General features: G+C 46.6%; 1 protein-coding gene, 1 long non-coding RNA gene and 1 pseudogene across 3 annotated transcripts in view; 1 reads left to right on the forward strand and 2 right to left on the reverse strand.

Annotated features, from left to right (window-relative positions):
• Positions 1–78,158: 78,158 nt before the first annotated feature.
• SORL1 (sortilin related receptor 1) lies at positions 78,159–230,187 on the reverse strand. The gene is made up of 48 exons (XM_045797999.2): positions 229,814–230,187; positions 214,206–214,322; positions 208,684–208,809; positions 201,999–202,160; positions 200,348–200,415; positions 195,008–195,188; positions 184,984–185,085; positions 183,771–183,940; positions 178,595–178,787; positions 176,196–176,313; positions 175,925–175,998; positions 166,054–166,142; positions 156,690–156,868; positions 154,910–155,096; positions 150,993–151,121; positions 150,406–150,491; positions 146,949–147,121; positions 145,755–145,886; positions 143,772–143,863; positions 142,070–142,316; positions 141,264–141,402; positions 135,783–135,956; positions 133,967–134,080; positions 130,217–130,339; positions 127,541–127,660; positions 121,997–122,122; positions 118,983–119,090; positions 117,340–117,471; positions 116,323–116,454; positions 115,569–115,703; positions 114,577–114,732; positions 110,462–110,611; positions 108,167–108,298; positions 107,074–107,200; positions 106,736–106,905; positions 104,304–104,416; positions 103,960–104,064; positions 103,091–103,163; positions 100,326–100,408; positions 99,006–99,102; positions 96,532–96,716; positions 93,150–93,269; positions 91,902–92,066; positions 90,418–90,592; positions 89,131–89,237; positions 86,646–86,838; positions 83,960–84,172; positions 78,159–82,552 (listed from the first exon to the last, which is right to left on the reverse strand). The coding sequence occupies exons 1-48, from the start codon at positions 230,087–230,089 to the stop codon at positions 82,485–82,487; spliced, it is 6,636 nt and encodes a 2,211-aa protein (XP_045653955.1). The 5' UTR covers positions 230,090–230,187; the 3' UTR covers positions 78,159–82,484.
• Positions 230,188–263,536: 33,349 nt separating this feature from the next.
• LOC148108803 (ATP synthase subunit ATP5MPL, mitochondrial pseudogene) lies at positions 263,537–273,590 on the forward strand (annotated as a pseudogene).
• Positions 273,591–279,673: 6,083 nt separating this feature from the next.
• The window catches only part of LOC148108804 (uncharacterized), a 10,476-nt gene continuing 3,978 nt past the window's right edge, over positions 279,674–286,171 (reverse strand). For both annotated transcript variants that reach the window (XR_015727042.1, XR_015727041.1), the window contains 2 exons: positions 285,143–285,328; positions 279,674–281,374 (listed from right to left, as the gene is read on the reverse strand). This is a non-coding gene — a long non-coding RNA (uncharacterized LOC148108804). The remainder of the gene's footprint in view (positions 281,375–285,142; positions 285,329–286,171) is intronic.

The raw sequence follows: 286,171 nt of genomic DNA on the forward strand, positions 1-286,171 counted from the left end.
TGCCCCTCTCCTGAGTTCCTTATAGCCTCCCCCCTTTATAAGACCTTAGTTTGGATCCTGAAAGAGAAAGTGTGTTCAGCCCCATTTCTTTCTACATCCAGCATTAATATAGACACAGTTACCCTGGAAAATTGAGGAAAGAGAAGGGCTTTGCCAAAATTAACCAACTTCATAATGAATTCATATTCAAATCTCTAGGATCTAAAAATACAATATTTTTCACAACATCCCTATTACCTAGTCACGTAAATAATGGTTGGGTACTTCTAGAGCTGGAAAACTCCAGAACAGCCCAATCATTCCATAGCTCTGACTAGTAGAAACTTCTTCCTAATGTCCATTAATTCTATCTCCTATAGCTTTCATCCTACCCTTAAGGACCATAAGGAACTTAGCCTATCAAATATCTAGCAAAAGTTGGCAGAGCCTTCTTGAGTTTTCTCTCTTCCAGCTACATATCCTCAAATCCTTCAGTTACTCCTTACATAATATAGTTTTTGGTTTCTTCATCATCATGTCTATCATCCCCAAATACATTATTTCTTTCCCTCTTAAAGTGGGCTGCCCAAAATGAATGTGTAGGTGGGCTTTCACCAGCGCCGAGAGCAAGCTCACCCCACCTCTGTTCTAAACAGGTTTCCCTTATGCGATTAACATGATACGTTATCTAGATACACCCACAAGATTTGTAAGATGGAAGAGAGGTGAAGTCCATTTCCCTACATTCTGCCATTGCCACTGGCAAGTACAGCAGCGGGGACTTTGGGGTTTTTCTGCAGCAAAAGGGAAGTTTCCTAATCACCAGATTTATGGGTGATAAAGACAGTTGTGAAGACATCTGAAGTGGCCTCCTGATTCCAGTTTTAAAGTCAACAGTTCCAGGGGTAGCCTCCTGATTCTTCTTTGATTATGTCAGAAGTAGAAGCTCCCCAGGCCAACTGATTCCACAGTATTGTTCCTGGAGGCCCACCCTAGGGCTTGCTCCTCCAGCACACCTAACAGTTCTGGAGGTAACTAATTCCTTGTATGAAATCTCTTACTGCTTAAATGGTAAGTGCCTTCTGTTCCCTGCAATTGTATGCTGCCGATTTTGGCCAATGAGGAGGATTTCACAAGACAGAAAACATTCTAGAAATTTAAAGCATTGCTTTGTATTCACAGGTATGTGATTCCCCTGGGACTGGAACTGGATGGACAGACGGTGGGACCTGTGGGTGGATGGACATAGGATACACTATCCACATGTTTAACCCATAAAGTCACAGGGTACCAACATGGGCTAGCATCTACGGTACTGATCAAGATATGTAGTTTGTCCACAATTCTAAATCCTACTGTTTTGATCAGGACTTGTGGTTACGAGGGACAGAAACACAACTCAAAACAATTTAAGAAAAAAGAGGGGGATTCATAATAATCCAACAGCAGAAGGGGCAAGAGTTAGCCATTGCCTTAGGGACAACTCAACCAGGGATCTAAATGTTCTAAAAGCTCTGTCTCTTCATCGCTCATCTTTGTTTCTCTCCCGATACTAAATTTATTCTCTCAAAATAGTTTACCTAACAGGGTGGGGCACCTGGCTGCCAGCTACTCCAGATTTGTATCTCAAACGCTCCAGAACCAGAGGTATAAGTAAAGGCCCTCTTCTCCCAAGTGAAATTGGGAAAATCCCCAGATAAAAATTCTGAACACTGTTTGGACCTCCTGCCCATCCCAGGGACCAGTCACTGTGGTCTGGGAGCGAGATGCTAGGAATAGCCCCACCTGGACCTCATGATCAGCAAAATCACCTCTGTGGCCAGGGGAGTGAAGTCGATTAGTAGGGGAACGCAGAAGAAGAGACACTGAACAGACAGCCATACTCACCCCCAGACCTGAAATGATCTGAATGGTTCAGCAACTGCAGCTGTTAGCTCTTAGATGTTCGCTCTTCTCAGAGGATTCAAAACCACCGACATGACTGCTACACTGAAGTCAGTCTCTGTGTTACTACTCTGATGAATATGTCTCTGAACGATTTCATCCATGGAGGATTTTGAAAATAAGGCATTTATCTCAAAGGTCAGTTACTTGGCCACATCAAATGTTTAGAACCTAGAAATAAGAAAAAAAATCACCTTTGAATAGCTAGAAGAAGTGTTTTAAAAATCAAGGTGTAGGGGGGGCGCCTGGGTGGCACAGCAGTTAAGCGTCTGCCTTCAGCTCAGGGCGTGATCCCGGCGTTCTGGGATCGAGCCCCACATCAGGCTCCTCTACTATGAGCCTGCTTCTTCCTCTCCCACTCCCCCTGCTTGTGTTCCCTCTCTCGCTGGCTGTCTCTATCTCTGTTGAATAAATAAATAAATCTTTAAAAAAAAACATCAAGGTGTAGGGATGATGAAAAAGTTCTGGAAATAAGACACTGGTCACGGTTATGCAACATTGTGAATGTACTTAATGCCACCAAATTATACACTTCACAATGGCTAAAATGTTGACTCTTATGCATATTTCACCACAATAAAAAAATTCAGCTAGAGATCTAATTCATTTATCCATTCATGAATTCCCTTATCCACCATGTACTTTGGTGTCAGAGGAAAATCTCGAGCGTAGGGACGTACCTATGAAAGTAATGGGATCAAAAATGGTAGGGTTTTCAATGATCCTCAATGCACTCAGCTCTCCGAAAGGAAATCCTTAGAATGCCATAGAATTCTTGAGCTAACAGTGTTAGCTCAGATCATCTAGTTAATCCTTCTCTTGTCACTAAAGAGCATTTCACTCCATCCATCCAGGACACCTAATTCATCCCAGACACAGACGCTTCAACTGGTTTAGAAATGCCACTGACAGTAATTGCCCTCCCTAGGCTTCATAAGCAAAACTTAGGTGTGGTCCAGACTGGAAAAAAATGCTCATGTGAAGGACGTTAGTACAATGCCCCTACCCCCTGCCACGTCATCATGAGCCGATACCCGTTTTCCTCCCAACTCATAGAAACTCATTTAGAATGAAAATGAAGGCCTTCCATACTCTTAACCTAAGAACCCGAGACTATTCTGTAAGAAGAAAAATAAGGCATAATGTTTTTTCTTCCCTAAATAACAGGGAATGATGAGCTCAGAGAAGGCTAAGATGAACCGGTGGAAGTTGTCTGGGATCTTTTGAAATTTTAGAAACAGAGATTAGAAGTCTAGTACTATGCATCTATTTCCCCTGTCCTGTTAGGCTTTCAGATAACTATTCATTGCTCCGTGAGACAGAGGCTGCCATGGAAAAGCCACTCTGCCGGAAAGAATTTAGAACATTGCTCCAGAATTGGGTCAAATCAGAGATAGTCTCTGTGGACCGTAATCTACCATTTTCAGATCTCCTGGAACTTTTTTTATTAAAAAAAAAAAGATTCCGTGGTTTATTATTTATACACATCACAAAAACATCAGAAAGTGGGGAAAAAAGAAAGTAAAAGAACTCCCACTATGCCTTCCTTTAATAGATATTTACTACAGACTCAATACATGGCTGATGTTACAGTTATCTAATGCTATGTAACAAGCTATCTCAAAACTTAGTTGCTTAAACAACCATTTAATTTTGGTCATGATTTTTGTGAGTCAAGAACTTGAAAATGGTTCAGCTGGATGTACTTGGCTTATGCTGGGCTGGTGAGCTGGAGGGCTTACTTCCAAGATGGTGTCTTCACTCACATGTCTAGAAGTTCCTTGGCCATTCTCTGTGTCTCTGTCTCTCTGTCTCTGTATGTCTGTTTCTCTGTCTTGCTCTCTCCCTTCCCCTCCCATCTTTCTCCCCACAGGATGTCTCATTCTCTGCGGCTTCTCCACTTTCCTTGGATTTCTCACAGCATGGCTGTCTCATAGTACTCGTATTCCTTATGGGATGACTAACTTCACCATGGCAAGTGTTCCAAGAAACCCAAGTGGAAGCTTTAGAAGTCTCTGAACATCATTTCCACCACATTTTCTTAATCAAAGTAAGTCATTAAAGCCCACCCAGATTCAAAGTGAGGGAAAAGATAGACTTCGCTTTTCCATGGCGGTGTGGCAATGCAGATACAGGGAGGGAAGGACTTGATGGTGACCGTCTTGACAGATAAGAATCTAGATACACTCTCTGCTCTCACAGAAAGAAGGGATGACACAAACAAGTAAGCAGGTCATTACGATGATATAAAAGGAATACTATGGAATAGGAGCACATTGAAGGAAAACCCAACGCAGACTGGAAAAGATTGAACGTGAGACCTGAGCCGAGCTTGAGGTGGTTGTGGGAAAGGGAGGACAGAAGAGATGTGTCCTAAAAGTTGAGAACAATATTCTAAAAGTCCCAGGAGAAAAAGAGAGAAAGAACATTTGAATCAAAAAAAAAAAAAAAAACAAATAAAACCCAACCCTGAGATAACCCCAATATGTCAGAACAGCAGGGTGAAAAGATATGAATGTTGAAAGATGAAGAGAAAAGAAAAACCCAGAACATAAATCCCCACTGTTTCTATGTAAAGGCAGATAGGCATTAAAAATATGTTTTTACAAAAATGGGTCCATGCCGTTCATAAGGTTTTGTGGTACATATTTCATCACCTTTTGTTGTGAACATCTTTTCCTTCCCAATAAATAGACTTCTAAAGCACTGCTTTAAATAGGTGTGTAGTATTTATTTATTATCGCTACGTTACTCTTTTAGCCAATCTCTTAGTGCGAGATAGGGTACTGCCAATTTCTTTGTACATTTCTCTTTAGAGCTAAATCTTCATCATTTTTAATAATTTCCTAGATACACAAATTCTGACTCAACATATATGAATATTTTTAAGGGTTTTGATACATAGCACAAAATCATTTTCCAGAATTTTTTTTTAAAGATTTTATTTATTTTTTTATTTATTTGACAGAGATAGAGACAGCCAGCGAGAGAGGGAACACAAGCAGGGGGAGTGGGAGAGGAAGAAGCAGGCTCACAGCGGAAGAGCCTGATGTGGGGCTTGAGCCCATAACGCCAGGATCACGCCCTGAGCCGAAGGCAGATGCTTAACCGCTGTGCCACCCAGGCGCCCCCCAGAATTTTTTATTAATGTCCCACAACAATGTACGAGAGTGCCTATTTCCCTATATACTTTCCAACAATTGGAAAAATCATTCGTTTCTAGTTTTTATCAATCTGATGTGTCTCCATTTACATTTCTGTCATTACTGCGGGGATGGAACTTTTTGATGCCGGCATTTCTTTTCTTATGTCAACTTCTGAAGATGATAAACTTACCAAAAATAGATGTGAGTAGACTGCAAACTTTAAAATGCTATAAGATGTAATAGACAAAATGTGTAATCCACTGGTAAATTTAAACATAGTTTGACAATACCTCTGTCTGTCTTTCCTCTTAAACGTTTCTGTGTTTGAGCTGCTCTGAAATAGTCATGGTGACTTTGTATAGAAACGAGGAGAGGAAGTCAAGGGTTGTGACATATCAGAGACCCTGACTAAGTTCAATGCCAGTTAAATAGGTGAAGTGGGGTGAGTGGGGGCCTTATTTCATTCATGATAGCTCACTGGCTCCCTCCTTTGATGCATGTAATGATCCTGTGAACTTAATGACTGTTGCAATTAAAGTCGCCCTGCTTAAGCATTGTGAATTACATTATGCTTGTTAGTGGCTGCCTTTGATAAAACATAATAGCAAATCATCTCTTTTACATCATAACTCATTTTAAATATTGCTTTTCTGTATCTGTCCTTGCCCCGTTGATTTATTACCTGGTACTCCTAAGTGTAATAAAAAGAAAGTTAGGTCTTGAGTAATTCTTCCAGTGTCTGGTTAAAGAGGCCAGCCAAGGAGGACATGGCCTTCTGACTGGTTAGCCAAAAAATGAAGATGGAAGCGAGGGTGGCACTCAGGAATTAAATTGGACTAGTTATACAAAAGGGAACTATTGGTTTTTTGTGGCCTTTTTGCTCTTCTTCCCTTCAGATGGAAAATCAACAGAGGTCAGGTCTCCATCAGGAAGACTTGAGATATATACTTTTTCAGATAAGCCAGAGGAGTGGATCAGAGAGCCAGGAATGGGGACAAGGGACAGAAATGGGCTAGAAATATGGCATGTCTGCTTTTGTCTACTTAACTTTACCAAGGAACATTTTGACACAGATATTTGTAACCAAAACTGAACAAGAATCGGTTGAAATTGATCAATGTTGATTATTGAAGCAAAAACAAAAACAAATAAAAAGCACTTCAAAAAGCCCGCATGTGAGACTATGGACTCTGAGAAACAAACTGAGGGCTTCAGAGGGCAGGGGGGTGGGGGAATGGGATAGGCTGGTGATGGGTAGTAAGGAGGGCACTTATTGCATGGTGCACTGGGTGTTATATGCAACTAATGAATCATCGAACTTTCCATCAGAAACCAGGGATGTACTGTATGGTGACTAACATAATATAATTAAAAAATATATTATAAAAAAAAAAGCCCTCATGTTGAGTTTTTTGTTAAATACCCTCCACCCTCCACCCTAAATCATAAGAACTGTTGTTTTCATTCTCTTCTTCATTTCACTCCAGGAAACCAAGTCTCAGCCTTTTGGCCATTCAGTCCAGATATTTTTCTGGAGACAAGCCTACAAATGCCTAATGTTCATGTGAACCCATAACCCTTTTATCCAAAATCCTTTCCTGACTCATAACATTCACACTAGATGCAGTTAGAGTCGGTAAGTTATTAGTTGTATTAAATATAACAATTAAATATAACAATTATATTAACAATTAAATATATATTAAATATATGTTATTATTATTTAATATATATTAAATATAATTAACAATTAAATATAACAATTATATATAACAATATAATCAATGATTCAGAGTGATTTCACTCTGATTATTCTCAAATGACAACACAGAATTATAGGTGACAAAATGTCTCTTGGGGTACACCATCAGGATCTTGGGGATCCATGGAGGATTCTCACCCTGTATGTTGTGTTGCCGTTTCCTTAGTCAGATGCAAATGGCTCCTCTGTGACGTCTCCACAAGTAATAGCATAAAGGGCACTCCATTTCACACACCCAACAGAAGTTCTTGAATTAACAAATATAAAGAGGAGTTCTGAGCAATGCCCTCTGCTAACCGCATTACTTGTTCAGAGACAGAGACGTTTCGTAGAGAATGTATTACCCATGAAACAAGGAGACCAGGTTTGAGTCCCATTTCTGGCATCACCCTGTTATCTCTCTTCAGATGAATTATTTTAACTTCAACAGACCTCAGTTTCTCATCTATAAAAAGAAGGGCTAGACTATACTATCTTCAATCCCTTCGAGATCTTACCATGATTCTACTTGGCTGTTCTGATCACTTCCAATGGGTTTTATGATATAAATTCAGTGGGTTTTTTTTTTCCTTTCACAGTATTTTTTTCCATGAAGATGTCCATGTTTATTCTGAAGGCATTTTTCCCCTTATGACCTGGGGGAAAGAAGACAATAATGATATAAAAGTTTCAGAAGAAATTCAAGTAATAATAATAATAATAAATGGATACAGATACACATACTAGCATATATGTATACTCACACACACATACCTTCAGTTTTCAGGCTCCACTTCAGGCAAAAACATTGCTAATATAGTTACACAATGGGCCTAAATCTTCTCTTTCATTTTTAATGAGTGCTTGATTTATTCTTCAATTCTAATATACTTCCTTACATTACTGTGTCTACTGAAGACCGTTTCCTTCTAAATTGCTGTGGTAGACATCTTAGATGTGTCAGTTGCCTAAATTCTCTTGTTTCTTGGGAAATACTACTAATACCCACCACAACAATAGCTCAGACATACTCACACCCCACTTTATGGTTTGCATTATTTAGAGTTAATGTCATACTCATCAGGATTATATTAGTGGCACTAGATCTTCAATTCAGAAGATGACATCTATAATTTCACCAAAACACCCTTCTAGAGACAAATGATTAACATTAAATAAGTATCATGTGTTAAAGCAAGGTTGATCCAAAACACCCATGAAAAAGCAAAGCCAAACAGTTGAAGCAATAAAATACAGAAGGAATACAAGGAAATGGGCACTCTGATACCCATTAATGAAAATAGATATAATTGTTTCAGTCTTTCTGGAAATAAATTTGGGAAAATGTACCCAGAGGCTTAAAAAAAAAGTCGTGCCTTAAATGATTTTTCTTCTATTGATATACCCTAAGGAAAAATGGGAGGCACAAAGATTTTTTAAATAGAGAGATTCATGAACAAACCTCATTTATAATAAAAGAAAATTATATCTAGGAGCGCCTGGGTGGCACAGCGGTTAAGCGTCTGCCTTCGGCTCAGGGCATGATCCCGGCGTTGTGGGATCGAGCCCCACATCAGGCTCTTCCCCTAGGAGCCTGCTTCTTCCTCTCCCACTCCCCCTGCTTGTGTTCCCTCTCTCGCTGGCTGTCTCTATCTCTGTCAAATAAATAAAATCTTAAAAAAAAAAAAAAGAAAATTATATCCCATGTAAATGAGCACTACTAGGTAATGGTTTAGTAAGTTCTGGTCTATCCATATGATGGAACATTATATAGTCACTAAAAATAAATTAAGAATTTTTAATGGCACAGAAAATGCCTCTGATGTTCTATTAAGTGAAAAATGTCATAAAATTATATGTTAAAATCTAATCTCAAAATTTTCATACCCAATAAAAATAGAACAAAGTATCTCAGTATTGTAATATAATTATTATTATCATCATCATCATCATCTTCTTCTTCTTCTCTAAGTTTTTTTATAGGCTCCAAATTTGCCAAGTTGGGCATCTGCTACTTTTGAAATCGGGAACAAAATACACAGAGACATAAAAAACTAAAAGATGGTTTGTATTGAGAGACCTGGAGTAGCCAGAATGCTCAGAGGAAGGAAACGTTTTGGTAGGTTTCATGTTGTGACAAACTACGATTACTTAAGAATCCTTTTCTGAACCTCTTTGGTGAGAATCAAATCATCAGCCAACAATTGTTTTCTGAGTGCCTACAGCGTCCTTGCTTCGGGGCACTGAAGGCTAGCGTCTGCCCAGACCAGGCACCTTGCAGACATTCCAAATCACTGCCATTTGATGAACGCAAATATGTATCAGGCATATTGTCTCGTGCCGGGCAGTGGGGACGCCAAGTGAAATAACACCGAGCACCCCGCCCTGGCTGGACTCAGAATTCTAGCAGAAGAGAGCCATGCAAATTCACTCTGAAGTATAGGTGCAAATGTTATACTAACAGAGGAAATGAGGTTCTGCAGAATAACTGTGAAAGAAGCAATTTCTCCTGGAGAACTCAAGACAAGTCTTCACAGAAGACCAAAGGGAGCCTTGCAGAATGGACAGGATTGTAACAGACCACAGAAGGAGAACCTCCCTACCCCACCTCCAGGCTGAAGAACTGGATGGACAAGAGCACAGAGGCAGGAGGAAAGCCAGGGCATGTCTGGGCTCAAGAAATCAAGAAGCCATCTTCCTAGAAAGAGCAAGAGGTCTTTTGGGGGAGTGCCAGGGGCATGGTTGCTCAAAGGGCATCAGTTCACTTTCTAAAACAGTAACCAATGGTCATAACCAAGTCTTTGCTTAATTACTATAGAGATTTTGGTGCCTGGTCCATCCCTGGGGACATTAAAAGCCACAATACACTTCATAAACACACATGTCAAACACGTAAGATACTGTTCTAAATAACAACTGTAATCCTTACCTTTGTATATAGCACCTTTCCATTCACAAAGCTTTTCCCTGTGGTTTATCTCCTTTGCTCTTCACAGACACCCTACGAGACAAGCATTTTTATCACCACTTCGCCGATAAGAAAACACACTCCCAGACATCTGATGAATCATCCCCATTACACCGCGTGTAAGTGACAGTTGGGTTCAAATCTTCTAATTGCGTTGCATTTCCCTCTGCACCACAGCTGCCTTTGACCCAGGGACACACCCCAGCAGCCCGCTCCTCTTGTACCTCCTTCTGAATTTCGTTTTAATCATCGTCACGGTCTTCTTTCTTCTTGGATTATAAAGTACAGAGGGTTCTGTTTAGACTGGCTCTGGCTTCTTCAAAGCAATTCTCCACTTTCAAAGTGCTTTCACACCTCATTTATCCTTACAACTTTTCAGGTAATTCCGACAAATTGAAAACTTTACTTTCGTCTAAATACACGGAGGACAGAATGGGGTACGGGGCGGGGGGCGGGGGGCGGGAGGGAGCGGCTGATTTACTCAATGCTCGCTCGCATTCACTCTGTGCTGCACCAACTCGGGTGGAAAGGGCCCAAGGTTCTAGAAAGTCCTTGCACTTTGGTCCTTCCCAGGTTGACAGACTCCTGGAAATGTACAAGGTATAAAATCCCTCTTTACAAATTCCATTTTTGTCACGCCACTTTTACTACCAAAGCCTCTTTCAACATTTGGTTCCATAAGAAAAACCGTTCTGTCATATGGTTTCAAGTAATCCTCACACTTCTAAAATCGAATATGGCTGCCAACTAATATTGCAAGAACGAAATAGATGACATCTGGAAAGAAGAACGTTAAATCCCACCGTTTCATTACCCCCACCTGTGTCTTTCCAGGCAGCAGTGAGAGGAGAGGTGAAGCAGGAAAGCGATTCTCAGAAACTTCCTTTGGAAGAAAATAGGGAGGAAGGGTACCTGTTAAAAATTGGATTTCTCCTCTGTCTCTGTGGTCCTGATTCACCAAATGCATCTCAAACACTTAGGGTGAGGCAGAAGGTTCCATATGAAGCCAGAGAGCGTGGGCTATTTTTATAGCCAATTGTCTCCCCAAAATACAAAACCTATTGCCTAAAACATCAGGCTGAGTGTGGAATTGAGCTCCGATTTAATGAGCAGATAAATCAATGATACTTATCGAACATCTCTGATGCCCCTGCTCTGTAGAAAACAGGGTACAGTGTAACTTTGTGCAAAATATTTACTACTTCCTACTCCAGGCTACCCTGTCGGAGAAATTAGGATACTAATAATACCGGCTCTTCTAAACCAACAGGATTATTGTGAAGCTCAAATAAGGTAATAGATGTGGAAGGGATTTATAAGCTCTAAAGTGCCAGGGAAATGCAAAGTAACATTATTATGCAATGAACCAGTAGGTCTGACCCTTGCTCAAAAGGAGCTTGCAACCTATCTGGAGGAACAAAGCATCAACATATCAAATGTAAGTACGAGCACAAGGATTACATTATAGGAAAGACAACATGACAAGTGGTTTGGCAAGATAATATGCAATTATTTGCAAGTGAGAGGTACAGACAATGAGATTTATGAATTTAAAATAGGTAGCAATCTCAGTGAGCTGGAGTGATGCGGACAGGCTTTGTGGCGGAAGCAACTCTGGATCTGGCCTTGGAGGGTGAGTAGGTTGAGCAAGAGGCCTTCGATATCATTCCTGCGGCGCACCTGAGCTCCTTGCCCAGATTCAGGTAAAGACATGCTGAGATAGGATTCACACACCACTCCTGCACGTGGTCTACTGTCGGAGGCCAACAGAGGTAAGGCTCCACTATTGTCAAGACACAGTGTGCTTCAAAAGAAGTCCCAAAAGGAAAGGAAAGGAAAGGAAAGGAAAGGAAAGGAAAGGAAAGGAAAGGAAAGGAAAGGAAAGGAAAGGAAAGGAGGGAGGGGAGGGCAGGGGAGGGGAGGGGAGGGGAGGGGAGGGGAAGGGAAGGGAAGGGAAGGGAAGGGAAGGGAAGGGAAGGGAAGGGAAAGAGAGAGAGAGGAGGGAGGGAAGGAGGGAGGGAGGAAGGAAGGAGGGAAGGAGGGAAGGAAGAAGGAGGGCGGGAGGGAGGAAAAGGGAAGAAAGAAAAAGAAAGAAAGTCCCTGAACATTACCATAGGAATTTAACTTGAAATTGTTTGCCCCATGACCACAAACCACCTAGACCCTCTCACTCTTCTTCACCACACCCTTCTCATTCATATTCGTCTCATCTATTTACCTGCACCAGGCTTTGCATAAAGAGAATACAGTCACCCTGCACTGTGTTTCCGACCCGAGGCATTCACAGGGCGGTGCGCTGTGGTTGGCAAATAAATTCCAAGTGGGAAACACATCCTCAAAGAGAGAAAGAAAACAAAAGATGTTCCTCATTTCAAAACCAGCCACTGAGCTCTGACTGTGTTCGTCTTTTTCTTTACGAGGATGCGCTAGGTCACAGGCCAAGTGGGGGAGGCTGCGAAGTGTATCTGAGTTGCTTAGAGCAAGGTGCTAATGCGACCCAGTTCAGAGGTTTAATCTCCCTCCCGTTCACTTCACCGACCAAAAAGCCACAGTCACACTTTGCTGGACGTAGGACGCAGTAGAATCCCATCCAGCCATTCCCCTGGTGCAAAGTGTGGGTTGTGACATAATTCAGAACAAGGTGCAAATGGCTCCATCCACCACATTTGCCGGCTAGACACCCGGATAGCCAGACAAAGCCCGAGGCACCATCCTGTCCCTACTTCCCTCCTCCCAGATGCTTTCCCCACTGGTCCGGTCCCTCTCATCCAGAGTGTTAGAGACACGTCCCGATCCATGTCTGTGCCCAAGCCGCTTCTCCCGCCCCGAGTCCTTCCATTTCTTTCCTGCACAGCATTGATCAAAGCTGCTTCCTCTCCAGGGCCCTTCCTGGTGCCCCAATTTTCATGGTGTTCCCACTGTCCAAACTCCTGGCATACAATGCTTTCCACTTTGGCCCTTGAGCTCGACACAGTACTTTGTACGTAGAAGCTCTTCTTTAAATGCTTAGGAGATAAATTCCAGTTGCATAGGGTAGAGTAGGGGGTGGCCAGCAAGAGCAGGATGAAAACTGCTTTGGACTTCTCTGTTTGGGGTGTAAATGCCTTGTCTTCCCAAACAGCACATCAGGGACAGCATCAGGGATAGTGATGGAAGTGGTAACCGTAGGAGACGGAAGAGTAACGGTGTTAGCCCATGATTTCTTAATACTAGTAGACAGAAGGAAAACATCTGGCTTTAAATAGAGAAGAGCTAACTACATCATGGAAGCCATTACCTAAGTCATTTGAGTCACTAAACTGGGCAGGGACACATACAGATCTTTGAGGCATCAAAATGAGAGAATCACCATCCCCTGACCCTTTCCTTTTTTTCTCTTCTCCACAATCCAGGAAGTCACAGTTCTCGCTTGTTCTCTCTCTAAAATGTTCCCCACATCTATCTCCACTTTTGGATCACCCTCAAGCCCTAGGAATATCTTCTCTGGAACAACCCTGGACAATTCTCTTGAGCTGGAACTCCTGCCACTTTTTTTCTGAATTGTGGGCGCGTCTTTGTTTTAGCAGCACCGCCCAGAACACTCTCTCCAAAGCGCCTCCAAGGCCACATGGTAAGAGAGAGGGCAACTGGATTAGGCATCTAGCTTTATATCAGCCTTTCATTCCACCTCATCTGCTAATTTATTCACGCTGTGACTTTCATGAAGACATTTTCTCTCTCTGGGTCTCAGCTGCCTTTCCTATTGTCAACTTGGGAGTTTAAAAAAAAAAAAAAAAGCCTCCAGAGTAGTCTCCAGGCATAAAGAAACTTCGAGTTAGTCTTCTTCCAGAAGGTTCTCTCTACGGAAATTGGAGCTCTAACACTCAGGCTCCAGAGTTCCATCCTCTCTTCCCTGCTCGTTTGATTTCCCACTCCTCTACCCCTTCACACGTGCCAGTGCCAAGCCTGACCAGAGCCTCAACATTTGATTAGAATTTATTTCCATTATTACCTCTATGTCAAGACCTCCTACCAGAAATAGGAAGGATGACTATAAAAGACCTATTTCCTTTCCATTGTGTTCCCCCCCCCCCCACCTCCCCTTTCTAGTGAAAATGGCCTATTTGGAGAAGCCAAAATGCTTCAGAATTGAATTCACCAAAGTAATATACACAAGGTTTTAATTTACAGTTTTGGGTCTCCGGGCCCCTGCATATGAGTTCTATAAATGAGACGTGTTGCTACGATAAAGTCCCATTGGGAGAGGCCGGGCTTAGACTGAGAACAGCTGTAGAGCTATAATCCAACAGAGTCAGCTTCTGAATCAGATATGAATTATTGGTTCAGTCACAAAGCTATGAATATGCTTTCCCCCACAGGCACTCACATATGGCCTTTGGCAGAAATGAAAATATCTTTTCCCTCCTTTACTGGGTTTGGTTAATAATGAACCTTTATTCTGAATACTTTCTTATGTCTTAACTTCCTTCCTCTTTGTTCTCCTTCTGATTTCCTCGTCAAGGCCTCAGACAGCCCCCTGGGCAAGGTGAAGCCAACAGCTCTTGTGAACTATTTGGAGCTAACCGAGGCCAAGACATGCAAGAGAGTGATTCTCGGCCTCGGTTGTACCCTGGGAACACATGAAGATAGTTCCAAAATTCCTGGGCCCACACCGCGCCCCAGGCCAACTAAATTACACACTCTGGGAGTGGGACCAAGGTGTCAGTAATTTTTAAGCACTGAAGTGATTCCAACATGTAGTCAACATTGAAACCCCTGTCTTAAAGCCGGTTCTAAGACATGAACAGCCTTTCTCTTGACCCTCTAACAAGGGTACAAAAGACTTCTTGCTTGAAGCTGCAATTTATCTTCAGATCCAAAACAAAGACTTGTCCTCTAAACCAAGGTGTGTCGCCAAAACTTCAAAAAATTCACTCAACGACCATACCTTCTGGAGGGTCAGCTTTCTGCTCCTCAAAGTGTTTGGTTGTGAAGGCTGGAGGCGAGCAAGGAATAATGAAAAAGGTGAAAGAACTAAGTTGCAGGAAGCCTGGGGATGGGGAAGTATGTTTCTGACACTACTGTCCCTGGGGAGGAGTCCATTCAAAGTTGGGGGCTTCATTTCTTCATTTGCAAACTGAATTTGGAGTTGGGTGAGATAGAGCTTTTAAATGGATGCCTCCACCGTTCCCTGAAAGTCATCAGAGTGATCAAAAATATATAAAGCGCTACCCTTTGTTAAACACCGCTCATTCAGGTACCACCATATGTCCTAAGCAATAAAAATAATAATGATAAATAAATAAATTCTGCCCTTTCCAGAATTGCCAAATATTTGGAGAGGAAAACTAGAGGGAATTTGGGGGGAATCATCCAGGTGCAGGATCTCACCTTGACGCCGGACAACAGAATAACAACCACCACACTGTCATGTGAGCCATTCCAAGATCAGAAATATTTCTGCCCTGGTAGGAAACCCAAATCCCCCCGAGGATCTACTTCCTCCTCTGTGAAGGACTGAGCTCACCCTCCAGTTTACTGGTTTCTACATAACCACGTTTCACCCACTGTTAGTTCTCAATCCTTCAGATTGCCTTGGGCATGACCCACTCTTAAGCACTCTTTTGCCTTTTTCTGAATAGTAAATAGATTGTGTTAAAAGGGGAGATATCATCCAGTACCTGGGTGGCTCAGTCAGTTGAGTGTCTGCCGTCAGCGCAGGTCGTGATCTTGGGGTCCTGGGATCGAGCCCCGCATCAGGATTCCTGTTTGGTGGGGAGTCTGCTTCTTCCTCAGCCTCTCCCCTGCTCATGCTATCTCTCAAATAAGTAAATAAATAAAATCTTTTTTAAAAGGGGGGGTGGTGGTGTTGAGAGATCATGTTCTCCTGCCTGACTCACGGGGATAATTCATGCTGGATTCCTCTCTCTACCTTGACCTTCACATGCAATTGTTTCTCTTAATTCTACTTCTTAATAGTCTCTTAAAACTCTTAAACCCACTCCTCCCTTTCCAGGCCCTTGCCGCTGACCCGGTTCAGGTCCTCCACTCTTGCGGAAAGCTGTGCCTAAAGAGATGTCTGTGGACCAGCAAGTGAGAGAGGGGTACCCATTAACCAGCCAACCAATCAATGCAGAGGAAATGGGTTTTGAGAGAGGTGTAACTCCAATCTCTACATCATAGTCCAGACCTTTGTTATTTCTTCCCTGGACAATTGCAGCCACCTCCTATGTGGCCCCTTGTCTGCTCCCATCCCAGTCCTTCTTGAATAAACGGTATGTAGGAAGCACCATGCTTGGTGCTAGGACGACAGAAATAGGTCATCCTCGTCCTGCTTTCAAGGAGCTCTCAATCTAGCAGACGAGATACACGTGAGAAAATCATTACCATGCTGGGGCACCTGGGGGGCTCAGTTGGTTAAGCGTCAGACTCTTGGTTTTGGCTCAGGTCTTATGGGTCCTGAGATGGAGTCCTGTGTCAGGCTCTGTGCTCAGCGGGGAGTCTGCTTGAAGATTCTGTCCCTCTGCCCCTCTCCACCTCAAAATAAATAAATCTTTAAAAGAAAGAGAAAATCATCACCACAATTTGCGAAAATTTTGGCTATCGTATCAGAGAGGAAAATATAGCAATTTTGGGCTAAAAAAACCAATGAAGGTCTGGAGCAAAGGTGAATCTGAGCTGGAAGACATTCCCAGAAGAGAGCACAGTGTGTGCGAAGACCCAGAGGTAGGAAAGATTATGGTTAATTATTGAAATCACAAGTAGCTCGATACACTGGGCTGTCAGGATAGGCGGCTGAAAGGGGGCAGGGGCCAAATCATGGGACCTGCAGATCCGCACGGCAATGATGAATTTGGGTTTTGTCTCATCGTGTTTGAGGTGCCATTGGAGGATTTGAAGTGAGGGATTCGTGATAGCATATTTTAGTTTTAGAATGCTCTCTTTGATAGCAGGCTGGAGGATGCCTTAAAAGAGACAAAGCTTGAAAGCAGGTGAAGCTTACAGAGAAGGTTGCAGAAGTCCAGGTGAGAATATGAGGCCGCTGAGGTGGTAACTGTGGGCCTGGAGAAGAAGAAACCTTTCTTTTTATGAAGGCATCGCCGACATATAACACCACAGTTGTTTCAGGTGTGCGACATAACGAGCCGGTATTTTTATATATTGTAAAATGATCACTACAATAAGTCTAGTTGACCTCTGTCACCATAAGAGCTACACACTTTTTCTTGTGATGAGACATTTTAACATATATTATCTTAGAAGCTCTCAAATATGCAACACAGTATTTTTAACTATAGTCGTCATGCTGTACATTATGTCCCCCGGACTTATTTATTTTATAACTGGAGGCTTATAACTTTGGACCCTATTCACTGATTTCATCCACCCCTCCACCCTCCACCTCTTGGCAACCACCAGCCTGTTCCCTGTATCTACGAGCTTGGGTTTTGGTCTGACTTACTTCACTTAGCATGATACCTTGGCTTGTTGTCACAAATGGCAAAATCTTCTTTTTAATGGCTGAGTACTATTATATATATTATATATGTTACATACATCACATGTTCTTTATCCATTCACCCACTGATGAACTTGCACCAACTTACATTCCAGCCAACAGTGCACGAGGTCCCTTTTCTCCACATCCTCCCCAACACTTGTTATCTCTCCCGTTTTTCATAACAGCCGTGCCGGGGGGTGCGAGGTGATATCTCGTTGCAGTTTTGATTTGCGTCTCCCTGATGATAAGTGATGCTGAGCTCCTGTTCAGGTATCTCTTGGCCATCTGCATGTCTTCTTTGGAAAACTATCTCTTCAGGTCCTCTGCCCATTTTTAAATCAGATTGTTTGGTATTTTGCTGTTGGGTTGTATGAGTTCTTTATATATTTTCGCTATTAACCCCTTATCAGATATACGATTTGCAAATATTCTCTCCCATGCAGTAGATTGCCTTTTCATTTTGTTGATGTTCTCTTTTGCTGAGCAGAAGATTTTTAGTTTGATGTAGTCCCACCCATTTATTTGTGCTTTTGTTGTCTTTGCTTTTAGTGTCAAGTCCAAAAATTATCGCTAACATGGATGTCAAGGAGCTTACCCACCTATGTTTTCTTCTAGGAGTTTTGTGGTTTCAGGTCGTACACTGAAGTCTTTAATCCATTCTGAGTTAATTTTTGTGTAGGGTGTAAGACAGTGGTCCAGTTTCATTCCTTTATAAGTGGCTGTCCAGTTTTCCCAACACCACTCACTGAAAAGAGGAAGTAACTTTGACTTATGTGGATATTTAGCCTGATTTCCTCCTGGACTCATGATCTTGTTTTTTGTTTGGTTGGTTGGCTTGGTTTTTATTTTTTTAAACATGAATTAAGTATTCCTGAGCCTTCACTTACATTAAGACTCAAAACACTCCCTGAAAAATACCTAGTCATATCTCAGTTCTACCAGTGAGGAAACCAGCTCAGAGAAGGCAAGTAACTTGCCTAAAGCCACACAGCTAAAGGCAGCAGTTAGCCTGGTACTCAGATTTTCTGACTCTAAGTCAAGTGCTCTTTCTATGGCACCTCTACTAAGTAGCCCCGGACTAATTCTTGTTCTATTTCTTTTCTAGGCCAGACTGAAGTCTGGCAGATAGAACATTTGTCGAGGCATAACTTTGGTGGCTCTCAATGCAGCTGTGGCTAAGAGCCTGCCCTGGGAGCCCAAATAACCTGGGTCTGATTTCCAGCCTTGAGCAATAACTCTTAAGCCTGTCTCCCCATCTATCACAAGAGGGCAATCACATCATCGTGCAGGTTGTTGTAAGGGTGCCGTAAATGAGATCAAAGCTTCCAGTACCAAGCCTGCTACATCAACTAGTCTCAAGAAATGGTACCAATTTTCCCCCAGAATAGCCAGGAAAGAGCCAACTTTAACCAGAAGAGATGTCCTATATTTGACTCAGAAATATGCTAGTAGAGGTGAGACACAGGCGTAAACAAGGACCAAAAAAAAAAACAAAAAGGGAAAAGAAAAAAGCATGGTTTTAATATCTCTCCTGTCACCTCTAAGACAATTCTTTCCACTTCCATTTATGTCACTGAGATGACTGGTGAAAACACCCCCTCACCCCCTCCCCAAGCACGCTGAATATCAAGCCCAGGAGATCCTTGTGCTAAGCTACTTTACAGGGGGTTTTCTGTTCTTTTCTCCCCCTCTCTCCTTTCACGCTAGAATTAAGAAACCTGTAACTTGCTGCTTATCTCATTATCTGCTGCCTTGCATTTTAATGTGTCGCCTCTAAAAAGACCTCATTGATATTCCAATTATGTATGTGTTTGTTTGTGTCTCTTGGGAAAATTTGCTACCGATCTTCCAAGTTGAGCACCAGCATCCTCGCAGCTCAAGTTGGATCTCTCCTTTGTATAAGAAGAAAAAAAAATAGAGATGGTTTGAATATTTTGCATCTTCAAGAAGCTGTAAATAGAACAGCTCAAGAGTCTCAATCCAAATCTATGCACAAAAAGGCAGGTGAAGAATTGGGTGTCTTCCCGGGATGCTGGGGTTTGTCGATGAATAATTCAAGCCTAAAGGCTCTTAAAAGGACACAGTTACCTGGTTTTCCAGATAATTAGAGACCCCCCTGACAAAAAGGTTTTAACCTAATTTAACCAGATAATTAACCAGATCATCCAGAAAAGAGCAAGCTTTTTATGCTGCCTAAATTATCCGGAGCGTCATCATTATTAGGTAACTGACAACCTTCTCCACTCGCTGCAATACGGAGTCTGCGCTGTGGACAGAGCCCAAGCCAGCCGCGAATTAACAGGTAACATGAACAGGATAATAAGAAATCATCTTATAAAACCTAGTTGCTCTTTTCAAGTATCTCAGATCGTGGCTACCTCCATGCAAAACACACTGGCAAGCTCAGGGAATTATCTATAGCAAAAAAAAAAAAAAAAAAAAACCCTACCGTGAGGAAAAACTAGACGTGGCAAAGACCTGATTTTATTGACTTTTCACACACATTATTTAAATAATGGCTTGCTTCATACCACTTTGCTTATGTATTGACACCAGGAGATACAACTATTTCTACTTCATTTCAGTGTGTCGGATGCTACCGCAGCTGATGAAATTTTCTCATTTTATTCATCAGCTCCTACTTCCCCCAAATAATCCACTGAGATCTTCAATAACTTGGCTTTTGCTAGTGCTAGTTAAATGGTTACTGAGAGCCAAACATACACCGGTCTTTTAACACTCACTATTTCATTTAAACATAGAAAAGGACTTTCGAGGTAGGGATTTTTTTTTATCCCCATTTGACTGATGAGAACACTGAGGTTTGCGATGTAATGGGCAGTAGCAGGCTCTGAACTCAAGCTGGATTAACTGCAGAACGGAGGTTCCCCGCCCCCTGCCGGGGGTCTACCCAGATAGCACTCTGCTAGCTGAACGCGAATCTTTGCTAACTTACAGCCATTGCCTAAATCATACTTTCAAAAGTATTGATCAGGACACTGAGAACAGCTGTAAAAAGGAAGGAAAACAGAATTTCTTGTAGTTTTTGACTCTTCCAAGGCAAATGCAGGTGGGATAGCTTATTAATTAAAACCACGGTTGCTGGAGTCCACCTGGATTGAATTCTAGACTACTACCGATTAGCTGTGTGGTCTGAAACGAACCGCTCTCTCTCATTTCAGCGTTCTCCTTTGTAAAATGGAGGGTCGTTATATAAAAGAGTTGAGGAATGCACAACCCCTGGCACACAGTAAGTGATTAATAATTGTTACCGTGAAACATGGAGTAGAGCCATCATTCTTAGGAATGTGAGGAATGACACAAACAATCCTTTAGCCATAACCAATGATCTGGATAATTTAACTAGTGACAACATCAGTAGAGCTGGGCACACTTTAAAGACTTGTTTAAAACTTGCAAGAACCCATGGAGGCTTGCAACTATTATGACGCCATTTTACAGATGAGGAAGTTACTTCAACCCAAAAAAAACCCGGGGAGGTGAAAAACCAGGTCCACGTTCGCACAGGTAGTTTGTAACTGAGCTGGGATTCAACCCCAAGGAGTCCAGCTCCAGAGTCCATACGCTCAGCCACTGTGCCCCACTGCTCCCTCAACCAAAGAGCAGGATTTTTGCTAAGGGCTCTAAGTCAATTCCATCACCATCATCGATTGTCCTCTCTCGTAAGAGTCCTGGCTTCCCTTATCTGCCCCGCACTAAGCCTTCCTCTGCCCTTCAGGGTGATGGTAGACATGGAAATTCTGACTGGCATTTCTTAGGTTTAACCATTTTATTTTTGTTCCCTGGTACCAGTTGAATCGATAACAAGAGACAAAAAATGTGTCCACGCACCCACAGATTCAAGCCATCCTTGTGGTTGCTGCAGGATATTAACGAGGGAACCCACTTCGCCTTGACAAGAAGTAGTGGAAGGGAGCCAGATGTCCCATTAAAAGTCCTTTCTAACCTAGATGAGTTTGTGACGATGTGTGTTTATATGCGTGAGGATAAAACATACTGTGAGCATGGCTTCTTGGGTAAGCTGTTATCTGAGAATTAGGTACTTCAGGAGGCTAATTGAGCACTGGAGGCTGTCTACACAGGCAGAGCAGAGGGGAGATCTAGAGCCCTCCCCAGCCTGGTCCCCCACCACCACCCCGCCCCACCCACACTCAAGAAAAATCCTGCTGAATGATCCAGGCCCACCGATGTCATCTGACAGTGAATCAACATAAACTTCTTTTTGCCTCTGTAGGCAAAATATTTTTATGTTTTTGGGAGCCTGGGCTTTCAGATGCCCAGATAAGTCTCCACCACCCTCCTCTGTAAAAGGGTCCTCACGGTCCTCCTGAGTGCACTTCTGGCTCTGTGCGTTCAGCTCGGACATAGCCACTGTGCCCCAGCCCGGATTTCCAGAGCCTTCCTGTGCCAGCCGCAGCCATCTTGTCATTTAATAGCGAGCATTTGAATGGAAAAATAAAATAAAATAAAGGTGAAAGAGAACCCCTGCTAAAAGTCACCACCATATTTTGTATCGAGATGTAATTTTTGTGAGGGTTATTTATTATTCTTGGCCTTTTTGGATTAATTACGGCACCGTTTTTATAAGTGGCAGGAGCAATCTGTCACCCAGGATTACACAGAAGGCCACCCAGGCTCCGTATTTCCTGTTATCCTGCTGTAAATCAGTGTAACGTGCAGGAGAGCAGGCCACAAGGCCCCGATGGCCGGGCTGTCCTCTGTCCCAATCAATGCAGGGCCCACCACTCCCCTCTTCTCGCTCCCCAAAGGGTCCTGAAAGAGAGTTTGTCCAGGAACGCCGCAGCCCCGCGGCGTGCTGACTTTATAAAGAGGCGAGGTGAAGTAACACTTTTCTTTTTAATACCCCGTGGTGCCAAGCCGAAATCGCAGCCTGCTTCTATTTTCAGAGGCCTCCTTGGTAAGAGAATGTTTTTATCTGGAGATACAATGACCGTGGCCCATGCTCTGCAGTTCCCATGAAGGCCTTGCCAAAGTCCATGAATGCTCGCTTTATGAATCTGTCCTGCAGGTGTTCGGGGGGGTATGTAATCACTAATGAATAGTCGAGAAACACAGAAACTCTCTGCAGCCTCTGGCACTGGGAGCTGCTGGGCTTTATAATTCTGTGAGAAAACACACATGCATCTAAAGCATTCCCTAGGCTCCAGCATTGCCTGAGGCCAAATATTCGTCACAGTCCATCCCTGGGCTGGTGGTACGTTCCAGAAAAGAAGGGATTTGTAGTTGCCCCGTGCATGAAGACGTCTGTGGCTCTTACATGATTTTCCTGCTCTGACTCGCTGCGGGCGTGCCTGGGGCCAAGGGACCATCTTTGGTCTACGCCATTGACGTCGGCCCGCAGGCCAGACCGCCCAGAGGTGTTAGGAAGACCTCAGGGATCCAGGCCCGGGGGGACTAGCTGCCCAGCAAAAGGCATTAGCAGGTCAAGACCGTATGACATCAGATAATCTGGGGCTCCTGGGTGGCTCAGTCGGTTAAGCAACTGCCTTCAGCTCAGGTCATGATCCCAGGGTCCTGGGATCAAGCCCTGTGTCCAGCTCCCTGCTCAGCTCTCTGTCTCTCTCTGTCTCTCTCTCTGTGTCTCTCTCAAATAAATAAATAAAATCTTAAAAACAAAAAAGAATTTGAGATAATCTGCACAGATTCTCAAGCAGGGGAAGGAACTAGAACGCAGGGAGTCCAGAATAGAGTGTTTTCTCAAGCAGGCTGGATAAGGGGGAAGGGGACCGGGAAAGAAAGTATCCAGGTATTAGGAGTCCACAGAGCCAGAGGTCTTAAATCGAAATAGAATCCGTTGTATCCTCTCTACCCAAGAAAAGCCACCTAAGAATCAATGACTGTGGGAAGAGGCTTACTATTCACTAATCTACCTTATTCTTCCCAGCTGCAGTCCAGAGAGGGGGAAGACGTACATGGCCATGTTTGTCATTTTTCTCACTTTCCCCGCCTGCCCTTCTTGCTACCACGCGCTCTCTCAGAGCTGACAGCTGGGAAAAGTCTATGACAGGCACCCAGTCAGCTCCCCAGGCTTCTCAAAGGTTGCGAAAGATCTGGGAGCTTTGCTGAGAGATTTCCAACTTCTCTGGCACTTCAGAGAGATAGTGAGGTCTCTTTACCAGTATAGACTTGGGGCATTGGAGAAATACGGAGGCCCAGTACGGGAAAAACAGGATATCAAGAAGTCACAAGTGGCAGCTCCCAACAGCCTGTGTGACCAGGAGCAGCCCCAAGTGCTGGCACCGGGAGCCTCCCAAGGCGAGGGTGAAAGAAAGTGGGGCTGGCTGGTACCATGGGGCCTTGGCCCTGGGAGGGAGGCTTCTAGTCACATGGCACCCGAGTCTCTGAGTGCACTCTCTCTTATCCAGAGCCAACGAGAGCAGCCCCAGAGCAGAGCTAGAACTGGGGATCAGAAGCTGGTCTGTCAAGACTACCCATAAACATTAAAAAGGTTGACTCTTGTACATTAGGGGTTGAAAGAATTTTGAGATATGGGAGCTACAAAGAGAGCAGACTTTCTCACAAAAACCTACCTTCCCTGGATTTTCACAGCTCTCCTAATTCACGTTCCTCTGGCATTTCCTTCCACCTGCTATCTTTCTTCCCCTTCAGAGGCCAGCCTAGCACTTAGCGTTAGGTGGAAGGGGAAGTCTTTGAATGAGTGATAGTTCAGAAACACAAAAGAAGACATTCTACGTCCGAAAATATTTCCCAACTTGGCCTCTCACACCATAAATTCCACAATTAGAGATGTATTCCTTTGGTTTAAATCAAATCTGAGCTACCACAACCATTAATTTATTCAGAAACTCTCTTTTAAACACCTTCTTTGTGTCATGTACCGCAATGGGCATTTGATAAATGGGGCAAATAACCTAGACAAGATTTTAGCTCTCGTGGCAGTGAAAGTAATCTGTATCAGACATTCGAGAATGAGTTTATCAGATTATTTCCTGAAAGCACATTTCAGTGGTAGAAGGGGATGATAGGGAGCCCATCTAAAGGAGAGAGGGTAGTGATAGGTTGTCCCCGAATGGAAAGACAAAAGGATGACAGAGTGGTAAACTAAGGGACACTGAGGATAAACTTCACCTACTTGATTCATTCATTCATTCATTCATTCATTCATTCATTCATTCATTCATTCCACAAATATGTTTCAAGCATCCCCATAAAGCCAGACATTGGAGATGTATCAGTGAACAAGGCAGACACAAGCCCTGTCCTCAGGAAGCTTCTATCTAGTGTGAGAGACACACAGGCACCTAGACGACTAGAGTTAAACATGGCCAGTGCTAGTCAAGGGGGCACAGGGCACTAGAGGGGCGCCACTAGGGGCACAGAAAGCAGGCTTGAGGAAGGGGATGATCAAGGAAAGCTTCTTGGAAGGAGTGACATCACAGGAGTGGGGTCTGGGGGCTCAATATTCTTGAGAGAGGGAACAGTATATGCAAAGTCTCTAAGACAAGAGTACCATTGTGCTCTCCCCCCAGCTCCACAGTTGGAAGGGGCAGCATTAGTACAGTGACGGTGGGAATACACATCATGGGTGAGTCTAAGCTGGGGGCTGGCTAACTTTTCCTGCAAAGGGCCAGAGAATAAATATTGTAGGCTCTGTGGCCCCTGTGGTCTGTTGCAACCACTCGGCTCTGCCTTTGTAACAGGAACTCGCCATGACAATATGTAAACAGATGGGCGCAGCTGTGTTTTGATAATACTTTATTTACAAGAAACAGCAGTAGGCTGGATTTGGCCCGTAAGCCATCGTTTTTCAACCACTGGTCTAACCGGGACTTGGAGCCAAGCAGAGGAGGCTAAGGCAATTTCATCTGCTGGGGTGGGCCTCCCTAGAGAGAGGTAAAATTTGTGGTGAAAGAATATGAGGTAGGGGACCAGGAGATCTGAACTCAGGTCTTGGTCAAGGTCCAAACTCTAGGGCACTGTCTTGCTCTTCTGTAAAGTGAAAAAGTAGAATCAGATAGTCTCTAGAGCCTCTTCTCTGAGACTCTGGAGCAAGGGTATGTACCTAATCTGGGGTAAAGAGATGCCCCAAGGAGTCTAAGGATAATACCGAGCGATCTGTGAACTCAGACGGAAAACACTGCATTTCTGGTTTCATTAATTTCCAACTGAAATGTAGTGTTTATTTCAATCACAAGCACCGGCAACAAACCACCGTCATATCAGCAGTACCTATGACTTTGTGTCCATTATAAATCACAGATATTTTCATAGCGTGTTACGGCTGGAGCATATACGTTGAAATATCATCTATATTCATCACTTCTTTGAATTTATGGTAGCTATTAGCCCTGCAACTAGACTTTGTTATTTAATATGTTAATAGAGACACATACATGTCTAGAGCATAAATTGGGGGTTTTGGGATATTTGATAACTATATTTCAATATAATTAGATTTCTTTGTAATCCTATGTAATTTATTTTGCCTATTAAAAAAACAGTATTCTGAGAAGGAGTCCATCCCCCCTCCCAAAATAGTTACAACTCCAGCTCCAGAGCACTAAGTTATTCATTTATATCTATCGTACTGGCAAAGTATTTCTTTAAAAAAACAAAAACCCTTCTCAGGGGAAGATGTGGCAAAATAATACTTTCTCACATAGCTGATGAAAATGAGCATTGCTACGGTCTTTTTAGAGGGTAATGTGACAATATTTACTAAAATTTTTAAATGCCTATATACTCTGTAGTCTCACTTCTGGGAACTTAGCTAATATCAATAAAAACACCCACCCAAAAGAAAGAAGACATATGCACAGGCATTGTTCGAAAGGTCAATAACGAACAAACAAACTTGGAAGGAAAGCGAATGCCCATTGCTAAGGAGAAGGTTGGGAACTGATGAGAGAGCCACACAATGGAATATTATGCAGTCATTAAAAAGAACGACTTGGAGTTCTGTGTCCTGGTGCAATTTCCAAGCAGTATCATTGAATAAGGAAAGGAGGACAGGAGTATGATTTTATTCCATTTAACTAAAATACACCTTGACCAAAGGAACACTGTATGCATACGATGTGTGTCTGTGATTGCAGGAGCATGGAGAAAAGTGCGGAAAGACATATATTAGGGTATTAATATGCATTACGTGGGAGCAGGTGATGTGAATGACGAGAGTGGCTGGAGGAGGAAGGAGCCAAGCAAAAGCAGAAAAGAAAGATCGCACTAACAACAAAACAAAAACATATTATATATCCAAAAGCGTGGATATATGATATGATTGCATGTGTGTGTGTATATATAAAATTATGTTTGTACCGTTAAAAGAGAAGTAATTCTCTCCAACCCCTCAGAAAAATCTATGCTATCAGATAAACGTAGGCTGAGTTCACCTCTAGTTTACCGTCAATACATCAAGTATCTTTTGAATCCCACTTTGCTCCACACGCTGCCTGACATCTTCTGGCAGCTTTCTTGGGAATTGCGAAGATAAAGCACAACACCCAAAATGGTTTTATTTTACCGATGAATATTTCTGTTTTGACACAAACAACTCATTCATTCACTTATTTGCAGAGAACCCGGAGTGCCGGGGACTGTGCCGCGCTCTGAGGATAAAAAGGAGGCAAAGGACAGGAAGGGAGGAGTATTTTATATTCTCTGTTTCTGGCTTCTTTATCATCGTTAATTAATATCAAACACAGATTTTTTTTTTCTCATTTCCTCTACTTACTCCTTTGCGGGCTCACCAAATTCTCACAAAGATAAGATCGTTGCCCAGTACATCACACAGAGAGTCAATAACGACTGGCAGAGCAACGCACACAAGTCCACTTGTCACACCGTTCAAGGTCAGGAGGGAGCAGCGTGGCTCCGGCCAGTCGCGATCCTGCTCCATGACCTAGAAGCCCAGGAATCCGACCAGGCCACTTTGCGGAGGCCACCCTCCACCAACGGCCCCTCGGTTTCTGTTCCGACGGCCAAGAACGAGAACAAAAGAAGTGAAATGCCAGCAGCCCTCAGTCTCCTTACCCGGTTCGATGACCTTTTTGTTTTTACTTCCCCAGTTCTATTCTGGGAACTGTTAACCCAAAGATAGTCTGATTCTCTCCAACTGCTGCGCTTAATTCTGAGGAGGGGAAAAGGCTCTCCGTGTTCTCCCTGCAGCGAGCGGAGGATGAGAATTAATCCTAGACCCGCCGGCTTCTCTATTACAGGTGGCAGTCACTACCACCTGATAAAAATTATAATTCCTTCCAGCCAGCGCCACACATTTCAAAGCGTTCCCTACCCCGTATAAAATTTCACGGGCTACGGGAAGCCCAGGCAGTATTATTAGCATGAAGCCAAGAATCTGAAGCGAGGTAGAGGCCAGCAACTTGCTGGAGATGAGAAACTAGTCGGGGGGAGCTAGGAGCCGTCTGCACGTTAGAGAAAATAAATAGGTGTAGGTCTCACTGCCCGACAGAACACAAGCCGCACGTGTAAGCTAACCTTTTTCCAGCAGCCACGTGAACAAAAAGAAACAGCTGAAATGAATGGTAATTTGTTATGGAACCCAATATCGTTAAAATGGCATCATTTCATCATAATGAATATTAAAAACATGTAACGGGCTAGTTTACCTCCCTTTTTTGCCCTGAGTCTTGGAAACCTGGTGTATATCTTACACAAAGAAGGCATCCCCGTTGGGACTAGTCCCACCCATTTCAAGGAGGCAGTAACCACGTGGGGCTGAGGACGACTGCCCAGGACGGGCTCCCACACAGAGGAAAAGGGGGAAGCCGGAGACAATAGACTGCATTTACAAATCACGAGAAATTCTCTTCCAAAAGACAGTTGTGGTGTCCAAGTGTTTCCCCAGAAAAGGAGCTGAGGACAGCCAGCATCGGCCCCCAAATGTGGAACTCGGGGCCCTGATGCCGCCGGCATCACGGGTGAGCCAGGAAAACCATGTGATGACAGGAGCAGGGTCTGCGAAGGTGGTGGAGAAGGGGCTCCCTGCAGGATGGAAGCAGGCACAGACATACCGGGGGCTTAGAAGGCCTCTGTCGGTAAGAAACCGGCTCCACAATAGTTTTAAACCACAGTGAGCCCTGACAGGAAACTGACCTAGTAAACCAGACAAATTACCGCCGCAGCCAGGCCTGCCTGCCTCCCACTCCATCCCCCAGTGAAACTCGAGCTCTTTGCAAGCTTCAGCTCTGCTTTCTGGAGGGTAAGAGAGGGAAGGCCCCAGAGAGGCCGCCAGCGTTCCGACAGCCCCGGCCGCGAGCCCTGGAGTTCTAGGCCAGGATCACATCCTCACATCTTCATGGCCAGGCAAGAGCACGGACGGGGGAGTGCACTGGGGGGTTGGGGTCAGTCCTGCTGTGCATGCGGGGTGTCTGTGAGCTGATTGGTTCCCCTCTGTCACCTCTCAGTTGCCCTATCAGCAAGTGGCCGTATGAATGCTTGCCCACCGGGAACCACATCCGTTCAGGGGCCCAGTTCCTCGGGTAGTGAAAGACCATTCGCTGCCTTAATACTAAAGTTACGTTTGGATCAAGTGGCCAGTGGCGGTCACACTGGGATCCTTGGGACTTGGTTGATGGCAAGGAGGCCAGGGGGACGCAGAAGAAGCTGGTAGGGAACAACAGTTAGAACATGAGAGTCTGAGCCTGAGGAAGGGATCTTGTGTGAAAATAGCTCTGGCAGCCACCAGCACAGCCCCAGTGGGTAAGAAACAGTCCTTGGGTTTGGGGTTTACTCCATTTCTCTATCCCCTTTATAGACAGAAAGCCTGTGCTCCTACTTGACAATTTTTTTTTTTACTTTTTTTTTTTTGAGAAAGAGAGAGAGAGAGAGAGAGAGCGGGGGTGGGGGGAGGGGCAGAGCAAGAGGGAGAATCTCAGGCAGACTCCCCGATGAGCACGAAGCCCACACGGGGCTGGATCCCACAACCCCAAGATCATGACCTGAGCTGAGATCAAGAGTCGGACGCCCCCCCCCACCAACAGCCACCAGGTGCCCCCCCCACTTGACTGTTATAATCAGCAAATGAAACTCAGACAAAGGGGGTGTCAAATCGGTCTGTTGAAATAGGGCACCCGGGATTATTCAAATCGCACTAGACTGGGTAGTTAGGAGCAGTCACAGCACCTCTCTGACCCCCCCCTTACCTATCCCCAAAACAAGTCAAGGCGCGTTCTCCCCATGATGTCGTCTGAATCCACTTCCAAACCCTCTGCATGTTCCGCAGGCGTCACAGGCTCTTAGGCTACGCGGACTAGTCAGTGCATTCCACGCAGGGCAGTGAGGAGGCTCTGCTACGATTTTCTCCTTGACTCTTGTTCAAAACAACAAGGTGCTAAAGATCTGTTCTATGGGAAGTGCCAGGGTGGCAGGTGCATGTTGAGGAAGGACAGAGCTGAGACCAAGGAGCCTCGTCATTGGGGAGCTCCAGAGACTTGCTGCCCCAGGCACAACTCCTCGGTTTCCACGGGCACCTGCGTCCCGAGCACCAGCATTTGGGCTCCTTTCAGTTCATTGGTGTCCCCTCGATCTGCAGAATTTCTCAAATGCTCCACATTTTCTGGCTGGTTTAACAGCCTTATGGAGGGGTTAAAATCTCAAATTTAAACTGTCAAAGCTGTTTAAGGTCAAACAAAGCCTCAATGATCTAACCGAATCCAGGTTCCTTGCAAAGATGCAACTGAACGCTGTGGTCATTTGTTTTTTGCAAATTCCCTCTCTTCTATTGATGTCAAGAAACCCTGACATAATCCTAGAAGGCGGGTAAACATGCAATGAGAATAAAGGCAATGCAATTTCTTAGTAATGCCTTGCACTCGACTTCATATCCCTCACGGAAGCTCAAGGCAGTTGTCCCCAGAGGGATCTGCTCTACCACGACTTGCAGGAACCAGGCTGGGAGAGGCGCTCAACACACGTAGCCTTGTGTCTTCACCCTAGTTTCTGATGTAAAACTGAGCAGTTTTCTTGAATCTCTGAGCCTCAGTATCCCATAAGATGGAGAAAGCAGATTATTTTCTACCTAGTATCAAGAATATTGGAATAACTCCAGTTGGGAGGAAAAGCACCAAACTGGTAAGAAGGACTGAGATAGGATTATAGATGATTTTTTTTCTTTCTTTTCCAACAATTTTGAAATTTGATTGCATTATTAAAGAGAGGAAATTAACCTTATTGTAAAATTTATTGTAAAGTAACTTGAAATTGATGAACTCCAGATGAGGACAAATCACAGTCATTCTTAATTATCCATGTCCACTGAATTCACAGAGAGTTTTGTCTATACTCAGTTTTTTAAATCCGAGTGGAACCCCTCTGGTCACTATGAACACCTCTGAGACAACTTCAATCAGTCAGTCAAAAAAACATAAATGTACGTGTTTAATTTGAAGATTTATTTATTTATTTATTTAAGAGAGAGAGAGAGAGAGAGAGAGAGAGAGAACACAGACCCAGGGGCAGGGCAGGGGCAGAGGGGAGAGAGAATCGCAAGCAGTCTCCCCGATGAGCACGGAGCCTGACTCAGGGGCTCAATCCCATAACCCCAGGATCATGACCTGAGCTGAAAGCAAGAGTCTGACACTCGACCGACGGAGGCACCAGGCGCCCTCTATGTGGTTACTTGGAACTATGAATTCAGCATGGTGGGAAATGCTTGGGAGATCTGGAAGTCTTGGGTCCTGCCCTGAAGAAATTCCTGGTGATGCTAGAAAAGCAAGACCAGGAACTCCTATGAGCTCGCTCCGACTGTTCAACAGGCCCTGTTGTAGGTACTTAAACTTGTTGACGCCTCACAACCACGGTGTGAGGCAACCATTCTCAGTATCCTCATGGGACAAATGAGGAAACTGAGTCCCAGTTACTGTGCAAGTTTATAAGGCAATGCAGGAATCTGCCTATTATAAGAGGCCAGTATGCCTGATGACATAGTGAAACCTGAATTAGAATAAAGAGGGGTCAGCTGCTAGAAAGCTGTGCCGTTCAATATGGCAGCCACAAGCCAATATGCCTACTGACTATCTGAGACACATCCCACGTAACTCAAGAATTGAAACAGAGTGAAGTATTTCTCTGTTAAACACAACCTTACTGCAGTAGGACTGCATTGTACTTTAACCACTGAAAATGCAGCTCCCAACTTGAGATAACTATAAAATACACACCAAATTTCAGACACCTAGTGTGAAAAAGGAATGTAAAAGAATTCATTAACAATTTCAATACTGATTAAATGTTAAAATGATAATATGTTAGATACATTCGGGTAAAATAAGGTATAGCCATAAAAATTTTTCATCTATTTCTTTTTACATTTTTAATGTGGCTACTAGAAAAATTGAAATTACAAACGTGGTTCTTATTATATTTCACTGGATGGTGCTGACAGAGTTTCAGAACCCTGGGCATCAGTGAAATATATGCCACAAGACTTTTTTTTTTTTATTAAAAATGTATTTATTTAGCTGAAAGAGAGTGAGAGCGAGTGGGGGAGAGGCAGAGGGAGAGAATCCTCAAGCAGACTCCTCATTGAGCGCGGAGCCCCACACGGGGCATGATCCCACAACCCTGAGATCATGGCCTGAGCCGAAACCAAGAGTCAGACACTCAACTTCCTGAACCACCCAGGCGACCCCACAGCCTTTTTTTTTTTTTAGTGTTAGCCTGAGCGAATATTTCCTTAAACTAAAAACCAAAACATTCCAAATGCTTTTATTTGGCCGCTGTTTAAGATTATCCATAATGGTGTTATTTGTACCTTACACTTTGCAAGGCATTTTCATACATAATGCGTAAGCCCCTACGTCTCTACAGTGAGACAGAATGGGAACAACCACCCCATTTTACAGAGCAGGGCACCAAGGCTAGTTAATCCCATTGCTAATGAGGAGCACAGAAGGCTTCAGTCACCCATCCTTCCTTGGGCAGAGACTGCTTCTAACACACACTTGGCCCCACCACTCCCACTTGCAAATCCAGAGGCCTCTGCAGGCCGCAAAACTGCTCAAAAAAAGAGTCCAGATGGATTTCTAGGATGTTTCCTACGGACGCACAAGCACAGCAAGACATCAGCCCTTGGTGCGCAAGAATACTGTTCCAGCCTCCGCACCTCCGACGGAGGCCGTCTGGACGCTTGCACGTGTGGGTGCTGATGCGGCTGCGTGGTCATCCCCTTCCCATACTCCAGCAGGCATTTGGGAGCCGGCTGCTTGGCTGCAAGAGCCTACTGAAGCAAGTACCTCCAGACAGCAGGAAACAACTGGCAAAATGTGTGTCTTCTCTGCATAAATTGCCTACTTATCCCAGGCCCGCTCAGATGGGCACCATCTTCCTGACTCTACCTAGGCGCTCGGATGGCTTGCTCAGCTCTTGGCCTCCCAAGCACCCTAATGAGAACCCCTTGCACAAAGGACATGCTTAATAAAGATCTCCTTAGACAGGTGGGCAGAGGGAAGTCAGCACCTCCTTCCTAATATAAATCCAGGGAGGCTTCCTGGCTCAGAGGAGGTTAAGAGAGGCCAGTGCTAAGTGTGTGGGTTCCAAAGCTAGATAGAAAACTTGAGTCAAGTTTCTGATTTAGCCCCTTGGTACGTGCGTGACTTGGGGAAACCCGCAAAACCTTTCTTTTTTTTTTTTTTAATCACCTTTTTTTTTTAAAGATTTTATTTATTTATTTGACAGAGATAGAGACAGCCAGCGAGAGAGGGAACACAAGCAGGGGGAGTGGGAGAGGAAGAAGCAGGCTCCCAGCAGAGGAGCCTGATGTGGGGCTCAATCCCATAACGCCGGGATCACGCCCTGAGCCAAAGGCAGACACTTAACCGCTGTGCCACCCAGGCGCCCCTCGCAAAACCTTTCTGAGCGTTGTTGCCCCATTTTTTAAATGAGGATGATGATAACGGTGGGAGTTGACCCGTAGGGCCAAAGAGGTAAGGTGGGGCTAATATGTAGCTTGGACTCTTATCCCCAGGCCATATACTGTTCAGGGCAGGGTCAGCCAGAAAAGAGGGTCACCATTCTTGAAACCACTGGGAGATGCTATCTGCCCACCAAGCTGATGTCCGCAAGGCCACCCAGATGGGGAGTCTTGCTCTTGTTGTGAAGACCGTTGTGAGAGGTAATGCATAGTGTATTTGGTCAGAAGTGACTCAGGATGCTGCGGTTTAGGAGCTAAGGAAGTACCTTCTATCTGCATGGAGCTTTCTCTCCCTCTCTGGGGTAATGGAAACGAATGACAGGCGGGATTCATATCTTGCTTCTCTCCTTTCATTTGTATCTGTTGCCTCAGTTTCTCATTTGTAAGAGCAACAATAACAGGACTCTTGTAAGAACTAATGAAGGGCTATGTGGCACAGTGGTGGGCATGGGATAGGCCTGTGGGGATTCTGAGCCATCTTCCCACTTGTGGAGAGAGAGGGAGGAGAGCAGAAAAAGGAGAGGGGCCTGGGCATCCCACGGATTTCCCTGATGTGGCCTCCCTCCTTTCCTGAATTCTCAATCCCTATCCTACCCCCAGCTACTGACAGGTGAGAGGCTTACCACTTGGCATTTGTCTACTGGAGAATTCAGTCACTATCAGCCTGCAGGTTCCACATCTTTGCACATGGTGCCCAGCTTTCTCTCGACGGGGACACCCCCTTACACCCAAGCTGTAGCCACGTGGCTCTGACTGCCGGCTAGATATTTGCATTTGGAAGATCAATCAGCTCATTAAATTCAACATGAGCAAAACCCAACGGACCACCCTCCTCCCAAAATCCCTACCATCCCCTCCCCCCTCCTCTGGCCACCGTTGACCTCACTTATTTCACTGTGGTGGAAGCAATCAAGAGAACCTCTCCAAGGCCCACCACCAAACCTACTAACCTCTCTGTGTCTGTAATCACATCATGCCTTTATTCCTATCACCAGAAGGATAGGAATGTCCCTGCTCCTGCTTCTAAGGCTGACCCCTTCCCTTCTCACCCTCACTCAACCAACCCTGCCCTTTCTCTTCTTAAAAGTCCCTTCTCCGTGGACCATTCCCATTAACCTACAAACTTACAAACAAACTGTAACATCTCCTCCCCCCCATTAAAAAAACTCTCTTGACCCCACATCACCCCATTCCACTGCTTCCTTTTACAACAGGAGTCCTCAAAATAAATATTGATACTTGGTGTCTCCATTCTTCTCTTTTCTCCAGAACCAACTTCTGTTAGGCTCTCAGTCACTATCATCCAAGCTCTTATCATCCCGTTGTTCTTGTCACCAGTGACCTCTGTGTTGACAAACCCAATAGCTACTTCCAGTCATCATATCACTCCACTGACGATCAGCATTTAACATAACTAATGACTCTTCCTCGAAACACTTTCTCTCACCTGCCCTCCACAATGTTGCTCTCCCTTGGATCTCTTCTTTTTTTTTTTTTTTTTTTTTAAGATTTTATTTATTTATTTGACAGAGATAGAGACAGCCAGCGAGAGAGGGAACACAAGCAGGGGGAGTGGGAGAGGAAGAAGCAGGCTCATAGCAGAGGAGCCCGATGCGGGGCTTGATCCCAGAACGCCGGGATCACGCCCTGAGCCGAAGGCAGACGCTTAACCGCTGTGCCACCCAGGCACCCCCTTTGGATCTCTTCCTACTCACTGCTTACTCGTATTCAATCTCCTTTGCTGGTTCTTTACCAGCTTCCCAAACTCCAGATCTTGGAACATCTATTCCTCTTGCTTTTTCTCTTCTCACTCCCATGGTGATCTCATCCAGTCTCATGGATTTAAAGAATATCTATACACTGACGACTCCAAAAATTACATCACCAGACCAGAGTGCTTCTCTAAACTTCAGATGCATATATACAACTGTCTCCTTGATATTTCTTCTTACAGGTCTCAAATGTAATATGTCCATTTTACATCCAACCCCCAACACACACACACACACACACACACACACACACACACCCTGCTTTTCCCTGAGATAACTCCATCTCTGTAAATGCCAATTTATTCTTCTGGTTTCTCAAGCCAGAGGAGACAACCTTGACACCCTCTCCATCTCTCATACTTCAAAACCAGATCATCAATTCTACCATCAAAAAATATCCAGAATCATGCCTGGGTGGCTCAGTCGGTTAAGTGTCTGCCTTCGGCTCAGGTCATGATCCCAGGGTCTTGGAATCCAGCCCCACATCAGGCTTTCTGCTCAGCAGGAACCTGCTTCTCCCTCTCCTTCTACCTGCCACTCCCCTGCTTGTGCTCTCTCTCTCTCTCTCTCTGTCAAATAAATAAATAAAATCTTAAAAAAAAAAATCCAGAATCTGCTTTTCAGCAAGTCTGCCATTATCACCCTAATCCCAGCCACCATCCTTCTCTGCACATCAGTCTAACAACTTCCAACAAGATCCCTGCCTCTCTTGTGTAGTTCATTTTCCAGGAACAGACGACAGTCATAAAGTAAGTCAGATCATAGCACTCACCCAAAAACGAATGCCCTCTGCCCTGTCCCCTTGAAGGTCCCACAGTTGACACCAGTCACTGGCATTTAGCACATCCTGATATTCGTCTTTCATTCACTCAACAAATATTTATCTTATCAGGCTTCCATCATATATTATCAATATTTTCTTCCATACTTGCACCTGACCTATTCAGTTACATTATAAACTCTTTGAGAGAGAAAACCAAGATCTCAAACTTATTTGAATGGTCTCTGCAATTTTATAAGTATACGTATAATTATTGATCAAAGAGAACACGGCCCGTTTCATGCCTCTGTGTTGTTATACAAATTGCTCCATTTGCCTAGAATGCCCTCTCTCCTCCAGCCATTACGATTCCCATCTGCTGGGCAAATTCTCACCTTTCTTTAAAAAAACAACTGAGGCTGACCTTGCTCTCCTTTGGATATCCTCTACCTTCAACACATTGCACCTGTCAGGCTCTCAGGGTTTTCCTGTCTGTTTTGTTTGGTGACTGGTTTCCCCTCGTAAAAGCCACTGACCATAATCCTTTATGATATATTGAAGTACTTTACTTTCTTCACAGGAAAAGCACTTATTAAATCCATGCAGGTACTATAGTTCTTGTTGTGGCAAATAGATCCATGAACTTTAAACGCATATTCTCATTATTAGTACCTTATGTATCTAAAACGCGTTTCCTCCTTTTTTACCCTCACAACGTCCACGTGGAGTTGCTATGGAGCGTCCGCATATTGCATCGGAATTAATGAGTTCCGCAGTTTCATGCTTCTGTTGCTCTACGTATTGTTCCATTTGCCCACAATGAGCAGAAAGAGATCAAGTAAATTGATCAATAAAGCATATTCGATACACACTGAAGGTCCCCATATTAAGGCTCATATTTGCCGTTCCTTGACTATTGCAAATGATATTAAGAAACAAAGAAGAATGAAAGAGTCTCATCATAATACAAATTCTGAAAAATCATGAAGAGAAAGGTGATGGTAAAGATCATCCAGCAGATAAACTGGCATTTTCTAAGCAAACCACCTTGATTCAAATTTTGCCTCCACCTCTTTCTAGTTGGGTGGCCCTTGGGCGTGTTATTTTATATCCCTTATTCTCAGTTTCCTTATCTACTAAATGAAGATGATAGAAGAAACTAACAAAACGTATTGTGATGACTCAAAAAGATGATGTATATAAAATAGTTAACATGCTGTCGGGCATGAAGCAAGCACTCTATAAAGAAATAGAAATTATTTATAAATATTATTGTGTCAAGAGAGCAGAACTAGAAATATGCTTTCATACTTAAATTCTGGAAACAGCTTAATAGTGAACATAATATACTCTGGAAGAATCCTAGACAATATTATTGAGCAGATGACTTACGAAGAGAACGAGGGAATATCTTTAGGTTAGCATAGGTTCTTATGACTAAGTAAAATCCATTAGTTTCATTTCCTGTTTAGAAAGGATTGTTAGGTGAATTAATGTGATTATACAGAGGCAGTATATCTTCATTTTTTGTAATGCTTTATACTCTCTTTGGTGATTTCTTTAGGAGAAATATAGGCCAAATGAGAATTTTGTTAGGTAAGCTAGTTAAAAATGTATCAATGCCCGTGACGGAGTAACTGACACCAGGCCTGCCTTCCTGTGGTAAATAACTAGAAAACAAGACACAAGCAATGAAACTATCATTTTTAGACATTAGAAAACAGGCAGTGCATGAGTGTGACCCTGAAGAAAGAGATTCAAACTAGGTGAGTCTTAGGTAGACAAGGCATTCATCTGAAAGTATTTCCAAAGCTACAGTACAGGGAGAAGAAGCCCAAGCAAAGCATAGTAGTCTTGCTGAACTGGGGAGGCAGAGACCAAAATTTACGTAGGTAGAGGCAGCTGGAATTTGTAGAGAAGAAATCTACACAGGAAAAGAGATCCAGAAATTTGCAGAGTGACCCCCTTGAGTCTTTCATTAAGTACTAAGCTTCACATGCTCAGGAAAAATTCTATGAGGCCAGGCAAATAACAAATACTGAGAATCTGTAAAGCAAACATTTCTAGAGCTCACACGGAGCTGGGAGAGAGCCAGATTCCAACCAGCCAGCATGGAGAGTTTGTTGAACCTTGGGGCATTTTGTAGAGACTCCAGAAGGGTCATACTTTGGAAATACGGTGAACCTACCCCAAGGGTAAAAGCTATTCTAGACCCACCTTTTAAAATTATTTAAAGGCTCAAGAGGATCAGACTGATGCACAAGTGACTTAGTGGCTGCCAAAACAAAATTCACCACTCTTTAAAGGAAGACAACAAAATCTAGAGACTAAACAATGTTACAGTCATAATCTCCAACACCACCTGGACGCCCAACACCACCATGCTGGAATGTAACCATAACCAGTAAAACAAAACAAAACAAACGAAACACCAAACAGTAAAAACGATGACAGAACATACAGAAAGAATGGAGGTAGTGGACAGAGGTCTTTACGTGACTAATATACACGTGTTTGAGGATTTAAAGGAAAACATGAAAATAATGAGATAAATTAAAGATAGGGAAAAGAAGTAAAATGAAACTTCCAGAACTGAAAACTTATATCTGAAATGAAAACTTCACTAAATGGCCTTCCTTAATAGCATATTAAACACTGTAGAAAAAGAGACCAGTGAACTTTTGGACAAGCAATAGAAATGATCCAAATTGAAGCAGAGAAAGAAAAGGATTGTGAAAAAGATGCTCATAACATCAGTAACTTTTAAGACAATATACAACAATCTAACATACATGTAATTGGAGTCCCAGAGAGGATGCTTCAAAGAATATTAAACAAGGGGTGAAAAATTACCAAATATGATGAAAATTATAAATTTGCAGCTCCAAACACTTAACAAAGAGTAAGAAAAAAGGAAAAAACGAAGAAAAAACTAGACACATCATAATGAAACTGCTGCCAATCAAAGGTAAAGAGATCATTGTAAAAGCATCCAGAGGGAAAAAGACTTATTATATACAAAGAAACAAAGTAATGATGCCCATATTCTTCCCTCAGAAGCAACGCAAGCCAGAATGACACCTTCAAAGTCCTGAAAGGAAAACAGTCAACCCCAAATTCTCTATTTATTGAGAATATTCCTCGAGGGCTGCCTGGGTGGCACAGCAGTTAAGCGTCTGCCTTTGGCTCAGGGTGCAATCCCGGCGTTGTGGGATCGAGCCCCACATCAAGCTCCTCTGCTATGAGCCTGCTTCTTCCTCTCCCCCTCCGCCTGCTTGTGTTCCCTCTCTCACTGGCTGTCTCTATCTCTGTCAAATAAATAAATAAAATCTTTAAAAAAAAAAAAGAATATTCCTCGAAAATAGAAGCAAAATAAAGGTATTTTTAAAAAAACAAAGCTAAAAGAACTTGTCACCAGTAGATCCACACTCAAAAAAAAAAAAAAAAGTTAATGAAGTTCAAGCTGAAAGAAAATGACACCAGATGGAAACTCAGATCTACATAAAGAAATGAAGAGCACTGAAATAGTAAATGTATGAGTACCTATAAAATATATTTCAACACATTGAATAAATTAAAACTTTCCCCCAAATAAACTCCAACCGCAGTGGGTTATGTGGGTGAGTTCTATCAAACCAAAGGAAGAAGAATAACTTTCTCACAAAAATTTTCAGAATACAGAAAAAGATGGAATATTCACTGACTCATTTGATAGGACAGCCATCTATGATATCAAAACCAAATAGTGAAATTACAAGAAAAGGAAATTTCAAACAAATATCCTAATGCAAAAATCTTAACAAAATATTGGCAAATTAAATTCATCCACATATAGGGGCGCCTGGGTGGCACAGTGGTTAAGCATCTGCCTTCGGCTCAGGGTGTGATCCCAGCGTTATGGGATCGAGCCCCATGTCAGGCTCTTCCGATGGGAGCCTGCTTCTTCCTCTCCCACTCCCCCTGCTTGTGTTCCCTCTCTCGCTGGCTGTCTCTATCTCTGTCGAATAAATAAATAAATAAAATCTTTAAAAAAAAATTCATCCACATATGAAAATGATAATGCATCATAACTAAATGGGGTTCATGCGAAGAATGCAGTGTTAATTTAACATTTGAAACTCAACCACTGACTTTCACTACCACAACAATATAAAGAAGAAAATCATATAACCATCTACGGACTTTGCAGAATTTGACGAGTTGATTCTAAAATTTATATGGAAATGTAAAGGATCTATAATATATATAACACCATTTTCGATAAAGAACACAGCTGGAGAATTCCTGTTATCTAATTTCAGCTTTGCTATAAAGCTACACTAAACAACACAGTGTGTCAGTGGATAAGGGCAGGCGTACCAGTCAGGGCAGAGCATAGAGGCTCCAGAAATAGACTCACATATAATATGTCAGTAGATGTTTGGTCAGTTTTAACGTTTTTTAAATTTTTTTTATTATATTATGTTAGTCACCATACAGTACGTCCCCGGTTTCTGATGTAAAGTTCAATGATTCATTAGTTGCGTATAACACCCAGTGCACCATGCAATATGTGCCCTCCTTACTACCCATCACCAGTCTATCCCATTTACCCACCCACCTCCCCTCGGAAGCCCTCAGTTTGTTTCTCAGAGTCCATAGTCTCTCATGCTTCATTCCCCCTTCTGATTACCCGCCCTTTCTTTATCCCTTTCTTCCCCTACCGATCTTCCTAGTTCTTATGTTCCATAGATGAGAGAAACCATATGATAATTGTCTTTCTCTGCTTGACTTATTTCACTTAGCATTATCTCCTCCAGTGCCGTCCATGTTGCAGCAAATGTTGAGAACTCGTTCTTTCTGATAGCTGAGTAATATTCCATTGTATATATGGACCACAACTTCTTACTCCAGTCATCTGTTGAAGGGCATTTCGGTTCCTTCCATGATTTAGCTATTGTGGACAATGCTGCTGTGAACATTGGGGTGCATATGGCCCTTCACTACGTCTGTATCTTTGGGGTAAACACCCAGTAGTGCAATAGGGTAGATCAATTTTTAACTTTTTAAGGGATCTCCACACTGTTTTCCAGAGTGGCTGTACCAACTTGCATTCCCACTAACAATGTAGGAGGGATCCCCCTTCTCCACAACCTCTCCAGCAATTGTTGTTTCTTGCCTTGTCAATTTTTGCCATTCTAACTGGCGTAAGGTGGTATCTTAGTGTGGTTTTGATTTGAATTTCCCTGATGGCTAATGATTTTGAACATTTTTTCATGTGTCTGTTAGCCATTTGTATGTCATCATTGGAAAAGTGTCTGTTCATATCTTCTGCCCATTTTATGATTTGTTTATTTGTTTCTCACGTATTGAGTTTGAGAAGTTCTTTGTAGATCTTGGATACCAGTCCTTTATCTGTAGCATCATTTGCAAATATATTCTCCCATTCCGTGTGCTGCCACTTAGTTGTTTTTACTGTTTCCTTGGCTGTGCAGAGGCTTTTGTCTTGATGAAGTCCCACAAGTTCATTTTATCTTTTGTTTCTCTTGCCTTTGGAGATGTGTCATGAAAAAGTTTGCTTTGGCCGATGTCGTAGAGGTTGCTGTCTATGTTCTCCTCTAGGATTCTGATGGATTCCTGTCTCACATGGAGGTCTTTCATCCATTTGGAGTTTATCTTTGTGTATGGTGTGAGAGAGTGGTCAAGTTTCATTCTTTTGCATGTAGCTGTCCAATTTTCCCAGCACCATTTATTGAAGAGACTGTCTTTTTTCCACCAGATGTTTTTTTCTGCTTTATCAAAGATTAGTTGCCCAAAGAGCCGAGGGTCCATTTCTGGGTTCTCTATTCTGGTCCATTGGTCTATGTGTCTGTTTTTGTGCCAGTACCATGCTGTCTTTGTGATCACAGCTTTGTAGTACAGCTCGAAATCTGGCAACGTGATGCCCCCAGCGTTGTTTTTCCTTCTCAACAGTTCCTTGGCGATTCGGGGCCTTTTCTGGTTCCATACAAATTTAAGGACTATTTGTTCCAGTTCTTTGAAAAATGTCATCGGTATTTTGATCGGGATAGCATTGAAAGTGTAGATTGCTCTGGGTAGCACGGACATTTTAACTATGTTAATTCTTCCGATCCATGAGCATGGAATATTTTTCCATCTTTTTGTGTCTTCCTCAATGTCTTTCAAGAGTGATTTATAGTTTCTAGAATATAGGTCCTTTACGTCTCTGGTTAAGTTAATTCCAAGGTAATGTATGGTTTTTGGTGCTATTGTAAATGGGATGGATTCCCTAATTTCTCTTTCTTCAGTTTCATTATTCGTGTATAGAAATGCAACTGATTTCTGAGCATTGATTTTGTATCCTGCCACCTTACTGAATTGCTCTATAACTTCTAATAGTTTGGGAGTGGATTCTTTTGGGTTTTCCATATAGAGTATCATGTCATCTGCGAAGAGAGACAGTTTGACTTCTTCTTTGCCAATTTGGATACCTTTTGTCCCTTTTTGTTGTCTGATTGCTGTTGCAAGGACTTCTAGTACTATGTTGAATAGTAGTGGCGAGAGTGGGCATCCTTGTCATGTTCCTGATCTTAAGGGAAAGACTTCCAGTTTCCCCATTGAGAATGATATTCGCCGTAGGCTTTTCATAGATGGTTTTTATAAGATTAAGGAATGTACCCTCTACCCCTATACTCTGAATGGTTTTGATCAGGAAGGGATGCTGTATTTTGTCAAATGCTATTTCTGCATCTATTGAGAGAATCATATGATTTTTGAATTTTTCCTTCTGGATAAAATCTATGACACTGATTGATTTGCGAATGTTGCTTTTTGGTCAGGTAATTCACACAGTTGAATTACCAAAGTAATTGAATGGGGGAGAAAACAGTCTTTTCCAAAAATGGTGTTAGAATAACTGGAATGTTGGGGGAAAACCATAAATCTTGACTCTACTTCAGACACAAAAGTAACTCAATACAGATCATTGAACTAAACCTAAAATTTACAACTGCAAAACTTTAAGATGGAAATAGGAGAAAATCTTAAGATTTTAGGATAGCAGTGATTTCTTAGGGCAAATAAAGTATTAAAAGAAAAAAAAACGATAAGGTAAATTCCATGAAAAGTTAATATTTCTGTTCTGTTCTTTGGAAGACACTGTTAAGAAAATAAAAGAAGAGCCATAAACTAGGGGAGTGGAGGTTGGAAATATGTTTGTTTCCTGAATCAGACTGTATATATATATATATACACACATATATATACAACATACATATAACAATATATATATTTATATTTAGACTGTATGTATTTATTTTTATTTTTATATGTATATAATATATAAATTTATATATGTATATTATACATTTGCATATGTAAGAACTTTCACAACTTGATAAGAAAATGAACACAAACAACCAACTTAAAAACGGACACAAAAGGGGGCTCCCGGCTGGTTCATTTGAGGAGCATGCGACTCTTGATCTCGAGGTGGTGAGTTCAAGCCCCACAGTGGGTGTAGAGATTACTTGAATAAATAAACTTTTTTTAAAAAATTGAACAAAAAAGATTTGAACAGACACTTCACAAATAAAGATATATGAATAGCCAAGCATGAAAAGAAGCTCAACGTCATTAGTCATCATGGAAATTAGAATTAATTCCACAATGAGATACTACTACGCACAGTCACAAGTGTTAGCAAGTATGTAGCAAACTGGAACTCTCAGACATTGCTGGAGGGAGAACAGAATGGGATCTCTCTTTAGAAAACTGACAGTTTCTAATAAAGTGAAGCATATATTTACCTTATGGCTTAGTAATTCTACTGTTAGGCATTTACCCAAGAGAAGGGAAAGATATGACCACACAAAGGCTTGTAGAGAAATGTTTGAGACTGGATTAACCATAATAGCCCAAACTGGAGATAACCCAAATGTCCACCAACCAATGCATGAATAAAGAAATCGTGATAACTCCTTACAATGGAATACTCCTTAGCAATAAAAAGATCAAACGAATATGTACCACCATGAGTGAATCTCAAAAACATACTCAGGAAACAAAGCCAGACACAAATAATACACTCTGTATGATTTCTTTCTATGAAATTCTAGAACACACAGTACCGTACTAATCATGAGTGACATAAAACAGATATATGGTTGCCTGGGTCCAAGGAAGGTTGAAGATTGCCTGCAAAGAAGCATCATAAGCGGTAGAAACGTTCTATATCTTGATGTGGTGGCACTTACATGGGTGCAAGCATTTGTCAAAACTCATCAAAGTGTACACTTAAAATGGGATCATTTTAATGTATGTAATTTACATGTAAATTACAGGCATGCTTTAAAGATACTGCCGTTGGGTTTCAGACCACTGCAATAAAGTAGATACAGCAATAAAGTGAGTCAAATGAGTATTTCGGTTTCCCAGTGCATATAAAAGTTATGTTTACCCTATGCTGTAGTCTAGGAAGTGTGCAATAGCTTATGTCTAAAACAATGTACATACCTTGATTTAAAAATATTTTATTGCTAAAAAACACTAACCATCATCTGAGCTTTTAATGAATCCTAATCATGGATCACAGGTCAACCATAACAAATATAATAATAATGAAAAAGTTTGAAATATTGCAAGAATTACCAAAATGTGACCCAGAGACATGAAGTGAGCAAATGCTGTTGGAAAAATAGTGCCAATCGATTTGTTTGATGCAGGGTTGCTACAAACCTTCAATTTGTGAAAAATGCAAATATCTGTAAAGTGAAATAAAGCGAAGCGAAATAAAACAAGGTATGCTTGTATGCCTCAATAACGTTGGTCTTCAATCATCAAAATTGATTACATAAATTGAGTTAAACGTGCAAGGCTTTGTTCTCAACCTCACTGGAGTCTACATTCTTTTATAGCAAGAAATTATATTTATGCAGTTTACGAGTGGCACATAGTTGGGAGAGTTTCTTTTATTTATTCACCCAACACATATTCTTTAGGCACCCGCTATATGCTAGAGAGTTAGGGCTATAATGGTGAAGAAAAAAAATGAAGTCTCTATTCTTACAGCATTAGAGTCCTCGGGTGAGGCTGACAGTAATCAAATAAGTGCAATGTGCAGTTTTAAGCCGATAGAAGCCGTACAGCCCTATGAGACTACGGAAAAAGGAAGGTGGCCGAGTCTAAAGGGGGCAGGGTCAGATACCTCGATCGAGGCTCCCACCCAACTGAGAGCTTAAGGACAAGTGGGTAGGACTTATCTAGTTGAGGGGTAACTTTTGCATTACAAAGTCCCAGGGTGGGAGAGGAAAGCATTTTGAAGGAACTAAGGGGGATCAGTGTGGCAGAAGCCCTAAGAACAAGGGGCAGAAGGAAGCATGAGCTGAAGTATGGAAGGCAGGGTGCCCGGTCAAAGCCATGACCTGGGAGCAATGCAAGGGATCCTGAGCAAGAGTGATGAGGTCAGACCTGTGCCCACAGGGCCAGCATGGATGCAGCAGTCCACGAGACAGGGTTGGCTACTTAAACTTGGGCGATGGCAGTAGGGAGGTGGAGATGTGGTAACAGGAGGTAAACGGGAAGTTCCTGGTGAAGGATCGGAGAGGGGGGTGGGGTGAGGGAGAAAGAGGGGTCCAGGATGACGACCAGGCTTCTGCCTTGGATACCTCTATGGCTGGAAACATTCTTCACTGAGGTAACAGTACATAGGCGAAGAAGCAAATTGGGGGTGGGAGGAGGAGATGAGAGGCCTACCCAAGCTCACGTACCTGAAGGTCTGGGCTGGAGCTGTGGTAGGGCAGCCATCAGGGCAGGACAAGTCATCCAAACCTTTGGGAGGACAGGATCACGTGAGTGGAGTTGTGAGGGCAGAAGACTAGGGGCCCAGGACAGAGCCCAGAGGAGAACCAACAATCGAGGCCCAGCCAGAGGACACAGGTGCCACCAAGAACAATGACAAGGAGGGTCCCACAGGGAGGAAGAAAGGCAGAAAAATGTTACACCTCGGAAGCCAAGGAGGGGTAGAGAGCACTTGAAGGAGGATGCAGTTGGGGACGGCATCCCTTCTAACTCAAGGTTCCAGACCCCTGCATAAGGCCAGTGGAAGGGTGGCAATAAGAATGTCTAATATGATTGAGTACTTACTGTACATTCTAGATGCTGTTCTAAGCACTTTACCCGCGAACCATCAGATCTGATGCTCCGACGGCAACAATGGGTAGGCGAGCGGAAGCTCTGCTCTAGATCGCCTGCCAAAGCTGGAACTAACTCAAGACACCTGACTCCCATTCCAGTGCTCCTTCCCCCTACTGCCTTTTTGCTAGCCTAGCCTGCCCAGCCATCTCTTTCTTCAAAACTGCCCCCTCGGATTAGGGACCCAAATTCTCTCCACCACGGAATGTGGTCTACTCCAACACATTTCAGGCCTTGGACTTCTGGGTCTCCTTCATAGCCCACCCCGAAGCCAGCTGACTCGAAGCCAGCTGACTCTCAGCCCGCCTCCAGGGAAAGAGCATCTATTCCTGCAGCCGACCCTTCCACCCCCACCCTTGATGATTTCTTAATTATTCCACAGTTGGTCACAGAACTTCTGCAGGAGTTATTATCCCTGCAACTTGTGGGGGGATGGATAAGGGGTGCGTGTCTAGCTCAGCCCCCTGCAATTCTCTCCCCTCTCCTGCCAGCCCATCCCTCAGGTTGGCACGGTGCTCTTTCCTTCCCGGGCCTTATATAGTCATGCGGTTTCACAAGTACCAACCAAGGCAGACTGTCTGCCAGCACCTCTAACCGCTCTGCTGCCAAGGCGATGGCTGAGGCGAGCTGCAAACGCCGCGTCTGAGCCAGACTCCAAATAGATCTATTTTCTGCTTCTCCAGCGAGGCACCCGAGACGGCCTCCAGAGCCCTGGGTCCCTTCCCACTCATGCCACAGGCACTCCACAGATGCATACAAGGAGCCCAGGATATCCTGCCAGAGTGTGTGGGCCTCAGTGCCTAGGACTGGGGGAATGGGGGGTATGGGGCTGGCTGTGCCCGGTGCACGTGGACACAAGCAGGTGCTAACCACCGCCCTCTCCCTCTCCGGGCGCGCACAAGGCTGCAGTTCTTTGTGTCTGCGGCTCTCCGATCGCTGTCTGTGCTAGACTGGGTGGGGTGGGGGAAGCCGGAAGCGGCAAATCAACGTCTCGGTCTTGAAAAATGCCTAGAAGGGTGGACATTTTCATTAGAAACCCTTGCACATTTGGATAGAACAAGCCTGCATGCGCAGAGGCCTTCCCCTCCCCGGTCCCCTCCTCCGCCGCCCCCCACTCCCCACTCCCTATCGCCTCACTTCCCCCTCCTGATTTTTCTACCAACCTCCTTCCTCCCTGGTCATCTGGATCTCGTTGTTCTTGCATTTTCCCAGCTGCCTGTCTGCATTTGCAGCCCTGCACGTGCACAGACACACACGTGCTCACGGCACTCCCACCCCAGAGCCCCTTACCGCGACAACCCCACACCTTTCGCAGATTCATAAGGCAGTTCCTTCCCTGGCTCCAAGACCCCCTTCACAGAATGAGCCCTTTATTCCAAAGTCGGAATAGAAAGAGCCTTGGGTATAGTTAACTGTAGCAAGAGAAGCCACCAGGAAGGGCTGTATTTTCGTACGGGAGAGTGGGTGGGCAGCTTCTGCGGTCTGGGATATTTTAGTCATTTCCCAAAGAATATACTATATGAACAATCTATTTCTCCACTCTGAGGGCTTCCCTGCAAGAGGACTGTTACAGGAATGTTCAGGGAACACAACTAATGAAATGTTTTCCCCTCACTTCACCTAAAGACCTTTCAATATATTTAATTACTGTTCATTTTTATATTTCACATGTGAGCCTATGTGCTGGGGGAAAAATAGGCAAAAATCTAGGACGTCGTCACTTTAAGAAACTAGACTAAAACACCTTAAATGAACTCTGTAGCAGACAGATGAAAAAAAAAAAAGAAAGAAAAAAGAAAAGAAAAGAAAAGAAAAAGAAAAAGGGAGAAAAAAGGTCCTTCTCTGGCCCTTGCTGCTTTTGCCATTATTCATGATGTAATTTTTCAGGTGTTAGTTTGGCAGAGAAAGATTGGAACAGGGCTTGTTGCTAGGACATGAATGGAGAAGAGGAATCCCATTGGCTCTCTGGGACTTCACAGGAGCCAATGGGAATGAAGGGGATGGAGTGGGGGCGGGGAGCCACCAAAAAAAAAAAAAAAAAGACTCTGGCTGGACTATTATTGTGTTTGCTATGTTAAAGTAAAGCGGGGTCCTGTAAATTTATGGGAGCTTTTTGGGTCTTTTTTTTTTTTTTAACTCGTAGGTGGGTAGTGTTGTCCGATGGACTAATGCTGAAGAATGAGCAATTAAGAGGCAGCTTTGTTCGCACTGTCCTAGGTTTCACTAATAGCTCACTGTCACCGGCAGTCTGCAGCAGTATGCAAACGAGGCTGGGCACATTTCACACCCTCACCCTGCTGCCACACACCGTTCAGGGAACATAATTATGCTCGAGCTGCGGGGTGGGGGGAGGCTTTGGTGCTTCCTCTAGCCCCGATCACAATTAGGTGAACCCCAAACAACCTTTTGCAATGTAAGTGAAACGGCTCTGTGTGCGTAAACCAGGGGCTCAGCACGTTCCCAGCCCAAGGCTTTGGAGCCGCCTCCCAACACGTTGCCCTGGCATCTCAGTGGGTCAAGGCAAGATCTGGCCCAGCAAAACCTCCAGTTCTGATAACAACCACGCGTGTGCGCAGTGCGGCAAAGAATGTCACCCCCAGGTTTCCAGACCGGGGCTATAAAGCGTTCACCCACTTAAGCCGTTTGAGCCTCAGCTCCAGGCTAGGAAAGTAAGCAGTTTTGTGTGCCAGTCATGCTCAGCTGCTTGATTCTAGAAAGTTCCTTGAAAACTTAGGCTGGGAGAGAAGCTTTGACCCCTGCAGGGCCCCCTCTTTTCCTCCACTAACTGTGTAGATTTGACAATCATCCACTTCCCTTGTCATGTTCCATTGTCTGGGCTCTGGCTGTAACCCACACCTTTTCTTTAATAAATGTGCAGGGTTTGGGCGGAGTGACTTGAAACACACATGCAATAAATTGACTTCTTATTGGGTTATAGACCTGGCCAGTTTATTTACACCCTGGAGGGGGCTCAACCTCTGCCAGATTCCTACTTCAGAGATTCTGTGGCTGGAATCCAGCAACATAAAAGGATTTCTCCTTGTAATCGGAGCACTTCCTAAGACCACAGGCAGTTTCAACCAATTAACATCTCTGATTGCAGTCGAAGATTTTAGGAGACTCAGAAGGACCAAGAGGGTTTTCGACCACAAGCCTTTATTGGATCCATGGCAAGAATTGATCTGATTATCAATTTCTTTCTTCTAGATTTCTGGGTGTGCTGAGGCTGTTGAAGATTTGGGGGGACGTAGGGTGGGGCGTGGACAGAAAATGGGAGGAGATAAAAAGGGAGATTTTTTTTTTAATCGCTCTTTCTTTTTCTTTCAGCCAAACAAATGCCAGGCTCCGCTCACGTCCACCCCTCAGCATTGATAGAAAACACAACTCCAAGTGCAGACCCTAAATTGCACCCTTCAGGTGACAGGTAGCGTGGGTATGCTTCAGTTCAAAGCCAAAGTCGGGGTTGAGTAAATCTGATTTCAGACAATCAGCATTTCAAAATAAAAGCATTCAACCTTGAGCCCCAAACGCGAGGCCTCCTTGCAGCCTTTTACCAGGAATCCTGAGAGATGTACTTCACACAAGGTCTCCACTCAAACCTCACTTTGTTCTGAGTTCTCATAAAACCTCAGACTGCTTACAAAGCTGCCCCGCCTGAACTAAGCAGAGGCCCTAGGGACTAGTGCCAGGGAGTGTAGAATGCATGGTAAAGATGTCACAGGCAGCCAGCCCACACTGGGCACTGGGGGGCCAAGCAGCCACCAACGGGGACGAATGGTCCCGGGAAAGACGAAGGGAGGTTCCGTAATGGCTTCTCTCTCTCTGTCTTAATATATTCACCAATTAGGGGCCCTTTTACATTTATTGTGGAAATGAATAAAAATCATAAACTGTCCTTTTCATGGGGAAAAGAGAGAGAATGATTGGTCCAATTTAACAATCAATAATACAGTTCTGTCACTGAAGCCATATGGATTGTATTGAAGGCCAGGCTCTAAATTTAAACCTCTAAATATGCAACTTATGTATTATTAACTTTGTATAAAAGCACTGTCACTCCTTGGTGAAAAGATCTAACAAAGGCCCCCAAAGTTAAGTGACCTGCTTAGTGACACCGAGTCAGCCTGGGTCAGGAGCCAGGAGGGCACGGCCCCCACTCTGATCCAGAAAGGACGCTCTCCACCCACAAACAAACTTCAGAAATGAGCACATTTTCATTGCCACCCGCGTGAACTATAGCTAATTATGTTTTCCTGCAAGGGAAGCAAATTATATTGATTGTACAATAAAAGCTATTGTCATTCCCAGTATTTTCATCGTGACTCAGAACGATGCGAAAATATTGACTTGCTCTAAATAGCATTTTACTTTTGTCTCCAGACAGCAGTTTTTAAGGCTCAGAATGACCAGAGATAGTTTTGTTAACTGGTCACCGGCAGGGAATGGGACGAAAGAGACGGGAATGTGGGGTATAGCCTCACCTCCCATTCGAGAACCGCAGAGCGCTCTGAGGGAAAGGACACACATCTCAGACCTCACGAAAGGGTTAACCTGTGTTCTTCCCCCATCTGATTTTTTAAATTTCTTAAAACTCCCAACAGTACCTACAGTAACAAGAAAATAAGGAAGCCCACTGACATCTCTGAAAAGAAGGTGATTAATTAAAGTAATTAGGCTGCACTGAATTATTAAACTACGGAGTCTTCTTCAGGGACCATGAAAAAAGGCAGAACATTTTTGCAGTTCAAAAATTAAAACCATATTCCAGTTCATTAACTGAGACAGGAACTCACACGTCTTAGCCTCCAATCTTATTCACAGATGCGTAAGTGTCTAATATTTCACACCTTTGTAATGGCTCTTGTAAAAATGAAAAAAAAAAAGAAAGAAAGAAAGAAAAAAACAACAACCTGACTTCAATTATTTTATTGCTTGTCGTGCAGAGATCTTTTGGAAGAATGACAACGAGCCTTTCGGGTGTACTTTGAAAAGGCCCCCAGGCTTTGAAATGCCAGGTGTGTTGGGGCCTGTGACTCCAGTCAGATTGGGGACAGCGAAGGGCAAAGAGGCTCCTCTTGACACATTCTGCGGCTGTATCTTCAAAGCAGTCAGTGTGTCTTTCCTTCCTACTAAATAGAACTCCTTGGCCTGACTTTAAAATCTCCCCCCTTCGGTCCCCGCCCCAGGAAACCCACTTGGCGGGCAAGTCCACACGGCACTCCGTCCCTCTTCCACCTCCCCAGTCAGCTGTCCGCGCCCCGGAATGGCCTTTATGCCTGTCCGATGGGCCCCAGCCCCCTCACCTCTCAGCACTCAGCTTCGAGTCCCTTCTCTACCAAGGCTTCCACCTTCTCCGAGCCGAGCCCCACGCTGCGGCCCCCCAGACGCTTATGTTTTCATTGCAAACCGGATCACATCACTGCCCTGCTTGAAACCCTTCAACTGCAACTTCAAAATCAACGTCCAGGCACATTACCTGGTGTTCATCGCCCTCTGGAATCTGGCCCTGGCTTGTTTCTCCAACCGGGGTTCCACGGTCCCCACTCTGGAGCCAGACGGCCCAGCTGAGCACCCCAGCTCTGCTATCCAAGCATGGCTTGGGCCCAATAACTTCACGTCTTTGAGCCCCCGTTGCAGCTCAGGATGGTCCAGATGATGGCAAGGGTGCATGAACCAGAAGCACTGAGGACTGAGCCTGCTCCTTGGTGCTCTCCTAAGTGTTTCTTATTAACATTGTCATTCATGTTATTTTCCCCGTCACAGATCCTGCCCTCCAGCAAACTCCTCGCTACTCTACTTCGCTTTTCCACGAACATCCATTGTTCCTGAAGTCTAGTAAACCTACCAGTCCCCAGGGGCCCCCGCTAACGCCATGTTCTCCAAAATCCTGTCCTGGATTCAGCTCCGAGAAGCTATCCAGTCCCTAAACTTTGTCAGCACTTCACCCGCACCTTCCCGAAGCTGCGGGGCACCATCTGCTCCGTGTCATGGTGCTGCTCAGGGATTGGGGGTCGGGCTCTATCTACATTCTACATCCGCTCCCCACTTACGGCAGAAGCTGCCAGTGTTCATCAAATATTCCACGGCTCCTCTATTTTCCGGCTTCCCTTGCATGACCTGAGGGTCATATGACTAGTTGAGGTCAACAAATTATAAGCAGGAGTGGCCGATGTCCCATCTGGGCTGAGGGACAAAAGCCAGGGTACCCCTCCAGCCTTCTCTTCCCTCCTTTGGAACCCTCGCTGGTCACATGTCCCCAGAAGGTACAACTACAAAATGGAAAGCTTCCATCAGTACAGGCCCCTGAATGACTGTGTGGGACGGACAACTCCTGGCCACCCTTGCTGGGTGTGTTACCTGAGCAAGAAATAAACCCGTGTTGTGTTAAAGCTCTGGGATTGGGGGGCGCCTGGGTGGCTCGGTCATTAAGCGTCTGCCTTCGGCTCAGGGTGTGATCGCAGCGTTCTGGGATCGAGCCCCGCATCGGGCTCCTCCGCTGGGAGCCTGCTTCTTCCTCTCCCACTCCCCCTGCTTGTGTTCCCTCTCTCGCTGGCTGTCTCTGTCAAATAAATAAATAAAATCTTTAAAAAAAAAAAAAGCTCTGGGATTGGGGGACTGTTGTTACTGGAGGACAGCCGAGCTTGTCCTGACTGCTACACCACCCCCTCCTTTTCAACCCTTGATGCAGGAGATTTAGCACCTAGGAGGTAGTTAATATTCAAATGCTGCATGAACAATGTACAGAATTCTTCTTTTCTATAAACGTGTCTCATAGTCGAATGTTGCTCCATCCAACTTCAAGCTTTGTAATCTAACTCCTTCCCTCGAATGCACACTCTTCGTGGGCTTTCTCGGTCAGCCAAAGGGACTAGCATAGCACTCGGCGTGTGCTTAAGAAGACCTGGTGATTGGTGAAGGGTCAGCCTCAGTTTACCGGATCACCAGAATGCACTCGATCTGAGACCACAGTCTGGCAGGACAAGCTCCCAGGGTAACTATTTCCTTAGCAGGTATTTCTGACTCTGTGACTCGCTGGGGCCCAGTGAGATGATGGCCGAGCTGTGCGGCGACTGTCCCAGCTGTGGAGACAGAGGACAAAAGAGATGAGCTAAAGCTGGTTTTTAATGTTTTTTAACCCATACCTCATTAGTCAAGCTTTTGTTAGGGCTTTTGCTAAGTGGTTTATAATATAAGCGTTCAGTTTCTAAACATGAAAGTATAATGACTATGTTTCTGTAAAGTACCCCTTTTGTCTGTCCTGTGCCCACTCTGAAGATTCTGATGTGCACCAGATTGGGTAGAAAGCTGGCTGTTTTCTGCCACCTTCATCCCAGAAGGACCAACCAGGAATCACATGTGACTCTTCCCACTCTCCAAGAACCTGTGGGATCTCCGGAGCCAGGTTCAAGTCCCAGATCTGCCAAGGGGGTAACTCATCATTTCTATATCTCAGTTGCCATCTGCAGAAAGGGGAGGAACAAAGACTCCCCTCTCTCTCCTTCCCCCTTGGGAGAGTAAGGGACGCAAAGGGAAAATGCACTTTCTTGCTGGCTTCTTAATAAGGGCTCCTATCCCCTAGCACATTCACACCAATGTGCTGGAAAAATCTACCTTTCTGAGCTGTCACACGTATCTGGAGTCTATGTTCTTGCTCCCAAGGAGACTGCAACACTCCAGGCAATGTCCTGCCCTTCACTGTCAGGGTCATGGAAAGTTTTCCCATACAGAGAAAAACTACCATACCTATGGAATACAATCAGCTTAGTTTAGAAGGATAAGGGTAAACTTTGGGGTTTCTCTATTGGTTGGGGTTTAAGAAAAAAACTTACTTAGTTAAGAGGAGATAAATTGTGTTAACTCAGCTGGGGGAAGCTCTCCAGTCTGAGGTCATGCCATAAAACCAAGATGCTATAAACCCATTAGCTACCTCCCCCACTTGACAAAGGGGCGGGAGGAAGGAAGCTGAACTTTAGAGGGAGGATAGCTCAAGAATAGACATCCTTGGGGTGAGATAAGCTAACTAAGCTGGGATCCTTTCCAGGATGTGAGAACGTTGTACAGAGGATCCAGGATTCAGGTCATCACCTTCATCCCGACTCGGAGAGACCATGTACGGTAGATTACATGCCACTGGTCCCAAGCATCTCTCAGCTGCGCTGTTACTCACAGAAACTCTAACTGCCCGTGGGTCCTGTGGGGCATTGCCCCTGAGTGGACCAATGTAGCTGAGAGCTGCCGGCGCCACCAGGACATCAGGCTGCTCTGAACCCCTACGCGGGCAAGTTCAAGATAGCTCAGAGCGGAAGGGCTGGCTAAAGGCAACCAAAGGAAATCTCAGCCAGGAGAGATGGGTTCATCAGGTCACTGCTTAAAAATGCAACGGGGAAGCAAAGCTGATCTCTCAAGCCAGGTGGGAGCCAAGGCTGGTAATTAAGAGGTAAGTGACACTGGAGCCAGTGGGCTGGGAATTAGCTAAGCAGATGGTGGAGGTGGAAGGGCGGTTGCTTTCCCAGCCAAGTGCCCTTGTGCACAAATGACATTGTTGGTGAAGTGTCTTACCCAGGCTCCAGCTCTCTGACACAGCGACGCCAGGGTCCTGCCTCCTGCGGTATGGGGACGTGGCCGAGCACACCCACTCCTCCCCGTCCCCCAAGCATGTGACACAACGGCAGTCTCAGCCATCGAATTTATTCTCCTGCGTGGCCTTTGAGGTCTTTTCCCCCGTTCGTTACATAACGAGCACGTGCCAATGAGTTGCCCGGCTTTGTGCTCTACCAGCTGATTCTAAAATAATCAAGATGTGATCGCTGCGCTCAAGAAATTCAGTCTAGTCAGAAGGACAGACAAGTAAATAAGCATATTAAGGCAATAGAGTTTCTGAGAGAGGCCCTTCACGTGGCTGACCACTGATTGTCTCTGAACACCGTCTTCTCCAAGCTCCGAGGATCCCATGCTCACCTGGATGTCCTCTGAAACCGCTGGCTTCTCCATCTGAGTTTCCTCTGCTGGATCCTTCTCCGTATCTCTACATTTCGAAAAGTCCCAGGACCCTTCTGTGGTCCTCTCCTCCCTCGGGTGATCCCGCACCCCGTGACTTTAATATCATCTACACACTGACAGTTCCCAAATTTCTATCTCCAGCCCAGACTTCTCCATTTCAGACACACAACTGCTCATGTGTGCTCACAGGCGTCTGTGCATGGATGCCTAATAGATTCCTCCAGCCTACTCCCTATTCACTTGTTAATTTCCCTCTCCCACGTCTGCCCCCGCCTCCCTCACCGAACCATCACTCCCTCGGTCCCTGGCAGGACAGCCACCCAATTGCTCAAATAGAAAACCCACGAGCAATTTTGCTTCTGTCCCTACTCCAATGTTCTTCTTCCAGTCCCTCAATAAATCCAGATTCGAGTCCAGAATTTGCTGCTTCTTACCACCTCTTCCCCTCTAACTCTCACAGTAGTTGTGGACCCCATCCCCAGAATATGCACACGTACAACCTTTTCCCACATAATTCCAGAAGCTTCCCAGGGAGAGGCAGTTGTCAATAGATTTCAGGTCAAGAACCCAGGTCTTTGGCTGCTATAAGTGAATGTTTATATCTGTTTAACAGTTTTAGATGTTAAGCTACTTAGGGACAGGAATCCTTCATGTGATTATCTCAGTAGGACACCTGGCACAGTGCCTCATACTGCTAATCCCATTATTAAATCTTTTCGAATATAATATAGAGGACAAAATTAACCATTCATCCAATAAATATTTATTGAACACATGCCATGTGCAGTGCCCTGTGCTGGTTATCATTGGAATACAAAGATGCAGACAAAACATACAGAGAAAGTGAGTCAATAACACAGTGAAGGGGATGGACAGGAAGGAGAAGCCAGTTTGAACTTTAGGGTCCAGAATCAGCAAAGATGCAGGACAAGGTAGGTTTGCTGAAAAGTAAAGCAACCTCACGTGGCTAGAGCAAAGCGATTGTCCAGGGGCATAGCAGAGCCACGGCTGGGAGGTGAAGAGTGGTGGAAACAGTGCTCAAACAATGGCAGGATTGGCTGAGTTGGCAGGAGGGATAATTTGGTGATCTTCAAAAACCCACTAAATCATTGAAAGGTGCCAGGCAGCCTTGTTTATTGCCCCATTTTTATGCTGGAAGAAGGAATATGGGTTAGGTCAAACCACTTAGAGAGCGCTGGGCATTGGGGTACTGCAGAAGACCCCGGGGCATGGGGGTGCTTGCAGAGGGCACTAGGGCATTGGGGAATTAGGTGGGTCACTGGAGCATTAGGGTACTTACAGAGGACACTGGGGCCTCAGGTCCTGACAGAAGGCCCTGGAACATTGGGTTTTTAGTCATGTACTGTGTGTAAGTGTTTCACAGGTGTGTGTCATGGCCTTGCAGCATGACTGTAAGCTCTTTGAGGGTGACCATAACCACAATGGCTATCAGCGCTGCAGCAGTTAAGAGCTTAGAAAACACTTTCACATACATTATCTTACTTAATCCTTAAAACCTCCCACTGCAAGAGCTGTTAGTCTTTCTACAGACAAGTAAGTGACATAATCAGCACTTGAGGGTGGAGCTGGCCCCCTCATGACTAGCAACGAGCGTCACGCTTAGACACCCAGCAGATATTTAATAAATCCAACCTGAATTGGTGGGTTAATGAACAGCAGAATTAATAGTGGGAAGAAGTGGCTTTTGGGAAGTCTCTTCATTACACAGAAGCTTCTAGCGTCACCGTAACGCAAGAAAAAGCCCCTGCAGGAAAGAACTCTGGAAAAGTTGAACAAGAGTCACTTCACACTTATCACTCCCTTTCATCGAAGACGCCTGAGCTCTCATAGATAAAGCTTACTAGCATTTTCTTTTAGCCACTTTGAAAATCCTGCTTATCCATCTCTCTCGTGGTGGGTCTTTACCCAATGCCCACAGTTCCAGCTCTCCGTTCTGATGGCTGTGGAAGGTTGGCATCAGAGTCGTGGGAAGAGAAATGTCCCAGAATAATGAAAGTGGGCCATTTATAGCCTTCATATCATCAGTCCTCTGAATGGTAGGCAGAAGGAGGGCTCTTTCTGAAGCCAGAAAATTTAGAGATACTATTTCTAAGGGAATGGGTCTTAGGAAATTGAATTTACAACCCGACTATTCTTCTATTTTTTTTTCTTTTTTTCTTTTTCTTCTTAAGAGAGAGAGGGGGGAGGAAGAGTGAGCATGCGTGAGCGGGGGCGGGGGAAGGGCAGAAGGAGAGGAAGAGAGAGACTCTTAAGCGGGCTCCACACCCAGCGCAGAGCCCAGGGCGAGGCTCAACCTCACAACACTGAGATGGTGATTTGAGACGAAATCAAGTGTCAGGGGCTTAACCGACTGAGCCATCCACGCACCCCTGGCCCATCCTTTTACATAACGACTTTCGTTGAAGACACTCCCCTGACTATAATCTCTCTCACCCTACCCATGCTCCTACCTCCTGGGATCTCCCTCCTCTACGTCAGTTCATCGGCTAGAATCTGTGGATGAAATCAGTTCTGCGGTGCTACAAGAATTGGGGTAGAGAGGGGGTAGAGATCTAGAAGGCCTTGAGGAGGAGGAGCCACGTCTAACATATAATCCCCGGCCCCTATAGCCCCTGGCGCAGCATCTTTTCCCTGAGAGTTCTCAATAAAGAATCACTGAATCTCACTGAACTGAAATGAGCCAAAATGACTCTATGAATAGTACTCAGAAGAGGGTGTGGCATGTGGCGCTTTGGTCACAGACTCAGTCATTGGTAGGGGGAGGATTCTTGTGTTTCTGGTTTCAGGAGGTGGAATAAAGAGATAAGAAGCTCTCTCTATCAAAGGGCTGGGTCCCTTCGCCCAGGCAGGTCCCCAGGTGCTCACTCTCTGTCGGGGGAATCCCGTCACCAAAGCCACTTCAAGCATCCCTACGTGAGATTTAAGCTGCTATTTGATTCAGCATGAAACTTTTATATCCTACGAGAATCTCTCAAACATGGTCAGGTTGGCCCTGAATTATGAAAGTAACTAGAGACTCATGTCCTATCCTTCAGCGAGAGGGGCTGGGGCGTGGGAGTGGGGGGCCGGGACAGAGAGAATATTTTGAAAACAGGAATCAAGGAAACACTGCCAGGACAAAACACACAAGCCAACACAATTACCCGCCATCTGTTATATGGACTAAGGAGAGGTATTTAGTGAGCAGAACAGACCCTGTGGCTCCTGGCCTGGGCTCTTCATGGAAACTGCTTTGTGTTCCGAAGCTGGTGCCTTTGACTCTCTGCACACAGTTTACTGGTGTGTGAAACTGAGGTGACACGGCCATGCCCCAGCAGATGTGATGAGAATGTGTTTGCCATACAGACTGGACAGGAACACTACTCCAGCAATCTTTTGATTTAATTAGTGTTTGCTGCGTATATGCCGGATCTGCTAGTGAAAAGGGCCACATGGAGGAGCGAAGTCTGATTATTATGGTTTATGACTCAACTCCTTTCCCAAGCTCTGTGTTGATACATTTTGAAATCCCACTGCGATTTCAAAGGCAGAGTTGATCTCTTTTACATGCATCGGATAAACAGCTTCCCACTAGAGACTGTCACTGTCTTAGGGAGCCATATTTAAAACTCACACTAATACAAATAAACACAGAGCTGAAGCTTCAATAAGGTAGACTCTCTGTGACCTATTTATGGCTGTTGATTTCTACATAAGTAGCCAATTCTCAATTATGCACTCAAATAAGGAACTAATGGTGCAGAAATCTAAATGGATGCTAGCGAAAGATACTTCTTCTGTCCATTCATTCATCCACTCATTCTTCAATAAGCATTTCCTGAGCACCTACTAAGCACCAGGGAGTGTGCTAAGCCCTGGAGACTCAGAGCTGACTCAGGCAAGGGGCTTGCCCTTTAGGTGCTCATGATCTAGCAGGGGAAATGGACAAAGAAAATACTCGCACCGCAATATGGAAAGTAACATGCACAGCAAAGCTGTGCAGATTTGCTCTGACAACATGGAGGAGGAAGGCTCTTACCTCCTGCCCTGGTGAAGCCCCACTGACAGCAATCCAGCGGAGGTAGGTCCCTGGCATGACCGGGCCAGAAGCCAGGCCACTCTCCTATAGTCCTGACCCCTGGAGCCAGCAAACCAAGCCAACATGAAGAAACTAAAGAACCCCGAGAACGTGGTCGGTACCCCAGCAAGTAGAGCCTGAGGCCAGTCGGGGAACTGAGCTGTGGAGCCCAAGGATAAGAATAAGGAGCAGGGTGCTCATTCCAGAGAAAGCAGTCAGAACTGGCCACTGTCAGGCTGGTTGAGCATACTCCCCACGACAGCGGCAACGAGTGTGAGTGGGTTTCAAGGCCAGGAATGAAAAAGGCCAGAGCACCTGACTGTCTCTGCTGAGGTTGGGGAAAACTTGAGGGATGGGTCATGTATGCTGGTTTTGAAGAATCTGCAGGAGTTTGCCATAGAAATTCACGAATTAGATAACCGAGTGACTGGGAGGTTATGCGGCAGACAGCTCTGGGTAGAGAATAAAGTATACATCTGGTTGAGCTCGTTTTGAGAAGGCTAGAGTTTGAATTTGTTTCTTATGGCATTCAAGGCCACCAATCATCAGACATAAACCAATAGTTAAATCCTAGTGCATCCTTTTGACCGCCTACTATCTTCCAGTTACCCTGGACTGATGCTTGTTCCCCAAAGAGCCTCAGGCTTATACTTTCCTACTATTGTCCCCTCGGCCTGGAAGCCCCTGCTTTGCCCTTTCCTATTGAAATAGTACACATCTTTCTCTACCTAACTCAAAGGCTGCCCCACCTAGGAAGACATCCCTCACCACCGCCAACACCCTAGGGAAAATGAGCAATTCTTTATTTATCTTTCTTTATTCATCCCCCAAGGTTTATTACTTATACCTCCACAGGCCATCCTTTCTGTTCTGCCTTGAATTAAACACAGCGATTCACATGTCCTTTTGCCCTTTTTGGTGGAGGAGGTGGTAAGCAAATGGTAAGCTCCTCGAGGAGAGAGATACTTCTTTTTTGTCTTGCTTTCTTATTTTGAAAGTGTTTTATCTACAGAAAAGTTGAATAACTAGCCAATGAACAGCAATATACTCCATTCTTGATTCATTCATTGCTAACGTTCTGGCACATTTGTGTTTTTTGTTTTTTCCTGAATCATTGGAAGAGAAGCTGCAAACATGACACCCAACCTTGAATACTTGGACGTGCCTCTAAGGAAAGGACTTTTCCTATAAAACCACAATATCATGATCACACCTAAGAAATTATCAGTAATTCCATTATGCAGTCTACATGCAGACTTCCCACATTGTCTCCCAAGTGTCTTTTATAGCTTTTTTTTCTTTGGATCTAGGATTCAAAGTTCACACATTGCATTTAATTATAATGCTGCTTTAGTCTCTCTTCGTCCGGAAGAGTTACTTCTGAGTGTGAGCATTTCTTACTCATCTTTTTTTTTTTAAACATAGTATGTACTTAATAAATGTTGAGTGATGGAGGAAATGGGTGCATGGACAAATGAACCCCAGCGATGTAAGATCCCTTGGAAGTTCCTCCAAGAAGGGACAGAATTCTACCAGAGGGACTTACAGCAAGTGTCCTTTGTGAAATCACCAGGCTCTGAGTCACTGTCTTTCTGTAACTGCCCATCTCCAGGCTTCCTCTTTAATAGCCATGAGCTGGTCCTTAGACCACTGGGGAAATGGTTCAAGGCTAATTGACTTAAGAGAGAAGAGAATCTGGTCTCTCACATCTGACTGAAGATGGGAAGGTCCCAGAGAGCAGGGACTCATTGTCTCATGGAAAGTCAGAGTGGGAAGAGGCCTCAGAGATCAGGTCTATCCCCCTGGCTTTCCAAGGGGAGGGGACTCAGACCCAGAAAGGTGCGGTTAGCTCCTTCAAGGTCCCACGGGGAACCTCTGCCCGTCACTCCCTGTTCAGCTTCTTTTCAAGTTTACCTGGTCACCATGACAATATCTGGGCTCTTTGTCTCTCTTGTTCCCAGTGATGGATGGTAATTCACTCAACCTTCAAGCATCAAAGATCTCAAAGTACTGAAAGCAAACGTCTTCTCAGAAAGTCTGTCTCGTAGGGACGAGCCAGTGACTGTTCCCAGCCCATGCAGCATGGAGTTATTTCGAAGGGTGCTTGTTGCCTCCCGTGAGAAAAAACCAAGAAGCAAACAGCACCTTAGGCAGAGCTTGGGGCTGAGGGACAGGATGCCCCATGCTCACCTTGCCCCCAAACACGTCGGTGAGCTTTAATAGGACCCATTGCCTCACCCATAAAAACAGATCATTTTGGACCAGTTATCACCATGAGGGGCATTTGCAGGTGTGAATCCCTTTTGGAAACAGATGTGATAAATGAGGGAAATCGGTGAGGGGTGGTCCTCATTTCTAACAGAGTATACGCATGTATTTAAACCAGAAAAACTGAAAATTCTTCAAAAAGCATTTGTTCCTTCCAAATGTCTTATAGCAGCAGCAACAAAGGTGTATGGTTGCTGGAGAGCTGCACTGAACAAGGAAAAGTGACTGCATAGACGAAATGGCTGGCTCCATCACTAATGGTTTGAAGACTGAGGAAAAGCTCAATCATCGCAGAGGAGCCAGAGGTCTTATGCAGAAACTCCAGGCTTGGACTTGAACTTGTGTGACCTTAGCTGAGCCCCTTAACCCCTTAACTCTTAGGAACCTCATCGTAAAACAAGGAAGGTTGGAATAGAATTGCAGTGATTTTTTTTTTCTTTCTTTCTTTCTTTCTTTCTTTCTTTCTTTCTTTCTTTCTTTCTTTCTTTCTTCTTCTGGATGTACGTTACAAACACCTGGTTGGGGGAACAGTGGTTTGAAATCATGATGCCTACCCCTCCCCTCATTTCCATTCTGATTTCAACAGCTCTGGAGTGGGGGCCAGGTGATTCTTAAGTAGCCAGGGTTAAGATCCTCTGGATTATAGGATCCTGAAAAGCTGGTTCGCAAAAGGGAATAAAGTCCGTGTGGCCGTGAGAAGGACTATTGGAGTTGCTTAACTGGCCCTGGTGTAAGGAGACTGTGGTAAGCACTGCGCTCGCTTGTCTGTTTGATTATTTCTCCAAACGGAGCATCCCCTCTGATCAAGGTGCATCCTACCCCTGACAGTCAGCCTGTCCCCAGCAACCTGTGGGGACACATGTATTTTTCTAGCTGAAAGGGAAACAGCAGGAGGCTTGGATCCCTAAACATTCTGGAGGTGTTTGGCCAGCTGTGCGGAGGGCCCACCACCCTTCTGTGTGTCGTGCAGGCAGTGGGGTGGCCACTGGAGCGGGGAGGAGGGGAGAGAGGTCCCAACCACATCCCACAAGATGGCCGATCAGCCTGCCTGCCTGCCTGCCGCCAGCGCCAGCCCCTGGCTCCCGAGAGGCAGGACTGGAAGCATTTGCCAGACGGGTGCAGGCTTTTTGATCACGACCATGTCAAGTCAGAGACCTGCAGGGAAACGGCCAGGCTCCCTGTCGTTGGCTTGGCTAGCAGGCATCTTTCTGCAACCTTGAGAGAAGGGCTAGAAGAATTTGAGCACAGGTTTAAAAGGGGGGTGCAGGCAGGGGCAGGGAGGACGGCATGACGGAGAGGAGCTCCTCATACCTGCTTCTTGCACCCCAGCTGGAGGAAGCAAGACACCCTTTCTTAGCTGGACATCAGAGCAGATTCCTGGACTGTCTCTCTGCATGCTTTGCTCCTCTGCCCCAGGGCTCAGAGAGTCTTTGAGCCTCAGCTGACACATCTGTAAAACCCGGAGACCACCAGAGTGGGTCCCCTGGCTTCCCCAAAGTCAAGTAGCAGGGTGCAGCGGGGACTGGGTGCCGCAGGGCTGTTTATAAGACACTTGAGGATTCCTGCAGATCCACTCCCCAGGAGCCTTAACGGAGGGCCTCTCTCTTCTAACGGGGTCCCCGTTGCCTTGAGCTGGTGTCCTTAGGAAACCTGGTCTGCATCCTTAGCATGAAAACTCGGGGTACCCCTCAAAGCTGTGTGTTAAAACAGGGCCGCCCCTCCTCCCCGGCCCCTTCCTGAGCAGCCAGGCCAAGTGTAAGCAGAGGCCCAGGCACAGACAGATAGTGGGAGTTTTGTATCTGACAATAGGAGCTACGTGACTTGAGGGGCTCTTCTCTTAGAAAACCGAAAGCCCACCAGTTCTGCTTATTTGCTCTAACGTTCAAAGAGCCCAGAGGTCCCTTCCTAGTTCAACAAATAAATGCAGTTCCACTCTAGCGGCCTTCAGCCCACAAAGTTCTATTGTTACGCTTTCCCTGAATTTCCCCTGGTGGCTGCCTCTTGGGCACCCCAGCCGCATGCAGGCTCACCCTTCTTTCGTGCTTTTTTTTTTTTTTTTTTTAGGATAAATCAAACTCTTTTTTTTTTTAATTCTTTCAAAGGGTAAGGAATGTTGACACCCCCTGGAACATGCCTCTGATGTCTGCTTCAGACGGCTGTATTTGAACGTGTGCTGACGCAATCGGGCAGATTGGGTTAAACCAAATATTACAATTGCAAGAACTCATCTGGAACTAATAATTTTGAGGCCACCGAAAGTAAAAGGGCCCCGCTTTGGGGCTGGCCAGCGGCAGAGGCCAGCCCGGGCCAATGCTGCCACCTGCCGCGGGCGCGGGGAACAGGGCGCGCCCGCCCGGCCTTCCTGTTTTGTTCAGGACTCACGGGCTCCCACGCAGACGCGTTCACCAGCCAGCCAGCCAGACCAGGGCTATTTTAAAAATCTAGCGCCTCTCCCCAGCCCTTGGTGTAAAGATAGCTAGTCTGGCTGCCCTGGCTTTTCTCTGGGAAAAAAAAAAAAAAAAGACAACTTCCCAATTACAGAGCCGGGGCTGGCTACAAAGGCGGTTGTAGTTGGAGCTCGATTAAACATGTGCCCCTTGGATTAAACAGATCATGTGTCGGTGGCTCACTTAGGAGGAAGGCTCGTTTAAGTTAAGAATTTTTATTTTGCGGGCGATGAAGAGAACGCACAACTCTGGGTTATGTCGGCACACTGCTGAACTGCAAGTCACATGCCAGAGCCAGAAATGATGAAAACATCTGTTTTCGCTTTAGACCAGCGAGGCTCTGGCCGCGGGGAGGGGCGGGCGAGGGAGGGAACCCGCTTTGCTCACCAGCGCCATCTGCTGAGCCTGGCGTAGAAACGCGCGCGGCCGAAGCACAATGCAGGTTGCCGCTCGCCCGGGGAAGGGGGCGATCAACAGGTTGGGGAGGGGGTCTCTGCCCCGCGATCACACTCTCCTTGGAGGACAGCCCCGATTTTCGCCCCGGGGACTGTGCAGTTCCATATTGTCTCGGGTGTTCGCAACAAAGAGCTTTGTCCCTGGGGACTGCTGGGGGCAGGGGAGGAGGAGGAGGAGAGAGAAGCAGCCCCTGAATTCCCAGGTTGGGAAGGACGGAGGTAAAGGCGGAGGGAGTAGCTCGTGGGTGGTTTGCAGACAGTAAAATTTGCTGTTCCTTCTGGCTGAAATCTACCAGAACAAAGAAGCCGCACGGCGTCTCTAGGAAAACTCCCAGCTGCACTTCCCCCAGCCGTCCCTCTTGCCTGCTCTGGTGGCTTTTACTCAGCATGGCTGAGAATGTTCCAGTATTCACAGAGACCGTTCTGGTCAGGCAGGGCTTGGCCAACCCTTTAATAGGAGATCCACCCAGCCTCCTATGAATGGAGCGCTGGGGATGTGTTCTGAATAGGAGCCATACTGACAGCCAAGCCGCCGCATTCTTTCAGTGTTCAGCAAATATTTACTGCCTGCCTGCTAGGTGCCCGGCACTCACTCAGCACAACTATTTGTCACACAGTTTAGAAAACAATACAAATATGTCAGAGGAAAATGTATGTTGAATGTCAAGTGAGTGTTGGAGACAATGACAGCTGTGAGCTCAGAGGCAGAGAGAGGATTCCAGACCCTGATCCGGCCCTTTCTCTGTGTTTGGGGGCATTTCTGAGAAGTCCGTTCTCCCAGTCACCCCTTGTATATCTAATCCCCTACATAACTGCCTTCAGTCAGCCTGCTTCAGCCTAAGCCTTCGTCCTCCCGGCCTTAAAGTTCAATCCTTCCCTGCCAGTTCCTGGGGAGCCCCTTGCCAGAGGAAATCACTGCTAGGGGACCGTCCCAACTGCATCCCGTTACCCACGATCAGAACTGGGTGGGTCCTATACCGGACTCCCAGGCATCGTCCCTGGGTCAGAAGCAAAATGTTGAGATAGACCCTCAGGAATGGTGTTTCCCAAAAACTCATGGGGCCATGAGGGGTTAATCTAAAGGAGAAAGAACTTCGGTCACATGTCGAGGTCCAGGCTGGCAGATCTCATTAAGTCCCTTTACCTCCCTTTGCCATCTTCTGCTGAATGCCACCTCAGCTCTCTGCTGCCTGCTTCTGAGTTTCTCAGAGAAGTCTACTAATTTGAACTCAAGTCAATCTGTCTGCTCGTTTTTGCCCACCTTACCTACAAACTCCCAAGTTCAAAGGGAACCTAAAGTTCTCTAATGGAGCCCAATCCTTTCTGTTCTTCTGCTTTACCTGCAGATAAGTATAGCAAGAGCTGTCCTCTGGGTAGGTATGAAAACCTGACTATCATCTAAAGGATGAGTCAGAAAAAAAAAAAAGATTTATTCCCATTGTACAGCTGGACAAATAATACGAGAACCGGCTCAGTCCTTACGGATTTTGCCATACACGAGCTATATCCCCAGTGCCCGTATCTGTTTTAATAAGACTCAAGTTCGTCCATTGTTAGGATGTAATCCTCACAGCTGCGTGCAAGTCTGCCAGTCACCTGCAGCGGCCCTGCACCGGTGCTGGGAACCTCCTGGTTCAGGGGAACCCCGCACATCAATCCAGCCAACTTCTGGTTGTGTTTCAGGCCTTAAAAGATTAGAACAGGAGACTCCATTTGATTCTGCTTTGATATTGATCTGCCCTGGAGAGTTTGGATGAATTTTCTTTGTTTTATAAACTCAGGAAATCTGGTCACTGACCCATATGTCTTCCCAGGACTCTTTCTTTGACCCTCTTTCTCTCGTTTCTACCTGGTCTTGCAACAGATCGGTGTTTTGATCCAGTGGGGGCTGGATGTGGGATTTTTCAGGCTGCACGGACATCTGTGTACTCAGAAGTTAGGGTGCGTTGTCAACGTTCAGCACAACACAAGCTCTGAACTAGACTCCAGCAATAGGGTAGGAAAACTCCAGAACAAAAGAGGTGGCATGAAGATAAACAGCAGTGACTTTGCGCTCTGCTAGGTGTAAGACGCCAACCTTCCACACTGTTCTTCGAGTCCTAGCTAAACTCTCTTTTCCTCGTTAGAAAAATAAATTCTGTTGCCCCACTTCACTCTGTATATCTTGGTGTGATTCTCTTCACACAGGGAAGTAACCTTTGTTCGGAGCTCTGCTCTCCTGAGCCGCGCTGAATTCTGCAAGATCACTCCCCACATTCAAGATTAGCACCTCCTTCCCAGCTCCAAATAGACTGTAATCCAAGAGCTGCTCTTTTAAATAGAGGTTTCTTTTATGCTTAAATTCCTAAATAAAAGGGACATCAATGCTATTGCTACTCTCCCCCAGTTAAATCCGATTTGCAAGAAATGCTGCGTGCTCAAAAATCCGGGTGTGAGCTGAAGTCGGGGCTCCCGAGCACATTTGGAATTCTCCAGTCATTCTCTATCTGGAGGGCCCTCCAGTGGCCGGAATAATTCCTGCTGTAAACAAAGCACCAAAGCAAGTGGTTGCAACAAAGGCAGGGCTGGACGCTGGCCGACGTCTAAAATGCTGCGTAGAAGCCCCGCATTTTGCCCCATAGGGGTGTGTCTCATTCAAAGAAAGCCAAGACAGAATCGCTGCTCACGGAAGGGAGATGCTATTTGCATGACAAAAGGACCCTTCATGGGATAAAAAGAGGCAGGTTTGAACTCCATTAAATGACAACTCCCTCTCATCGCTTTAAGATTCTATTGAATTTGCAAAAAAAAAAAAAAAAGAAAGGAAGAAAGAAAGAAAAAGAAAAACAGATTGACACACAAATTTCCAGAATGCATCTGTGCAGAAAACATGGCATATTTGTACTCGATCTGCACTCCTCGACCCACCCCTCCCACATTTCCATCTCTGAAAGGCTCGGAAGCACTTTGACCATGAGACAGAGACAGTGGATGGAGGTCAGAACACGTGGTGGTGAGCTCCAAAGGCTCGGTACCAGGTGAAGATCCTCTGAGCCCGTGTTGCCTCTCTGGGGCGCCGTGAAAATAACAGGAGGCTGCTCCAATATGCTTCCTTCTGGGCTTGGAGGACGCTGCTGGTGTTCTAGAAGATTCCACAAGGTTTTCCAGAAGCTCTGCCACATATTGGCCTGTCATGTCTGGGAGGCGTGCCTCAGTTTCTTATGGTGTAAGGTGAAGGGGTGATTACATAAACCAGATACACTATTCTAAGACCTTGGGTTCCCAGCCATCGTCATGATCTTTGTTCCCCAGAAACACTGGGGAAGGAGCAGAAGGAAGAGAGAAGGGAGATTTTTCTCCCACAAAGTCCCTTCCATCCTTCTGACCCTCACCCCAGCCCCGCCAGCATACGACCTAGAACAGCCACAGCAAACATACGTCGGGACACAGACCAAGGTCCACACACTCACCCTCACCCTTTTCCCCACTCGGCAAACTCTTACTCATGCCACATGGCCCAGGCCTAATGCCAATTCCACCCTGGCGCCTTACCCAACTCCCCCAAACCTAAGGCTTGCTTCATCCCCTTTAAGTTCTTTGTGTGTCCGCCTCCGTCACAGGACTTGGCAATGCTGGTGCCCTCTGGCCTGCAGATTACAGGTGGCCTTGTGCTTCCTTTGGCTCATGTCCCCAGGGCTGAGGGCGGGGACTGCTGAGTAAATATGGAACGAGAAGGGCTGCTCCTGAGAGCAGAGCTCCTCTCCCTCCATTCCTTGGCAAGGGGGCCAGCAATCCCTTCCCCAGGCCTGCCCTGACCCAGGACCATTGCATGCCACAGCCAGGGGCTGGGAGGAGCAGAATAGGGGTCTCTCCCGCAGCAGCTGTGGGAAGGACGGAAGGGGATGCTCTCCTAGGTAATGTTCTTAAGTCATGGCATTTGACGTGCATTACCTAATGCGCCTAATTACCCAGTTTCATCCTCACAGCATCCCTATGAGGTAGGTGCGAAAGGATCCTTATTTACAGAAAAGGAACTTTCAGTGCAAAAAGGTTAAGACACCCCGATCATCAGTTCCCCAGCCAGGATTTGAACTCAGGCTGTGAGCCCAGACCCTTGACTGCATGCAATTCTGCACCGAGAAGGCGCCAAGATTCTGCATGAAAGTCTTCTTGGTGTCCATCGACTGACGTCAGTCATGGTTTCTGCCTTGTATTTGACTGGACTGAATGCTCCCTCCTCGTACCACTGTGCTCCTTGGAGTCTGAGTGCTCTCGGTCTCCACGCAAACCTCTGGCTTGTCCCCAGCTCCTCAACTTCGGGAGATTGCTGAAATATGGGTGCTACTTGGGGATCCCTTCTCACTCCTGACATAACTCTCTGCAAGCCTTTGCCTCCACGCACCCCTCTAACTACCACCAGCCTAGACGTAAACCTCCAGCAAACATCCCCAGCCCAGCGGTCCCTGAGCTCCAGAAATCGCCCCAACCGCCTTCCCAGATGTCCAGGGCTTCTTTCCAAGCTCCATTTCCTCCCACAGCACCAACACCTTCAAACATATTGTGTCATTTAGTCATCTCTTGTATCCGTTGTTTATTTTTTTCCTCTCTTCTTGCATGTGCTGCTAATCCTTTAAACTCAACATGTCCGAAAGAGAACTCGCCTGCCCTGCCCGCCCCCATGGTGTGCCCTGCCTTTCCTAGCCTGGTCACGAGCACCCGGCAGCCACAGGGTTTCACAGGCGGGGAGTGGCAACATTATCCAGAACCTCGCTCTCCTCCAGCCCCTTCTCTTCTAGGGACAGCGCTGGCCGCACGGAGCTCTCCGTGAATGGGGTCCCGGTCATCTCTGTGCTCTAGGAGATCCCTTAGGACCTGATTGAGAGCAGCTTCCCTCGATGAGACACTGGAGGACGAGGGAAGACTGAATATTGTGATGTGGGGCACAAGGCAGTGAAATCGGTCACAGGGAGACGAGTCTGGGCTACGATCACCATTCCCTGAACACCGTCTCCTTTCTCCGAGCGCCTGTGGCGGCTGTGTTCATACACATCTTCCAGCCGAACGGCACTGGCAGGGGCGCCTGGGTGCCTCCGTCCGTTAAGTGCCGACTCTTGGTTTAGGCTCTGGTCATGACCTCAGGGTTGTGAGATCGAGCCCTGTGTTGGGCTTACACTCGAGTCCGCTTGTCTCTCTCTGCTTCTCCCCTGACTCACATTCTCTCTCAATAAATGAATAAAATCCTTAAAAAAAAGAAAAGGAAAGGAAAGGAAAGGAAAGGAAAGGAAAGGAAAGGAAAGGAAAGGAAAGGAAAGGAAAGGAAAAGAAAAGAAAAGAAAAGAAAAGAAAAGAAAAGAAAAGAAAAGAAAAGAAAAGAAAAGAAAAGAAAAGAACTTGTGTATATCTCTTGCTTTCAGGCCCCACACCGAGTGGTGTCGCCTTTCACATTGACCCATTTTAGGGACAAGAAAACTAAGGCACCGGAGGTTTTTTTGTCTCGACGGTCTCAGAGCCAGAACTGCAGACGCAGGCTGCTGCCTCAGCCCGCGGGCTCTCCCCTATGGCCCCCCCAGAGGCGGGCCTCTCTGCCCTGCCCTCTCCCCGAGCTGACTTGTGCTGTTTTCCAACTCTTCGTTGGTTTTACTTTTACCTACCCAGGACTCTGTGTGGCAAAGATCACTCGTTGCCGGCCAGTATGTTCTCTTGCCTTCCTCCTTCCAGAGGAAGCCCTCTGTCGTTGGCCGTGGCGATGAGCCAGGCCGCAGGAACGACCTCTCCCAGACTCCTTGCAGAAAGGGAACATGACTGGTTAGGTGGCGATTCTAAGAAAACTCTTTCAAAGGAGTCGGTGCAGCGGTGAGGTTCTTTTCTGCCCTTCCCTCTTCCTCTTCTTGACGTCCGGACCTTGGATGTGATGGCTAGCATGGGAGCCGGGAGAGACTGTGGACCCCGAGGGGACCCAAGGAAGAAAACCAGGCAAAGGACGGCAGAGCGGAAGGACCGGAAAATTCTGAATCTGTAGAGGCTGAAGCTTCTACAGCAGCCACAGGGCTTCTTTTACATGGAAGCAACCGAACTTTCCCAGCTATGGCCATGTGGGTTCGGCTGTTTACCGCTGAACCTCAGACTCGCTGATTCATTCTTCAAGAACAGGTTAACTCATTCCTTCACTCACCCAACAGATTTACTAAGTGTCAAGGAATGTTCGAGGCTCTGTGGAAATAGTACAAGTGGGGGGCTCCAATCTCAAAGATTCTGTATGGTCTGCTTCTTCACTCCCACCCTGCCCCAAGTGGCACCCAAGATCCAGGACGATGAATGACGGGGTTTTACTCCACAGCAGTCCACCTGGTTTTTTGGCGAGATCACCGGGCTTTCCTTCTGAGCTCCCCCCTCCAGGCCTACCGCCTCCAGGAGAAGGCCAACTTACGCTTCTGGAACGGAGAGCTCACGCTCTGTGCAGCCTCTCCCACCAGGGGACTCTCACGGCCACTTCCGGCCTAGGTACCTTCCTGAAGGCGCAAACCCACCTGAACTTGGAATGCCTGTTAAGGACGAGTGAGCCCCCAAAGGACTGCCTCGGTCTGGCCCGTATTCAGAAAGTTTGCTACATCTTGGAAATATGTCCCTCCACTCTCATCTGTTCAATGTATCATCAATTTTTGTAGCTGTAAGGAATATTACAGGTCATATAGCAGCACATAACAAATCAATCTCTCTCTTGTTCTCAGTGGGGATAGAGGGACGTCACATAAATCTCTGGATTTGCTCTTCCATCCGTGCCCTGCGGTCTCCTCGAAGACACAATTGGTCTGTTTTCCCTTCCTGTCTACCTCCCCCTGGAACCGCTAGGGCTCTGAGCACAGGAAGCACTCAGAAAGCTGGCGTTGATTCCACAGAATCAGACCATCCATCAACCAGAGTAGTGGGGGTTAATAATCTCGGGGTCAAACAGACCTCGGCTCAAAAATGGGCTTTATTTTCTTCTATGTAAAATGAGAGGAGATTATATTTACTTCAAGGAGTTTTCGTCTTAAAGGAAATGGTCATGCACAACACATCCTTGGTCCTCAGTAAGTGGGAGATATCCACTCATCCATCTGTCCACTGAACACGCTTTTCCAAAATAATCCGGAGTTCAGAGCAGGGTAGTAAGAGTGGGTAACAGAAAAGAAGTAGACGATATGGCCTTTAATTTAAGAGAACTTTAATTCTGCCATCCAAAATAGAAGTTCCGGGCATTTTTACCAAGTAAGAAGGTAAGGTGGATTTCCTGTCAAAGTATTCCCATAGTCATGGATCTCTGCAAACAGAAAATTAATTCTCTGAGGAATCCTCCCCTGTGATTTATCTCCGCAATAAGCCGTATCATGCCTTAGGCCCCGTGCGCCCGGGGCAGTGCCTCACAGAGCCCGACCTGGAGCGGAACAGAAAAGATCTGCCCTGCGAATAAAGAATGGCACACATGGCGAGGGGCTAGCCTGGACCCAGGGCTGTATTGACCAACACCAACAATCAGGGAAGGACGCCATCGTGACTCTTCCGTGGTCCTATGTGGAATGACGCTACGTTCCCAACAGGCCAACTGGGGGTGAGGACGAAGCTGTCTCCACCGATGTTTCCAGGGCTGTCTGAAAGAGGAGGCAAGGGGAAGAAATCCCACCGTGGGGTCCAGAGCAAGCAGGAAACCTGCTCATTTATGTTGTAGAGGCTTATTTTCAGTATCAATGCGTAGGAAGTGCAGAGTTCAGGGTAAGTGGTTAAGTCGGATATAGGCCCTGCACGCCATCATCCCTGCTAAAGGAGGGGAGCTGAGAGGCCCTGGGAAAATCTTAAAAGGTGGACTCTTCAAGACTGTATTCTCTGTGCGTTTTGTAAATAAAAACGATGGCCTGCCTTTCATGTGTTTTGCTGAAGTTATCACAGTCAACCTCCATTTCTTTTTTTTTAAATAATAATTTTTTATTATATTATGTTAGTCACCATACAGGACAGCCCTAGTTTCTGATGTAAAGTTCCATGATTCATTAGTTGCGTATAACACCCAGTGCACCATGCAATACGTGCCCTCCTTACTACCCATCACCGGTCTATCCCATTCCCCCACCCCCCTCCCCTCTGAAGCCCTCAGTTTGTTTCCCAGAGTCCATAGTCTCTCAGGGTTCATTCCCCCTTCTGTTTACCCCCCCTTTCTTCTTCCCTTTCTTCTCCTACCGATCTTCCTACTTCTTATGTTCCATAAATGAGTGAAACCATATGATAATTGTCTTTCTCTGCTTGACTTATTTCACTTAGCATTATCTCTAGCCTTCATTTCTTGAGTATAAAAGAAGAGTGTGAGGTTACAGAATAGTATCTGGGGACTGGCATTCTCCACCCCTCCTCTCTTCCAGTTGAGGAAGTCTCTGTGTCAAAAGCAATCGCCAAAAGGAAATAATGTATCACGTTATTAATTCGATCTCGGTAAGCATCCAATGACACACTCTTCTATCCCCAGTGGAGTTTCTCTTAGAAGCTGAATTGGGGCCTCGGGCTTAGGCTCAGTATCAAATTGGAGCCTCCTACCTCCCCCAGTGGAATCAGGAGCTGCACTAGCGTAGACTTGACGTCAGGCTTTGAGAGGTACGTACCACCGATAGCTAACTGATGAGCCCAACTGCTAGGCAAGCCACAGAGCGTTCCCAGCCTCGGCCTCCTCTTTTATAAAATCACTGCTCTCACCTACACAAGACTCACAATGCCCTCACCACACGGAGGCTCTATCCTTCGTTGTGCTGGACAAGAATCCTATCTGTCGTGTTCTACGCTGTTCTTCCAATGCCTGATACAGGACCTGGAACAGAGGAAGTGCTCAGTAAGTACTTGAATGAACGTTGCTCTAGGATCCATGAATCACGTAGGTGCCTTCCTGACCAGGAAGGTTCGAATCTTGCCAGCCTAGAGCTTGAGACCTGACGTTAATTTTTAATTTCTTCAGGAGCTGGCCCAATCCTCAGAACTCTCTCTTCCTCCTATTGGAGACCTCTCTCTCCTAGAGAATGCAGATGTTTAGAAGTGATTCCTATAGGGGTCTCTGCGTCTATTCACATACAATCCACACTGTTTGCCCTCTAGCTCTGGGGTATCTGTATGCTGCAAATTAACACCCAGGGAAACTGTTCTTCCATTTAACACATTCTCTTCCCAGTTGAAGTGGAGAAAAAGTTCACTATCCAACACTAAATACCTCCAGAGCTCTTCCCAATTCCTTCTTTCCATGCCCTACACCGGCACACAGACACAAGCAAACCACCTAGCCTCTAGCAATCTTTAGACCATTCCCTTCTCTCTCTTAGATCCCAGACCCCACATCCCTTTCGGCTAGCCAGATTATTCTGTACCATATTTGCAACCCATTTTCTGCGTGTGCCTCTGTCTTATGTTCTGTCTGTTCACGCTATTTTCTTTGGTGGGAGGTATTGATAGCTGCTTCTCCCATGTTCTGAATAGCTAAACACTGAACGGCGAAACCTTAGTGAGCCAGAGAAAATGAAGTGACAATCCCCGTGTTCTACAGTTCTTCAGAGGAAGTTTATATCAAAAGTGGTTATAGGGGGAAGCCTGGGGGGCACAGTCGTTAAGCGTCTGCCTTCGGCTCAGGGCGTGATCCCAGCATTCTGGGATCGAGCCCCACATCAGGCTCCTCCGCTGGGAGCCTGCTTCTTCCTCTCCCACTCCCCCTGCTTGTGTTCCCTCTCTCGCTGGCTGTCTCTGTCAAATAAATAAAATCTTTAAAAAAAAAAAAGTGGTTATAGGGACTAAGGGAAAAACGATATCACTCTGCTTTGAGATCTGAATTCACATTTACCTTTTTGGTTGGAACCGGGTCCTAACAGAAGTAGCAGAGGTTTGGGGCGCCTGGGTGGCTCAGTCAGTTAAGCATCCGACTCTTGATTTCAGTTCAGGTCTTGGTCTCAGGGTCGTGGGATCGAGCCCCGCATCAAGCTAAGAGCTCAGCGTGGAGTCTGCTTGGGATTTCTCTCTCCCTCTCCTTCTGCCCCTCCCCCCACAGCGTGCACTTTCTCTACATAAATAAATAAAATCTTTTTTTAAAAAAGGTAGCAAGGGTTTGGCAAACTCCCATATATGAATTCAGTCATATTCATGACAACAGAATTGTAACCAGAAGCAATTGCTCGTACAGAATAAAATGATAAAAGGACACACACCAAATATTAACAGTGGTTTTCACTTGGATTACTGGAAAATCTCATTTTCTTCTCGGGGCTTTTCTTTTCCCAAAATTTCTATAGTGGATACAGATTCCTTTTATAATCCCCCAAATAAAGTGTTACTTAAAAAGGTAAACTAGGGGTTCCTGGGTGGTTCAGTCAGTTAAGCGTCTGCCTTCAGCTCAGGTCATGATCCCAGGGTCCTGGGATCAAGCTTCACATCAGGCTCCCTGCTCAGCGGGGAGACTGCTTCTCCCTCTCCACCCAGTTCATGCTGTCTCCCACTATCTCTCTCTCAAATAAATACAATCTTAAAAAAATAAAATAAAAATAAGAAGATAAACTGGCTGGTTAAAATAAATTCCAAGTGTATACACCTAAATCGGGCTATCAGAAGGGTCATTTGGAGTGGCTGTGTGAAATCATTACAAGCACAGACTCCAGAACCAGGCTACTTGGGTTCAAATCCCAGTTCTGCCCCTTCCTAGCTGTTGTGAACTCGGGCAAATTTCTTTACCTTTCTGTGCTTCAGTTTCCTTATCTATAACATAAGAATAATCGTATCCTCCTTAAAGGACCGGTGTGAGGTTTAAATGAGTTAATATAGAAGAAACCCTCAGAATAATGCCTAGCAGGGAGCAATTCCATATTTGCTATTACCATTCGTTGCCATGGTCCCACCATTGCTCAAAATGCTTCTGGAACCGCCTTTTGGGAGCACTGCATTCAGGGTCTTAAGCACATTCCCCTGAATCACTTTGTGTGGATACAATGGGATCCCATTTCCTCCTTTGAGGAAGTGCTAGTTCCTGGGAGTGATCAAGCCTATTTGGGGTTCAAAATAAGGTGTGCATCTGAAGTCAAGATCTTAACGCCCCTACATTGTTCACCTATTGTCCTATGAAGAATTCCATAAAAACACGCAGACACACACCCAGACAGTTCAGCACCATCTAGGGCTTGATCAGTCCCTGGGTAACTCAGAGGTTTGGCTTCTGCTAGCAAGAGACTGAAAAGTACATTTTAATTATGAGACCTCTTCATTCAATCGATCCTGAGGGCTTTACCGACTAGCCTACAACCAACAGGCAAATTTCATAAAAGGACGATTTACATTTAAATCCAAGCCTTTTTTCTTCCTCAAAGTTTGCTGATGCCAAGTTTTAAGTATGAAATGTCATTGTTTTCATACAAATATTCCCAAACATTACCAGTTGTCATTTTGGCATTAAATAAGTTTGCGGCATTAACAATGATAACATTAGCATTTTTAAAAGCGTTAACATCATTGTTCTTCTGTAAATTATTGCAGGCTCAAATTACCCTACCCAGAATCTTTAAAAAAAAAAAAAAATAATGGGGCACTGGCATCAAAGCCAGTTAGGGCTGGATGAAAGGAATAGCAGCTACTCCTTTTGCTGGGACCAGAATGGTCTCGTGCTAGCCCAATTATCGCCCTACAGGAACACGTGGCAATGGTGTGCCCCACCGTGTACATAAATAACAGTGAATAAAAAGTGTGTTAAACATTCTTTTCCCTAAATGCAAGGGATTTTGATAAAATCTAACTGGGTTGTCACAAAGGAAAAGAATTCTCTGTGTTCCTAAGGACTAAATTCTTTACAAAAACATTTTCCAATTTTTTTTTAAAAAAAAGGTTTCATTGATCTAGCATCTTGGGGAATATTGAGTTCCACGTAAATGATTTTGCAAAGAAATTTAAGTAGATCTCTTTATGTCTCCAAATGTCATTTGTCATCTTTCTGGGGGAAATCCTTTAAAATCGTGTTACCTGTGCCCTTATATTCCCTAATCAGATAGTATTACTATTATAGACCTCTCATATTGAAACCAAAAGGGCAAAGCAGCATGGTGAATAAGAACACAAGAATGGAATAAATCTAGGTTCAAATCTTGATTTTTCTGCCATTGACTACATGTTTGAGCTCAAAGTTACTCTCCCTCTCCCCCTCTCTTAAGACTAAGTTAGCTCATCTTTTAAAACAAAGATTAATAATCTAAATCACAGGATCACTTTTAAAATTAACAAAAGATGTTTCCAGTTTGGCACCGTGACTGGCAAAGCACAGGGGCTCCATAGAAGGGCACTACTATTATCCTAATCGAGTGAGCCATTAAATGTGTAGGACTGTCCCTGTGGGGTCTGTGGGGCTTAGGGTGAATGGCCTCAAGTTGTTGCGAGTTCCTTTATAGAGGGTTTATGATACCCTAACTATTCTTAGCTTTTCTTTTATCATCAGGCTGTTCTGCCTTTAGCAGTCTTCCCATTTTTAATTTGCTGTGAACTGGGGAATGAGCTAGAGCTCATAGGTGAAGTCAGAATTTGTGGCTACACCAAGGTGTCCCCTAGGACTCAGAAACAAGGTCCTCCCAGAGTTCAACTTTAAAACCAACACGTAATGGGCAGCATAATCTTACAGATACAACGGCTCTCATGCCAGAGAGCTTCTGTTGTAACCCAGTCTGACTTTATTAACATTCACTATATGATGTTGTAGTGGACGGGGAGGAGTACGTTCAACCACAGAACCCAAAAAAAGAGGAGTCAGTGGCAGTCGTGGGCAGTACCCAAGCCCTGTTGAGGGGAACCTTTAGCGAACAGATTTCAAGGATCAAGACCCCGATGGCAAGACTTTCGTAAACAGAAAGGGATACAGGAAGCCGCGACCTGAAGGTTTCGAACACTAAGTTCACGTGCAGATCGTTCTCGTAGTGCAGTGTCATTTGTTCGTTCATTCAGCATTTATTGGGCAACACCATTCTCGCCTGGACCCCTCCCGTTTCCTTTCTGCTGAGTCCATGTCACCAAGCAACCTTCTAGCTCTGTCTGGCTGCCTGGGTAGACGGCCCCACGGGGGGAGAATGCACTGGCCGTGCTCACATTCTAAGTGACAGGACTGTTTCCCAGGATGAGCTAATAAACGGGCATTACTTCGTTGCAGATCAGTCTCACGAGCTTGGTTAAAGTGCCTTTACCCACAAGAGATGAACTCACTGAGGTGCTGACAAATTATCCAAGCCTAGAAACCTCAGGGCTAGGCCATGACCAGGTAAATGCACGCTTGGGATTCCTCTGGGTGTGATGTGTTGGGACTGTGTTCTGACTCTGACCGGTGACAGGGGGCAGTGTCTGGGGTTAGAAATCCCTGGCACCGGGGGCTGGTCTTGCCATTCACGCTCTGGTTTCCCCTAAGCCAGTGACTTAACCTCTCTGAGCCCCTTTTCCCCTTCCTACAAAACGGAATGACAGTCCTTCGGAGTTCTATTTTGGCTCAGTATGTCCACAAAAGCAGCAAAGGCGCAGATCTGCTGAATTAAAAACACCTGCCTCCCTCCTCTCCTGTTGCACGTGCTCCGGTCCTGATCAATGGGTCCACCTGCCATTCGGTCACCCTTCCGGGGAGCATGCAGCATTCCTCGCCACTCCACTGCCCAGGGGAACCCCCTCAAAGTGCTGTCTGGCACACAGCGCACCACACCACTCTGCTTTCTTCTGCCTTTGCAGCAAACGGTGCCTCAGCCGACGTAGTGACAGCTTTAAGGGAGCCACGGCTCCTGTGGAATAACTCTGTTGACTTCAAAACAGCCGCCTTGACATCTCCCCACTCCTCAACCAACACAAAGGCATCGTGTTCTTCAAGGATCCACCGCCTGAGACCACCTTGTTAATACCAAAACTGTTCCAGATCTTAGTGTTCTCTCATCTACGAAAGAAACTTCCTTCTAAAACAGGGAAATCGAATGGTGTTCGGAGACCGCATTAACCATCTTTATTGCCCTCAAAAGAACAACTCGAGACACACGTAGAGAGTGGATTTTCATACAGGTGTTTCCTTGACCCAGTTACATTTTTATTCAGTGAAAAAAGTTGACATTGAGACAAAAATTATCGTAAAATTGTGCAACAATATAGTAAAATCTTCAGCAGAAATCGGTGATTTGGAAACGTATCAAGGCAACTGAAATCATAAATGCCTAATTTCACTTTGGAGAGAAACAAGTATACAGTGTTTCACTTTAAATAAGAGCAGAGTAGGCCTTTATTTTGCTGCCAATACTTCGATTTTGCCTAAAGTTTCAATAATTCGTAACAAGAGTCTTTAAATGAGAAATGACACGGGGTATCTGAGAAGAGTGTCCCACTTCGGCACTCATACTTTCTTCCATTTGCATTACTATACATGAAACGAATACCATTCTTGGGTTACTTGGCTCTGAGGATTTAGTTCATAATATGGCTGCTCAAAATTAGTGGGCAGAAACATTTACACAACCTATCTATCCTCTCTCAACCCGCATCCGACGGTGGTTACCATTCTGAGAACGAGCTCATTGTCTGTGTACCCAACTACCCATATCTCTTGCTATCTACTCCATGTCTCAGTCTTGCATAGAAAGTAGTCTATATAAACTTAATGCACTGGCTTTTATTACACAAAAATTGTACCTGAAAGGCAGCACACACTCCAGTTAATAAAAATAACAGACAAGGAATGTCAAGATACAATCCCAACAAAGTGAAGATTCTGCACAAAGTTTTAAGAGTCAATTCTGAAAATCAATATGGAGATGGTATTCAGTTGACTTATCTCCCAGAACCTTTCTCTGAGGGGTCTCCCAGCTCTGTCGAAGGAAGAGAAAAATCTCAGGGATTCACCATGCCCCACATTAGTAGGGAAGTGACCAATCAAGCCTAACAAGATGAGGTTTCTGCCCTTAAGAAAACAGTAGGACGATAATCTTACAAGATAGAGTGACCGTTGGGTGGATAGTTGAAGACAGGATTCTCCAAAGGGAAGTGGGTGATTATCTCTAAGAGCCTCACCACACCATTGCTTTCCCCTGTTCCCCCCAAAACAGCCACCGTTTGAGAAGGGGTACACTCCTTAAATGGCTGAAGCACAGTTTAATCTAGTAGGCCAGGATGAAGGGCAGGAGAGACCACAGAGCTGTGTGTCCCACACCTGTCCCACCCAAATGTCCCTAGTGATATGAGCAGAGATGGAACCCCAGGAACCTCTCTCTTCCCCAAGTCCAAAGTTTCAACCAGTCACCCAGCATCTTAACCTTGTACCCAGTATGCCAGGCAGCCAGTCGTTACTGGAGCTTCTCCCCTGTCTGGAAAGATCTGCATAGATGTGGCTCCTCCCTGGACGCCTCTGCAGAATTCTACTCTGTCATTTCATCTGCCTGGACCCGTGTCTCACAAAGCTCGAGGGGCGTTCAATACATAAAGGGGCAAAATCACCCTCCAGAGAAAATCTGGACACATGCCCCCTGCCTGCCCAATTTCAGTGGTCCATTAGTGGCCCACCGTGGTCCACGTGGCTGTGGGCTTCCGACATGCTAACGTGCGCTGGGAGAGAACAACACCTTTTCCCTGCACAGTGTGGACTTCTGAGGTGGCATCTCCACGAGGTACAAACAAGCCCCTTCTTCACGAACGACCAGGGGCTCCGACTGGTCACAGCGAAGACAATTACGTGGTCACTTTCAAAGGCTGCACATACTTTCTGTTCTCATCTCCTATGGTCACTCCAACCTCTGGACTCTCCGCAGACGGCACATCGACACCGAAACCCCACAAAGCTATGCAGAGGGAAGGAAGAGCGCGTGCTCGGACAGTTCATAAAAATATACAATTTACACGTAGCTGTGTCTGCCTAGCTTAGTCTTCAGAAATGCAGCTCTTCTGTGTATATAGAAAATACTCTAGCCCGAAAAGGCTGCTTTTTCTCCAACAGCACAGTGGCGTTTTCCGAGGAGAGGGGTGATGGCCAGTCTATACAGTACGGTGCACTAAGCGTTGGGAGGCACTGGTAACAAGAACTGGATGCTCAGAAGTGTCTCCAGTTGCCGACTGGAGACACAGGCTCTGCAGAAAGGCTTGCCCGCGGAAAATGGAAAACAAAGTCTCAGAGCCTTTAGATTAGCTTTTACGAACGCCAACAAAAAGTTGGCAGGAAAAGAAAAGAAGAAAATATACTTTCTAGTGGTTCAATGGAATGACTCTGCCTCCCACCAGACTGTTAATCTTTCAGCTACTTAAAGAGCTTTACTAAAGGGGTGGAGGTGGGGGGTGGCGCTTGGAGTCTGGAACAAAACCCCAAGACAAGATAAAGCCAAAGAAATTCCATTCTTTACAAAAGTCACAAAGGAAAGAGAGCAGAAGAAGGGGAAAAAAGGCTGGAAGGAGGCTCATCACGACCACTGCTTGGTAAAATAAAACGGAGCCTTACCCACAAGACACACTACATGTCTACGGTTGAAAATACTCCTCATTTAAAAAATATATATATGAATTAAAAATTTTAAAACTAAAAAGTTTAATTGGCTCTTTGTTTCCCAATCACTAGATAAGAACAAAACTATATTCTTCACCCAAGAATGATACTTTTGGTTAAAAGAAAGCAAATACTTGTGAGAAGGTGATGTGGTGCATCTCAGAGGACATGGGGTCTTTACAAAGCTTGCATATAAAGGACACCTACTCGGAAACATGACTTTGGAGTATCCCCCGAGCTCCCTGCTTCTCAGCTGAGAAGCTCTGCAGTGAGGCTCATACAGCAGGAGTCACAACGGCGCTGGACGTCGGTGTCTACGTCCCGAAGCCTAAAGGGCGCGCATCAGTCCACGATGGATTCCACGTACCTATCAAGTGGCCATGATTTGAATACCGGGGTGGCATTTAAAGGCATAAGGAATAAAAGCTCAGCTTGTGTGATAGAGAGAATAAGCTCTAGTGTCGCTGCGACTGTAAGTCAGACAGAACGGCCTCAAATTCGTCCATCTCCTGGATCTCTGTCGGAGTGAACAGCACTCTTTACACTGGGCAGGGGTGCGGGGGAAGGAGGTGGAAGGAAAGAAAAAAAAAAGAGAAGGCACTGACCCAATTCCAAATGACTGCATATATCAGGTATAGAGTTTTAAAGACAGTAAGCGGCCACCTCAACACAAATACAAAACTCTACATTCGAGGGGCACCTGGGTGACTCAGGCGGTGAAGCGTCTGCCTTCGGCTCAGGTCAGGATCTCAGTCCTGGGATCGAGTCCCGCATCAGGCTCCCTGTCTCCCTCTGCCACTCGCCCTGCTTGTGCTCTCTCACTTGCTCTCTCTCTCTTAAAAAAAAAAAAAAAAAAAAAAATCTTAAAAAAAAAAACTTTACATTCGAGATTCTTCAGTGGTAAGGAAAAACAAAGTATCCGCAAAGGACAAATTAGGTACTCTATCTGCCAGTGTATCTCTCGTGGCACAGACCTAGAACGCTCCCACAAGCAGAGTCACTTGTTGCGATGGCCACGAGCCCAGTGTATAATAAAGCAGTGTTCTCATCGTGTAGCGTGGGGAGCTAGGTCTTGTGCAGAGGCGTAGACGGTAAGATTCCATCCATTAACGTAAGGGAAGAAGCTGTTGCTGGCAGGGCTTCCTGATGCAGCTCTGTTGAACGGAAACCGAGCAATGATTCAATGTGCTCTCCTGCCAAAGACCATTATGTGACACACGAGTGCCTAAAAACGGACGGTTTCCGGAACGGCAACAACACTGCTTCTGTTCCCCACCCCTCAACCCTGCAACCCCTCGAAACGCGCAGAGCTGGGTGACCACGAAGGCCTTGCCTTATACAGAGTCCCAATAAATTAACAAAATTACAGAAAAGAACCTTCCCCCACAATACACACAAACACTTTCATATAAACTAAATCCAAACAAAATTTAAAATTTGAGCACACTTTCAATGGGGGGTGGGTGGGAGGGATTCCACCCATCACCCTCTCTTGAAGTTTTTATTAAATACATTTCTGTGTCTTAGAAAAATAAAAAGAACGGCCAATTTATTGAACCAAAATTATCTCACAGACTTAAAAGCATGCCCAGCAAGCACAGCCCTGTAAGACTACATTAATACGAAATCAAAGCAATTTGGTTACTAAAATCAACCTGGTTTGAAGTTCACAGTTGATTACTACAAAGTTTATTCATTCCTTTCTTTCCTTTTTTTTTTTTTTGTTTTTGTTTTGTTTTTGGCCCATATAAAAATAACATATTGCAACTCAAAGTGCATCTTTTAAAATAAACCATCAACTATCTTTATCAAATAAAATATTTACACCATTTGGTTTCTAGTGAGGAGATCTTTCAGGCTATCACCATGGGGACGTCGTCTGAAAATCCAGTTATCATAGGAGCGTCTTCATCATCCTCCCCTAAAGGCAAAACAGTCGGTCCTTGGTGAGTTCCAGCACATGCACCCAACCCCAGCTCCCACCACTCCACCCCAGCTGCTCCCAGCGCCACCATGAGCCCCAGCCTGGAAAATCAGGACCGCAGCCCGCCAGGCGCAGTAGCCAAAGCTGAACCCCAGCTCAGCTCCCCTCTGACACTCTTGGGTCAACTTCTCCCCCATCCATGGGTGGCCAAGCTTACTTTAATGGTAGCTTGAACGTTATTAACCAAATATGGAAAGTAAACCTCTTGGGAAGGAGAATCTTATTACCTACCCCAAAGCCCAACAGGTCATTTAGCTTCCCTAATTTCAATTATCCACACCCTATGTTAACACAGTGAAACTTCACAATCTGTTTTCTCTGAACCCACACTGCTCTGAGGAAAGGGATTTTAGAGGGGTTTAAGCTTCTTGAGGACAGCTTCCTAGACTAATGGATGTCCCTTTGTGGCCCCTGGTACAATCTTGTGCAAATCAGTTGTGATCCACATTCAGTGGTCACTGTGTGGTACCACCATGGGTCAAACGCCTTTTGTAACAGAGCAAAGAACCCACCCCATTCGTGCAAAGCAGACCAAATATGTGTACAAAACAAGACAGAAACTAAGAAAAAGAAGGAGCAAGTCTAACATCAAATTATCCGTGAATGGGGAATACACAAGTACTTTACAAACAAAAAAAATTATGACTGGTTTACAGAAAAAATAGGTATGTAAAATGACATTCAGCAGTCTGCGTTTGGGGAAGGGCCTCCAAAACACCTAATTTATTATATCAAGTGGTCTACTAGCTCTCTTAGCATTTAGTAATTTGAGCATGTAGATATTTTAAAAGGGATCTTTCTTTTTGCCATATCATGTTGTGGATACAGGAAAGAAGAATGGCCGGGGGCGGGGGGGGGGGGGCAGGAGGTCGGTTCCACTAGTATCAGAAAGACAGCCAGCCAGACGAAAAGGCCTTCTTTAGACAGAAGTCATCTGGGAAAGCCTGACTTTTTCTCCCGACTAGGCTCTTCCAAGATAACAAACCTCCAGGTCCGTGAAGGATGAGAGGGCTTAGAAATTCATGAAAATCTGCTGATATTCTGGGAGTAGCCAAAGCCCAGGGCCTTCCTATCCTTCCTGTACAAGGCAAGCTCCTACCAGTTCTTCCCCAAAACCACTCCTGGTCTCAGGCCAGGACCACACCACGGAAGAGAATACGAGGATTTTAACACAGAAGCAAGATCAAAGCAAAGGGCTTCAACTGGTTTCACCTAAAGCAGTGAGATCACTGGTTAATGAATCCCGTCTCTACTGTCAAAAGATGCGCTTAACACAGGTATGTCCTAACCCAGGAACGGGCTTTGCGGGGGTCTGTGCGGGAAGGAAGCACCTGCCCCACTCACCCAGGTCATCCCCTGAGGAGAAGATGGCCGAGCCCAGCCTGGAGCTGTAGTGGCTGTTGGCAAAAGCCGTGAAGCTGCTCTGCAGCCTCCGATGCTTCGTGTACAGGACGGCAAAGCCCACCCCCAGGCTCAGCAGGATCAGGAACAAGATGGGCACGACCACGGCGGCAACGTCAGTGGATCTGGCGGCCTGGAACGCTGACGCATCCCCACCTGCCAAGGCAAATGCCGACACGTAAGCCTCGCGCGCCGGGGCTGGGGAGCCGACCAAGCAACTCAACACCCCACCCTCCAGAAAAGCCTACGAGTCGGCAAACAGTTACCCAAGCCGCCTGCCTGGTGTGGCGTGTGCCTGCACGGGACGCCCGACTGTTTCCGACGCCTTGCCACGAGCTGACAGACCACGGGCCTTGTGCATGCAAATACGGTAATTACATTAGCCTCCTAATCATGGCCTTGTTGTTTATTTAGATAATCTCTTGGAAGGGAGACCTTTGTTGGGGTATCAACATTGATTTCATTAGCATTATTACTTAAGACCACTTGCTTGCCTTACATAAGAGGATGTGAATCAGACCACTAATTAACGAGATTGCAATTATTTCCCCCTACTTGGCACCAAAGTCACTCTGAACTGCAATTACCTGAAGCCCCATTAAGTGATACAAACGAGATTCCTTTACTGCAACACTGACTTAACAGCTCGTGAAGTTTTATGAGCTTTTCTTTTTTTTTTACTTAGATAAAAGAGAGACAAAACCTTTCCATACATATTTCACATTTTTAAAATGCTCTTTGCAGAGCCAGTCAGGTGTCTATGACCTAACAATGATGCTCACTTCCCCATGTCTTTAACAAATTCCAGCTCTATGATGATGTGCTGAAGATCCGCCCCAATTGGCCTCTAGGGCAAAGCCATCCCCCACCGTTGGGTTTGGCTGGGTTTGGGCCGGTCTTGAAAAATGCTGGGGAAAGTCTGAGCCTGAGGGCAGCAAGTGGAACCCGGGAGTCAGTTTGAGCTACGGAAGCACAGTGGACCTTCCAGGTCCCATAAGGAGCCTCATCAGGCCTGAGTTCACTCCCTGGGATAGGGCAAAGTGGTGCAGGCCAAGCCTGTGCCTCACGGGGAAGGCTCAGTAGTTACCCAGGGACTCATCCCAACCAGATGTTCATCAAGATGGGCCAGAGAACAGCCACTGCTTGCAAAGCCCAATCTAACAACTCAGAATCCGTGCCTTTCTCTCATTATTGACCTACAAGAAAAAGCTGGGGCAAGATCTTATGTCGTATGTCCCAACCTAACCCCAACTGTGAAGTGGTAAATTCGGGGGATGCCCTTGGCTGGAGCAGTCAGCAGAAACCAGTGTGGTGCAGGCAACAGGGGCGAGGGAGAACCCCCTCCCCCCGCACCCCACTTCTGAGGGGACAGCAAACATCAAGGGACAAGATAAAGACTAATCGAGGCTTCACAGAGAGATTCTTTCTGCTTGACGATTTTGGTTTTATTTTGAAGGCAACACTCTTCCCAAAGTCTATTTCACAGTCGCTAATTGGTTTTACTTAAAAAGGAGGCTCTTTTTAGGGAACTCTAGGTTAACAAGACTTTTGTTGTTTGTTTTCTGTAAGACCTTCTCAGAACCTCTAGGATGCTGTGATTCTGCAAAGGGATGCGGTTTGCAAGGCTTTCCTTTTAGGGAGATGCCTGGGAAGCATGACATGTTGGAGCATACGACAGCCCTAACGCAAGCTCTTGGCTTGAGCGTCCGCGACTTCCTGGCTGGGAGTCAAAGGAACGAAAGAGACCAGTGGCAAAACGTCTGTTGATATCCTGGCCAAGCCACTACGATAGGAGCAGTGTTTCCATGTAAAGGAAAGGGTCCTCTCCTCCACCATCAGCACGACCCAGCACCAGTATCTGGGACTGTTCAGAAGACAAGACGCCAGGACAAATTCAGGTTCTGCTCTGCACTGACCCCTAAGATGAAGGGGGAGCTATAAAATTGCTTACTCTATAGGAAGGAGGTTATCTACTGACTTGGAAGAACCACAGAGAACATTAGCATATTGGAGGCTCTGAAAAGTCCTGCAAAAAACAAACAATAAAACTCACACTAACCTAGTGTTTCCCCAGCAGACTCTCCTTTCGAAACAAAACCTATTTGTAACCTATTCCCTTTCTTGGGCCTTACGTTCAGAATGTGGTCACTTTGTAACCTCAGCTCCTCACAGCACTCCTGGGTAAGGAAGTATTTGTTAAATCAGTGCCTGATTAAATTGATAGATAAGTGACTTTCTTTTGAACTGAAAGAATTTTTTTGTTTTGTTTTTGAGAGAATATTTTAAGTGCACTTTAGAAAAAGACACATCTTGGGGTGCCTGGGTGGTGCAGTCAGTTAAGCATCTGACTCCTGGTTTCGGCTCTGGTCATGATCTAGAGCCCTGCATCAGGCTCCTCGCTCGGCACAAAGTTGGCTTGGGATTCTCTGCCTCTTCCTCCGCCCCCCCCCGCCCCCGCTTTAGCACACGTGCGTGCTCTTTCTCTCTCAAACAAATAAATAAAATCTTTAAAAAAATAAAATAAAATCTTTAAAAAAAAACCCAAAAACCCAAATTCATCGCACCATGCTACATCCTTCATCAATTTCCCCAGAACTGAAGACGGAAACTGGCCCCAAGAGTGACTTACCGGACCCCAGCTCATCGTACAGCAGGACAGCGGGCTCCCCACAAATCTGGCTGCCAAAAAGACATCTCGCTTGCACAGTGAAAGTGTAATTATGTCCCAATTTCAGGTTGGAAATTTTAAAGAAATTGTCAGTAGTGTTCCCAAGGTAAGCAGAGATATTCATGGCACTATCAAACATGTGTACCTCATAGCCCTGAAAACAAAGACATGAGAGATTGTTCAGGAAGTTAAATAAGGAATCTGACAGCTTCTATTACTGGTTCCAACTTTATGTGAGCTCCTTATTGCAGGCTTTTATAGATGCTAAAGCACTTTGGGTTTTCTTCCTAGATCTTTTTACGTTACCACTGAGATAGTGGATTCAGAAAATGGTAATTTTCCCATCCCAAATGTCTCAAATAACTACCACGCCCACTTACGAGCTGCAAAGTGGAAGTGAAACGCGTAGCCCTAATAAAAGCCATTTTAACAAATATTTCAGTACACATTCAAAGTTCTGGTCAACAGTGCACTTGTCTGAAGTAATATTAAATGCCACAAAGAATCTGGACAAGTCAGCAATAGTTCACCATAATGGGATTTGACCAATAATAAATCCAGGTCGCAGTGGACTCCAGCAGTGGGGTAAGAAAAGTCAGGACATTTCTCGGTAGAACAGCGTGTGGGAACTCCATCGGCAGCCCGCAGCTAGCTCCCCAGGTCTTCGAGGCTGATGGTGGCCCCAGACTAACCTGGCCTTGAACAGAAAGCACTTCAAGATCGGGCTGGGTTCAGAACTGACTACTGGACTTCTCTGCTAATCTCTAAGTACGCCAGTGTCAAAGCCACCAACTCCCACCCCGTCAGCGGCAAAAAAAAAAAAAAAAGACATCCTCTCTTATGTACTGGGCCCCACTGCATACTCACAGTCTCTTGGTCCCAATTCCATTGACCTATTCTCTGAACTCTAAGCCCCCAGGGGGGAAAAAAGGACATGCCACCTGCTTATGTGAAAACCCTCCCTCCACTGGGAGCAAAGTATCGACCTGCCATCTCAACCTGAAAGCCAGGCTTCTGCCCCCTAGGAGGGACCCCTGATGACAGCTGGTGGCCAAACTGGGCCTCCCCATGCCACCTGCTTGGAATCCCATTCCTGCATTCTCCATTGGAAGCTAGCCTTAATCATTTTCTATCTAATATGTATTTGCTGTAGAACATTTGCCAAATACATAAAGGTATAAAGAAGAACATTTAAATGACACGAACATCAACAATTTATTTACCTAGTCTTCTTCTATTGGACATTAAAGTTGTTTCTCCTTTCTTGCTATCAGAAATAAAACTGTCCTCAATAGCCTTGTACATAAATTCTTGATGTATATCGTTTCCTTCGACTAAGATCCCGAAAGAATTGCTGGTCAAAGGGTGTGAATGCTTTTCATGTTTCCGATACATCTTACCAAAGTGCCTTATGGAAGGCATTTCCAATTCGTATTTCCAGAGTGCTAATCTCCCCAGCTACAACTCGTACTGGTAATACTCTTCCCCCAAAACTTAGCCTGTTTAATGTGAACGTGTCCTCTCTTTGTGGTTCGATTATTAGTGAGGTGGGTCCTTCTTTTCTTTCACTTACAGCTACTATAATTTTTACTTTGTTCCCCGTACCCTTTCCAAAACCAGGATATTTCTGTTTTGAACTGCTTTGAAAGCTTCCTTTACATTCGAGTATATTAACATTTACATGTCACGGTTGGAAGAGTTGTGAGAATTTTCGAGTTTTAATCTAGTTGTGCTTCTGGCCTTACACTGTGACTGTTTACAACCCCAGCACTCTTCGCCACCACCGTACCCCGAAATAGCCACGGATTATTTATTGTGTCTCTCTTTAGCTCATGCTTTGCTGACCATGGGGACAAGCCAGGTCCACTCAAGAATCTGTCCACCTTTGGGTGGCAGATCTGTTCCCTGATGTCACTCTCCTTCTCTTCCCACTTCCTGTTGTGAATACAGTAACTGGTCTGCCAATGACAAAACAAAACAGTATTTTCCGTAGGTCAACAGACTATCTTCAAGCACGTCGTGCCTCCTCAAACATCACTGGAAAGAAACCACGAGGCCAGGCTGAGGCTGCAGCTCAGCCCCCGGCACGGGAGCCACAGCGCTGCTCTCAGACTGGCTGCAAAGGACGGGGCCCTGGTTCTGATGCCCAGCCCCATCCAGCTTCAGCAGGCACAGTGCGGGCCCCAGCCCATTTCCCTGTCTTTAGGGAAAGACAAGTTCAGGAATGAAAAGTGCTTAGTGCAGAGATTCTCATCTTTAATGGGCAGTATAAACATTTCACTAATTAGCAAGCCCACAGAAAATGGTCCTTTAATTCTCAAGTTCACTCCCTTGCCCTATTCTGTCTTTTTCCCCTATCTATGCCAGCATGCTGTTAACGAGCTCATCTCTAAAACTGCATTTCAATTAGATGCCCAAAGTCATTGAGAAGGAGGGAGGAACTCACCCTGCTTTCATTAAAATGCTTTTCCTTCAAAGCTAGACTTTTCCAAAACAGAAGAACGTGGTCATTTTCTGTTATGATTTTTAAGGCATCAGGTGCGGATAATGAAACTGAAAATTAAAGATGAAACAGGACACAGTTAGTGGCTATAGACTGGAATCGCTGTTTTCTTGTCTGAGTAGATAGACAGATTAGATAATGCTAACTCGAGGGGCGCCTGGGTGGCTCAGCAGGTTGAGCATCTGACTCTTGGTTTAAGCTCAGGTCATGACCTCAGGAGCCTGCTTGGGATTCTCTCTCTCCCTCCCTATCGCCCTCTGCCCCTCCCCCACCCCCCTTACGCAGTCTCTAAATATCAATAAAATATTAAAAAAAAGAAAAAAGAATGCTAACTTGAAAGGCTAGGTTAAGGAAGAAATAAAACACACGTGTTGCTTAGCACAGAGCTTAGCACACGGTAGACACTCTCTAATTGGCATCTCTTTTGTTGTTGTTACACTTTAGCCAAGAAATTTGGACAGAACCTAATTTAATGGCCCTCAGAGCCACGGATGGCCAAAACCAAATTGGGTGGGGGAAAAAGGGAAGGGAAGGGATGGACCACAGTTTCCAAGCCTTGCTGGACTTCTGCTCTGGTTCCGATCTGCTTTCCCGCTCTCCCTCATCCTGCCCCAGGGCCTGAGGAGACCCAGAGCTCAGTGAGGAGCCAGGGCCTGTGCTTGAACCTAGAGCCCTGGAGTGACACTGTGAGTCCCGCCCAGGCCCGCTGCTCACACCGGCGGCCCGGTGGGACTGAGCCTCCATCACGGACACTCTGACACTGTCTGCTGCTGCCCAAGCAGCCGAGCTCATTAGCTGCTTTCTGAACCAGACCCTGACTGCTGAGCCAACCCCGGGCTGCGGCAAGGCCCCTTCAATCTACTGCACAGTTACTGGTCTCCCTCCCTGGCTACACATCACCCTGCCACGAGGAACCATGTGACTTCAGCCCCAGTTCCCATCCTTGGCTCTCGAGGCAAATGTTCACGTTTATTTCCTAACTCTTTTGGGCATTCCTGCTCTTCTCCCCCAAAAGTGTCCAAACCAGCTAGACAGAAGGAGAGTGAAAAAGGACACAGCATGTCCCCCAGGCCACCACCCTGCAGCCCCAGCACTAGAAGCCCACCCCGCCGGGGCCGCTGTGCATACTGAAGGGGGTATTTGTACTTCCCGCTGTTAAGGTCTAGGCATCCTAGCAGCCCTGTGGGCCCCTTGCTGTGTGAGAAGGACCCGAATCTCTCTCCCGTTTACCTGTGGTGATTTTTATACTGGAATCTTTGCTCATGTTCCCCAGCTGGACGACGATGTGGTATTTCCCTCCAGGTTCCAACTTGGAAAGGGTGTATTCCACAGTACTGTTGTGGGTTTTTATTTTGTAGCTTCTGTCACTCTTTCGTATTAGATCTTTGACAGCAATTGCATATAACTGGGACAAGAAAAAGAGACCTTAATGGTAACCAGAAACTTGGCGCTTTTTTACTCTTTACAATTCAACGGTGGACGATGTAAAACCTGAGTGTATCAGGGGCTGGGACCCACAGCAACCACCTTCTGAGCCCCGCAGCCTGACTCTGCTCTCTGGAAAGCCTCTGGGGTGGGCAGGTCCAGACTTGGAACAAGGACTCACTCCCAGAACTATGCGGAATTACTGATTCAAGCCAAAAAATGAGCCTAGGGAAAGTCACATTCATTGTGGCATGGCACATAGACTGGAACAGGTGAGAGCAATTCAAATTCAGTGTTCAGTGTGTCTCCCCAGCTGTAATAGCTCTGGGTGGTGTCAGACGACACAATGAAAGGACAACAAATTCTACTTATTGTCTCCGGGTTGTTTTTTACATATGTGGAGGCAAGGGCAAACATAGGGACATGTGGTAAGTACAGGAAACTCAATCATCAGGAAGATTTGGAGAGTCAAGGAGAGGCTGAGCAACCGAGTACTGAAAACCACCCACCCCTAGGATGAGGGAGAGGGTGGAGGGGCTGGAGGGAAAAGCAGCCTGGGCCAAAGGAAAATGAGAGCCGTTTTCCAGAATTAATGCCTCTTCTTTTATTTATTTATTTCTTAATTTAATTTTTTTTTTTTTTTTGAGGGGGGAAGAAGGGGCAGAGGGAGAATCTCAAGCAGGCTCCTTGCCCAGTACAGACCTCAGTCTCATGCCCCTGAGATCACGACCTGAGCCAAAATCAAGAGGCGGATGCTTAACTGAGTCCCACAAGGTGCCCCTCGCCTCTTCTTTTAGAGCAAGCGCCAGTAAACTTTTTTGTAAGGGTTCAGATAGAAAATACTTTTAGGTTTTGAAGGCCAAATGGTCTCTCCCACAACTATTCAATTCTGCCATTTGTAGCGTGAAAGCTGTCACAGGTAAGATATAAATGACTGGTCAGAGCTTGGTGCTAATAAATCGTATTTACAAAAACAGGCAATGAGATAGCTGCACTTGGCCGGCAGGCCTTTGTCTGCCAACCTGCTTTAGAGGCTCAGGGAAGGGAAGGTGAGAAGGCAGAGAAGAAAGAGGGACAAACGAATAGAACAGCTGGAAATAATGGAGAAGGTACAACTCAGAAGAGGCATCTATAAGGACCCCATTTTTGGGCACACAGATATGGAGACGAGACCTCCTGCTGAGCTCCCACCTCCAGGCCTAGCTTTCCTGCCCCATGACAGCACCCCCTGCCCCATCCCCAACCATGCCAAGAACAGGAATGGCTGGCTGGACGCCTGGCCCTCTTACCAGGTCCTGGTCAGGAGAATCATATGGGGATTCCCACTTGATGACAGCTGAGGTTTTGCCGATATGAACCGCATGCAGGTGACGAGGTGGGAGCCTGCTGTCTGGGATCATCCTCACCACGACGTAGTCAGAGGACGGCCCTTGGTAGGGCACCACCACCCGGACCTGAAACCAATACCATGGGGACGCATGGAGTTGGCACAAAACCATTTTTTTTTTTAACAAAATAGTGACAGGTGTACAGAGTTAAAATTCAATCAGTACAAAAGAAGATATAAAATGTGAAATAATTCCCCACTTACCCCATTTTAATCCATTTTCCCAGAATCAGTAATGGCTTAACGTGCTTCTTTCCATAAATGTCCTATTCTTTTATAAGCACAGATACACGTGTGTGTGCATACAGATACATACTTGTATGTGTATGTATGTGTACATGTAGCTGGGTTTTTTTTCTTTTTTAATTTTTTTAAAGATTTTATTTATTTATTTGACAGAGAGAGAGACAGCCAGCGAGAGAGGGAGCACAAGCAGGGGGAGAGGGAGAGGAAGAAGCAGTCTCCCAGCGGAGGAGCCTGATGTGGGGCTCGATCCCAGGACTCTGGGATCACACCCTGAGCCAAAGGCAGACGCTTAACGACTGCGCCACCCAGGCTCCCCGTAGCCTGTTTTTTCTTAATTTTTTTTACACAAATAAAATATTACACATATTTTTAGGTTCTTCACTTCTTTCACTTAATAAGATAGCATAGATTTTTTTCCACCTCAGTACTATTTCTAATGAAGATTTTTCCACCTCAGTTCTATTTCTTTTGAAGGGTTTCCCTGTAATCTTAACCGGTCTTCTCTTGAGAACCATTGGTTTCAAATCTTCTGTGGTCACAAGCAATAGTATATCAAGCACCTTTTTCCATCTATTTTGGCACACGTGTAAACATATGTGGCCTAAGTTCCTAGTCCTGGAAGAGGAATCCGACAAAAGCAGTTTATCCATTCCTGTGAATGTTTATCCATTTTTCAAGTTCCCAATCCCCCACAGAGCTGCAGCTGGTTACCAGGTCATTCATTCTGTTCTTCAAGCAGGAATCTGATGCTTTTACAGAAGAGGAACCACCCTCTTGCACACACACGGATCCTGGAGTCATACCTCCAGCTCCCTGGGTCCAGGGTCTGAGCTAGGAGCCCAGGATTTAAGCCATCCTTAAAAAAATAGAAACTCCTCTGGACTCCCCAGTAAGGGAAACTTACCAGAAATAAATACTGCTCGTCCCTACTGACAATGACTGTTTTGTTGTGGAGGGAAGTAGTCAAGCTCTTCGGATTGCGATACAGGTCAAGGAAGGACGTAGCATAGAAGATACCATAAACCTGGCAAACAGAGAGGATGGAAAAGGACATCAGCTCCATGGCCAGTGACCTCGTTCTCTTGAAATCCCTAAGTGATGCCCCTGGGAAGGGCTTCAGGAGAGCTCAAAAGAGAGAAGTCTTCGTTCAGCATTTATTTACAGAGGAAGTACACTGGGGCAGGCACTGAATCCACCCCCACCAAGATAAACATGGTGTGCTCTCTGCAAAGCACTCTTTTTTTAAAGATTTTATTTATTTATTTCAGAAAGAGAGAGTGCGCCTGTGAGCATGGGGGAGGGGCAGAGGGAGAAGCAGGCTCCCCACTGAACAAGGAGTCCGATGTGGGACTCAATCCCAGGACCCTGGGATCATGACCTGAGCCGAAGGTAGACGCTTAACTGACTGAGCCACCCAGGCGCCCCTTAAAGCCCTCCTTTTTGAGGAAGGAGGGGCAGGGAAGAAAGAAACGATTATAAATGACGAGCTGCATATACAGAACATGAAATACCGGAGGAAAAGACTGCACGACCAGCCGGGGAGAAGAGCGGGGTTCTCAGAGGGCAGGCGGGACAGGACCTGCAAAACACGGCTGAAGGGCAGCTGGGGAGGGAGCCAGTGCGTTTGTGGAGGGAGGCTGAGGAGGGAGGGCAGCAGGGCAGACGTGGGGAGATGCCCAGAAGAAACCCACCCGACCTCTCCTCCTCAGTACAGTCCTGCTTCCTAGTGAGAACTGCCTCCCCTAGAAGAAAATCCCACCTCCCCGGAAGCCGGGAGAGGCCACGTGACAAAGTTCTGCCCAATGAGCTGCAAGCAGAGGTGTCACGTGGGAGCTCAGTGAGCGCTCTGGGGAATGTGGGGAGAAGCCCTTCCTCCTGCCCTCCAGCGGCCCGGAACACGGAAGATGGTGTGGCTGCAGACCTCCTGGACCATGAGGTGACCTGGAAGTCGGAGGCCGCAGGCAGCCTGGGTCCCCAATCCAACCTGCAGCTGTAGAAGCCCAGGCCTGCCGAAGGATTCCGCTTTCTTTTAATAGGGAGGGAAATAAACTGCTAAAGCCATTGCCACTTTCAGCTCCGTTCTATGCAGCCATTCTCATCCGCCGCTGATCCATGTGGAAAACCAGGAGTTTAAAGCAGGGTCCGGGGAATTGATGGGCGTAGCGGGGGCTGGCCGCCGTGCGGTTTATAACAGGGGGTAAGCACTAAGGAAGCTTTCTTTGTGGGGCAGCACAGAAGCGAGCACAGGCAGGTAAAGATGGGGACTTGAAGGAAAGCTGTGAAGAAAGTCTGGAGAAGTTGTGAGAACGGAGAGCACGGATCGGGCCCCCGCACAGGGACTTCCGAGTCCCAAACAGCTGTGCATTTTCTCTAAGCTGCTGGCAGCCAGAGCCCCCGATGGGAAGCATACAGGGAAGGGAAACGAAAGCCCCAAGGGGGTGATAAGCTGGGAGGAAGTGTGGAAAGAAAGAATTAGGGGACTCGAGGGAGTCAGAAAGCAAAGCAAATAGAGCAGGAATAGGGGACCGAGGGCACTGAAGGCACAAGATGGGAACAGGGGCTCCGGGCTCAGAAGCAGGCCTGGTTTCTGGAAGACAGGCCTGAGGCTGCTGTGGGGCTCTGGCCAGGGGCCAAGAGAGGGCTCCATGTGCCAAGGAGGCCAGGATGCAGGAAGGTCCCCAGAAATGGACAGTGGCTGCGGCCATTCCCATGGTGCAGAGGGATGACTGGGGGTGAGCAACCCGAGTCCTCAGTGGACTAAAGCCGGGTAGAAGCTGAGAACTTCCCACAGGCCATTTCACAGGCCCTAGCACCCTCTGAAAGCTACAATGAGCGTATCCAGGCTATCGGCAAGGATGAGGCAGAGCAAGGCTACTTCTCCAAGTTCACACGCAATGAGAGACCCTAAAGTCAAGTGGTGTTCCGGGTGCCATACACAAGGTCCTACCCTGTGAACGCACTTGGGTGTGACAAAGTGGTCATGCCCTCAGCTGGTATACAAGCGAGAAAGGCCCATTGTGAGTAGAGTCTGCTTTGAGGGACAGGCCAGTCCTGGGCATGGCTCTGGGTATCTCATCTCTGTTCCCGCCTCAGGACTGGGCTCTGGAGCAACAAAGGGGCAGAGGCTATCACACTAGCCAGACCTGAGCTCACACAGTTTATGGTTTCCCACAGCTTCAACTCTGGGCTTTAGCTTCCTCACTGGTAAAGTGAGAATATTCACCCCACCGAGCTGATGACCGGATTAAGTGGAACAGATATGAAGGGTCTCATGGTGCCTTACTTCTTCCTTCTTCAAGGCCGACCTTACAATTATGTGCAAACATCGGTTCATTCCCTGCCGCTTGGTCCTGCTCCAAATGCATGCCGGAGAGGCACTCAGAAGACAGGACCAGGCCTCCTCCCTCACCAGTCACTATGAGGACTCACTGAATCTCACTTAACAGATTTAGTCCTATGAGCTTTTCCATTTGGAAAACTCAGAAAACAACTCTTCCCTTCAAGGAACTTACGAACTAGTTAGGGAGATAAATAACACACAGAAAATACCAAATAGGATAAAGTAGGATCTAATGAAACAGTATTCTGAATGGCACCAACTTTAAATTTTTGGGAAGTTTATAAGGGAAAGAGACCAAGTAGGAGCCAGTGGGATTTGACTGCAGAGCAGAAGGACAGGAAGGCTCCAGGAGGAGAAAGAGCATAAGCCAAGGTGCAGAGGCAAGAGGGGATGAAAATGTGCCAAGAACCTCGGGAAGACCCACCTAAAAGCAAAGGAAGGTACATATTGGGGAGGTGCGGGAAGTAAAAACCAGATTCAAAAAAGCACAAATCGGATTGTGGGGCATCAAAATGCATACATAATGACCCAAAAAAGGACCTATTTAGCGTGTAGCGGGGACACGGGGAGGAAGGGCGGTGGGCACATCTGAGAGGAGCAGCCCAAGAAGGCAACCTGTAGGTGGGGGATCACGTAGGTGGAGAGAGACGGGAGTGGCCTGTCACTGCTGCTAATGTGTCACCATGCCTACGAGCCAAGGTGAGCCCCAAACACAGAACATGCCCCCCTCGCCATACTCAGGGTCTATTCAACAGCAAAGAGCATGGGAACTTTCGCTCAGACGCCAGGCCAAGGTGTGCAAAGGGACAGCAGATACCTCTAGAAGGTAATACAGAACTGACCACGAGGATAGTTTGTGTTAGCAGTCACAGAGGAGAAAGCCCCATGGCCTAGCATCAGGGGGGAGTCCGGACTGTCTCTGCAACGGTCATCCTGGCTGACTTACCACATTCCTGGGGCCAGTCCAGGTACATTCCACTGCGGTTTGATTGATGGCCTTGGCTTTGAGGCTAGGAGCAGGTGGGCGGACTCCTTTGGTTGTGACATGCTCAAATGCCAGAGGACTATCCCCTAAGTCAGTCTTGGCCCAGGCAGAAATCTCATAGGACGTATGAGCAGTCAGATTGGCAACTGTGAAAACAGGAACAAGAAGATGCCAGGAGGGAGCTGGAGGCGCCAGTCAAGAATTTGTGTCTTGACAAACCAAGAAACAGATTCTTAACTAGAGAGAACAAACTGACGTTACCAGAGGGGAGGTGGGTGGGAGGATGGGTGAAATGGATGAAGGGGATTAAGAGTACACTTATCTTGACGAGCACTGAGTAATGTATAGAAATGTTGAATCAGTATACAGTACATCTGAAACTAATAGAACATTGTATGTTACCTATACTGGAATTAAAAGTAAAAAATTAATTTAAAAAAAGAATTATGCTTTGATATACAATGCCCTACTTTTTAAGCCTTTAAAAAAAACATCTCTACACCCAGTGTGGGGCTTGAACTCATGACCCAAGATCAAGAGTTGCATGCTCTTCCGACTGAGCCAGCCAGGTGCACTGACACCCTATTTTTTATTGTGATCTCTCAATTTAAGGGAGTCCCACATGTTGGATTTCCATTATTTTACAAATTCATCCCAGCATTACTTACTGATGACTACTACAAATAAGACACTTGCATGGGCACTGGGTAGTTTCTCTCAAAGCTGACCATCTGGGGATATAAACTGGGACATCACTCCTAGAGAGCCATTTGGCCTTGGGTAAACATCTTGAAATTCTTCCTGCCCTTTAATCCAGATATCCCATGGAATCAGAGCACGCAAACATCTGTGGGCCGTGATGCTACATATTACATACATAATCCGACTGCCCAGAGACAGGGCAATGGTTAAATAATGTGCATTCCATGAGCTATTGTACAGCCACTAAGAGCTGTCTCCAAGAATATTTAATGAGACGAGAAAATTCTTACAACTTTAAGTGAAAAAGGCAGGCTACCAAACCACAGTTGACCCTGGAACAACACGGGTTTGAACCTATGTGGTCTACTTATACTCAATTTTTTTTTTAAGGTCAACTACTGTAAGTATATTTTCTCTTCCTTATGATTTTCTTAAGAATATGTTCTCTTGGGGGGCCTGGGTGGCGCAGTCGGGTAAGCCTCTGATTCATGGGCTTCGGCTCAGGTCATGATCCCAGGGTCATAGGATTGAGCCCCACGTTGGGCTCTGCACTCAGCACAGAGTTTGCTTGAGAATCTCTCGCCCTCTCCCTCTGACCCTCACCCCCTCCCGTCAAAGATAGATAAATAAATAGATAGACAGATGAATATTTTCTTTTCTCTAGCTGACTTTATTATAAGAACAGTACAGAATACATGAAGCATACAAATACGTCTTCATCGACTGTTCATATTATCAGTAAGGATTCTGGTCAATGGTAGCCTGTGAGTAGTTAAGTTTTTGGGGAGTCAAAAGTTATATACATATTTTCTAGTGGGTCAGTGTCCTCTAACCCCCAACTATTCAGGGTCAACTGTATTCAAACTGAGTCCATTTCCTTGTTTGTAAGACTGAAAAATACAACAGCACTTATAGCAGCTGCTGCTTCAGAGATTAAGAAAGAAAAAGCCTGTGAAGTGTTTGGCACAATGCCTCGCATCGAGCTGGCCCTTCATGTATTTCAGGCAACAGCTAGGAAGACTATTGTTCCGGATTCGGCCAATTTCTATCGGTGCAACATTAAGACAATGAGATCACAGTCAGGAGTTAGAAAGATGTGGGTTCCAATCCTGACGATGTCACCTTCTGTGAGAATTACTTTATTTCTCAACCTTGGGTGCTCATCAGTCAAATGAGCATATCCCAGAGAATTATGATTGGGGTGATATAAAACGGTACACATAGAACAGCTAGGTAAATGCCTACACACAGCAGGTGACAGATACAAGAGGGACTGGGGCATGACCTTCCCTCCTCCCTTAGCTCAGTTTGTCCATTCACTCAACAAATGTGCCCTGAATACCAACTACGCACCATATCTTATATAACTTTTATTAGCAGAGGAGGAGCAAACCACACCAGAAAGGAGGGGCAGGCAAATCACTGTCGGAACTTTCTTTTGGAGCTCAAAGATCATCGGTATAGGGTTAATCTGGCTTCTTTCCAGTTTCTCCTCTTTTAAGCCTCCAACTTCCATTAAGAGCCAACGAGCTAGAGGAGGGGGCTGAGGAGCCAGCAAGTGGACCCGCCCCCGGAGGCAGGAGTCATTTACAGTCTCTTTACTCTGCTCACCTAGAATAGCAGCCAGAGAAGAGCCCCCTCTCCCAGGCAGCCCCCACACAAGCTCTGCTGCCAGGAACTCTCCATCTGCCTACCCCTCCCTGCTCACACACCGACCAGCTCCAAGGTGTTACCTTTGTGGGACAAGATGCTCCCCCGGAAGTTCAAAGTTCTCTTCTCTTGTTTGTGGGTGTCAAATGCCCAGAAAAGGTTCACCACATAGCCGTTCACCTGCCAGGAACCAAGAAACACGTTAGGGGAACAGCACACAGCCAGGGGGCAGCAAACACAAAAGGTACCCCTTTGCTACTGTTGCTTTAGGCATCTCCTTTCTTACAATGGACGGGTTGTTTCTTTTGATCTTTAGATGGGTTCCCCGTGTGCAATCATTGAATATTTAGTTGTATGGCACCTACTCCTAAAAATAAACAAGAGACTATAATATACACTACAGATGTGATTTTTAAAAATGGTGCAGAATAAAAGGACAAGGGTCAATTCATAAAGGCAGAAAGAGGAACAACTTTAAAGAGAATTACATTATGGTAATGAAGGATACATCTTAGCTCGGGTGATCCTTGCAGTCAGGGCCAAGAGGTCAATACGAAAGGGGCCTGCTTAACTCCCACTGTCTTAACAAGAGCAAATATACCCATGCCTCAGGAAAGACTACCTTTTCTAAGTCCTGAGCTCATAAAAGGATTTGATCTGAAGATCTTTAAATATGGGGCAACAACAAAACAATTAAACTGCTTTCAAGAGCAAAGACTATATAGACAGGGCTTATGGGAAGGCCATCCCTTGCAGCAACGGTCTCTGAAGCCAAGGGCAGGCCACCAAACTGTGGTTCAGTTAAGTGGCACAAGGGCTCCAAAGGCTGTTGATCCCACCACAGCTTCACAGACAGGGACGGATGTGAGGAAAAACAGATAAGAAAGAACGAACGTTATGGAAGGTGCATCTCAACTTGGAAAACCACAGGCACACAGAGGCTTATGGTGGAGCGGGCTCTGCCGACGGGCCACGCAGAGCGGACGGTGGGGCCGGAAGGGGAGGATGCACAGTGGCTGTAAGTGGGTATATTTCTAAGGGATCTGACTCTCTTTCACTGTGGGAACCTCTGCATTAGTGCTTCGCACCAGGAAATCCAATAAAGCTGAAAATTATAGGGCATACATATTCTGTTAACACCATCTCTCTATTTCCACTGTAGCTGTGAACCATTTAATTATATGGTTTAAAAAAAAAAAAAAAAAAGGCGCCAGGCTGAGGCAGAATACTTTCACGAGAAGGCTCAAGTTGTTCTTCACTGGGAGGAAGAACTAACCTAGTTGTGGTATTTTGCTTTTACTGGATCGAGTCATTGGTCCTTCTTCCTCTTACCGTCCCGGGCTACACCGGTTCCATCACAAGGAGAGCCCCACCCAACAGCGAGTTTGAAATCCCAGCATTACCTTGATGTCACTCTCCATGGTCAAGGTGAAGCTCAGAGAATTCTCACTGTAGCTGTCGATACGGATATCTGGTGGTGGGATCACTAAAAACAAAACGGAATGCAAAAAGAGAAACCATGTGATGAAAGGTGAGGAAGGCAGGACTTCGCAGCTCTCAACTCAACAGACAAAGCGATCTTTTAGTGGGGGAGGAAAGGGCATGTCTTTGGCTGTTCTCACTCGTCTCTTTTACCGCCCTTGTCCTGAAGCTGAGGGTGGGTCACACAGCTATCTGGGCTCCCTCAGCTATCCTGGCAACTGGGTCGAGCAGAAAAGTTCCATGATGTAAATGCCCCGAACAGCCCAGCTGCAGCCTCCTTCTGAAACACGCAGGCATCCCAGTGGGCACCACCTCTTCCGGCACCAACAAAGACCCAGCGGCCTCAAGTCCTCCTCGAAGGCTGAGGACACGATAAATCGGAGGGCATAAATTGTAAATACATGTGTGGCAAAATGGAAAGAACGTGGCCTCTGGAGTCTGGCAAACTTGAGTTCAAAGTCCCATTTGGACACTTAGACAACCGTGGAAGTTACTTATCCTCATACTAATGTCAACTCAACCAACGTTCCCTTCCTTTCCGTTTCCGATAAAGCCTGAGGAGCCGGTAAGTCACTGGCATGGGCGCGATGAAAGTGGCAGAGAGACAAGACCCCTCTCAGTTCAAGAGATGAGAGCATGGTGCTTGTCACTCGGAAGGTCTGCCCACAAGATGGCAGACCGTGCTCTGCCAGCCACAATCCAAAGGGCTCAATGGGGTAACTGTTACCGGAAGACAGTATATAAATGACAACTTGTATACTGGGCCGTTTAACACATCAGCCTCTTATACAGGCAAGGCAAGAGACACTCAAAGGAGTGGATAAGATTTGGTGGCCAAAGAGACGTACCAAAATCTAGCAGAGTCCCTCCAGACGATCAGCCATGTAGTAAGAGTGGGCGCGAGAAAGTAAAACGGACGTTAGGGCAAGAAGAAGAAAGGATATTAGGAGCCCCAGGCCACCAACTGAGCGACATAGTGAGAGTGTTGCCGTAAAGCCAACCTGAATTATAACCGCGGTGACTGGGGGTAGCTCAAAATCCTTCCCCAAGCCCAGTTTCCTTAGCTACGAAATGAGCATAACAATACTTACAGGATTGATAAGGATTAAGGGAGATGGATTCACGTAAAACAAGAAGCACGGGGCTTAGTATGTAAGTGCTCAATAAATGGTTGCTTCTCTCGTTGCTATTATTCCCCCACTTCCACTAATGAACATGGTGCTTCTGGCTGACACCAGGGCTGCATGTGTCCTCCGTGTGACGTCATGGCGACACAGGCTCACAGAACACAAGGCGCACTTCCCGACGCTGCACACCGTGGCCTCCTGTAGGTACCCTAGCCAACACCCGTACGAAGAGCCGAGGCTCACCATCAAAATCAGATGAAGGAAGTGTAGGAGACTTTTCAAGGCAGGTGTGATTTTGTTCAGTGAATTCAAGGTACATGTCTTATTGCTGATCTTCCAGTGTCCCTTCTTTTCAGTATGGATGCTTTGATCGATTTCATAGAGGAAAATGACAATGCAACACAATAAAAACTCTAGGAGAGTGTGCACTCGGTATGCTTTTTCTAATTACCCCCAAGCACCCTGATACAAAGACTGGCTGGCCTCACTAAGTTTGGCTGCCTCCTGCCCTGATCTCAAGGAGCCCAAATTTTATAGTGACTCTCCATAACCCACAGCCTATCTCTCACAGGCTCAGGTTAAGGTAAAACCCTCCAACCACACTCCATGCGACACTTCTGTCCAGAAACGAAAGCCACAAGTGCCAAGGCCAAGTTCAGGAAACCACTCGGGAACACAAGCTACAGTCCATCTCCCTAAGTGTACCAGAAGCCTTCCTTTTAATTGCTTTAATTCACTCCTTCGTCAACGATTTCATTGGCAGCCCCTCAACACCGGTGAGAAAGTGGAGGAAACCAGACCAGACCCCTGCCCTCGCGAGGCACAGACGCAGGCAGGACAGCACCACGGGAGCGTGCATCTCAGCCCAGGGGAAGCAGGGCAGCCTGGCAGTTATAGGCACAAGCTTTGGGATCAGGAGGATCAGCCCCTATCCCAGCTCTCTGCCATTTACTGACCGTGCAGGAGGTGACTTCACTTCTTTCTAGTTCCTTATCTGTCCTTAGAGTTGTTGGGAGGGTGCTAAGGGTTCAGTGAGCTGGGCCGATGGGTGCAAAGCTGCGAGCATTCCCGAGTGCACGGCCCTCGGCAAGCAGTCAGCGATCACGGAGATCGTCAGCTCTAGAGCTAGAAACTACCACCTACGCATCGTTGGTCAGTGCCACTGGGGAAGTTCCAAGCGTAGCAAAGCACTCTTACAAATGCCATCAACGGACACATACAAAATCATCCGTAGCTGTTGTGAGAAAGAAGGAGTCCTTTTATTTTGGCTATTACGCATGAGCACAAGAGCTGGGCGTGACGGCCTCTGGAAATCCCTTTGGATGTCTGCACCATGAGAAAGGCTCGGCTCTAGGAGGAGGAGAAGTACATTCGACAGCCCCTAAAGAAACTCTGTATCTAAAGCACTACGGAAACCCCTGGAAATGTGTGCATGCTGGCGGGGGAAGGAGGCTGCATGAAGTTTGCTCATCGACGCCTCCCCATTTGCCAGTCAGGCTGAAAGTCATTTCCAAAGGGCTTCTATCTTCTCTCAATGTGCACATGCTGGAATCGTTTACCTTTTCCTTTGACGGTGGTAATGGCTTTAGAATCGCTCCAGTTTCCTACTCCACGGCTAGTCACCGCAGCCACCTTTTCAAATCAGACAGTGAATTAGTATAAAATAAAGGCAATGCGCCATACAGCAAGGGTTCCGAAGGAGCTATGCGGCTGGGACTCTGGCAGTGAGGGTGGCAAACGGTCTATGCAGAGGGATCCCGGACACTCAGAGGCCCCAGCAACTGCAATAACAGGGGGGAGGAGACAACAGGAGGAATTTGGGCCAGGGGAGCTGTGACAGTGCAGACATGACGGATTTCTGTTTATTGACAGGTTCTGAGGTTCTTCTCTATGGGGGGGATGGGGCATATGTGCGCCTGTGGGTCCATACAGACACACATAAACGTACGTGTATACGAAAAAGGGGACTGAGAAAATCGTCAGCGTCATGGAGTCTATGTGCACAGTTAATGGTCCCAACAAACATGTTCTGCACAAAATCTGTCTTTTCTGCTAAACATATTGATAACATATTGCGTAAGATTCCCTCGACAGAGGCTTCTAAATGCCATTGAGCATAGCTCCGCATCACCCTGCAGCTCAGGATAAGCAGGATAGTGGTAGGTGCAAGAGTATAGGAGCTGGAACGCTAGCAGAAAATCTGGGTTAAAAGCGGGTAAAGCTGTATTACCATAAATTCTGGGTTATCTGAGGGAAATCCGATTTCAAGTTCTCTGCGGCACTGGTTTAAGAGACTGAAATGATGATGACCTCTCAGAGCAAGGGGTTACGTTTTGAGCAGACTACTAGTAAGTATCTCATAAAGGTAAGCATGGAGTTCTCGTGTTCTAAGACTGCCCAGATGGCTGAAATGGGGGCTAACACTCACTCTGACAGTGTACGGAGCGTTGACTAGTAAATTCTTTATTTCCGTAAAGTTACTGGCAGCCCTCTGGGAGGCCCACATCTTGGAACCACTCCTGCTGTATTCCACCTAAAGTGAAAAAAAGAAATTATTAGTAAGGTAACCAATGGTCTGGGACATCCTGATACCTTACAAGGAGGCAGGAGGAGAGAGGGAGGGGAGATGCAAAGTGTTCTAATGGGTGGATCACTATTTACCAGGCTACACCAGATCAAGTCCTAGCCATTCAGAACACGCTTCTGCTTGGGCAGACCCAGAAATCCGGTCACACAGACAGACGTGGCCCACCGCTCCTAGAAGTTACTTACGATGTACTCTCGAATGAGGCCATGGGTGTGGGTGGGAGGAATCCAGTGGGCCACAATCACACCTTCCTCTTCCCTGTGGAGTGATAGCTGGAGATTTTGGGGGGCGTCTGGCACTAGAAAAGAGTCAACCCAGAGTTAAAACCCATCTGCATGCTGGTAAACCGGAGGAACTTTCCTGAGATTGAAACAAAGACTAGAAAGAATCCAGAGCCAGCATTGGGACCTATCCACTAGTAAAGGCTATAAGCTTGGTCTTCACATCAACAAAATTTCTTCCAGAATGCGAGGTGTGCTGTGCACACATCAGACCGGGGCTTGGTCTGGTGTGACATAGGTCTATGGCTCACAAGGGCTGCAGGAAGGAATCACTTGCCGGCACTAGGCCTCTAATGCTGAGATCTTAATTGCCAAGGACAACGCCTGCTGCCTCAACTTCTCATCCAACCCCAGTATCACGGGCATGACCGTGAAGGAATGAGGAGACTTCTTTTCTAACAGCACAGAACTTCTATACCTAAATGAATGGGATCACCTTCAAAGCAGGCTCCTCAATGACTTTTAGTGTCAAGACATTTCTGGATCTTCCCTCTTGTGACTGCCTTCAGAGCCGTGTTGGAAGCTCCACACGAGAAACCCATTACGACACTTTCTAGTCAAACTTTGTTCTGACTGCAGAGAATTTATCCATGTTGATAATCGGCAGAAGATAAATGCTACCGGTTGAACTGTTGCCCCCCACCCTCCCCACACACAGAAAGACAACGCTACCTACAAACCAAGGAGAGAGAGGCCTCAGAACAAACCTCCCTGCTGGCACCTTGATCTCAGACTCCTAGCCTCTAGAACCGTGAGAAAATAAATTTCTGCTGTGTCAGCACCCCAGGCTACCGTACTTTGCGATGGCAGCCCCAGCAACCTAATACAATGAATATTCATCAACAGTCGGAGACCTGAGAGCCCTCCAAGGGCGGGACCCGGTCTCATTCGTCTCTGGATCTCCAACATCTAACATAGCAGCTGAGCAACGCTAGGTGCTGCTAAGGTCTGTGGAAAGAAAACCAATGAATGGAGTATTTCAAAGACAGCTCCACAGTCAAGAATTCAGCTAAGCTACATCATGGCGTCGCTGCCTCCGCAGCCGTTGTGTTTGGCCAAGCAGCCTGCAGGGGTCTGAAACACACTAGCCCCTCATGCAAGCGTGTGTGCCGGACGGCAGCCTGCAGACTCACCAGCCAGTGTGAGCTCTTGATACGACTTCCCAACAGCCCTTGTGATAAACAGTCTCCCCAGCCTCCCAGGACCTTCCCCTGGGGTGCCCCATAAAGTTGTACCAAAACCCCCTCTTTTTTGGCTTGCATTGACCAACGCAGTCTTCGCACAGGAATCCCAATGTACCGCAACCATGAACCCTAAAAAAGGCACGTGCCCAACTCCTGTACTCTCTCTGCGTGCCCCTGCCTTCACCTGTGCCCCAGGGGTTACATGGGGCGGGTACTTCCTCCGGGAACTGGGAATGATAAGCTTCTCTATTTCAAGTTTCCCTTACAGGCTTTGGTTCACCACCTGACACCCCCGGGCTCTACTAAACCAGAGTCAACAAGATCATAACACACAGGTATCGGTGAGTTTTGTTGCACTTCGCACCTCCTTGCTTTCTCCAGACTCCCACTGTAGCTATCCTGCCCTCGTGCTGGAATCAACCATTGCTTCAAGGAGCCCTGGTTCTTTCTCCTGAAGAATGGCACAGAAGCCTCGATCTGCTACGGAAGCGTCATCTGTGTGGGCCTTCCCAGCTGACGGAGCAAGGAACTATTATCTGTGTGATACCAGCCTGCCTGTGGACCCATATCTGAAACTGTTTTCCACGTGAGCATCTGCACGTACATTAAGATGGAGAGGAGTTCATGCAGAGGTCTCCAACCATAACCCAAATGTACGCACAGGCATTCGCAAATGCGAACTTCACAAGACCCTGGGGACGAAGATCACTGGAATAAGCACGCAGTCACCCGATGTCAGCTACCGTGAAAGGCGAGGAAGCAGGGAACCTCTAGGACACGTGAGTTTTGATAAATCTCTTGAAAACGGAGCCTTAATACTCCTGACATGCCTCATATTTTAACAATGATGATCTCACAAATACCGAGTACGAGGAGATTGAAGGTAGAGATAGGGGCTAGAAAAGCAATGCAAAAGGCAGCCACATTGGGCACGATCCGAAGTTAACTTCCGAAGGTGGCAAAACACTACGTGACCTAATTAGGAATACGTGCACAACAGCTCAGGCAGGGCCATCGAGCTTGGCCACAAACCTTCTGTATATATGCGGCCCATGTCATTAGGTTCCTATTCTCCTGACTATCCTTGGGAAACTCTCTGCAAATCCCACAGAAGGTCTTAGACACGCCACAAACATAAACTAGAACACTTACGTCCTTCTGGCGTCCGCAGAGTCACGAAGTCGTTGGTGTTATGCACTTTGCTGAGACACTGGACCTGCACTTTGACCTGATACGTGGTGTCTGGCTTCAAGACTTTTAATATGGTGTTGGTTTTATTGCTGTGGGTCTCCACGGTCTTCCAAATGCCCTCTCCAACCACCCTGGCCGAAAGAAGAAAGATACCGTCACATCAGAGCTGCATGGCAGCGCAAAGGACGCTGGGCTCAGGTAATGAAGAGCTGCTCTGTGTGCACACCACGAGAGTTTGCACAACGGCCAGTGCTGGTAGAAACTTCGTTTTCTTCTCTCATGGCAAAGATGGGACCCACCTGTAGTACACGTTATAGACACAAGCAGCAGAGGGCATTTTCTTGGGCCGCGTCCAGGTCAACGTTACATCTCCAGAGAAGTCGGCCGTCCACTGAAGATTCTGTACTTTATACACAGTTAGTTCATCTAGAGAGATGAAGGGGGAAAGGGAAAGAAAGTGGTCTCTCACAAATGCTTGGGTTTCAAAGGACCCAAGAGGTCCCGTGATGTTGAGGCAGACCTACCATGATCTAGATTGTCAGGCCACAGTCAGCATCTTAAGATATCTTATCACAGGGAAAAAAAAGAGTTCAAACCTTCCCATATGACCTTGCCCAGGGTCTCCTAAATTTCCAGTCATGGTATTTTCCTTTCATTTCACCTCCTTGTCTACACAGGGGTAACCCTGTTGCTCAACACAGAATTCTACAGGTCTGGCAACGATGTCATCACAGGATCCATTACTGCGACAGACTGAATGTTGTGTGTCCCTCAGAATTCATATGCTGAAACCCAATCCTCAATGTGATGGGATTAGGAAGCGGGGTTTCTGGGAGGTGATCAGGTCGTAAGGACAAGCGTCCTCATGAGTGACATCAGTGTCCTCATAAAAGCAACCCCAGAGAGCTCCCTCACCCCTTCCACCATGTGAAGATACAGGGAAGATGGCCGTCTATGAACCAGGAAGCTGGCCCTCACCAGATGTGAAATGTGCTGGTGCTCTGATCTCGGGCTTCTAGCCTCTGGAACTGGAAGAAGATAGTTTCTGTTGTCCATAAGCCCTTCAGTCTGTGGTGTTCTGTTAATAGCAGCCCAAAAGGACTAGGACGATTACTAAAAGCGTTCCAGACAGAAGAACTGTGTTCACCCCGCCACAAAGCCTGAGGCTCTGGGAGCATGGTGCGCCCACACGGGGTGGGACGTCCACAAAAAACAAATCCAAAACCAGAGTTTCCCTCACAGGGATGAGGCCAACCTGCATCAGAGGCAGGACAAGCCTCCCTTCACTGGGCGCTCCAAAACTGGGCAAAAAGCGGTTTCCCCTCAGACTGAGGAAAGGCTCACGAGGTTCTCGGCAGAGTGCCCGCGGGGGGTCGAGGTCGAGGCACTCACCGCTGCAGGCCCTCTCGTCACTCTCGTCCGAGCAGTCCAGGAAGCCGTCACAGCGCTCGGAGAGTACGATGCACGCCTCGCCGTCCTCGCACTTGAACTCCCTGCTCATACAGGTCAAGGTGCTGTGTGTGGCTGCAACACAGGGGACGGCACGTTGTGGTAACGGTTGATTGTGTTTAGGAAACGTAGTCTGTGTTAATCGGCTTCTGATTCAAAATACGCCTCTGGAACGAGGAGGAGTAACCCCCACAAGTGGCACTGGGATGCCTCCTTGTCTGACATGAACAACGGGAATCTGCCTCCAGGAAAAGGAAGAGCTTTGGGGTCAAATGATCTACAGGGGATGCAGTAATTTACAGGCTCCAGTGATTCACTGGAATTGGCCTGCGTTCAAAACTTCTGTTCTAGAACAAGAACAAGGAATCCCATTTTCTCTCTGAGGCACTGCATCCGCTTCTGAAAACCACACTTTGAGATGGAGGTAGAAAAACTGGGTCATGTTCTCGTGAAAGAACCCACCTGGTCAACAGGAATGGATAACGAATCTAGAGATATGTTCCCGGAGACAAAAAGACACAGGGGGTTGGGGTGGGGTGGAATGTTTTAACAACTACCCTCAGCTGGTGAGTGCTTACATGAATGACGAATTAAGACTTAGCATATCGCTACTGTGGAAGTACAGACTTCAATTTAATATACTTTTAAAAGAGCTCCCTATTATAGTAAATGTCAATGAAAGAAAGGAAATGTGAGGCTTTTTATAAACTATAATCCCCCAGCTCCTGGAAAATCATTGTATTATAGAGCTCTGTGACATGCAGAACTGAAATTGGTTTGCCTTGGGGATATTGGAAGAGGGGGCTTGGTTACAAATGAAATTGCACTACAGCATTTAGAAAACGTTGGAGACCCACTAGTATAAGAAACCCAAGATGCAATTCGTCCTTCCATCTATCCATCCACCTACCCACCCATTCACCCACTTACCCATCCATTCAACAAGCCTACCCAGGATCCAAACACCCACCCATCTAGACAGCCATCTATCCACCCATCTACTCCTTCATTTATCCATCTACCCATCCATCCATCCATCCATCCATCCAACCACCCATCTTCCCAACCAGTGAATATTCATGGAGGGCCCACCATGAATCAGGACTGTTCAAGATGCTAAGAATATGGTGATGTGTACAACAAAGGACCTACCTCAGAGAGCTTACTTTCTATTGAGAGAAACAGCAAACAAGTAAACAAACAACTCTGTGGTTTTAGATAGTGATGAAAAACCACAAAGAAACATAAAGAGAAGAACAGTAACAGAATGATGGGCAGGGGTCATTTCATACAGAATAGTCAGTGAGAAACTCTATGAAGAGCACTGTTCTGGAAAATACCAAGATCTCCCTCCCGAATTATTCCACGTGGTAGAATATATCCAAATAACAGGTGAGTAGTAAAGCTGGTGGGTGTTTGAGGTTTCTTTATGAAACATGTCTCAATGTTTTTTTAAAGTGGGAAAACAGGTTTTAGAAATGGAGAATACGGTTGTTATTAATCTCTGAAAATCCTTAAGCTGATAATTAAACAGATGATTAATAGGCACTTGGAAGAGAACGTGGTGGCCTTCAGGGGCCAGCTTCTCCAAGAAGGATCGTGCCACGCTAATCTCATTTCCTTTCTTGATAGGGCTCTCAGATTCATGGATTGAGAAAGATCGGAGATACAACACATCTTGATTTTAAGACCATTAACCAGGCAACATCCTTATGAATAAGGCTGATTTGGAACAGGTTAAAGAAACTTAAAGAATGCCGACTAATGAATTAATCTCACCAAGGAGGAAGGTGCTAGGTCCTATTTCATTTCCTTGTTAATTATTTTCAGTGTTCATCTTACTGTGCAGTTACTTATTTGGCTGAAATGTTCCTATTATGATTTGGGCAAATGCGGAATCGATCTGACCATTATTTTGATGTCCCAAAGGTCCACTTCAATTTTACCCTACTCCCTTGTTTCCCTCTGTTATTTCAGAGTACTCCACTATAAGAAGTTTGAGCGTAGCATGATGAAAAGGTCACAACCTTGTGCAAAAAAACAAAAACAAAAAAAACAACAACTAAATAAATATCCCAGTCTGGTACTGACGAGGTGATCTCTGAAGCTGATTTTCCTATCTCTAAAATGGAGATAATCCCAAAACCGCAAGGTTATTATGAGAAACGAAGCACGAGTAATGGGGTCTCCTGCTCTCCAGAAACCCTCTCCGAGTGGTGAATCCCTGAGACTACTCACGACAGTTGGCCTCATCCTGGCCGTCCTGGCAATCTTGGTGGCCGTCACAGCGTTTCCAGTTGGGGATACACTTCTTTGGTTGGTGACACTCGAATTCAAATCGGTCACAGCGCCCATGGTGAGTGGGGATGGAGGCAGTCGTGACATTTGCTGGAAGAAAAGGTTTTGAAAATTCACTTTTTGGTACTGATCAGCGAGAGCAACCAACTCAACGTGGTAGGAAATTATAGTGCTTTCAGAATGACAACAGGGGCCAGGAGACAAATGTGAACTCTGGATAGGGAAGGCAGATTGATCCGACACAGTCATCTGATTTTGAAAGCTGGACCGCAGACAGCGGTAAGTGACTCAAGGGACCAGTGGAGGCCAAGTCCCATCCTAAGCTGTCACGGCAGAAAGCAAAGAACCCACAAGATGGACATCACACAATCTTCAAAAAGCTGGAAAATGCTCTCTCTGAACTGGCAGAGAAGAGGGAGAAAAGACAGTAAGGGAACAGATGGAAGAATGTTTGAGTAGCAGCAAGATTCCCTATGTGCCCCGCCCCTACCAGCCCCACGAGACAATCACCCCGGACGTCACCCCCACAGAAGCCTGGAGGATTGTTACGTGGAGGGTAAAAAAGGGCTGGTTAGACAGGCCTAGTGAAGAGCAAGAACGCCATACTGAAGAGAGGGGGTTAAACCCACAGATTGCTGAATGCGAGGAACCCTGGTCCCCCATCCTCATAAGCCCTGGCAGGGACACCTTTATTCCCTAGGCAGTAGATTGTAAAATCTTCTCTAGGGAAACTGACCAGGCTTGGGAACAAATCCTCAAGCAACCCAGATCAAGAGTTCCCGGACCAACAGCCCAACCGTGAAACTCAAAGCTGACAAGCCTACCCATGTGCAGAATCGCTTGTGCTTTTGTCCCCACCCTTCAACACAAGCAAGCAACCGGAATTATCTGGGGAAAAACCTCTGGCGTGAAAGACAGAAATGAGTACAGACCCCTTCCCTGCAAAAAAAAAAAAGAACATTTGGAGGAAATAGAGACTTTGTAAGAAGAAAACCTCAAACATAAATATCTTTAATACGCTCAGAATGAAGAAATATCTATTTCTGCATGAAAAAAGGACAGGATGCCATGAAAAAGGAAGAGTACTAGACATGTCAAAGCCCCAAAAATTAAAACCATGGTAACCGTAACGGAAAACTCAGGAGCAGAGCTGGAAGACAGAGCTGAATCTTCCAGGAAACAGAGGGAAAAAAGAGAGATCAGTTACAAAATAGAAAGGTGACAGGACCGCATCAGAAGATCTAACGTATGAATGACAAGAGTTCCAGGAAGAAAGAGACGCTGCTTGGTGACGCTGGAGCAATGCCTTCAAAATTCTGAAGAATTGCTGACAACCTAGAATTCCAAACCCAGACCAACAACTATCACTCAATCCAAAGACCTTGAAGAAAAACACTTTCAGAGAAGCAAGACCTCAGCGATGCCTCCCACGTTCTGTTTCCCAGGGAACGTTCTGAAAAATGTGCTCTACCGAAAAATGGGATTAAACTAAAAAAAAGAGAGAGAGAGGGAAAGGAAGGATGAGGGAGAGAAATCTGGGATGCAGAAAACAGGATCTCCAACAGGAGAGAAGTCAAATAAGTCCTCAGGATGGAGAAGCCACACCCCGCAAGACACGTGTGGCCCAGGCATAGAGGGCAACAGGCACAAACCCCAAGCAGCAAACTCAGAAGACAAACACATTGAAGGCTGTCCTCTCTGCGTCCTTGGCCTCTGCGCCACCGTAGTCACGGGACAAAATCTACTGGGGGGTGTACTCCAACAACACAAGGGAGCAAACCAACAAAAGCAAGACACAAGACCCCAGAAACAGCAACTCCAAACCAGGAGAAACGCAAAGGGAGTTCCAAGGAGGGTGGTGAAGGCCCAGGGGAGGTGCAGGCAGTGGGCCTGGTCAACACTGGGCCCAGAGAGGAGGATCCGGGCTGCTGGAAGGGATACCCTCAAGAGAAACTCTGGGGCTAAGAAATCACTGATATGGTGACCTTGCAGAAAGTGACCCCCAGAAGCTACTGAGAGGGGGAAAGCATTAGCAGATGGCACACAATGACCTGAGCTAACAAATGAAACAAGAACCAATGACTAATTCTGGGATGTTGTGTGCATCCCATGGTTTTAACTGGATTTTCAAAGGGGCCTCTCCTACGCATAGAACCGCTCTGCTAAAACAGGGTGCACGGGGAAAAGCAGTAAAAAATAGAAAGCCAAGCCAAGGCGCATTGAGGCACTAATGCCTGGACAGTAAGGGGGCCGCCAAAAGGTTCCAGACCGAGGAAGGCAGGATCATGCATCTACACGCAGCCTCTTGGGAGGTAAACTCCAAGGGGAGAGGTACACGGCCCAGAGACCAGTTAGGAGACTCGCAGTGCAGAAACCAGATCCGAGAGCTGGAAACGACCCAAATTAAATTTGCACTGATGACGTACATACAAAAGAAATCACAGAAGCTAAAGGAAAGATGGAAATAGGAATCTGCACCCTGCATTGGGCAGAATTTGCTAGAGCCTGTTAATACCCTGCTCAGAAATTTCAATAACCTAAAGACAATTTTGAGAGGAGAATCGAATCATTAAACAGGTGAGCCTTGGGGGCCAAGGACAGAGATAAAAATTTTTTTTTTACAATTTGTTTTAATTCGAGAAGCATTTATAGGATGCTATTTGCCTATTACTGTAATAAGCACAGTGGGGGATTCAAAGTATGTGTCACGATTCCAAAACATGAGGTCCGTATAATCACTTGGAAAAGAAAGATTCCCATGCATGAGATGACCAGGAAGCAGCACATGGCAGATCGTAGTGAAGAATCAAAGAGACAACAGGTACGTATGAGGCTGGAAAAGAGATCAGTGCCAATCCTAGGACTCAGTGAAAGCTCCGTGCTGGTGGGCTTGCAAGGGAAAATAACAGTGTACTTGCTCCAAGCGGGAATCTCAAACTTTAGTGGACCCAGCAGTCACGTGGGGAGCTCCTGAGCTCCATGCAGAAATCCTAATTCCGTAGTTCTTATGAACACCCCAAGTGATTCCATTACAGGTGGTCTCCGTTCCGTACTTTGATAAACACTGGTGACACAGCAAGGGCTCTTTTAGCTACAAAACCCATGCCTCTGTCTGCTGTGATGGGACAGTGGGTTTCACAGAGGGGGAAAGTGGGAGGGCAAGGTCGAGGAGGGCAGAGGTCTCTGATAAGGCAGACACTCTGCTGAAGGAGTATCAACAGAGAAGCAGCAGGTCTGTCCAGAGAGGATGAGGAGCCCGCCTTGGCAGAAGTGCAAAATAATGGCAGGTAAGAGGGATCTTGAAAATAGGACTCAAGGGTTGGGATCTATCTTCTGGACAAGGGAAAACCACTGATGATTTCAAACAGTGAAGCAATGGGGCGAATTAGTTTTAAAGGAGGAAGATGACTGCTGGTCTAGAAGTTTGCTAGGAAAAGGATCTGCAAAGCATAGAGAACTGTCTATTCTCTTACTCTAACCAAGTCAGAAACAGAATCCTGCTCAGGAAAGGATCCAGCACCCTTACCTCTGTTCTGCCTGCAGTTAAGGGAGCGCACTAGTCAGGGGTCTCAGGGTAGACTCCTGCCTCCCGCAACATGGTTACTGCCCACGCCTTCAGATGCCTCTCTGGGTCCGGCCACTAGATGGCAGTGCTTACCCTCCTTTAGCAGGATGGCCGCCGACTAGCCCGCAGGAAAATCAGGCTCTCCCCCCGTTGAGAGTCTAACACACACACGCAAACACTTCCCCCATCGTTCCCATTGTAATTTCCTGTGGAGAAGGAAGCAAAGGTGGCCCAACCGCAGCCAGGGTGGAAAGCAGAGTCACTGGCCTTTTCATGCAGGAAGATGAGAAGGCGGTTAGAGGAGAGGAGACCCTCCAGCTCCGAGTGCCCCGGGTCTCCCTGCTCTGGAGGTGCTAAGCAGCCCGGGCCACAGAGCACAGGGTCCCAGAAGGCAGGGGGCACTGAGCCTGGCCATTCTGTGCCCAGGGCATACCCTGGAAGGTCCACTCTACAAAGGCAGGTGCCGCAGGAGCAGGCAGGGAGCACTCACCCGGCGAGGGACAGGCTTCTTCATCCGAGCCGTCTGCACAATCCCGGTACCCATCGCACACCCAGCTGTCCATCACGCACGCCCCACTGCTGCAGCGGTAGTAATTGGGCAGACATGTAGAAGGCCCGGGAGTGGGGGACGGAAGAATACGTGAATCTGAGCAAAACACAAGCAAGCAAGAATGCCCCAAGTGTGACAAGACGCCTGATCTCAGACCAAAATGTGCCCCAAACTTAGCATGGACGTCCCCGCTGGAGCTGCTCCAGCCCAGGGAGGCCAGCGTCAGGCACGGTTCTGAATAGCAGCTCATGTAAAATTCATTTATAATGGGGCATCAGAATAGACTGCAGCCTCTTCCCTTTTTGGAGCAGATGCACCTAACCCCTTTCATCTGATTTGGGCTAATATCTGAGTTTGTTTTTGCAGGGGCTCAACAGGGGCTCAATGTTTCTGCAGGCTGAGGGAAGGAAGATGACTCAATGCGCATAGTAGATGGGAGAGCTCACGCTGAGGCTACACACTGCTGGTTACAACTCCACCACAGCTCCCCTAAGACCTAGTTCAGGGAGGAGGGCACCAAAAAGGAAGGTAACCAGCGTGCGCTCCACACCAGTGCTCCTGGCATGCAACACGGCCGGCCCTGTATCACCTAGGGATCTTGTTACAATGCAGATTCGGACTCAGAAGGGAGGCCTGGGGTGGGGGTCGGAGACCCTGCATTTCTAACCAGCTCCAAGATGTGGAGCTGCTGGTCCGCAGGCCACGCCTGGAGCTGCCAGGCTCCAGAGCACTCACCATGCCTGCAAAACACAGCACATCTGACCCTAAAAACAGGAGAAACCAACCACGCTGCTTTTAAAGTGGGAGGGGGTAGAAAAGAACTCAGAGGGTTGTGCCCCCAAAATTGCTGAATGAGCCCAGCCCCGAGGAGACCAAATTCAATTCTATGCAGAAAGGGGGCCGTATGTGCTGGTGTGTCCCAAGACCCTCACCTCCGCAGTCCCTCTCATCAGACCAGTCGCCACAGTCGTTCTCCCTGTCACATTTCCACCTGTTGGGGATGCAGTGGCCATTGTCACACTGGAACTGGAAGTAGTGGGAGCAGTTCGGGGCTTCTGTGGGGTTTTCTGGGGAGATGAACCGCACCGTCAGTCAGCTGCCCTGCACCAGTGTGAACAAACACACCAACCAGACAGACACAGCCTCCTCAAGGCCCAAGTCCCCGGGCAGCCTGCACAATCCGACCAGACACAGGTAAGGCAGTTCTTGGACCCAACTTCCCGGATCCGAACTCATGCTTCTCTGAGCCAGGCATCTGGACCTTATGAATAATACCCAACCTTTTAATTCTGACGCTTTACCAAAGGAATGATATATCTACTGACTCTAACCCAACAGTGACAACGACTCTATGAAGTTGTGAAATCTGCAACTTTTAGGGGAGGAGAGGGAAGCCCTCTCCAAAGATTTACCGTAATTCCTTTCCCGTATTTCTTAGACATCATGTGAACTTCCCAACGAGGGAAAGAAAAGGAACCAGAATACGCATCCCCCAACACTGACTGGGGGCAGGCTGCCACTTCCAGACTCAATTCTCTACACAGAGACTCAAGAGCTGGCAGGAACCAGTGCTGAGGAAGGACAAGGCAGAGCCTGCACTGGAGTGGGCTGAGAATGGCCTCCTTAACCACAGGCATCACTGTGACCAGAGATTAGGGACGAGAGGCTGCAGGTCCCAGATCTTACCGCAGCTGGCTTCGTCGGAGTAGTCACCGCAGTCATCCATGCCGTCGCATTTCCAAATCAAGCTGATGCACACTCCGTTCTGGCACTGGAAACTGAACTCATCACAAACCTTGTGGAACTCGGGGTCTTGGGCTAGATAAGGAACAAGCACCATAAATTCCAGGTTACTGCCATACTGAAGAGCTCAAAGTGGGACACTGCTTGGAAACAAGACAAAGAGCAACTGTCCTCCCCCAAGAGATACGCCAGCCACAGGTTCCCTGATGGTAAAAGCCAACGAAGACCTACCCCCCAATAGCTCAGAAGGTGACTATATTGGGAAACAGGTCTTTAAAGAGGTGATTAAGTTACAATGAGGTCATTAGGGTGGACCCGAATCTAATAGGACTGGTGTCCTTATAAGAAAAGGAAAGCAAGACACAGGCACAGACGGGACACTGAGGGAGAAAGAAGGCAGCCATCAGCAAGCCAAGAAGAGGGCCACAGAAGAACCAACTCTGCTGCCATCTTGACCTCAAGCTTGTGGTCTCCAGAACCGTAAGAAAATGCATCTCTGTTGTGTCAGCCACCCAGGCTGCAGTCTTTGGTGACGGCGCTGAGAAGGCAGGAGTGGCTACCACAGGCAGGGCCATTTTAGGAGCGGGGCTACGGCAGTGCACCAGACAAAGGCCCTGCTCTCGTGAAGCCCACACTCCAGCAAGGAGAGACAGGCCATCCAGTACATACACAGCGTGCAAAGCGGTGACTAGAGCGGGGAAGACCCCTGGAGCCAGGCAAGGGTGCTACAGAGGGATGGGTGTGCGGAAAGGGCTGTCGGAGAACAGACTATCTGGGCCAAGACCTCAGTCCTTCCACACCCTCCCCTCATATGGACACCAACAACCAAAGAGCAACAAAGGCAAGTCTTTCTCAGAAAAGGGCCAGACTGGACCCTCGAGCAAGACCCATGAACCAGAGGGGCCCAGCCCTTCCCAGTGTCTCCAGGGCCTCGGTCACCTCCCCATCCCCCCCACTCACAGCATCCTGCGAACGCCACATCCTCGTCTGAGCCATCACGGCACTGGACGATCCCGTCACACACCATGGAGTGGAAGAGGCATTGCTGGCGGTTCTTGCACACGAAGTCCATGAAGCGTGTGCACAGGGGCTCTGAAAGGGGTCCGGGACGGGGAGAGGGCCATGAGCACTTGGGACTGGGGAGGTCCCTCGCAAGCCCTGAGCAAAGGCGCCCTGGTACAGATGCGCCCTCAGGAGACAGCAGGAAGAGCCACCATTTAGGGGGCACTGGCTGTGTGCCGAGCCCTGAGCTACAGCTCCTGACCCAGAAGTTCATCACTGAACTCTCAAGACAATGTTATGAGAGCTTTTACTGTCCTGGTGTCACGATGAGAACAGAGGCGATGGCAGCATTGAGCATTTTGCCAAGAGTACCCAGCCAAAACTGACATCCAGACCTATCTGACGTCATCACTCAACGATCTTAATCACTAGCCACAGAATAGACTCTCTACTCCTGTTTCTAGAAAGGACTAGAGTTATGGACTGAATCGTATCCCTAAAAATTCATGTTAAGGCCCTAATCCCCGGGATAACTGTATTTGGAGACAGGGTTTTTAAAGAGCTAATTAAGGTTAAATGAGGTCATCCATGGCGGGGGAGGTGCTGATCCAACAGGGGCAGTGTCCTTCCAAGAAGAGACACCGGGGATGCGGGTACAGACAAAAGGCCACCCAGGACACAGCCAGAAGATGGCCTTTGGACTCGAACTGCGACATCAGCCTGCCCCTGGGTCTCCAGCCTGCCAGCCTACCCTGTAGATTTGGACTGGCCAGCCCTTCTCCCTCCACGAACGGATTCCTGAAAATAAGTCTCTCCCTAGAGATACACACATTCCAGGGGTTCTGTTTCTCTAGAGAATGCTGGCTGACACAACCAGAGAGTGAATTCTCCGGGGTGTACGAGTCCCACAGTCTCTGTCAATGACTTCTCCACGCTGCTGCTCTTGCACGGATGTGACCTGAGATGACACGTAAGCAGGTTGTGACTGTGTTTAAAGAAAAATCCATTCCCTAGAACAGCTTACGTCCAGCCAGCTTTCCCCCACAGGCCAGTCTGCCAACCCCGGCATCGCGACATCGTTCTCAAGCTGGCCTGCCCGTCACATTCACCTGCAGCACTTTAAAAAAAATCCCAATGCCCGGGCCATGCTCCAGATGAATTACATCAGAATGGGGGGGGGGGGGGGAAGGGGGGGGCGACCCAAGCACAGTATACTCACAGATGAGCACTACTGACCCAAGACAACCTCTATGAGTCCAAAGGAAACTGGGACAAAAGAGTCACCTGGCTGGAAATGTTACCCAGGCAACACTAATAAAACCAATAAAGTAGGAGAAATAAGTGTTCAATTCAAAACAACAGGTCGACTCCTGGAACGTACTGCAACTAACCAACAGCGTTCACTGAGCTACCACCTATTCCGCGATCGCCCCACTGCTACCCCCCTTATTCCTCTTCACCCAAACCACGGTGCCCTGCTGCTGACGGCCTCTCAGAGTCCTGCCTGAACTCGGTTAAAAGCTAACCCCTGGCGGTTTACTGAGGAAATGCTAAGAGGTAGTCCAATATATGCGCTTCCCTGGGGCGGGGAGAGGACTCACCGCAGTGCTGTTCGTCCGCACCATCCGAGCAGTCCCGCAGACCGTCACAGTGCTTGCTGGACGGGATGCATGTGCCATTCGGGCAGCGGAATCCATTGCACTTCTTCTCTGAAATGCAATTCGACAACGGAAGAAAATGACGGACAGGAAACAGGCAGGCACTCACATGCGTCGTGTGGGTAGAAAGCTGCACACCCCTAAGGAGGGCGGGTGATTGGTAACCGCGGCCACAGTTACCCATGCGTGCACACTGTGCCCAACAATGCCACTGTAAAAACGTAATCTACCCACACAAGGGAAAGATAAGTACAAGGCTATTCATTGCAATGCTCGTTGTAACACAGAGAAAACCGCCTACGTGTCCATCAGTAGGGAACTGTGCAATGCCTTATTGTACATGGAACACAAGACCGTCATAAAGGCACTGAGGAAGCACTCTGTGAAAATGTGTCCTGGATACACAGTTTTGTGAAAAAAACAAGGTACAAAACAGCAGGCCTAGCATACGACTTGTATAAAAGAGAACAAAAATAGGCAGTACATTTAAATTTGCACATATGCACAAAAATGTCCTAAAGGGATACAACCATAACTTCCTATGTGGACAGGGTCGGAATTTGGCAGATGGGGAGAAAAATATTTACCATACAAATCTTGATGCTTTTTTTTCCCATTTTGAACCACAAAAACGTGTTACCTACTCATGAGCACATATTTTTTAAGAAAAGCTTCAGTGAATAAAAAAAAGGGGACATGAATCCTGATAATAAATCTTGGTCTTTTAAAGCTCTCATAAATCACCATTAATTCTTCGGGAATTCTAAACCAAAGCCCTTTTGGAGAAAGTCCATCCTAGAAATGTTAAGAATCCTAGGTTTCGCACTTAGTAGAGAATTCTTAGCATGAGGTAACCCTCTCTCCTGAACACAGAGCTACTGCCTGACGTTAGGCTTAAAAGTAAATTCTTGCAGGTCAGTCATGGGCACTGCAAACCCAGCTCTTAGGAGAATGGTTCCAGGAGGGTCAGATGTAAGGCAAGAAAACGTGTTTCAATCCCATAAAAAGTCATCATGGAATAGGAAGTTATTCAAAGGACATCAAACAGAAACACTGAGTACCATGAGTCAGGGAAATGTTTAATGTCACTGAGTATAAAAGCTTTTTTAAAAGAAGTATAAAAGTAAAATTACACAAGACAAACTCCCATTCATTAAATCAGAGAAAACAGCTGAGAAGATAAAATGTAAGCTCAAGGGAGACTGGGGAAACAGACACCATGCTACTGAGAGAGATGCTCTGGGTATCACTTAGAAACACAATATGGTGCGTCTGACCCAGCAATGCCATACTGAGGAACATACCCTAGGAAGCAGCTTCAAGAAAAAATAAACCTCCATTTCCAAAGAAATGGATAACTTTACTACGTGTAGTAGTGTAAAACTAAAAACACTCAAATGCCCGACGAGGAAGAAACTAAGTCAGAGAAACACAAAGGAAATATGCATGTGCCTTGAAAACGCTGACCACAGAAAAATACAGACACAGGCAAACATCTCTGTTTAATACTTTGACATGAGAGCAATAGGGTATACAACATGTGGACAAGGACTTCAGTCCCATGAAGATCTGGAACATATGGTGGAAAGTAAGAGGAAATATATATATATAGGTCTCTGCCCCTGGTTCCTGGCACAGCACTCGAAACTCTTCCAATTCCCCAGGGGACAGGAGTGTCTCGTGTTCTAATGGAGCAACTCTGGTTGGGCTCCTGCGTGGCTTTTGGATGGCGGCTGGTCACCAGGAAAACCATGCCATGATAAGAGGCTTGGAACTTTGAGCCCCACCCCAGATCCTCTATGAAGACGCAAGGGATGGAGACTGAGTTAATGATCAGTCATACCTATGCGATAAAGCCGCTATAAAAATCTTAAGAGTAGGGGGCTCGGAGACCTTCCAGGTTGCTGAGCACAGAGATGCTGGGAGAGCGGCAGGCCTGGACAGGGCACGGAAGTCCCACAGCCCTTCTCCATTCCTTGCCCTACACATCTCTTCCTTCTGGATGTTCATCCCAGCCGTTATCATATCCTTTTCTAACAAACTAGGAAAAGTGTTTCCCTGCGTTCTGTGAGACGCTCTGGTAAATCACTGAACCAAAGGGGGGACCCGGACATATAAGTGGTCGGTCGGAAGTACAGGTGACAACTGAGGCTGGTGACTGGCATGGGAAGTGGTGGGCAGTGCTGGGGACGGCGCCCTTCGCCTGTAAGCCCCGACCCCATTCCAAGGAAGACAGCGCATAAGGCATGAGTTAACTGGAGGACCCCCAGCTGGTGCTGAGGAAAGTTACTTGGTGTGGAAAACACACGTGTGGCGGCCAAGAAGCCCTGGAATGTACTCTCTGCGCAGAATACTGACAGCACAGGAGAAACACGGGGATTTTTTTCCTACCGATATTATGGAAAAAGGATAACGACAGAGAACCTTAAAGATATTTGGTATAAAAAAGAATTTTATATATTGTGTTTGTGTGGTGGCTATTTTATGAAGGTAAGCGACCACCCTAGAGTTATTTTTGCCATCAGTTATGCTGAAAAAGTCCTACCTTTGGGGTGGTAAGCCATTTTCCCACAGGACCGTAAGAGAGAACTCTTAGTCATAAAGCATGCAATTTACACAGAAATCGTTGGCTAATTTCTGGCGGAACACTGGTCACTTCTATGTGTGGTGACTGTATTCAGCACTCTGGGTGGGTACACTGGCTTCCCTTCCTTTGCTTCAAAGTTGTTATGGAAAAGCAATGAGGCAAAAGCGTGCCTGCCAACGAGGTCGACACAACACACCCTCGACGTCCTCTGGCCGTGCCATATAGAAAGTGAGAGGGTGTGTTTGCTTGTCCACGTGGGCACCTGGGCACAGCCGAACAGTATTCCAACCCCTGGCCCATCTGTTGCCTCTTTTCCCGAATGGCAGACACTAGGGACGCTCCAGGTGGAGGCCAAAGCACGGGCATTTACCGCAGTTCACTGGGTCCTCGTCAGAACCGTCCTGGCAATCCATGTCACCGTCGCAAGCCCACCGCTGGGGGATACAGTGCCCGTTGCGGCACTGGAAGTTGGAGGTCTCGCACGTGTGATAGATGGCTGTCAGCAGGAGAGAAGAGAGAAAGTGTCAATGCCACCCTCACCTCCGCTCCTTGACCAGCCACCATGGAGCCGAACGAAGAGAGACTGTACTGGGTAATAATTAGGCATGGACCGGAGTGCCGGAGTTCCTCCCTGGGGAGGAGCTAGGCACCCGGGGTGGCCCTGAAGGTGGGGTGCAACCTCCTAATTAAGCAAGTCACCTGAATCTGTGAGTCTGTGAAGTTACACACGCAGAGATGTACAGGTTTAAAAACCACCTACGACGTGAGGGGTAGTCCCCATTCACAGATAAGAAACAGCCTTAGAGGGGCGCCTGGGTGGCTCAGTCGGTGAAGCGCCTGCCTTTGGCTCAGGACATGATCCCAGGGTACTGGGATCGAGCCCCGCATTGGGCTCCCTGCTCCGCGGCGAGTCTGCTTCTCCCTCTGCCCCTCACCCCCCTCTCATGCTCTCTCTCACTCTCTCTCGAATAAATAAAATCTTAAAAAAAAAATAAAATAAAAAGAATTAAAAAGAAAAGAAACAGCCTTAGAGAGATGAAGAAACTTGCCCACATTCACAAAGACGATGCAATAAGAGCACCTGACTCTCCGAGTCCAAAGCCTGGGTGGCTCCTGCTCTGTCCTGCTACTTTATCTTCTCACATAAACCCTGCAACTCATCCAGATTCTGTGGGCCAAGGACAGGTGTGTGCTCCGCACACCGGCTCTCGACTGGGTCCAACCACTCTCTGGGGGCCTCAATTTCATGATCTATATTGACATATAAAGACCCTTGTAAGCGCCGAAAGGCTTACATTTGATTTCCTAATTCTCAATAAACGACCCAATTTCAAATGTGGAAAACCTCAGATGCAGAGAGCACAGAAGACTTATCCAAACTCACACAGAAAGGTCCCAGGAACTCCTCGACTTGTCTAACTCTCTGGACACTCAGGAGTGACCTCTACTAGCCCACAACACATGGTGTCCACTACAATCATTAAAAGAAAAAGACGCAAGTGAAACAGTGTCGTTGTTATACACCCACAGCCTTGTTTGCAGACATGGGCTGAGGCCACCTGGAAGTCCTTTAGAAACGTCTCAAAATCCTGGTCAAAGACTAGTCGAATGCAGAGTATTTGCCTCAAACCCAGCCAGCGCTACTAACCACCTCTCCATTAGATTTCCCCTTCCTCTGCTAAAACAGAAAGCTGTTTGTGTCTGTTCATTGCTGAATGAAAGCCCGGGCTGGCCTTGTTTACCACGGACATAAAATAATACAACCGAGATAGATGGGCTCTCTGTTAGCTTAACCGTGTGGACAGGATGTCTTTGCAGCAGACGAGGCAGAACAAACCAAAGTGGGTTATTGAGTGAGTACTATAGTTACTTATTCAATCAAGACGGTTGGCAATTGCTACTCAAGGATTGGGAAAATTGGCTTCCAATGCCCTCTAGAATTTCTACTGAATTTGAGGCTATTTTGTGCAGCAGTCTGAAATACAAAGAACCTGATTTTTCAAACCACTTGAAAACAAGTGCTGGTCCATTACCTGCTGTCTTATCTCTCTGAAGATCAAGGCTATATGTGTAGCCTGAAAATGGGTTGATAGGAAGTTTCAATATTTTGCAACCTTTGGCACTCAGAATCCATCAAACATCTTTTTTAAAATATATTTATATCTCCGATAAGAGGAGAATGTATACGTTGCACATTACGTGAGTTTTTGCATCAGTAACAGCCACTGCCTGGAAGACTTTTGATCTGTAGGTATCACAAGTCTGAGAGCCCTTGAAAACATTCCTCGGCAAAGCCTTGCTCCCTTTCATAAAATATAGTGTTGCCTAAGCTCCCTGCCATATTGATCTACTTGTTATTATTCATCTTATGCATTTCACTTTTAACTGGAAACAATTTCAGAGTGCTAATGGAGTTTCCAAATGACCATTCTGGGAGGCATGCTTGAGATCTCCAAAATCTATCACAGATGCTGAGCTCGGAAAGACTAATCAGTTTGTACAATTTCATTTAAGTGGCCAGGTATGAATGGAATTATTAAAACATTCTCTTTTTCTGAATTTTCCCATATTCTGAGTAACTTATTAGCTCCCTGACACCGAGTGTCTGGTAATACATGTTCAATTATTACCTTTTCCTTTTAATTATAAGGACGGAAGAGACTGACCTTAATACAGACTAAAGAATGGTGGGAGAAAAAAAATAAGAATCCTTCGCACAACAGGAATCATTGTGACTGTGAGAAAGGATGGGCAAATGGGGTAAATGACCATGAAATTAGAGGATCGGGGTTTCTAATAGAGGCCATCATTCTACACCTTATGCTCTGACTTGGACAGATCTTCCTTGATCAGCAAGACCCTCTGGAACACCTGACCAAAGCAGTAACCAGATACAAGTAGGGCAGAAGAGCTGGATGAATTCACATGGTGAGAAAGCATTGCCCGCATTCATTACAAAGCACTGGACTACGAGGAGCCAAAGGGGGGGGGGGGAATGCAACTATCAATACAACTTGAATGATGAATCACCCCAAAATAAGAACATAAAGCATAAAGAAAGGGCCCTGAAAAATAAAAGGTAGACTTTGAAAAAGAACCAGTCAGAAATTCTAGATAAAAAAATACAGTTGTGGAAATAAACATAGTTCAGGGGATGTGTGAAACGGCCAGTTAGATTCAGCTGAAAAGAGAATTGCTGAACTGGAAGAGAAGACTGAGGAAGTAACTCAGATTCTAGCAGAGAGTCATAAAAAGGCTGTGAATACAAAAACAGGAAGCATGAACAATAGAAGGACACAGCCCAACAGATAGCTGAAAGTAACCACTGAAGACAGGACCGCAGAAAGTAGCAAATAGAGTGGAAAAGATCATGGCTGTAATTCCCCAGAATTGGTGAAAAAACAAATCCTCAGCCTCTAGAAGGAAAACAAGAGGAGCAGGACGAATAAAAATAATTTCGCCTAGGGAGGGGAAACTGCATGAACAACAAAAACAAACAAACAAAAACCTACAGGTACCTGGAGAGAAAAGAACATCTGATTGTTGTTTGAACAGATCACCTGTCAGGAGAATTCAAATCAACACAGAAGAGGCCAGAAGGAAACAGAATAATCCCATCAAAATACTTAACGGAAAATCACTACCAACCGAGAAACCCAGATCCATCTGAATTCATTACTGAAAGTGAAATAAAGACACATTTATAGAAACAAAATCTTGGGAGAGCTTACTGCTTACAGACTCCTGTTGCAAGAAACAGAGGAAGATGTACGCGGAAAGGAGACATCAGGTACAAGAAGCAAAGGTAGTAAATGGCTACTAAAATATAATAATGATGAATATTAGGATTCTTAAAACGTACAACTAAAATACGAAATATGTATGGAGTCTGTTCTCAAGTCCCTGCAGGTCTAGGAGAGGGCAAAGGTACTACACAAGGACACATAAGGTGTCTGACCGTAGCTGCCGAAAGAACAAAAACCAAGTGTTTCAGCTCGAAATCAATGCAGGGAGGTGGGGAGAAGGGAATACAGAGAAGTCAGTCTCATGGAAAAGAAAAGGCAGGGAGGAGAAGAACAGAGACCACACACAGGAGCTGAGGCCAACAGGGAGTCCGCCGACCCTGACCGATTTTCTCTGGCTTTGCAGATGACTTAGTTTATTAGGTCAGGAAAGGAAGGGACAAGCCACACATCCTAATGAGCTCACATCACAGCTGACTGCCAACTATTCTGAGATGACGGGGAAGAAGGATCATCTTTATAGGTTTGGAAGAACAGTCACTGGAACAAGGGAGCAGGTGACGTGCAAGCACTTTACATTTTCTGCAGATAGCCCCGCCAGAAAAAAACCAAGAGTCTCGGACGAACCCACCCATAGAAATGAGTTGTTAATTCACCCCGGAGGAGCGGCACATACTGCTGAAACACAAAATTGACTAATGTGGTTGTGCTAACAAGATGTTCAATCATTCTGCAATTTACAAACTGAAATGCCCAAGTGCACCCCCCTAATTTATTAACCAATTGTCCACCTAAGCCCAAAGCTTCCAAACAGCACTCTGTGGTTCCTGGGCTGGCGGCAGTTCGTTCACGGCCCCTGGCTTTTCCTCCTTCCACCAGCCACGTTTGCATCTGGAGAGAAGCCTTTCCCCGCAATCCTTCCAGAAGCAGAGGTACAAAGACACTGAGACTGCCCCAGGAAGGACCAGGGGCAAGTTTAGGGTAAGTTCATATGGAGACAGAATTTGGTAAGATCACAGATCATCCTGTATGATGATACTACATTTGAGGAGTATTAAATTGCCCAATCGACAGAAGTTCTTGCCAGGTGCTGGGCAATGAGAGAATACAAAGGAGTCAAAGGTCATTCCTGCTCTTCAGGAACCAAATCTAAACCAAAGCACAACAACAGCCGTCTTTTTATTTGCTTTTGCAAATTATTAGTAGGCATGCTTTGAGCTCCCGGGTGCTGGGCAGTGTAGGAACTGGTGGGGTATGTGGGGTCAAGGGAGATTAAGACAGGGGACTTGGGAGGCCTGCCGCAAGAGTGATGGCAAGTTAATGCAGTCACAGTGAATGCAAAACAAAGCCTAGAAGCAGATCTGCCATCACCACGAAATGGTTACATGAAATAACCTTAGCCCCATCACTGGAGGGATTTAAGAGAAAACTGAGTGATCATTTCTAGAGGTTGCAGAGAAAATATACTCATCAGGTACTGGGATCAGTTTTTATTTCTCCCCAGTTTCCCCAATTCCTTGCTCTCCCCATTCCACCATACTGTAAAATGGGTCTCATTCGTTCATTCATATAAAGCAGTGTAATGAACGTGAGTGAACCTATCACCCACGAGAATAATTAGAACATTACCTCCACCTCACACCACCTAGCCTTCCTCTCATATTCCCACGCTGTTCCCAACTTTATTTTTCATGAAATCTTACCCAAAACGGGTGCAAGCAGAGTGTAGGTCTGCACTATCTGGGCAACTCTCTGATGCTCCATTCGAAAGCAGGAGCTAGTTCAATGCTACTCAACGTGTGGTCCCCAGACCAGGGGCCGTCTATAAACCGTGTCTTACTGATCCTGAAGAAATAAGCTTGAGCCAGAATGAGAATTGACCATATCACTCGGGGACACTTGCTTAGTTCAGTGAACACTTTTTTCACAGCAAGACCCACAGCAAGACCTTCTCAATGAAGAAAGCAGGATGTCGCTTTACCTTTCAGCACAAGGTCATCAAAGCCCAGCTCTCCGAGCCGCGCGCAACTAGCTGATGGCTAAGGTCCATTTCTCAGAGCCTAGAGTCTACGATCGCACAGGGCTGCAGGGCTAACCAGCACACACACACATACAAACACACACACACACACACACACAGGTGCCGTCAAAGGAGAGCAGGAAATACTGACCGGTACAGTTGGCTTCATCGGACCAGTCCCTGCAGTCGTTGTCCCCATCACACACCCAGGAGGAGCGGATGCACATACCGGAGCTGCAGCTGTATTCGTCGCTCCGGCACTGGTGCATTTCTGCAGGTGAGATCACAAACAGAGCTGTGAGGACAAATCTTACCCAGAAATCCATCTCAAACCGAGCTCAGGCATCGGCGTTCCTAAGGGCTAGAGATGCAAGCATTATGCACATTATCACTGATTATCCAGAGATAGCATGGACTTTACCCAGGCCTGCCAGCTAACGGAGGGTAGACTCCAGATGTGCTAAGATACTGAGACCCTCATATTCTTTTTTTAACGATTTTATATATTTATTTGAGAGAGTGCGCACGTGCGTGTGCACTAGCAGGGGGACGGGCAGAGCAAGAAGGAAAGGGGAAATCTCAAGCAGACTCCACGCTAAACATGGAGCCTGATGCAGGGCTTGATCCCAGGACCCCGAGATTATAATAACCTGAGCCGAAATCAAGAGTCAGATGCTTAACCAAATGAGCCACCCAGGTGCCCCTGACACTCTCACATCCTTGCCACTGGTTGTCTCCAGTTGTATCTCAGTGCCATTCACAAATATTGTCCATGCTTGCTGCAATGGGAAGGTTAGGAGGCAATGTTCTAGTTGCCCAGAAAGTAGAATCCTCAGGAATTCTCAAGAAACACAAGCCTTCTAGAGACAGAGCCTGTGTTTCAGAAAAGGAGTAACGAGAACTCTGAGTGAGCTGATCAGTATGAGATGCTCAGATCGGGATAAGTGAGATCAGTGCCGAGCTCCCAACACAGAGAAAATTGGGGACCTTCTGTGGGCAGAGCTCCAGGGATGCTGGCTGGCGGGCTGTCTCTAGAAGGGTGGGGTCCCGAGGCAAATGAACCCGTGCAGCCTGACCAAGATTTGCAAGCAGGCTACACTGGCAACATCTTCTATAGACCCTGGGAATGTCATTTAAAACAGAACTTCCAAATGGAATTTTAAAGATTCTATGGAAACAGGGGTAGCCAAGCCTGGGGCCCAGGGTGGCCACCTTTGTTGCATCATTCAGAAAACAAGCTGATGGTGACGTTGGGGATTCAGATATTTGTGAGGAAACAGTCTGGAGTCTTACGAAGAGTACCTGGCTCTGAGGATTATCAGGGACCAAGACCCTGGGATGGATTCAGGAGACACTAGCATGAACAGGCTGCGAACAGGGACTCTGACGCGAGCCCAGCTCATGAGTGAGATGACATCACTGGAGTCTCCTTCCTACTGAGCTGTGCCCTTCAACCCTGCGCAGGTGCTAAGGAGGAGATGGGCGGAACACAGGGAAAACAGCACTGAATCCCAAAGACTGCTTTCCAGAATTTTCTACGTTTACAAAAATGAGCGAAAATGATGGGACCCCCATACACACAAAATTCCTGTGAGAGCCAGCCAAGGAGTTTTTCCCTTGCCCCCCTCGTTTCAGTCCCTGGGGTCAAACTACCTGCTGGTGAAAAGGCAGGCCCCACCCATAAACACATGTGCAGCTAGACCGAACCTGCCCCGTGGGTGGGCAGGGAGAGCCACCAACGCATCACGCTGTCTGGGTCGGCGTCTGGCCTCTGTTCTCACTTCCCCTTCTCAGTCAGGACCCCTTCAGTCTGCTGCGCTCTGTGTACCGAGTGACGTTTCCTCCTTGCACGATCGGCATCACTGAGTGTGGTCCCAGAGCCATTCCCGAAGACAGGCCTCCCGCACCGGCCAGGGCCGGGCTGTGCGGCAGCGAGGCTGGGAACCACAGGCTCCAGGTCCCTATCCTGACACAAACTAATAGTGTCACCCTGAATAAGTGCCCTCAGTCATTTAATTGGAAATTAAGAGGACTGAACTAGAGAACCCCTATCACTCCTGGCAATTCCAACCCAATATTTTTCTAAATGTAAAAATTTCCATTCAGAAAACAGATGTTCGAATGTTTCTACCATCTGCTGGCTTCCAACAGAGTTTACTGAATTAGATTGGTTTAAAAAAAAAAAAAAAAAACTAAAACCCAACGTTCACAAAGGTATAGATCGGTGTCTTCAGGAGGCTAATCTCATAGGCACCCAGACGTGTGGGCCAAGTCTATGCCACAGAGAGCTGTTAATAACCACCTAAATTCAGTAAGAAATCTTCCTTACTACCACATTCATGCTTACAGCATCCCTGCACAGTAAAGCAGGGTCCATGATCTTTCAGATGAATCATTCCTACCAAGGGGGTGGAGGCGGTCATACAGCTGGGTATCAGAAACCCCAATGGGGGCATCTGGGTGGCTCAGTCGGTTAAGCGTCCAACTCTTGGTTTCGGCTCCAGTCATGATCTTAGGGTCCTGGGATGGAGCCCTGCTTTGGGCTCCATGCTCAGCAAGGAGCCTACCTGGGATTCTAGAGTGCTCTCTCTCTCTCCCTCTGCCCCTCCCCCTCTCCCTTGTCTCCCCTCTACCCCCACCACCTGTGCACACATGTGCATTCTCTCTCTCCAAAAAAAAAGAAAAGAAAAGAAAAGAAAAGAAAAGAAAAGAAAAGAAAACCCCAAGATGCTTTCTGAAAATCCTCCATCCGCAACCCACCGAAGCCCAGTGAGCAAGGGTGCTACCCCACTCAGACGTGGGGCTCCTGGACATCATGTCCCCCTACCACAGTGAGTTTCATCGCTATTGTCTCCACAGTCATCCTCGAGGTCACATTTGTAGGAGAGTGGGATGCAGGTCCCGGACTCCTGGCAGCGGAACTGGGTGTCCAGATCACAAACGGTAGTAGCTAAAAGGGAAGAGACGACATACTCATGAGGAACCATTGATTCCCCCGCCAATACACACATCCCCATGGAAAACGAACTAAAACAGAGAAGGAAGCAGATCTGAATTGCAGCAAAAGACAAAAAAAAAAGCAATCTCATGAGAACCTGACATTGACAACCAAGGCAGAGAAGAGGCTATCTTTCCGTGGACAGCTTCCAGATGGGTGCCGGGCTGGGAGGGTGAGCAACTGCCCTCCAGCTGGGAGACAGACTGACGGGCTGGATGACCTAAACGACCCTTCAGTCGGCAGCAGAGATACCGTCATCGGGACAACGCCATGAAGAAGCCCAACTCCACGCGAGAAGCTGGCACCTCCTCGTACCAATGACACAGGGAGCGTCGGGGAAGAATTCTGCAGCGGGCACCTGGGCCCTGTCGTCAGGCGGGACTGGGTTTCAGATCCTGACTCTGCCTCTGCCTCGAGCAATTAACTTTAACCTCCGTGAGCCTGTTTCGGGCACAGCAGGAGGAGGATAAGGTCATGTGGCCAAGTGCTGCGATGACAGAAAGACTAGATACAGATCTCAATTCTATAACTTATGTAACCTAACAGATCCGTGCCTCTGTTTTCTCTACTATCAAACGGAGCTAACAGAACACCTCCCCCGGGCGGCATTATGAACGTAAATTAGCAAACAGGTTTGGGACCAGAGCCCATTACAAAAGCTGCAAAACAGACTAGGCTCCCAACAAATGTCATGTCTCTTCTTGTCCTTCCTCTGCCCTCCTGTACCAGAATGGGTAAAGACGTAGATTCTTCTCCCTCTTCTACACGGAAATTATTTGGGGGTAAGCACAAGCCCTAGAACCCAGCAAAAGACCCTCCAGGCAAGGCTTTGGGAAGGAAGGCTGCGCTCAGGAGCGGCTGACACATAAGGTACAATGTGACAGAACAGAATCCTGGGGGGGGGGGGGGGTGGGTGTGCCTGGAAATGGAAAGCCAAGGGCAACGCTATACAGTTAGACATCCCAGCGGCTCTTATTTGAGGCTCCATTTCTTCTCTGTAATTGAGCTCATGGTGGGAGGCAGAGGATGAAGACAAAAATGACAAGGCTGCAGGGGATTCACGTCAAAACCCGGAGCGCCTGACAACTACCCAGCTCTGGAGTCTATGTGCGCGGGAGGGAGATGTGCTGACAACATCCCTCCCCGGCTCCCCGGTTGCCACTCCCCTTCTCTTCCCCTGCAGCTGACGGGATGCTGCCTTTCACTCCCCAGACAGCAGCAGCGCCCAGCCGCAGCCTGTCCCTTCCCTGCAGCCCTGCCCGTGGACAGGGCACCTCCACCATCAGGACAAGCACGGCTCGATAAGGGAGCTGCTCGTGCAGGCGCAGACAGGCACCGCTCTCCTGGTTCCCAGGCTCCACAGTTTAAACCCTGCACCCCTCCTCACCACCTCCCCTCTGCCAAGTGGAATGAATGGAGAGAGAGCAGAGCCGGGAGCAAGTCCCATGGTCCCGGGGAATGGTGATCCCAGCTGACGCTAACACCAAACCAGGAGGAGGTCAGAGCCAGCTACACACTTGCCCCAGAAGAGCAGCGTGAACTGTGTGTGGAAGCCTGTGAGGTCAGCGCTGAGCTCGGGGGCTGGGGGGGGGGGAGGCGTCCCTCCTGAAGACAGAGGGAACTCCCTCTCTCACAACACTGAACCAATAAAAGATCCCAGCTTGTCGTCTAGCAGAACCAAAAACCTCTGAGTAGAATCCCCATCTATCGGACACAAGGTCATCTAGTTTACATCTCTCTGTTTCCACCAAGGCTAATCACGTCTGGGCAATCTTCGTGCAGTGTGTTAATTCCAAGAAGCGGCTCCTCTCCCACCCCATTATATAATAAAGTCCTTTCCAGGCTCGGCTGCGGGGTTGTTAATATTTATTGTTTTTAAGGAGCTCTGGCTCTTCCCCCACAAATACCACCCCTTCCTGAGACTCTGGGAGGCAAAGAAGGTTTTATCAGTGTCCTTTTTGCAGAGAAGAAAAAACACACGGACAGCCTAACGCTTCCCCAAATCTGCCGTTCGGTAAGCCCTTCTCCCTGGGTGTCAACGGCATCCACTGAAACCAAGGAAAAATGATGAAGAAAAGGTTTGTTAAATAACCACCTGGGCGCCAGCAAGGGCAGCACATAGTTTTGCTGGGCCCAGGATGAGTTCAGGGAGTTGACTGCTTCTAAGGCTGGAGGGGTTGTGGGAACCTGGCACAGACTCCACAGACGGCTGGCTACCTATGTCCACCACGGAGCCAGGAGTCACCCCCTAACCTGTTCTCGGAGCACAAAATGGTAAATGATCTCCTGGATTTCCAATGGGAAAATATTTGCAAGAGAAGCCTTCGCACCTGTTTCTGGCTTCCCCGCTTCTGGTCTTCTTCCCATCCAGTGCCTTCTGCCTACTGCTTACCTTTCCAAAGACAAAAATCTTATCGTATTATTTCAGTGGCTCTCAATGGTTCTACTGAATAAAGTCCACGGACATTTGCCACACTGGGCATCCCCACTAGCCCCTCTTCCCCTTGCCCCACGCTTTCCATATTCGTATGATCAATGAGCCACACTAGCTTTCTCACCATGCCACATACACTCTGACCTCTGGGCTTTCGTACCTGCTGTTCTCTTGCTGACAACTGTGCTCCTTCCACCTCTGCTTGGTTCACCTCTGCCCACCCTTCAGGCTCTCCATAAATACCTACCTAAGTTTGATTTGTGTGCTCTTCCTGTATGCATATGGCGCTTCCCCATTACAGCACTCATTGGTTCTACTGTAACTGCCTCTCTACTCTTACAGCTCCCCTACGTAAATTCTATGTCCACCTGATCACCTGGTATCCCCAGGCCGAGCACAGAGCCTAGAACAAAGGAGTCCTCAACAAGTACTTGCTGAGTGAATGTATGAATGTTTTACTCACTCTCGGAGGGCAAAGCACCACCTCAGAAGATAATGTGGAAGCTATCACAACCCTGCAGTAAATAAATTACTCATTATAAGTAGGTATTTGTCTTTAAACTCTGCTGAACAGAATCATGCTTTAGTAGTGACCCTGAGAAAGTATACAGTCCAAAGATGATGTTTCCATGCACACAGATCAACGTCCCCACGTTTCAAGCCAAACGAGGCATTATCAATCAGTTAGAACCATCTCTCTGGAGCCTGGCAGGCAGCCAATATCCGCTGACTGGACGGCATACCAAATGAAACCTGCTTCCCATCTCTGAAAGGGCTGAATTTACAGATCAAGGGATGTCACCTGGTCCCCAGCTTTATCACAGTGGTAAAGCCACAATGACAGCTCAGACTGCCCGACTCCCCGGTCAGCTCAGTTTCAGCCAGGCCATGCTTATTGGTAAACCCTTTGTGACAAGTAGCTCCCTTACAGGCGGGAGTTGGTTTTTCAATAATAACCTATACCTAAGTGTTTTCTCCGTTCTCCAAGCCCCATCAGCTTCCATGGGCATCACGAATCACGAGGGGCCACGGCCGGCACCCCAGGCTGTAGGCCCTGCACCCCCCGGGCAGAGCTGGCTGGCCAGCCTTCCGAGTATAGTCCGTGCACCACATCCCGAAAGCCAGGCCGAGCCGGGAAGACTCACGGCAGTTTCTCTCGTCGCTCATGTCACCGCAGTCATTGTCAAAGTCGCACCACCAGATGCTGTTGATACAGTTCCCGTTGCTGCAGCGATACTGGTTACGGAGACAGGTGTTCTCTGGACGGTGGGGGCGGGCGAAGGAGGAAACAAGACATGCATTATTCTTACAGCTGGACCGCAAGACTCTCGCTTTTGCGTTTCCATTTCTCTTCCTCAAATCACATGCCTTACATGGTAAAGAGGAAGAGGGGTGCCAAGCTCACCTGCACACAGGAGTATATCCTCCTCCTTTCCTCTTCTAATTACAATTAAAGGATAAGAGGCCAGCTGGACAAGTGTCAGGGGGGTTATAATAGTGAAGAACGACAGCGATGGTGCCAGTTGGGTCCAATGGGTAGATTTCAAACATCAACATTATAAAACACTAATTATACAAGGAACTGCTTAAGGGGCTCTATCTACATGGTACGAAAACATACATATTCAATATATTTGTAGCTATACGTATTTTGTAGATATAATTGCATATATTCACATATATTCCATTTTTCAGCCACGTACATGACAAAGGACACATAACACCCATGTGCACAGAAAAAGAAAAATGCATTGTTCAATAAACCGAGTCAAAACACATGAAGGTTGGCCTCTAGTTTGGGTCACCAAAGGCATTCTAAAGGAAAATATTCAAAAGCTTTTCTCTAACTTAAGTGTTAATTCTGTTTCTTTCTAAATAGCTTTAAGATGATGTCTGGAGCCGGAAAGAGAATCTCCTGTGTCTAAGAAGGGAAGGGTCATCCTTTCTCCGTGTGTGTTTCTTATGGAAAAGGGACCACAGAGCTCCTTTGTGTGCTCCCCTACCCAGGACTAAGAGGCTTCTGTGAGGAGGGACGTTGCGATTCCAAAGCCAATATAGCCTCGAGAATTTAAAAAAAAAAACAAAAACACACACACACACAGGGATTTGGGCGCTTCCTGGCAGGGCCCCCCCTTCCAGAGGTTCACCGCACTGACAAGAATGTGAGGCTAGGGGGGCGCCTGGGTGGCACAGCGGTTAAGCGTCTGCCTTCGGCTCAGGGCGTGATCCCGGCATTATGGGATCGAGCCCCACATCAGGCTCCTCCGCTATGAGCCTGCTTCTTCCTCTCCCACTCCCCCTGCTTGTGTTCCCTCTCTCGCTGGCTGTCTCTATCTCTGTCGAATAAATAAATAAAATCTTTAAAAAAAAAAAAAAAAAAGAATGTGAGGCTAGGGCTGGGGACACAAATCAGACAGGAAAGAAAGATGAAGACAGGTATTTAGAAGAAAAAATTTAGAATCTGTGTATTCAAATTCAAAGGAAGGGTGGGTGAGGCCGCTACGGCCACCTGGTCACAGCGTGAAGTGAAGCCTCAGAGTCTGCAACACTGTTCTGAACGTTCTGGACGTTTCTGGGCTGGCGGGGGGCATGGGGGAGAACCGCTGGGTGAGCCTCGGTGAGCTTGTGAAGGAGCCCCACCAGTCCTTTCTCCAAGTCAGGTCTGGTCCCAACTTATAGGAAGCAAGAGAAGGGACAGGTGAGGAGAGGAAGACGCAGGAGGAGACATGAAACCCAAACCACAATTATCACATTTAAATAAACCACACAGGGCTGTTTCCGTTGAGGACTGAGAAGCACAAGCCTTAGAACCTGGACTGGGATGTCTCTAAGTATCTAGTGGATTTTATTTTTACCGAGGGCATTTTTCAATCACCCAAACACACGGGGAATAGAGAGCGCTGGGAGCGGGGAGGGAAGAAGGGAAGGAGGCCGGCGGACAGAGAAGAAGACAGGACTCACCTTCTTTGACGCAGGTGTTGTTCTCCCGCTGGTAGCCCTGAGGGCACTCACACATCAGGTCCCCGGATGGGAGGACGCTGCTGGCGACACCGTCTGGACACCGGCAGCTTCTACTGTTGTTGGCCCTGGGCAGGCACAGCAGGCTGCACGGCCTGGACACACAGGCGTTGCTTCCTGGGGAGAAGACAAACAGCAGCGGCGTCCAGGTTAGTTGTCACCAGGGAGACCCCAAACGGGGGACTGAAATCCAAGACAACCCCTCATTTTACAGACCCGACAGTGCAAAGCTCAGAAAGAGAAAGGTGACAGGGCCTCTGGGCCATCAGACTGCCCTGGAACCAGGCCAGGCATCAGCCATTCGTCCTGGGAATTCGGAATTGGGATGACAAGAAACAACAGAGTAACTGGGGAGCTGGAGCTGGGAGAAAGGTCACAGAGTATGGGTGTCAAAGGTGACGCAGGGCAAACCAAACCTTGTATAGGTCAAAGCCAGGCAGAAACAAACTCAAGAGAGGGAGTCGGGAGAACACAGCCGACTTCCAGAGGGCGGAAAAGGAACGAGAGAGCCAAGGAAGGGGCGGCTTGGCCACTGCCAGCACCAGTCCCCATCAGGCTCATCTATGTTTTTCATCTCTGAGTTCCTTACAATCTCCCTTTATGCTCTCATTAGCCCTTGTTATTTGAGTTAGTGTGAGTGGGGTTCGGCTCCTACGACCCAAAAGCCCTTAACTGAGAACCATACACCTGAGTCATGACGGGGCCCCTGACAAACATCGGGGTCTCTGCTTCTCCATTCCTCTGTGCCCGAGTGCTGCTGCCGAGCTGAACGAAGACCCAACCACAGGGCACTCATTAGCCTCAGTCCTATCTGTCAGGCAATAAACCCACACGAGGACTAGTAAATGTGGACCTGTCCCTGTCTCTGGTTCAGCTTTCCAAAGAGGGGGCCAGATAAAAGTCCGTAAAATCCTTCACTGTAGTCTGGAGAGAGAACCTTTGTGGATGAACGGTGATGGAAAAGGTATTTTTCTATCCCCCACATCTCTCCGGGAAGGAGGGGAGAGGATGCACACACCACTTCATAACGCTGGAAACACAGTACGACTATCAAGCAACATGAAAGCCACTTAAATTATGAAACGTGTGCTTGTTCTTTTGGCTGTGACTGTTCGTCATCAAAATCGGGGAAAATAAACATAAATGCTTTGATAAAAAGCTGATGACGGTTCTTGTTTTGCTATCTCACGGACAGAGAAACCACCCCCTCCCCAAATCAGGAATCACACCCAAGCGACCGGTTTCCATCCAGCCAAGATTTTAGCTATGTCACGCCTACAGTGACCTGCAGGTTGGAAAACAGGGTTCATTAATGACAATCAGTACTGATATGGGTCAGGATACACTCAGTAGCTTTGCATGTGTCTGCGCTTCATCGGTGTTTAACTGGCACACACATAAAACAACAATTGCAGGGGTGCCTGAGCGGCTCAGTCGGTTAAGCATCCAACTCTTGATTTCCGCCCAGGTTGGGACCTCAGGGTGGTGAGATCAAGCCCTGCGTCAGGCTCCGTGCTCAGCACAGAGTCTGCTTGGGATTGTCTTTCTCCCTCTGCCCCTCTTCCAGCTCACGCACGTGCACGCTCATGCACACTCTCACTCTTTAAAATAAATAAAATCTTTTAAAAAATTAAAATAAAAGTTGCAATGATACAGCACCAGTGCTATTTTGATGGTAAAGACCAGAGAGTACGAAGCATTACCAAACAGATGACGTACACACGCCCACAGAGGAGAATCCATACGATGAGACACTCACACGGGTTCTACAAATAATTCAATCCACTCCAACGGCAGAAATACCGTAGCAGAATAACCAGCTGATGGGAGCAGAAACGCCAGAAATCAATTCACCCTGATCTGCTCCATGGGCAGAGGCCGTTGCTTTTTCGGAAGACACATGCCCTCGGCCACAGGGAGGAACACGGAGCTGCGACTAATGGAAAACAACTCCAAAAGGATCTGGAACGTGTTCTCTGTATTCAAAGGACAACGTATTCACTTAATGTCCCAAGAAATTGAACAATAACAGAATATCTGAAAAATTCTCGGGGACGGGATGGTAATTTCACAAGGGGCTAGGTCTGTAAAATAACATGACTAACATTTTCACATGGGGCACAAATGCTCCTACCCAAAGTAGCAAGAGCCAGAAGTACAGAACCCAAAACAGGGTGCAGTATTTCAGGAGGGTGGTCTAGACCAAGATGTATACAATCTGAGAGGCAGTCACCAGGGGCAAACCCCAAACCACACAGACCAAGTCACTGACCCCAGGAGGTAGGCAGGGCAGGAGCTTATGGGGTGCTACAAAGCCACAGTACGCCCCAGAGACCTGGGAGAGCATGGAAGGAGTACTCAGCAGAACTCCACCCAGAACACGGCCACAGACTCTTTATACAGGACGCTGGAGTCTCGGGGAGGCAAGGCAGGCAGATGTGAAGAGTGGACAAGTGACAGTCATCACCTCCAAAGATGTTCCCTTTGAAGATCAAACAGCTGCATGATGTCTCCGTGGGGCAGATTCAGAACACATTCAGATTTCCTCTTCGGAAAATTCCTCCAGAAATGCTATTATCTTGCTTAATTATCTCTACCCTTGACAATTATCGAAATCAAATCCACTCCATAGAGTAAGTATTTGCCCTCGTTGTAGGTATTTTGGCTACATGCAGACTCTGAAGGACAATTCCCAGAGCTCCAAAATATTTTAATTCATTGCAACACCAACTGGATATATCAACAGCTTTGCAAAGTAAGCTCTTTAAAGAAAAAGCACTTTTTATGAAGAACAGATCCCAGTGACACTACATAAAAATGCACCAGACATAAAGATTAAGAAAGGCATCTATTTATAACTAAATAACCCAAATGGACAAATGTTCCAAGTGAACAGAATTTTTATCACAAACAAGAATCAATCAAAATCTAATCCTTCTATACCGCTGTCATATACCAGAGCACTGCTATTCCAACAAGGGCTGATAAAGGAAGCAGAACCTAAAGGTTTTATTGAAGTCAAGCTCAGAAGTCCATTAGGCCACGGTTCAAATTCTTACCACTTACTAAACATGTGATGTAGAAACATGAACCCAACTTTCATGTCCTCATCTAGAAAATGGAAATATTAACAGTACACATGGATTTTGGGAAGATTAATAGATGTTATTCAAGCCCACAGAGCACATCGGTGTGGTGCTTATGACACAGTAATCCCTTAATAAATGTAGCTTATTTTGTGTATTATTATCTTACACATGGCTAATGGACAGTCCTGTATGTGTTCGGAGCAGACAACAAAAATAATAAAGATTGACTGGCGCCAGGGGTGGCCCATAGACAAAATGAATTTGCAAAACAGTGTCCAAAAAAGCAAGCAGGTAAGAGCAAACAAGTTCAAGGCCAAGAGGCACCCGCTGCATGCAGGCGGGGCTAGCAGCCAGATGCCATTTCAAAAGCTTTCAGTGAACCCAGACTAGCCCAACTGAGAGATCACAAACTTGCTTCTCTGGCCGTGTCTGTGGGCGGGAGCTCGGCTGCAAGTATCCTGCTCGCACAAGTGAGAAAAAGGGAATCCCAAAGGCCAGCGGAGGAACGGGGGAAGGAGCAAAGACAGGGCAGCGACTGTCCGTGAGGTTGCACAGTCCTGGGTCTGTGTTCTACCCTCCAGCACACGTCTCCTCCAGCCAGTCCCCAGCCAGACTCCCAGAATTCCTTTGGATGGTTTAAATGAAGGTGATTCTTGGAGGCACGAAGAAGACTACGTATGCACATGCTGTGACCACAGACGACCCCCCACCACGCCCCAGGACCCGCCTGTGACTGTGTGTCAGCTGGAGTGGGGCAAGCGACCCGCCGAGACTGGGGAAGGGAAGCCCAAGGATCACGAGTTCACCTGAACACGACGTTTCAGAAACGGTCGTGTGCTCCCCACGCACACGCTTACAAGCACTGGTCAAAAGGAAGACCTGCCTTCCAAACTGAGCGCTAACTCAGAGAAATGCTGACGATTCACTCGGCTTGCTAGCGACGCCCATCGGCAGGGGCTCGGGGTCCTCCATCAAACAAAGGCCCTGACTTTCAGCCTCTGGACCCCAGAAGCAAGAGTGCTCCATCTCTCCCTATTTTAAAACAGGGACCTCCTGTGGGAAGAATGTGACTCCTCGGTTTAGTGGCAGAACTGGACCAAAAGCCCAGCTCCTCAACTAGCAAGCAAACTGTGAGAAAGCTAATTTGCCTCTGAGATGCCGTTCCCTGATCTATGATCCATGGATCATAATACCAGCCCCGCCTGCATCCCAGGGCCGGTGCAAAGACGTAACAGTAACACAGACTTACATTTCTAACATTCTTCACCGTTTCGCAAGGGTGTTCTCAATGCTATCTTCACTGGTCCCCCCAAAATAACAATGGTATCTGCAACCGTATTATTTCCCTTTGTCAATCTTCTCTCAGCACAGCGCCAGCCAAAACCCACAAAACCACGTCAACACTCTAGAGCCAAACAGGAAACCTAGCAGTTTGTCAATAAAGGCGAGTCAGCAGACCGAGGATGCTATTTAATCCTGCTGAGATAAACAGGGTGCTTCTTCAAGGGACTACTCTTCCCGGAGTATCCTGCTCTCTGTCCTGCAGAACCAGCCGTGTGGGTAGCACACAGAGGGAGAGGGCGGGAAGTACGGAAGGAGGCTTTCTGCGGCACGGTCTCAGTCTACAGGACCAGGGAGCGGGTCACAAGCCTTGGAGCAGCTCTTGGAGCCTCACCCAACAATCTTTAAGACAGCTACTGTCTACACCCACTGGCAACCGGTCCTTTTTCATGACCTCTTTCAACAAATAGGGAGCCCTACTAAGCGCTAGGCAGTGGCCGAACTATTGAAGGGGGAAAAAAGAAAGACACGATCTTCTTCTTCATGGGGTTTAGGAGTTTCAGGTGGGGACACATGAAGTAAGGGTCACATCACGACGCCTCGCATCATACGGGAGGTAGGTGTTCAATGAGCAACAGGTCGTCCGGGCAAGCAGAGGACGAGACGGGACTCCCGTCGGGAGGCAGCAAGTGCCAGCACTCTCGGCACAGCGCTGCTCCCTGTGAGGTTGCCAAATGGGGAGTAAGCTCCCGCTGGGACTCTCCAGCTGCAGCAGGAGCGACGCCACCAATCAGTCAGGGGCCAAAGGCAGGAGGAGGGTATAATTACCCACCAAGTATCACGCTCTAGGCAGGCGAAAACATGCTGTCTTCCAGCTGTTTGTGTACCATTAGAAAAGAAATTAAGATGTCATTAGGCAGAAATTAAATAATGGGCATGTTGTCACGACAATAAAGACACAGGCTGCCAGCTCCCGCCTGAGCAGAGATTGCCCACACCCAGCCCCTTCCTGGAGATCAGCGCGCGAGAGCTGAAGCCGGTGACGCCGCCTTACCCGTCGTCTTGCCCTTGTAGAAAATCTTCATGTCCATCAGCCCCGTGAGCTGACTCGCGAGAACCGCCATCTGGGAGCCGCTGTGTTTGGAAGCTCGGAAGATGCTGAGCTGCGACCAGTCATCCCAGTAGATCTCGTTCTAGAAAGAAAACCTTTGCTTGTCAGTCCAGCTCCTGGGTCTCTGATCCTGGGCCTTCAGTAACAACAAGGGTGCACCCATGGAGAGGACACCTAACATTCAGTGGTGAGTGATGAGCCCGACCGAGATGTCCCCTGAAATGCAAGGCAGCGGCTCACCCAAGAGCCACACTGAAGGAGCTGCCTGACAGAAACTATCTGAGAAGCATTCGAGTTTGACCACAGCCCGACCCTTCAGTTCGAAATCTGCTTCCCAGTGTCAGGAAAAACCAACCGTTCTGTTCTCTAGAGTCAATGCAGCAGTGGCAGGCCACACGGGTGGGACGGAGCCCACCTGAAGCCATCAGGGCACGAGGTGAGCAGAAGATGAAGACACCAAGCCCAAAATACCAGCATGTGAGGGTAAACGGGGATTCTTCTATGAAACAACGTCAATCTTAAACCTTCTGAACTGGGAACAGTGAGCAGCCCAGACACCTGGCAACTCTGCCTGACGTCCAGCCAGATGCGCTAAAGGGAACAGTCTCAAATTCAGAAGTGAGCTGATTTTTCTAGAAGTTAGTTAGACAAGCATCTCTGCAAAAACCCAAGATAGCACCTCTTCACCTCAGTACGCTCTTTACCTGCTCTAACAGACAGCCCAAAGCTGGGAGCATAGGAGGCCCCACCTTAAAGACAGCAATGGCGTAGGGGTGGGGGAGGTTGTCCAGGATGATCGAGCGCTGCTGGCCATCAAAAGTGATCCGCTCGATGCAGTCCAGGTAGGCATCCGTCCAGTAGATCCACTGGTCATCCACAGAGATGCCGTTGGGCCACTTCACATCCTCTGACACAAGACGATGGACAGCAGTGCCATCCATATTGCTCCGATAAATTCCCGGTTTCAGGTCTCCCCAGTCGGTCCAGAACATCACCCTGGTCAAAACCGGGGAAGAACGCACATCACATCAGACCCAGGGAATCGGGACAGATACTACCCCAAAGAGGTAAGAAGCCTCTCTAAAACTGTAAGGCCAGTTAGTTCAGCAGTATTATTATAAGCTGTAATTACAAGGTTTAAAACTACCAAATTTCTTGCCGCAGATAAATTGCTTTGCTGCAATTTATCTACAGATATAATCAAGTTATGTGAAGACATTGTACAAAGACATTTATCACAGCATTGTTCATACTAGCAAAAAAATTATATATGTGTTATGTGTGTATAGACACACACACACTTTTAGGTGGATATGTGTGTATACATGCCAACATGTTAATCTACAAAGAAAATGATAGATGATGGTACATACAAAAGAATATTACGGTGCCTGAAAATCTGCACGTTTTCACGTGTGCTCACATAAGCAGAACAGTAAATACCTACGATTCTATTTGACGCCATGAGTGTGTGTGTGTGTGTGCGTGTGTGTGGCCATGTGTCTTAAGGCTATGTGCTTGCACGTGGGTAAAAAAGAATTCTGAAGAATACACAAGAAACTACTAACCATGATTAGCCCTAGGAAGTGTGAGGGGGAAGGGTTAAGAGTGAGAAAGGAGGAAACAAATATTTTTCATTTCACAAACTTCTATTAATATTTTTAATCAAGTACATTTTTTTAAATTTTTCTTTTAAAATTTTTTTCTTTTCTTTTTTTTTTTAAAGATTTTATTTATTTATTCAACAGAGATAGAGACAGCCAGCGAGAGAGGGAACACAAGCAGGGGGAGTGGGAGAGGAAGAAGCAGGCTCATAGCAGAAGAGCCTGATGTGGGGCTCGATCCCATAACGCCGGGATCACGCCCTGAGCCGAAGGCAGACGCTTAACCGCTGTGCCACGCAGGCACCCCAAAATTTTTTTCTTTTAAAAAATAGATCTAATTCTCAATCACAAATATTAGAAAGCCTAATCCAGAATTTTCTTTTAGCTATGTTTCCTTAAGTTAAGAAATTAATAAAAAGCACCTTTGCTTTTTCCAGGTGCGTACAAATTGGTAGTAAGAAAACCATCCAAGCTTGGGGGGGGGGGCAGGGAGGAGATGGAAAGGACCATATGTTTGCATCACGCGTCAAACTTGAGATAAAGAATCCTTATAATATCCAACCAGGCCTGACTACGCCATGTCTGTGGAGAGACTTTTAATAATACCTTTCATTGGAGAAACACCCCACAGATGTGAGACATCTGGACGTGGAGACTCTGATGCTTGCTAACAAAAAGGGAATGGAGTTACCTGACAAGATGACTGAGCTCTGGTTTCAAGACTCAAAGTCAACAGATTATTTCAACCACAATCATCAGAAACAAGTGTGTGTCCAGCAGTTTGCACTCCACGAGCAGCTCTGTTGCAGCATCTGCCGCGCGCTGATTTCCTCGGGGCCACACTTACCCGTCTTGGGGCAGGAGGACGAGAGCCCTGGGCCGGTCGAGCACAGAGGAGTTAACAATCGTGAGTCGGAAATCACCATCTGGATTAGCTACCTGACAAAAAAAGGAGGGGGGAGGGGCCGGAGGGGAGGCCAGGATGGGTCTGGGCCCCTTGAAAGCCCACATCGCGGTTTCCTACTGGGCTGCCGCCTACAGACACATGCCTCTGTGGCTGCCCGATTCCCCCGACGACTCATCTGGGAAACCTGCCCGAGTTCCAGCCAGAATGAGCTGTCCCCTCCTCTGGCCCCCCAGCTAATTCTTACATGGCCTGACAGAGCAGCAGCGCTGCTGCCTGTGCCCCGGTTCTGGGGACATGAAGATAGGTCTGCACGAAGTACTCAGTACACAGCACTTACTCAACCCACCTATGCGGCTCTGTGCTCCAAAGCCACCAATGGCCCCACACTGACCACAAAACAAATACTCAGTGTCCCAGCCTCACAGTGAAGAATCTCCACAGACTTTTAATTCTCTCCCCTCTGTATTCTCTCTCCTCCACTTCAGCCCCTGCAACTTCCGTGAGGCTGGCCTTCTCTGGTTCTCTAAGCCCGACGTACTCCTCCTAGCCTGTCTGCTCTCGCCATATCCCCTCTCGGTCCTCTGCTCCATAATCAAATCGCATCTCTCCTTCAAAACTCCCCTCCAGGGCCAGCTCCTCGGCTAAGTCCTCTGACCTGCCTTCACCAACGAGCACCTACAGTTCTTGCCAGTGACTCGGGTTACCATTTCACACCAACAGTACCTGCGTTGTATGCTGAGGGTGTAGACACTTACGCTTCCCTGCATCCTTCTAGCACCTGGCCAAGTGCTGACCACACACAACTAAAAGAAGGAAGAAACAGTAGTAACAAGACCACACTGCCCTGCTGGACAGTCTCTCTAGGACTCATCACCGACAGAATCGATAGACGTATGTCTTCATTCATTTGCTTCCCCCACTAACATCTCATCTCTCTCAGAACAGGAACTTGAGCGTCTCGCCTACTGCTGCAGCCTCGCAGCCTCCAACCATACAGGCAGGTACCACGCAAGAAAGAGCACCCGTCAAACGACCGGGTGGACCAATGAACCTCTGCTTCATAGGCGCAGAAACTGAAGCTTCAGTGGGTAAGAAACCTGCCTGAGTCACTTAAGCTACCAGAATGAGGACTGAACCCAGGTCTGGCTCTCGACTTTGGGGCTTTGGTCTTTGTGACTTCTCCCGACTTTTGGTGCCCCCCTGCCTCTACTGAGCATTCCACGTGACCCACAGGCCGTGCCTCCACGTAGTCAGTACAAAGAGGGGCGGGGACATTGCCCCAGGGCCTCCGCACTGCTTCGGGGAGTTGAGTGTGCCTATGAGACCACGACTTTGGTGTTGGAGAGGCCCTTTCTTACCCTCACGTTGCCTCGGGTCGCTAAGGTGCAGATAGATAAAGTGGGAGAATAAGAGCACTGTTAACAGGGTTGTCGTGAGAACCGAATCAAATAATTCAAACAAAGTGGTTCCAACCGGGCTTGGCACAAAGTAAGTGCTCGTTGTCATCAATAATCATAATCATGATCATGATATTGTCTTAATTACTCTAATCAACTACAATAATGCTACAGCACTGATAATACAGGACTATACTAGTGCTATGGTGTCCTACAATTATCATCATTGTCACCACCAAACGCTTCGGCTAGCCAAAACAGAACCGTTCGGGGCATCTTGATGAGATCTGTTTGATGGGTGCAGGCATCCTGTTCTCACGTGGGACCTTCAGGACAATGGTCGAGAATTCTGAAACTACCCCCCTTCTCCTCCTTTCCCCAGAGGCTCTGATGGTCCATTCGCTCAAATTCTCAAAGAATTTCCAGAGAAGTCGGACACACTGGCTCCGCCCCCTGTGTCAAACCTGGCTCAAAGCCCAGGGGCTACCCTGCCCGCTTAATTAAGGACAGCATGGGACACACTTACCTCGATCTTTTTAAAGCCAGAGTCCACCCAATAAAGTAACTGGCTGAGGGGTTCAAGAGCCAAGGCTTCTACAGTCTCCAGGCCAGAACTGATGATCACCTCTTGCCCCGTACTCCCATTCAAACAGAGGCGCTAAAGAGAGAGGCAGGGAAAAAAGGCCGTGAGTGCTCAAATGACCTCGTGCCAACTCGGTCCCGTGGATGGCAACCCTTTTACTCCACTGGCTCTGACTGGCAAGGGATGAGATGTCCTCTATCAGTAAACTTTCCACAGGAGCAAAGCCGGTTTTTAATAAAAGCTTTTCTAAAATGTATTACGGCTTCCTGTATCAAATAAAACAACTACACAGAACTTAATCATTGGTATTACTCTGCATTACCATTATGAACGCTGGTTACTGAACGACGCTGTACCCCAATAATGAGGTCGGAGATTCCCGAGAAGCATGAGTCTATTTGCTTTTGAAATAAATGAAACCACACTACTGTTATTTTTAAGTTCTTGTGTCGGCCTCTCTGGGCTCTCCTCCCTTGGGAGGCTCCTGGCCATCAGGGGCTGTCGCTGGGACAAACCACGCTGCACGGTCGCTGGCGGCCCCCAGCCCCAGCCCCTCGAAAACCCAGGCACTGTAAAATTTCTGCTGGGTTGGAAGTCCAGATAAAACTTGTTGGAATTGCTTTTCTAAAAAGGATTAAATAGGCAACGAATAAAGATCAAATAGCTCTCCTTTAAAATGCATGGGTTGAGTCTATGGCTATCTATCTGGCCTATGTGGGGATCTTTACAGCTCACTTCCTAGTTCTTGGCTGCGTTCAGAATAGCTGAAGTGGGTAATTACGTGCACTGTGGATAAGTCAAGTGTTCCCGTATCATGGCTCGGGAACAAGGACGCTTCCGAGGCAGCTGGCGTGATAGGGACTAATCATCTTACACTCCTCACCCTCAAATCTTCCCAGCAGGAAAAGGGAGAAGACAGCAGCGCTGGGGCTCCCCCTGTCCTTCCTCCAAGGACAGAGGTAGGCAGGGCAAGAAAATACCCAAACGGAAGAATGCGAAGTTTCACCCGTCAGCCCTGAGAGGAGTTACAACTTAAAACCTCTAATACCCATTTCCTTAGGCCGTCCTGAAGAAAGCTGATAGGGATGGGGCAGTCACAAGGCACGGCCCCTACGAGCAGACTGAGGGTTGACGCACCTGGATGGTGTCCAAGGCCAGGTCAGACCAGTACAAGCAGTTGTGCTCATAGTCAAAGTCCAGGGCGACCGCGGCCCGCAGCCCAGTGAGAGGCAACTGCTCCGTGGCTCCCGAGGCCAGGTCATAGCGGTGGATGGACTTGCGCACGGCGTACAGGATGAATTCGTTCTCCTCTGCACAGACGCGGACAAACAACAGAGAGCGTGGACGTGGGAGATGCTGAGGAGGTCCTAGCAGGTCTGACCTCTCTTCTGCTCACACATAAACCTCAGAGCCACGGATCAAGTGGCAGAGCATGGGAATCAAGGTTTAGAAGGTGTGAGAAATGGAATCCCACCTCCACCTTGAGGGGCAAGTTACTTCAACTCCTGTAAATCTGTTTTCTTGTCTGCAAACTGTCTTACTTGTTATATATATATATAATTTTTTTTTTAATTTAGAAGCTCCAGTCATGCTCCAACATCCACGCTTCTGAGCTCGGCTCAGAAGTCCTTAGAGTCGCACATGACAAAATAATCACCCCAGTCAGCATGTTCTCCCCCGTCACATGACTGTATCACATGGCACCATAATCATGCTAATGAGAGACCCTTAGTCACCGAAGACTTGTAGCTAACCTGTTTGCTCACCCATCCAATATTATTCGCAATGACATACAGCAATTACATCAACCTGTTATAGTTTCAACACGGTAATAATACATTTGTTCTTGAATACTTACAAAATGTTTCCCAACATAATCACACAAAGATTCAATCTCTTCTTAACAAACACTATACGACGTCCATACTACGTGCCAGGCATTGTTTCACCGGTGTAATGACTGCATCATGGAAGAACCACTACGAACTCAATTTTACAAATGAGAAAACTGACAGCAGAGAGGTTAACCCACTCGAGGTCACACAACTAGTAAGTGGCAGGACCAAGGCTTGAACTCGGGCAGTGTGGATCCAGAATCGTGTTTTACCCGCTACACAAAGCTGCCTCTCGCAATGTAGAGGCTAACGCTGTCGTTTTTTAAGACGCCGAGTGCTCTACGAAGACTTACTTAATGTCAGACAACTAGTAACTAGAAGAGCTGGTGCCCTCTCTCTCTCTTCCACTTAGGGAACAGCATGGAAAACACGCAGATTCTTCCTTCTTCCACGGCGACGGAGATGTGCAACACGGCCGCGTCCACGTCTAACGCGACCACTTTGACGGTATGTTGCGTATGGGACCTGAAGGCCTCTGCTGCACGCCTTCGCAATGACCGTTTCTCTCTCTCTCCCTCATTCCCTTCATTCGGTGAGTTCACATGCACTAGCTACCCGCGTTACAAGGGCTTCAACACAGATAATGCACCCCAAAATAAATCTACCTACAATTTTTAATAAAGGAAACTCTGCCATCTTTTCCTTTGGTCTCACTGCACTTCAAAACTATCTAAGCCACCACCCCATGGTAACTGATCTCTTCTTCTGGTTTTCAAGAAAAGCTTCCCACCGTACTTTCCAGCAAAGGGGATTCATTAAGATGAAACCTGCCGAGCCTATAAATGACACAGAAACCAAGGACGCTCATCGAAGTGGCCATGGAGACCATGGAGGTTACACGCAGGGCAGCAAACCTCCCATGCAACGTCCTTAACATCTGCAAGCCCCATTCTGTGGCTTCGCTCTATCTTCTAACCAACTGATGCCTTTACAGCAGAGCCTGGTCCAGAAAGACCTGCCCTAGGATTAGGTACAGAGGAACATTCTGCATTTCCGTGTTCAAAACTGAACGTAGGAGAGGAACAGAATTCTTGGCCAATCCCAGCCATGCCCAAGCACCACCTGGACATCTGTGTTATTACAGTAATCATAAAGGAAGAAAGATTACTTCATTTTTAAAAATCCTTCCAGATGCCTGGATGACCTCCTCTTTGCAAAGATACTTCAGTTTCCATCAGCTCTAGGAAATCGTCCTTTCCTTTCGTGGGATACCCTTGCCTTCTGTGCCACTTTTTTTTTTTTTTTTTTTAACATTTAGGAGGTGGCCTACACAACAAATGTGATTTTTCCACTTTGTTCCCTGCTCTATTTTTCTCCTCTCAGAAAAGAAAATAGCTCTTCTACCAGTTTAGATGGCTTTAAACAGTTTTGTCCCTCACTGAATTATCTCCAGAAATGTTTATTACAAAAGCATGTACTCCAGCCCTTAAGAGCAATCACTCAAACCCTACTCACCCAAACCCTCATCAATAACAGCTCTTGTGAGGAGCATATTTGAATATTATCTGCTCATTTGTGGGAATCTGCTGAAGCCGCGTTCTTTTGAAGTCTCCACAGTGAGGGATGTTAATTACTCTGGTAATGATGGAAGATTAAATTAAAGGGCTAATGAGCTTAGCATGAAAAACACCGGGGCATGCTGGCAAGCAGCAAGCGCACAAGGGGGGCGCTCTGCCCCGCCGGCGGAGGACCACGCACTTCTCGAGACCCAGCGGGCGCTGAGGGCTGTTCCATCAGATATCACCGCCACCATGGAAGTGTGCTCCAGACATTCACCTTCACGGAGAGGTAAGAGCAGGAGGAAGGGCTCATGGGGAATAAGGAAGCTCTACTTGAAGAAGTACTAGAAACAGAGCAGGAAAGGAAAGATGCTAAGAGATTAACTATTTGCGAGGGTATCATCTTTTCGAGACTAGATGCAAATGCTATACACCACCTGTGCCATCCCCACTCACTCAACTTAGAGCATGTTTGGACCACACTCTCACTTTACAGCGTCTGCACTCATTCCAAAGAAGTTTTTCCTAATGAGCATGCATCATGATCCCCTAAAATGATGGGAATGACACTCATTTGCCACGTGGGCGATATCCGAGGAAGAGCATGGGGAAGAGTCTGGCTTTGAGCTCTGTCACTTACCAGGTGTGTGACCTTAACATGCTGAACATGCTTCTTTATTTATTTTTTATAAATGGAGCTTATGACAGGATCTGCTCCACTGGGTAGTGATAAGGATTAAAATGACAACACATGGAAAAGCACATTAAAATGTGTGAAATTCCATTAAAGTATTCATTATACTTGCTACTATACAAATTAAGATAGACCACTTAGCTACTTGCCCAAAAGCCACAGGTCTCTTTACATTCAACTCTGACAAACAGATCAAGGAACACACCAAAGCCCCCCCCCCCCCCCCCGCCAAATGCCTAGGATACAAGAGGTTCAGAATAAACTCGGTCCAATGAACAAAAGGAGTTTCCCTCAAAAAATACTTTCCATTCCTATAAAAGCATAAGGCTATAAATAAATTTGGTTTGGATACCAAGCTTAGGGAAAAGGGGAGCTCTGCGATCTTTGTAATTTCCATGTCCTTCCTCCACTAAAGTTAGAAGAGTCAGAAGCCTAGACCTGTGTGAGATCGTGAGGGCGCTATAGTGAATATCTCAAGAACTCAAAGGCAAGAAACCACCTCTTACCTGCCAAGGGACACGGGACCAGTTCTCCTTCCAGTCGTGTTTCAACGTCTCCTCCGCTACAAGTGTCCCCAGAAATCTTCCGATAGCTGTCATCCCCCCACCCCAAGAGCAAGAGGTCAGACACAACCAGGAACAGTCATTAAGTCTCCATAACTGGAAATATATTTTCTATCCATGGACAATACCATCCATCTATTCATTTCCCTATAGGACCAGGAGGACATATCAGCGTTCTGAATTGGTCCTGCTTAGAGTTACATGGGGCAGCCCACACAGTTGTGAAGCTGTCCTGGGCAAGAGTTTACATATATCTCTCCAACAAACTCCAGGGAAGATGTGTCCTGGCTTAAGTTTATGACTTAACACACAGCTAGAGCTGCAGAGAAGCTCACAGATTTGCATTTTTCTCACTGAGGGTAGAAGAGTTTGTAAACATCCAATTTCTAAATATTGCCCAAGCTCCCTGAGACCTACTAGCTTAGAATCCACGCACTTGGAGTATGAAACAAACCCAGGTGGTCCTCTCTGCTTTCACACCCAGTTCAGACCCCTCGTGTCCCAGCCATGGCAACCATTGGGAGACGTACCCTCTTGTTCTCCTGTAAGTAGAGCCCACAGGACAAGGCACGGGAGGAGAGGAGGACTTCCCAGAAAACTCAGGATCCGGAACACAAACCTCTAAGGCCAAATCTTCACTCATCTTGAAGCCGAAGTCACTAAAAAGGCAATTGGGATTCATTAGGGCCACTGGTTTACATACTTGGGGCATGTCAGTACCAACCCTTGTGACTTCTCCCATAGTGCCTACTGCTTTACTGTAAGTTACTTAATACGTCCCTTTAAAGAATGTTCACCATTTTATATGAACACATTTTTTTTTTAAGATTTACTTATTTATTTATTTGACAGAGAGAAATAGCCAGCAAGAGAGGGAACACAAGCAAGGGGAGTGGGAGAGGAAGAAGCAGGCTCCCAGCAGAAAAGCCTGATGCGGGGCTCGATCCCAGAACACCAGGATCACGCCCTGAGTCGAAGGCAGATGCTTTAACAACTGAGCCACCCAGGCGCCCCATATACGAACACATTTTTAAAAGAAACTTTACATCTGAACCATGATTGGAAAATCACAATCATATGCCAAAATTAAGACAAAAACAATATAAATCATTATACCAAAATACAAAATAGCATTAAATTTTTTAGCTGGACACAGTTCGCTACATAAAGACTCTAGGTCTGCCTGGTCTTTGTTAAGAGGGATTAGGAAATGGGGGCGCCTGGGTGGCGCAGTCGGTTAGGCATCCGACTCTTCGTTTTGGCTCAGGTCATGATCTTAGGGTCCTGGGATCGAGCCCCACATCAGGCTCTGTGCTCAGCACAGAGTCTGCTTGAGATTCTCTCTCTCTCTCTGTCCTTCCCACCCATGCTCACTCTCTCTAAAATAAATAAAATCTTAAAAAAAAAAAAAAGAGGGATTAGGAAATGTTAAAAAGTTACTAGCACCCAGTGATCCTTTCCCCTTGATGTGATTAAAAGAATTAAAAAGGAAATTTAAAAGAATAGTCTTTTTTTTTTAAATTAAAGATTCAATGTTATTTAAGATCATGTCCATGTACTACCTAAATCCATCCTGTACTTCGGGATACAGCGCTTTGGTCCCTGAGACCTTTCACTAATCGGGGGCCACACATCTCTGCCAACACATCCATCTGCGAGGGCAGAGCCCCGGAGTAGGCAGCAGGGAAGCCAGGTCGAGTCCCAACTCCGCCCTTCACTGCATGACTCGTCCGGGCTGCATTCAACAACCCTAAGCTGAGACCCTAGCTCATTCCCGAAGCCCTGCCCAAAACTTAAATTCTGTGCTCTACTCAAAAGGCTTCATTTACTCTATTCAGTCCACTGAATACTTATTTAACACCTTCTCCACGAGACGTATTAAGAGGAACAGGGTTAAGTGGTTTGTGTTGTTTATCATGTCATAATCCACATTTAGCAATTTGTAGGAATTTTTCAGAAGGGAGAGTTTTAGTACTGTATCAAACAGGTCTCATTCATTAAATTAGGTAATTTTCACCAAACGGCTGCTTAAAATCTTTTGGGGGGCGAGGTGGAGCCTTAGCTAATTACTTATTTGCCTCCAACGGCAAAGCAGCCGTTCTTAGGGAGGTTTCTTCACTCTGTACAGGTCATGGCCTAACGGCTGTGCATACACAAGGGAGGGTCAAGCCTGGCTTCTGAAAGACTACCTCCAAAAGCAGGAAATATATGGGCCAGTGGCTGGGCTTCCCAGAGAGGTCAGAAAGGCCTGTCAGAAGCAACCAGACTTTCCAATGTAGTTGCCCCTCAGGAGCTGAACTAATGCACAAAGACGACAGGCTCCCTCCTTCTCAATTCCCCTCCTGCTGTCGACCTTCAGACCATCTCCTTCCTCATGCCACACTCCAAGGCCACCAAACATTTCCAAGAGCCACCCAGTCCAGCCAGCTCCTTTCTAGCAGCTGCACCAACAGGCCTTGGGTCATCACCTTCATGATCTCCTATGGCCTAAAGCCCAACTCCTTGAGGGGCAAAGGCAGGTGGTCTTCCTGGTCTATAAGAAAGACTCAGCACCTCATGGCTTTCCGTGAGTCTGCTGGGGCGAGCGTGGAGACCAGTGGGAGCCAAGCCAGTTTACCAGGAAGGGACGCCAGCCTCTGGTTTTTGTTTGTTGTTGTTTTGGTAGAAGAGGGGCAGATTTTAGAGAAAAAACATAGTAGTGGTCATTAAGAAAAAAACCCAAAGAGTTGTTAGATTTTCTTGCATGCTTTTTTACTTCGTTTTGTTTTGAAGTAGTTAACGGGGATATGAGAGGGAAGAAAGAGAGCACTATAACTTTTTCCAGAGGCCTCTACAGTCAGGGGGACCTCAGGCCAGCAAAAACTCTCGGATTAGAATTGCAATTTGGGGATCTTGAAGGGAGAGCAGAAGGCAGCAAAGGGGCACCGGACTGACACCTCTGGAACATCAAACAGCTCTGTGGTTTTGCAATGCAAGGGTCTACGCTGTTATCTTGGAACCACAGAGCTTTCAAAGGCAACGTGGGTCTTGTACTGTCTAAAACCCTGCTGTTCAAAGGATGGGTTTACAGATAAGCAGGACCAGGATCAGCGGGAGCCTGGCAGAGCTACAGACCCCCAGAACTAGAGTCAGAGCTGGCATTTTCACCAGATCTCAGGTGATGCCCATGGACACGCAGGTTTCAGAAGCACTGGTCTAGGGCAGGAGCGGGCCACACCTGGTTACCTGTTCTTGTAAAGAAAGCTCTATGGGGCCACAGCCATGCCCCCATTGGCCACCTACGGCTGCTTCCGTGCTACCACGAGCAGTTGCAGGGCTGCCAACAGAGACCGTAGGGCCTGCAAAGCGTAAAGCATTTACTCCGTGGCCCTGGTCCAACCTCTGGACTAGAACATATCAGAGGCTTCTGGCTTTCGTCAAGATAAGTGTGGCTTCCCAAAGCAAACTTTAGATTTTTTGTGCCTCTGCAACTACTGAGAAATGAGGTATGCGCTTAGTTTGATACCCGTGCTCGACTGATGGCCTCGCCTCGCCTGGGGTGATTTCGTGCTGGATTACAGACTCAAAGGACTGCCTCGGGGCTCCGAGACCCTATGTGCTTTCAGGCTAGAATCCTTTCCTAAAGCTAAGCTCCGTTGTGATCACTGACTCTCCTCAAAAGCCTTCAAAGACCCCCTCCCGCTTACAGAATAAGGCCGGTACGCTTTTTGTCTCCACCCTCCCGGAACGGCCTCAGCTCCACTCGCTGACCTCACTTCACACCTCCAAGGCATCCAAGCCAAACTGCCGAGGACTTCCCCGCCTCCGCCCCTCCCCATGGCGGCCACCTCTGAGTGCTCCTGTCCACGGATCCAGGTCCTTCCTTAAGGTCCATCTCAAACAGTGCAGCCCCCGAAACTTCCTGATTTGCCGGCAGCACATCAGCCTCCTCCTTCCTGCCGATAACCACAATAAAAGCACCCATTCCTTCTCCAAGGTGCGTGCAGCTTTCCCTCTCTGGCCACGTTATTTGTGCATCTGTGGCTTCTTCTGCTTCCCCCTTTCCCAGCCGTGCCTTGGGTACTTTGCTTCAGGACAGAGGAATATACAAATATGTATGTACTGACCTCCCCTATTTCTGTAGAATAGGGCTCTTAAGAAAAAGGAGTGACCTACAATGGAATCTTGAAGCTGCCCTTGTAGAAATAAATGCCAGGATAATCGCCTCCTAAATCAACTACTGCAGGTTCCCTAAGGTGTGACCTCTCCCTCATTTCATAGCTGTAAGAACAAAAAGGAATAAACTAGGTAGAAAGTGCCTAGCACATAAAAAAATGCTTAATACATACTGACTGCCTATGATTTCCCTTCTTTTCCTCAGGAGAAGGGACTGTGTCCTAGTCTTATGTGCCACATTGCTGGCTGAGGAAGACACAACCCAGCCCCCGGGCATCGAAGAAGAACCAACCATTCATAGTCCTCTCGGGTGCAGGAGCAGTTGGACACGACCACTGGCCTGTCAAAGTCTTCTCCATTAAAGCACGTGGCGTGGGGAGTCCTCCGTTTGAAAACGGTCTTGTGTCCTAGCAAACACTCGTTGCCCCGCTCATCAGATGGTGACCACAGCTTGTAGTCGTTCTCTGTGCAGGGAACCCCTGGGGAAAAGGAAATGCAGCAGGAAGCATTTGAGGGAGACCCTAGAGGGCAGGCTTTCCCGTTCTCCCCAGCCCCCTCGCCCGAGCACCCGCGTCAGGCAGTCCTGCTCGGCTCAGCAGGCACACGGACAGCTGGAGCTACCCCAAGCCTCTGATCAGCTTGCTCTGATGCCGGGAGGCACCCGTGCCAATGGACATGGTACCTCCCGAAACAGATGCTCGTCTGAGAAAGCTGGGAAGAAGCAAGCCAACTCTAGCACCATCGAAACTTCTGAAATATTTTAACAGACTCTGCAGTTCACTCCAGAAGTAGGTATCAGAGGGGCTTTTTCTCCCAGGGAGTTAGGGTGAGGCTGGATCCTGGATAGACAGATAGTGTCCTTCAGGAGTATGGTTTCCTCCCTGCTTCCTAGGGAGGGGAGGGAAAGGGGCAGGGTGGGCACGCCTGGAGGCAATGGCTTGAGAGCAATAGACAATTCACTGTCACTACTTGGAAGGTACCGAATCTTCATGGAAGGAGGCTGAGAAATGGTAAACAGCCTGGATGATCACTCCTCTACCACATTCACTTGGAATTTAAGTAGAATGGTTTCTACAGGAATTCCAAAGTGTACCTATGTGTACACTGGTACTGTACGTCTGCTTTACAGATGTGTCTTCAATCGGATTACATGCTGCCTGAAACTGATGAACAGCTATCAACTCATTGCCATTTCGATCAGCAAGTACTTATTAAACCCTGATTGTAAGGCTCTCAGGCTGTTCGGTGGGTGGAAAATACACTTGCATGGGACAGGTTCTTATTTCCAAAGACCTTATAATCTGGTTGATGGGGAATGATACAAACAGGGTGACAGACACAAATACAGAACTCAGGGCGTGAGGAGTACGCTTATGCTCTGGACACAGAGAAGAGGGGAGAGGTCTTCTGGTGGGGATATTAGCCGCCAAGTACACTGGATCCTGAAACAGGGAAAGGATTTCAACCAGGAGAAACTGCATGGGTAGCAGAGGGGACATTTCGGTCAGGGGGAAGGATGTGAGTCCAGGCAGGAGGAGGAAAGAGCAGGGCTGCAGGGGGGGTGGGGGAGGAAGGAAGATGCGGAGTCACACCTCTCCCTGCTTACTTGCATATCCTGTGCCTACCCTGGTGGACGCAGAGGAGATCCTAGACAGCTGGGAGGACCATGCATCATCGGGTACACAGCCATTCACACAGGACTCACTCACTCAATCTGTCAAACCGGAACCACCGACTGAGAAGAATGGTTTTCATTTACTCACACACTGAACACACGTATACCTAAGCCTACTGCGTGCCGGTGACTGCGCAGGGACTGAGGACACACACTAACACAAGGTCCTCCCAAGAACAGCCTGAGTAACTGTCTCTGCACATCCCAGTCACTCACTGCACACGTGCGCACCTCCTTCCAGGGCTACCGACTCTGCGTGTGCGCACCTCCTTCCAGAGCTACCGACTCTGCGCGCGCGCACCTTCTTCCACGGCTACAGACTGCGCGGTACAGAGGACCTCAGCTGATCTGGCCTGTACATGTTTCCACGGAAAGGGCGAAGGAGGCAGCGGCTTACCCAAGGCATCCGTGGCATTGACCTGGAGGATCAGCCAGTTGTGGACATTCTCCTTGTTGGAGCCAAAGATGGTGAAGATGGTGCTCTTCTCGCCAGGTTCCGTGAGGAGCCCGTACACAAACACTGGCTTCTCGGAGAAGATGAACGTTTTCCAGGTCTCCCCTTCGTTGGTGCTGTATCTGTCCAAAGACGAGGAAGAGGATCCTTGTGGTTAAAGTCTCTAGGGCAAAGGCTTGGTTTCCAGATAACATTCACTAGGCAGGGGAGCCAGGACTCCTTGGAGAAATGGCTGAAGCAGGGAACGTTCAAGGTTGTGCCGGAAAGCAAGGAACTGCTCAGGGACTAATGCGATCGGTGCAAAAGGCCACAGCAGCCAGCTCGATAGAGATCTAGCTGGTCAGTTTGGGAAAATTTGAACATAAAAAGAAAAATGGTGGTAACAGATTGTACACTAAATAAAAATAGGGCAAGGGTCTCTGAATGATCCTAAAAGGGACAGAGAAGGGAAGTAGGGACATGTTTTTCTTATATTACAATGCTACCTGATATATGTTGAAAACAATGACAGCATGAGAAAAATCACCATCCCATCACCCACGCTCTGATAACGAACCAGGCAACATGATCACTGGATGCTAAAACTACTGGGTTAAAGAATGCTGGGGACCAGGGTGTTCACATGGTCGAAAACTACCACCCCACAGATGAATCATTCACTACAAATGGGGAAATGCAATCCTACAGTGGACCAGTCACACCTGTCACCAGACTTAGCACCACGAACAATGGGACAATCTGACATTACAGGCCTCCTGGGTAAAGCACTATGAATACCACATCATCTCTGTGCTATTCTGTACAACCAGACAAATCCAGCATGGGCGACGTTCTACATGGCAACTGGTCTGGATTCTTCTAAAGCAAAAGTGAGGCCATGAAAAACTTAACAAACCAACAAAAGAAGGCAGAAGGCTTGTTACAAAGAGACTAAGGAGGTGTTAACGACCACATGCAATGTGTAAATCTTGTCTGAATCCTGCACTGGGTGGGGGGAGGCAACTGTCAGCATATAAATATAAGGTATAAGGGACACTGAGCACCTATGAATTTTTTTAGGTGTGATAATGGCATTCTGATTGCATAGGAAAATACCCTTATTTATTGGAGATACATGTTTTCGGTATTTAGCTATGAAGGGGCATGATGGCTGCAACTTTCTTTCCAATGACTCAGCAAAGAAGGACACGCAGATGGAAAGACAGGCAGACAGGAGGAACAAATGACAGAAGTGAAGCAAACTGGCAGAATGCTAAGAGCTGCTGGTTTGGAGTGAACTTATGTGACTGTTCTTTATACAATTCTTCCACCTTTCCCTGTGGTCTGACAGATTTTTAAGTTGGAGGAAAAAATATGTGCAGAGAAAACTCTCCAAGGAGGTCTACCTCAGAACAAGAAAGCAAGCTCTTGAAAAAATCAGCACTGAAATAATTGTGCTGATGCTAAATTATCTTTTGCATTGAAGGGGAAGAGGGGGAGAAGGGGAAAATCTGCCTAACACTTGCTTCATCACCCAGTACACTGGCGACATCCTCAGCCTGAGAAAACACTCAGTGAAAGCTTCCTTTAGTACCACGGAGCTCTAGGGTCTGTCTGAAGTCCTAATGACACACAAAACTTCTTTCTTTCACCTTTCCCATGTTTTTGAGATTTTAGTTTGATTCCCTCAGCCACCTCATCCTTGACATAAATCTTTCACAACATCATGCAATCCAAACGCTTCCTCCCTAATTGAGATTACTAAAGTGGATAATTCTGCAAGAGGCTGTGGGTTCAAAAAGCTGGGGGGGGGGGGGCTACAAGGCAATATAAATAATGAATGTCAGGGAGGACTAAATGACTCCTCCACAGATCTCCCAAACAGGACAAATTCTCCTCTGGTTGAAACACTTTTGGTTGAAGCTAATTTTGAAACAGATCTGGGGTTAAGTGAACTAGTTCACTTGCCTTATACCAGTGTGATGAGCTAAGGGCTGGGTACCAGTTTTAAAGCAAAATGAACCAGCAGCGTTGGTCCATCATCCAGACAGGATGGGAGCTATCCATCTGCTCTGTGATAATGCTGGAAGTCCATCTATTTGCACATTTCTTAGTTAATTCTATTTAAGAGCTCCTCAAACCCCAGATAACCTTAGGAAATGAAGCATCCAATTTGAGAGGTTCCCAGAGGACTCTGTGAGGATGCTTGAATGAGACCAAGAAGCAGGTGCATGGCCAAGCACAGGCATGTATTCGAGAATAAACTGTGCATTTAGAAAATGATGCTTTTTCAGATTTTCGGGGAAGGGGCAAGGCACATTACCACTGCAACAGTTTGGGGGATCATCTACTCTGGACCAAGTTCTGATCCCTAGAGGAGGACTTGTTTTGATGACGTGAAAATGACAAGAACCTTGGCTAGAAAACAAACCCAAGTCATCTCTGTGCTCCTACAATCATGAAAGACCATACAGAGCCCCAACCTTTAGGAATGGAGGATTCAAAACAACCAGATAAAAATACAGATATAAACCCCGTGGTCAAAAACTCTCAAGGGGATGAGAAGGTCATTTAATAGAATAAATGTATCATAACATAAATGCAACCACAGATGCACTACGTAAGGGAAGTGTTGACAGATACTGAACTGAAGACCCTACTGTGTGGCCGGCATCCAGAAAGGTCCTTGATGAACTCAGATTTTTAGGTAGCATGTTCATGATGAGAAAAGAGTCTTATAACCAAAGGCAAAAAAGTCAAGAGCAGCAGTAATCTGCTAGTTAATTCTAGCTGTAATTCTTACAGCAAGTGATCTGTAGGAACAGTGGCCAAAAAACTTAAATTCAAAGTGAGTCAAGTTATAAAAAGAAGTGGTAGATTAATGGGTCAGTGGGATGGTGGGTTGGATGCCTGGTAAATTCTACAAAAAATTGGCAAAAAAATTCTATGAAGAACTAGAAAGGATCATCCTTCTGATGGTCAACGTTATAAATAGTAACAATAGGGGGGAAAAAAGAGCAGAACCACTCAATTTCTATTTTGGTTGTAGCTTTATCAAGAAGAATGATCTTTGAACTGGACAAGGCAGGAAAAAAAAAACAGGGACATTAAAAGAAAATAAGCACAAAAGAGACCACATTCTAGGGAATGGGAAGCTTAAAAATATGATTGCAGACTTCCTTCTAATAATCTCTGAAAGAATCATGGAGAACAGACCCAGATCTCTCGAAGCCCAGAGGAGGAAGAATTAGCTTTATTTCCCTGAAGAAGAAAAAATGGTTTCAAGAAGGGTAACAGCTGATCTGATGGATCTTAGAACAGAAGGCAGTCAGTCAGGGCTGGGACTCACATGGTTTCACACACAAGTCACACCAAACAAATCCCGTTTTCCATTTCTCATGGAATCCTTGATTGGAAGAAGAGGGTGATAATACAAAACATTCTTTTTTCATAAGGATCTTTGTGGACCACACAGTTAGATAAAACTCACTGCTGGTGAAGCAAATCCCAAGTGTGCTGATTGCTGACATATGGTGTGACTTGAACCCAAAATGAGACCTCTGGTTCCCGCACAGCTCAACGCCTTAGCCCAGGATATGAATAACAACATGGAAGGTCAATCTATCAGATCTGCAAACCAGACAAGGCTAATTGTACCAATAATGCAATTAATGCCAAAACAGTGTTCAAAACACTTTTATTACATCAAAAGGAAAAGGAAAAATGAGAATAAAGTTCCACATGTTGTTTCAAAAACCTACCGGCTCAGATACAGGATGGAGAAAATCTGGTCTTTAATAAAATTCATAAGAAAAAAAGGATCTCTATGTAGTTAAACTGAACTTTTGTAGTTAAACTGAACTTAAGCTACTGATATAAGTCACAGCAGAGATAGAATCTCAAAAATATGCTGAGTACAAGAAGCCAAATACAAACACAGGAAATTCTGGAATAGGCAGAGCTAACCTACAGTGCTAAAAAAGTCATCAGACCATCAGTTGCCTCTAACTGGGGTGGGGCAGGCACGGTGGTATTGGCAGGAAAGGGGTATGTAGGTATTTTCTGGGGTGATGGTAATTCTCTGCATCTTGACACGCACCCTCCAGAACTGATGAAGTGGTGTATTTACAATCTGAGCATCTCATGGGGTGTAAATGGATACCTCAATTTTTAAAAAATAATTTGGTAGAAGCTAAAACATCAGGGAGGCTGTCAGAAGTATAAAACCAGTCTTGGGTGTTTCACTAGCAGGAACTGAGAAGAGCCGAGCCATGTCGATGTTAATCCCTGTACGCTGGGGTCAGCTGCTGGGGTCAGGCCTGGGCCCCACATGTTAAAGCACTGACATGGCGGGATGGGCCTAAAGGACACCCAGATGGTGGAGAGTCGGGATCCCACGGCTTCGGAGGCAAGGAAGTGGAGCCATTTGCCATGAATGGGAGACAAGTGGGAGGGATGGGGGGCGCTCAGACACCTGCAAGGTGTTCAGGTGAAGGAGGAAACAGCCTCTGTGTGTGTGTGTGTGTGTGTGTGTGTGTGTGTGTGTGTGTGTCCGTCCGTCTGTCCGTCTGTCCGTCTGTCCGTCTGTCCTGGGAGCAGAACGAAGCCCACTAACTAGAAATCGGAGAGAGGAGAATTTGGGCTCTCTCTGACTTGAGGACTTTCATTCATAAAGGAATAAATGGATAAACAGAGTGAGAGAATGAAGAAATGATCAACAAACCGTCCCAAAGTGAAAGGAAAGCCGCTTCTGATCTGGCCACTCCCCATCACTCAAACTGTCCAAGCAAAGACTGGAGGATCTTCCATCACGGACGTCAAGAGAAAATGCGTGCAGGGGCTGGCAGAAGGCCAGAGCAGATGGAGCATGCATAGATTCCTGCTGGACCTCTCCTGAGCACAGCCCAGAGCAATCCAGTCCAACTTGTCCAAATCCACATGCATCCGATGGCCCTTCAGGGCCCGCTCCCTTCCCCTGCTCCTCGAGGGGGGGTCTGATCAGCACACCCCATCACCCCAGGATAGTCAAGAGCAGTCCTGTAGACTCTGCTCCCAAAATGCTTAGTCCTACACCCCCCAGCCCCTAGCTTCCGTTCTCACTTCCAGTCTTGCTTCTTTTACATTTATCCTCCTCAGCTTGCCAGGGCCCCCTTTCTGTGATGCCATGTCTAGCCACATCATCCCCCTACTGAAAACCCTAAGGGGACACTACCACTTCAAAAGCCAAGTCTGATCTCTCCAGTGCAGCATGCATGGTCCTCCAGCTCCCAGCCCCTACCTACACCTACCTAACCCCGATGTCTCAGCACCCCCTCCCCGCAATCTGCGTTCTATCAGTACTAAAGCCTTATACCTTCCATGTTGATTCATGCTGGACCTTCTTTGCCCAAGGTCTTTCTAATGCCGAAGTGACACTCCAACCTTGTGGAAGCTTCCTCTTTCCCCTCCTTGCTTCTCCTGGCCCCCATTCTGTGCTCCCACAGCCCCCTGGGCTCCCTCTACCTTATACTCTACTCTGTTTTCATGACCTGATTTTGCAAGCATATCCTACTAGACTGCCATGTGCCAGGAACAAGCCCACTTACTCACTTTTCTGCCCCGGCACCTGGTACCTTTCTTGGCACACAGAAGGGGCGTTAATTAACATTTGCTAAGGGAGATGAAATAAACTGCACTGTATTTTTTCAACCCCGTCACTCAGTCTCTTAACAGTTTAAAAGGTGGTAACACCTACTCCACCGTAACCCAAAGGCCAAAGAAACCAAGTGACGGTGGAAATGTAGCAGGTGGGGGCGGGTCTCTACTACTGCTAAGTGCTACCACTGGCATTAGGTACTGCGACCAAGCGTGCAGGTTAACTGCCACCTCCCACATTCTCGAACTAGGGGGTTGCTTCCAGAACTCAGGTCCTGAAAAAACAGTTGCTGGGTGTAATCTTTGCACAATCTGTTAGGGACTCCTAGGAGAAAGCCCTATGAAATCAGAAATCTCCTGCAGGGAAAGAGGCTGTTGGACAAGGCCAAAATATTGTTAGCAGCTACCAAGGACAGCATTTTGCTGGCAGGTAAACCAGCAAGACGGAAAAGGAAATTGATCTTATCTTTCATGATCAAGCCCACGAACTTGTATTGGGGTCTTTTTTTTTTTTTTTTCCTCATCAGAGTTCAAGAACACAGCAGCCCCTTTCTCTGAAGGACACGGGGATTATGCACAAGAAAAATCTGTATCCCCTGAGCAGGTTGACCGTGACGGCGCGCTGACTGAACGAGTATGTGAATCCCCAGAACGGGTTCTTATTTACTCATTTCAGACATGTAGACACAGGAGCAAAACAAAGCGTTCCACTTCTTGCTCTCAATTTCAATTAGCAGTAACAAAGGTAACAGGCTCAGTGGAGAGTCAAGGCAGAAGCTGAGACAAATAACAGTCAACTCTTCATTATCTGGGCTAATCAGGGAACGAAAGACATGAATAATGTAGAAGAACAACACCCGAAACGAAACAAAACAAAAACCTCACTCCTACTTTAAGCAATGTTCCAACCTCTGTCCCCACTAAAACTCTTACGAGAGTTCCTGATGTTTTACCCCGCATGGCTTTCTTCCCTAAGGCTCTGGGTCAGAGTAAGCCCTTCCCCTGGCCTCTCTCTCCAGCTGGCTCAGAAACATAACAGAGCCACAGGGAGCACGGGCAGTCCCTGATGGATGCCTCACTCACCTTTGCACGCTCGGTACCTAGAACAATGTCTGGTTCATTGCCCGTGTTCAACAAATGTTTGTGCCATTGACCTGAGATGATGTCTAACAGAAATATGCTCAACTTCCAGCTTGGGCCCTACCTGCTGACAAGTCACATCATTTCCTCATGAGAAAACAGAGGAAGGTGGATTGGGCCTGCCCTGCTGCCTCTGGGGGACCCCCATCCCTACTTGAGCTCCAGAAATTCTTATTTACATAGAGGATGGTGGGAGTGGTCCCTTCCGAGCCATGCACCTGCCACATTACCATGCCCCTTCTGGTTTTATAAATCAGTAAAGAAATAAGCAATCTTGGAAGACTAAGTGTGCATGACCTATTTATTGACCAATCAAACATTTACGAAGTGCCTGCTAGCCTGTACAGAATAGAAATACTGGTCAAAAAGGCCGTGCTAATGAGTTGCAGAATTCGGGCATATAATGAAAAGGAAACTACTGAAAGAAGTCCATATGTAATCGATGCCCAATTAATGAGCCCGCTAATAAATGCTATGAGACTCCAGGACAGACATCACCATGGTCGGGGAAGTCAGACTTGAAGGGGCCAAAGCCCCACCCCAGCAACAGAAATCCTTTCTCCACTCATGCTCGGCTATCGCAGTAAGTCACCAGTGTGGTCTGAGGCTATGAACTAACTACAGTATTATTTCCTGCTTGTCTTCTGATGAAGCTGATAGCACACAGCAACAGGTCAAAAGCAGAGTAGCAGGAGAAGCAGCAAAAAAAAATCTCTGAGAGCAGCCTACTGAGTAAATGCCAGGTGGCTACACAGATTTAGGCCAAGCTCTGACTGATATTTGGGACACATGCACCTGTCAACAGGAGGCCGGAACATATCCTCCCATTTGCAAGTGCTTTATTTGAACCATACACAGAGATACCTCCAAATAACCTGCAGAAATAAAAGGGGGCTACAGTGCCCATAATCCCTCAAGTCCACAAACCCTGCAGTCATTTTTAAGCCTCTGGGGAGGGCACAGTGATTTTTCTGGCATCAGGTTTATTTTCCCGGTCGTGTTTTGCTCCAGCTAGCGCAGCAATGACGCTGCGTTCCCTGAGCACATATGCACCGACAGATGGTGTCAGAGGACTAGAATCATGCTAACTACTTCAGGGGAGCTGGCTTGGAATGCAAATGCTATCTGCAGAGAAGTTGAACAGGGAACCTCAGAAATGGATCTACGATCGGAACTGCCTCGTAACAGTGACATGTATGCTGCCCAGGAAGCTGAACTGTGTCCCCTGCTGTCGTTCTCACACAGCCGAGTCCCCACCGTCCCACTGTTTACTTGTGTATCTTACCCCTGGAGGATGGGATCCTGACGAGGGAGGGGAGAGATCCTCTTTATCTTTAGATATGCACTCCCCAGCACAATGTGTGCTTGCTAAACGTGTGAGATGGGATTTGATAAATTAATGAATAAATAAATAAACGGCAGTAGAGATGTGGGAAGCACAGTGCTTGGTGACTGTCCTCATCTGAGCAAACACCACCGGGAATGTGGATACAGTGCTGTGTACAAACAGGACTTGCTTCCGACTCTTGGCTCTAAAGCAGCAGCTGACCAGCAGCACGCAGGGCCAAGAGCAGCCAGATGCCCGTGTTTGCTTCCTTCCGCAAAGCCAGCCTACTCGGCGCAGGTCAAATTCACCACGGGAGAAACCAGATGCTAGGATCTCTTTTTTTAAACCGCCCACCTCTCTCTTGCTGCTGGCCCTGTTTCTAAAAGGAGCAAAGGAAGAGAAGGCTTTCTTCTTCGCATTAAACAAGATGATCACTGAGGCCTCCCCACCTCCTTTAGGAACACATCTCATGAGTTCAGCGCAAATAAGGGGAGAAGGGAGAGCCGGTCTGCCCCGACCTACCGTTAACAAAATTAACTTTGGCCCTAACTCAGACAAAAATAATCAAAGAACTGGTCCTGATAACATCAGACTTGAGCAAGCAGAGGTTACAGACTCTTGACATTTTTGCTTTTCAGAGCAATACATTTGCAGAGTACAGAATGTAATTTAACGTCACTAACAAACGTTAGTAAACTAACAAGTTACTTTACCTTGCTGAGTCTATTTTCTCATTTGTAAAATGAAGCAGTTAACCCCAAAGGTCCCTTCCAGGTCTGTTTGTATGAATCCCCAGACCAAATGTGTCAACAGCAAAAGCCGATTGGTTACCAATTAGGACACATTCTGAAATTATTACTCAGGTATTATTATTATTTATTATTATTCACTGTTCTTATCACTCCTTCCATGTCACACACAAAGCAAAGATAGACATGTTGAAGTCTCTAGTTAATTTTTTAGTCATCCTCAATTTATATTTATACAGAGCTGTACTTTGCCAGATCAATAAAATTGGATCATTTGTGATAGCCCCTTGAGAGAGGAAGGACAGAGTATTACTCCTCTTCTATAGATAAGGAAAGTTTAAATAATATGCTGAGGTCAACAGTGATTTGTTGTCAACGATCTAGGGCTATGGAGAGACAATCCACGTCTACTCACAGACTTACATTTCTGGGAGAGCAGCGTGATGTTAAGAGAACAAGTTTCATCAGAGACACTTACTTCAGCTCATTGGTTTCCATGCCCTGGGCGATGGCCATGATGATGCCGCCATGATCTCCCCAAGTATAGTAGTGAGGTCCAGGAAGTGCCTGAAGAGGAAAAGCCAGTGCTGATGCCACTGCCCTGGAGTGACTGGGCAGAAACCATGCACACCCCAGGGGCACACACACGCCCAGACACACACATACACACATGGCAGTGATGCCAACCACGTGAACACAATTTTTCAGTTCCCACATTCACATCCATTCCCTCAGTTGCTCCACACAACCGTGGGCATGGGACAGCGACTTCTCATAGCCCCATTTTTTTCCCCAAATGAAGAAACGAGGTTCGTATTATAAAGTGGCTGACCATAAACAGCAGGGGTAGGAGTCCAGCCCCAATCTCTGACTCTCACCCACCAGAGATTACAATTTAACCCCCTGGAGTTTGAGTTCCACCATGATCGTATAAACCCACGACAGTCCATCCTTCCTGCCAATTACAAGTAAAAACGTTAAACGAAATGTAAAAAAGAGCTGCCCAAGGATGCTGAAAAGGAAAGAAAGTCAGGCGGCCTGTGCCTGAGGAGCCACCACAAGGTTGGGGTTTCCTGGGATGGCTTTGCCTCCGAGGGAAAGTCCCAGTCCTGGAACACCTCAGTCCCAGGTGGATGGCTACACCGTCAACAGAAACCGTTTCTGCATATGGAATCAGGAAACGAAGCCTCTGCAGGCTGGGGAGAATGTGGATGAATTCACAGAAGGGAGAGTATCAAACAAGTCAATCCTCTAACTGTGTGTATGAACTCCCACAAGCCTCACCCCAACCCCTAAACTACACATGTGTGGAACAGACTGAAATCAGCACAGCGAAGGTCTATCGAACGCAATGGAGATTTGCCCTGCCACCCTCGGAATGCAGGAAGGAACCCACGGTCTGAATCTAAGCAGATTCACTGCACGCTATAACAAAAACATCCACATCCTCCACTAGACTGTATGCCACGCATGTCATTCACATGTCCCGGATACAACCCATAATTACTCAACACACACACAGGTCAATAAAACGTGCCCAATTCTCAATGGAAAAGGCAATCAACAGGTACCAACCCCAAGACAGTTCAAATGCTGGAATTACCAAAGACTTGAAAATAATGATCATAACTGTGCCTCATGGGGTAAAGGAAAACACACCCGAAATGAACAAAAGACAAGAATTCTTCCCAGCGAAGTGGAAGCTACTTTTTAAGAGAAGAATTTTAGAACAGAAAAATATAACATGTGAAGTAAGAGATTCACTAATGAGGTCAACAAACAGAATGGAAATGACAGAGGAACTCGTGAACCTGGTGATAAATATGGAACAGTAGAAATTACCCATTCTAAAGAACACACACACAAAAGAATAAAAAGGGGGAAAAAAGCCCCAAAGACTGGGAGGATAATACTGAAAGGTCTAGTGTGTGTAACTTGAGTCCAAGAAGAATAGGAAAAAGGGACCAGAGCAGGGGAAAAAAAAAAAAATTTTTTTTTTTTGAAGAAATAGCGGCTGAAAATTTCCCAAATTTGGTGAAAGACATACATTGATATAGACTCAAGATCAGCCGACCCAAACAGGATAAACGCAAACAAAACCACACCTAGATACATCACAGCAAAACTGCTGAAAACCAAAGATAAGGAAAAAGATCTTGAAGCCTTTCAACAAAATGACGGATTGCGTGCAGGACGGTGATGGCTGAAATGACTGTAGATTTCTCATCACAAACCAGAGAGGCAAGATGACTGTCGCACATCTTTAAAGTTCTGAGAGAAAATCACCATCAAACCAGGATTCTATATCCAACAAACATATCTTCCAGGAATGAAGGTAAAATAAAGAGAAATTAGGGAAAACCAAGAAAATGCATTAACAGTACATCTGCTCAACAAAAAATGCTAAGGAATTCTATCAGGCTGTAGGGAAACTTTCCAGGGGGACACAGGGAGTCTCAGGAATGAAAGAAGGGCAAAAGAAATAGCTGGGTAAATATAAAAGATTGCTTCTTTCCCCTTAAATTCTTTAAAACTGATATAATGATGTAAAGCAAAACAAAAGCAAAAACACTGTCTTGTAGGTTTTTTAATGTATTTCACTGGGATACACAGGGCAGCAATAACAGAAAGGTTAGGGAGAGAGTAAAGGGACTTACATGGATGTAAGGTTTCTAAATTTTATATGGAGTGTTAACATTCTATTAAGAGCAATATTAATTTTAAAAAGACCGTGAACGATTACACATGTTGTAATCCTTAGAGCAACCACTGAAAGAAATATAATCAAAAGATAATACCTAAATAAAAGCAGAATACCGAAACCATCTAAATAATATAGAAAAGTCAGTAGAGGAAGAACAGAGGAATAAAAAATAAAGATCATACACACATACATAAAATCTTGGATAAATCCAACCATATCAGTAATTATGTTAAATGTTAATGGTCTAAGCATTTCCGTTAAAAAGCAAAGCCTTGCAGAATGAATAAAAAAGCAAGACCCTCCTATATGCTCCCTGTAAGAAACAGTTCAAATATAGACACCGGTGGGCAGAAAGTAAAGAGATGGTAAAAGATATACTATTGAAACAGTAAATGAAAAAAGTTTGGAACAATTATTTCAATACTAGGTAAAATAGAGTTCAAGACAAAGATTATCACCATAGATAAAGAGGGATATTTCATAACAATAAAAGGGGCAGGAACAGAAAAGATCATTATAAAATGTGCATGTACTGAATCACAGTCTCAAAATACATAAAGCTAAAATTGACAGGATTTAAAGAAAAACTTGGCAATTCCACGTCATTGGGGATCTTACCACCGTTCACTTAGCAATTACTAGAACTAGTCAAAAAAAAAAAATCAGTAAGAACACAGAAGATCTGAACAGCAGGATGTCGACCACCTTCATATAAATAACACCTTCATATAACTAACACTAAAATCCAACAACAGCAGAATACACATTCCTTCCTAATGCATATGATGTATTCAAGATGGGCCGCATACTGGATTCCAAAGCAAGTCCCAATAAATGTAAAGGGCTCAAAACCCTACAAAGTATATTCTCGGACTACAAGGCAATTAAATTAGAAATCAAACATAGTAAGATATCTAGGGAAATTTCAAATATTTGAAAACTAAACAACCCTTTTCTAAATAACTTACCAAAGACACAAAGCAAAAGGGACATTCTGAAGTAATAAAAATGTTCTGGAATTAAGAAAGTGGTGACGGTTACACATCACATCACTTGGGAATATAGCAAAAAACACCAAACTGTACACTTTAAAGTGGTGAATTTTATGGTATGTGAATTACATCTCAACTTTAAAGAGGGACATTAAGAAATATTCTGAACTGAATGGCAAAAAGTACAACATCTCTAAATTTGTGACAATAGCCAAAGCTGTATTTAGAAGAAAACTTCACAGGTTTAAATGCTTATGTTAGCGGGAAAAAAAAAAAAAAAAAAAAAAAAAAAACATCTAAAATCAATGACCTGAAGTTATACCTTTAAAAAAGCTACAAAAAGAAAAGCTAATTAAATCCAAATAACAAAGGGAAAAGATAATACTTAAGAGCAGAAATCAACAAAATAGAACACAAACGAAACAGACAGAGCCAAAAGCATGTTCTTTGAAAAGATCAATAATATTGACAAACCACTAACTAAACTATTAGGCAAAACAGGAAAAACCCCACAAATCCTCAATATCAGGAATGAAAACAGGTAATCACCACAGACCCTACAGATGTTAAAAAAAAAAAAAGAAGGAAATACCTTGAGTCATTCTAAGACAACAAATTCAATAACTCCAATGAAACTCACCAAAACTGACAAAAGTAGTAGAAAATCTAAACAGTTCTCTATCTGCCAGAGAAACTGAATTTCTAACCAAAACATTCCCAAAAAGAAGACTCCAGGTTCAGATAGTCTCACTGGTGAGTTACTCAAGAAAGAAAAATCACCCCACTTTTACACAAAAGAGGAATCACTGCTCAACTTGTTCAATGACACCAGCCCTACCCTAACACCAAAACTTGAAAAAGACATCACCCCCCCAAAACAAAACAAAACAAACCAGACCAATATCTCTCGTGAATAATGTAAAAATCTTTAACAAACTTAGCCACTCAAACCTAACCTTGCGTAGAAAGGATAATGATATCATAATTAAATAGGGTTTGACCCGGTAATTCAAGGTTCATATAACCATCAAGAATCAATCAATGTAGGGGCGCCTGGGTGGCTCAGTCGTTAAGCGTCTGCCTTCAGCTCAGGGCGTGATCCCAGGGACCTGGGATCGGGCCCTGCATTGGGCTCCCTGCTCCGCTGGGAGCCTGCTTCTTCCTCTCCCACTCCCGCTACTTGTGTTCCCTCTCTCGCTGGCTGTCTCTCTCTCTGTCAAATAAATAAATAAAATCTTTAAAAAATAAATAAATAAATAAATAATTTTAAAAAATAAAAAAAGAATCAATCAATGTAACATACGGTATTACCTACGTGATGGTATGTTATGAGAAGAAATATGTATTTTGGTCTTTGTTCCCAGCTCCTGGTCAGAGCTCCTAAAACCCTTGCAATCTCCTGACTGATCGGGTGACATGGGTCTTACACAGAAGCGCCTATAACCCCGAGAACTTCCAGCATGATAGGAGAGTCTTCTGTTGTAATGAGGCAACTCTTGGTGGACTCCTGGACAGTGCGGGGACTGGTCACCAGAAAGACAAAGTATGATTAGAAGCTTCAAACTTCCAGCCCTGCCTTCTCCACTGAGGAAAGGACAGGGGCTGGAGAGGGAGCTAATAATCAATCATGCCTTTGTGATGAAACCTCCATGAAAAAAAAAAAAATCCCTAAACTGCAAGATTCAAAGAGCTCCCAAGTTGGTGAACACATCCACGTGCTGGGAGGTTAGCACATCTCAATGCCATGGGGACATAAGCTCCCATGCTCAGGATCCTTCCAGACCTTCACCCAGGTGCAGCCTTTATAATATCCTTTATAATATACCAGTGGATGTAAGTAAATATCTCCCTGAGTTCTGCCGCTAGTCTAGCAAATTACTGGACCCAAGAAGGGGGTCATGGGAACCTCCTATTTATAGTCAGAAGTATGGGTGACAACCTGGAACTTGCAGTGAGTGTGTGAAGTGTGGGGTGCGGCAGTCTTATGAGACTGAGCCCCTGACCTGTGCGGTCTGTGCTAACTCCAGCTAGCTACTAGTGTCATGACTGAAATACAGGACATCCGGTTGGTGTCCAGAGAACTGGAGAATTGCTCACTGTGAGGGGAACCTCCCCCAGCATTTGGTATCAAAAGTATTCTGAGAGTAAAGGAAAAGAGGGGTTTTTAAAAAATTATATACCATATTACATAGTGCTATATTATTACATATTAGGGAAGGGAAGAAAAGGAAGAGAGGGAAAGAAAGAAAAGACATAAAGATCAGAAAGGAAGAAATAAAACGGGTCCCTATTTGCAGATGACATGATCTTTTACATAGAATCTACAAACATTACTGAATTATTTTAGCAGAGTTGCAGAATACAAGGTTAATAGGTAAAAATCAACTGTATTCTTACATACTATAGCAAAAATTGGAAAGTAAACTTGAAAGAAAATTCCATTTACAATAATACTGAAAAATTTTTAAAATACCTAGGAATAAAACTAACAAAAGATAGATACAAGGCCTCCACACTGAAATCTAAAACACATCGCTCAGTGAGATTTAAAAGGAAATGAAGAAATATACTACATTCGTGGATCAGAAGACTCAGTAGTGCTAAGATGTCAATTTCCCCCAAATTCATCTAAAATTCAATGCAATCCCAGTCAAAATCCCAGCAGGTGTTGTAGAAATTGACAAGCTGATTCTAAAATGTTGTGGATACACAAAGGATCTGGAACAGTCAAAGAAATTATTAAGAAGAACAAACTCAGGGGGCGCCTAGGTGGCTCGTCGGTTAAGCAAACGACTCTTGGTTTCAGCTCAGGTCGTGACCTCAGGGTCATGAGATCGAGCCCCAGGTTGGGCTCCAGGCTTAGTTCAGAGTCTCCATGGACTCTCTCTCCCTCTCTTTCTGCCCCTCTCCCCCACTCGCTCGCTCTCGCTCTCCTTCCCTCTAAAATAAATAAGTAAATCTTAAAAAAAAGAAGAAGAAGAACAATGTTGGGAGACTTACCTACTTGATCCCAACACTTACCGTTAAGTCTCCCATAATCAAGACAGTTTGGTACAGGTGAAAAGACAGACATTCAGATGCATGCAGCAGAATAGAAAGTCCTGAAATACATCCATGCATATATGGCCAACTCATTTTCAAACAGGCACGCAGTCAATTCAAGGGGGGAAAGAAGTCTTTTGCAGTAAGTGGGGCTGGATCATTGCATCTCCACATGGAAAAATGAGTATCAACCCTTCCATCACACCAGATATAAAAATGAACTCAAAATGGATCATAACCCTAACCCACAGCCTTACACTATGAAACTTGGGGGTAAATTTTTGCAATCTGGGGAGGGACAAACATTTCTTAGAACAACAAAGAGCATAAAACACAGAAGAAAAATCCTGATAAATCAGACTTCCGCAAAATTTACCACATTTGCTCTTTGAAAGACACCATTAACAAAATTTTTAAAAAGCAAGCCACAGACTAGGGAAAATACTCATGACACATATATCAAACAAAAGACTTAACTTCAGAATACATTTTTCAAAAAACCTCTTACAGCTCAGTAAGAAGGCAAACAATTCAATTTTTTAAAATAAGTACAAGATTTGGGGCGCCTGGGTGGCACAGCGGTTAAGCGTCTGCCTTCGGCTCAGGGCGTGATCCCGGCGTTATGGGATCGAGTCCCACATCAGGCTCCTCCGCTATGAGCCTGCTTCTTCCTCTCCCACTCTCCCTGCTTGTGTTCCCTCTCTCGCTGGCTGTCTCTATCTCTGTCAAATAAATAAATAAAATCTTTAAAAAACAAACAAACAAACAAATAAATAAATAAATAAATAAATAAATAAATAAATAAAATAAGTACAAGATTTGAACAGACACTTCACAAGATGATTTCTAGATGGCCAATGGGCACATGAAAAGAAGCTCAACACCATTAGTCACCAAGGAAATGCCAATTAAAACCGTAACGAGCTATCATGTGTGCTCATTAAAATGTCTAAAATTAAAAGGACTGGCCATACCAAGTGTTGGTGTGGACCTGAAGCTATTAGAACTCTCAGACACCGCTGGTAGAAATGTAAAATGATACATCCACTTTGGAAAACAATTTGGTCATTCCTTAAAAAAAGTGAAACATAGACCCACCAAGCTGCCCAGTCATTCCATTCTGAGGTATCTACCCAAAAGAATTAAAAATATATGTCTATCTAAAAAAAAAAAAGCACGTAATTAAGTATTTATAATAGCTATACTTACAATCAGCAAAAACTGGAATGCCCATCAACAGATGAAAGGAAAAACAAAGTCCAGAATATCCCTACAAGGGGATACTAATCAACAGTAAAATGGAAGAGAACCACGGATACAGGAAACAGCACAAATGAACCTCAAAGCCATGATGAGTGCCAGAGGCCCGGCAAAAAGATGGTGTATTATGAGTCCATTTATATAAAATTCTAGAAAATGCTAACTAATCATCTGGCAGAGACGAGGTAAAGAGAAGGATGGATTACAAGGGGGAACGAAGAGGCTTTTGGGAGTGATGGAAATGCTTGTTGTCTTCATTGTGGTGTTGGTGACGGTGTAGCGATGGTGACCAATTCCGATCAAACTGTACACTTTAAATAGGCAGGTGTCTCATAAAGTTGTTAAGGAAGACAAGCGCAGAAAAGGAACTCAGGAGCGGAGAATTTGCACAACTCATTAGTAGCGGAAGGGGAACCAGAATTCTAGTCATTGATTTTCTAGACAGCCTCTGTCCACCGCATCCTACCTCACCCTTCCCCTGCCTGTGCCCCTCACGCCGCAGGCTGTCCCTCTCAATGTGAACGCTGCTGCCCAAGGGGACTCACACGCCCACTCGCACAGACACGGTCTCGACCTTCTCCTCCCCTACTTAGCTCCCTGCTCTTTCCAAAAATAAGGTCCCTTGTGCAATGGCTGCTTCTTGGCAGGCGTGAAGCAGGCCTGGCAGGAGGCACGGACAGCTGCCCCAGTATCGGCCAGACGATACCACTTCACTGGTGGAGGAACAAGACCCTGCTTTCTCCCCAGAAGGAAATCACTTGCAGATGTTCAAATCCCAGATTACACCAACATCAGAAGGTCCAAACAAACCACACGCCTATCTGCTGAGGAGAGAACACCCAATTTCAAAAGGAATGTCCGGCTCCAATGAAGAGAAAAGCAGCTGCTTAATCCTGCCCATGGGGGCAGAGCAAGGATGCCCCCCAAACTCCAAACTGTTCACCCTTTTTGACTACCGGGCCTTAACAACATCTTTCATCTGAATATGTAATTATGGTCTCCACCATACTGGCCAGTTCTTAATGTAGGCACACACACAATGTCTGGCTCCCAGATCCCTCAGCCTGAGGGACGAGAAGCCCTACCTCACAGGAGATAAGATATGTGATAGGTCTCTGTCAACTGCACAGAGCCAAACAAATGTTGGGTATTATTAATGCTTTACACATTACATATTAAATATAAATGTGTATACACTGCGTTCCCAATAGGAAGCACCATGACGGGCACCTGGGTGGCTCCGTCAGTTAAGCGGCTGCCTTGGGCTCAGGTCATGATCCCAGGGTTCTGGAATGGAGCCCTGCATCAAGCTCCTTGCTCCGAGGAGAGCCTGCTTCTCCCTCTGCCTGCCACTCCTCCTGCTTGTGCTCTGTCTCTCTCTCTCTCTGACCAGTAAATAAACTTAAAAATCCTTAAAAAAAAAAAAAAAAAAAAAAGCAGCACCATGAGGCTGGCTGGCTCTTCTGAGAACCACATCCTTCCTGACATCACACTCCGCCTCCAAAAGGTGCTCAATTAAATTCTTCTCCCGTGATCTGCTGAGTTCTCCAGGTGGCTCCCTGCACATGCAGCGGAGCACCCCTAAAACCAACGCCCACAGAATGAGACCAGATGTACTTCCCTTGGCCTTCGTAAGTCATGGGAGGCTGATGAAAGCATTTTTTTTAAACAAGTTTGGCAGTTCTCTAAGGTCCAAGGCCTAATGAGCGTTCAGGGAGCACAGAACTAGCTCCACTCTCAGAACTGGTATCAGCAGTGCCTAAGGACCCAAGCAGCTCCGCAGGCTTAAGGCAAAAACCGTCTTCCTTCATGGCACGGAGTGAAATGGAAGGGCCGGCCCAGCCCCCTGAGGAGAGGCTTGACTTCCATTTCATTACGACACAACAGTGAACGGCCAGTTTCACACAGATACCAGTACGAACACGCGGTCATTTGCTGACAGATTCTGCAAACAGTTACACGGCAGCCACGCCACGCCAGGCCCTGCGAGGTTCTAGGGCTAAAGAAGTGAAGCAAGGAGACATTGCTTTGTCCTCCTGGAGCATTCGGTTAAATTTACAGTCGTGGGGGGGGAAGAGAGAAGGTCTGGTTTTGATTCAAAGGAATATTTTTGGCAACATCGTGAGCCCACGTTACAAGGTGCGAACACAAAATCAGTCCAGCTGACGCTCACGTGTGGCTTTGGGTACCTTTCTTTAATTTTACAGCCACACTTGGCGCCACTGGCCTCAACACAGGCCACACGTGTTCCTGAAATGGGGAGGCACGACCATGTTCTCCGACAAACCAGAACCCGGGCTGGGGGCTGGGGGTGGAGGGTGGGGGCCGGGGGTGGGGGGTGGGGAGCTGACCTCTCGCCACCGGGCTCCCGCACTGCTAGAGATGTACACGTTCGTCTTGCTTGCCAAGTTCTTTCCCACCGAACCTAAGACGCAAGAGGAGTCATTACTTTTCATTTCAAGAAGAGGTCAGATACTCACCTTGCCCAACCAGAAATTCTGAACTAAATTCAAAACCACAAACAGCCGTGGTTACGGCAGAGGTCGGTGGTCACCGCGCACTCGGCTGCGCATAACTGAAGAGCGTAGCCCCGAAGCGGGGGGACAAGCATCGCGGACTTACCAGTGGCGATGATGAGCCCGGGCGCGGACTCCTTGGACAGGATGGGCATCCTCCGGAGCTGGAGGCTGAGCAGCTGACTGAGCCGCTGGGCCAGGTGGAGGGAGCAGCCCTGGGCGAGCTACGGGACACAAGTTCCAGACACTGTCAGCACGTGGCAGGATCCCTCCAGCTCCCCCCAAACGCTGCGGCCTGGGTGCAGACTGCGGCCACACACACACAGAAAGGAAATCTGGCCCAAAGGAACCCAGACTCAAGGCCCAGCTGTCCCCCACGGCCTCCCGGGGGGATATGATTATCGGAACCACATAAATGCCTCTCCCTGCAGAAAAGAGAAAAATACGAGTCAAAAAATTCCTCCTGAGACTCTCAGAGAAGAGCACTCAGAAATCTGGGTCCACTCAAGCAGATGGAAAGCTATCCCTCCTTCCTTTTACCCAGATACTCTCACATGACTCGGCGCGAAAGAGGAACGAAATGATGTCGTGGGACTTATCTTTTAAGTCCGTAGAGATCTATTTCAAATACGATGTAAGCAATGCCGTCAGAGGAAAAACCAAGAGTCAGAAGTCGTCAAGTCTCACTGATAAGCTCCCAGATGTACCCCGTATGAGACAGAAACACCAAGAAGCCACATTAAAACAGATTGTAAAGTAGTCAGCGTTTGTACAAAGCACCAACTCTGCTGTGTCCACAAGTCATTCAAACCGGCCTCTGCCACTTGCGTTCGGATTTTAAGAGTTCTGCAAACAGCGCTGTTTGCTGGGTGGTCATGCCTGATTCTCTGGCCCAGAATGTGATTGTCAAATGGGACTCAGCCTCGTCGGGTGGTCTAGACAGGGTAACTCCGTGTGCTTAGGTGACAGGCAAAAACTGACCTGGTTTTGCTACATTTCCTTACTTTTATAGTGGAAGGCTCTCTCTAGCAAATGTCCATCTTGCTAGCATCGCAGTTTCGCAAATGAAAACTGGAGCAAATTAGGTTGGGTCTCAAAGAAAGATTTGCCAACTAATCTGTTCTTTCACCACGTTAAATCACAGGTAGAAACTAAAAGCTCACCAGACGTTGTACAGTTCACACCCAAAAAGGCAGGCCACCCCCATCCACACAGGCTCATGCACAGCTTCCAAAAATCTCACAGCCACTCCAGGATCAAGCGGCACCTATGTATTTGTGTTTATCTCCTTATAACCTGCCTCTTCCCAAGTCAGACTTGTACTAAGGCAACACCTGTTGACAAATAGGGAAGAGTAATCAAGAAGTCACGGACAGCAAGAGTCTCCAAAAAACATTTTCCCAGTGTCCACATCATGGACAGACAAAATTCAAAAATCCAAAAGATCAGGTAATTGTCTAACTAAATGCTGCAGTTTTCCCCAAATTTACTACTGCTTGATTTTTTCGGAGTTCCTTCTGCCTACCCACCTTATATACCCCAGATCCCTTAGGTGAGGCAAAAAGGGAGGTGTGGGGTCTCATATAAAACCAAGGAACTGAATTCACAGAATGTTCTTCTGAGGGATAGGAACAGAGCGGCTGAGGCAAGTGGGAACACTTACTGAGGCCAAATAATACATTTTAGTATTCTCAGCTTTTCAGATGGAGCCAGAGATCGGGAAAATTGGAGAATCCTAAATTACATTCGGGAAGACATTAAAAAATATATATATTGCCGCAGAAATAAAAAACTTTCATCAGAGTTTCCCAAACTTTCTTGCTTCGCAGCACAATTAGTATCCCCATAAATTTTTTATAACAGCTTCAAGCCAGAAGAACTACCAACATGTATTGTTTTACATGGTTAAGACAAAACAACTTAATAAGTAGACATGTCCTAATAACTTAGCAGCAGTTCAAAATAATAGCATATGTGCACATGTAGATATATATATGTGTGTGTGTGTGTGTGTGTGTGTGTGTATATACACACACACAGAAAAAGAGAAGGAGAGAAAACAAAATTTGTATTTCACTCTTCAATAACCACAATTATTTAATACGGGATGTGTGCACCTGCTGGGTGCCACGAACCTTCTCAAAGTTTAGAATCATATTAGATCCCACCACTGTCAATTCCCGTTCCACCCTGATTTTCTCACTTGATTTTCATCTCCTCAACTGCTAGGAAATCCAGCTTCACAAAGACAGGATGCCTTCCAAAGAAGTTCAGCATGAACTCATGTTGAAACTAGGAACTAAACTCAAGATGGTACTTCCCATGATGACCAATAAATATCAAGTATCTTGTGTTTCCCTCAAAAATTTAAAACATCCCAGAGCACCCCTGGGAGTTCCCTGCAGCACCCTTAGGTGCCCTGGTGCTGAGTTTGGGAACCGTCAAGGGTAGCACGACAGGTAAAAATTTGTATGAAAAACCCAAACAAAGTGAAAGCATCTCTACCTCACAGTTGATTTTTTCTCCATATCCTGTGAAGGCTGGAGCCTGAAGGAACTCCCAGGTACCCCCTTTGTCAAAGGTGATGACTGATCTCATGTTCTCCTCATTCATAGAACCGTTAATCAGAGTAGCAATGTAGACTCCTTGCAACCCTTCCACGCGGTGGAAGTCAGCGAACGGCTCATTTGCAAAATACCTACAGTAAGAGAAAATAAATAGCTGTGAACCTAAGCCAATATTTTCTTGGTATGTTTTTATTGTAAATAAAGTAAAATTTAACTGTTGGAAAGTACAGGATTTGGTGGCATTGAGCACATTCCCAATGTTGTGTTGTACCAGCATCACGATCTCGTTCCAGAACGTGTTCCTCATCTCAAGAAGAAACCCTGTACCCACCGGCAGTCATTCGCCCTTTCCCCTGCCCACCCCAGGCCCTGGCCAACCACCACCGAGTTTTCAGTTGCTACGGATTTGCCCATTCTGGGTACTTCATATACATGGAAACAGGCCTTTTATATGGTTCCTCTCCCACAGCATCACATTTTCAAGGTTCACCCATATTATCACACAAATCAGTCTTCCATTCCCTTTCACAGATGAAGAGGCTTCTCTTTTTTTTTTTCTTAAGCGTGATTGTGGTTTACGTTGAAGGCCAAGATGAGGATCGGATCAATAACCCCTCGCAGGGAGTTCAGAATGCTGACTACAACACACGGAGCTGATGACAGAGTCACAGCTATCTCTTCACTGACGCATTCACCCCAAATCCTCCAGGGAGCCTCAACAGACAGGAAACGGTAAGCCAGGCTTGCCAGACGCTAATCAAAGCACTGGGGCTTACAAGCCACAGGAACACAGCGCTAAGGGTTCTCCGGCCACTGTCCATGCGCTCACGACTCATTATCCAGCTCCCTGATCAGACCGCAGCCCATAAGGTTCCTCTCAGAAAGCAGAACAGAATGCCCAGCCAAGGGAAGAGGAGAGAGAGCGAGGATGGTTCTAGAAGCTTGAGATTATACTTGTTAACAGTGGCACAGCGAATAAGCCCCTCCCAGGGCCTTAACTACTATGCTGGGATACTGACTTCACTGGGAAGCAGTTTTGCCCTGAAATGGTCCACACATTACAAATGGAACGGATCTCTGAGAAGTGCTAACCAGAGTTCACACATGGCTTCTAAAACTGGACGTGCGTCCTTTTTATTTAGAAGGGTTCTGAGCCACTGGGCTTTGTAAAAAAAAAAAATTTTTTTAATTAAAAAAAAAATCATAAAACTGCTTTTTTCCATTATCTGCTGTACAAATCTTGAGCTGGAGGAGTGTTCTGTCTCCTCAGACAGAAAGAAGCACACTACAAGCTCTGAGGCAGAAAAGGAAATTTTTTAAAAAGCACTAACAAAGCTACTTCAGACTGAGAGACTGACCAAAATCCTAAATAAGATACTGGTGCTGAGACCAAATTTTCTGGCATGTGGTTTCCTTAGGTCTACTGGAGTTATTTTTCAGTCACGTCCTTAGAAATCGGTTGAAGGTCTATCATCCACCTGCCCTCTGTTCACCTCAGCAATCCTGCGTTGGATCCCATCATCATGAAGCTGCCACCATCAGGTTTGACGGCTTCCTTCAAACATGCGGGAGGGTCTGGCTTTCTCTCACCAAGACGAGCTCTGCTTCTTCCCTGTGGTCACTCTCCTGGATTTTGTCTTTCAGTTCCAAAGTTCCAGAAACTTGTCCTCTGTGCCTCACATGCTCCCCAGACTATCCTGTCAGCTCCCCTGTGGCCCTGTGACAATTCACCTCATCCTAAGGACCCTCTCTTCATCCATTTTTCTTACATTTCCTCTCACTGGCCCTCACAACAGCACTTGTCCCCTGCTCCCCAGGGCCCCTGGGCCACCCTCCTGCAGAACCCAAGCCCACCTCGCCCCACGTAGCCTGGTGGCTGTCTTCCTCAGATGCCCCGCCGGGCCTGACATGTCTCCACACCTGGTCCTCCATCCAGACACCACTTTCCATGAGATTTCTATTCGGCACATCTCCCCAATGCCAGGGGCACCCCCACACCCCTGTTAGGAATTCTTTCTCCGGTCCTCTAAGCAAATTAGGACCGGTTGCTTGGCACCACCCTTTCCTATCGAGTTCAAAGAACAACTCATTTCGAATACCACAGAAGTGCTGTGTTGTTGTTTTTGTCCCAAATCAGCCTGCCCTCGTAATCTGCTAATTCCCCCTTATCCTATTTCACCTTGCTGCGATGCAGAAGCAGGTGACAAAAGTTCACTCAGACGAGCCCCTGTGAAGATCTCCAGTCCCTGACATGAAGTCTGAAGAAAACAAGCAGGCTGAGCCTACGCGGGTCTGTGAACATAGACATAAATCTATTTCCAGTTTCCTAACTGGATTGTACACTCAGGCAGGGCAGGGGTCGACCTTTGTGACCAGAGGAAGGGCCGTGGGCATCTATGAGAGGGCCACATGGTCACCTAACTGGGCTTACTACTTCCTGGGGTGTTCTGGCTCCAGCCCTGCCCTGTCACGAGATACCCACCCCAAACACCCAACAAATGCAGAGGGTACGGAAACCTTTGGCAAGCTGTGATTTAGCCGCTCCATAGCCAGAGGCTCTCAAATGTGGGGGAAAAAAAATCAGAAAGGCTTGAGGAATCATGGCTCACGATTTTGATTATTAAAAAAGTAAGGAGAACATTATTCACCCATAAAAAGGAATGAGGCACTAACACAGGCTTCCTGTGGACCAACCCTGAACACATTATGCAAGGTGCAAGAGGCCAGACCCAAAGGTCACATATTATGCTGTGATTCTGTTTACACAGAATATCCAGAGAAGATAAATCCATGGAAACAGAAAGGAGATTAGTGGCTGCCAGGGGTTGGGGGGGCGTGGTGGGGAGGGGAGACGGGGGCCAGAAACTGCTTAGAGGCAAGGGGTTTCTTTCGGGGAAGTGAAAATATTTTGGAATTAGATGAAAGCTAAAGTTGCACAACACTGTGAATGCCCTAAATGCCACCGAGTTGTTCACTTTAAAATGGTCAAGCTAATGTTCTGTGAATTTGACATCAATAAATTACTTGGAAAAAAAAAAAAAAAAAACGAAAAGGACGCAGGAGCCAGCCCAAAGAGGCTGCCACTGGCCAAACCAGAAAAACCTGAGGCTGAACCATGGTAGGAATGGTTTACAACAAATTAACACGCACTGAATAATAAATAACTCTTGAGTCTATACCGGGAGTGGAAAAAAAAGTAAGGCATAAAATAGGACATACTTCCAAAAGCACCAAAACAGGGCGTGGAAAAGCACTGTCAGAGACCAGGCAGAAAGTTCTCCCCTCAGGTCCTGGTAAAGTCCAAACCCGAGGTCCTGCTCTTCCCCTTGACACCTGCTCCTCACCCAGCCCTCCCCGACTCCCTGACTCAGCCCACGGCCGTCACGCTGCCAGCTGTTCAGCCCAAGCAGCTGTGGGCCCTTGACTCTCCACAGCCAAGCAGCAAATCTACCAGCAAACCATCAGAATTTGCCCATTTCCATCATCTTTACCACTGCTGCCCTGGGCCCAGGCAACAGCAATCCCCACGGGCCTGCATTTCCATCACACTCCCACAGCCAGGCTTCCTGCTCCCCCTCTCGCTCCTCTCTGCGAGTCTACTTTGCACACAGCATTGACGATGGCTTCTTTAAATCATAGGTCACCTGAGCGTTCGTCTGAAATTACCCATAACAACGTCCATTTATGTGTCATGTGCTTTCCTTTATATCATGCAGGTCACGATTTTTTCAATGGTTAAAAAAAAAATTTAACAGGTTAAATCAGATGATATCTGTCTTCTGGTCAAAACCCTCCATATTCCACTTAGAAGAAAAAAAAGTAAGTTCCTTCCATGCCCTTGAAGGCCTTATACAATCGGAGCCCCGCTCTCTCAGATCCTGTCTCTTGGGTTCTCTCCCTCCTCCTCTAGCTGTTGGATCCACGCTGGCCTCCTCGCTGCTCCTAAAATAAACCAACAGTCTAACCTCAGAGCCTCCGAGCATGCTGTTCCCTCTGCCTGCAGTGCCCTTCCCCAGGCATCCCTCCTTCACGTAACTCAGGCAGGCACCTGCTGAAATATCTCCATCCTACAACAGCCTTCCATGACCAACTTGTACGAAGTAACACGCTCCTAATGCCCTGTCCTCTGAACTTGGTTCCCTCTGCTTCCCAACACTCACCACCACCAGGCACATTACACATCTGTTTATGTTCTGTCTTCCCCCAATGAGAACAAAAGCTCCACGGAACAGGGACCCTATTTTGACTTTTCATGGCTGGACACATTATCTCATCGCTGTGCCTGGAACGAGAGCTGGCCCAGAGCGGCAGCGTCCTTGTTGAAAGCGCTGGTGACTGAATCAGTCACTAGCATGACGAGGGACCGTGGATGGCAATGCCACGCCCCGTGACCTGGTGGTCATGGCCTCGGAGCCAGACCTTGCTGCCCACCAGCCAGCTCCAGCAGACGGCTCCTGCCGAGAGCAGAGAGTGAGTCTCACCACAGTCAGACGCCTCACAGAAGACAATGAGAATAAATGCCCTCCTGGCCCTCAAGGGTCACGGGCTATTCACCCCTTCCGAACCCCGGACTCCTGTGCAGCCCACAGAACGTCCATTACAACAAAACAACTCCAACACAGGATGTCCTGTTAAGGATGGATAACACTGGTGTCTTTGCACAGACACCCACAGAGCAGTATCTGCAATTACAATAAGAGAAAAAAAAATGCCAATGCACCTGAGGCACTTGGAGACAAGGCCCCCAGGACGCCCCCCACGCCAGCTTGCCCTAAGCTGACACTTTCCAAGTGCCTTGTCCCACTGGCTCAGAGACCACAGAGCCAGACAACCGAAGAGAAGGAACCCAGGGAGTGGCTGACACCGGGGCTGTGACGCTAAAGGTCACCCGGAGCAGCCGTGCTAAGCCTCACATCCAAACCACCTGGAGGGCTTTGCAAAACCTTCGGAGCCCAGCCCCACCCCAAACTGGGTAAACCACACTCCAGACAGCGGGGTGTCTGGCAACTCGCCAGTGGAACCCAAACGCACAGCTAAGGCTGAAGAGCGCCCAGCCTGAGGGTGCGGGTGATGCTGACGTGAGACAGCGGGCGAGGGACCCCTGGGTTCCTTACCTCACCAGCGTGTCGCCGCCCGCCCCTCCTGGGCTGTAATAGAGCACATTCTCCAAGGACAGGGAGAACTTCAGCCCCTCGGCCTCCGAGATGTATAAGTTGGTGCGGTTGTTACTGTGACTGACGCACACGAACACCTGGTCCTCGGACGCATCTGCGATGTAATATTCCTTTGGAATCAAAAGTCGAAAAACGTACACAAGTCAAAAAACACACTTGTGCAGTGGGGTTTCCCTACGCACACTGATATAATGATTTCCAAATGTCCCAGTGACAGGTATGGGCCCGGAGCCCACAGACAGCTTCCCAAATCCTGGTAAAACTTGGCCAACTTTCTCTTTGGAGGAGCTAAGGCCACCGTGTAGCTGGAACAAGCCGCTTCCTGGCAAATGCGGCCCAAAAGGGGGCTACCAAACTCCATAAACCTAAAATCTTCAGTTTAGTCCATAATATCTCCTTCTTTTTCCCATGAGGTCTATCATTAGTACCAAGTATAATATACACTAATGTGCATTTCCTTTCCTTTCATTTACTCTAAGATACTAAAGGAAGCTGGAAGCCGTACAAAGCAAAGAACAGACAAGAATGTTCCCCACCTGAGCTCCCAATCCTCCACCACACCCACTGCTAGTGGCAAGGCCTTCAAATGCCACCTCTTGCCTGTGGGCACTTCTCTGATGACCCCAGCCCACCAGGATCCTTCCTATTGATCTCTACGTTATCAAACATGCAAAAGCAGCCAGGCATTTGACTATATATGGTTTCTTCCTCTGCTCAGTCCTCTGTGTCTGCAACCTGTATGTTTCTAAAAGGGTGGGACCCAGCTCTTAACCCCTTTTGCAAGCTAGCTGACTACTGTAAGCAACAGAGCAGGTCCTGAACAAACAACTCACGGTCACCAGCTCCCCATTCCTTCAGTACTGACCCCCTGAGCCCACTGACTCTGGTCCCAAACCTCTCTGCCCATCCGTCTCCGTGTAAAGCAAATTAAGGCTCCCGTCCAGCTGCACTTTGAACAGTGAAGAGGGAAAAAAAAACAGACCAAGATGCCCAAAGCACAATGGTTCTCTCTAGGGACCTATCTAGAAAGTGACTTCAGGGAGCCTCCATTAAAGATCTATCTACCCAGAAGGATGGACCTGCAACACCCTTCCCCTAACCCCTGCACACGGGCAATAACACTTCTTTCCACCCCCAAGCGGACCACACTCACATTAATAGGATGTCTTGTGACAAACTGGGCTGCTCGCATGGGCTTCCTGCCAAAGGAGACCCAGAGCTGGACAGAAGATGGCTGTGGAATGCCCCAGAGATGCTGCCAAGGAAGAGGAGGGAAAAAAAGTTAATGGTGCCACATTACAGCCACTCCAAATAAGTGAAAAAGGAAAGAGAAGTGTCAGACCCCCTCCACTTCTACCCAAAACATGAAACACAGGGTGACTGCAAATGCACATTTTTGCGACGTCCGTGCTCGCTCCACAGCTCGGGCTGCACTCGCTTGATCCCGGACACCTGGTCTGCAACAGGTGTTTGACACTCCCGAACACCAGATGAGGACAGAGGACAAACAGGACTGCGGCTGAAGCTGGGTGTGGGAGGGGGATGGACGTTTAACCGGGCCGCTCCCAAACGTGCCCAGGGCGAGGTCAGCCACACACCGCGCGTATAAAACTCAGTCCCTTGTTCTTTCCTTCCTATTTTCAGGTTACAAGGATACTCGAATTCAAGGGCTTTAACACAAAGAGCTGAGGGAATTTTCACTGATTCTCTTTTGCGACCTTTGAATACTTCTCACTGATGAACGTTTTTGCTGGAATCTATTTTCTTCGGGAGGGCATAGGGCATCACACATGATGTGGGCCCCGTCACGTTATGTTTTAGAGATACTGGAGCACAGCTGGAATCTCGAAAATGTGTACAAAAGCACTAGACTAAGAGCTGGCTGTACCACCTCGGGAAGTCACTAAGCCTCTCTAGATCTCAATTTATTCATCTATAAAACTCAGAAGCTGATTAGGCTTGGGACTTCTCTGTCGATGGGTTTCAAGGGTCCAGGCCCCCTGTAAATACACAGGTGGATAGATGCCCCCATTCACCCTGCCAGGGAGGGTACACAACCCTTACCAGATCCCCAAAAGGGCCAATGCTTCAAAAAAAGGATAAGAACCACCGTAAAGGCTCAGTGTGGGTTTTTCCAGTTCTGAAAGTATGGGACTGCGAACTGAAGTCAAATGGTGCATATCTCTCCAGACAGAAAGGGACAAATGCCGTCACGTGGACATAATCACACACATGACTGTTAAGCTGATCAGAATATTGGGATCGCCAGCCAGAAGGGGTTCATTTGGCTTCATTTATCCTTGACCATGTTGCTACTGTTTACTATAGATTTTAAATTCCTATGAAGTAAGAAACATACCTATTTCTCTTAACTATAATACAACTGAATCCCCTATGCTAATATATGCCCAATAAACACTCTGTGAAGAGCGAGCTGATGGACGTGAAGTTACTCTTGATTCATCTGAGCAGTAAATACACACACACACACACACACACACACACACATATTCAAACAAATGGTCAAAAGTGGTCTGTTTAAAAGAAGCCAGGTAGGGAGGTCCAAAAGACTGCCTTTCCAAAATGGCACACGGAAAACCACGGTAAGAGCTTGTACTCAATATGGGACCACACGAAACGATGGATCTATTAAAAATGCAAAACATATTACCTGGATGAGAAAACAGTGCCCAGCAAAACTGTTAGGCATAGATCCCAAAAGCCCTCCTTAAGTCAATAAAATTTTATAGCTATTTATAAAGGTCAGAGGATCCGTGTAAGTTACCCTCTATAAATCCCTATAAATATACATGAATAAACAGATGTCCGTGAAACACCCACTTTGATACTTTATACTTTTTCACTACTTCCCACTGTGGTTAAACCTTAGAAAGGAGCCACCTTCCTCAGCGACACGGGGGCCATAATTAGTTAAGCATTCTTAACAAGTGCTGTTGGTTGGCACGAGAATTGAGAATTCATACCAAGGCCAGTCTTCCTCCACAGATGCAAAAGTCACAGAGTACAGAGGTCGTAAGAAACTCAAAACAAACCAAAAAACAAAAACAAAACAAAAAAAAAGAAACCTCAAAACACATCCCTCTCCTTTCCTTCTGGGACAATAATTCCTAAGCCCGGACAATTCAGGCTCGCCCCTAAGGAGTTACTGTAATACTTTCTTGCCAATAAGAAACGGATTAACAGTTAAACTGCGGCACACTGTGCACTGTCCGATAGCTGTATCATAAGCCCCTAATACTTTCCTTAAGAAACCATGGATTCTTGTGGTGGGTGAGTTTCTCTTTACCACGATTATAAAACATGCTCACGAGAAAGTAACGTCCGACAGTACAGATGGGTGTAAGGGAAAATGCGGATGCTCGGCTCCCTACCCTCCACTCGCTCCTCCTGCCCTACTCCCGAGGGAGTAACAGGGACCTGGCTCTCGTGGGGTCTTTCAGAAGTGTCCTGTGCCATCACCCCTGAGAGTACTCATCTAGTGCAGACTTAGGTCACTACACTTACCCAATATCCATTACTCCTTCCTCCTTAGCAACAGGACCTTAACTGCCACCCCAAATAAACCACTGGGGTTCTCTTCCTTCTGCATAACTACGTGTGGCCATGTCACTGAGTATTAAGCAATACGTGTAAACCTAAGTGATGTGTTGGGTTTCTAGGAGGGCTGCTTATATGGACTTAATCAGGGGAGCCTGGGTGGCTCAGTCGGTTAAGCGTCTGCCTTCAGCTCAGGTCATGATCATGGGATCGAGCCCTGCATCAGGCTCCCTGCTTAGCGGGGAATCTGCTTCTCCCTCTCCCTCTGACCCTCCCCCTGCTCGTGATCTCTCTCTGTCTCTCAAATAAATAAATAAAATCTTAAAAAAGAAAGAAAGAAAGAAAGAAAGAAAGAAAGAAAGAAAGAAAGAAAGAAAGAAAGAAAGAAAGAAAAAGAAAGAAAAAGGGACCTAATCAGTGGGAAGGGGTCCTATTTTGGCCTATCTGTCCTTACTCTTTCTAACTCCTGTAAAGACTCAAAGGCTAGTACAGATGTCCTGGACCAAGAGGGAACAAAGAGAATGGAAACCATTAGTTAGGTTGGTGGAACAGAGAGATTCCTGGGCCCCCAATAACACCAGGACACCAACATACCAGCCCTACATTGCCTACCTCCAGGCAGCACTGAGGAGGGAAAAATAAGTTTCTGTATTCAGTAAGCCACTTTTTATTTCTACTGTTACCAGTAATTGAACACAATGTCAGTTTGATACATGCACTTTTATTTTCCACACACAATGCAGATCGTGATAGAAATATTCTTGTGCAATTCAACCTTCTTCATTAATAGTCTCTTAGGCATCTTTCATTTAACAGCTCACGGGCATGGACATGATTTCCAGAAGCACTCTTCAATGAATATACCTGTATATATTACCTTCGTCAGAACTACACAAGAATATCTGTAGGATGCCATTCTTAAAACCCCTAGGTCAAATTTTCCATTTTTGACAGAAGAAATAGCCTTCCTGAAAAGCTATCCCAGTTAATACAGCTCCCAGCACAAATACTTTGACCAGCATCCAGGAGGTATTTCAATGCTTCACGTCATGCCAGTATTCTAGGGTCTGAAAATGTAGGATAAGATCTTTGTTTCATTTGGGGCTTTCATTCCGATAAGGAAAAACACATTGATGTAAGTATCTGAATAATCTGAATTTCAGAACGTGCACTTACATGTACGTTTGAGATTATATCAAAGGAAATGAGAGTTCAAGGAGGAAAGAGTCGAGAGGAACTAAATAAATGACACATTCTTGCCAAGTGAAGGCCACAGGATGTCACAGTGAGCTCATTTCACAGAGAACAGTGGCCAGAGAATGAGGGACCCCAAGGCACACGGTGGACAAGGACACGGTTCAGAAGGGGCTCTAGCATTCACGGCCACCTTTTCCTCTGAAACAGTGACAAGGGATCAGCAAAACATCGTCATCCACAAATATAAAATATTTATAGATAACATCTTATATATATTTTACACATATGTATTTATGACTTGCTTCAAAATATTCCAAGAAAGGGCACCTCAGTAGTTCAGTCAGCTAAACATCCTCCTCTTGATCTCAGCTCAGGTCTTGATCTCAGGGTCGTGAGATCGAGCCCTGCATCGAGGTCCATGCTGGGTGAGGAGCCTACTTAAAAAATAATAGTAAAAAACACAAAATAAAATATTCCACAAAAAAAAATAACTAGTGGGTATATAGCCAAAAAAAGAGATTAGCAAATGTAAATAATACTGAGGCTGAATGAGGGCACCTGTGGCGGTCCTATCAGTAGAAACTGTGCCTTTATGTAGATTTGAAAACATCTATAATAAAAAGCCTCACAAAGTTAGTATTCATTGGAAGCACGTCAAGAACGGCAGAGGAAGGAACTCTGGAAATCCACTCATCCGAAAAGCAACAAGAACACTGACAAAAATTCTCAAAGTCAACTTTTTCAGAATTCGAAAAATTAAATAAAACCCCAAGGAGCACTCATTGGAGAACAGAGTCAAGGCTCAGCAAGAAGAGCCAACTCTGTGGCCTCGGTCCCCTCCCCTTCGCTCTGGCTCTGCGGTTGCCCTGGAAACCCACAGCCTCACAGCTTCGGGAACCGTGAAAACCAGCAGCCGCGCAGCCACTGGAGGGGACACACCGTTGCCACGGCCAGCTTGAAAACTGCGTTCTCAGGTCTTCTCTTCGTAGAACCCTACTCCGCTCGCTGCACCAACAGACCTACGGCCAGGTCGCGTACAGAAAACAGAGACAAACGGCCGATGCGTCACCACACAGCTGCTGGAGCAACGTGACCGCCTGGAGCTCACAAAAGGCTCTCACTCAAGCATGAAAGGAAAAGCTGGGAAGTAGTTGCCCCTAAGAGGCTTTGATAAGCTCTGCACTATTCCGGGGACTCCACAAGGTCGCACACGCAAGAGCTGTGAGTATGCTCAGGACAGAAGCAAAAAGGGCCCCATCGCTCGTCTACAGAAGCAGGAACCGAAGGCTAAGGCAGAGCTGTAGACTGCACCGAAGGCGGCCCCCACCCACGCTCAGAGGCCCTCGGCAAAGGCTACCAGATGTACGGATTCAAAGCATTTAAGAAAACTCTGTTCAATCACTAGCTGACCACGAAGCCTAATCATCAAACATTTCACAGCCATACACAATGAAGAATGCAAACTCCACAAAATTAATGCAGGAAACTCAAACAAAACAAATACAGGTAACAGGTAAATAAAGGTAACAAAAACCGCTTGGGGAAGGGGCTACTCTGATATGACCAGCTGCCATATTATACCATTGAAAATGTCTTGTTTTCAATAAAAGAATAACAAGACAAGCTAACGGCAAAGTATGGCCCCTACATAGACACAACACACATGTGTGCATGTGTGTACACGTGCACACACACACACACACACACGTGTCAATAAAACCTGTTCCGAGGAAGGCCCAATACTGGACTTAGAGATGAAAAATTTAAATCCCTATCATAAATATGTTCAAAAAATTAAAGGAAACCATGTCACAAGAATTACATGAAAGTATGAGAACACGGTCTCACCAAAGAGAGAATATCAATAAAGAAACAGAAATTATGGAGACACAAATTCTTGAGTGGGAAAGGACAATAACTCGCAAGGAAAAAAATCACCAGAGGGGTTCGACAAGAGACTTGAACCAGCAGAAGAGAGAGGCAGCGGACCTAAAGACACATTAATTCAGATGATCCATAACAAACACAGATGAAATCTGAAAACATTATTCTAGGAAAGAAAACAGTTACAGAAGGTCACATGGTACAAGATTCTCTCTACATAAAATGTCCAGAACAGGCAATTCTATGAGGCAGAAAACAGATTCATGGTTGCCAGGAGTGGGAGGGGAGGGGAATGGAATGGGGGTGTGGGGCTGGAATTAGATAGCGATAAGCATCACACAGCTTTGTGAATAAGCTAACAACCACTGAGCTGTATACCTTAAAAGAGTGAATTTTATGGCATAGGAATTATATCTCAATACAGGTGTTATAAAAATTAATATTAAATTTATTGGTATTATAGTTTTATTTATAATCTGGGTTTTATTGTTATTTATTGCTATTTCTAATGTATTTGGGTTTTATTGTTGTGTATAAATTATATGCATGAAGTGTTTATAAACCTAGCTTTATGTTTACATACATTTAAGTAATGTTATAATTAAAATAATTTGTCAAGAGCTTGGTTTTGGTCAGTTATCTTAAAAAATCACACCCCAATTGTGGTCAGCTAACTTTTCATAGAGAAGCCCACAATCCTGAGATGATTACTAAGTTTTCTTGTTATCTCTATCAACGTTAGAGACTTTAAATTAGCATAACGAAAATTAGAAATTGTTTTGCAATAGTGGTTGTTTGGTCAGAAGAGCAAAAGTACAAATGAGCTCTCTTGGGAGATCAGTGGCATGCAAGATTATCTGAATTGGCCATAATATCCTAAAGATAATACCCTGGCACAAACAGGGCATAACAATTTAAGGAGGCCTATAACCTGAACTTTTAGGGGTAATGCCTACGACTTATCAAGCTTTTACATGAGATGATTATGGTTGCCTGATGCCAGCTTAAAGGATAACAGAATCTTGCCTCTACAACAGGGCTGGTTTTCTGTAAAGATCCACATAAAAATATTTCAGAGTCTGTGAGCCAACCTGCCTCCATGCAGCTATTCAATTCTGCCACTGTGACATGAAAGCAGTGATAGACAACATATAAGCAAACAAGCACAGCTGTTTCAATAAATCTTTATTGACAAAAACAAGTGAAGGGCCATAGTTTGCCAATCCCTGCTCTAGAATATTGTGTCTGCATCATCTAGAAGAAGAGAGGAGATGCCATCAAGCCCATATATTAGGTCTTTGCTTACTGATGTACATTTGGGCAAGGAAGGCGTGGACCTGGCTTTCATGATAAGCTAGCGGTGAAGCTACGGGGGAGCAGCTAGCCTTTACTTACCTCCAACATTTTGGCAACTATTAATATCTACCAGAAAGAGCCTACCAGCTGTACATTGCCAGGTTAATGAATCAATGTTGGTCCAGTCTGCAGAAATGCCTCATTGCTGCCTTAATGTCCTATTAATTTGATGTAGACTGTTACGACAAGTAAGTGAACTTCATATCAAAAAACAAAGAATAAAAATTAAATTTAGGTAAAAAAAAAATATATCGTAGGAGGGCACCTGAGTGGTTCAGTCATTTGAACGACTGACTCCTGATTTTAGCTCAGGTCATGATCTCAGGGTCGTAGTGTCGAGCCCCACACTGGGCACTCTGCTCTGCGTGGATTATGCTTAAGATTCTCTCTCTCCCTCTCTCACTGCCCCTCCTCCACTTCCCTCTTCCACTCTCTCTAATAATTAAATAAAATCTTTTTAAAAAAATCAAAATACATCAGAAACAAAGCACATATGAAATAAGAGCCAGGCTAACAGGGCACTGGGGGATTCTGAAGATTCAGATACCAGCTCCAGTCCAGAATCCAGAGGGCTGTCCCCACGTGTTTTAAAAAGCTAACTTGCAAAGAATTGTAATGGTTCATGGTACTGGAAAAAAGCAAAAGAGTTAATCACCCAAAACCAATTTTCTGTGGTTTTGCAATTAGCTCCCTGAGTTTCCTAATTTGATTTGAATCCATTTAATATTAAGGTCACTCGGAATTCCCCAAACCCAGGCAGCCTGAGTGCAAAGCACACCCCAGATAAGAAGTTACACTTGCAGACCCCAACACTCCCACTGATACGGTTATCCAGCCAAGGCCAATGTTGTTTATCCTTAGGGCTCAGCAGTCTAATGTAATTAAAAGGAAGAAATTAAAAGGGGGAAAACACTCATTTTATCATCCAGTACCAGTTAGGTCTTTTCCCTCATCAACCCATCCGATCTATAATGATCCTTTGACTGATGGTTATCGAAAGCTTCTGCATACAGAAGGCCTTAGGGAAGAGCTTCTCAAATTCTGGAGGTTCTTAGGCAGCCTAGGGATGCTGAGAAAAAAAATACATTGGGGCCGTGAAATCCACATTTGGAACAAGTGCTCTTGCATGGCGGTGCTGCGAGTGCTCCCATGATCACAGTTTGAGAAACACTTCCATGTGGCGGCCTGCCTCATCTGACCTGGAGCCACCACCTAACACCACTGACCTTGGGATCCGGGGGCCCATCCATGTGCTTGAGGATGAAGCCGACACATACCTACAGGTTTGCCACCAGTATCATATAAATAAATAAACCATACAGAGAGGTGAGACTTGACCAAGAAAGTAACAATCATTGAAGACCCCCTACTACCTCCCTGGCAAATCTACTGGCCCATGCTTTCTAAATCAGGCAGGCAAAGATGGCGTTCGTGCAACTACCGTGCACCTGCCATGTATCAAGCCTTGTTCAAGGTACTGGGTACCCCATTAGTGATGAACAAGGCAGACACAGCCTCTGATCACGCCACTGGCCAGGTAACAATAAAGCTGCTGCCAGCACCCTGCACATCAGCCACGGCGAGAGAACAGACATAGCTGTTTTGTTGGAACGGAGGGCTTAGAAAGCTCCCGCTGGGATATATCTTCAGCTCTTGGGTGTGAGATCCAGAAAAAACGGGGGTAAGAGGAATGCACAACGGCTCTCCACCTCAGCCCTGAATCAGTCAGTAGGCAAATCTAGGACTCAGTCACTGCATCTTAGAATTAAGAAATTAAATCATATAAATAAATTCAGGCCCGAGGAACTAAAAAGGAAAAGACCCAGGAACACTGAAAGAGGAGAGACCATTGGGGACCTCGGGACTGCCAAGAGGATGTCACAAGGTACCAGACCTCAGGCCTGGTTCCACACCCCGTGCTCCTCCCTCACCACACCCCTGCCCGAGGAAATCCAAGGATGCCTGCCCTCTGGGCCTCTGTGTGTATGCGTGTGCGTGCGCATGCACACATGTGTGCTTGTGTGTAAGAGAAAGAGACAGAAAGTGATAGGCAGGGCAGGAAAGGAATGATCCAGCAAGTGACCTAATGCAAATAGCCTGACAGAAGAAAAACTACCATAATTATAGTGGCTTTAAAAAACATTTTGCAAAGTATGTAATGGGGAACCCCTCTTGCCTTTAGCCACCTACATCTCTTCTCATCTCAACCTTACTCTCTGCTTTCCTTGCTGGGGAGGTCCTCTCTCTACCCTGGAATCCTACCAAAGAGAGTGGCCTGCTTCTGCCTGGCCAGCTATCTGTCATGTATTTCAAGTGAGAATCTGGAGGAAAACATTACATCTGATTCTAGTCCCTAAGGCTAACTGTGACGGCAAGCAAAGCGCCTACCAGTTACCAGAGGCCGTCTTCAGGGCCTGAGGTCAAGGAGGGAATGGCCCCCATCGAGAAAATAAGCTACAGCAGGCACTCCAGGATAGCAGCCCAACCTGCTCTCCTCGGGACGGTTTTTCCCTTTACACAGGGCAGTACAGTCGCCACTTGGAACTTGAGACAGTCGCAAGGCAAGCCCTGTTAAATAATCAAGTCTGGTTTTAAATGAGCAAGCCCCCCTGTTCCAGCATCTGGCTCCATCCAACACATCAAATCAAGGGGAAGATTTTCCCAAAGGCTGAGAGTTAAGCTACTTACTGACAGCTGGAAGCTTAATCACTGCTTTTCTTAGAGCATTAACTCCCACTAGCCAACGACTACACATTCTATTAGCCATGGGAATTAACATGTGTCCCAAATTCCCAAAGACATTGGCCTAATCCGAAAGGAAATCAGGCAGCGAGATTCAAGCAAATTGCCATGGAGCCCAACCTCTCCTCTCTGTGTTCTTTTAACTGGGATTTCAAATAAACACGAGTTTGACAGGATGCTTGGCTACCAGGAAACAACCACATTCCAAGAGCCCAGAGACCTTCGAGTGGTTGTCTGAGCTTCTCAGGTCCTCTGACCTCCCGGGGCCACCCAAGCCCCACGGGAATGTCCATCTATGTCTAGTGCCCCTCAGCCAAGCTCCTGGGGGCGCGCTGATCCCGTCCCTGCATACACAGACTCCCCGGCTCGATCCCAGAATGCCAAACCTCGGAATGGAAACTCGGAAGGAGTTTCCACATTCCTCAGCGCCGTCAACTTACCACCACCTTTGTAGCAAACATGTACTTGTCTCGAAGCTGAAAGTCCTTCACTTCCTCCAGGATCACTTCCTGGTTCTCCAGGGACTGGAAGAAGTCCGTACTTCGGAAAACCGTGGAGTAGCCAGAGGGTTCGTGCCTTTCCACGTAGATGGTGTTTGGCTTGTCATAGGGATCGATGCCCCTAGAGGAAAGAGAGCGGCTGCTATCATCGCCCTGTTTAACCACTGGGGACATGGGGATTCCGCCGTGCAGACAGCCAGCTGGGATTGAGGGACACGATGGTGGGATCTACAAATGATATGCTCTCCGCCACACACAGAGCCCTTTGGTTGCTCCTTGGCTCGGTGGAGAGGGAAAGGGATTGCCACCTATCAAGTTTTGATGTTGTTACTGCTCTCTTCAAAGCGCCCTGGGTGTCACTCAAGGCAAGTGACACCTTGCCCTGCTTGAGATGAGCAAAAAGAAGGAAAAGTAAAAGGCGGGGTGTTTTGGAATCAATAAGCAAGGGACTGCTTGAGGCTGTCAGTGAGTTTCTGGCTTCAAGTAACAAAGCTCAGAGAACGAAGGAGTGTGTTTTCCCAGGGCCGTACGCTCTCAGAACAGCTCTAGAAGAAACCACATGGGGAACCAGTGAGCCTGATCTTGCTAACAGGCCCTACCCTTTCTGTCTGTCCGTCCTGTGCCACTGTCGCCGATCTGTGCAATCAGGAGTCATCCTATCAGTGCAAGGTCATGTTCTGCGAGGCTCCTTTGCAAACTCTTTCTCACGTGTACTGATCTCCCTGATGTCCTTCAGAACCTCAGAGCTCATTGCTCCCCCGCTCCCCGTGCTCAGTCAACAGAGCACCTCTCTGCAGAGATGCCCCCTTCCCCTCCCCACATACGTATGTTCTGACCTGCGTGTGGAAATCCTACTCTTCTGAGGTCAAGTTCAAGGCCCCTCTTCCAGAAGCCCTCCCCCAAAGCTCGCTTCTCCCAATACCCACAGTGTACCTGCACAGTGTTTAATTTCAAGCCTTACGCATTAATGTCATGTGAGTTTCAAACAAAGGCAGAAAACTGCTCTGGGTGGGTGGATTTTGGAATCACTCTTGTGACTTTATACAATGGTGCTTCTTATTCACTGTGCTCTATTGCTCACCATAACGTGTCTGAGCTTCCTAGACAGAGTACAGGTGTTTTAAAGGCCAGGTCTTATATTTTTTTGTCCTACAGGGCTCCCAGCTGAACTGAGTGTTGCCGCACTGAATCCATGGACCACAAAGGCTATTCCAAACCGAAAACTGCAAGGCTGACTTGATCAAACTCCCTCGAGAAGAATCTCAGAACTGGAGTTTCCCCCAAATAAGGGCCCCAACAACAGCTGGGAGGACTAATCTTCAGGTTTCCTAATGCTCAACATGATACCAGGCCAGGCAGACCATTCAGCACATGGCGAAAATCAGGAGGAGAGCCTCAGAGCGAGGATGCAGGGATGACCCAAGGAAAGGCAGGACTCGCTTCTGTACCTGTCTTTGCACAGTGCCATGTGCATGATGGCTCTAGGGGTAATGAAGGCTCGGATATAAAATTCCTTCAAAGATATACTGTCAAGAGCACGGGAAGGAAGGATGGGAGGGGGGGAGGGAAAGGGAGGAAGGAAGGGGGAGATAAATAGAAAACCAAAAGACATGACTTTGGCCCCACAATCTGGAGTCTTAGCAGGGCACTGGAGACGCCAGCAGCCTGGGTCCCAGTGCGGGAGACAACAGCTCATCATCAGACACTCTGTGTGCGTATGTGTGGGGGTGGTGGCATGTTCTCTTCTTTTCCACAATTAGAAGTACTGATTAAAGTACTTCCTCTACCCTAGAGGATATGCAAATTAAAACAAAGCTGCTGGATATTTTTAAAAAGGCAGAGAGGAAGGGACCTTCACTCAGATAATTTTGAGACTGAGCTCACCTCTGTTATTCTTTTCCTAAACAAAAGCAGCATCTAGAGAGAGAAAGAGCTGTGACTTTTTCCCCAACTCTCTTCCGTGATCCCTGTGTGGCCCTCCCGTTTCTGAGAGCCGCTCTGCCTCCAAGCTCTGTCCCTCTGCCATCGCTAGCCTTCCACTACCTTCTGTTCCCTTTGCCCTCATTCGAAAATTCCAAGCCTTGCTCCATCTCTGAGCACAGTCACCAGTCCTCACCTGGCCTCACCTACAACCCTTCAATGATGCTCCACGGGGCATCCCTGAGTCCCTCCCCCACTGCCCTTCCATCGTCCCGTCTTGCCAATCTCCAGCTCTGGATTCCATAGATCCCTGGTTTTCCAAACTGCTGTGGCTCCCAGGCTGCCCTGCATGATTGAATAAATGTACGCCATTATTCTCAGAGGCACACTCTCCCTTATTATGGGAAATCCTAGGGGAAAATCCTCCAAATGGCCTGAAATGCCCTGACACCAGACATGCAATTATGTAAAATAAGATAGGCCAGTCCTTTCCCCTGAGATATCTGCATATGTGCATGGAGGCAAAAGGTACAACATACAAATTCCCAAACATGATGTTCCTTTACTCCGTCAGCCTGCTAGTGTGCCCTCTTAATATACGGTTACATAAGCAGATAAAAGGGCAGTTTGTCCCCTTACAACACAAGTAAAGCAAAAAGAAGTTCTAATGGTATTCCTCGAGTAGAGGTTACACTTGGATAAGACTGTAGTCATAATTTCACTAAACACCACAACCTCTGCCCAAGGAAAAGAACACAAGGGTCAGAAACGGCTGCCCTCTTTGAAAAGGAAGTCCTATGGGGTCTGAAGATGCTCAGCTGTTGGACCCCGCCCTGGGCTCCCTCCACCTTCACTGTCCCCACTCACCAAGGAAGCAATACCAACTCAAACACATTCTTCTGCAAACAGATTGCTAAAAGCAGCACAGACCGTATGTACCACTGCATTTAATGAGGACCAAAAACCACATGGAAACCTCAAAACACAAATGCTAAACTGAGAATTATAAACGAACCTACACGTGTGATATTTCATGTCACAAACTCCTAACCTCAAATATACAAAGAGCTCCTGGAAATCAATAAAAAGACTAACCGTTCAACAGAAAAAGGGCTGAGCACATGAAAAGACATGTCATAAAAACAGAAATAAAAGTGATGCTTAAGCAGTTAAAAGATGTTCAAACTTATTCATAAGAAGAAAAATTCAAACGAAGACGATACTGAGATACTACATCTTCCCCAACACATTGGTTGTGGAGAGAGGCACAGTTCTATGTTACTGAGATGAGAGCAAAATTTGACACTTTCCATAGATTTGGCAAACTCTACCAAAGTTACAACTTCAGTGCTTTATTCACTGGGGATGTATCAGTGCACAAAACTGACCAAAGCCCCGGCCTTTGTGGAGCTTCTTCTATCAAAAAGAGAAAGACAAATAATAACCCTAATAATCTCATATTAGAATGTGGTAAGTGTGGGGGCGCCTGGGTGGCACAGCGGTTAAGCGTCTGCCTTCGGCTCAGGGCGTGATCCCGGCATTATGGGATCGAGTCCCGCATCAGGCTCCTCCGCTATGAGCCTGCTTCTTCCTCTCCCACTCCCGCTGCTTGTGTTCCCTCTCTCGCTGGCTGTCTCTATCTCTGTCAAATAAATAAATAAAATCTTTAAAAAAAAAAAAAAAAAGAATGTGGTAAGTGTGATACAAAAAAAGAACAAATCGGGGCACAGGAAATGACAGGGGAGCAGTTGCAATTTTAATAGGATCCTTAGCATAGGCCTCATTTAGAAAGTGTTATTTGAGCAGACTTGAATGAGGTAAGCAATAAGTATATCTTGAAGAAGAGCAGTCTAGGCAGGGGAAAAAGCAAGTGCAAAGGCCCTGTGGTAAGAATGTCCTTGGCATTAATCTGAGAGAAGTGATGGTGCATATTAAAGCATTCAAAGCAGAGAGAGGAATAACATGATCTGACCTGTTTTTAGGAAGATCAACCCAGCCATGTACTGAGAACTAACTGCAGAAGGACAGGAGTAGTAGTGGAAAGACCAGGTGGTGGCTGGTGACACTGAGTGACAGTGGTGGCTTGGAGTAAAGTCATAGCTGAGCAGTAGATTCTGGATATAAACCGAAGGCAGAGACAGCAGGATTTCCTGACAGGTGTAATGTGAAGCATGAAACAAACATGAAATCAGTGATGACTCCAAGTTCTTGGCCTGAGCAACCAGAAAGAGAAATGGGGAAGATCCCAGGGGAAGCTGACTGAGGGCGATGAAGGTCAAGGGTCAACGTGGGAGGAATCCAGTTTACTGAGTGTGAAGGGGTTGAGTGACCCGCTGACCCAGCACGTCCGCCCCTGAAAATCTGTTCTGCACGTTAGCCCACACGCGAACAACCGCACCTGCTCGAGATTACATACTGCCTCCTATAACAGCGAAAGACCAGAAGCAAATACGACTAGAAACAACTGTACTTCTTCAAGTCCAGCCCTGTTGATTTCTCTCTCCTTCTCAAAGCCCAACAGGGGCTCCTTGCTGCTTTCAGAATTCAGTCCAGATTCCTTTAGCAAGCACTGCAGATTCGGACACCAACGTCCCTTCTCAAACTTCACCCAACACACTGTCCAGAAGTGAGACTCCGTGTTCTCCACCCAAGTGCCACAGTGTCCTGTCTCTGCCTTTGGCCACTCTCTGTCCGGAATCCCCGCCCTGCACACCTCCCGGCCCCTCCTGCTACCTCCGGCCTCTGGTGCACATCCTAGCTCAAAGGGAACCTCCTCCATGGAGCTGTCTGGGATCCTCCCACCCTAACCCCCTCTGGCTTCTCCCGCTACATCCGTGACTTCTGAGCACGTTCCATGATGTGTTATGTGCACAAAATGTCTTTTCTTATCTCCTGAGCTGCAGTCTCCTTAATAACTATATCCATAAATTATTCAACGTCTTCTACCCTAAAGCATCTAGAATGTTTTATATTCAGCAGGCATCCAAAAAAAATACGTTATGAATGAACACGTGAATGAACGTTATACAGAGAAAAATCCCCACGTCTGTTATCATGCTCCAAGAGTGAAGGTCTTTAGAAATTCTAATCCATGCAAGTGCTTCCCATTCCCCTGGGTTCCCTGATGGATTGGAAAATGCAAAAGCTCCATCACTTCTCTCACAAATAACCTTCTTTCTCATCTCCCACCGCCCCGCACGGTGAGCGTGTTGTACTCGAAGCCCTAATTCCCAGGTCTGGAACGTGCCTTTCCAGAACCACAGGCTCCACACTTCAGGTGAGGCAGGTCTGTCCTCCATGAAGGAGCTGGAACTGAAGAAAGGTGATTATGCAATTCAGCCTTTCGGGGGGATGACTTACCAAGAAAAGGACTTCACGTGTTCCTGAATCAGGATCCAGGTCTGACCAAAATCGTCGGACTTCCATAGCTGCAAAGACCAGAAGGGCAAGAAGGGATCAACACGCAAGAGGCAGGGACGCCCGAGGGGCTCAGTTAAGCACCTGCCTTCAGCTCAGGTCATGATCCCAGGGTTCTGGGATCGAATCCCACACGGGGCTCCCTGCTCAGCGGGGAGCCGGTTTCTCTCTCTGCCTGCCACTCCCCCTGCTTGTGTGTGTACTCTCTCTCTCTGACAAATAAATAAATAAAATCTTAAAAAAAAAAAAAAAAAAAGAAGCAAGAGGCAGGCATAACCTGAACAGCACGGCCATCAGGCCCCATCATAAATAACGTGCGGTCTGGGAAGACAGGCCCAGAGATGAGCAAGGCCAGCTTGGTTACTCCAAATGCGAACGAGAGGGGGAGGGAAGGCGAGATCTGCACCGTCACATTCCTCTCCGCAGTTATTAAGGCCTCCAGAACTACAAGGAAAAATGACTGGGGATTGTCTTCCATTTACGGATCATCAGAAATTACAGTTTACTCAACACTAGCCATCAGGGAGAGTAAAAACAAAGGATTACACTCTGTACCTTCTCGCTTGGGAAACCGTGTCCTTAAAAACACATAATGGGCCCGGTGATTAAAGGCGAACAGAGGGGATGCTGGCTAAGTGCAGAGGCAAAGAGCATCAAGGGGAACCACTTGAATACAAACAATACGGGCAGGATTGATGACCTTGCTGGTCTTTGCCAAAGTCCCCCGAACTTCCAAACACAGCACCCGAGCGTTCCTCTGGCCCTAGTGACCACATAGGAAGAAGGAGAAGACTAAAAATAACGTTAACCCACCTACACTGGTAAACTGACCCAGCCCGTACTTAGGTTACTCCCTAAGGCAAGGGAAGGTAAACAGATCATGTTTTGGTTAAACAATCTTCAAAGAAAAAGAAATGTTCCAAGGTTCCTATGAGCCAAGCCATTCAAAAGTCATCAAGAATCCAATCCTACAGGGTCTATTGGTCTCATGGGATTATACCAGACTGATAGTCTACATTTGGCAAGTTTCAACCTTGAGATATAAATCCTACGTGGGCTCTCTCCCCATCTCACTCTCCTTCAAATCCAGATTTAAGGAGAAAAATACACACATTTATATTATAGGTGCACACACGCGTGCAGGAAAAAAAATTAAAGTTAATGGTAATTTCAAATAAATGATACGAAAGCAGCGTGTTTAAGGTGGAGGCTGGGAAAGGTAGAACAGAAATTCAAGAAGAGGTCCCCGCAGAGCTCAGACTCCAGACTTCTTTAGCTGGCTCTGTCTGATTAATTTCCAGAGCTTCGATGTACCCCCGGAACCCACAAAGGAGCATCGACACTGACAAGGGCATGATGTTTGGCTACGAGGGCCAGCGGAGCGCTTGGCATTGCCCCCTGGCTGGGAGGCAGACGGAGGGCGCCAGGGAGATACAGTTTTCCTCAGCCATGGGACATCAACTAGTACAAAGGCTAAGCTTGGGAAAGGAGGAGGGAGGGGTCGGGGGAGGTCACTCAGAGGACACACAACCCCCTGGGGCAGGACAGAAAACCGGAGAAGCCCCACCTGACTGTGTTCCAGAAGCTCCCTTACCTGCTTGTTGGGGTGAGACCTGTCAAAACCCAGGAGAAGGTTGGAGGCCTTGCTGTGCAGGAGGAGATCGGCGGCCCGGAACGGGATGGAAAAGCCCTGGATAGTGTTGCAGAGGTCAAACGTGATCCAGAGGTACTGGGCGTAAGCGTCCGCAAAGATGTACTGTGGGAGAGAAGAGGCGAGCTCAGAGCGGGCCGGCCAGGGCCGCCCAACACCCCGCCCCCAGGAGTCCCGGCAGTGGGTGCAGGGCCGGGGACCTGCGGGACCCCCCACGCGGCTTCCTCCCCATCTCCCGGCTGGGAGGAAACGCTGGTGCACATCAAGCAAGGCTCAGGGAAGGAAGGGGTACAGGACAGGCTCTCCTTTCACCAGGTAACCAAGCTAGTCAAGCCTATTTTTTTTCTTTGAACGGACCTGGCCGTTCTCACCCTCTGGCAAGTCACTCAGGCACCATCAGAGGGCGGCTGGGACCCAGGCCTGCTCTTCAGACCGGCTGCACACAGGTGAGCCTGTTTCCCTCCCTCCATCCTCTGAGCAGCTACAGATGTGTCTTCCCAGGGAAACCCCGATGATCACACCCATCTAAGAGGATTAGCTCCTCCTTCCGGCCACTGGGCCAGGGGACAGGGCAGCTCTGGGACCAAGCTGCCCATGGGGCTGGCCGCCTCACTCTGGGACACGGCAGGAAGAGCTCTGGCAAGCAGGGCCTTCACCTGATGTAGCCCTGCCCAGGTGAGTGGCTCTGAACACGGGGGAATGCAGTGTGACTGCCAGCCTAGAGAGTTCTCCAGGAGAAAGGACCAAGGCAATTCAACTTCACAAATGTGTGCTGAATATTCCCCATGGACCAGATGCTGCAGGTACCATGGTGAAAACGCAGAATCCTTGCAGTCTCGTGTGGGAGAAAAACAGACGTGATCGTGGGTGACTATAACTCAAGGGAAAATGAGATTCAGTGGGGAACCACGGACAGAGTCCTGTGAAAGCACGCAGTCCAGACAAGTTCCAGTTTGGGAGATCAGAAGTGACTCCAGGGAAGATCTGGCCCTCGAAGGGCAGGCAAGACTTCCAGAGGCAAAGAACATCCCGAGCTGAGGGCAGTTTGAGTTTGGGAACACACGGGAAAAAAAAGTAGAGCACGGACTTGAGGACGGCCGGGAGGGCCTGCAGGAAACGTCTACAGAGCACAGATGGTGGCAGGCCTGGAACGGACACGAGAGATGGGAAGGGCAGCCCCTGCTCCCAGCAGGCCGAGGGTGGCTCAGCGGCTCACCGTGAACCAGAGCAAGGGGTACCCAGCTCCAAGCGCCAGCCAGTCCCTGAAACCCCAGAAATTAACAATCCAAAAGAATCCGTCTCAGCCACACTTCCCCTCATCGACTGCATCTGACCCAGATCGATCTTCTGCTCAGAATCCTTTCGGCACGAGCAGCTTAGGCATGTCCTAAGACTCTGTGCTGGTCTGCACGCTGCGTTCATGTGTTTTCGCTCCTTCGCCTCTGGCTTTTCCCTCCCCGATCCCCAGGAGCGCATTCTACGTGTTCTTTCTCTCGTGTTTCTTCCACGACATCTGATAGAGTACTCCAAACTCCGTAGGAGCCTCATTAAATCTAACCGTACAGGCGAGCGAATATTGTGAAAGCACAAATGACCACAAGCAAAGGTAATGTTGTAAAAACAATTATGATCCTAAGGGGACCATCATCATTCGGGGCATAAAAGGCGTTCCCTAGAAATGACGGAGCCCATCTTCCTGCTCCGAAACCGTCTCGGTTACTAGGGAACGGAGTGCTCTCAGTTTAGAAAGATTTCTCCAGAAATCTATTCCATGGTTTCTAGGGGTTTCACATTTGAAGATCTAAAAATCATGTAGCCGGTTATAGACTGTGATTATCTGTCGTTCATAATAATAGCTCAACGTGTCCAGAACAGGGGCGCCTGGTTGGCTCAGACAGTGGAGCCGGCGACTCTTGATCTTGGGGTCGTGAGTTCGAGCCCCACATTAGGTGCAGAGTTTATTAAAAAAAAGAAACGTGTTAATAACACTCAGTGTGTGCCAGGAGCTGAGCAGACAAGTTGTGCGTGCCTTAGCTCACGCTCATCCTTAGTGCATTTCATCCTTCCGGTACTCACAGCCAGGCAGCCTTTAGACAGGCTGTTATCCTCCTTTACTGACAAGGACACCAAGGCGTAGAGAGGTTAACCGGCCAAGGTGAGCCAGGACGCAGCATCGACAGCCGTGTCTGGCCGGTTCAGAGCCCACCACTTCACCGTCCACCAAATCCTTTCTTCTCTTCCTCCAACAAAGAGGCAGAACTTCCTGGATTTCATGCCTAGATCTCACCCTGTGCCCCCGGGGCTCATCCACGTGCCTTCTCTCTCCCTCAAGCTTGTAGCAGCAGCTCCCTTCCCCGGCCTTGGGCGATACCGTCTCATGCCAAGCCTCCAAGCCTCACACCTGACCACCTTGTCCTTGGCTCTCCTCCGGCTCCTTCTTCACCTTCATCCGCTCCCCACCCTCACATCTCCTCATCGCTCTGCCGTCCTCTGCGGCTAACCCCCACACGGCTTCAACTACCGCCACTGAGATCAGGCATGTCAGGTCTTGTAATCTACAGTCTGACCCTGACTTCTGACCTCCCCAGCATCTCCCCTCTGATGTGCCGAGATACTTCGCTATGTCCAGAACCGCGTCCTCCGACACCGTCCCGCCGCGTCCCAAGCTCTCCGAGTGCTACACCTGCTCCCTGCCTGAGTCCTCACGATGAGAGCTGGGATTTCGCTCCACAGCCTTGCCTCGGCCCCACTCCCCAGCAGCCGCCCACCCAGTTATGTTTCCCTCTTCATAATCTCTGCTCTCCTTTGTATCCCCAGTGCTACCAATGTGGCCCACTCCCTACTAGAGCCCATGAGCAAATTGGGACCGGGCGCTGGGCTCTTTAGACCCCCTTGTGTCTTCCCGGGCTTGGCAGGGTGTGAAATATTCAGAGGGCGATACGAAGTTCGGCTGAGGAACCGGCAACGTCATGCCTATATTACCACGACCCCCCACCATGACTTCCTAACCCTTCTCTAATCTTTCCCCTTTCCAATCCATCCTGCCTCTTGCCAGGACATGCATTTCCCTAAAAGACTCTATTTACAGCGAGTCCCCTACTCAAAGATCCTTTCATGGCTCCCCACAGTCCTTGAGGCAAAAAGCAAACTCCTCCATCTTCAGCTGGGGGGGCCTGCCTGGTATCTCGAAGCACCCCCACGCCAACCCTCCACCCCTGAGAAGGGAGTCTCCCTACTGCCTACACAGAAATCACAGACTGGCACCTTGACGTCTCTGCCCAGGGCCTTCTCCCCCTCGAGGACTCCCCCCAACTCTGCTCAGCTACTGGAATCACGCCCGTCCTTGAAGCTCCATCACCAACCCCAAGTACCCCGTGAAGCCTTTGCTCCTCTGACCCGAACTCACTTAAGCCCCAGCCCCACCCACCTGTGGCTTCCCGTCAACACTGAGGCACAGCTGTGATGTAACCGTACCACACGAGCATGGGACAGGAAGTACAGCATGTCCCACTCTGCCTTGAGGTCCCTATCTCCTCACGGCCAACCCCACAGATTTGCCAGCAGAGCCGACCTACCAGGTGCTTCCTAGACTGTGCGATTTCAGAAGTGTCCTCTGACACCCCCACCTTTCCCACCCTGTTTGCAATCACTGAATGTTCAGCTTTGGGCTTAAAATGATGTTTCCTCTTAAAATACAAATACCTCTAGAAACATAAAATTAACTACAGAATGCACCTCCATGTTGGCATAAGTGACTCTCTCCAGGTCTCAGTGGTGGAACCAGGAGCACGACGACAGGAGGAAGGGCAGAGGAAGCAACGAAGCAACATATGTCCAGGAGGTGAAAATGAAGGGAAAGAGAGAGAGGCCCACCTCTCCAGGCTGGGAAGCCTAGCTGCACACTCTGGGACCTTCTGGAAGGAGCCCCAGACGTACTGCATGGCTGACCTCGGGTGCGCCGTGGGGCCAGCAGCACTGCCAGGTGGCCAAGGCTGTGCACTGCTTTAGGGAGGCAGCACGCAAGGCCGAGAAGAAGGAAGTGAGGGCTGGCGGCAGGTGCAAAAATAGACCCAAACCCTCACATGACCCTGCAGCCACTCCATCTCCATCACAAACCAAAACCACCGGAGCAGAGCTTGCTTGCCTAACCAGCACTTCCCTTCCCCTTCCACAGGCGCACACGCCCCCTCAGACTTCCACGTGGCCCTCGCGTGACATCCTCACCTTTCCAAGCCACCGTCCACGGTCATTTCAACCATTTCAAACCCCGCTCCCTGACAGCACCCCTCACGTCTTCACACGGGGGATGTGCCTGGGCCCAGCACCCTGGTGGTGTTGACAGCAAGGCACCTAGCCTGTGTGATTTTTCTCAGGAAGTGGAAGGTCTGGTGAGGCAATTTGCCTGCCAAGGGACAAAGGCAAAAGTCACAGAAGTAACTGGCACAGTAAGAGTCACAGCTTCCTCCCTGAGAAGTTGGGGAGAGGTAACGACCTTCTTTGGGGAACTAGAAACTCAGCAGCGAATGCTGCATCTCTAACCCCACTCAGTCTGCTCCAGGCCCCTGCTCCACCTGTCGCTAGGTTTTCCAAGAGGGCGGCTCCTCTTCCAGCTCCCCACCAATTCCCAAGTATGTCCATCTCTCTGGTGAGAAGCCCAACATGCCCCACCTCCCACATAGGGAGGGCCCAGGCTGCAGGTATGCCCTGCCCCTGCAGTACCCCAAACTCCTTGACGACCACCCCTGACGTTCTCTTCTAGCCCCGGCGCCCTGGTCCCTGTCCTGCTCCTTCTCCTGACCTAATGCTCCAAAAGCCCCTCTGCCCCTGCGCCAAACGTGCTCTGGAAGCCCAGACCATCATCTTTCCTGTCTTCTGACTACTCAGACATGCGTGTGGGCCTAGCAGCTGCTCACCACAACCCACGACAAGCAGGAAGGAAGTTGGGACCTGCTTGCAGACATCTGTGCCCTTGTGGTAGGGGTGAGGAGGGGGCAGATGGAGCTGAAAAAGAAGATTCCAGAGGGACCCCAGGGTGGTTCCAAGGCCACAACTGCAGTAAGAGTTAGCTCTGGGGCTATGAATAAAGATAATGATAATAACAATCGACAGTATATCCTGACAAGGTGAGGAACCTGAGTGTTATTTGCTTCCTGGAAGGCAGGGGGCATACAGCTCTATCCAGGGGGGATGTGGCACAGCCAGCAACCTGGACCCTGGGGCAGGGATCCTCACCTCTCAGAAGCCAAGAGCAAAGCAGGCAGCAGGGCCCACCTAACTCTGGGTGCCCCAAGGCCCGGACCTGCCCAACCAAGTGCAGTGGGAGGAGTGGCTGCAGAGAGCTGGAAATCTTGTCTCCAGAGCCAAGTCCCTCCAACACCTTTTCCTTGCTTTTCATCATGGAGCAAGTTAGGTAAGGGAGCTGTTCCTGACTGCTGCTCCACTCTCAGAGCATCAGGCAGGGCGAATATTAGCCAGTATATGCCCGTAGGAGCTATTCTAGTTTAAAAAAAAAAATTTTTTTTTTCTATACCCATTAGTAAATAACTGCTTCCTTGAAACCCAAGACAGGCCCCTCCTAAGCACCAGTGGCCTGGCCCCTTCCCCAGGGCCTGTCCACCATCCAGCAAGTAAAAGGTTAATGCCTGGCCAGGCAGGGTGGCCTTCAGGACCCAGCTCCCTCCAGGCTGGCTCTGTTCCGATTGGCCAGTGCCACTTCAGTGGCTAAATATTTTGAATACAGGCAACCCGAGAAGCCAGTGTTGGGGGGGGCACCTGGCCAGAGGACCCTGTGGGTCTCGTTCATTTCTGGATAAACAAAGGCAGCAGCTACCCTGACCTCAGAGCTTCCTGAGCAAACTTAGGGGCAGTCATCCTGCCTCTGGAAACAAGCTAGGGCTCCCCAGAGTGGGGAAGAAAGCAATCAGATACAACTCTCCAAGCTACAGCGACCTAACCGTGCCTAACCGTGCCGGCTGCCTGATTCCTGCCCTTCCGTCCTCCCCCTCCCCCTCTCTGGGGGCCCAGGGCAATCTCAAATCAATGCTTCCTCCATATCCAACTGCCAGGTTCTGCTGCAGAAACACAGCCCAGGGCCAGCCAGCTGGGAAAACAAATCCAGAGGCACAGCAGTATGTGCCGCCTTGCCTTGGTGGTCTTTTCTAGACCGGTACAGGTGGGACGGAGGGGGGTGCACACGCACACCCACACGCACTGGTGACACTGACCAAACCAAGCATTCGGCAAGCATTCTGCAAGATCTGCCTCAGACGGGTGGTGAAAGTCCCTGTAAACCCAGGTAACACTGTTGCCACCTGTGAGATGGGCAGTTCACTCGTTGGCAGATTTTCTTTCTGCCCGTTAGCCTGACACTGTTCGTTCAGAAATCCTGCCTGGCCAGTACCTGGCCGGCCTGATTCTGCACAGTTTCACCCTGACACCTGTGTTCTGCCAAACTCCCCGGTGAGCGGAAAAACAGGCCCTGGCTACGGGTCACGCTGTCGAGATGACGACAAGGCGCACATTCTCCCAGCACCTCCCCCGCCCACCCCCCCCCCACCCGCTTTAGCATGGCAGTGGTCCCGGAATTCAGCCCCATGAAGTCACAACGGGCGGGACAGCCCTTCCTTACACGCTTGTTGTCTGCAGGGCTGTGGTAGAACTGGGCGATCACCGCTTCACTGCTGTTTCCCACGCCGAAGCTCAATTTCTCCGAAATTCTCTTGAATGATTTTCCATAGTCGTAAGACACGTACACCTGGATCAGGGAGAAGGAGAGGACAGAGAAGAGCTGGTGAAAGAGGTGGCCGAGACAGACCTCTCCCTTTGCCCCCACCTGCCAACTTCCAGCCCTGGGTCCCGCGAGGCGTTCCCGATAGCTCCCTGGTGTCAGGACGCGACAGACGTGACGAGATGACGCACCAAGGAGAAGCAGGGCAACTCTCCGTCCACGCCCCAAGCGTGTGGGGGCAGGAGGCATGGAAGCACCGCAGGCCCTTGCTGCCCGCAATACAGAGGCTCTTTTCTGAGGCCAACTCCCGTCCCTGCAGGGGAGGGGTTGGGGGGACCCACGGATGGAAGCAATGATGACCTCCTCCCCACGGCCGGGTTAAATGTCTAACAAATTACATCCAGAGGCAGACAGAATGTGGTTGTCTGAGGGGGAGGGACCGGGAACTTGTTTTGCCATCTGCGAAAATGTCCCAAAAGGTCATCTAATTCTTCAGCCTTCTTCTAGGAAGTTCTGTTCCTACAGCACAGCAGAGGATAAAAAAAGAAAACCCTCCCAGGACTCCACAGAGAAGCCCAAGATGAGAAAGGAAGTGTTGAGTGATTCAATACGCACGTTTGAATGTATAGGGACCCCCCCCCCGCCCCAGCACTCACGCTTGCTGATGCCACCACCCCGGAGGGAACGGCCACGGGAGCTGGGCACGCACCAGCACGACTGACTGCTTTCCTGCTTGCGGGGCTCCGGCTACCCGGAAACCACGACAGTAAAACATTCAAGGAACTGTCATTCACGGAGACTTCCGAGCTGCCAGATACCGTACCACCCTTTCCGTGTGAAAGAGCTCGGGGAGCTCTCCCCACAGCCCTGCATGGCAAATGCAGTTATCAAAATCACTTTACAGACAAGGCAGCAGGGGCTTAGGGGATTAGTTTCTTGCCAAAGTAACAGAGAAGGTAAGTAGCAGCGTGGAAATGTGATCCAGGCTGCCTGCCTCCAAAGCCAGAAATCCCAAAGCCATCACACCTTAGGTCGTGGATGGTGGGATAAAGCCATCAGGTATTTTGCGGCCAGACTTGGTACCTAGGCAATGTGAAATTAACATAATCAGAGGATTAAAGACAAGCCTAATAGGTGAGTAGAATATTAATAATACTTATTAGGATCGAGGTAAGTTCTAAAGGAAAATGATAGGTGAATTCCAACAAGAACGGGAACAGCCGCGCTAATCCCAGGAAAGGTACTGCCGTCAGTGCACGCTGATGCGACAGCCAGCACATTTCAAGGGTCTGTCATGAGCCAGGCGCTCTGCTAAGTGCCAGATATACAAAGACATGGCCTTTACACACATTGTAAACATACAAATGTTTGTAAACAATAACCCTTGTAAACAATGAACTCCACAAGGCAGGTACAAAGGGAACCGAGAACACACACAGGGCATTAATATTTATTAGATGTCAAGGTTAGAAGCGCACAGATAGAGCCTCTGCCAATATCTGGGCCACAGCAGAAGAGACCCCATTACGAACACTCATGCTTACAACACAGCGTGTGTCCCCAGCTGCCAAGCTCACAGTGAGGGGCTGCCATAAAAGCGGCCTCAGAAACACGGCAGGCTGAAAAGCTCACAGAGGGTTTGAGTGGGTAAAAAGACAAAGTGGTACCTTCTCACTTCCATTCTCCTGGCCCAGGATGGACGCTGAGAGTCCCTGTTAGGGTCAGATGTCACATGTACTGAACTAATGGCTTCTCAGAAAGCGACTCGGCCCCCTCCAGCTCCAACGTCCCCGAAACTGATAATCCGCTATGAGTTACCTCCTCAGAACAGATGTGATAATAAGTCGTATTAGGATAGCATTTTTCAGTAGACACTATCGCTCTCCACCTTTAAAAATTCTGTAGGTCAGCCTCACTTTTGCCTCCCTCGGTGTCCCTAGAACATCACACGTACTCAGTAAAGATTTCTGGAATTAAACATCATTAGAAACCACAGAGTGAGGTAAATGACTGTGTCCCACAAATGAATAAAAGAGGGTGACATGAATGAATCAGTGAGTGAATGAAGAATTATTTCCATGTAAGAGATGACAAAAACCAAGACTCGGAGATGTTAATGACCAACCCAAGGTCACACAGCTAGGAGGTGACAAAACGTAATGGGTTCCCTCCAGTCCCTGGTCCAGTTGTCTTTCCACTCTTGCAAGTTACCCTCCTAGGAGAATGCTCTCTGCTACAGCCACATGTTGCCCTGTTAAAGGGGAAGATCTTACACTGAGTGGAAAGGAAAGAAGCGTTGAAATGTACAGAACCCATCTCCTTATCCGGCCCTGTTCGGAGTCCTTCACACCAGTGCTTCTCAAAACGGTACTATGCCTACAAGTCCCCCAGCACAACATGGGTCACGATGCACTCTGATCAAGGAAATCCAGAGTAGAACTTGGGATTCCGCCTTTCTAACCAGCTCCCAGAAAACACCCCTGGCAGCTGGTCCACAGACCGCACTTTGGGAAGCAAGGTTTTACAAGCACTATCTCACGGACAGATGAGAAGCCCAGCAGAAGGTTAATGACTTGGCTCAACATCAGACTGCTAACGAACGGCAGAGCCAGGATTCAACCCCAGGCATTTCAGAGCCAGAGCGCCGTGAGACATCAGCCCCACGGGCTCCCAAGTTCTCCCCTGTTAGCAAACTAGCCAGTCCTGGCCCTGCTCCCCGGTCCATCCTGGGGGGCACCAATTATAATGTGACACCACTCTGGGTGCAAAGGCGGCAGAGTCCTACCATTCCTGAAGCCTTCCCCAGTTGATTCGGATCTTCTGGTGGACACTAACTCTGAAGAGGTCCTTGGCCCGTGAGGTTGCACCTGAGTACCTTTGCAAGATATGTCAGGAGAAGGAAGAAACAGAGACATGGGAAGGCTCAAGATAAACAATACTTATTGTCTCCTTTCATCAACCAGACTTATCGGAGAAAAAGATGGCATTCCTCTTAGAACGCAGCTGCCATTCCTCATGGAATCAGACTTGCTACCAGGTCATCAGGACATTATTCATTTTTTTTTTTTTTCTGTTGAAAAGCAAACCTTCCGGGATTCCAGCTTCCAGATCCGTCTTTTTTATATACTGAATATGCATGACTTGGCCATTTTCCAACACACACACAGCTCCTCACTTACACGGGTCCCTTCCCTTCTGGACGGCTGACGGGGCCTGACGAACCAGGCTCCCAGTCTTCTCGCAAGAAAGTCAGGATTGCTACACCCGCACCACCAACTCCGGCCTCTGAGTCATAATTTATTTCTGCGTTAACTTTTCACATCAGAACATCTCCGTTTCAGCTGCCAAGTCTTTAATAGAGCCTGTGTGCGGACAGGGGGGAAATCTCTGCCACTCCCATTTATTATCCCCAAGCATGGCGTTTCCTCTCCATGTAATCTTATCGTGTATTTCATTACAGGATGGTGTATCGCGTCCAATGTTCAATGGCTTCTCGGTAAGACACACCCAGATATTTAGAGTGAGAATGGGGTTTGGGCAGACTGGCCATATGTGGGGAGACCAACTGTCCTGGTTGACCCCGGCCTGAGAAGGCTCCCAGGATACAGGGTTTTCAGGGCGAAAACCCAGATGAGTGGGTCCCACCGGCAACACGATGCCTCACACAGCGAGCACGTGATCAGGTCTCGGGAGCCACCACTCTCCTCCCACTGACACGCTGCGTGACCCCAAGCAGGCCACTTCATGTCTTTAGGCTCCTGTTTGTCCGGCAAAGCCATAAAACCACAGGTAAGGTCTTTTACCTATCTCGTAAAAAAAATATTATCTAGACAAAGAATTTCTAAATGTATAAAAAGCCTAAGGAGGATTTCCCAACACAGTAGGGCCCAGAGCTGTTTCCTGTGCTCAAAGGGGCAGCCATGAAGGGGTGTGCGGGCCATGACCACACTGAGCATGGACACAGGTGCCTACGGACCTCATGGGACCAACAGCATCCATACGCTGCCTTCTGCGCTCGCAAACCCTGGTCGCATTTATAAATGGGCCAAAGCCACTGCCCCAAAGAACAACATCCAAACAGCTGTCAACGGCCGTGGTTCCCCCCCCCCCGCCCTGCTCAACAGCCACCCTGGACAAAGGTCTGCATTATAGCCCTTCTACTGCCCTCCCTGTCTGTGGCTGTCTCCACCGAATCCACTAGAAAGCAGCCCCCAGTGCTCCCTCCAGGCACCTACCTCGGAGCACATCCAAGCCAGACAGCAGATACACAGAGAGGGAACTCACAGACACCAGGTCTATACTCAAGAATCCCAAGTGTGTCCTTCGGGCTGATGGGACAGTGCTAGCAAATTCACCGGGAGGCTCCCTCTGGACGAGCACAGACTGAACAAAGCTCCACACTGTGTCTCTTTGTCCACAGGTTTCGCCCTGCCGCCGCATCAGTCCCTGACCCCAGGCAGGTGCTTCTCCTCTTCCCACAGGGGGACGTCTGGAGCCGGGGCCGCACACTTGGGACCCAAGGACCAGCTCTGGCCTCGTAGAGCTTGTACTTGGCCCGCCCAGTATTTGTACGAATGACGCAGGAGTTGCCAACTTGTAAGACTCAGCGGTTTCCACGTAAAAACCTGGACCTCTGGGCTTCTCTTGGAAATCAGATCTGGCAAGGCCAGGCCCTCCACGGCAACCAGAGCTGGGACCGATGACAGCGGCCCCTCGCAAGCACCAAACCCCTTCTACCTCCCAGCGTCTCTCAGAGACAGGATCAATCACCATGTTCAAATTAACACACAGGTAAACGCTTCTTGAACCTGCATCTCTACCAAAGTGGGAAAATGATCCACTGTCCCAGAAGGCCACACACTTTACGAAAAATGAGCGAGACCATTGTCCTCCCTGGAAGAAAGAGTGTGGTGAACATGGAGGCAGCCTCCTCCTGCCACCACCCACCTGGTCTCTCATGGGCCTTTGAGTCTATGACCCTTGGTCTCTCGTCTTCAAAGCACCTAAACTCTTAAAGGCCATAGAAAGCCAACCGTGGAAATTGAGAATACGAGTTCATCAGAGTCAAGAATCCAGCCCACGGGAAGGGGTCCCATCAGGCTCTGCCGCGGACGGGCAGCTCTGCCCGCATGTGCTTCTGGCATTTTGCGGAGCAGACCCAACTATCCAGATCGAGCCCGAGCCCTTCACAAAAGTAATCACACATTGTGTGGATCTCATTGCAAAACGGACCACGTCACCCTCTGTTCGGCAAACAAGAGGTATGTATCATTTTCCAGATTCTCTTCTCTGTTGTAAAATGTATCCCATCCATTCATTCTCCAATTACCCGCTATGTTTTGCTGGCATGATAACCCCGCCAGATTCCAAGAAAGCACGTTGGGGCCTCACAGAGGAGTGCTCAAACCAGTACCAATACTTACATCACTGCTCCTGGGCCTCGCCAGTGCCAGGCTGTCCCGGGCCAAGGCCACGATCACGTTGCTTTTCTCTCCGGCCCAGTGCACCACCATTTGATTGTGGGAATCATTCAGACTAACCTGAAAGAGATCAGACCGACACAGGAATTAGGACCCATGACGAGTGAGGGCCACGATATTCTAAAGCAAGACTCTCTCTCCTCCTCTGTCACTCAGAAATAGCTAAGATTCGGAGATCTGAAGCATGGGACCGGGGTGGCCTATTTTTCCTCCAGTGCACATTCCGCAAGACACAACTCCCCCAAGAAGAAACACAAATTCCCTGCCATTTTGGATATAAATGGATTGCAAAAAATCTTCTCAGGCTCTCTCTGGCATACCTAGTGACTTTGCTTATCCTTGTCTTTTGCGTAATCAGTCTCCGGTTACTTTCATCTCTAACCCATACGTGGGTCATGCACTCCGAAGGCCTTGAAACCAAAACACTGGCACATCTTCATCATTCAGAAAAAGTGCACAGGCCAGAAAGACTACATGCTCTCAAACCTCCATTCAAACTGGTACCCTGTCTGGCCGACAGGTGACATGGCTGGTCCCCAGCTCCTCACAAGGAGGAACAAGAGAAAAACGTCGCGGTACAAGTTTTATTTAATTAGCTTTAAAGTATCCCAAGTAAGGAAATTATTTTCCAGGACTCCCCAGAAATGACCTTCAGATTCTTGCTAACAGGAGTTCCCAGACTTCTGGATTTTGTAAACCAGGAAGATGAAAAGAAATTAGAAAGGCCAACAGAGGACTGGTTGGCCAACTCTATTTTGCCAGGAAAGGACATTAACAAAAACAGCCACTGTGTCGAGCCTGACTTGCTGTTCTCTGCACCAGTTTCCTCTGCTCTCTGAGGACACAGCAGACTCAGGCCCAGGCTGCCCTGAGGTGGGGTGTGGCCTGGGACTGACTTGAGGCCACGGAACATGAGGGAAGGTGGTCAGGGCCACCAGCCCCAGCCCCTGCCAGCCCTCTGCTTCTTTCCCATCCACAGACGCCATTCAGGACTCCAGAGTCCCAGACGAGAGCAGAACCACAAGAAGGAGCCAGAGTCCCCAGTGAGAAAACCCTTCGCTCATCAGTAATACTCGCTTTGAAGTCCTCATAGTTGGGGGATCCATTTACGCCCCTGAGCTTCTGGGACCCATCCGTTATGCAGTTAGCCCTCCTAAGCAACATGACCACCATAATCACTGTCGTTTTTTAAAGAAAGGACAGTTTAAGGGCGCCTGGGTGGCTCAGTCATTGAGCATCTGCCTTCAGCTCAGGTCATGATCCCAGCGTTCTGGGATCGAGCCCCGCATCGGGCTCCCTGCTCAGCGAGAAGCCTGCTTCTTCCTCTCCCACTCCCCCTGCTTGTACTCTCTCTCTCTCGCTGCCTCTCTCTCTGTCAAATAAATGAATAAAATCTTTAAAAAAAAAAACCTAAAAAACAGAAAGAAAGAAAGAAAGAAAGAAAGAAAGAAAGAAAGGGCATTTAACACCGAAAACTGTATAAGGATCTATCTCGGAATAAAGAACAGTTCTTTTAGACAGTTTTGCTTTATGAAAAACTTAACTCCATTCCTTTTATTTTTCCTCTTTCACCAGACACGGGCGGGGACCGTTCGAGGGCCGGCATCTCAGAAGCCCTGAGCTAACATTTCACCCACTCTGGGTGAAGAGCAAACCAATGACCATACGAACAAAAATTCCAAGACCTGCTGTTAACAGTCGGAATCAGGACAAAGACGCCCCAAAATCAGGAACATGCACTCTCCCTCTTGCTCAACAGTGTCTGGGAGAGGCCTCTTTCACCAGTCTCTCCAGCCCTGGCTGTCTGGGGCACGTGTGGAAGGAAATCAAGCTTCTGGGCTCCGAGGAGCCTGCACGATCCAGCCTGCATCCCCTCCCACCACCGTCACCCCTGGGGCGGATGCGAAGTCCAAGCTCGAGCCGCCGTGCCCTCTGAGCTGCCGTCCAGTGGAGGCTCTGCGGCAGAAAACCCTCCCCACACTTCCTTTCTCCTTTCTGTTCCTCATCCTGCACCGCCCCAGCTTTCCCCCACCCCCCTCCCTGAGGTGCTCTCAGCTGTCACAAGGCAGAAGGGAAACACCTGTGCCACAAACTTGGCAGACAAGATGACAAAGGAGCTAATCCTTAACTACTCCGCTCTGGCCCTTAAGCGCCTGCATTTCATTTGACCCGGGATCCAAACGCTTTCGGAAAATATCTGAAATGAGACCTCTGTGAAGAAAAAGACCTTTTGGTATCTTTTAGGAAACTATGTCATTCCAAAATGTTCCTTCTCGTTCACGGAGAGACGTCCAGGTGCGCATCAAGAGAGAAGGACAAATGCAAAACAGAAGAAAGTAAATAACGTAACCCAGAACGCTACAGGGGAAAAGCCGAGAAGGGAATCCCCACCAGCAGCTGACGGGGCCTTACTCCAGCCTTCCCGTTCTCCCACCTCTTCCCCTCCAGCTCACGCCTCTGGGAGGAATCTAGAAGCATCTACAAATCAGAAGCCCAATAGCCCAAGTACCCTGGGATTTCAGGCTAAAAGTCTTTCCCCCCCAAACCATTCTCGCCCTTAGAACCAGACGGGAATAAATAGTACGTGTGCAAACATCGATACAATAAAGGATTCGGCACCTGGAAGAACCACCCGAGTTCTCAGGGTCTGGCACGAAAAAGCACCCCCCCCCCCCGATATCTGCCTCGGGCAACCTCAGAATGGTCCCCCAGGCCGGTGACAATCGAATCACGCTCTGAACAGGTTACAGAGCCTCCGGTGAGGAGAGTGGGAAAGAGGTCTCCACGGAACGTGCCGAAGCCTCTCTCCCCAGCGGACGTGAGATTTATGAGGCCCCAAACCCGTCCGAACAGAGGTGAAGGGGTGAGAGCAGCACAAAGGACAAGCGTCAGAGCGTCCAAGGGCTTTCTGACAAAGGAAGCCGAAGGCAAGCTTGGTGAAACACCTTTAAAAAAAGGGGGGGGGGGGACTTAATAAATGAGACACAGTTAACTGGAGCTGTAAAAGCAGCAGGGAGGGGCCCGATGCCTCCCCTCGGAAGGCAAAGAAAAATCGCATGCCACCGCAATCTCCGCACACAGAAACCGCGTCATCAACAACCCACAGCGCCCGGGAGGTACTTGCAGCCTCGGGGAGGCTCTCGGGCAGGTCGTTCATGTCCGCGAGGTCATCCGGTCTGGGACTCCCAAACCGGGCTGAAAGAACCACCACAGACCTACCGGGTCAGCTCCGTCTCTGACTGGGGCCCAGGAATTCCTGTTTTTAAAAGAGATGCTCCGGGTGTCCGTAATGCAGCTTATCTGGGGAGCGGTGAATCCAGGCCATTCCCCTTCCTACTGGCAGTATACCTGGGATCCGACGACTCACTGCTTCGGGGAGAGGCTGTCTTTGGGTATTTGGGGTAGCTGTTAAAACTCCATGATCTGATAAATGCCACGACGGGGACAAACCTCAAAAACACTACGCTACTGAAAGAAGCTAAACACACAAGGTCACGATAGAGCCTGATTCCACATACATGAAAGGTCCGGACTCGGTCCGGAATCGGTAAATCCATACAGATGGAAAGCAGACTGGTGGTTGCCAGGGGCTGGGGGGAAAGGGACCTAGGGAGTAACCATGTCACAGGCAAGGGGTTTTATTTTGGAGAACTGGAACTAGGCAGGGGGCAGTGGTTGCACAACATCGTGAATGGACTATAAGCCACTGCACTGTTCACGTGAACGTGGTTAGTGTTATGTGAATTTCATCTCAATAATATATTTTTTTAAAAGCCTGTCTGTATCCGTGACCTGTAAAGAACATCATATTTTCAAGGTGCTGATCTAATACCGGGGAGCTCCCACTCTTAAGAAATGCTTGTTTCATCTCCTCTCGATCTTTCCTGCTACCAAAATATGCAGCCCAAATGAGTCATAGAGGAGGCAGGCTGAGGAGTAGGTCTCTGGCCAAAGCAATCCTTCAAAGTGCTGTCAGCGGCGTCTGCAGCACCACGGTATCCCCGCAGGCCTCCCGCTCCCTGCTCACCAGCCCCTGGCCCCTGGTCCCTGCTCGCCGGCCCCTGGCCCCTGCTCGCCGGCCTCTGGCCCCTGACCACCGGCCCCTGGCCCCTGCTCGCCGGCCTCTGGCCCCTGACCACCGGCCCCTGGTCCCTGCTCGCAGGAGAAATGGCCACGAGCTCTGAACCAGCATCCACTTCCAGCTCCCAACAATCGTCACCACCCCCACACTGAACACACCTCAGTCCAAGCCACCCCCATGCTGTCTCTCAGCCCCCCAGCACGCCCTGGCGTTCCAAAGAGGTTCAATGATTTGCCTCATTATTCAGAGTGAGAAAAAGAATCTGCTGCCACCCAAGCCCCAAGCTCCAGGTTGTTATAAATAGAAGGGAGGACAAATAAATTGCCTGTTGTATGGAGGCGCTGATTGCTCCAGCATTCACTTACTGATGAAGGCACTGAGGCCTACTGGGTGCCAGGCACTCTCTGAGGCTCTTCAGTAATGCCTCCCCTTGTCAAGGGTACACAGAGCACTTCTGGGGGAAATCAGTGCTGCAAGCCTGACCAGTGATAAGATATTTACAATAAAACCGTCCAAAGCTGTATACGCATTGAGGCTTATTCAGGAGGTGGGGTCCTTAATGGAACAGGCCCCACCTCATCTCCATTCATTTCTTCTGCCATTACCTCCTGCCAGTTAGTCAAACCTGAAGGTCAGGATGTCCTAGACACCCACAGCCCGTGGCCCTCACCACTCCTACACAGCTTCTTCCCAGAACACAGGACGAGGAGGACAAACAAGGCAGTCTGGTTCATTTCTCTGCCTCACTAGCAGGGAAATATGAAGAAGCATTTTTAAAAGTCTGCAATGAAGTATGAAACAAATACCACGTCCTCCAATTTCGAGGCCAGAGGCAGCTGCTAAACCCCTGAACGTCAGGACAGGCCTCAGGAAACCAAAGACAGGCTCCCGAGGTCCAAGAATAACAAGGGTTTCTCAGACCATCCATTTGCACGACCTAAATGCTAGGTAGGCAAACGGCCCCTCCGTGTCCCCATTCAGGACGGTGTCCTCACTATATTTAGCAGGCTCGTTACCCTCCCTGGGCGCCCCACCTCTGAAGGAGAACTGGAATCTAGTTTAAGAACTCCCTGCAGACAGCCCCTGCCCAGGGAGTGTCTGCGCAAGCATCTGACTTGGGTTTGCTCAAGATGCTTCGCCCACGGAACTCACGAACGACTCTGCTGAGAAATTCAGGCGGCCCATTTTACAGATGAGCAAACAAAGAGAGAATGACCGTGGATGAAAAAACTGAGCATTTCACCACCATCTCCTTAACCTCAGTCGGGAGCTCTCTTTAGAAGACAGGTAAGTAGACAGGTAGGTAGATGTCTTTTGCTTTCTCTCTACCCAAAGGGTGAGAATCATATTTTCACTGACTTAAAATACCAGTTCAGAAAGATCTACCTTTATTTCTGATCGATCCTTGGCAAGCAGAATCTAGCCACCACTGACCTCTACGTGTGGCACCCCTTCCTGAGGAACCCCACTTTGTCATTTAGCAAACAGCAGCTCTGCGATTCAGGGAGGTCTCCCTAGCAAACAGAACCTGTGAACAATCTCTGTCTTGAAAATAATCACCCCTTAATTCACCAGTCGGTGAGTAAGAAAAAGAAAACATCGGGCCAGACGGAACCTCAGAGAACATCCAAACCGACTTCCACATTTTGCAGATGAGGTTAATAAGCCCAGAGAAAGAGTCAGAGGTGCTGTTCCACGGGACCCCAGAGCAGGGCATACAGGCGGAGCCTCAAACCGGGCTTTGTTAATGGGCCGCTGAGCACGTGAGCTAGGGCCAGCCTCAAACAAGGATTCACCTGTCCACCCAAGCCGTTTCCAAGAGCTCTGCACGATGGCTTCACAACACGCGCTTTCTGTACCCTTCCTCTCTGGGTCTGCAGTTTCCCCATAAATAGCCCCCCACCCTCGTTCATTCGTATTTATCGAGCACTTACTACACAGCAGACACCATGCTAGGAGTCAGGAAACAGGATGTCTGGGGGCAGGGGCCTGACCTCGTGTGGCGGAGATGGTGTGACTGACTGCCCCACAGACTGAAGACATGATCTACAGCAGGCAGCGCAGGGTTAGGGGAAATGCGGTGGAGGAGAAAGGTCTGGACCCAGGCATGAGCAGAGCAAAAGCCAGGAACGGGGAGACACGGGGACTGTCAGGTTTGAAAAGCTACAGGAAAATTAGCGTAGCCAGGAGAGCCAAAGGGGAAGGCAGACTCATAGGCGATCTCCAGGTTTTCAGGGGGGGAAAGGAGAGTTCACAGCAAACAGGCTGTGGGTCCCTGGCTGAGAGCAAAGCTCTCCCTGGAATACTGGCAAGGGGCAAGTGTACCACGGGACCCTGGAGACAAGTCGGAGGCCTGGGTTTGAGTCTTGGTCTCTACGACTTATTAGCTGCAAAACCTTTGGTACGTCACTACCCCTTCTGGGAGCCTCAAAACACCCCTCTGTGAAATGAGAAGAAAAAGAATCCTTATCTTCCTGATTTTACGGGACTGCAAGCAGCATCCAATGAGAGGTTATCTGCGAATATATTTCATAAACTTCAAAATGCTAAAACATTACTTCCTTCTGTTGTTGATCGATGGTTTATACCAGAAAAAGCCATTCTTCACAAAACAGCTCCATATAAAAAATGAACGTCGGCCAGGGCTGGAACCCAGAGGCCTAAGAGGTGGCACTGATTTCTTGCACTTTCCTTGACCCAAAGGAACACATTTAAATCCTGCATCATGGGATGCCTGCGTCAGCAGTTAAGCGTCTGCCTTCGGCCCAGGGCGTGATCCCAGGGCCCTGAGATCAAGCCCCACATCGGGCTCCCTGCTCCTTCCTCTCCCACTCCCCCTGCTTGTGTTCCCTCTCTTGCTGGCTGTCTCTCTCTCTGTCAAATAAATAAATAAAATCTTTTTATTAATTAATTAATTAATTGATTAAATCCTGCATCGGGCCTTCCCCTTCCCAGTGGCTTCTGTACCACGCTGAGGGAAGCTAACCGAGAGCAGAGCACATCCCGCCCAATAGCACAGCTGACTGACTCCCCGGTAATGCAAGATGCCTTCTGAGCTGCAGGAATGCAAGGCACCAGCTGGAAGCAACCCCCACCCCACCCCCAGCCCTCTCAGGTAGCTCAACACCCCCCCTCCAGCTCAGAGCAGACTGTCCTTTCACCCCTGTCCGAGTCCACATCCCTCCTTCATCTGTCTCCTCTAAAGATTCAATGCCTTGCTGCCGCAAGAGCCCTTCCATCACCACCAGCAGCAGACGCCTTGTCCAATGCAGCAAGCCTTGTGCACAGTGAACTGCAGGATTTTTTTCAATTTCTCAGTGAGAGAACTTCAGGGGACTAAATACATACAGAGGAGGTAAGGCCTAGAGACTCGGTCTCCCATTATGCAAAGAATGGTTTCAAACACTTCAAGTCTCCCCAAAACACGCCCACAGTTTCCCAGGCCACTCGCCCACCTCCGCTCTGTCCCCATGCCCTGCCATCAGTGGGTTCTCCTGTGGGGATCCTTGGGCAGGCCAGCACTGGCCTTTCTTCCCAAGTCCCTGGGCTGACCCACACAGAACTGTCGTCTGTGCATGCATCCCCTGGGATAACGAGAAGCAGGGACCCCTACTGTCTGGACCCTGACCCCATCCACGGCCTCTCTCATGGGCACCCACTTGTGTGTGCACAGTGACAGCCTCCAAAGTAGAGCCTTTGACCCAAGGCTGCTTTGAGCCCCAGCCCTCCAAGTTCAATGAACCCATCCAGCTTTTCCTAATTTCTTCCGGAATAGAGGTTTCCTAGGAGTTCAAAACTTCATCAAGACATTACTCAGCTCCCCAGCCCACCAGAGTAAAATGGATCTCACCCCGGTACCAACTAGCGTCTTAAATTCCCAATTCGGGACCCACTCAATGGCTCAAACCCACATCTATTTAATGTAAGAATCACCCTACTAGCCCCCTCCCCCACTTCGATCCATAGTTATTCTGGGGGAAAAAGTTTCTTTTTTTTTCTTTTTAAAAATAATTTTTTATTATGTTATGCTAGTTACCATACAGTATAACCTTAGTTTTTGATGTAATAAGTTTCTACTGAACAGGCTAGCCTCTTTTCTACATAACAGAAGCAATATCACTCAAGTTCTTCATTAAAAAACCCAAAAAAAGGGGGGTGGGGAGAATAATACAGAGCACATTGGCCCCCACGCAGCCCAAAACGCCTATAAGTACATCTTTTTATTGCCCTTGTCTGCCACTCAGATTTGGGACATAATCACATCAGTCTGCCTTTCTGAGAATTCGTAGCTGTGTTTTTTAATCTAATTCAGGGGACTGGAGATAAATCATCGTGAAGGGTCCTGATTTTCCGAGCCGAGGGCTTGAGGCGGCAGCCACAGCAGAGTCATGCTAAGTTACGGGGCCGGCCGGGAAGCGGGGGGATCCATGCAGTGATGAAGACCACACGCCCCGTGCTGTTTGTCTTCATGCCAGCCTGCAGGGTCACAGGGACGAAAGACAGACTCAGCTCCGCGGAGGTAAGTCAATAAGCACACAGGAAGCGGAGGGCAGGGGCGGGGAGGAGAGGGCTCCGCCGGGGAGGCACTGTTTACATCTTCCATTGCTCAACAGACAGGCAGGGTCTGCGCACCACGCGGCAAAGCCTGGGCCGAGGGAGCTGTCTGTGCCAGGCCACAATGAAAGGGAAGGCACTGGGGCGTCCACGGGTGGCTCAGTCGGTGAAACATCTGCCTTGGGCTCAGGTCATGATCCCAGGGTCCTGGGATCGAGTCCTGCAGGGGGCTCCCTGCCACTCCCTCTGCTTGGGCTCTCTTGCATACACACTCTCTCTCTCCCCGTCCAATAAATAAATAAAATCTTAAAAAAAAAAAAAAAGGAGAAGGAAAAGAGGTCAGCCTTCATCACCCAAGTGACGGATGCAAGGAGGCAACCGTGCAGAGGTCCCCACCCCCCCCCACCACGTGAACACTGCACCCTCAGCATCCTCCACGGCCACGGATGCGTTCCGACCTAGACAGGAGAGGCCCCTGTCTCCCGCCACCCAACCTGGCGGTCCACAGCCACCGAAGCCTGGTTCAGACCACAGCCCTCAACTCTCGCTTTGCCCCCGCTGTTTGTGGTGGGAACAAATGCATACAGCGTCTCTCCCGGGTGAAGCAGAGGCTGCCCGGCCCTGGAAAAGGCAGGCCTCCTGCCATTAAAGCGATGCCTCCCAATGCAGTAGCCAAGGGCCACATGTGGCCAGTTCAACTTAAATTGAATTCATTAAAATTAAGTGAAAGAAAAGAAATTCAATTCTTCGGTCACAGCAGCCACGTTTCAAGTCTTCCACCACCGTATACGCCACTCGACATGCTGGGCCATGCACACGGAGCATCTCCGGCACCGCAGAAAGAGCTGTCAAAGAGCTGCGTTAGAAGCTCCGCCAGGAGCCCAGGGAGGCAGGGTCTTCCCGCTCTTGGCTGGCGGCAGGGACACGATCATGGAGGTCACCGTTCTTATTAACAATGACCCGGGGGTAACAGAATTGTGTGCTTATTTTTAACTCCCCACAGCAGTCCTGATTGTTATGAAGCCCTATTTTTAGGGGACCCACCCCCAAATGCACAAAGCATGCTTCATGAGATAATAAAAAAAGAAAAATGGGGGGTCTCACAATAAGGTAGGAGACAACCCAAATCTTGATGCCGATCAGCCACCGACCCTGCCTTCTCTGATTTATAGCATTATCGGCCACTTCAATGCTTGAAGGCTGCCCATGCCACTTCTTCGAAGGCCCTAGGTCCACAGGTCGATAAACCAATAAATTAGGTCGAAATTAACTGTGGCTCATTTTAAACTGAGGGAAATTGATTTTTACATCTACGTGGCTGGACTGAATATGCCCTGTGCCAATGGATCTGGGTATACCCAAAGAATACGTAGGAAGGTTCTGCGCTCAGCAAAGAAAATGCCTCACCCCTAGCAGCCCAGACCACTTCTGAAGAAATACTAATCCTCGAATATTCAAACCAAAATGTAGCGAGCTCTCCTTTCCTTTCCATCACAACTGAATCTTAAAAAATGGAGGAAAAGTTCATGTAATACCTCGGCTTGAATCTACTTCCGTGCAGTGAACTCTCAATTACCCACCTCTGAATTACTGTCGAAAATTCTCAATGCCAAACTGGCTTCCCCTGAACACATTAGTGCCAGCCATCTCACAGATCAGCTCTTGGAAGAACGCAAGCTCATTTTACTATTCACCTAAGCAAAATTTAATCAGGAAGGTAAACTGCCGCTTTAATAAAAAGGCTAAATAAACACGTAGCAAAGGCAAACAGGTTACTTTTTGGATTAACCTCCCCCTCCAGATTATTCGAATGTTCCTGTCTGCCCGCTACAGTGGACAGGACACGGCCGGCTCCATCTATCTCTGGCTCTGGGATTAAACAATGACAACACAAAGATGATCTGTTCCTCTCTAAGGAGGAACAGACCAAAATATGACAATGAAATGACCCGACGACATCCGCCTTTGGCTTTGGGATATTAGCTGCGGTTAGGACCTGCCTCCTGGACCCCAGGTCTCAAAGCAATCGACTAAACACACCATTAACTTTATTTTACAGAATATAAAGAAGACATTCTCGAGAGGAACACGAGTTAAAACCAAGATCCACGGTCTCTAGGTTCTGACATTCTCACAGACCTGGGCTCTTCATCTCTAGGGAACTGCTCTCCAGCAGCCTGCCTGGGACTCAGGGCTACAGTGCGGTTCTCCCGGCCTGCAGGGACCCTCAGAGTGCCATGAGAGTGAGTTTTCTTTCCCCTGGCCTGGAGGAAAAGTAACTATGACTCTTCATCGAACTCCCTACCTTTTGAGAGTCAAATGCCATAAATATATTGTGGAGCCAGAGCTAACCTCATTAGTCATGCTATCAGGGGCTATGGATCACAGAAAGCCACTGATTATTACAAATGCCAAATTTTCTGTACCTCTGTGCTGTACATGCATAGGATGTTTCTGGAAAGACATACAGAAAAATGGAGGACAGTGGTTGCCAACTGAGAAGGGGCAGCACGTCAACAAGGGACACGAGAGGGAGGAAACTTACTTCTCACTATATTCTTGTACAAATTTTATCTTATAGACACGTATTACCCCCTGAAAGCTGAATAAACACGGTAGACACCTTTTCGTTTCATCTGTTTACATCTCCCATCTCCTCCCCCCTCTCCTTTTCCTCCCATTCCTTCCACCTCTGACAGCCTCTGCCCACGATGCCCCAAGATGGACAAGCTCTTGATGAACTAAACGGTAGGCAGAGACGGAGCAAAGAGCTACACGCGGTAAGAACAGATGCCAAGTAGAAGCAGGAAGTTTTTCAAGGTCACATCCTTTACCGAGCCAACCCAACACACCCCGCAACTCTTCACCTACACAGAAGCCAATGTGTAAGAGCAAATGCTTTGCCTTCTCATTTTCTGGAAGCAAACAGGTCAAGCATCCTAGCTTCAGGATCAACCAGCCAATTCTTTCCCAAGCAAGTGTATCCTGCAAGAATCGACTCCAAAGAGATCTAAAGCTACACAGTATTCCACCCCCAAAGGAGGCTCTTTGTCCCAGGGCCTTGTGCTGTAACAGACACTTTATTTTCAGTCTCAAATCAGGACACTGAATACTCCCTGGCCTCTAAAAAGCAGGAATTATGAAGAGAGAGCTCATTGGAAGGAAAATAAACCTGTAAATCGTGTTAGGCTTTGCCCTTCATTCCAAAGGATTTTTCCCCAAAACAACACCATTAGCAATACCACGATCACCGTAAAAGGGAGGATTCTGTACAACAGAATCCCAGTTCTTTATTCAAAATAACCCCCAGGACAGCACGGCAAAATCAGGACTCCACTATCCTCGCCACTGAGAGAGCCAACTCATTTTCACTCTCTGTCTGTGGGCTCGCCATGGTCCTCCTTATAAATACCTTTTCTGGAACTTGAATGTGCTTCCTACCCTCCAGGCTTCTCTTCTTCCAAATGGGCAGTTGGTCCACAAATATTCATTAAGGGCTCCCAAGTGCCAGTCACAGAGAAGAGAAAGGCTTGATCCGTGCCCTCAAGGAGCCAACAGGGAGATGAGACAAACAAGCAATTATAACACAAGGCTGTTAGGGCTGTAACCAAGCTCAAAAGAACTCTTCCCACTGGAGCCTGGGAAAACCAGGAGATGCTCCTTGGATGCTGAAGAAGGGCACAGGGGTTCTGCAAGCCAAGACAGGAGCAGGGAAGACCATCTCAGGCAGAGAAAAAGCAGCGTGATGACAGAGCGCCATGGAGTGAACACCAATTCAGGAAGAAACTCAGTGTGGAAAGAATTATGGAATCCCCCTTCTTGGATTTGGCCCCAACTTCTAAACTCCGAACTTGGGCAGAAAAGTCCCAATATCTGATAGCAACTTGTGTTCACCACTATTGCCAGGCTTCATTATTACAAACACGTCTGTAAGGAATCGTGGCAGAAACCCATCTCCCACATCAGAGAACAGGAGGATGAATGTGATCACGAGAACCGTGCCTAGTTTACTCCGTAGGTTAGTGGAGCCAAAGAAAAAGCAGCCACATGCCAACACAGGGCTCTTTCTCAGCCGCAGGAAGGTATCTCCCTGCAAAAGCACTGCTGGCTCCCCTTCCTGAAGCTGGTGGCCTTAATGTCAGCCCTCCAGCTTCTTTGGTCAGGCAGCCTCTGCTTGCAGCTCTAATCTATGTGGCCAGGCATCCTCTCAACCTCACTCAAAGGTCAGAGGGCAAGAAGCTGCGGAGTGTCTGAGCCCACTGACCTTATCCCTCCATCTCCGGTGCCTTCCCATATCACACAACCCTCTACCACCCGACTGTAGAGCTACAGGGGCTTTGCTGTGTCCGTGTGCACTGGCTCCTGCCCAGCACGTGTCTGTAGCCGCATTCGCTTTATCTACTCCTTAAACTCTAAACATCCGAAATTCCCCACCCTCCCTCATCTGCACTCCCATCTCTCTTTAGAACCACACTCCATTTGAGCCATAGTGTGGGAGAGCACTGCAATTCCTTAGGCTTTAACAGTTAAAGGGGAGGGGGGGCTGAAATGGAACTTGGCTTAGAGCTAGAAGCAGAATGGCCGTATAATTTATAGCCTGCATCCTGACACTTGAGAGAGAAGGCAGTGCTTTCATAAGCAGCAGGGACAACTTATAAACTAGGTCTGTCCCAGGGAAAACAGGGCAAATGGTCACCCTTGTTAGAAAGGTCATTCCAAATAGAAGAGTTACTCCAGAGGTCCAAGAGGGGTGCGCCAAACCCTTTCAGTCCCTGACCCTTGTGCCTGCAGTCTAAAGGGGCTGTGTCAGATATGCTTGTGGCAGAAAGCCCAGGACCAGGAAGTTCTTCCTTCTATCTAACTCAGATCCTTAAAGATTCAAGTTAATCCCTCTTTTATTAACCTGAGGGCCTCAGAGAAAACAGTGCCCTGGGCCTTCACCCTTGGTAGGAATTCATCATTCCGAGTCGTACTGCTGGCTCTCCATCCTTCAACTGAACCAAAGTCAATCTGGCTGGCTCAGAAATAGAAAAGCCAAGGGTTGGGCAGTCGTTCCCAATGAGAACACAGTTCATCTTTAACTTGCCCCAAGTCCCCAGGAGCCCTCACAAACCAAACCCAAGGAGGAAATGGTACCTGCATGCATACTGTTGAGACTAGCGTGCTCTGCCCTCAGCCAAAACTACAGCTGCAGAGGACCTGAACCCCAGGAAGAAGAGACTCCCACCCCTCCCCGCCCCCAGCTCCCAGAGAGCTGACTGAAGCCCAAGGCAGAGCTGGGCGGCCAGGAAGACTCCTTGAACAAGGCGGTCTCTCTTTATCCCTCCCCTACTCAACATCGGGATGCTGCAGCCCCAGTTGAGAGCAAGGACCTTGCTGTCTTCTTTTCCACATACAAAAGGAAGTCTCTCATAAGGGTGGATAGGGGAAGAAGGTCAGGACACACACACACACACACACACACACACACACACACACACACGGAGGCAGGCTCCAGCAGCCTTTGCCCACAGCAGCTACATCCCCCTCGGCACACAGTCTTTCCCAGGGCCTGATGTAGATGGAAGTCAAGTGCTCCCACCCACTTGTCACCATCCCTACCCCCTATACAGCCATGTATTTTTTATTTTAGAAAAGAATTATTTAGGGAGCATTGCAGAAAGAGAGGGCAACTATTTGATCACCCAAAGGTCACTGAGATAATGCCAACAAAAACTAAACAGCAGGCAACCCTGCCACATGTGACCTTGGGCTAGTCACTTCACCTTTCCCAGCTTGCGTTTTTTCATCAACAACATGGCACAATCAGTGAGACGGTTTATAAGGTTCTTCCTGGTTCCCAGGGTTGAATGTTTAATTCTGTACATTTCCTGAAGAAATGGCTAAAGAAAATCAGTGAAGAGAGGAAGAATTCAGACGAACCTTTTAACTTCTGCTTTAAATGGGAACATTTTGACTCTAGAAACCGTGCAATTTACCATCTCCTCCGGTCCCACTTTTTCTTCCCCACTGACCTTCTAGTTTTGCTGATGTCAATCATAACCACAGGGCTGGGAGTCTCATGAGGCAATAACAGGGTCAAATTAATTTTGCCAATGCTGATACTAATCCACAAACTCTGTCTGCTCTTCCTAGCAGTAAGTCTGGCCATAAAAGTGAAATTCATGTTACTTATGATCTAATAAGCCCATTGCCTGGACAGAAATAAATCACTTGCTGAATAACAATGCCCACCAGATTCTTGCAGTCTTTCAAATCCCTAAGTTCCAGGAGTTAATATTCTTGTCCAAAAATAAAGTCGGTACCTCAAAGGGGAAGGTGGAATGGATAGACCCCCCCCACAACAAACAACAAAATTCAGCCCTTACACACACACACACACACACACACACACACACACACTCACTCTCTCTCTCTCTCTCTCTCACTCTGACCAAACCAAGATAGTCACGCTTTCAGGTCTGCCCACCTTAACTGTGGTTAAAAATGGTAAGTAGGGAGCCCCCCTCCCCCTGCTGCTCCGTGTAAGTATCCTGCAACTGTAGGGTGCTCGCCTCCACTGCCAACTGACGGTACCCTGAAGAAACCCCGTTTTTCATCCACATGGAAAATAAAGCTGCACCCCTCCTCTATCTGCTGGAAACTACACGGGTGTGCACACACCCTGGGGAAATGGGTACTGCACCCCGCGAGTTACCTGGAAGGCGTTTGCTAAAATCGACAGGAAGGAGGAAAGATCAATGCCATTCAAGTGCGGACGGGCACACTCATGTGAGGGGGGGGTTAAAAAAAAACGCAAGCCGGGAAGTCCCCAGTGGTGCCTGAACCTGGGAGACGACCGCAGAGGATGGATGCGGGGCTGAGGAAGTGCGGGGAGAGGGACGAGCTGGGGGAAAGCGGGTGGCCGGCCGCTCACCTGTCCGTACACCTTGATGGGCTCCGGCTGCAGGGCAGCGCTCCGTCTCCTCCGGAGCGGCTTCTCGTCCGCCCCCCGGGGCTCCCCGCGCGCCCACAGCGCCGGCTCCCGCGGCTCGCCCTGCACCACGCGGAAGCCCCGGTCCTGGGGCAGGGGCGCGCGGCCGCCGTGCAGCGTCTGCGTCCACACCGCGCCCAGAGCCCCGGGCGGCAGCAGCGCGACCAGGGTGAATAGGAAGGGGAGTCGCGACTCCCTCCTGCTGCTCCGTGTCGCCATGTTCGGGCGAACGCTGCCGCAGGTGGCGCCGCCGCCAGGAGAGAATGTGTAGCGCGAGGCCGGGACGGCGGCTGGGCCGGGGCCGCGCGCGCCGCTCCCGGGGCTCCAGGCCGCCCGCGCCGCTCGGGGCCGCCCCGCTGCGCCCGCCGCAGCCTCCACCGCCGCAGCCTCCACCGCCGCCGCCGCCGGGTCCCGCTCGGCTCGGCGCGGCGCCGTCACGTGTGCGGCTCGCAGCCGCGTCCCCTTCGCGCACTTTCTGCGCTCGGCGGCCTCGGCGCGACTCGGGCCCCTCCCCCCCGCCGCCCGCGCGGGGATGGGGAAGTCAAGGCAGCGAGCGCCCGCTGGGGTGCGTCCCCTAGTCCGCCCGCGGGCGCACCGCGTCGTGCGCCCTGCGGCAATCCAGAGTTGTGTTGGGGCTCGCTTGCCTTCCCCAGAGTTAGTTGCCTCCTCTCCCAGGTTGCGTCGAGGTCGTCCTAAACCGTGGCGGGTCTCCTTTCCTGACTGCTACCGCCCCGGGGTTCCGTCGGGCCGCACGACCACCTCGCCCGGCCCCTGCTGCATCCCCACCTCCAAGGGAGAGCCCGAAGCCAAAGGAAATTCGCTCTGAGCACGCAGAACAGGGCAGCGGGCAAATCAGAGTCCGGATGAACCCGCCCCCATTGTGAAACTCGCATGGTTTCTACTACTCTGGGCATCAAAACATACTTGAAGTGGCCGCGGCCAAAAACTACCCTCCACCGAGCTAAACTGCCCAGGCCTCAAGTACAGTAGCTGTGCCCCCTGCACGGAGGCAGTAACAGCAAGGGTACGTCTGACAAGCGACTCGCCATACCCGGACAAGCACACGATTATACAGCCGTTCCTTGCACACGTGAATACCTGTGCGTAACCCAGGGCCCCCTGCGCAGCGGCTTGCTTGTGACCCTGCAGGGTGACCCAGCACTGAGCCACCCTACGTCTGCTGCAAAATGGACATATACGCCAGGTCGTTCGGCCTGCATTCCACACCTGCTCCAAGTCTTCTACAAGCCTGTAAAGCTTGCCACTAGGGGCAGGAGGGACAGACACTCAAAGAGCGAGGGGGACCCACGTTAACCCCAAATTCAGCTTGAGGATCCGGACCCTTTCTGAACCATGAGATACTGTTCCTACAGTGGGAACTGCCGAGGCACACCCTAGGTAAATATGTTTTTGCAGATTTGTAGGACAGCCAAGACCTATCTACCGTAGCCTATTCTCTATTCCATTTTATATTTCACTGTGCTCTGGACTTAGATCCTGGTTTTTATAAGACTGAAGACAGAAGAAGGAGCAGGGCTAAAGGTGAGACTGTTTCTATAGTTGTACCAGTCGTTGGTTTCAAGGGAGGAGGGGGTGATCAGTTCAGTTCCCCCAAAATGCTCCTCGTTCTCAACAAACCACAGTTGCTTGATTTCCCCCCTGCTCTAGAGTCCTCTCTGGTTAGCTTAGCAGAGCCCCTTCCCCTGCCCAGCACCACCCTGCCAAAGGAGGGACAGCCTTTCCTCGCCTCCTTGAACCCTGTGTTCTGCCACCCTCTCCAACCCATGCCAGACTTGCTGGGGACCTGGCCTGAGGTTCTACAGTCCCCTACCTCTTCCCAGCTCCAGTTTTCTCCCAGAGTCAGGCTCCCCCAACCCCTACTTTCTGTCCACCTCAACATAATCGTAGAACCACCTAGCTCTCTCCACCAAGCAAATCACTTATCCACTGGGAAAGCCATGGAACCACTGCCAGCTCCCACTCTCAATCTAGACCAGCGTTGTCTTGTCAGGACCACCTTACCTGGAGTGGACCACCCTGCGGCCTCCCGAGACCAACAGCGAAGACACTGCTACCCCCGTTTAACCCCCACGGGAAAATGAGAGGAACATGGCTAGAGTCACAACACCCTGCAGGTGATTCAATTATTGTTTCTACCAACATATATTTAATGAGAACCTTCTCTGCACGAGCAAGTGTCAGACTCCCAGCAGAAAACAGAGACACGTGTCCCCTAAGCGTGGATTTGAAGATAAGGAGATGCTTTTCCTCACACAAACTGCTGGCTTGAGGTTCAGATGGCAATTTGCAGGGCCAGCTACTTGCTGATTTTGATTTTGATATGCAGCTTGGTAGCTGGAGGCCTGGCAAGAATGCTCGAACATGGTTAATTTACTCCTTGAAAGCCCTCCTCTGTAGTCATTATCTACATTCCAGGCCATTCTCAGGCGGATAATCGGCAAAGCCTGAGACCGACTGTGCCTCCTAACCACAGGGCACAGTGGAAAACATACTGAATTTTGAGTTAGGAGAACTACTTTCTAACTGTGAGGACTCAACCAAATAAACTCTCCAAGCTTCAATTTTCTTATCTCCAAAAAAAAGCATCTTAATTCCTATCTATCCCACAGGACTGCTCAGAGTATCAGATAGAATCATAGAGATAGAATAAGTACAGTTGTAAAGACCCCAGATAGAAGTATAACGGGCAGGTGCACTGGAGACAGGCATTCTAGTCCCAGCTTTGCCCCCAAGTGATCGTGTGATTTTTGTCCTGGTCATCTCGCCTCTCTGGGCATCGGTTTCTTCATATGTGAAATGAAAAGAGGTCCTGCAGCCCTGATCGTTCAGGATGCCCACCCGAGGGGCGCCTGGGTGGCACAGCGGTTAAGCGTCTGCCTTCGGCTCAGGGCGTGATCCCGGCGTTATGGGATCGAGCCCCACGTCAGGCTCCTATGCTATGGGCCTGCTTCTTCCTCTCCTCCCACTCCCCCTGCTTGTGTTCCCTCTCTCGCTGGCTGTCTCTATCTCTGTCAAATAAATAAATTTATAAAATCTTTAAAAAAAAAAAAGGATGCCCACCCGAGCATGAGATGGGAGCAGCCCCAGGTGAGGCCACCGAGGATCTGGGTCAGAGCTGAATTGTGCAATTAAACGGGATGTTCCTCCTAGCTTCGAAACCGGATCTGGGTTGTAAACAAGCCAGCACTTCCTCCCTGCCTCCAAAGTAACCTCAGCATCGGGGTGGGAATGTAGACAGAGACAGTACCCTCTTTCCCCCCTGCCCCAGCGTGTATGGCCTTACTCCTGAAGCTGTGCAGTACCGCGAGGGAAAGCAACATGCGTAGGAATTTAATATTAGACTCACAGCTGTATGAAAAAGACTTGAGCCTTTCGTCAGACTCTAAACTGCCCTCCTCTGTCCTTCTGCCCATCCTAGGCCACCCTGAGCTCGGGGTGGAGATAAAGCTAGGCAAAACCACCCAGAGGTCTTGGTGTCCCACATTTTTTATCCAGATGGAGTCACATTTAAAATAGTTAACAAGGACAGCCATGAGGAGAAGATGGAAAAAAATCCCAAAAGCCTAACTGAACTTCCTTCTGTTCTCTTTCTCTCCTCATTGCCTCCCCAAATGCCAGGATCTATCTGCTCACCCTCCCCCCCACTGCCTCCAGGCCCACCCAACTCCTGTTCCTCCTCCAGGTTCCAAAGGCCTCCCTCTACGCCCAGCCCAGGTTACGGCCCCTCACACTAAGGTTCTAAGTTCCCTGTGGTCTTTGATGCTTCCTCTCTGGTCACATTAGCTTTTTAACTCCATTTTCCTCTCAAACTACAAGCAGTAGGAGGCCAACAGTGGGCTTGGCTTGCTCCTGTCTGTGTTCCCAGGGGCTCAGCATAATCCTGGCATAGAGTGAGTGCTCAGTGATACTTACAGAATGCAGGTGTATGAATGAACGGGAGGGATGGCCCCTCTTTGCCTTGTGGTAAGGGTTTGGGGCGTTAAGGCGCCAAGGTAGCTGAACCTTAGACCTTTGCTTACCACCATCTCTGCCCCCACCACTTCTTTCTCCCAAAGTTGGCTTCTCTGAGTCATAACCAGACCTCAGAATCACTGGAACAGAAAAGGGACCACCCCCCCCCAACACTTGGGAGTGGTGAAGTTTATCCCCTGCACATCACTTTAGCCAAATAACTATCATTCACCTCACCAGCCAGGGTAATATAGAAATACCCTCCCGCCCCCCAAAACTAACACTTTCTCCTGCTGTTGCCAAAAATTCCTTTAGTCAAGGCAAAGTCCCGAATAATTGATGGGGTTGAAAATCGATGCATAGAGAACATAGAACAAGTTAACTTCACTTCGCATTCTAGAATAAATTAAATTCAAAGAGAAGTTTCTGGAAATAGGAGTAATTTACTTTTGCATAGCGGCACTTTGCATTTATTTGCATAGCATTATAACAACCTTATCTATCGAATGTCATCTCTCAGCCACTGGTTGAAGTGGGCCAAAGCTGGCATTATTGACACCGCCTTTCACAGATTTTGAGAATGAAGTCTCAGAAAGGAAGGTTACATCACTGGCCCAAAGTCACACAGTTTGTAAGGGCGAGATTCAAACCCAGGCTCTCTGACGTTTTCTGCCGCGTCTGATTTCCTGGGGCTGAGAGAAGAGCTGGTGTTTCAAGTCCCAGGTTGGGTGAGGCAGTGAGAACCATCGTGGACAGAAGACAGAATGGCTCAGGTCCTCAGCCCTCCCTCTGCCCGGCCCTGCGGTCAACCCTCCGGAAACCAACACTATCCTCCCCAGGCACCTAACAGAGGTGTGGCGCTCATTTGCCTTACTCCCACCCCAGGCCCTTGATGGGGCCAGGAGGACAGTTACGTTACAGAGTTCACACATTAAATCCTGTTTGCTCTATTTTTCTAGAAAAAATGTAATGAGGGATTTGGTTTTGAATTTTCAAATGGGGGATTTTGCTCCACATTTTAGAGGCGCCCTCAATTTCTGGTTCCACTGCTTACCTAAGGGTCTTGCCTCCCTCTCTCTGCGACTCAACTTCTATGAACTTTTTCGACAAGAAAGTATTTAGACCTTTCTCACGAAGCGAAAATGTAGAAAAGTGTATTATTGTTATGTAGACACAAGGGCAAAATCTCCTGACAAGACCGTTTGCTGAGGGTCACTGGGAAATGATCTCCTTCTCTGCGAGTCTAGAACCGGACTCCCCTTCCAGGGTTTGGACTGCAGGGGAGGAGCTAAAGCTGGAGATTCTTTGAAAACCCCTAAAAAATTAAAGATCTTTTTGGCTTTATTCAGTGATTCACGGATCAAGCAGCATCCCATCTAGCAGAAAGAATAAAGAACAGACGGGCAGAAGGGGGCAGGAAGGGGCGCCTGGCGGCGCAGTTGTTAAGCGTCTGCCTTCGGCTCAGGGCATGATCCCAGCGTTCTGGGATCGAGCCCCACATCAGGCTCCTCCGCTGGGAGCCTGCTTCTTCCTCTCCCGCTCCCCCTGCTTGTGTTCCCTCTCTTGCTGGTCTCTCTCTGTCAAATTAATAAATAAAATATTTAAAAAAAAAAAAAAGAAGAAGAAGAAGACGACGGCAGGAAGAGGGAATTATTTATAAAAGCAAAGAATGGATTACTTGGTGGCAGGGTCACATTTCTTGAGGGGACACCAGGGGTCTGTCAGGCAGAAGACCTTACTAGTGCAGACCAGGCAATTCCAAATTGACTACTTTAAGAGTCCATTCTGGGGGGAGACTGAAATTATAATGGATACTCAGTCTAAGTTTGGTGGCATGGGGCTTGGCACAACTGACTGCATGTGGAGCCTGTTGTCTTTTTTAACAGTACTTACCTCCTTTTCTAAATCATAATTTGGTCTTTGGACCTAGCCCCCTGTCCTGCATTTGATAGATTATAGCCTACTGAAATTGAAATGAATGGCTGGGGGCAGGGGGTGGAATGATTTTGAATCACTCCTCTAGGGAGGCTAAATTTCCCATCCTAGTGACCACAACAAAGGATGCTAGAAAGATAGCTGAGGGTCCTGTCAGCACCAGGGGAGGGATCCTGGCCAAGAAAAGTGAGTCCTTCCATTATAACATACTTTTATGTATGATGTGGTCATTGCTGAACACCTGATTATAGGGATAATAGGGTGCAAGTGTCTAGAAAGGATCCAGCCACTGCCTGCAAGGAACTTGAAGAAAGTGAAGACAGATAAACAAAAATAGCAGAAATATGTGAATATGGTGTTAAATTAAGCAAAGAAGCCATTAGATTGGAGTGGCTCTAAATCTTGGGCGGCTTATGTGAGCAAACCAAACCCTAAGCCTTTAAATGCTTCAAATTTAAGAAATCAAAACCTAAGGATAGCCCATCACAAATAGCCAACTAGGCTTTAGGCAGTAGCCAATCAAATAATCACCGTTTTTTTGTTTTCTTCTGCACCTTCTCTGCATAAGTATTTTCCCTGGCTCCTGTCAGAGAAGCGTTCCTAACCACTTATGGGTTGGTGCTGTCTAATTTGAATTAATTTTGCTCAAATAAACTCAAAATTTGTTATATGCCTCCAGTTTATCTGTTAACAGAAAAAGCTGTGCTTTGGGAAAAAAACAAAAACAAAAACAAAAAAAAAAGACGATCAGTGGGTTTGTGGAAGGTGAACAGGGGAAGACTTTCTGGAGAACAAGCCCTTTGGAAGATTTTATTTATTTGAGAGAGAGAGAGAACATGAGAGTAGGGGGGAGGGAGAGAGGGAGAGGGAAGGGAGAAGCAGGCTCCCCACGGATCAGGGAATCCGATGCGGGACTCAATCCCAGGACCCCGGGATCATGACCTGAGCCAAAGGCAGACGCTTAACAGACAGAGCCACCCAGGCGTCCCAAGAACAAGCCCTTTTGAGCAGTGGTATCAGGTGTGTGTATTTGGCCGAGGGAGGACGTGGAGGAGGGAGAAGGCTGCAGTTGCAGTGTCCAAGAGGAGCAGGAAGTTATTTTATCCATCTGAGGAAAATGAGGGCCGTCTTCAAGGGGAGAGGGTGGCAGTGATTAGGGTGTGGGTGCAAATAGGCAGGATGGTGCCTTAGGAGGAGGGGAAGGCAGGGGGCAAGGTGTAGGGAGAGCGGGACCTTGAATGGAGCACCTTATCTGATTCCCTTCAGGACGGTGCTGCAGGGTGATTTGCGGTTCCGTGCAGCCGGGGAGGCATGAAGAGTGTCCTTCAATCCCCCCTTCCACCAGGACCACAGCACACACTTCCAAACCATCACCTCATCCATCTACCTCGCGAGGCACCTGTTCCCCCTGTGGGATCTTTCCCAGGACACTACAGATCCTACTTCTCCCTGCCTGCCGTCCCGAAATCCATCCCACCGGAAAATCTATGTGGTGTCATCGGCTGAATTAACACCTGTTATAAAGATCATTCCCACCAGACTCAAAACTACAAGCACTTTTAATGAGGCCCTGTATAAAGGAATACATTTTCTCGGAGCCCTTAAATTATATTAAGTCCTCCACACCAAATAAATTATTGAAATGGTGATTAGCGTTCGGATCATACCAACAAAACTACTCAGGGGCAAACACATTCTCATTTGGGGTTTGACACAACGCCAGAGTTAGAAAATTGCCCAGCCACCTAAGCTGAGAGCTAAGTGAAAAATCCTTTCTCTTGCCGTGGTTATTTAAACAAGAACTTCAGTGCTAAATTAGCAGTGGATTTTTTCGTATGAATTTTCTTTGCATTCTAACATTATGTAAATGAAAAACCCAACGAAGTGCAAATTAAGACTATTCTTAATTCTAAAAGGCCTGCTATTCTGTGATCATGACGCCACGGAATACTTCTCAGTCTGCCAAGCACGGTGTGTGGTTTCTGTCCCCCCTAACCCCCACCCCACCTGCTTTAGTCACCTCCCAGCAGGGGGGCACCCACTGTGTCCCCTTCTTCCTGCCCACTAAAGTCAGATCTGACCCTCCACCTCCCTTCGTCCTCATGATTTCTCTTGCTGGGATCATTTGATCACATAAAGGGAACAAGAGGTTGACGTGCGCTTGACCTGCTTTGGGGAACAGTGAGGAGGGACTTGAGGCATTAGTTTGGACACTCATGGAGCCAGCTCAGCTGGGTTTGTATCCCAACTAGATCATCTCGGGCACCTTCTCAAAACCTACTTTTCTTTGCTTATAAATGAATTGCCTACCTCTGCAGTTTTAAAGGACTGAATGAGATTATACATGTCGAGGGTTGGGCTCCAACCCTGAACGTAAGACTTGATCACTCAATGAGACCTATTGTTATTGTGAAGAGTTCAGGGTAGATGTTGTTGCCAAATGAATTTGCGCATTCAGCAATTGTCAGTTTGTTATTCGGGTTTATATGTGTCCCTTCGACCTCACTCCCAGGTGGCGTGTGGCTGTAAAAGCAAGTCTCAGATCAGGCTCTGTCACATGCAACGTCTTAGCAAACACGCACAGAGGCGGTCAGGACAGGCTCTGCTCTCGGGGCCTCTCTCTTAACTGCAAGGCCCTTGCAGAAAAACTGGGACCCCAGGAAAATGCAGCAGGGTTCTGAGGCCGGTGGAGTCTACCAAACTCTTGGGCACATCAGGCAACAGAGTTTCCCATTCGGGAGAGGGACAAAAGACCAGAGGAACACTGCCCCTTGAGCACAACTCTGAGTTGGAGTTAACATGCCATTTGAATTCTGGATTCTTCCTGTAGCTTGTCCATGCAAGCCCATTGCAGCCAACCACCTTTCCGAAACAGCGATTTCCCCAGTGGAAAACTATTTCTAATATCCCTTATGCTAATTCATGCATCATCTGATTCAGATTTAAATAAAGACATTGCAGGTTCGTGGGGGAGGGAGCCAGCTCTGCAGCCAGCCGTGGATTCCGGACCAGGGTTTTTCAAAGGGCTGATCACACTTAGAGCATGGATTCCCGATTGGGACCCTTCAAATGTAAACTAGATGCCCCCACGGTCGATTAAAGTTCATTTACACACACGTCTATGACACTGTTTATATGAAAGTCTTTAGAAGTCAATTACAACGGTATAGCAACTATGAATAAGGAAAAGCTTCGGGCATCAACGGAACAGGAGAGGAATGTAAACTATTGTGATTTTATAATAAGAAATACATATTCGGTCTTAGATCCATTTCTGGCACAGAGTTCCTAAAACCTTTGGAATTTCCTAAGTGATAGGAGCAGTCAAAGTGTCCTTTATTATTCGTAACAAACCCTGTTCAAACACCCTAGAGTTTATGTTAATGAGATGACTTTTGGAAAGCCCCTAGGTCACCTAAGGACAGGGCTGGTTGCCAGGGGAACCAACCAAAGTCGGAGAGTTGGAACTTTCAGTCCCACCCAATATGAGGTTGGAGGTTAAATCAATCGCCAGTGGTTAATGATGTAATCAATCGTGCCTACGGATGAAGCCTTCATAAAACCCCAACACATTGGGGTTCTGGTAGCTTCCAAGCTGGTGAACAAGTGGAGTTGTGGAAACCCCCGGAGAAGACAGGGAAGCTCCACCCTCCATACTTGACCCTAAGCTTCTCTTCCATCTGGCTGTTCCTGAATTATATCCTTTTGTAATAAGCCAGTAACCTACTAAATAAAATGTTTCCCTGAAACCTGTGAGCCAATGAATCAATGGGATTAATTTGTGCAGCCAATTAATCAAACTTGAGGAGGGGGTTGTAGGATCCTCCAGCCTATAGCCAGTTAGTCGGAGGCACGGGTGACAAACCAGACTTGCAGTTTGCATCTGAAGCTGGGGGTGGGGCGGTGTGAGCCCTTCACCTGGGGAGTCTGATGCTATCTCTCAGTAGATAGTGTCAGAACTGAATTCAACTGTATTTAACCAGCTACATTACCAAATTGCTCCATGTGCGGAAAATCCATATATCTGCTGTCAGAGGTCGTGGCGTCGTGGAGGGTGTAACGTGGAGCAAAAGACCTCGGGAGTGTGTTTCTCCTTTAGAACGCTAGGTCCTCCTTCAGTGAGTTTGTTCATGCCCGTAATTTATTCAAGATACGTCAGCCGAGACAGTGAAATACTACCCAGTTAGTTTGGGCAGCACCCTCGGGCAGTCAATGTGCCCTCATCAGGAATTCACGCCTAAGGAGGGTCAGCTAGCCTGCTCCTCAGCCCACACCCAGAGGTAGCTATTACAGGGGTTTGGGTTATTCTAATCTCAATCAATACCAGTGATTTTTTTTTTTTACTAATTAACATAACAAATGTTACAAATGGATTTTCATCAGTGGCTTGTTAATTAGCTTAATGAGTATGAAAAATAGGCTCTCGTTCGTGAATTCAGAAGTATTCAAGACATAGGGCTTGTCACAAATATTTTACAGACACACCCATTCACCGCAGGAACAGGTGAACAGGAGTAGAGATGTACCAAGGCCTCGAGCCGCAGAGATGCCGACAGACTTGTTCTCTACACCGTTCTGTGGGCTTGGGTCTGAGGATTCTGGTTGTTTGTTACCAACTGTAAGTTTAACTTAGTGTTGCCCCTCGCATGTCATATTTGCACCTAGTAAAGCACGTTCAAGTCAAGTTTGATGAGATCACCTAAAAAAGAGGTGAGACTGAACCTGCTCTGTTTCTAATAAATGACTAATGAATGTCTGCACGTGCCATAAGATTTGCTGTCATTAAAATCTGGCAATGGAGGTTCCTGGCAGGGTTTTAGTTTGCCTGGGCCGCCTTGACAAAATGCCACAGCCTGGGGGGCTGAAACAACAGACATGTATTTTCTCACAGATCTAGAGACCGGAAGTCCAAGATCAAGGTGTCAGCAGGGCTGGTTTCTTCTGAGGCGTCTCTCCTCGGCTTGCAGATGACTGCCTTCTTCCTGTGCCCTCATATGGTCATCCCTCTTTGCGTGCCCACCCGTGGGGTTTTTTCCTCTTCTTATAAGGACACTGGTCATATTGGTTTAGGGCTCACCCTCAAGGCCTCATTTTAGTTTAATTATCTCTTTCAAGACCATATGTCCAAATATGGTTACCACTTCCCAAGGTACTGGGGGTTGGGACTTGTAACATATAAATTTGCAGGGGGGCCCAGTTCAGGCCATAACCAACTAACTAACCAGGCCATAACCAACTAACTAACCTGTATACCTGCTCTAACTTGGCAGCCACACTTATCTATTAAAAGAAACCGATGATGAGGTAGAACCAAACTGATTGAGGTCAATTTTAACATGTGGTTATCGAGTGGTCAGAAAACTAGAATGAGATTGGGAACAGCGTGTCACACAAGGTTCTCAGGCTCAGCGCGTGAGTCATGATAAAATTTCAGCTGCAGGCCGCAGAGACCCAGAATGATGGCCTTAGACAGACAGTTGATTCCTCACATTAGATGGTGTGTCAGCCTTGCTCTGCAAAGCTGTCAGGAGTTCAGGCTCCTTCTCTCTGGTTGCTCCGCCGTCCTCCGGTGCCTCCTTCGTGTGGTTCACGATGGCTTACAAGCCCATGCTCATTCCAGACAGTGGGAAGGAGAAAGGGCACAAAGCCAAAATGCACACATCACTTCTGCTCACATCCCTGTGGCCAGAACTTAGATAGCCACACCCCCTGCAAGCGATGCCAGGAAGTAGAGGCACTGTTCTGAGCCTCCGTATGCCCACCTGCAAATCAGAGGTTCTCTTCTCCTGGGGAAAACCATCCCGGGAAACAACCAAGAGCCCCTTCCAAAATTACAGAGAGTAGTAGTGGAGAGAACAGGGCTGAGAATCCACAGCTGACCTCCAGTACTGGTGCTCTAGTTGTAAAAACATGGAAACACTTGCATATCCATTGGTAAAGAGTCCCTACTCTAGCCCCTGAGCACCACCCCAATCTCCAGTGTCCCAGTCACCCTGTCTCTCCCCCAGGACACCGTGGACTTCCTCTAGGATCCGGTAAATAAAAGATTAATTAATGCCTGGTCCACCAGGGGCCCTCCAGACCCTGATCCTGCCCAGTGACCTGTGTCCCTTCTGATAAGTCACTGCCCTGGTCTTACTGATTTTTAAGTATTTCAAATATAACTGGTGGGAGCAATGTCTAGAAATCATATTTTATGAAAAAGTTCAAGAACTAGAGGTATTTAACCTAAAATGGAGATTTGGCAGGGGGAACAGCTCAACTATCATCTTTAAACATTTATAATAATAATAACTACCTTTAAATTTTCTTTAAAGTGTCAATTATGTGCCAAGACCTGAATTGGGCTCAGTGCTCTATAAATACTTCTCAGATTCTCAAAGCAGTCCTGTACAGTGGAAATCATTTTCATTTCACTAATAAAGGCACTGAAGGTCAGAGACATTGAGTTATTTGCAGAAGACATAAAACCAGAGTCAAGGGGTGCCTGGGTGGTTAAGCATCTGTCTTCGGCTCAGGTCATGATCTCAGGGTCCTGGGACCGAGCCCCAACTTGGGCTTCCTGTTCAGTGGGGAGTCTGCTTCTCCCTCTCCCTCTGCTCCTTCCCCCCACTCATGCTCTCTCTCTCTCAAATAAATAAATAAATAAAAATCTTAAAAAAAAAAATAGAGTCAACATTCAAACCCCTGGATATCTGGCTCCAAAGTGGGAAGCTTTCTCTCCAGTGCCATGCTACCTACTCTGTGGAACAGGAAGCAGACATATTCACATGTCTTTAGAGAGCAAGACTAAGACACGACAGGAGAACCAGGAAAGTTAAATTCAAGTTTAAAAAGAACTGCTAACCATCGAGCTATTCAAAAATGAAATGTACTGATGAGCTGATAGTAACTTTTATGAAGAAACATAAAGGACCTAGAATAACCAAAGCGATCTTGAAAAAGAACAAATTTGAGGGACTTATACCACATGGTTTCAAGACTTACTGGACAGCTCTGGTAATTAAGACAGTGTGGTATTGGCATAAATAAACAGATGGGAAAAAACAAAGAATCGAGAAAAAGAATAAAGTTAAATGATTTTTGTCAAAGGCACCAATGAAATTCAGTGGAGAAAAAGAAGTCATCTTTTTTTTTTTTTTTAAAGATTTTATTTATTTGTTTGACAGAGACAGCCAGCGAGAGAGGGAACACAAGCAGGGGGAGTGGGAGAAGAAGAAGCAGGCTCCCAGCAGAAGAGCCTGATGTGGGGCTCGATCCCAGAACGCTGGGATGACGCCCTGAGCCGAAGGCAGACGCTTAACGACTGAGCCACCCAGGCGCCCCAAAAAGAAGTCATCTTTTAAGTGTACTTGCATAATTGGTATTTATGTGGAATCAATGACTCTCAGCCCCTACTTCATGTCATATACAAAGATTAATTTGAGATGGGTCATAAACCTAAATGTGAAGGCTGAACTATAAACTTTCTAGAAGAAAACATAGGAGACTCTATTTGCAAAATTGGCATGGACAAAGGTTTCTTAGAAAGGATACAAAAAATATGTAACAATGAAAGAAAAAATGATTTAATGTATTTTATTAAAATTAAATTTTCTGGTTATCGAAATACACTGTTAGTAAAAATGAATAGGCAAGCCACAGACTGGGAGAAATACACATCTCTAGCACAGGACTCAAAAGCAGAATAAAGAACTCCTACAAATCTATACTAAAAAGATGAACGGTATTTTTATTTTATTTTTTACAAACTATTTTTTATTTAAATTCAATGAATTAACGTATAGTGGATTATTGGTTTCAGAGGTGGGGTTCAGTGATTCATCAGTCTTATATAACATCCAGTGCTCATTACCTTACATGCCTTCCTTAATGCCCATCCCCCCAGTTATCCCATCCCCCCACACCCCTTCCCTCCAGCAACCCTCAGTGTGTTTCTTAAGATTAACAGTCGCTTATGGTTTGTCTCCCTCTGTGATCTCATCTTGTACAGACAACATTTTTTAATGGGCAAAGGATTTGGAGAAACAGTTCACAAAAGAGAATGTATGCATGGCCAATAAGCACATAAAAATGTGCTCGGCCTTATTGGTCAACAGGGAAATGCAAATTAAACCCACAATGGGATAGCGCTATACACCCATTAGTAACGTTAAAATTTTTCAGTTCTAACAATATCAAATGCTGGAGAGGCTCTAGAGCAACTGGATTTCTTCTACACTGCGAGTGAGAGTATAAAATGGCACAGCCACTTTGGAAAACTGGCATTATCTTATAAAGACTCACGTATTTGTGTGATCCAGGAATTCCAAGAGGAATGAAAGCCTACATCAACAAAAACTAGTAGAGGAATATTCATTGTGACTTTCTTTCTTTTTTTTTTTTTTTAAAGATTTTATTTATTTATTCAACAGAGATAGAGACAGCCCGCGAGAGAGGGAACACAAGCAGGGGGAGTGAGAGAGGAAGAAGCAGACTCCCAGTGGAGGAGCCTGATGTGGGGCTCGATCCCACAACGCCGGGATCACGCCCTGAACCGAAGGCAGACACTTAACGGCTGTGCCACCCAGGCGCCCCCTGTGACTTTATTTCTAATAGCCAGAATTTGGAAACAATGCCGATGTTCATCCCTAGGAGAATGAATACATAAAGGGAGGTAAATCCATACAGTGGGATATTGCCCAGCAACGAAAAGGAACAGCCTATTAATACCTACAGCAACATAGACGAATCTCAAAAATATTATGTGAAAAAAGCCACCAGAATACACCCACTGAATAATTCCACTTATGTGAAGTCCGGGAATAGGCAAAATGAATCTGTGGGAATAGAAATCAGAATTGTGTCTTCCTGTGGGAGGAGGGAGGCAGGATGATTAAGTGGAAAGGATCATGGGGAAGTTTTCTGTGTGATGGCAATTTTCTGCACTTTGATCAGGCCACTGGATACACAGGTATATTTGTCAAAATACATCACACTGTAGGGGCGCCTGGGTGGCGCAGCGGCTAAGCGTCTGCCTTCGGCTCAGGGCGTGATCCCGGCGTTCTGGGATCGAGCCCCACATCAGGCTCCTGCGCTGTGAGCCTGCTTCTTCCTCTCCCACTCCCCCTGCTTGTGTTCCCTCTCTCGCTGGCTGTCTCTCTCTGTCAAATAAATAAATAAATAAAAATACATCACACTGTAAACACAAGGTCTGTGCATTTTACTGTGTGTAATTACACCTCAATTAAAAAATAAATTTAAATAAATAAAAGGATCAAACTAGTTGCCTCTCCTAGTATGGTGCTCCTTGGCATTGGAAGTATCCAAGCTACATTAAATATTTGTTGGAAATCTTGTGGAGGGTTCAGATTTGAGAGTTCAGGTTAAGTCATTAACAAAGCATAAACTCAGATTTGAAGAGCTTGATGGACGATATTGAATTAATCGGATGCTTCAGAAAAGACAGTATCTGTCTTCGTTTTCCAAAACCTTAGGGCACTCAACAAGAGTAAGGAAATTCATGCTACTAAAAAACTTGAAAACATCTTTAAATGTTTGTGTGACGTTTTCTCTTCTGAAATTCTTCCCATATCTGGCCTTATCTCTACTTCCCTCCTGACACCCAAGCCTTTAGCCATTCTATGTTCCTGTATCTTTGAACATGCAGTGTTTGCACATTTCCTTTGTTAAACAACCTCCCTTCCTCCACTTCTCATCAGCTTCTGCCCTGTCTTTGAAGATTCTACACAGGAGTCAATGTACCAGTAAAACTTCCCTACTAAGTCTACTCCCTGCCCCTTGAGTTCTTTGTGTATCTTAAGGCTTGCCTGCAGCATAGCACTTACCCTAGGCGAGGTGATGCTGAGGTTCCTTCCAGTTCAAAGAGTCTAGCTCTTTCAACATGTGATTCCAGCCTTGAAGAGCGAAGAGAAACAGTAAGCCATCAGCAATAACATCTTCTTCAGCTCTACAGGAGGGGGACAAATGAAAGAATGGGATCTGGGGGCACCTACAGCCGATCCTTGAACAACACAGGGGTTAGGGGTGCCAACACTTCAAACCATCAAAAATCCACGTATGACTTTTGACTCCCCCAAAACTTAACTACTAATAGCCAACTGTTGACCAGAAGCCTTACCAATACCAACATGACAGTTGATTAGCACATATTTTGTATATGTATTCTATACTGTGTTCTCACAGTAAAGCAAGCTAGAGAAAAGAAAATGTTGTTAAGACAGTCATAAGGGGGGGCGCCTGGGTGGCTCAGTTGTTAAGCATCTGCCTTCAGCTCAGGACGTGATCCCAGGGTCCCGGGATTGAGCCCTGCATCGGGCTCCCTGCTCTGCTGGGAGCCTGCTTCTTCCTCTCCTACTCCCCCTGCTTGTGTTCCCTCTCTCACTGGCCATCTCTCTCTCTGTCAAATAAATAAATAAAATCTTTAAAAAAAAAAGACAGTCATGAGGAAAACACACGTACAGTACTGTATTGTATTAAAAAAAACCCACGTGTAAGATACATGTGCTATTCAAACCCACGTTCAAGGGTCAACCGCACGTTGCTTCAAATTAGGTCGGAAGCTACGGTGTCAGCTGGCTAGTAAGAGGCAGCTGAGATTGGGACTTGATTGGAGCTGGAGACTTGCAGCTTTGGGGCTGGATAGGAAGGGACTAAACTTCGAGGCTGCATGAGAACAGATCTGCGTGCATGCACTGGGCATGGGGGTTTGGAAGGAAAGGATTAATAAAAAAAAAAAAAACCACAAAACTCTAGGCTAAATACAGAAGCTAATATTTATGGAGTACTTTCTCTGGTGCCAGATTCTATACCAAACACCATGTATCCGATAATCTTATTTAATCCTCATTTTAACTCTCTGCAGAGAGATTAAGTGGGGTGCCCAAGATTTTGCCTCTAGTAAGTGATGGAACCAGGTCTCATTTCCGGTTCTGTTCGACTCTGAAGTCCATACTCTTGATCACTGGGCTCTACTGTGCCCCGGAAAGGAATTGCCCAAATCATTTTACACTGTCCCTTGGTTCCAAGAACCTCAACCAGCCCAAATTGACAACTGCTTTTCCCATGATTTTTTAGGTTATCTGAGAAGAAACGTCTACAGTATTCTGTAGTAACCTGGTTCAGTATCTCTAAGGTCTTTATCCAGGAAGACTCTTCTCTGTATTTAATCTGAGACTTCCCTTCTCTTATTTTATCATTAGATGAGCTTAAGGCTCCACTTATATTTATAATTTCAGTGGAAGGAGGAAGACACAGGAACTGCTGCAGTTTAACTATTCTAGGACATGTAGGGGCACCTGGGTGGCTCAGCCAGTTAAGCATCTGATTCTTAGTTTCAGCTCAGGTCATGATCTCAGGGTCCTGGGATCGAGCTCCCCGGGCTCTATGCTCAGTGCAGAGTCTGCTTGAGATTTTCCCCCCCCCCGCCCCTTCTCCCACTTGTGCCCTCACACATGTGTATGTTCTCCCTTGAATGAATGAATAAATAAATAAACAAACAAACAAATAAATAAAAATTTTAAATATTCTGGGGCATCTGGATTTTGTCAAGTTTCCTTCACAGTGTGTCTAGAACCATATAAAGGAGGCTGACAAAGGGACACTGTGAGTCAAAAAGAAAATGTGCATTAAGGCGACTGGGAAAGGGGTTCCTTCTCATTAAGGCGTAAGTGCAGCAGACCACAGGGTATATTGTTACATCAAGCTGTAATCTCACCAAGGAAAATGCAAGGAACTAAGCTAGCGGACCTGGGAATCGTAGCAATGTTATGCTCAAATTTGGAATAGTCTTCTCCCTCGGTCACTTTGTCTAAATAAACTGAAACCATGCCGACTAGATCTAGAGTACCTGCTGGGAACTCATTTCTTCATCCTCTCTTCTTCCTTCTCTGTAGTGCATGTCACTGTATCACGGGGAAACCCTTGCTTTCAAAAACAGCGCTGTGAGAACCCAGAACACGGGTCCTCCTTGCTCAAGAGCCTGACCTCAGTCCTCAGAGTTGCAACCCACAATGACTCAGACCACGGAGCGGGTGAGTGGGAGGTTTAAAAGCTACACTCCAAGAGCTGGTAACAGGGAGAGCACACACTGAGAACTGTGACGCTAACTTCACAACAGTTTGCCAGTTTCTTTCTTTTAATCTCCCCATTTCCTTCAACCAGGTGGAAGAAATGAGACTCAGAACGAGTACATTTTTATAGAGACCAGAGCAGAGAAAAACAACCAACACACAGAGTGTTAACCAAGAGCGTAAGGCTGAGCAAAACATAGGGGTACCTCTTGCGGTCTAGGTAAGCTGGATCGAAACACCCACAAGTGAACGAGAAAAGGATGAGCCGTTTGTGTGCAACGCCTGCCCCAAGAGGTTTCTAAGGAAGGAGAAAGAAAGGAAACTGAACCAGGCCCGCATGTTGACACTTTGTCTCACCTGACAGCTTAAATAAATAGCCAGTTCCAGCCTCTCCTCTCGTTGCCCGTGCAACAACCACATGCTCTTTGCACAAGTCTAGGAACAGAAGCCAGGATTTCTGGAGGTTGCTTAAACTTGTAACCTTTCCAAGCTTACCCCAGGGCAGATATCTACTGAGCAGACGGGATGGTGAAATTTCCCAAGGAAGACTTTGGCTACAACCAACCAACAGGGCCACCCTAGAAGTTGGTTCCAGGTATAAACGCCATGCTAGCTTCGAGCTGTGTGTCGGGGTACTTCTCTGGGCCCGCGGGTTGCGGGTTAAGGAAGAGCACAAAGGGGACCAAAGCTGTAGGCGGGTCCAACTTGGGCCAGAGGCCTTTTTGGATTTAAAGGACCGGAAGAGGGATAGAGAGGATTATAAGAGTGAGACCGACTGATAACTTAGGCTGGTTCAGGGATCTACACTTGGGCAGGCTTGGAAATTCAGTTTTATTAAAGAGCATGCACTGATTTGGGCCATTTCATGAATCTTCTGGATGTTGTCCATTTGCCTTTCGGACAGTCTCCACCCCTTCTCACCCTGTTCTGCGCTCCCACAGGCTGGCAGTGTGAATGCCATCCACAGAATCCTCGACGTTCTGGTGCCGGGTTGACTTTGACCAATGGGAGGCTCTGGCGGGAGATCACGGTGTAGCAAAGAAAGACAGTCAGGGAGGCTCTTCCCCCGGTGTCCCCCCTTCCAGGTGCTGTGGGTTAACCTTGTTGCTCTGTTGAAAGCCCAGCTTGTCTGGGACGCCCTCTTCCCTGCGGCTCTGCTCCCTGGGTTCCAGGAACTCCTTCTTCTTGTCCCTTCAAGAGGACAAGAGGAGGCCTGAGAGTTTCCCCCGATTATTAATGCAGAAACTGCCCTCCCTATTCCTTGCAGATTTTCCACACCTCGTAAATCGCCGCTTTATCAAACTCTCCTTAAAATATCTCATCTCCTGTGCCGACTCAGAACACTTGTGATATTCAATCAACCTGACATTCAGTCAACATCCGCGAACCGACGGCATGGAAGTTAGGATGAGAATAACTGTCCCTGAGGTAAGTTTATATGCCCCCTATGATTTTATCCTCCAACTTAATTAGTTTGGATGGTTGCAAAGACAACTTTCGAAAGCTCTTAATTTTAGCCTGTGTGCGAGGCCTCAAATTCGAATAAGCTGCCTTCAGATGGGGGGTAGTACTGGGTAATAATCTTGTTATGTATAGGTGTGAGATATGCTTGCTTTTTGTTTTGTTTTTTTACTCAATTGTGTGAGAATATAAAACTAAATTGTATTAAAACAGTAAGATATTGGGGCGCCTGGGTGGCTCCGTCGGTGAAGCCTCTGCCTTCAGCTCAGATCGTGATCCTGGGGTCCTGGGATTGAGCCCCTCATCGGGCACCCTGCTCAGCAGAGAGTCTGCTTCTCCTCTTCCTTCTGCTCCCCCTCCCCCCCCATGCTCAGGCTCGCTCTCTCTTTCTCTCAAATAAACAAAATCTTTAAAAACCAGTAAGATATTAAGAGTGACTAAATATTAATGGGCTGTGGTGCAGTGATTCAGAGCACAGACTTTAAAGACAGGCAGCTGGAGATTCCAGTCCACCACCTATTGGCTGTGTGTGCTTCGGAAAGCTACTTAACTTCTCTGAGTCTTGTTTGTTTTCATTCATAAAATAGTCATAACTGTATCTACTCCTTATGGTTGTTGTGAAGGTTAAATGAAATAATATACAAAAAATACAGGTACAGTGAGCACTTAAAAATGGCAGATATTATTACCATTAGTACAATGTTGTTAAAATAATGATATACTTGAAAGGAAGTTATCTCATCGGGTTTTTATGAAGGTTAAATGAGCTAATATCTTTAAAGTGCTTAGAACAGTTCCTGGCACATATCTAAAAGCTATATGAATGTTAATTAATACTTAAATAATATTTAAGTGTAAACACCTAGGTATAATTTGATTCCTTTCTCTCTGCCTTTTAATTATTCTCTGTCTCCTCTCAAACTACTTTTGGATTTCCCTCCAGGCTTAAATACAAAAGAACCTTCTAACTTTATCCTGAAATTTCTCTTGGAGTCAAAAAACCTTCCCCAGCACACGCATACTTGTTTCAAATTCTGATTTTTAAGCCTCAGGTCAGTTTAGGGTCAAAAGTGATTTCAAGCAAGCTTTTTTTGAATATTTAATTCCTCACACTCCTGAATGAGATCTTAGGTATCTTTTCACTAGGGAGGGTAGGTTTCCTATGACTCCCTCCTGGGGTTTACTTTACTGCAGCGCTCACAGAACTCAGAAAAACAGTTTACTTGTAGATTATCGGTTTCTTACAAAGGCTATTAAAGGATACAAATGAATGGCCAGATGGAGAGATACACAGGGTAAGGTCTGCAAGAATTCTGAGCGCGGGAGCGTCTGTCCCCACAGAGTGGGGAATGCACCACTATCCAGAACATTGATGAGTTCTCGTGCACCAACCCAGAAGCCCTCCAAACCCCATCCTTTTGGGTGTTTATGGAGGCTTCCTTACAGAGGCAAGATTGATTAAATCATTAGCCATTGGTGATTCAACCTCTGACCCTTCTCCCCTCCCCAGAGGTCAGGGGGTTGAGGCTGAAAGTTCCAAGCTCTAATTACTATGGTTCCTTCTCCAGGCAACCAGCCCAAATCCTTAGGGGCTTTCCCAGCTCACCTCGTTAACATAAACTCAGGTATGGTTTAAAGGAGCTTGTTAGGAAAAACAAAACACACCTTTGCCTCTCCTCTCACTTATGAAATTCTGAGGGTTTTAGGAGCTCTATATGCCAGAAATGAGGACAAAGACCAAATGCATGTTTTTTATTATAAAGCCCAATATTACATTTCTATAACCAAGAAGGCCAAGAGGTGACCCGAGTTCAAACCCAGCTGGATCCTGCGGGTTCAAAAGACAACGTAAGGACTGTGGTTTTCACCACCTCTTAGTTCTACGGGCAGCTAATTCATTGGCTCCAGACAGATTTTTCCAGGTGACAGCGAAGATGGTCACTAGTTACTTATTCCTGGTTTATATCATCCTTGGAGCTAAAGAAAAAGGAGAGAACCTTCTCTCCCTAGCATATCATCCAGTCCGTATCAGTTCCTGAAGAGGACCCTGGTGAGGTCACGTGTCCATCTGTCTGCGTCCAGGACAGTGAGTATTCAGGGGGTTTAGCTGGAGGCAGGGGTCCACAACAGTCACATGGTGTGGGGAAAGGGCCTTTCTCAGAAGGAAGGCTTGGAGAGCAGCATAGCCCCGACTCCATTTGGCTGGAACATTTTTCTAAACTCTCCAATGCAAAGCTGTTTGAACACCCATGGGGCTAGATGTACATTCCATTTTGGAAAAGGAGCGCTGTGGGTTGGCTGACATCAGAGACAGGTCAGAGGTCATCCTCTCGGCCCTCCCGGTCACTCTCAGAACTCTTTGTACTTCATGGTGGACCACTGGTTGATGACGAAGACCTACCTAGCAATTATAATCTCGATGCAAAAAAAAAGGAAAAAAATGGAAGGGTCACTCCATTGCACTATCTCCCCAGTTTACCCTCCTGCCTCCCCAGATGGTAGATAAAGACACACCTGTGAGACAGAAATGGAAAGTGTCTTAGCACAGATTAGGTCATGAACAACAGCCACGTTTATTCTTTCATACTCTCAGTTCCCCAATCTGCTTTTTCTTTCCGTTGAGGCAGAGCCAAAAAAGACAGAATGAAAAGACACCCCCAACATATATTCATCATTCCTCTGTGACAACCCCATGATGTCTCCTTATTTTTCAGTGAGGGGGTTTTTCTGACAGCTGGCTTTTATAATTCATCCACTAGGTAGTTTCAAGTTATTTATTTATTTATTTATTTATTTATTTATTTATTTATTTATTATTTTTTAAAGATTTTATTTATTTGACAGAGATAGAGACAGCTAGGAGAGAGGGAATACAAGCAGGGGAGTGGAAGAGGAAGAAGCAGGCTCATAGCGGAGGAGCCTGATGTGGGGCTCGATCCCATAACGCTGGGATCACGCCCTGAGCTGAAGGCAGACGCTTAACCGCTGTGCCACCCAGGCGCCCCAGGTAGTTTCAATTTAATGATCAATTTTTAAAAATAACTTTCGTAGGCCCCCTGACATTTCAGCCATTTAAACAAAACATAATAGAATTTTCCAATGAAATAAATGATGATTTCTTTATACAGCGTCTCACATTCAAACACATTTGCATGCATGGTCCACCTGAAAAGGTACAACTAACTATCTCATACATGAAATTCTCATTTTTCCTCTTCCCAGAATCTCTGCCCTCCTCGTATCAATACTCTTTCAAAACCTCATATAAAATTCTTCCCTCCAGGAAGCCTGCCTTGATTAATCAATCACTTCCAGATCTAATTACATATTTTTTCATCATATAAACGTTCATTAAAGATACAGTTCCAATTAGGTTCACCTTCTCTTGTTCATATATAGATTCAGTTTCAAGAGTCTTAGGTTGTGAGTATAGATAGGTTCCACTTTCCCAAACAGGCAACAACTATGTCCCTATAAATACGTCCCCTTATCCACCAGGTTGCTTGAAGCAAAGACAATAGAGGAACTTACTTACTGGTACAGCAAAAGATCCTGGGCCCTGCAAAATGCCCGAACCGAGGTGAAAATCCATTCTGTTATTTACCAGCTGTACAGGGAAAAGGAACAATATGTAAAAGCTTAATTTTCTTACATGAGAAAGTGATAATAAAGTCTTGAGGATTTGTGTGATAATGAACTAGGTTATATATTCAAAAAACATTTAAGGATGTGCGTGGACCCTTCAGAAAGTATTCATTTCCTTAATGATGTGATTGAAGGAGCTACTGAGTCAGTGAAATAACTTTCTCATTTGTTGTTGATTTTTGAAGTTCTTTTCCAGAAGACAAAATCCTTTATGACAAATTAGAAATAAGAATAAAATGGCAAATGCTCTTGGAGCAAGGAACAATAAAATTGAATACGTGCTAAATGCATGACCACACATCCCATCTCTGCTCCGTCCCTCCCCTGGGATTGACAGAGACCTGGTCCAAGTAAAATGTCTCACTCAGCCTGTGACACACCTCAGAAGCCACAACACAGGACTCCAGACACACTAGCAAGTGATTGGAGTGTGTCCGCTCATGCTAACACATCATTGACACCGGCTGCGTTCAGAAGGGCAGAATCTGATTTGAGGAAGAGAATAAAGGAACAGGCGTTGCTCCATGTAGAGGTTAAGGAAGGGCACCAGGGGAGAAGAAGATAAAGTTCTCTGGCCTGTTATAGTTTCTAAAATGTTGCAATTATCCAGAGAGGTATTCCTCAGGGCCTAGTTGAAAGGATTGCCCCATGGACTGTTAAATAAACTAATGATTAATTGTGATGTACTTGAAGTAACAGGACAGTGGGATAGGGACTAGCATGAGGAAACCTACTGGTGTGTGGGATGCCCCTCTGAGTGGGGGGGAGGGGTACATTTGGACTGACGTCTAAAGAATGATCTTTATGGACCAGCCATTCAAAAAAGAGCACGAAGAAGTGAGTGGGAAGGTTGCAGGCCAGAGTAAACTTGGGCTCCTCAAAAGGTTGTAGGAAACCAGCAGGAAGGGAGCAAAGTCAACTGGGGTCCGGGCAGCAGGGGTGGGGGGGAGGGATGGTGACAAAGGATGAATTTAAACGGTGGGCAGGGCCGGATCGCACAGAGTTCTGGGATCAATAATAGGAAATTTGGGTAGATATTCAAGGTCTTCTAGGGTAGTTACATGATCTTAGATAAATTTTAAACACCGTCTCTGGTTACTGTGGGCCATCTCGGTGGGGTGGAGGTGGGGATGGGTTAGGAATTGAATAGGAGACGTAGGTTAGCAGGTTAAGTGAAAGAGGATAGTGGCTTAGTCTGAGCAACATGTGTTCTGGAGGTTACACTGTAGGACTTGCTGATGCACCCAGCCTGGGGCTCCAGGAGAAGAGTGGAACCATGACTCCCGGCTTTTGGACGGTGGTGCCATTTACCCAGATGAGGGCTAACAGGAGGAGAAACATTGAGCGTAGGGGTGATTTTCTTGCAGAACAGCTTCGTGTGTCATTCAGTGACCAGTTTCTCTTATCCAGTGGGAATTCTGGGCATGGAACTAAGGGGGAAAACAATCCAAGACAGAGAACAAGAGGGAATGTATGCTTGTATTTGGGCCGTTCATTCATTCATTTATTCAGCAGGTGTATATTGGGCACCAGTCGTGCCAGACCCTCTTCTAGGTTTGGGGATTGCCAAAATCCTTGCTGTCATGGAATTTATATTCTACTAGTGGGAACGGGGTATATGTGCACAAAAATAAGTATGTAATATACTAAGTGGTATAAGCGGTGGTGAGTGCTATGAAGAAAGTAATACAAAGGATAAAAAATTAAGTGTGTGTGTGTAAGGGGAATGGTTGTAGGGGTGCCTGGGTGGCTCAGTCAGTTGGGTGTCTGACTCTTGATTTTGGCTTAGGTCATGATCTTGGGGTCCTGGGATCCAGCCCCCTCCCCTCGTCAGGCTCTGCGCTCAGCACGGAGTCTGCTTGTCCCTCTCCTTCTGCTCCTCGCCCTGCTCATGCTCTCTCTCAAATAAATAAATAAATAAATAAATAAATAAATAAATAAATAAATAAATAAATAAAATCTTAAAAAAAAAAAAAGGTAAACCTTGTAATTCTTTTGTTTTTTGTTTAGAGAGAGTGCACGAGCACATGCGAGCAGGGGGAAGGGCAGAGGGAGAGGGAGAAGATTTTTAAGCAGGCTCCACACTCAGTGCAGAGCCCAATGCAGGCCTCGATCTCATGACCCTGAGATCATGACCTGAGCTGAAATCAAGAGCCGAGTGCTCAACCAACTGAGCCACCCAGGAGCCCCTGGTTTGGTATTTTATATCTGGTAGTCAGCAAAGCCTCTCTGATAAAGTGACATTTAATTGGAAAGGGGAAGAAGGCAAGAAAGCAAGTGACGTGGATATCTGGGAGTGTTCCAGGTAAAGGAACAGTAAGTGCAAAGGTCCTGCTTGCTGTGTCCCAGGAGCTGCAAGGCAGCTTGCGTGGCTGGAGCAGAGTCACGGAGGGGCTACGCAGGGGAAAAAGAGATCAGAGAGGTAATGGGGCCAGTTCTTATACGCCTTATAGGATAATTGTGAGAAATTCAACTATAAGATGAGGAGCCACTGGAGCATTTCTGACTTTACTGAGGACCCACCAAAGATTCTCATTTGCATTCCCTGTTCTTATAATAAATGAGGAAACATTTTATCCCTGGCAAGTTTATGGTGAAGGATAAAGAAACAGATCAAGGATATAGACATGAGAGCGTATGTGCCTACCAGCAAAAATTGCCTAAACCAAAAAGATACAACATATGTCTTACTCAAGCCATTTCATCACTAAGCAACTTGGGCCACAGCCCTGCAGCTGGCAAATTCCGCATCAGGAGGGTGTGATTTAGGGAAAACAACAGAGTGCCATTTTTCTCTCTCAAGGTTTCTCTACTGCCAAAAATCTTATCCAACCCTCCATCCCACCAACCAACCCACCCACCCACCCACCCACCAACCAGTATTTATTGATCTACAAGTACAGCGGAGGACCAGGTAGTATGAATATATACGGGTGGATAAGACTCCCCTGTTCTGTGTTTGCTCGGATTCTGTATTTGTCTGTTTGGCCTCCGTTAATTATAGGGTCAAACCAGTAGCCACAATTGTTTACATCTCCTCTGTGTCCCAGCTTACGTAGACACATAAAAACCATATTACAAACTCTCCAACCAGTCCTCAGGCCATACTCCCAACCTAACTCACACATCAAGCCAACATTTCCCTTGCCTTAAATCAACTCAGGGCCAGGTGCCAGATAACCAGAGACGGTGCCTGTGCCCCAACGCTCACTGGAATTATTCAAACTAGTCAGTCCTCAGCCGTTTACCCTATCCCATCATATCTTCACTGCAAAAATCCTCAATAAAGGCTGTGGCCTCTACTTCTCCCCCTCACTCCTGCCTCTCCCTCCTGACCAGACCTGGTGCTTCTCCACGTGGCCCCGTGTGGCGTGGCGTGACCCCCTTCCCTCGGGAGTTGTAAGTAATAAAACATCTTTCCATGGCATTAACCTCTCCGTGTTGTCACTCAATCACCTTCATAAAATTAAGAGCCGACTGCAAATCATCTACCCCAAACAATTCCCCTCTCCCTCTCCCTCTTTCTCAGAGTCAAAAATCTCCCCTTTGTTCCTGACCTAATTTTCTCTCTGTCATGACTGAGATACGGTTTCTTTGCTCAGGCGGGCTGATCCATGTTTTTCAGGCCTTCTGAGCCCTGCAATATGGTTACGGATCGGTTCCTGGTTGAACTATTGGCCTTTCTCGAAGTTCACCATGCCTTGACACCACCCCTTATAGACTGCAGGCTTCCTCTTACTTGCCTTTGGCCCCGTTTCCATTCTCCTCACCCCTGCTAGTCCTCGACAAAAAATCTGGAATCATTTCAGCCCCCTGTTCAGTCTTAGAAATACATTCCCATTCTATTTAGTGCCTCGGAGAAGTCATCGTGGTTAATGTCTGCACTTTAATGTTCCCTCCTGAGCTGTGGTTCATCCAGCGAAGCCATGCTTTAGTGATAATTAGGAAAGAGGTGACCGACATGGGGATTAGATTCGTGGCTTAGTTTGTCTGGGAGATATATATTTTTTACCGCTAATTTTTACCGCTAATTTATATGACAAATCTGGGAGGCACTCTTGGCTAGCATAATTTATTTTACTGGCATGAGAGGTTGTGTTTTTCTCATTCTTCGGTTGGGCTTGCTGACCTGTATCAAGTCAGCGAAATCCCCTAATATTGTTCAAGTATCCTTGTAGAATCTATGCTAAACACAGTAATTGAGTTCAAGTAGATACAGTCGGTGTCCTTTGACTATTCATATTGCAAAGCTGCCACAAACATGAAACAGTTTAACATAATACGATGGAACACGCTCACGTGTTGTAATGATTTTTTCACAGTTGCTACCTCGCTGAAGTTTTACCAACTAGGCGCTGAGCGCCTCTCTCCTACCAGACCTGCTGAAATACACTAGAACTGCCTGGTTCTCATCCAATAATGGTGAGAACATTCAGTGCCAGCTTCCCAAGTCTTAGGCTTGGTCCTCCAAATGTTTTTACCCTGGACTTCCCTCCTCCGTGATTGGTAGCTTGGTGTTTTGTTTCGATATTAGATTTCAACTGGCTAGAATGTGTTAAGTAACTTCCTTCTCCACAATGTACTTTAACTGAACCTCTTCTTCAGCTATCCCCTAAGAGGGCTCTCAATGACATGGAAAGACCATCTGGTCTTGTGGCACATAGCTGCATGCATCTCTCCATCCCTCAGGAGAGCTGTACCCACAGTCCGAGCCCCTCCGTCTTTCCATAATGCCAGTTGGAGTAGATCTTAACAACTTAATCCTGCGTTTTTATAGGTCAATTAGCATTTATCTGAGTAATTAACAAGCCCAGTTCCCCACTGTGTTAACCCTCTCAAAATCATACAAAGCGGGACCTGTAAATCCTTAATCCCACTTCCCAACCCTGGCACGGAGCTCAGTGTCAAGCTACTTTGTGTGGGTTTATCCTTCAGAGTGCAATAGGAAAATCATTCTGGACTTCAAGAAGGAAATCTCAAGACAAGAAAGAGAGGGAGGCAGAGAGAGGTCATAGGTGCAACCACTAAAGAAAAACTTCAGGCTGCCAACTTCAGCTCTGTAGGGAAATGGGGACTAAAGCCAAGGACAGATTTCAACCCTATGTCAGCTGAAATCTAACATGCAATCACTCGTTTGAGCTACGGCTTGAATTTGTTTCTATGTATTTGTGACTTTGAAAATGCAGTATCAATCGTGGTGCTATTTCTCTTGGACTTGGGGCAAAAGGACTCGAGTGGAAGATTGCCCGTTACTACAGTAACATTTCAGGGAGGGAGGTGGCAAGGGGAGAACAATATGTTCCCACATTTGGAGACTTTCTCTCTCCCTTGTAACTGCTTTTTCTTATTCGTGTATGTAGGGATTTTGCAAATTAGCCATGAAAAAAAAAAAGCCTATTTTTTACTCAGCCATCAACTCACACTTTGAAAAGAGGAAAAGGGCTTTTACTACCTTGACATCAGCTAATTTATTGTACTTTGTTTATTGGTAGATGACAGTACTTGTACATATCTCTTATCTCCACAGTAGATTGTAAGCTTGGGGAAAGGGAGTAGCTGTATAGTAGTTAAAGGACTATGGGAGCAATGCCCATGAGTCCGTATGCAAATGAGAATTGGCATCACCTCCCTTCCCCTGGGAGGGGATGAGCGCTCATTCTCAAGGTGCTGCAATTGCTCAACTGATTTTGGAACTTTGCAAGGGGGCTGTCTTCTAGATCTTTCCATGTATTGCCTTTACTTCAGATCTGGTTTACAAGTCACCCCAAAATCAGTTTGCATACTTTACAATCATCACACTCCATGTGGTATTTTTTAAAGAATTATTGAGGTATCCTTTACATGTAATGAATTTCACCCACTTTAAGTGTACATTTCAACGATTTTTAGTAAAGTTACAGAGTTGTACAGAAGTCACCACAATCCAGTTTTAGGACATCTCCATCACCCATTTCTACCCTTAGCCCTGGCAACCCCTAATTTACTTTCTGTCTCTATAGACTTGCCTTTTCTGAATATTTCTTATAAATGGAAGCATACAGTACATGACTTTTGTGACTGGATTATTTCACTTAACGTAATGCATTTTTATTTGTTTTTAGAGAGGGGGGAGGGGCAGAGGAAAAGCGAGGGAATCTTAAGCAGGCTCCACACCCAGTGCAGAGCCTGATGCAGGGCCCGGTCTCATCACTCTGAGATCATGACTTGAGATGAAATTAAGACTTGGACGCTGAGGGGCGCCTGGGTGGCACAGCAGTTAAGCGTCTGCCTTCGGCTCAGGGTGTGATCCCGGCGTTATGGGATCGAGCCCCACATCAGGCTCCTCCGCTGGGAGCCTGCTTCTTCCTCTCCCACTTCCCCTGCTTGTGTTCCCTCTCTCGCTGGCTGTCTCTCTCTCTGCCGAGTAAATAAATAAAATCTTTAAAAAAAAGAAAAAAAAGACTTGGACGCTGAACAAACTGAGCCACCCAGGCGCCCCTACCATAATGCTTTTAAGGTTCAACCATGTGGTGGCATGTATCAGTAGTTCATTCTTTTTTAAGGCAGAATAATTTTTCACTGTATGAATATATCTCGCCTGTCTCTTCATTCATCGGTGATGGATATTTGGGTAGTTTCCCGTTTCTTTTTTATCAAAAAATATTTCTCAATTTTATCTTGCCTCTACTCTCGATACTTTGCAACATTGAAAATATTCAAAAAACTGTATCACAGGATCCAAAGGTGATGCCCAAAGAAAAGATTATTTGAAAAGTCTTTCTATAGATAATGCAGTTGGACCAAGAGTAATTTTCTGAAGAAGATCATATTCATTTGATATATAAACTCAGGTGTATTGCTTATAAAATAGTTAACCTATTTTATAATCTATGTGTACACCTTAATTATACCACTCCTGTGAACTGACTACAGTTTAGCATAGTACTTTGCAGATAGTAGCTGCTTAATAAATATTTGCTGATTGATTTAAAAATACCCTCAGTAGTTCCCCTTGGAAAGTAAAATATTGAAAGCTTTTATTTTTAACAGTGTTTTTTTCCATTTGGTGCAAACAATGAAAACCCTCTGAGAGAATAAGACAAGCTATGCGAAGAGCCCCGGGTCACGATTATCTATTGGGCAGCCATATTGATCTTCCTTCAGCTCAAGGGGCAACATGTAGGCTTGGAGAAGCAGAAAGCACTTTTGTTGGGCCAGTGGGAGCATTTGGTCAGCCAATGCATTATGTCTCCATGAGAAACAGTCACAGGAGGCAAGCTTTCTCTTGGCAAGGGTCTCTCCTGCCCCTTGCTGGCACATTTTCTTAGAAGGTTGACTGGCCTGCATCCAACATTGGCTAACTTCCTCTCACTGGCTCTCTTGCACTCTGTTCCAGGCCTGTGTGGTCAGATTTTGGTTGTTAACTCAAAAGCTTCCAACCACAAGGAAACTAGAACCACTTCGTGGTCCTGCTTGCTGACATTTTAGCTGTCTTATTGGCTCTGGGCAGCCACTAATACATATATGCCTTCGGTCTATGGGCTCTGGGGTGGCACTTAATGAAAGCCCATCTGTAATTGGACAAATGAAGTGTGCCTGTCTGGGTTTTCCCAGTGCTCAAGAAAATAGTGCGTTAGAAATGCAGTCTGAGCGTCTGCCCATGGCACGTGTTCTGTGTACCTCTTCTCAGGGAGCATCACCAAGGGCAAGACCATGACAGGGTCTTCAGCCAGGTTCCATCACCTCAGCAGTCAGCTCTTTTCCACGTTCATGTGGTCGTAAGTTGTTTCTGTTTTAATTTTCAAAGCACCTTCGTGCACCCAGGAACTCAGCCTAGGCTTTAGAACTTAACATAAAATGTATTCAAGTAATTGTAATTCTTTTCCACCACAAAATATTAAATTTCATTTTAGGAGATATCAATTAAAAATTCAATACACTCAACATTTTGTTTCATTACGTGTTTATCTCCTTTCAAAAAATAAAAAACGATCGTATCAACTTCATTCTTACGATGTCGTGGTTGTCTCTACTGTTTCTTTATTTGAATTTTTGGCTCACTTACCACAGGCACATCTATTTCTGTTGGCCCAGTGCCTTTCCCTTCTGGGAGGAGTGTTCACCTTCCTCCCAATAATGCTCTGCCCCACTCCTGCCGTCATGTGATCCAAGTAGAGATTTCCTCGTCTGACTCTGACCCAGGGGTGGACAGTGACCCCATTTGGCCAATCGGAGCCCTTTCCTGAAACTTTTCCAACTGGAACTTAAGGGGAAGAGGGTTCGTTGCTCTTTGATCAACATAGTCTCATATTTGCTTAAGCAACTCCCAGTCGGTTACTGTCACTTGCAACCAAAGCCCTTGACTCACATACATACTCTTCCTACTCTTCTTGGCTGGTCTTTCTGGTCCTAGAACTTTATTACTGGCTTTTTAATTAGCAAAATAAAACAAAACAAAACACATGCCACGATACTTTTGGTTTGTCCTATTTCCCTTTTATAACCTAAGGATTTTTTTTAATGGCTCTAAGGTTAACAAGAGGGAAGAGATAAAGATAGGCACTTAGAACCCGCATCCCTATGGAAGAAACACTGCAGACAATTGAGTATTAGAAAAAATCCAAACAGCCTTTGCGAAAGGCGTGGTGGAAGGAAAGCTATCTGCAATTATTTGAAAAGCTGTTATGTGAAGAAAGAAGTAGAGCTGTCTGTCATTTTGCAGGGGAATTAATTCTCATGGTTGGAATCAGCAGAGTCCAATTTCTGTTCTTTATAAAGAGAAAATGCTTTCTAATAACCAAAGCGTACCCCCACACAAACAAGCCTCCCTTCAAAAGTGAGATTCCCAGATACTTAGAAGTTGTCATTTAAGGACTCCTGGGTGAGGGGGATTACCTCAGAGTCTAATTTTTCAGAGTCTGTGGTGTTGAAATGGAGACAGAGGTCGGGAACTTGGGAGAACATCTCATCTGCCCTTGATGAGAATCAGGCTTCATCTGAGATAGGAACAGATCCTTATCCTGTATCCTGCCGTGTCTGAGTGACTGCTTGTCAACTTCCCTAACTTCATTCGTTAAAATTATTTAAGCGCTGGCTGGAGGATCTTGTCTTTCTGGATCTTAGTTTTCTCCTATAGGCAAAATGGGGAGCTTGGACTAGCTTAGAAGTCTCCAGACCTTCCTGCTATAGAGATCATAGGGAAAGGGCCAAGAGGAAATCCCAAGGATAGAGAGTTAAGCGCAACCTCCAGTATTGTTATCAGAGTTAGGTTCTTGAACCCGAACCAAGGCCAGACCCCACAATCAAAGACACAGAGGTTACAGATGAAGCTGAGGGGAGATACAGCAACACCAAAAAGTACTTAGCCGGCGTCCCTGTAGAGTGGGGAGACCATGGTTACATAACGTTCCCGCTCTGGTTCCGCTCAGGTCCAATTTGCTAATGAGGGAAAGAAAAGAAATGCTTCATCCTGGTTAGTTGGAAAGGCCTTGTCCTGATTGGTTGATATTGGCAACTCAGGCAGCTCATTGGTGCTCTTTAGAGTGGGGGGTCTTCTGCTTTAAGCCCCGCTTGGAGAGGGGACGCATCCTGGTCTTGTTCTGTGAAGAGAAGCAGTTTAACTCTAGCAGCCTTCAGAAAGCACCCCAGGTGTGCAGTCTTTTTCTCTTGGGGTTTGTTCCCACGGACCTTCACTGTCCCAGTATTCCACGTGCTTTCTAGCTCTCGCTAGCCGTTGGGATTGCCTCTGTACAGCTGGAGAAACGTACCTGCAGGACCGCTAACATGACTTTCGGGGCCCTGTGCAAAATGAAAATGCGGGTCTCCTTCTTCAAACTAACAAGAATTTCAAAACAGCCAAGATAGAGCATTAAACCAAGTGCGGAGTCCTTCTAAGCGTGGGACCCTGCCTGACTGTATGGGTCCTATGCCCATGAAACCAACCCTGAATACATAACACCCTGTATCAAATGGACAAACATAAAACAATAGATTTGAGGCTTTTTGTGTAGTTAATTTCAAAACTCTCATTTGGCTACAATAGAGGCTATTCGATCAAAGAATCAATTTGAAGCTTCACTGATCATCTGTATTCTAAAACACTTTGTGATTCTCTAAGTAAACAATACAAGAAACAAATAAATGCCCGACAAATTTCTCTGAATTCCCTAAAATTGGAGTGATTGCGGGTTTGGTTTATTATGACAATCGGCTTCCAAAGAGGCCTGCCGATTCAAGGGATTTGCCTGCATTGTTTAAACACACATTTTGTCTCTGTTTGTCTTTGTTCAGAATCAAATGCATCCGTTTATCCTCTCTTCTGGGATTGGTGTCAATGAACCATTTTTCTTTTCTTCTTCAGTCAGCAACTACTTACCACACCTTAAGTACTTAAACTGCCCCACACTGTGCTAAGTATTTTAAGTACCAGGCGCCAGCCCACAGCTGAAGACGACTGGTGGGGTGGGGTGAAGAGTCAACTAAAGGAAGGGAATATCAGGAGCCAAGACATGAAGGTCAATACCTTAACTTGGTCACCCGTGACCTTGGCAAACCATTGGCTGCAGGGCTTTGGGGCGGCCTGAGCTGTTGGTCCTGTGCCTAGATGCTTCAAAGCTTTATTTAAAATGTCTGGATCCCCAGGAAGCCCCCCTAAACCCAAGTTACCAGGAGATTTGGAGAAGACTGGGGTCGATGGGCTTTGTTGTTTAGAAAAGCAAGAGTGCTGGTAAAAGAAATAAAGCATTGAAAGCTTGGAATCCTGAGAAGCTCATGGTCAACATTAACCAACTTTACTTTGCACATCAGGAAGAACATCAATCTGGCTGTAAATTAAAGCAGGCTATGTTAGATGGGAACATAGACACTAAACACTTGTATAGGTGCTGTTTCCTTCCTGGCATGAGTAAATGTACCCGTAAGATGAAAAAAAAAAATCTTAAGTTGGCTGGAGAATCCAGTGTGGCTGGAGTATAGGAGGTATGTGGGGGGTAATGTGGGAGGTGAATATAGAAAGGAAGCTTGGAGCTAATAGTGTAGGGCCTGAGATACCAAAGGAGTTTGTCATTGATCCTGTGAACCAGAAGGAGTTTTCCAGTAGAGAAGTGGTAAGAGCTGCCCTTTTAGGAATTTGTTAGTCACACCTGGCACTAACAAGTGGTAGCAAGTATTATGTAATGGTTTACACAGTATTTAGGAAAAGTGGCCACAAATAATGTACAGCAATGCCATTTCCGCAGAGTCTCTGCAATACGGTAGATTAGTTCTTTCAATTCTCAGTGGTTCTCAATGCGGAGGTCTCGCATGTCATTCATTAAATTCATCCCCAAGGATCTTTCTTAATGCTCTGATAAATAATACTTGAACAAATTATTTCCAGTTGTTCATTGCTAGTATATAGACATTCAATAGATTTTTTAAATGTTGAAATTGTATCCTGTGACCTTGCTAAATTCACTTATTTCTATTAAGTTTGGGTTTTTTGGGGGTAGATTTTTAGAATCATTTTCCATGTACACTATCCCGTTGTCTATGAATAAAGTACTTTTATGTCTTCCTTTGTAATCTGTAAGTCTTCTATTTCTGTTTAACTTTTCTTGTCCATACCCTTTTCACGGCTAATACTAATAGAATTGTAAGAACAGCCATCCTTGCTAGTTTCCAGTCAGGAGGAAGCCTTCAGTCCTTTACCATTAGGTCTGATGTTAGCCATGGCTTTTTACAGATGCCCATCATCAGATTGAAGATGTTCCCTTCTTTTTCTAGTTTGCTGAGAGTTTTAGTTGGATTTTGTCAAATTTTTCTGCTGCATCTATTGAGCTAATCTTATGATTTTCTCCTTTATTCTTCTAATGCGGTAAACTACTTTATTTCTATTATTGAACCAACTTTGCATTCCTATAGACAACGTACTTAGTCATGATGCATTACCCTTCCGTATTGCTGGATTCAGTGTGCTAACGTTTTATTCCATGTTTTTTTTTCCTCTTATGTCTATGAAGGTTACTTATTTGTCATTTCCTTTCATTGTAATGTCTTTTTCTTATTTTGGTATCAGAGCACTTCTGGCCTCAAAATGAAATGGAAAGTGTACAAAATGGCTATTATTTCTTGTTTAAATGTTTAGATCACTTGATGTTGTCTTATAATGGAATATAAAGGCTCTGTTTGGTTTTTTTTCACTCTTTTTTTTCTGTTTGTGACCCCCCACCTTCAGCATCTGCTGCCTTTTTCCTTCTTATGCTACAGTTTGGAAATAACTCCCATGCAGAAAGCTGTAGATAGGGAGCCCACCTAATGTATTTTTCATCTTTAAAGGATCACATCCCTCCTATTTCTGTTGTCTGAAGCCTGAAAAATGTTGCCTCGTGTATTTTATTCAGTTTTATCATTGTTTACAATATAAAAATGAAGTTGATATCTGTACCCCATCATGGTCAAAACCACAGGTCCACTATTACTGTGTTTTTTAAAGCTTGCCATTTACTGAGCATTTGTGTGGGAGGATAAGCATTTTACATGCACTTTCTCATGTAACCATCACACAGCTCTCTGTGGCATATGTTATAGTGTTATAGATGGCTAAATGAGACTCGAAGAGATTAAGCCAATTTTCTAAGGTCATAGGCTTTTTAGGTGGTATATTCAAAATTTGAATTTATCTCTACAAGATTAAAAACCCAAGCTCTTAACTATTATGTAATTGTGTCATCTTATAAAGATAAAATTGATTTACATTTGAAAACCACTAAGACCAATGATTGATTGAATCAGACATGAGAATCAGACATGATTCAATAAATCAGTAAAGCAGACCTGTTTAAATTTCTTATTTTTTTTTTTTAAGATTTTATTTATTTATTCGACAGAGATAGAGACAGCCAGTGAGAGAGGGAACACAAGCAGGGGGAGTGGGGGAGGAAGAAGCAGGCTCATAGCAGAGGAGCCCGATGTGGGGCTCGATCCCATAACGCCAGGATCACGCCCTGAGCCGAAGACAGACGCTTAACCGCTGTGCCACCCAGGCGCCCCAGACCTGTTTAAATTTCTAGTAAAGCATATTTCTAGAGCTGTGGAGTAGTTGGCGAGTCATTTGCCTGTTTGATTTCACCCAGTTTCCCATTTTTTCTCTTTGCTCTTCACTATTGCAAAAGAAACCACCTCTTGCCAGGTTTCCTTCCCCTCTGGATTCAAGAAATAATAAAGGAACTTCTTCAGAATGAAAGCAAGTGACCCCAAGCAATAATTCAAATCCATGCAGTAAAAACAAAGAGCATGAGTAAAGATAATTATGTAATTTTGAAAGACAATATAAATGCCTCTGTGTTCTTTCTTCTCTTAACTGATTTAAAAAGCAATTGTACAAACTGGTATGTATAAAGTTGTATGGTTGGGCCTATAGAATATGGAAATACAATATATATGACAGTAATAGCACAGAGGAGGTGAGTGGGAACAAAACTGTATTATGTTAATAAAATGACACCAATTGGTATCCTGATCCACAGAAACGAACGAAGAAGACCAGAAATATGAGATAAGGCTAATATAACAAACTATGAATATATAATTGATCTCTTTTACTAGCTTTTTGAATAAACATAAGATTATATAAAGTAATAATTATAACAATGGATTGTTGGGTTTGTAACATAGATGCAATATTATAACAATAATAGCCAAAAAAGAGGACAAAGGAATCGTCATACCAGAATAAGTTTTTTCACTGGAATTAAGTTAATAAAGTAAGTTCCAGTAAGTTATGATGTCTATGGTAAGCCACGGAGCAACTACCAAAAAAATAACTCAAAGCAATATAATAAAAAAATTAATGAAACCAAAATGTTAAATAGAATATATTTACTGAATGCAGTAAAAGAACAGTGGAACAAAAAGATATGAGCCATATAGAGGACAAAAAGTAAAATAGCAAATGCAATCCAACTATGTCAATAATAACACTAAATATGAATAGATTTTAAAACTCCAATAAAAAGGCAGAGATGGTCAGACTGGATTAATAAAACAATATGCAACAAGATGCATTTACAGGACAGATACTTGAGATTCAAAGACACAAATAGGTTGAAAGTAAAAGATGAAAAAATACATATCATTCAGACAGAAACCATAACAAAGCTGGAGTGGCTATACTAATATTGGGCGAAATAAAATTAAAAGAAAAAAAGTGGGGGCGCCTGGGTGGCACAGTCGTTAAGCATCTGCCTTCGGCTCAGGGCGTGATCCTGGCATTGTGGGATCGAGCCCCGCATCGGGCTCCTCCACTATGAACCTGCTTCTTCCTCTCCCACTCCCCCTGCTTGTGTTCCCTCTCTCGCTGGCTGTCTCTATCTCTGTCAAGTAAATAAATAAATAAATAAATAAATAAATAAATAAAGTGTTACTAGAGATAAAGAGGAACATTTTATAATGGTAAAAGCATCAAGCATGAAGATATAATAATTATAATCATACGTGCACCTGAGAACAGATCCTCAAAATACATGAAACAAAAACCGAAGAATTAAAAGGAAAAATAAATGATTCAATAAGAAGAGTTGGAGACTTCACCACCCACTTTCTGTAACAGATAGAACAACTAGACAGAAGGTCAATGAGAAAATAGAAGACTTGAACAGTCCTATCAACCAAACGACCCTAACAGACATTTATAAAACAGTCTACCCAGAAGGGCAGAAGGCACATTCTTCTCAAAATACATGAAACATACTCCAGACAAGCCTATATGTGAAGCCATAAAATGAGACTCAACAAATTTAAAAGTATTGAAATAATAATCACATGGTGTACATTATCTGACCACAATGGAATGGAGTTAGAAATCAATAACAAGGAAATTTGGGAGATTCACAAATACGTAGAAATTAAACTATGCACTCCAAGTAACTAATGGCTCAAAGAAGAGATCAAAAGCAAAATTAGAAAATGCTTTGGGATGAATGAAAACAAAAGCACAATATTCCAGAACTTAGAGGATGCAGCTAAAGCAGGGCTTAGGAGAAAATTTATAGCTGTAAATACCTGTGCAGATTCAACACAAACCCTATCATGCTTCCAACTAGCTTCTTCGCAGTAATTGAGAGGCGCAACCTATAATTCATATGCAAATGCATGTGATAAACAAGGAATTACCGATTGGGTGGAACATTACAGTAAAAGAAGTACAGGGTTCTCAGGATACATAACAAGGGCAGGACCATGCTAGCTCCAAAGTGTTTACCCAAAGAGGAAATCTGCAGATCTCACTGGCAATGCCTCAAAGCCAACTTACCCTCTTGCTGAGTCCCTCCCTGGGTGAGAAGCACATGGGGCCAGTCAGGCTGTTTTTAAATACAGCCCAGCTCCCCAAAGTCACACTCTCACCCAAGTTCAGTGTGAAAGGAAATGGAGAAATGGACCCTTTCCCACAATGCTCTTGGAATTTAAACAGGTAGGAGCGCCTGTGTGGCTCAGTCAGTGAAGCTTCTGACTCTTGATCTCAGCTCAGTTCTTGATCTCACGGTTGTGAGATTGAGCCCCAGGTCAGGCTCCAAGCTCAGTAAAGAGTCTGGTAAAATTTCTCTCACCCTTTCGCATAAACAAATCTTAAAAAAATAAATAAATAAAAGCTATATCAGTTACTTAATATATAGGGTACAACTAGTATAACAAAGATTCAAATATGTGGCATGAATTTCTGTTTCTATCCCAATGGTCTGAACCTAATTTCAGGGCCATACTAAGGAAGAGTAGAAAATGTAATCTTCAGTTGGACACTCAAGGGCCCAGCTTAAATGACTATTACCAAAGAAACCATGGGAGAATGGATGCTGGAGGGACAAGGTCAGTGTCCACACTCCTGTTAGTGGATCTAGTTGTTAGAAAGTTCTATGATCATTGAACTGAACCTGCTTTCCTCACATCACCCATTGGTCCTAATCTGCCTCTGAAGTCAAGCATAAATGGATCTCATTTTCTACATGATGGCCTTACACATATTTGAAGACAACTGTAATTTCCCCCTAAGACATTTCTAGCCTAACATTCTCAATTTCCTTCTTTATTACTCATATGGCATGTTTTTCAAATTCTCATAACCTTGTCCAATGTGTCCTGTACACTCTGTCATGGAACTCATTATGTAACATGAATAAAATAGGACTACCATCTTTCCTGTTCTGGAGAGTATATTTCAATTAATATAGCTTTAGACTGTGTTTTAACAACTTAATTCTACTGACGTGGAGTTTGAGATCAGTGAAAGAACACAATTCTCTTTATCTCAGATCTAAGTCAAGTTAGGTCCCTGTCCTATAGTCATGCAATTGATTTTATCAACTTTAATTACTACTGGTATATTTATTATTATTTTTAACCTAAAGTTCTATGATGTCAATAGGATTTCATCTCCTAATCTATTATTACTTATAACTTTCAGGATAGATTTTTAAAAAAATTTAAGCAAGTTAAAAAACCAAAACAATAGATAACTCTAGAAAAAATACAAAAGGTTGTACAAAGGAAACAATAATGGCACACTGCTCTTAATTCCTAGTAGTGTGCTCTCAGTATGCTACTATAACGAAGAGTAAAGAATGCTATTTATGCTGCTATAATAATAAAAGTACTGAACACAAATTAACAAGTCGAGATGAAAAATAATGCAAGAGATGAAAAGAGAGGTGTATAGGAGCATGAAATCCTCAACTTCTAAAATAGAAGAATAGATATACTTAAATTTGTAAAGCAAGATATAATAGTATAAGCAAATTATTTATAAACAGAAATAAATCCCAGAAGAAATAGCTTAGAATTTGAAAGTAAATGCATCTGAAGGGTGGGCTGTGGACAGGAGGCACACAGGCAGGGGGCAGCACCCCTTTCTTCTTTCCATTCAGCACCATTTGGCTTCTTTTTTTTCCTTCTTTTTACTGTGTGCATTTATTACTTTGTTAAAAATAAACACTGATTAAAAAAAAGAAAGGGTTTAATTTGAACTGCTCAGTAAGCCCCCATCTAGGAGTCTATTAATTACATTTTATGTGTCATTATCTAGCATTTTGGAACAGGAAGGGGAAAGATGCCATTTTCTACACAATATAACACTGCATTTGGTACGGAGTTATCACTTGTGTCAGGGAGAGAAATTTAATCACCCCTTCGGCGTCCTATTGTTATGAAGTGACAAAGTTAATGCAATTTGCTCAGTACTCTTGTTCCATTATTAATGTGTCACTCAGAATAAGGCTCTAATTTTGTGAAATGACTTAATTTTTGTTCTAGTTTTTGAAATCATCATTTCTGCCAGTTGACTTCCCCAAAAAATCAGAAATTTGAATGAGCAGTAGTTCAGATCCAATTCCCTAAATTGTTTTAGCTCAGGAGAGGAAAAAAAAAACAACACCAAATTTTTCTTGGTGAGGAAATTTATTTTCATTTATTTCTCCTAAAAATAATATTTTACATTATAAAACCCAAGTGCTGGGAAACCTAGTGATCACCTAATCCAGACTCTTCATCTGTCACCTAAGTAAACTGAGGCAGTGAGAAAAGTCAGAATTATATCCGTATTGTAAAGATGCTAAAAGGAGCCCGTTTTCTCAATGACCCAATTTTCTAGCTACCTATTCTATTTTGGTGCTTTGGATTTTGGCTTAGGTTGTAAGAGAGCCTGGATCCTGTCTGTGGTTTGCCCCAAATGTTATATGCTAATCAGTATTCATTATTTAGCAGATATTTACTTGGCTTCTATAGTGTGTGAAAGACAGTGGATTAACCAGTGCATCTAATTCATTCTTTTGAGAAAGAACGTGGGGATGTACATGTAAGATCTGGGACTCTGCATCCCTTTGCTGACCTTTGCAGAGTGTACCAACACTCCATGTACTCAGGTGGGTTGAGGTGTTCAGGGGAATCTGTATCAGGCCTCCAGCCCCCCCACCCCACCCCGGGAAGAGGACAGCAATTCCTCAGAACAATAGACAATGGCCCCACAGATTGAAATTCGTTCAAAGCAGGGTTGCTGCCTTGAATGTGGGAAGGGTAGGGTTTCACAAGAAGTACCAGACACCAAAAGTAAATGTATGTCTTCGGGACCTTTGTAGCTCTCATTGTGTGCATGCGAAACCTCTCTCGGTCATTGTACGGAGTGGCGAAGTGGGTAAAAATGATCATAGGGACAGTGATGCTTTGAATGATGTGGAAATATAAAGTAGCTCCTGTTCAGATCACTTTCTCTTTGCTGTTATTACCATGATTCTGGGGAAGCATCATGGGAAGAACCCATGCTTTGGGACCAGACAAACCTGGGTTCAAATCCCAGCTTCACACCTTAACCCAACGGAGACCATACAGATCACTTAAGGGCCAGCTCTGAGCTTCAGTTTCCCCTTCTAGGAGAAAGAGATACTGTCCACCTAACATGTATGAAAAGCTTCTGACACACAACAAACATCCAATTAATGGGAAATATTAAAGTTATGTTTGTGTAACTAGGATTCAATATAAAACTTGTAGGCTGGGAAGATGTCACTAAGATTCCTTGGAAAAAAAAAATTTTTTTTTTCTGAAGCAATGATCATTTTCCTAACTCTGCTGGTAAGCTCTTGTTCCTAAGCAACTTGCAGGCTCGGCCCAGGTTAATGACAGGAGTCTCTGAGTTGTCACTGCCAGTAAGAGATCATGCCCTGGTTTATCACCCATCCCCAGAGTTCTCTCAACTAGACAAGTGAACACCTCCATGAGCTGGGAAGCAAGAGAGAGGGTCAATACTCTTTCTACCTGTGAAGTACTTTTTGATGATCTCTAACTGGTATTCACCCTAAACCAAATCGGTGTACAACATTGTTCAGTTAGCTGTCTTTCATACGGGCTGCAACTCACCCTTATCATGGGCTGGAGAAACAGTAGCCAGAGACAGGAAGGAGTCAAGGGGTTCTCAAGGGCAGGAAGGGCCAGAGGACAAAGGAAGTTGCTGTTCAACTGGCTTATAATGTTGAAACTCTTCTGAACTTTCTTAAGAATCAGACATGGAAAGAGAAAGACATGAAGGGCATTTCAGCTTATCTAGTGTGGTGGTCTTTCCAAGCCAGAGGGGGTGCCCCTGCTTCTGGGAATCCGTGTTATTCCTCTGCTCTACTCTCTCATGCAACGGGATACTGGCACTTTGCATCCTCGGCTCGGAGTGCACGAACACTCCCTTGGGCAGCCTCAAGGAACAATTAGGGTGGCCCTCCCGTGTCCATGAGGGTCCTGGGGGACTGTGGGCACAGGATTTGGAGGCAAGGACTAAAGCACAGGCCAGGCCTGTGTCCCATCCAGCCCTGATGAGGGCCTTCCAGGCTGAGGTCCTGGACCCGCTTAGGACACTCGTGCATTACCCCTCACCACGCTTCTTCTTGGGGTCCTTGGCCCCTGGCACTTTGGGGATCATATCCAACTGGGTCCAGCTCTCAGGAATAGATGACCCCAGACTCGGCCCCTTTCCATATCTCCTCATTTGCTTTTTTGGCCTCCCTCTCAAAAGCCCTTATTCTTCTCATTCACTTTTTTTTTTTTAACCATAAAAGTGCTCAGTGGTTCCCCCCAAAGAGTTGGACGGTTGGTAGATGGAGTAGAAAGTCTGTACAGTCCTTAGCAACACGCAAAAACTTGTTTATCTTCACATGGGGTTGGGGGGGGACTCAGTTCCTAGAAACACAAGTTGATTTTTTGCCAGAGTAAAACAATGTTTCCAACCCTTTCTGATGACTCATCATCTACCCGGGATGGGCAAAAAGACTTTCTGCTACAGCTGACAAAACATAAGCAAAATAGAAACAGTCAAAAGAATCCCCATACAATAGGTTCTTAATGGACCCAAGTTCGTGGGTTACCTTGTATACACTTCTGTACATGCTTCCTCTCCCCTAGAAGAAGAGGGCACAGATGTCCTTCTCATCCTCTTTTCTATCCCTTGTCACTGAGCATTGTACCTTACACCTAACAAACGCTCAGTAAATATCCAAAGGCCCTGCTCATATCATTTTTTTTTTTTTAAGATTTTGTGTATTTATTTGTCTGCTTGTTTATTTATTTGAGAGAGCGTGTGCATGAGGGGGGCAGGGGTAGAGGGAAGAGAAAGAGAGAATCCCAAGCAGACTCTCTGCGAAGCTCAGAGCCTGACATGGGGCTTGATCCCACGGCCCTGAGATCATGACCTGAGCCAAAATCAAGAGTCAGAAGCTCAATGGACTGAGCCACCCAGGTGCCCCACCCCCATAGCTTTATGGCTGCTTCTTCAACTCTTCCTTATAATACCTGGTTTCAAGTCCCTCACCATCGTGTTATGATCCCCGACATCGTCTCCTATCGCTATAGCCCTCTTCAAGAGAGGCCCTTGCAAGAAAATTAAACATCTCAGCAGTGGTCTGACCTGTCCAGAGCAGAGACTTTGTCACAAGGCCATAGGATTAAAACCTCTCTGTAGAGATTAATACCAAAGCACTAATCTGTACCCTTAAGGGAGCTCAAGCAGTTATAAACCCACCTAATTGTTGGCTCTAACCCATATTTCTCCATCTGGAGCACATGGCTATCATAGGAGACCTTGTGAAATGCTGCTCAAATCCCCAAACCCTTTGTCTATTACAGTTTCAAAGTTTACTAGAATAATCTATTAAGTAGCATATAATTCTGTCTGCATAGGTGTAACAAGATAGCAGATTATTTTTCTCTCATGTAAAAGTCCAAGCTGGGATGCTGGCTTTGCTCCAAGAAATTATCAGGGACATAAGCTCTTGTTTCTGAACCACTCCCAGGTACCGCCCTCATCTGCGTGGTTTAAAAGGACTTCCTCGTGTACATTCTATTTATTTATTTTTAAACATTTTATTTATTTGACAAAAAGAGCACAAGTAGGGGGAGCGGCAGGCAGAGGGAGAGGGAGAAGCAGATTCTGCCCTGAGCAGGGAGCCCAATGCGGGGCTCGATCTCAGGACCCTGGGATCATGACCTGAGCCAAAGACAGATGCCTAACCAACTGAGCCACCCAGGTGCCCCCTTCATCTACATTTTAGTAAAGAGTGTGTATCTTTGTTTTAGGGCAAAACTCAAAAAGGACGTCCCTCACTTTTGCTCATATGCATTGTCAGAACTTCGTCACATGGCTGGGAAATATCGCTTTTATTTTAAGTAGCTTAGGTAGGCTGAATAATCCACGCACCCCCCCCCAAACACCAACCAAGATACTCACGTTCTAATCTCTAGAACCTCTATGTTACCTTCTGTCGCAAAGGAACTCTGCAGATGTGACTAAGCAAAGGCCCTTGAGATGGGACGTTATTCTTGATTATCTGCGTGAGTCCGATGGAATAACAAGGGTCCTCGTAAATGGGAAACAGGAGAGCCAGAAGGCAGAGCAAGAAAGCAGATGTCAGAGAAAGAGAGAGAAATTGAAGATGTGCTGCTGGCTTTGAAGATGCAGGGAGAGGCCACAAGCCCCAGAGTGCAGGCAGCCTCTGGGAGCTAGAGGAGACTTGGAAACCCCCACAGAAAATTCAGCCCTGCTCTTCCATTTTAGGCTTCTGGCCTCAGAACTATAAAATAGTAAATTTGTGTTGATTTAGGCCACTGAATTCATGCTAATTTGTTATGGCAGTGATGGGAAACCAATACAGTATGCATTTGCTCTGCTAAGGTATTCATTCCTATGGGAAAGGAAAGGAAAGATATCCCATGATTTTTCTTATAATGGTCTTACACCTCTTCGTAAAGATCACCTCTTTCTCTTCAGGTTGCCCACGTTCTTTTGAAAATCCCATCGTTTCTCTTCCTAGGGCTCATTATCAAACTCACAGGCCTGTAGTTCTAGGAGTCTTTTTCTGATGACGATTCAGTCTCCAGTGCATCTCTCATTGTCCCTGATGCCCCGGAGATAACGCTAAGGGTCCAACCATGTTACTCACCCTCCTGGTACAAGTTGTAGGGGCTCAACATCTGACTTTGTTTGAAGCATCGGGGTGTTCTCCAGTTCCTTCATGCGTCTTGGAGCCCCTGTCCCCACCTATGAATGGTCATTAGCCCTTTCAGTGGGGAGATCACTGTCCTTGAGATGGAATTCAGGAACAACTCAGATGCTGAGGAATTCTGCTTTCTTAATGGCGCCCACCAGCCGCATGCCGTCAGCATTCAACAGCCGACTCTGAGGTTCTGGCTTACATGACCTTTGATGGTATTAGGTCACCTCCATGGCATCTCTAGAGGCCAACGCCATTGCTGCTCTCTTGCCCAATCAGAAGAATGCAAAGGATTTGGGTTTTTCCATGGGCCTCTTGGCTTAGATTCATTGCCTTATAGGGCAGATCAACTGCCCACATTTCTGGGCCTCCATGCTCCCCTCAATATTTCCAGGTTCTCAGATGGATGCATCTGCTTACCTTAGTTTACCCAAGAGCCACAGCTTCTTCTAAAAGCCATTTGCTCTTAGAGAAGCGGCCTAGGGGATGACAGCCAGGATAATGGGGAAATCAAATCATTCTAAGGCTTCAAGTTTCCAAGAGATGAGCGCATTTCTGTTTTGTTCTCCTCACCTGCTCTGTGTTCTCTCTGCCAACACTCCCTCTGCCCCAGATTCATTGGCAGTCAAGGCAGGAGCCAACTGCCTACTGAGGCGTCCTCATTAAAATGCACCGCTCTTGCTAATTAGGAGCCAAGGTTCTCCCACGGTGGGCTTGGCCTGGGTATTGCCATTATCTTCATAAATAGACTCTTTACTTTGCAAATGGTGCTGTCATAGCCAGGCGTTCCGACCTGGCAAATGCTCTGCGCATTCTTAAGTGGCGGAGGGAATGTGTTAGCAGGAGAAGGCAGAGGCATTCATGCTGATGCAGGGGCTCTGTCCTGACTTCACCCCGCTCCGTCTGGGCAGCAGGCAGCCAACACAACGGCTGAATCTGAGTGCACAACCACAATGTGAAGTAACCATATGGCCTGGATTTTCCGGGAGCTCTTATTTCCCCTCATTTTAATCTTTACAGTAAAGGCAACTGGTTACTGCATAAAATGCATAAATATTTTTTTTGAAGTGCTCTAATTGTTTTACCTTTTAGGAGACGGTTCCTATCAATGATACATTCACAACCCAGGGAGAAAAATCAGATGAGTTCTTGGTCTCCTAAATATGCCTAATGTAATCTCGATGAGAAGGTGTTACTTATTTAATTTCTTTTACCTACAAATACCTCTCTACGATTTCTGCCTGTCTAATGCTTACCTGCCATTTCTAGTACTCGTTCTCTTGCAAGGCTTCTTCTGAGTCCCTCCATTAAACGTAACCTCTGCCTTGTCTATAGTGTCAGTGTCTTTCTTTAATCTCTTTTATGCCACCTATTTGTGGAATGCCAACTGTGTGGCAGGGCTGTGCCGAACACGCATGATCTCTAATCCTTAACGATAAACTTGCAACTTACATGTTATCCCCATTTTGTAGACGAGAAAACTGAGGCTCAATGACATCAAGAGATGTGTCCAGGGCTCTCCTTCAGCAAGGGGCCTAGGGAGGCTCGAGGATCTGAGTTGTAGTTCATAGTGAACTTCTCTTACTAAATTGCGGACTCCTACAGGGAGAATCCTGTCTGTCTGTCTTCTTGGCTTTTCCTTCCTGACTGAGGCACTCGAGAGTGATGAATCAAGGAAATGCAGCTCTTGATTACAATTTAATTAGGGAGATAAAACATGCCTTCAAGAAAAATGGAAGGCAGTCTAAAGTGTAGTTTGGGGGCGCCTGGATGGCTTAGTCGGTGGAGTGTGAGACTCTTGATCTCAGGGTTGTGAGTTCAAGCCCCACGTTGGGTGTAGAGATTACTTTAAAAGCGATGGGGTTTTGGAATATCGGTGAGGTTCAGCGGGGTGGAGTCCAGAGCCAATGACCAAGAAAGAATTCTTGAGACGTCTTTGGTGCAAAATGGTGGTTTATTAAAGCTCAGGGACAGGACCCCTGGGCAGAAAGAGCTGCTGCCCCGGGTTGTGAGCAGCGGCTGACTATACACCTTGGAGTTGGGGGAGGTAAGGAAACAGGGAGGTTGAGAAAGTACTTTCATATGTTAAAGAAGACTCACAGGATATCAGAGTCCTGGCCATTGTGAAGTTAAGGTTGTTTTTCCCTCTAGCAAGGCATTAACATGAAGGTAGTTGGGAGCTTTCTGGAGGAACTTCACATATCCCACCCAGGAGTGGGGGGGCGGGGTAGGGGAGGTTGCAGGGGGTCGGCTTATGCTTTGTCTTCAGCTTGCCTTCTGCTCCCTCATCAAATGTGTAGTTGGTACAAGCAATATGCCTTCTGCTGGTGAACTTAACTTCTGCAAAACTTACCCTTCAAAGGTTCTTATGGCTGATGAAATTATAGGGCAAATTGTGAGCCCTCCCCTAATGCTAGTGTTAGAGTGGAGCACTTCTCAAAGCTCAAGGTGCAGATGAACTACGTAGGGATCTTGTTAAAATAAAGATTCTGATCCATGTGTTTTTGGAGGAGTGGGGGACTCAAGAATCTGCATTTCTAAAAGGCTCCCAGGTGATGTCACCGGTGCCGGTCTTGCTGGCCTCACTTTGAGTACCAAGGCTCTAAGAGACTGAACCATAAACTATAATTGGGGGAAACTGGAAGGAAAAGAAGCAGGAGTGAGGGGACATGTGGAGGTTAGAAGTCAAGGATCAGAAATGGGTGAGAAGTACATGCCTCACACCTTTCCCTGTGTTGTAAACTTTGCCTGGAAATCCTTTGTACATTCTTCCACTGACAAACTTTTATTTATCCTTTGAGACAGCTCAGAGGTCATTGCCAGGAAACTTTGCTGAATCTCCAGTCTGGGCTAGTGCTCTTCTCCTATACGTTCATGATAAGCAATACGCTCTTTAGTCCTGTCTATCTGCTTCCCCACGTGACTGTCCATGCCTTGAGTTCAGTGACTGTGCATTAAAGATCTGACACATGATAGATGCTCTTTTTTTTAAGATTTTATTTTTTTTTTTATTTTGAGAGACAGAGAGCAGGAGAGGGAGCAGAGGCAGAGGGAGAGAGACAATCTCAAGCAGACTCCACATTGAGTCTGGAGCCTGACACGGGGCTCAATCTGACACCCCTGAGATCATGACCTGAGCCAAAATCAAGAGTTGGGTGCTTAACTGACTGAGCCACCCAGGCTCCCTGAAAGATGCTCTTGAATGAGATGAGCTTCCTACGTGGAGACTGAAGGACTGGGAATGAGAAGGCAAGGGAAGATGGGAATGAGAAGGCAAGGGAAGATGGGAATGAGAAGGCAAGGGAAGATGGGAATGAGAAGGCAAGGGTAGATGGGAATGAGAAGGCAAGGGAAGATGGGAATGAGAAGGCAAGGGAAGATGGGAATGAGAAGGCAAGGGTAGATGGGAATGAGAAGGCAAGGGAAGATGGGAATGAGAAGGCAAGGGTAGATGGGAATGAGAAGGCAAGGGTAGATGGGAATGAGAAGGCAAGGGTAGATGGGAATGAGAAGGCAAGGGTAGAGTACTAGCGATGGGAAGGAAACAAAGTCAGGACAGTAAAGGAGTTCTGTGCCTGTCACTTGTTGCTACAATAGGCTATGGAAGAAACAACCAGAAAACCCAGGTCTTAAAGCAATAAGCTTGTATGGAAGTCATGAGTGTATGGGTCAGCTGGACAGTTTTGCTCCTAGATAGATTCTCGTGCATCTGCCCTCAGTTGGTGGATTGGCTTTGCTGATCTTGGCTTGGCCTTCTTGCATATCTGGGACCTTGGCTCAGGGCCATCACCCTAGCAGCTAGCCCAGGTTGGGGCTCACGTCCAATGCAGTGCTCCAGGAGATGGAGTGAAGTATGCAAGGTCTCCTGGTGCCTCGGCTTGGCTATGGCATAATACTACTTTCCTTTTAAAAAGATGTTATTTATTTATGAGAGAGCGAGAGAGAGAGCGAGCATGAGTGGAGGGAGGGGCAGGAGGAGAGAGAAGGAGAAGCAGACTCCCTGCTGAGCCAGAAGCCCCAGATCATGACCTGAACCACGGGCAGACGCTTAACGGACTAAGCCGCCCAGGCGCTCTGGCACAATACTACTTTTGCTTCATTTTATTGATGCAAACAAGTCACAAGTCCGGTCCAAAGTCAAGAAGTGGGGACATAGACTCTGCTACTTGATAGGAAGAGCTACAAGTCAAAGAGGAAGCACATAGCTATGCAGAGCAGAGTAAGTGAGGCCATTTTTGCAATCGACTGCTTTAATTTTAGATCTACCCAGACTCCTTGACCCTTCGTAAGAGCATGCAAATTCCAGGGCACACTAGTAGTGGGTCATGACCTTACTGCTGTCAGAAGACTACTCGGTCGCAAACCTTAGCCACTCTTCATTATTTGCACATCAGTCACCCAAGGCAAATGTTCTTTCCCAGACTGGCTTCTTAGCTAGTTCCTCCCACTGTCCAGCTGGTGTGTGTTCATACAACTCAGACTTCGTCTAAAATTAGGGTGAGCAAAACATGATTAGAGAGGCGAAAATGTGGTAAGAAAAAAAAAAAGGGAAAACTGAACCAAAACTAAATATAAATACCTTTACAGTTAGCTTCATTCAGAGTACCTGTTCCCGCAGTCTATATAAATCCGTAAGAGTTGTCTCCACTCGTATGTAGAAGAAACAAAACAAATAAACAGGGGGGAAAAAAAACTACAAAAAAAAACAGATTCTTTAAGAATTTATTTATTTATTTATTGGGGGGGGATAAGTCGGGGGAGGGGCAGAGGGAGAGGGAGAATCTCAAGCAAGCTCCTCATTGAGTGTGGAGCCCGAAGTGGGGCTCCATCCCACGACCCAGAGATCATGACCTGAGCCGAAATCAAGAGTCGGATGCTCAACCGACTGTGCCTCCCAGGTGTCCCCTAAAAACAGACTCTTTCATACAGAGAACAAACTGGTGGCTGCCAGAGGGGAGGTGGGCAGGAGGTTGGAGGGACTAGATAAAGGGGTTTAAGAGCACACGGATTGTGATGAGCACCATGAAATGCAGACAATTGTTGAATCATTGTATTGTACACCTGAAACTAACATAACACTCTATGTTAATTATATTTGACTTTGTCTTAAAAAAGAGTATATGTAAATCCTCCCTCACACATTCCCCTCCTGGCCCACCACACTTCCTTCTCCTCAAAACAAACAATGTTATTTTTTAAATATGTCCTTCCGGAAATGCACGTATAATCAGATATACACAAATACATACATATGTCATCTCCTTGATTCTGCATTTTGCTTTTATTATTTTTTTTCAATTAACATTATGTCTACAAAGAGTTCTCCAAAACAGGGCATAAACCCTTTCTCCCTCTTTGTTAGGGCTGCATAATTTTCCATTGTGCGGCCGCATCTGAGGTCATGGACTCAGTCCCCCACTGACAGGCCCCTCATCTGTTTCCATTCTGTGGCTATCGTGTGATCTCAGCCCGAGAGGACTTGAGCGAGCACAGTGATGGATTCCAGAATTTGGCCCTGTGAACGGGTGACAATGGCGGCTCTATTATCTTCTGATTGGAGTCTTTGTCTTAGTTTGTAACCTTGCCACATTAAAAACAAACAGAAAATTCCATGAAGACATTCCACTTGGCCTGTGCCCAGCCATTTGGGGAACTTTATGTTCTTAGTGACCTCCAGAGGAAGCCGTATGGGATAGTGGGGAGCCAGAGAGTGAGCAGAATATGATTAAAAGTACAATCGGCTCTGTTGCATTTTTAAAGGGCTGTTGAGAACCGTGGAAGGGGAATGCCAGTCTGTTCAAGCATCTCTCCGTGCTTAAGAGCTTTTCCACATTAGCGAGCTCTGCTTTGCTCCCATCAGCACTTTCTGAGCCGGAGGGTGAGAGGCAGGTGCGCAGGACTGGTGTCCTGAAAAAACTATAAGGCCATGGTAACTGGACACGTAGGGATCCCAGAACACCTCAGAGTCCCCTAAATGCTACACTCTAAGATTCAGGGAGGCCAAATGAGTTTGTATCTTGATTTGTCCAGAGCCGTGGTGTATGTCCATTGTTTCCAAATGCCACCTCCTGCTGCCTCAGACTCACCCCCGCGTGCTGTTAAAGAACACAGTGCCGGGCCCCACCTCGTGGACCCAAGGAACCAGGCTGTCTGAATCTATAACGAGCTCCCTGGGTAACTCGGAAGCATCGTCAGGACTGGGAACTCTACCAAGGCAACAGTGCAGATAAACACGACTGCATTTAGAAACCAGGAAGCTCAGGCCTTGCAGGCTCGGTGTGTGGGACACGCCAAATGTTCTGCACTCGACCAGCCTGATGCTCAGGCGTGGAAAAGACTGAACATTCTCTCTGGCTTCAAACGCTTCAAAGGTGAAGCTCCTTCTCCTCCCGGCTCTTGGTCGGTCAGGTTTCTGCCAGGAATCCTGAACGTGACTCTGCACAGGCAATCTGCAGAGAAACAGGCGGTAGGGGCAACGCTGCCTAGAGCACAAGGCCGGTTCGCCCCTTCTTTTTTTTTTTTTTAAGATTGATTTATTTATTTGAGAGAGAGGGAGCACATGAGCAGCGAAAGGGGCAGAGGGAGAGGGAAAGAGAGACACCCCGCTGAGCATGGAGCCCAACGTAGGGCACCATCCCAAGACCCTGAGATCGGGACCTGAGCCGAAACCAAGAGTTGCAGGCTTAACCAACTGAGCCACCCAGGCACCCAGGCGCCCCTCTCCCATTCTGTTTGATGTTGATGGGCACGAGCCACCAGGGTGAGTAATGGCGCCCTGGGTGGGAGGTTAGATTAGGCCACAGGACCCGTCAGGCTGGCAAGGAAGCTAGTCTAAAGAGGGTTTCTAGATATAAGGCTGGGCCACAGTTCCAGGCAGGTGGGAATTGCTGCATGAGGTGGCCTTGCCCAAAGAAGAGCAGCTGCTTTTTCAAGAAAGCTGTACACACTTCGGCCATCGGGTTGTGTCGGTGGGAGGGGAGGAGGTAGGTAGGTTCAGGTGCCCCTGCACTCTAGGGAGAACTGTCTGGTCTTAACGGTCGGAATCAATCTGCGATGCTCTGCTTTCCCTGGAGGAGACTAGGCCTCCTCACCGACTCAAGGTCCTATGTGTTGGTGGCTGTGGTTGTACCCACATGATGTGGCCGTGCAACGGGTCTCAGGTGGGGCCTGTGACTGCAAAGGGAGCTGTTGCTTCTGGGGCTGGATCGTCGGGGCTGGCTACACTCTGCTAGACCTAACTTGCCCCTTTACGGAGGGCAGACAGATTTTGCTACTTTTATGTAAATGCATTAAGTGTTTAATTTTCCAAGCTCCAACCCGGATTCTAGAGAAGCAGGCAATAACACGTTGCTATTTCAGGATGTAGCTGTGCAAATACATCCTCTTTTAAAAGGCAAAATCTGTCTCTCAAAATCGTAACCGTGCTTTGTACGTAGTTGGTTCTCAGTAAGGGTATAGACCAATTATCATCCCGAAATTCAGGGATGTCTACATTTAAAAAGATAGCCTCTTCTACGATGGAAGGACAGGGGAATGTTGTACTTGCCAATGCCCTGAATCCACCCTAGACTATTCGCCCACAATGATTTGCAATCATCCTTTATGCTTTGAAAGTATGCCACTTCCTTGAAGGAGAAAATGGATGAAGGATTCACATGAGAATGCCTTCATGGATTAAGGAAATTCGGGTAAATACTTCAGAGAGAACACAACCCCCTTTCTAAAGCCCCTTTCTCTAAGTCTCAACCCACGCTTCAACCCAAGGCAACTGGAAGCACCTTTACTCTGTAGCCCCCTATAGCTGACACAGAGCTTCCTGAACTGGGGCTCCCGAGTCCAGGCCTGAGCGGTACCTGGTGTAAAGATTTTGATTACTGGCAAGCTTTGGTCTTCCTGAGGTGGATAGGAAAGGGCTTTGGGGAGATGAGGAAGACAGGGAAAGGAGAGAAAAGACAAAGGAACCCAAAGGGAAGAGCGTTTGAGGTACCCATGGTCCCCACGGCTGCCATTGCCACCAGCAAGCATCTCAGGGTTGTCTGGGACTGGGTCACAACAGAACGGACCATTTTCTCCACCCTCCACCCCCCAAGCATTCGGAGTCTCCTTCCTGCTTGTAGAGCCAGAATTAGAGGGCTTCTAGAACTCTCTCTTGCAGTTTTGGGGCTGCCTTGAGTCCAAGCCAGGAAACGTCAAGAGAAAGAAGTAGGGGTAGGGCATTCAAGGCTGGTTCTGTGGTGCTTCAAATTCTGGTCATTCCCCATCCACCTGCTATCACTCATTTTTCGGAGTCCTCAAATAGCTGCGTGGTGCATTCTTTCCAGTTTTTAGAGCTGCATTCACCAGGAGAGACAGGTAGGGGGTGTCTGTTCCATCTTCGATCCTTCTATTTTGCTTTGCAAGGATTCCACGTAGCTCTGCTTCACAGACTGTAAACTGATAAACTATGGTTTAAATTATCACTTTATTTCATTCTGAGATGAGTCCACAAAAGCAAAAATCACTAAGGGAGGAGTTTATCTATTAAGGAAGGTAATGTAAGTTTGGTTTCTTAACTTTAGATTACTTTGCTTCCTCTTTAAGATCATGGGCAAGAAAAATCAAAGCGACAGTCTGAGTCCCATGTAATGTGCACCTGCTGAGAAAAATGTCTGTGATGCCCTAAGGTGCTCAGAGCACAAAGTAAGTGTGATGACCTTAAGGTCAGAGTTGTAGTTTAAGAAAATACGCTACGGTCATTCAGAAAGGTCCTTTATACATGCCTCAGGATTTAACTCCAGCTCGGAGAAAAACCCTAACAATCTTGCTCTCTCAAAGCTTTTTGCAAATATTCAGCGAGTTGCCAAGACCAGGATGTTCTTCATCAAGGACTTCCGAGGAGATAAGATTTAATTTGCACCTCTGTTGGCCTTGTTGGGGCGGGTGAATTCCAGGGAGTGATGTATGTTTTCTGTAAACTCAGCAAGCCATTGTTGAATGGGATTTCTGGAGATATTGTCAGTGGGAATATAATTTGGGTCAATGAATCATAAATTCTATTTTGGTAATTTGCCGAAGACAACATTGAGAACATAGCTATCCCAGTAGGGAAAACTGGAAAGAGACATTCATAACTTTAACAGCATGGCAGCAGGGCAGGGAAGGGGGGCTGGGGGAAGAAGGGAGACATTCTGCTCAACAAATTACAGACTTGTTTTCAACCAATTAGTCACCGAGCAGGTAGGATATTCTTTTTCTTCCAAGTACTGGGGTGACTATAAAGCAGGGACCACAGACTAGGCAGCAACAAACAAACAGGAACATGACACTCAAGGTATGTCCCCTAAGATTCTCAGATGACGACCTCTGTTCAGTTTATCAACCCCATAAACTTGTCCCTTGGAACAAATCCACAGACATTAAATGCAACAGACTTGTGCAGCTCTCGTCCTAGTTTCTGTAGGTTCCAGAAAAAAGCCAGTTCGTACACTGGCACTCTCTCTCCTTCCTTTTGCTTCACAAAATTCAGGTGAAGCTGTTGGTTCTAGGGGACTCAGCTTGGGGGGGGGGCGTAGAAATGAGTGCAAATGAGGCTGATTTTGTTCATTAGATGTAGCCGTTAATCAACACAATTTTATCTGCTTTCCAAGTGAAGAAATGTGGAAAAAGAACAAGAACAAAGAACCCCAAGTCATCATTATTCATTCCAGGAATTAAGTCTAGGACCCTCAACTGGAATGCCCTTCTGATGAGCACATCCGGGTCCTGGAGGAAGAGAAGACTTGTACCTGAGGGTTGAAGTAAAACCAAGGTCAGATAATTCTGGATTTCCCCTCTACTGCCAGCCTCCTCACCAGTCGGTCCTCAGAGCTTTGTGCAAGTGAGAACAGCTGTCCTTTGTTTCCCACAAGGACCAACAAGAAAACCGTAGTGTGTTTGCAGTAGGCGGGGGTTTGGATTAGATGTGACGAAGGATTGTTAGACTCCAAGTATTGTGAGGCAGAGGGATGAGTTACGGGGTGGGGGCAGGGGGAGTCCTGCTAAAGGTTTTATAGACAGTTCTCTTCTGGGGGTGATTGAAGACAGTTCTTCCGGGAAGACCCATTACATGGAGAAGGGGAAGAGAAGCAGCCTTCCTTCGAAATGAGCCATGGCCTCCCCCTCATGGGGGAAGAGTTACTTCAGTTTCTCAAGGATGGGGGACAGAAAGCCACCTCCCAAAGTTCAGAAGACATTCTTACCACCAGAGAAGTGGCCGCATCCTCTCGCTGGGCTTCCCAAACCTGCTTGCCCGTGAGAATCTCTGCGGCCTCTGCGTGCCATCCCGGTCCGATTAGTCAGACAGTTTGGGTGGTAGGGCACAGGCATCGAGATTTTTAAAAAGCTTTCTAGACGACTGGAAAGTGCATCCAGGGTTGAGAAGGGCCCTGTGAGAAGTAGAGTTGGTATGTTAGACCCTCTTTAAGGTCCTTCTAGTGGTTCCAACATGGGTTGGCCAGACCAGGGAAGTACAGAATGTCTACGTGAACACATTGGTGCAGTTTCCCACCGTTTGACTACTGTGTTGGAGGATTAGTGCCCTGGGCATGATCCTGGGAAGCAGGAGGCCCGCTGGCTGGCTGGTAACCTGAAGGGAAGCCACTTCAATAGCCTGGTTTCGAGAACCCAGGAGGACAGCACCTGTGACTCAGTGTCTTCAAGGCTCCCTCCAGAGATAGGGAGGCTGTGATTCTGTTGCTTAGAGTTGGGGCCTCCACACCGCTGATTACAAGCCGCGGACCCATCTCCAGCTATCACAGGGCAGAGCGTGTCCAATTTCCCAAAAATAGGGAAATGGGTGTCTGCAGTGCAAAGCAGACCCATTGGGGAGAGAAGCATGGTAACCGGGAATAGAAAGGCAACCGAGTGCAAGGGTTAGGAATCACAGTTCTGCATTTGGACTGCCCTCAGGTCACCTCCTCCCGCGAACTAGCTTCATGCCCATAGGCATTTTACTTAATTTCAGTTTTGGTTTCCTTATCTGTAAAGTGAAGATAATAATAGTAACTACCTCATGTGGTTGTGATGACTCACGGAAATGATCAATGTGATCCTTGGTATTGCCTTCAATTCAAGCTGCCTCAACTTCTTGTGTGGGAGTGGGCGTTGCAGCGGAGGCTGGGGTGCTAGTGGGGAGATGGGGGGTTCCTCGATAACAGAGCAGTGGCATAGAGGGCTGACGAGCAGGCGGGAGGGAAAGGCATCAGCCAGGACCCCAGGCTGGTGCTGAC

Source organism: Ursus americanus, chromosome 16 (assembly GCF_024610735.1).
Source record: "Ursus americanus isolate L20-20 chromosome 16, mUrsAme1.1.p, whole genome shotgun sequence".
Classification (NCBI taxonomy): Eukaryota; Metazoa; Chordata; class Mammalia; order Carnivora; family Ursidae; genus Ursus; species Ursus americanus.

Coding starts and splice junctions, on each gene's coding strand:
- SORL1 (XM_045797999.2), bottom strand. CDS start 230,089: ATGGCGACACGGAGCAGCAGGAGGGAGTCGCGACTCCCCTTCCTATTC. Junction 214,323..229,813: donor CCATCAAGGTGTACGGACAG/GTGAGCGGCCGG, acceptor GATCTCTTTCAG/GTTAGTCTGAATGATTCCCA. Junction 178,788..183,770: donor GGCGGCGACACGCTGGTGAG/GTAAGGAACCCA, acceptor CTCTTACTGTAG/GTATTTTGCAAATGAGCCGT.